This window comes from Oncorhynchus mykiss, chromosome 10 (genome assembly GCF_013265735.2).
Source record: "Oncorhynchus mykiss isolate Arlee chromosome 10, USDA_OmykA_1.1, whole genome shotgun sequence".
Taxonomy (NCBI): domain Eukaryota; kingdom Metazoa; phylum Chordata; class Actinopteri; order Salmoniformes; family Salmonidae; genus Oncorhynchus; species Oncorhynchus mykiss.
The window spans coordinates 46,260,652-46,492,872 of NC_048574.1; the positions used below are offsets into that span (position 1 = coordinate 46,260,652).

The window sequence follows — 232,221 nt, forward strand, 5'->3', positions numbered from 1 at the left end:
CTGTCTGAGATATTGCGTGTAACCAACGTACTAACGGACGGAGACAGATCCACAGTCCCCTCCCCGATTTCATGGTGGCGACAATGAGAATGATGACAGTTATGCCTAATTCTGTCACACAGTTAGAAGTGCTGCTCACGTTCCAATAATCTGTGGTAAAAATCACTTGAACTCATAAATCAAAATTGCCAAACATTTAAGTTCCTTTAGGAAATGTGCAATTTATTTGGTGTAAACACACCAGCAGACGATGAAACAGAAAAACAGTCAGAGGCATATGAAACAAAACTGCGTAAACAGATATATACATATATTTGTACAGGAATATTCAAAGGAATACTGTGGGCTATATTTAAGAGCAGCCGGTCTTTAATGGTTGTACAGTGTTTGTGCATTTGTAAAGCTGAGAAAATGACCATCCACACAACCGCACAGCTTGTGGGCATCTTAGTATATTAGCGTATGCTACACGTTTAAACTTGATGACCAATGCTAATAGTTTAGTTGAGTGTATGTGTTCACTTTTTGCATCTGTTCCTGTGCCTCTGCAGTCTGCTCTCCCTGCTTCGTCTGTGTTTGCGTAGCTTCGCAGTCTCCACTTCTCCTTGCTGAGCTGTCTGCCTCTTAGGCCCTTCACTTTGGTGAGCTGTCTGCTTGCTGGGCTGGGTAGAGCTGGGAGGCAGGGGGAGCAGGAGGGCCTGACCCTGGCTGGGACAGGGGGGTCGTGTAAGGGCCCATTGGGGATATCCTGGCATTGGCCAGGGCAGCAGGGGGGCAATAGGCGGACACAAGGGTGACGGGGGGACATAGTAGTGAGGCTGGGGAGGGGTGATACTCAGAGGGTACTGCTCAGAAGGGTAGCCACGCACCTACAACACACAACAAAAAACTGCTAGTCAAGCACCTAATTTGTTTTACAAGGAAAGGGGGATATCTAGTCAGTTGCACAACTGAATGCATTCAAAGTACTGAATGTTGAAAATATCGCCCTCTAATTCCCAGGGAGTCCTCACCATGTTGCTCCAGTGTAACTTGTCCTGGCAGGAGACGCTGCCATCAGCACGCCCTGTGAAGTGGAACACAGATGACTCTGGGAGGCCTACGTTCATACTAAGAAGAATAAACAGACGGTCAAGCATTAGATACAATCTGTTCATAACATTAGCCAAAACGAAGATGTTCGGATATGACATGGTCTGGCCCGATTCACCTGGGTGTGTCATGTGAAGGGTCATCACGGTCATCCTCTGTGCCTTGAGGTCCAGATCCCCCATCCTGGTGGGAGCTACCTACAGGGGGGCAAGGGGGAGGGCCTAAAAACCTCCACCCTACCTATCTACAAGGCACTAATATCCCTAAGTAGCTGAAACAACAGTTACTTTAAGAACACAACCTGCTTCATGTACAGAGCAAATTATGAATGAATAGGTTTTGGAAATGTCCTGATGCTAAATTGCTGCTCTGCAAACTTCATAAGTCCAAATGTGTGAGTTGAAAGCTACAATTCTTAATGATGATACAAAACAATGGCCTACCGGTGCCGTACTGCAGCCTGATTTGACGGCCAAAGAGCCAAGTGCCATTCAGCAAGGCAATGGCATAGGGTACAGCTTCAGCATGCTTGTAATACACAAACCCATATGACCTTTGGCGACCCTCGCGGTCTCGGGCGATGGTGACCTTCTTCAGTGGCCCAGCCTGAAACAAGGCACGATGTAAAAGTGAAACACCAGACACAGATAATGAATTATTTTTTACAGATAAGACATTATATTGCTGTGCAACTTCCTTTTTGTTGCATTTCACCTGTGGCCACCAACATTACTGGATGTGGCCTTATCCTGATTCTCAATCTTATCATCTCTGCATGTTTTTCACATTTAGTGTAAAAAGTGCTTTGGCTTGATAGAAATCAAACCAATGACACTACCGCATGAAACATACGAGAAACGAATTTGGCCAACATGTATTTTAAATTGAAAACACAACTTAACTTCCACCGACAGAGAGAGCCAACTGCCAGACCTGCTTAGTTGGGTTGCAACCACTGTCACCAGGGGGTGTATTCATTATGCCAATTCTGTTGCAATCGTTTCTTAAACGGAAGAAAACAGAACGAAACGGTGAATGACATACCTCAATTTGTCGAATAGAAACTCTCGTTTTAGTTGCAACTGCTTGGACTAATGATTACACCCAGACAGGCAGACAGCTCAGCTGGAGTAAACGCTAGTGGTTTTATTTCACCCACACATCCATTGCCAAGTTTTTGAGCCTGTGGAAAATAGGAGCCTACCTGCAAAAATAGCTCGAAAATAATTTCCTCATTAGCTGAACTGCCTAAATTAGCCACAAAGACAGTTTTGTCTGCCTCTTTTTGGATCTGCATAATGGTCCTCGGAACCTGTTGAGTTAAATTTCACCAGCTCTGAAGACCCCTAACCTGCTGCTAGATCAAAATTACATTGATCGGCGTTTGCCGTAAAAAGGATGCCAATAACAGTACATTGCGACATCTGAGGTATACAATTTGTAACACTAGGGGACGCTGCTGCTTATCCGAAGGTCCAGGTGACAATCTGCCCATTAGTAGCGAAAGTTTTCAGAGCGCAAAAGGTTCATCCTGTGCTAAACATTTAATGATCAAAAGTTAAAGTTGATTGCAAACCAAAATTATAACAGAAAAAACACAGAATTACTCCAGAATAACTCTGTGTTCCTTATGCTCAATGTTCAACTTTTGACAAGAGTTTCAGGATGTGGAAAATAGAACTCAACAACAGCAGTAGAAAGGTAAGTCAAAATGTCAAGAACAGTTCTGATTGTTCTACTACCTGCTTGGAGAATAACTGGCTATCAGCCCAGCCAAAGTAGGAATTTGTCATTTATATTCAAGATGTCCTGGGGCAGGGGGGTGTGGTCAGGCCTGTGGGAGTAGAGAGAGGCAGGGAACAGTGGGAGTTTACTCTGATTTCTCACCTTGTCCACTTCCTGGAATGAGCACCGGCACACAGCTATGCAAACATGAAGAGTCTGGACCTCTTGACACACTGAGTCCGGGGAACTAGCGCTCTCAAGGTAACAAGGTAAGACTTCCACAATGTCAGTTCTTCTCTGCTTGTCTCTCTCCCACTCCCTATATTTCTCCCTTTATAGCTTCTTCTGAAGTATTCTTGTGTAATAGAGAGGATTGTTGGCAGGCTACAGCCTGTAGAGTATGGAGAATTGCATTTTCTCAGTGTTTTTATTCCTTTGTAAACACTTACAGTCTAATAATAGAAATAAAGATGTGTCTGTGAGCAACATGTGACAGGGATTCGTCTTCTGCTTGTGTGAATTATTAACTTTTTGTTTTGGTGATAACTCAGATATAGCTCAGTGCCAGTGGAGGCTGCTGTGGGGGCGGACGGCTCATAATAATGGCTAGAATGGGAGTCAATGGAATGATATCGAACGTGGTTTCCATGTTTGCCGCATATGACAAATACATTTGATTTGATACCATTCCATTGAATCCATTCTAGCCATTACTATGAGCCGTCCTCCCCTCAGCAGCCTCCATGCACATTTCCATGCGAGTTTTGAACACACCCACAAGGATTCACACTGATAACCATGCAATCATTGTCACAGGGTCAATGGTGTCATTGTCGGAAACCTGTTTTTCCTCTCTCGCTCTCTCTCTCTCTCTGTACAAAAACATAGATTCTATGGCATTCTCATGCACACACAAAGTGAAACTGTACAGGGAGGGCGAGGCAACTTGGAAGAAACTGAGTTCCAAAGAATGCAATGATAATGCGCATGCATCCATGCTGCTAATTGGGAAGGTGTCTGTGCTGATGTGTATGCCAATTAGTGGTGGGCACCAATATCAATAATTGGATATGATATCGATATCGTTTGAGCATGGCATATCATGATATCGGTTTATCCTTGCTGTTCTCACTCTAGATGTAACGTCACTTCATGCACAGCACACACGCAAGCACCTTCCGACATCCATAGTTATAGATCAGTGGTACAATTTGTAGCCTTCCTAGCGATCAATCCCTGTATATACTGTACCTTTATCAGTGGGCCAGCTTAGAAAATCAATCATGCACTTTGTGATAAAAGCACCAAATTTGGCACAAATGTAGATTTATATACCCTGAAAATATTTAGATATGGAGCCACCCCAGATTTGGCCCCTGGGGGGCGTGGCAACTATCTTTCAAAATAGCTGCCGCAATACCATTATGAGATGATGGCGCCACATTTGGAACAGAGGTAGATTTATGGATTCTTAGAAGATGTAGGTATCGAGAAACACAGATTTGGCCCCTGGGGGTCAGTGGTGGCCATTTTTCAAAATTACAACTCTGTAATGCAATGTTACATTTCTTAAGGCCTTTTTTAGATACATCTACCTCTGTGCCATCTTTGGTGTATTTATGTAGCTTGAAATTTCTGCAATTGGAACAAATTTAAAGGCACAGTTTAGTATGTCTGGGACTTTTGGTGGTGACTGATCTGAGGCAGCATTGAGTAAAGGTGTACTATACACCCTTTCAAAAGAGATGAGTACAACATCAAAAGCCCTGGAATTAACCAGCTAATTTACTAGGGGCTATAAAGCAAAGGTAACTCATGGCTTTGGATCGCATCTGATATCCTGTATTCATGTACATAAACCAATGCTGTACATCAAACAATGGCAGGCGTGTTATAAAATTGTTAGGATATGTACACAAGGGTCTCTAAACTATAACATACATTATAACATCTAGCCTAATTGGGTGTCAATGGCATTTTGTAAGATGGCTGCCATGGTCTCCAGGGGCCAAAGCTAAAAAGTGTCAGGGTACATACTGTACATACACTGAGTGTACAAAACATTAAGGACACCTGCTCTTTCCATGACCGACTGACCAGCTGAATCCAGGTGAAAGCTATGATCCCTTATTGATGTCACTTGTTAAATCCACTTCAATCAATGTAGATGAAGGGGAGGAAACAGAATAAAGAGGGATTGGTACTAGGTGCCAGCGTAGGGCTGTTGCGGTGAACGTATTACCGCCACACTGGTGGTCATGAGTCATGAAGGCAATTCGTGGTGACCATTAAGTCACTGTAATTGCGCTTTTCCAAGCTCTGATGCTGCTGATGGTCATTCGTAGCATACCGAACTTGCTAACTGCCTGGTACTCAGCACTCTATTGTCCCTCTAATCACTCTGACATCAATGCAAATGTAATCGATGAGCTCATGTTGCACAGCATTTCTATAGGCTATGGAATTGTGTGAGAAAACAAAGTGATGGCCTCTACTAAAAATAGGAGGATCCCATCAGCTTTCTATAGAATAGGCTTACTATATTTATTTCTCAACTTTGCTAATATTAAACATATTGTTTGTCTTTAGAACAGGAGTATAGCCTACCTGTCTGGCATGAAAATTAACCACAGGAAAAGCATATTTTTCTAATCATAGTCGCACACCTCATGTAGCCTAGCCCAAAGTGGCCAAATAACTTCTTAAAATGAAGCACATTAACCGCTTACAAGGGGTTTAGAGCCTAACTGGCATACATAAGCAGTATGTGAGTTTCAGGATTGGGAAATATAATTTTCACCCAAAAAATTCCCCTTTATAATAAAAGCATTACATGCATAATCGCATTTGCAGTCACTTTTGATGATGGTGTTTTGGGATAATGGAACATTGGCGCTTATAGCCTACTGCCATGTTTGCATTGTTGCGCTTATAATTTCAAGAAATAGCTTAATGGTTTATCAACATTTGAAGCTAAATGTTTGTTTCTGTTGTGTCGGCCACCTTGCGTAAAAATGTTTTTTTTTATGCTAGTGGTTGTATTAATTTGGGATCTATCGCACCCCACAACTGTCTCAGACTATGTTTGGAATATTTATTTCTTGCACAGAATAGAATAGGTCAACTTTTGTACTATGGGGGATAGTAGATTGACATAAACTAGTGCTTTTGCTGTTCGTTAGGCATACTCATCTTGTTGGCTAAGGAAATCTTCAATATGCACCTCGGATTTGGATAAGGAAGTGCGCAGTTGCGTCTCCAATGTGTCTGTCTTCACTTGTAGCCTGTGAGAAAGACCCGATCATGTGACGGAACCATGTGCGTGAGAGGCGCTTCGAATTGTGCAGCACTGAGGGAGAAAAGTACAATGCAGCACTCCGGGACGCAAAAGGCATGGATTTTTTTAGGGTGCATTATGGCCACAAAGGGGATGCCGCCGTGAAATTCAAGGCATTATCAAGTGCTTGTCAAATTGTGAATGAGACTATTAGTGTTTACATCCTGCACAAAAAACAAAGCAGAGTTCATGCCTTTCAAGCAACTTTAGAGTCTCACCATGCAGCCTTACAATGTATTAAAAATCAAAACATATAGCCCAACCTTTGTAGAACAACTAAAGTTGCATTAATAATTCTAAATTATGTCACTCCCTGACCTGAGAGAGCCTTTTTATGTCTCTATTTTGGTTTGGTCAGGGTGTGATTTGGGTGGGCATTCTATGTTATTTTTTCTATGTTTTTGTATTTCTTTGTTTTGGCCGGGTATGGTTCTCAATCAGGGACAGCTGTCTATCGTTGTCTCTGATTGGGAATCATACTTAGGCTGCCTTTTTTCCCTGTTGTAGTTGTGGGTAGTTATCTTTGTTAGGTGCACTATAGCCCCTGTAAGCTTCACGGTCGTTTCCCTGTTTTGTTGGCGACATTTTACATAAATTAAAAGAATATGTACGCTCACCATGCTGCACTTTGGTCCACTTCTTACGACGCCCGTGACAAATTAAGTATATAGGAGTATCTATTTATTTGTTAACCGCTCAACACAGAATAGCCACATGTGCACACTCCCTCAAATCGTTTGGAAAATATTCATATTTTATTCAGCTTCGTTCAATTGTGTTCTTCATACTATAATATAAAATAATGCCACGGAATTATAAGCAAATCTTGTCTGCTAAACTAACAAGTGTACCCCACAGCCATAAGGCATAGCCACATAAGGACCTAACATAAGGACAACTCAGAGTATGCTATTCTTTTTCTGGCGTACCAATTTGTGTCAAGAACTGCAACGCTGCTGGGTTTTCACGCTCAACAGTTTCCTGTGTGTATCAAAAATTGTCCACCACCCAAAGGATATCCAGCCAACTTAACACAACTGTAGGAAGCATTTGAGTCAACATGAGCCAGCAACCCTGTGGAACACGTTTGACGCCTTGTAGAGTACATGAGCTGGCGAATTGAGGATATTCTGAAGGAAAAGGGGGGGAATTCTTAATGTTTTGTACACTCAGTGTATCAGTCTGTGCTAAATTTGGTGTGTTTATCTGAAAATAGGCCTTCTGAACTGAACTGTGGCAATTCTGTAAGATGGCTGCCACGGCCCCTTGGGCCAAATCTGTGGTTGGTCTATATCTAAATCTTTTCGGGGTACATCAATCTACCTCTGTGCCACATTTAGTGTGTTTAACTCAAACAAGGCCTTCAGAATTGTAACATTGTATTACCAACAGTGGCCATTGTGTAAGGTGCCACAGCCCCCCGGGGCAAAATACGTGGTGGAAACAAATTTAGAGCCTTTATCTTAAAATAATTATAAAATAATGGTACTATTGGCAGCCATTTTCATAGATAGCTGCCACGGCCCCCAGGGGCCATAAATGTGGTATCTACATATTTAAATATTTTCAGGGTACATACATCTACCTCTGTGCCAAATTGGGTTTATATATAAAAAAAAAGGTATTCAAAACTGTACCATTATATTACTGACAGTAGCCATTTTGTAAGATGGCTGCCACGGCCTCCGGGGTCCAAATCCGTGGTGGCGCCATATCTAAATATATTTTATTTATTCAGTGGAGCCCAATTGAAACCATGGTCTCATTCACAATGGTGCCCTGTGAACAAACAACTCACAACATGATGAATCAATAAAGCATCAAAAAAAGTAACTGTAAGATAGAGCAGATACAGACACACCACATCTCAACAACACTAATAAACCACCACAATCAACCAAGACACTTGCAGGTCTCAGTGAATTCATCCCTCATCAGCATTCTAAACTGCTCTATTTGCACCAGGGATTCAAGATTTAATGAGGTTTCTAAATTATTCCAAACGTTCCAGGCGTTAAAACTAAAGGGTACCTAGGTTGGTAGAAATTTAACCTAGGCAAGTCATTTAAGAACAAATTATTATTTACTAGGATGGCCTGCCGGGGAACACTGTCTTGTTCAGGGGCAGAATGACAGCTTTTTATCATGTCAGCTCAGGGATTTGATCCAGCAACCTTTCGGTTACTGGCCCAACACTCTAACCACTAGGCTACCTGCCTCCCCTGTGAATGGGTTTGGTGCCCCGTATTTTTATACTTTGACAGGGAAGTGAGATATGTTGGAAGCTTGTGCAAAAGGGCTTTGTTAACAAAAAGGAAGAAATTGGGTGCTCTACGGGAATTAAGAGAGGTCTAGCTAGCTCTGTGACAAATTTGGTGCCTTCTTCTCAAAACAGCCCTCCTGAATTGTAAAATAATATTATTGCTTGCGGTCTTTTTGAAAAATGTCTTCCATACCCCCAGGGGCCAAATCTCGGGTGGCTCCATATCTAAATCTTTTCAGGGAGCATACATCTGTGCCAAATGTAGTATTTTTATCACAAAATGCACGATTGTTTCAGATTTTTCCGCTTAGCCCCCCCCATGATAGGCTACTGTTATCCTTCAAGTGTCTTGCCATCATTGCGTTCTGACCAACTCCAGAGGCAAACACCCAAACCACAGCCACATAGAAGTTGATTGACACTCAAAGCTGTCAATCAAGCCATTAACCCATAAGTGCCTACTAAACCCATGTTACATCCTACACTGCGCTGTGCTGTGCTCTGTCCTATGCCGTGTGAATCCTTGTCTTAATTAAACCCAACTCAACGGTAATTCACCTGTCTTTCATCTGTGCCCTGATCAGCACCTGGGAGCAAACCCATTAAGCAATCCCAAACCTAAGAATATACAGTCCACCAAGTCTATTTACATTTACATTTGAGTAATTTAGCAGAAACTCTTATCCAGAGCAACTTACAGTTAGTGCATTCATACACAAATCCTCTCAAAGGCTCTTAATTTAGTATTTTTAACTGCCTGCTGATGGGCCATCAACAGGTTTCCCATTGTATCCAAACTGATTAGGAAGGTTAGGCCTCCGGAACATTTGATACCTGGCCCAAAGGGCAATTAGTAAACAGTTGTCTGAACTTCACAAGCTGTGGATGTGAAGTCTATACAGTTGTAATGTTATTCATTCAAACAGATATGATGAAGACGGATATATAGATTTTCCTTATCATTGCCCATCACTAACACCTATCACTATTTATAAAAAGGGTTAAATGTGGGATGAGTCTGAAAGAATGCCTTTCTTCTCTTCAGTCATTTTGTTGTAACAACGAGGAAAGCCACACACTGATGGTGATCACACACTACAGAAGACAACCTAGTAAATGACCTAGTGCTAATCTGTAGTCAATTTACATGACCAGAGTACTGATTTGCTAATATCCATGACCTTTTCTGATGACAGGTTGACTTTCCAAATAGAGGATACTTCTCATTTCTCCGGTTCCAATGAAAAACAGCTCACTTGTATTAGAGAACTCCCCCATCTTGAAATCTGATATCCTTTGCATACACTGTTAGGGAAAAAAAATGCTATCTAGAACCTAAAAAGGTTATTCCGCTGTCCCCAGAAGAGAACCCTTTGAATAGCCCTTCTCCCTGGAACCAAAAATAATTAACTTATGGGGACAGCTGAAAAAACATTTTGGAACCATATTTTCTAAGAGCTTACTCTATGAGTTCAGACATGCCCTTATGCACTTAGTACTGCATTGACGCAGTGAAAGGAATGCACCATATCGTGTCCAGTAGTACACAAACACACCATAGTCACCCAATGGGAACACAGAGAGGGACAGAGATATTCAGCTCAGTCAACTGGTCGCCGAGCATAACCCTCATGTCAATGTACAATCAAGTAGTGTTGCTTTAAAATAGTTGGAGAAAGAGATTCACCCTGTTTTTGTAACATTTTGCAACCACTAACCATTGTAACAATAGTCTTATAACTGGCTCGTTGCAGGTCTGAAGGATGTCCTTTTGGTGGTGCCTGGCACTGCTGCTGGGATCTGTTGCAATATACCGCGGTATGGTGAACTTACACACACACACACACACACACACACTTTAACTGCGTAAAACCTAGGGTGGGGACATCAAATAATACTCCCCCAGCTGTTGGAAGATCTTATGGAAACTTTAAGACATCATTAAAATAGGTTGTTTAGCCAGTGTGGTTTTTGGTGGTGGTCATACGCACAGTGAAAGCAGTCACTGACAGGAAATATTACTTCTGGAACTTCCCATTCAACAATGACCGTGATTTTCCTTTCGGTCTCTTTTTCTCTCTCTCTCTCTTTCCCTTCGACTTACTCCGTCTTCAGCCCATGAATGTGATGTGTTCACTGATCTGGACCTCCATCACTCTATCATCGGGACCAGCCTGTATGTGAAGCTGTTGCTGTACACCAGAGCTAATCTTATCTGTGGTCAGGAGCTGTCCCACCACAACCTGTCAGCCCAGCCCCTGTTCAACGTCACCAAACCCACCACCTTTATCGTTCATGGCTACCGTCCTACGGGCTCTCCGCCCGTCTGGATCCATGACATCACACAGCAGCTGCTGGCCCGCGGAGACATGAACGTCCTGTTGGTGGACTGGAACCGCGGAGCTACCAATGTCAACTACCTGAAAGTTGTGACCTACACACACGATACAGCAGACAACCTCACTGCCTTCATCAAAAAGATGCAGGTAAGAGTGGGTGCCTAGTCTGAATACTGTATCTCACATACTTATTTAGGGCCATACTTAGGGCCACATGTATTACTATGTAATAACAGCTTCATATTTATTTAGCCTATTTTTGTCTGTTTCAGGAGAATGGTGCCTCTCTTAGTTCCATCCATATGATTGGAATCAGTCTTGGAGCTCACATCTCAGGCTTTGTTGGAGCCAAATTCAATGGAACAATTGGGAGGATCACAGGTTAGAATCAGTGGAATAGATTTTCTGCTCATTCCTCCCCGCGTTTATTCTAAATAGTGCAAGCTAACACATTTATCCTACAAATGTACTGATCTGATGTGGACCTGATCAGCTCTAGATCCAGCGGGGCCTATGTTCACTGGAAACCCCCCAGAGGACCGTCTGGACCCCACAGATGCACAGTTTGTGGACGTGGTGCACACAGACATGGACGGTATGTATGGGTCTCTGCTTGCATGTTTGGCGTTCACTGAATACCAAGGGAATCGTGTATTATTGTGTTTTCTGTTGTGTATCTTCATGTGTTCATTTTGTATTACCAGCATTTGGGTTCAGGAAGCCTTTGGGCCACATTGATTTCTATCCTAACGGTGGAGCCGACCAGCCTGGCTGTCCAAAGACCATCTTCTCAGGTAAGTCTCTTGGTAAGACAGGCATAACAATCAAACTGGTTAGCCAGAGAGATCATTCAAAAATCCCATTTGCACAAGGTGTCGTCCTTCAAAGGAGACGTAGGACATGTGTATCACATAATTAATATGTTTACCGTCACAGGAATTAACTATGTCCTTTCCCCTTCCAACTCTCCAAGGGTCCAGCTATTTTAAGTGTGACCACCAGAGATCAGTGTTCCTCTATCTGGGCTCCATTAACCGGACCTGTAACATCAGGGCCTTCCCATGCTCTTCCTACACCGAATTCCTGGACGGACGCTGCATGGACTGTGATCAATTCAAACCTGCCGGATGCCCAGTCTTTGGTTATTACTCTCTAACTCCCATTAGATTAATTACTTTCTCCATTAGATTCATGAGTTTCTCCATTAGATTCATGAGTTTCTCCATTAGATTCATGATTTTCTCCATTAGATTCATGAGTTTCTCCATTAGATTCAAGCTTTTCTAATCACACGTAATCACAAAAAGTTTGCCAACTCGCCAACATCAGTGCCTTGATTAAGCTAACGTACATTCCTGAATCACACACAGTTCTTTCAGGTGAAGGCCAATCCATCTTTGGAAGACAGTGTCCCTTCACATTGACATAACATGGCTGTTTTATCTGTTGTTCCAGGGTATGATAGCATTGAGTGGAAGGATACTCTTGTGCCTCTGAATCAAACCAGGGCTTTCTTCACCACCAATAAACAGACTCCATTCTGCAGTAAGTGGACAATCATTGGCTTACATACCCATTTGACCTCTATAAAGAGAGACTTTCTGGGAATATTGCTTTGGTCTGTCTTTTTTTTAATCTTCTAACCACTTACAGTGTCTTGCGAAAGTATTCGCCCCCCTTGAACTTTGCGACCTTTTGCCACATTTCAGGCTTCAAACATAAAGATATAAAACTGTATTTTTTTTGTGAAGAATCAACAACAAGTGGGACACAATCATGAAGTGGAACGACATTTATTGGATATTTCAAACTTTTTTAACAAATCAAAAACTGAAAAATTGGGCGTGCAAAATTATTCAGCCCCCTTAAGTTAATACTTTGTAGCGCCACCTTTTGCTGCAATTACAGCTGTAAGTCGCTTGGGGTATGTCTCTATCAGTTTTGCACATCGAGAAACTGACATTTTTTCCCATTCCTCCTTGCAAAACAGCTCGAGCTCAGTGAGGTTGGATGGAGAGCATTTGTGAACAGCAGTTTTCATTGTTTTTCCACAGATTCTCGATTGGATTCAGGTCTGGACTTTGACTTGGCCATTCTAACACCTGGATATGTTTATTTTTGAACCATTCCATTGTAGATTTTGCTTTATGTTTTGGATCATTGTCTTGTTGGAAGACAAATCTCCGTTCCAGTCTCAGGTCTTTTGCAGACTCCACCATTCTTCCAGAATGGTCCTGTATTTGGCTCCATCCATCTTCCCATCAATTTTAACCATCTTCCCTGTCCCTGCTGAAGAAAAGCAGGCCCAAACCATGAGGCTGCCACCACCATGTTTGACAGTGGGGATGGTGTGTTCAGGGTGATGAGCTGTGTTGCTTTTACGCCAAACATAACGTTTTGCATTGTTGCCAAAAAGTTCAATTTTGGTTTCATCTGACCAGAGCACCTTCTTCCACATGTTTGGTGTGTTTCCCAGGTGGCTTGTGGCAAACTTTAAACAACACTTTTTATGGATATCTTTAAGAAATGGCTTTCTTCTTGCCACTCTTCCATAAAGGCCCGATTTGTGCAATATACGACTGATTGTTGTCCTATGGACAGAGTCTCCCACCTCAGCTGTAGATCTCTGCAGTTCATCCAGAGTGATCATGGGCCTCTTGGCTGCATCTCTGATCAGTCTTCTCCTTGTATGAGCTGAAAGTTTAGAGGGACGGCCAGGTCTTGGTAGATTTGCAGTGGTCTGATACAGCTTCCATTTCAATATTATCGCTTGAACAGTGCTCCTTGGGATGTTTAAAGCTTGGGAAATCTTTTTGTATCCAAATCCAGCTTTAAACTTCTTCACAACAGTATCTCGGACCTGCCTGGTGTGTTCCTTGTTCTTCATGATGCTCTCTGCGCTTTTAGCGGACCTCTGAGACTATCACATTGCAGGTGCATTTATACGGAGACTTGATTACACACAGGTGGATTGTATTTATCATCATTAGTCATTTAGGTCAACATTGGATCATTCAGAGATCCTCACTGAACTTCTGGAGAGAGTTTGCTGCACTGAAAGTAAAGGGGCTGAATAATTTTGCACGCCCAATTTTTCAGTTTTTGATTTGTTAAAGTTTGAAATATCCAATAAATGTCGTTCCACTTCATGATTGTGTCCCACTTGTTGTTGATTCTTCACAAAAAAATACAGTTTTATATCTTTATGTTTGAAGCCTGAAATGTGGCAAAAGGTCGCAAAGTTCAAGGGGGCCGAATACTTTTGCAAGGCACTGTATTTTCAATGATCAGGCGAAATGTACAAGATTAACTAGATTGGAAACATAATGAGATCTCTAGTAGGCCATTGGTCGGAGGAAATTACGCTTCTCTCTCTAAGGGACGAACTACAGGGTGGACGTTGTAACATGGAACCACGATACTCGCTGGGGCTACATCACCATCAAACTACACAATGGTGCTGAGGTGACAGAGGCAACAATAAACCAGTAAGTTACAATTTTCTCACCGTATCATTCTCAAAACTACACATTTACACACTCTGGGGGGGGGGGGGGAAGTGATTAACATTTCATTCTCTCTCCATCTTCAGTAAAGCATCCAAGTTTGAGAAGTACTCAGAGACCAGATTATTGGCCCAGTTTGATAAGGACATACAGAAGGTCTACAAGATCTCAATCACATTCTCTACAGGGAATGCATTACAGCCTAAGCTCAAACTACGAGTGCTCCGCATCCGTCTCACACACCTGGAGCGTAAAGACAGGTCAGTGTTAGTTTGTACCCTCTTTCATCTAGGGCTTCTCTCACGTGTCACTTATTTACTGTAAGTACTATACCCCTTGACTTTATTCCACATTTTGTGTTACAGCCTGATGTTTTTTTCTCTCTCTCTCAGTGAAAACATGTTTTTAGAAATGTTTGCAAATGTAATGAAAATGAAGGTATGTCATTTATGTACATAATGATTTAACACCTCTGAGTCATTACTTTGTAGCAGCATCCATTCTGTTGCTTTTTAATCCTGAAAAACTCCTGCGTTCTTAATGCTTACAAGCATGCCCATTGGGTTCCCGAGTGGTGCAGCGGTCTAAGGCACTGCATCTCAGTGCAAGAGGTGTCACTACAGTCCCTGGTTTGAATCCAGGCTGTATCACATCCGGCCATGATTGGGAGTCCCATAGGGTGGCACACAATTGGCCCAGTGTCATCCGGTTTTGGCCAGGGTAGGTCGTCATTGTAAATAAGAATTTGTTCTTAAATGACTTGCCTAGTTAAATGAAGGATATACAGTGCCTTGCGAAAGTATTCGGCCCCCTTGAACTTTGCAACCTTTTGCCACATTTCAGGCTTCAAACATAAAGATATAAAATTGTATTTTTTTTGTGAAGAATCAACAGCAAGTGGGACACAATCATGAAGAGGAACGACATTTATTGGATATTTCAAACTTTTTTAACAAATCAAAAACTGAAAAATTGGGCGTGCAAAATTATTCAGCCCCTTTACTTTCAGTGCAGCAAACTCTCTCCAGAAGTTCAGTGAGGATCTCTGAATGATCCAATGTTGACCTAAATGACTAATGATGATAAATACAATCCACCTGTGTGTAATCAAGTCTCCGTATAAATGCACCTGCACTGTGATAGTCTCAGAGGTCCGTCAAAAGCGCAGAGAGCATCATGAAGAACAAGGAACACACCAGGCAGGTCCGAGATACTGTTGTGAAGAAGTTTAAAGCCGGATTTGGATTCAAAAAGATTTCCCAAGCTTTAAACATCCCAAGGAGCACTGTTCAAGCGATAATATTGAAATGGAAGGAGTATCAGACCACTGCAAATCTACCAAGACCTGGCCGTCCCTCTAAACTTTCAGCTCATACAAGGAGAAGACTGATCAGAGATGCAGCCAAGAGGCCCATGATCACTCTGGATGAACTGCAGAGATCTACAGCTGAGGTGGGAGACTCTGTCCATAGGACAACAATCAGTCGTATATTGCACAAATCTGGCCTTTATGGAAGAGTGGCAAGAAGAAAGCCATTTCTTAAAGATATCCATAAAAAGCGTTGTTTAAAGTTTGCCACAAGCCACCTGGGAGACACACCAAACATGTGGAAGAAGGTGCTCTGGTCAGATGAAACCAAAATTGAACTTTTTGGCAACAATGCAAAACGTTATGTTTGGCGTAAAAGCAACACAGCTCATCACCCTGAACACACCATGCCCACTGTCAAACATGGTGGTGGCAGCATCATTGTTTGGGCCTGCTTTTCTTCAGCAGGGACAGGGAAGATGGATGGAGCCAAATACAGGACCATTCTGGAAGAAAACCTGATGGAGTCTGCAAAAGACCTGAGACTGGGACGGAGATTTGTCTTCCAACAAGACAATGATCCAAAACATAAAGCAAAATCTACAATGGAATGGTTCAAAAATAAACATATCCAGGTGTTAGAATGGCCAAGTCAAAGTCCAGACCTGAATCCAATCGAGAATCTGTGGAAAGAACTGAAAACTGCTGTTCACAAATGCTCTCCATCCAACCTCACTGAGCTCGAGCTGTTTTGCAAGGAGGAATGGGAAAAAATGTCAGTCTCTCGATGTGCAAAACTGATAGAGACATACCCCAAGCGACTTACAGCTGTAATCGCAGCAAAAGGTGGCGCTACAAAGTATTAACTTAAGGGGGCTGAATAATTTTGCACGCCCAATTTTTCAGTTTTTGATTTGTTAAAAAAGTTTGAAATATCCAATAAATGTCGTTCCACTTCATGATTGTGTCCCACTTGTTGTTGATTCTTCACAAAAAAATACAGTTTTATATCTTTATGTTTGAAGCCTGAAATGTGGCAAAAGGTCGCAAAGTTCAAGGGGGCCGAATACTTTCGCAAGGCACTGTATATATACATAATGCAGCCAACACTATACTTGAAAATATGGAGAGTGGTACTCAGTAATATGTTATATTGGATTTGCCCCAAACATAAGACCTTGTATTCCAAAACAAGTGAATTGCTTTGCCACATTTTTTGCAGCATTACTTTAGTGCCTTGTTGCAAACAGGATGCATGTTTTGGGATATTTTTAATTCTGTACAGGCTTCCTTTTCACTTTGTCAATTAGGTTAGTGTTGTAACTAATGTTGTTGATACATCCTCAATTTTCTCCTATCACAGCCATTAAACTTTAGTCACCATTGGCCCTGAGCGATTTCTTTCCTCTCTGGCTGTCTGTGTCTTTGTAGTGACTGGGTGTATTGATACATTTTGGATGGTGTAATTAACTTCATTCTCAAATGGATATTCAATATCTGCTTTATTTTTACCCATCTAGCAATAGGTTCCCATTCTTTGGAAGGCATTGGGAAAACCTCCCTAGTCTTGTGGTTGAATCGGTTTTTAAATGCACTGCTCGACTGAGGGACCTTACAGATAATTGGATGTGTGCGGTATAGAGATGAAGCAGTCCTTCAAAAATCATGTTAAACACCATTATTGCACACAGTGAGTCCAAACTTTTTCCTAAACGTTAGGCTTGCAATAAAAGGGGTTGAATACTTGACATTTCAGCTAAAAAAGGTTTAAAAAAAACCATTCTACTTTGACATTATGGGGGTACTGTGTGTAGGCCAGTTACAACAAATCAATGTAATCCATTTTAAATTCAGGCTGTAACATGTGGGAAAAGTCAAGCGGTGTATACTTTGAAGGTACTGTACATATGCCATCTCCACTTAGACTTTGTGTCAAGTCATTGTTTCCTTGTGTAATTTTGCATGAATGTCTCACCTCAAACTTCTCTTACACTTTTACTGTCACACACAGGCCTCTCTGCCGCTATGACGTCATTCTGGAGGAGAACAAAGAGTTGACCTTCAGACCCATGCCCTGTGAGGAGTCCAACTTCTGAGACAATAGCAGATCTACGATGTACAGAATCAGCAGCGGCCATATGATGGCTCTCTGGATAAATCGTGTGAGGCGGTTGACCCAGAGAGCTACTCACTGTCAACGCCTTGTATTCAGTGGCTTAAGTCTAGTAAGAGTCCAGAGCATTTTAAATAAGTGCGAGTGTGATGATTTGTATTTATTGCAAGAATATTGAAATGATTGTGTCTGTATCACTGTGTGGAATGATATGTAGAGGAACCATACTATAAATCACAATATTTTAATGTCAATCAATTCAAAGAAAAAGGAAAGAGCCACATCAATAGAAATTAAAATGTACTTTTTTTTACCACTGTAGACTTAGAACATGATTGGTTTTAATTTTATTTAAAAAAAGTAACATAAGCAAATATAAAATGTCTCTGTACAAGATGCTCATGAGTTAACTTCTCAACATTCACTATAGTTTGTTGAGTTTCATAAATCATTGATAATTCATTTTGTGGGCCTTGGAGGGTGGTGAGGCTTCTTTCCAATCACCTGTCCAACGGATCACAACAAACTGGTCAAACAATTGATAGTCTTTAAACCAAAACAGAGGCTGAGACAGATTACAGCTTGTTCAAACTTTGTTGGGGATGTCATGCTGTTTGAGCCCTACAGCTCATTTGGACTTGTGCTTCTTCATCTGTGCCACCTCCATCTGAAACAAGAACACACACATGTAACAGCAATTGGACAACAGCAAGCAAGCACAGCACAATGATAAGAAATCATTACAACCATTTACATCAATCTGGACTGTAATAAACAGAGCTCGTCTTAAGTCAGGAAAGGTTGGTCATCAAATGTATCTAGAATACAATGCCTACACATTGTATTAGGTGCTATCTAGAACCTAAAAATGGTTATTTGGCTGTCTCCATAGGAGACCCCTTTGAAAAACTAATTTTGGTTCCAGGTAGAATCCTTTTGGGTTCTATATAGAACTCTTTCCACAGATTTCTACATGGAACCCAGAAAGAGTTATGGCAACGGACGAAGAACCCTATTTTCCCCTAATAGTGTCGGTAAACATCTAATCTCTGTAGGTATATCTCCAATAGAGTGATATATTCAGTACTTGATCATATGTAGATGTCTGCTGACAGACACACAGTACCTGTACTGACAAACGAATCCTTTTCTCCTCATCCAACTCATTCATCAGCAGTTGAATCTCTTTGCTATCAGAGAAGAGAAATCCTAAATCAGAGGCACACTTGGAAAACACAATACAAGACATACTGTAGTTACACGCAAAGATAAACAAAGACTTACTTGTGCTGGCTCTTCATCATTTCTACCTCATCCCTCAGGTCCCGGAGCTCTGTCTGCAGCTGTTCTAGGGTCAGTGGGCCCTGGGCACTTGGCTCCCTCCTGGGCTTGGGGTTAGAGGTGAGGTGAGGGGGCAGGGTCACACGCAGGATAGCAGAGAGAGCCCCAGGCAGGAGGGTGGAGAAGGGGTGGGGAACACTGGCAACAGTGGATGATGAAGAGGAGAGCCTTGTGTGCCTTGGAGGGCGGTGAGGCTTCTTTTCAATCACCTGTCCACCAACGCATCATAACAGCACAAACAATTGATAGTCTTTAAACCAACGCAGAGGCTGAATAAGCAACTCTATATTCCACATAGTCATTGGGCAGCAAGCATAGTAAGGTGAAAATGGACTTACAGGTAAAACAGGGGTGTTTATAGGTGCTGTCTGGGTGCTGATGTGTGATATGACAGAGGAGAGGTCCAGCTCCTCTTTCGCCTCTCCCTCCTGTGTAGGGGCCACCTGTACGTCTTCCTGTAAATCCGGGTTAGACTGAGCAGCCTGAGAGGACAACAGAGAAAGAAACACACACGAGTACTGAAAGGAGACGAGGACTTCATTTTTAAAATGACATATCCTGTTATGCGTACAGGTGGTTATTGTAATTGTGTCCCTACAGAATATTGAACACTTCAGTCCCTTTATGAATACTTACTAACACATGTCAAATGTACATGTGTGCATGCATGCTTGCTTGGGTTGTCTGCCAGCTTAAAATGTTAAATTTAACTCAAGGACAAAACGGGACACAAACAGATCTGTGAGTAGTTGACAAGTTCCTCGGAGACTCAACAACCCTATCACATGCTGCACTACTCTACAATAATAACCAGATCAGATATCGGTGTTCAGAAATATACTGACCAATGACAGAATCTGTGACTGAAACCTTTCGTCTTCCACGTGTGCTGCCAATTGATTCAGCGTCTCAGTGACTGAAACGACAGCGTCAAAATCTTCAATGTCTTAGGGAGAAAAAAAACAAACCAAGACGGCATTAGACACAGTTTATTTGATTTAAAGGCTCAATTGGAGGTGGGGGTCATGGAAGTAAAATAACAGAGTATCATAAAAACACGTCAGGCATTCTTCAATTATTGAGCCACTAAATCATTAAAACGAGTTTTAAAAAAAAGGAACGTAAGAGAAGATTGGAGAATGGTTGATTGGCTTACCCGCGGTGAGGGCAGAGCTATAGTTGCCCATGGTGACACAGAAGAACGCCAAGGTGATATGTAGAGTAACAGAATGAAAGAGAGAAAAGAGCTCCAGAAGCTAAGAATTTTTATCTAAAAATGACAGAGTGGAGTGAATAAAGTCAGTGGAGTCTGGTATTTCTCTAAGCACATGTGTCAATCAGAACATGCACGCGTTCAAGCCTATTTTGGAAAGCATCACAATGTACACTTGTCAGATACCAAGAGGATAAGTAAATGCATGAATCGTTCTTGCTCAAGAAAATAAACGAGGCTGCCAACGGTAAGGGACAACTGTTATTTCAAATGTAACATAATCGTACATACTGTGCACACTGAAAAATCAAAATGATGAATCAGTGCATAACATTAGCTGTAACCGTTTGCTACAGAAAAGAGACACCAATCCATTGACAAGATCATATATCTTAGTAGGTGTTCAAGATAGGATTTGTATTGTACATGCTCACCTTGTTCGGCCAGTGTTCCTATCGCAATCCAGCTCCATTGGTGGTAACTCTACACCATTCACCGGTTCCATTGTAACCCAAAAGCACGTTAGTGTGATGAGAGGAGGTATTGCCAGGGCTAAGTTTAGCACAGAATAGTGGAGCATCCAGACATGCTCACTACCAGTAACATTGGGTCCGTCCCTGAGGATGACAGAACTACTGATTGCCGAGCTAAAGATTTGGGAGCATTTAAAGGGACAGACTACAGGGCATTTGACACTCACGCAATTATCCAGTATCTTCAGAGTCAGTTCCACAATTTGAGTTTGAATGGGAAAAGTCAAGAGGAATCGTCATTGTAGTTTGAATCAGGAATATGAAGCGCTACTAGTTTATCATTACATTTTTTGGGGGAAATTATATTATTCAGAGATTAGAAGATATAAATGGAATTCCTGTCTGCCAAAATGTGTGAAACGTTGATTCAAATAATCAAAGCTTGATGAGTTTGAATCAGATGTGTAGTGCTTTTGACCCTGATCTTTATTTATTTTTTAAAACTTGAACAAAGCCTCTTTCTATGAGAAGTTGTATTAGTATAAAATACATAAATATAGCTCAGTATCTGTCTTATTTGTTTTATAGTATTTTTTTGCTTGTTTATCAATGGCAATAATTATGGACCTGACTGTATAAGCTCATTGTGTACTTTTGACTCCTTTATATATGGTTCTTTCTCACTGTCTTAAACTTACTTTTCTATAGTTCTACACCGGTTATTCCCCCAGGGCTTCCTTTAGCTGTCAAGCCTTTGTGACAGTTCTGGAATGCAGCTGGACCCCTGCAATCCCCTCCTTTTAAGGTGACAGCTGTAACCAATCACAGGAAAGGACATGGCTAGCCTACACTGAAGTGGCAACAGCTCGTCTGACTGGTGATCTCCAAGGAATGCAAATGGCACACCCAACAGAACAGTTCTCTCCACCTCTCAAACCCCCCCCCCCTAGTTAGCAAAATGCTAACTAGATCTCCCCAGTCCCATGGAAGGTACATCCCAAAAAGGTCCTACGGGGCCTCCTTCGGCACAAGAGAAACCTCCACACAAGGCATGTCCAGCCAATTATTTGAAATACCTTAAAACAAAATGTTCAAATGAGCAGGACATGCAAGGGGTATCAGTAGTTTTTAACAGGTTGAGAATTATAAAAACACACTTTTGACAGAGAATCATATTCAACAGCCCCTGTGGAATAGTCTTTAAGGACACTTTACAGCAAAAACAAACACATCTAAGCATCGGGGAAAAAAGTGATGCTGGAAAATATAAAAAGAAAAGTCTCCATTACCTCATTTACATGTTATGAGAGCTGTAACACAGTTGTGAAATCACAAAACCATGTCCATAATAACTAGTCAGGAAGAATAGAAACAGATGGCCTATTCTCTATATTTAAAACACATCTTATGTTATAAAAATACACATTTTATGTCTGGTTTTTCTGATGGGCACAGGGACAGTTCCATCTGGGAGCCATCTCCAAGACAACGAGGCAGCCCAAAGCCAGGGCGTGTAACCCCAATCTGTGCAGTCAGTCCCTCTAGTTTGATCACCAGCGGCGGTAATTCGACCCTCTGTTGGGAGGTACACGTTGACGCATCGTCGGCATGTTGCGGTATTTTGACAGGATGCTCTGGCTCTTCCTGAACACTGGCCTCTGAGAGAAGGGACGTGGCACAAAGCCTCCCTATAAAAAAGGAGGAAGAAATTATTTCAGCCAGACTAGTCAGAAATGCAGTCTTTCAGTGACATACAGCTTAATCCACCTGACACCACCACCTATATTATCAATAAGGTCAGGGAGGCCAACAACAAGGTCAGTGGGCTAAGAGAAGTCACTGACCAAAAGTTATAAGCTGTTAAAAAAAAAGAAGCTTCATACCATGAGTGGCTTCCTAAAGGGACCGGGCAGTTCAGGGCCTGGCTTTCTCTGAGGAGGAGGACCTGGTTTATGATTTGGGCTGCTGGGACGGAAGCTGGGTCTCTGTGGGACATAAGAGTAAAGCATGAGCATATATGGTGGAATGGAGTTGATCAAGAAATGGAATTGCTCGCTGAGGTTTCCAAAACTATGGGAGGCAACATTCAAGGTATTGGCATCCCTTGACAGCTTACGCTCATTACAGTAAGCATGTTAGCACTCCCAACACTAAAGCTATGAACATTCAGTTTTCCAAGAGCCCAGTCAAAACCAGGAAGTGCTCCTCACCTGCGGTGATCTTGGATTCCTGAAGGGTCTTTCAGGTGTGTGGTTCTCCTGTGGCATGTCCGTTTGCCTAAAATGGGAAACAAGACAAAGTGAATTATCTGGCTGAATAATCCTGACTGAAACTACAGTTATTGCTGTGTGAAGCCACATCCATTGTTATGCATCATACCATGTAACCCATAACCACAAAGACTTTGCACCAACAAAATGGTTCCAGTTATATTCCATTCATAACAATATGTTCACTTTACATCAACTCTTTCACAATAATCCTCACCAAGTTTCTTATATTTAAATTGGCGGATTACCTTTCTGCATATCTCCAGTCTCTTGGAGAAGGGGAAGGACTGGAGTCATGAATTTTAGAGAAGCGTTCATTCAGCGTAAGTTGTTCATCTGAATTGTAATAGGGCTCTGAAAAGTCAGGCGAGAGTGAGTAAGAGAAGTCGCACTCTCACAATGATTCATGAATTATCTTAAAATTCGCCAAGAGACGTCACATTCCTGTCGAGGGGCATCAAACAAACTGTTAGCCAACATGACTAAACAAAATGTCACAGTTCCCTTACCGGTTTTGTTCTTTGGTGGTCTACTTCTATCCCTTGGGGGGCTGTCCTTTGAGCTGGAGTTTGTCCCCGGCGCTTGCCACTGGGACACGACGACTAGGTCACGAGCCAACCGTCGGTCTATAGAGGAAGAGCTGGAGAGAGACCAGCCGAGGTAGAGGATGACAAGAGATGAGCATCCTATTCAGTGAAGCCTGAGAGGCAAAGGTTTGGTAGGCAGTCAAGCAGAACATTATTACTAGAAGCCTGCACCGTAAGGGAAGATTCCGTCAGTCTAAGCAATGCCCTGAAAAGTTTAAATGGTGTCGTTCTGTAGAACAAAAAATGTAATACGCTAAAACAGACTAGAACAGATATTGGGGGACATGGAATGACAGGAAGTTACATGGTGGATGAAGGGAGTTAAAGGGCAGGCGGCTAAAGATTCATATATAAAATCACTGAGAGTGGAATAACGGTCATAATAAAAGCTGATCGTCACTCGGGTACTTACAAAGAGCATGTTATGTCCATGGTTTCCTAACACTGTTTTTCCAATGAACCCTTCACTGTGTGAAAACTGACATGTATGAAATGGACAAGTGATGCTGGTGGTTTTGATGACCCGGTCTCTTGGGGTCCACATTTTTAACTTGAAGTGAAGCTCAAAGGCTGTCAATCCTCTCCAGTTCAAACGAGCCATTCGTCTATGATCGGTGATTTTCAGTTGAGCCTTACTTCTCTTCGTTAAGTTCAGTCTCACTTCCCAAATCGCAACTCTCCTGCAATCATTGGACATTCAATTTCAAAAGGGTATGTTATTGTGATCTTGCACTCCTGTCTGGTACAAGCAGTGTGATCAATTCAAATCGAGATCGTCCGTCTTCGGTCAAAATTCACCAGTACGCTTCAATAAACAAGCAATCTACAGAGCACGGTGTGAAGGAGCTTGCACTTTGTAGGAATGGATTCCATTGTTTACACGTAGACATCCAATTGTACTTGTAATCCCACCATTGCTGTGATGAGATTCAGTGTACTGTACAAAACAGTTTCCCACTGCACATGTTTTGCATAGATGCAGATTTGATGTATTCTTTCATGCAGAGAAAGTCCACTGTTCACCTGCTTAGCCAGATAAGGTTCCGTGTGATGTTAATGTACAGAGGTGTGGTCCATTATCGCTTCATTTGTTTCTTGTAGGTCTATTGGACATTTAATGAGTAATGATTCTAAAATCACTTTTTAAGTAGTGAGTCAACTGCATGGCTGCATTCTGTCTAAGAAATACAAGTAGTATTGTATGCATCCATGTATTACCAGAGCATAAAAGGGGCCAACAGTTCAGGAACAGTAGCACACGTTGACCTCATCCTTGGACCATTGAGTAAATATTGATATGAAGATTCCTCAGCGGTAGTGTCCTCTCCTCTTGATGCTGTACAGCCTCAGAGCTTCTGCCGCATGTTGTCAGTGGCAGTGTACTATCCCCAAAAGTCCTCTGGATGGCATCTTCAAGGAAGCTGCTGCATATTCCAATGCCATTTGAACGTTATTGCTCAAACTGACTTCCTGCGAGCTAAATATCCCTTTGTCAACTGGCAGATCGTGTTACCTAAATTAGTATGACAGCTGTCCGTTTCAGAGTCTCCTCCTACATAGGTCACTTCTCATCCAGGATAAGAAAAGCATCTCCTTTCCTACGAGTCATGTTGGTGTGCAACTACTGTGGCATTTCAGCGGATTTAAGGGTAATGGTTTTGTCCCCAGTCCTCTTCACAGATGGACTCTTCTGAACTTCTGTTCTGTCTGGGAGGGGGGGGCTTGCTGCGTGCGTGAGTAAGTTTCTTCAACTCTTCCACTTGGTCAGAGAGGGACAGCACCACTAGCTTCAGACCCCAATAGCATCACAGAGGAACAGGCCTCCCATCAACACGTATGGATAGGGCTTTTCTAGCATCTTTCAATCTGACATTAATGAACAGGCTGATATTAATTCAACTTTGAATGTCTGGCACCCAGAAGAAAAAAAAGGGGAAAAAAACACTTGTGAATTATTCTGTTCACTGCCAGAGGACTTTGGACATTTGATTTCAAAGCGTAACGGATTCAGGACATCGCCGTAACTCCATTTCCTCCAAACATCATCACGCCCCAGCTCCCAGAGTGAGAAGGAAGATACCGTACCTGTGTGTGCTCAAGGCGCGCTGAGAGTCCACATGTTCCTTGTGTGACTCAGAGTTCCTGGAAGACTTGGCAGGTGACTGATGAGTTATGGGCCTCTTCCTCAGCGGCCCAGCCTTTGCTTGGAAACGCTCCTGCCGAAGAGCGAACTTGGATCGTGCATTTGCTCTGGACGCATGCGGACCTTCCTCTTCCTGGTTCTCGATATCTGCTCCTCTGGGTCGAAGTGGAGGTGCTTTAAGCCGCATCACAGACTCCGCTCTAATTTGACGCCCCTTCATCAAGCGACTCTTGTCCATGAGAGACAAGGGACGGCCACCAAATCCCCTAGAGAAGGTTTGTGAGATCTCTCTCCGAGGGCACTTTGGATGACCATGCTCCAGACCAAGGCCTGGTCCGCACTCCTGGAAATTCCGCTTGTGAGGTTGTCCACTTGGTCTTTCCTGCGGGCTGTTCTGGTAGAAAGAAGATGAAACGCCTTTCCATGCGGGGGATCTGTGGGGAGGGTGGTGAAAGCTGCCTTCCTGTGCCCACTCAGCGCTGCGGCGTCTGCTGCCCTCCCTCTCCCTTCCCACCACTCCATGCTGTTGCCTGGGATCTCGCTCAGCAGACCACCTGCACATCCATCACAAACAATACAACAAATGATTACATTGGAAGATCCATTATCGGAGGACGCAGGTTTAGCGTTTCTTTATGGTGCCCCTTCACTTTAATGCCATGATACAGGTAGGCGTAAAACCTTCAGTGAGCATATACAAAAACTCTTTCCAGTGGCAGGCGACCAGCGCATTAACACCAGATCACCGCATTTTACAGTTTATTAGCATTGTAACACTGAACGATAATTTTGACCTCTGTAGTGTAGAGGACTATGTGAGTTTACACTTTCTCTCCATTTATTTTACCCAGCCCATACTGCCTCTTCACTCCTGTACCTCTCTGGATATGGGCCTCTGCCATGAAACTCCCGTGGCTTTTTCTGGGGGGTGCAAGAAGGTCCACGTTCACTATTGTGTGGGTGGGGAAAGGGCCCTGGCCCATTCCAGCGCTTCCCCCCGCGACCTGGGTGCTCAAACAACCTTTTCCCGGGGCTATGGTGTGGCCGGGCACCCCAGCTCCTATCCTCTTCATGGGAAGGACCTGGGTGCTTGTGGGGGCTCATGAAGGAACTGTGGGTGGATGGTGAGGGTGGCAGCCTCCTGTCAGGGTGTTGGCTATGGTAATGGTGTGGTGAGGGGGATCTGTGACCTGGATGTTGTCCATGGATAGGTGCTCCCCTCTGGCCCTGGTGCCATTGTGCAGGACTGTGTGGGGAGGACCTATGCTGGGCTTGGGGAGGGCAGTTTGGCCTGGATGGGGGTGCCCTCCTGTGGCCATGATGGGGGTCCGATTGAGAGGGGCATGTGTTGAAGGAATCCTGGTTTTGGGACCTCCAATGATTGAATTGTCGCTCCCGTCGTTCTCCCATCAGTGTGGGACTTTTGGCAAAGTGAGCGTGTCCTCTGCCTCTCCAGCTTGGAGGGGCCTTTCCTCGGTGGCCCCGGAATCCTCTCTGACTCCCGAGATGAGGGCTGTAATGCTCTTCGTGTGGCGTGTTGTTGTAGCCACCCGAGTAAGACCTGATGAATAACAAAACAGTCTTAAGAATCCATCCACACAATTCATATTCTTGTCTACACTTAAAATAGTGCTACTTAACATGACTTCCAAATATCTCTAACGGTCGCCCCAGCGTGAGTTGTTTTATGCACGTGATGTCAGAATGCACTCACTGTTCCAAAATGTGATTATTACACAACAGGACAGTTAACTTGCAGGCAGCGAGTGTTATCTATAGGTTATTATTTTCAAACAAGTTGTATTTTTTAAGTTTGAATTGAGGCGTGTTCCCGCCTCATTGATTCACATAGAAGTAGCCTATTTCAGCGCTGCGGACAATTTACGTTTGAGGATTGATCGCGCCGGACAAACTTCTCTCTTCGAGGAGAGCCCACACACTTCAATATGTTTGCGCCGATCAAGTAACGTGAACTCACGTAAACTCGTACATCGCCTTGGTCCGTACAATTGCCCTTATTTTAGCGCCCCAAAAACGTAATACTTCCAGATCAACTGTAATGTCAATACTATTGTAAAGCACAATTTCTCCCCTTTCCAACAGAATCAATTACATGACCTAAACACTGCCCGTTTCTGCATAATTCAAGCAGGCAATGAGCCCCGTCGGGTCTTTTTAAAAATGGCGGGTGGGGAAGCGAAATGCGACATGCGTGATAGTGAGACGGAGAGATTTTGTGTGGGAAAATTGCTTTTTTCCCCACTCGATCTGTCCAACTTATCACCTCTAAAATGTAAATAAAACACTATAAAAAGTTGATATAATGTGACATTACATACCTATTTGAAGGTTTGTGTCGAATTTGAGTCTGGTTTTTAGGGCGGTGCTAAAGTGATCTTAGAAGTAAACAGCGGCTTTGAGAATGATGATCGCTTGCAGTGACGCAAAAAATGACTATCCCCCCTTACCCCCGTCACTGTCCATTTCTTGTTTTTAAAGTATGAGAGAAATGCTACACCTGGTGGAGAGAGATTGTAAGACAGAATTAGTTGCTTTATGTGTGCTGTACGTTACGACACGTCCCGATGTAATGGAGGGTCCATTTTTTCAACTTTTCTCCAATACTATAGAGCCATTAGCATGTCGATCAACGCTTGAATAGAAAACTAGTTCACACCCCCGATTTTGAAGTCAACACAGTCGCTACAGTCCCATTCGTTTTCTTTGTAGCCTCGTTTGAATGTTGTGGTTGCACACATTGGTACGGAATGGGGTGAGTTTACGTTATGGAGATACTTGCACAAAATTGAACATTTTCTGGCTGATGCTCACATTGCCTTGTTTTCCATACAAAGAAAAGTTCCTTATTTTCTGTATATTGTGTTGACGTTTCTACTGTAAGCGCATACATTGTGCACCAAACATGCATAGTGTATTTACAGTTTTATTCACGTTTTCAAGTACTGGTGAAAACCTGAGAAAAATCCATCCAGGAAGTGGCATTTTTTTAATGTTTGTAGTTTTCTATTGAATGCCAATGCAGTATGCATTGACTTAGGACTCACATTGCACTTCCTATGGCTTCCACTAGATGTCAACAGTCTTTAGAATTTGTGTCAGGCTTGTATTCTGAAAAATGAGGGAGTATGACCTCTGAATGAGTGGACACTATAGTGTCCCAGAGCTTTTTCATGCGCCCGACCGAGAGCGCGCCTTTCTTGTTTACCTTTTATATTGACGACGATATTGGCCGGCAGAAATATTGATTATTATGACTAAAAACAACCTAAGGATTGATTATAAACATCATTTGACATGTTCCTACGAACTTTACGGGTACTATTTGGATTCTTCGTCTGCATTTGAGCCTGTGGATTACTGAACAAAACTGAGGTTTTTGGATATAAACATGGACTTTATCGAACAAAACTAACATTTATTGAGTAAATGGGAGTCTTGTGAGTGCAACCATATGAAGATCAAAGGTAAGTGATTCATTTTATCACTATTTCTGACTTGTGTAACTCCCCACTTGGCTGGTTACTGTTTGAAATTATTTGTCTGCTGGGCGCTGTTCTCAAATAATTGCATGGTATGCTTTCGCTGTAAAGCCTTTTTGAAATCTGACACCGTGGTTGGATTAACAAGAAGTTAATCTTTAAACCCATGTATAACACTTGTAGGTTTTATGAATTTTTATCATGAGTATTTCTGTTTTTGAATTTGGCGCTCTGCAATTTCAGTGGATGTTGGCCAGGTGGGACACTAGCATCCCACGTACCCTAGTGAGGTTAACTGACTTGCCTAGTTAAATACAGGTAAAATAAAAAAATATATGAAAAAAGTTTGTCAGCCGATAGTTATAAAAATTTGACCGCTTGTGTTATGTCAATCTTTCCTCAGTTAACACTAGGACAAATGCAGCCTACATTTTCTGGTTTGGATGATTGTGTTATGCTGCAGCTACTTCTGTGAATGTCTGAACATTGCATCCAAAAATAAACTGGTCACATTCTGGACATAACTTTGTAGGGACTGTGGTTGTGAAAAATGTCTATGAAAAAACAGTGTGGCCAGCTCAAATGCCGATTGATGCGTCAATCGAAACTGGACGTTCTAAATCAGTGTTCTAGCCCTAACGGTTTGAGCGTAAGCTGCAGGGACCAATGTAGAATGATCACACCCGTTTGTTGTTGTTACGTAACCTTGTTTGTTGCAATAACTAATATTCTGCAAATACCTGGGCTTGAACCGAGGAGGTCCGGAGTGATGTCTGACCATCTTTGGCATATACGGAATAATCTGTAGAAAAGAAACATACTTGCATTGACAGAAGTGACAGCGAGTTTTAAACAATAAAGCCTAGTTAGCGGACTTGGTGAAACTACAGGTAGCTAACGTTAACCAATGTACAGATTTAGTTACTACCAACACAGTTTTTAACCCCAGAAACGTAACATGGCAAGACTTCCAGGAACCCTTGCGAAGAAGACCAGGGTTTGATTTTGACGGCCTGCACATGCGCAGTTCGGCGTGAGACGACCTTTCGACCAAAGACTTTTATTGGAGAAGCAGTTTCTGCCTATCTTCATACTGTCTTTGCTACGAACTACACCATCGAAGAAATAAGTAGCTCGCTAAATTAACAAGCTAAAGCACATCGACATATGCAGCCATTTTAAAAAGGCAAACATGTTAGGAAGTAGTTGCTTGTTAGGTACATGGGTTTGTCAGAAAAATGCGACTAACTTAGTTGTAACAGTTACTATAAAAGTAACTAGTTACTAGAAGTGCAGCCTAACTGTGGGGAAATGTGGGATAACGTTGACTAAACGCAGCGTGCCAAACAACCTCGACTAGCTAGCTAAAAGGTTGTTCGCATTGGCAAGATATCACTAACGGGTTACCTATAAATATTTTAAACGATATAACTAGACAAGTCTCGCCAACCGCAAGTCGATCGCGCTTGTTAGCATTTAGCTAAATAACCAACATGGTGCAGTTGAAATGATTTGGTTATTTGTACACTAAACTGGCTAGTCTAACGTAACGGTGTAGCTATTGTTGGCTAGCTAACGCGTTAAGCTCCCCAAATCTGTGCTGATGTTAGCTATGCCGCTTAGAAAGGTGAACTATTCTTGGATACATCCACATACGACGAGTTGTTTTTAAATGGGACATTACAAATTACCAAATTAATAATAGCAATAACTTACCTTTCAGTTTGTGTTGAAATAGCGTTACTTTCAATCGCCTTCGTTCTGCAGTCCGGTACAGGGAGGGCTAAGATTTTCTAAACCAAAGATAGACCAACTAAAGTAAATATAGACCACAGCCTTTCGTTTCAAAGGGAACAAATGACCCAAAGTGGGCAGAACAAGCATCTAGCGTCATTGGCATATTTCCGTTAAGGAACGCCTACTTTGTGAAGTACGCGTGTGCAAAACCTCCAAACAAAGCGATTTTTAAACAACTTTTGCAAAGGGTAAAATCTACAAACCGTAGTCCACTCTGTTCATAATATACTAGTTTTGGGAACAGAAAACTACTGAGATCAAATGTTTCAGCAATGAGAGCATTTACAGAATCTCTTTCCAGCCCGCCTGTGGGGCTTCCTCTCACTACCATATTTGGTAGTGAGTGGAAAACGCCTAGCGGATGCTTCACATTTTAACATCAGTGAAATATCTGTCTCATTGTTCTATCTATGGGGAGGGTGTGCTGCTGCAAACACTTGAGCTGTCGCTCGGAGCCGTCTTCTTCTATGGTATTATGGCGGTCCCGTGCCACCACCCACTTCTTTTTGGGATTTAGTTGGGGGATCGCGTCCAACTTTTAGGTGCATACACCACCACCTACTGTACTGGTGTGTGAGGCCATTCAAATTATATTATTAGATACAACAATACAAAATTGGAGTTAAGGAAAATTACCCTACCACCTATTAGCCCTCTCTAAAAACTCACCACCCATTCCACTACCACTCAACACCCCCTGCAGCTGTTCTACTTCTCTGGCGATGCCACCACAACCTCTATTTTCTGTGACTTTCAATTAATTTCTGCAATACAATTAACAACCATGGCTATACACGCTAAAAAGCACACCTTTTTATTTTTTATTATTTCACCTTTATTTAACCAGGTAGGCAAGTTGAGAACAAGTTCTCATTTACAATTGCGACCTGGCCAAGATAAAGCAAAGCAGTTCGACACATACAACGACACAGAGTTACACATGGAGTAAAACAAACATACAGTCAATAATACAGTATAAACAAGTCTATATATGATGTGAGCAAATTAGGTGAGATAATGGAGGTAAAGGCAAAAAAAGGCCATGGTGACAAAGTAAATACAATATAGCAAGTAAAACATTGGAATGGTAAATTTGCAGTGGATTTGCACCTTACTGAAGCACATATTCTTCCCATCACTCTCTTGCTGGTTACAAGGATCCCTCACCTTGTACTCATCTTCCTCTACCACTCTCATTGTAGGAAACTGGGCTAAACCGACATCATACAAAAGAGAAAAATACACACACACACACAAAAATAACATCCCATTCCTTCAGTCACATTCCAATTCAAGTCACATCCCTACAAGGCTCAGGAGCCTGTGTGTGCTTGTATTTCCTTTGACAGGATTTTTTGCAATCCCTCAGCTGTAGCCCAAGATGTACTCTTAAGGAGCCTGCCAATACTCAATAAGGTCCAAGGATCCAATATACAGTGCATTCGGAAAGTATTCAGACCCCTTGACTTTTTCCACTTTGTTACGTTACAGCCTTATTCTAAAATTGATACAATTATTTATTTAAATTGTAATTATTATATTTTTTTTACAGACTAGTTAAACAAATATGTGAAAATTGACAAATTATCCAATAGATTATGAGAATTTTCTGGTAAGAAAAGTGGATGTGGCTTCCCGAGTGGCGTAGCAGTCTAAGGCACCGCATTACCGTGCTTGAGAAATCACTACAGACCTGGGTTCGATCCCAGGCTGTCACAGTTGACCCATAAGGTGGCGCACAATTGGTTCAGCGTCGTCCGGGTTAGGGGAGGGTTTGACCAGCCGAGATTTCCTTGTCCCATCTCACTCTAGCGACTCCTTGTGGTGGGCTGGGTGCCTGCAAGCTGACGTCAGTTGCCAGCTGGACGGTGTTTCCTTAGAGATTTTTGTGTGGCTGGCTTCTGGATTAAGTGAGCAGTGTGTCAAGAAGCAGGGCAGCTTGGTTGGGTCATGTTTCAGAGGATGCATGGCTCTCGACTTTTGTCTCTCCTGAGTCTGTTGCATCGATGGGACAAGAATGGAACTACCAATTGGGGAGAAAAAGGGGCAAAAAAAATAATGAATTTGGGTTTGGCTCATCATCATGAAGAGGAATAACTGTTTATTAGTCAGAAACAGCTGCAATGTCATGCTGGAGAGTGGTAACATTCAAATAAATCCCAACCCTTAAACGAAACGTAGGCTGAAAATAATTTGTATGTCATATCATAGGAAAAGACACCGCATGGATTTGCATGAAGTGGCCAGTTCAGATTTGTCACTTAAAGCCTAAATATATCATACTTTGACTAAAACAATGACTTATTGACTTAAATCGTTATGCAACATTATGGGTAAGCTCTGACCATCGTCTTTCAGCTCGAAAGAGTGTATTTTTACTGGTGTGGACGTTTAAGATCCAGGACTGTGTCTTTAAGACATTGGCATTTAGTATTATTTTGGACATTTCATCTTCAGATTTCTATCAGATGTTTTTAAACCTCGCTGGAGGCACCAGTGCGTCAATCTAAGTTACATAACAACACATCTGCATCAAAAAACTCACATTTTCAGATTTTTTGCATTGGATGCTTCTCAATCCACCACACTTCCGCATCTGCGACATCCCAAAAATCTGTCCTCCCACAAAAATGTCTGAACAGTTTGACCTAGAAACTATTACCAGTGTTACAAACTCCTCAGTAAGGAAAGTAGCTACTGGCTGTCCTAAAAGTCGCTAGAAGTCGCTAAATGACGTCATCACCTAATTTGCATAATTGGCCATGTGCATGTAATTGTGATGGACGCTGTAGGAGAGAGGAATAACGTCGTGGGGGAACAGTGGCTTCTTCTTTGCTGAGCGTCTTCACAAGGTCCTTTGCTGTGGTTCTGGGATTGATTTGCACTTTTCGCACCAAAGTACGTTCATCTCTAGGAGACAGAATGAGTCTCCTTCCTGAGCGGTATGACGGCTGCGTGTTCCGATGGTGTTTATGCTTGTGTACTATTGTTTGTACAGATGAACATGGTACTTTCAGGCGTTTGGAAATTGCTCCCAAGGATGAACAAAGAGGTCTACAATTTCTTTTTCTGAGTCTTGGCTTATTTCTTTTGCATTTTCCCATGATGTCAACCAAAGAGGCAATGAGTATGACGGTAGGCCTTGAAATACATCCACAGGTACACTCAAATGATGTCAATTAGCCTATCAGAAGCTTCTAAAGCCATGACATTTTCTGGAATTTTCCAAGCTGTTGAAAGGCACAGTCAACTTAGTGTATGTATATACATTTCTGACCCACTGGAATTGTGATACAGTGAATTATAAGTGAAATAATCTGTCTAAACAATTGTTGGAAAATGATGACAGCTTTGCACACTCTTGGCATTCTCTCAACCAGCTTTACCTGGAATGCTTTTCCAATAGTCTTGAAGGACTTCCCACATATGCTGAGCACTTGTTGCCTGCTTTTCCTTCACTCTGCGGTCCAACTCATCCCAAACCATCTGAATTGGGTTGAGATCGGGTGATTGTGGAGGCCAGCTCATCTGATGTAGCCCTCCATCACTCTCCATCTTGGTCAAATAGCCCTTACATAGCCTGGAAGTGTGTTGGGTCATTGTCCTGTTGAAAAACAAATGATAGTCCCACTAAGCGCAAACCAGACGGTTTGCAGAATGTTGTGGTAGACATGCTGATCAAGTGTGCCTTGAATTCTAAATTAATCACAGACAGTGTCACCAGAAAGGCAACCCCACACCATCACACATCCTCCTCCATGCTTCATGGTGGGAACCACATGCAGAGATCATCCATTCACCTACTCTGCATCTCACAGACACGGCAGCTGGAACCAAAAATCAAACATTGGTACTCATTAGACCAAAGGACACATTTCCCCCTGTCTAATGTCCATTGGCCGTATTTCTTGGCCCAAGCAAGTCTCTTCTTCTTATTGGTGTCCTTTAGTAGTGGTTTCTTTGCAGCAATTCGACCATGAAGGCCTGATTCACAGTCTCCTCTGAACAGTTGATGTTGAGATGTGTCTGCTACCCCCCCCCCCCCCCCCCCCCCCCCCATAGTGGCCTTCAGGAGCAACAACATACAAATCACACCATACAATATTGTTTGAAGGTTTATTAAATGGTACATCTTATGCTAATGACCCATGCACAATGTTTACAATAGTTCAATTATTTTAATTAACTGCTATGCTGCTTTAGTTAGAAATAAGACACACTACTACACTGTTCAAATGTGTTTTCTTTTAACCTGATTTTCTAAATCCCTGGTTGCTTAGTCTTCCAAGTAAAAATCTTGCCTTCTTTTGGTGCATTATTTATCAAAACACAATACAGTCCAAGCGGAACCAATGACTGACCACTCACATCTGTGCATATACACACCAAAATAAACTTAATTTGGACAACACAGCATCCTGCAAGTCACGATAGGTTTTGTCCTTGACTTGTAGCAATCAAAGTCACCAATCTAAGACACAAATGATACCAGCTCAGAGGTTTCAGACTTTTGAGGGATCATGCATAGCTCATTACTTTGTAGATCAAGGAAGAAAAGATGCCACAAAACTTGCAATGCATGGGTTGATGGCAATCTGGATTATAATGAGGAACGTTATTGTACAGATTCTTTATGTTGACTTTTGAGTTGCAGTACTATTTGACCAGGGTTCAAGTATTATGGCACACATGCCACAAACCCAATCACACAGCATGTTGGAAACATACACTATGACAACAAGCTCGAGACTCTTGGGAGTTAATCATGTCCAGGGAGATACGAGCTAGCCTGAGGCATCCACAGCCAGATTTGAAAACTGTGGACTTTTCAGTGGAACAATCTAATTGAATGATCAGTGCATACTAAACTACATTAGGTGGATTCAGAGCAATATGAAACTTTCAATCCTAAGAGGAACAATACTGCAATAGCAAAGGCAACTTACTGAGATGATATTCTACATCTGTATATGTGGGGTCTTTCACTATAAAACAAATGTTTAATGAGAGGACATCACCAGTCTGTGCTTCTATCCAACTACAGAATAAAAGCTTTTGTTTTCAAATAGCTAGCTTAGCTAACTGCTTCAGATCATAACAGGCAGTCAAGAGTCAATTACTTCATGGGCACTTCCTTTCATTGAAGACACACACACACCCACGTTTCAGACACCACACTAACAACTGCTCTAAGCAATACATGGCATGACACAGATATCTATGACTATCATTACGATATTATTTAACAAGTATAGTAAATCTATTAATATTACTGTCACTTAAGTTCCATTGTCCAAGGCTATGAGGACAGATGTATTATAGGAGAAGGTTGAAGGTTAATGGACATTCAAGGTTGGAGACCAACAAAGGAGGGTCAAAACTACATTCAGAGTGCCTTCTCTCTCTCTCTCATCTCAAGAGGTGCAGAGACTTCCATCCTCAATAACATCAGATAACGCAGATCATTTCCCTCTGCTCCTTCCATCATGGCTTGCCAGTCCAGGGTTCTGAAATTTAAAAAGTCATCATAAGATTCTGTGTGTTTGAGAGAAGCTACCCACTGGGCACAAACTGGTTGAATAAACGTTGTTTGAACAAAATTTGTCAATGTATTGTGACTCGGACTCCACATGGAAAATACATTGGATTGGAAAAAAGTCCTCAACTTGTTGTTTTGAGGGTGAAATTTCAACCACAGGATATCATCATGGTAACCAAATTTCAATGTAGACAAACCATGTATAAAATATGATGAATTTGTACCGTTAAAACAATGTCAGATCTCCAACGTTATATCCACTATCAGAATATAAACTATAGGCTGGGCAGCACCTCCTACTGGAGAATTGATCTACCTACAGCTACCCTTTAGTCTAGCCACCCAGGGCCTATATAGCATTTGCAAAGTCATCAAAAGTTATGGTCTCAATTCAACCCAGAATTCAACTAAAAATCGACAATATAATAGGCCCAGGATTTCAAGCTCTGGTTGATTTCAAATGTCATGATTTTGAATTGTGTTTGGTTGACAACACAACCAAATATCAACTTTTAAGGAGAGGTACAGTATATTCTGCTTGAATAATTCCATCTGCCACTGACTTAGTCTGGCTTCAGTTCAATTTTGTCTCCATCACAACCAAAAATAAAAGTTAAAGAATATGTTTTTTTCTATAATTTGTAGACAAATTGGAATTAAAGCAAGACTAAGTGAGTGGCAGATGGAAGTATCCAAGCAGAAGAAAAATCTCCTTCAAATGTCGATATTTGGTTGCATTGACAACCAAACACAATATAACTTTTGAAATACAATAAATAGCCTATTAGCTTGTCTACAAGTTAGCAAATGATATGTTGGATTCACACCTCTAAAGTTAGAGAATGGGATTAAGCCAGCAGCTCAGATGTACCTATGGCTAGTCCTATCTCCTTTAAAATGTTCATATTTGGTTGCATTGTCAAGCAAACACAATTCACTATTACTTTTATAATACAGTAAGTAGTTTAGAGTAAATGCTCTTTTACAAACTAATGTAAAATTCAACCATTAAACAAGTAACAGATCCATGGCCACATTGAGTTTACTGTAGCTATAGATGTCTTCGTATGTATTCATATAAAGTGTGCTAGTTCAATATAGCAAGTATAGGTCATAGCAGGTCTGTGGATATGTTCACAATTGCTGTAACAATCTGTGCAGAATCTCAAACGCCATTGATCACTTGCACGATGTACTTCTGATGTATTCTCAACTGCAATCCAGGTAATTTGGTTCTGCTATTAGATGAAGCATAGTGATAACACAATCTGTTGCATAAATAAACAAAATATCTGACATTTTATTCCCAGTAGAACTTTGCTGTGCTTTTAGATGGTTGAAAGCTTAGTGGTGACACATTGGAAATTCAACTAACTTTTGGCAGTCTTTTTGAGCGGGTGAAAATAGGTTGTAATCTCATTTGAGCAACGTCTCAACCAAATATTACCCAATTATCCACCTTGAAATGACGTGATGTGCCCAGCGTGCAGTGCAAGCACTTGAGATGCCAGCGTGAGAGAGGTATTGTGGCAACCTGAGCGGTGTGTATTTTAACATGTGAGCGTAAGATATTATTCTCACATGCATATTTATGTACCTGGCAACTGGATGTTGTGCTTGTATGAGGGTGGAGGATGAGCTTGGAATCGGCGCCGGGACTACAGAGCCCGTCGATCAGGTTCTTGTTGCAGTCTCCTAGGCTGTCCACGTGGGAGAGTTTGGGGTAGGCCACATGACCCGTCAGGTCCAGCAAATCTTCCAGGGCTCGGGTATTACTCATGGCGTTTTCCTGAACCTCATTGACTGGGGAGAACTCTGGGATGGAGATAAGTTCCTCCTTGGAAACTGGGCTGAGAGGGGAAGAGGGAGCAACATTTGTGAATATCATAATGGTTATTCCACCGATCGAATACTACTATGACCATATCTGTACATCTATGGGGCATGCGGTCCTTGTGTAATCAAGGGCGGATATGAGGAGAGTCATTTATTATGCAAATTGTTAAATGCGAAGCCATTTTTACTATCAATATTCCTCAGGGTATGAGAAAAGGCTGTGGTAAAGCTAAGGGTCCAAATAGGACTCTGATGAGACAATATCACTAATACTCTAAGAATAACAAACATAGATGCGATAAAGAGGTCATTGGAACTCAACCAAAGCAATGGAAATGCCATGGAAACGCGTGGGGGAAAGATCCCGAATGTCCTCATTGCCCCCCAGCTATTGTTTATGTGTATTTCACACTAAGTTGAGGTAAAAATATGAGTATAATTATAGTATGGATGTCAACCCCAATACATGTTCATGTCACCATCACCATTACGCATAAAAAAAAAACAGTGATCTGGGTCAACAGCATCAATGCAACAGTATAACTTTACGTCCGTCCCCTCGCCCATACCCGGGCTCGAACCAGGGACCCTCTGCACACAGACAACAGTCACCCACGAAGCATCGTTACCCATCGCTCCACAAAAGCCGCAGCCCTTGCAGAGCAAGGGGAACCACTACTCCAAGGTCTCAGAGCAAACTAGCTAGCCGCTATCTAGCTAGCCATTTCACATTCGTTACACTAGCACTCCTGGCAGCTGGTACGAACAGGTGTTTGCATTTACAGTGCCTTGCGAAAGTATTCGGCCCCCTTGAACTTTGCAACCTTTTGCCACATTTCAGGCTTCAAACATAAAGATATAAAACTGTATTTTTTTGTGAAGAATCAACAACAAGTGGGACACAATCATGAAGTGGAACGACATTTATTGGATATTTCAAACTTTTTTAACAAATCAAAAATTATTCAGCCCCTTTACTTTCAGTGCAGCAAACTCTCTCCAGAAGTTCAGTGAGGATCTCTGAATGATCCAATGTTGACCTAAATGACTAATGATGATAAATACAATCCACCTGTGTGTAATCAAGTCTCCGTATAAATGCACCTGCATTGTGATAGTCTCAGAGGTCCGCTAAAAGCGCAGAGAGCATCATGAAGAACAAGGAACACACCAGGCAGGTCCGAGATACTGTTGTGAAGAAGTTTAAAGCTGGATTTGGATACAAAAAGATTTCCCAAGCTTTAAACATCCCAAGGAGCACTGTGCAAGCGATAATATTGAAATGGAAGGAGTATCAGACCACTGCAAATCTACCAAGACCTGGCCGTCCCTCTAAACTTTCAGCTCATACAAGGAGAAGACTGATCAGAGATGCAGCCAAGAGGCCCATGATCACTCTGGATGAACTGCAGAGATCTACAGCTGAGGTGGGAGACTCTGTCCATAGGACAACAATCAGTCGTATATTGCACAAATCTGGCCTTTATGGAAGAGTGGCAAGAAGAAAGCCATTTCTTAAATATATCCATAAAAAGTGTTGTTTAAAGTTTGCCACAAGCCACCTGGGAGACACACCAAACATGTGGAAGAAGGTGCTCTGGTCAGATGAAACCAAAATTGAACTTTTTGGCAACAATGCAAAACGTTATGTTTGGCGTAAAAGCAACACAGCTGAACACACCATCCCCACTGTCAAACATGGTGGTGGCAGCATCATGGTTTGGGCCTGCTTTTCTTCAGCAGGGACAGGGAAGATGGTTCAAATTGATGGGAAGATGGATGGAGCCAAATACAGGACCATTCTGGAAGAAAACCTGATGGAGTCTGCAAAAGACCTGAGACTGGGACGGAGATTTGTCTTCCAACAAGACAATGATCCAAAACATAAAGCAACATCTACAATGGAATGGTTCAAAAATAAACATATCCAGGTGTTAGAATGGCCAAGTCAAAGTCCAGACCTGAATCCAATCGAGAATCTATGGAAAGAACTGAAAACTGCTGTTCACAAATGCTCTCCATCCAACCTCACTGAGCTCGAGCTGTTTTGCAAGGAGGAATGGGGAAAAAATGTCAGTCTCTCGATGTGCAAAACTGATAGAGACATACCCCAAGCGACTTACAGCTGTAATCGCAGCAAAAGGTGGCGCGAAGTATTAACTTAAGGGGGCTGAATAATTTTGCACGCCCAATTTTTCAGTTTTTGATTTGTTAAAAAAGTTTGAAATATCCAATAAATGTCGTTCCACTTCATGATTGTGTCCCACTTGTTGTTGATTCTTCACAAAAAAATACAGTTTTATATCTTTATGTTTGAAGCCTGAAATGTGGCAAAAGGTCGCAAAGTTCAAGGGGGCCGAATACTTTCGCAAGGCACTGTATCAATCACTTCTTCTAAACCTGAAAAGGGACAACTTACAAATGTTATGCAGCAAAAAAAAACGTGTATCCAAATCTGACTTTAGTAACCCCATCGTGGGCCTGTTACAATACATCAATCATGACGGATTTGTACAAATATCCACTTTGTTAGATCAGTTTTGTTGACTGTGTGCCAATCCGGCATCCTTCTATCACCCACGGTGTGCTTCCCATATACCTCTTTCTCACATTTATAGCTAGGTTCCTGGCATGGTGGGCAATGTGTTTGCAACTGTTCATACTAACCAGTACCCCTAGAATGTATTGGTTCCATATCACGCATTCCTGTAGATAGAAATGGCCTTGCTCTGATGGCTTACCTGACCTCCATGGACTGCACCTCATCATACGCCCCACGGCTCTTCACATCCAGAAGCTCCAGGTTGATGAGTGGAGGTGGGGGTAGGCCCACTGGTAGGAGTGCCAGGGACAGTTTGTTGGTCTGCACCCCTTGTCCGATAGTCTGTGTGGTCAACGTCACGTTTACTTGAGTACTCTCCTCGGTTTTGAGCTGAGCAGTGGCTTGGCTGCTCACCTTGGTACCCTCCTGTCTCTTCACCTGTACATTCGCTTGTGCATTCTCCTGCTTGATCACGTGGGAAGGGACCTTTCCCTTCACTAAGACACTCTCTTGCTTGAGAGCCTGGGCTGCACCCTGTCCATTTACTTGTTGAGCGTTCTGTCCCTTTTCCAGAATATTCTTCAGTGGGGTCACCTGATCAGTGGCTTGCCCCTTCACCAGGGCACTGTCCTGCTTGTTGACGCAGGCAGCGGCCTGCCCATTAACCTGAGACTCAACTTTTGGGTTTTCATGCACATTCACCTGAGCATTCGTTTCAACGTTCATCTTTGAGTTCATCTGCATATCCCCTGTAGAGAACAGAAATATCACATTGCACAGGACTATTCCCCGAGAAAGAGCACCACATGACCTGGCCAAGGATGGCTGAAATTAAAGAGATGCTAATTACACACAAATCCCATGCCTCCTCTAAAATCATGTCAGGCTATTTAAGCGCCCTACTGTATCTTACTGCGACAAAAGCATTGTCACATTAGTTAAGTCCATGGCCCTAACCCTAACCTATATGCACCACTTTGGGAAACATTTCATGAGCTACCTTTGCGAGCCAGAGTGGCTTCCAATTTCAAGTATACAGGCATATTTGCTAATGTCCTCTGTTCTACATGAGCAAACAAAATAAAGAAATGCATATGGGTCCTTCTCTTTAATTGCATTACATTTTCTAAATATATAAAGTTACATGCTGAGGGCTGCATTGTGGCAGGGACAGAGGAGTTATAAAATAGCCAAAGACCTTGAATGGATGGCCTTGAATACAATCTAGGATGCTGAGTGAATCTGATCCTCTCCTGAGGACAGGTATTGGAAAAACACTGCTACATCACAGCCATGCAGGAGACCCCTATATTGGTGGAAAAGTACTGGGATCGCTCACCCACCAGACTACCCACTGCTGCCACTGGGTGGGACTCCTACATTTATACATTCATAGTGTCTTTCCTGCTGGGGTGAGCAGGCAGGCAGAGTATCAGTGGGTGAATGGGTCACCTACCTGGTGGTGAGACCGGTTGAGTCTCCACCTGCCCCTCCTCCTGCTTCAATATGGAACACAGATGGAGTCAACATCTATTATTCCACAGCAAATAAGAGGACAATTATGTATAGTATTGTGCGATTAAGACCTGCGGTAATCAGGACGCATAAACCAATGTATCAACAATGATACAATTTAATCATGATAATGATCACAACATAGATATGAAAACAAAAGCTCTTGGGGGAGGGGGGGAGGGGGGGTACAAGCCGCAAAGTGTATCCTGTATTGGTATGCAATACCTGACAAGATCACACAACATTACGTGGGTAATATAGGAGTCAGCAGGTCTCTTTGCTTGAGGCGTGCAGAGCTATGAGAACGGCAGGCATCTCTACAGTACCTTCATCTCTTCCTGGTTCTCATCGCTCTTCCTGGTTCTCTTCATTATCTCCTCAATTCTCTGTGGAGACGTAGCACCATACAGACTTTGATATATACTGAGAGCTGCAGACTGGGTATCAGATATACTGATTCATTCAATAATAATTTAATTTGGAGTCATAAAAACCTTCTTCCTCAGCTGTCTCTCCTCCTCCTCTTGCAGCTTCAGCATCTCTCTCTCCTGACGCTGACTCTCTGCATCCTTCTGAGCCTGAAACTCGCCCTCTTCCTTCTGTATTGATAAAGACGCAGGATTTATGCTTGGAATAATGTAAGACATGTACTGTGCATATACACAACGTTACACACAAACATGCACATGCACCAGAGAAACATATCACCATACATAAAGTGACCCCCCCCACTGTGACCCCTGACCTCTCTGTCCATCTGGACCTGTAGTTCCTTCTCCCGGACCTCCCTCTGTCGCTTCTCCTCTTCCGCTCTCCTCCTGCGGAGGTCCTCCTGTCTGCTCTTCTCCTCCTCCTGCCGTGCCCGCTCCTCTGCCTTTCTCCTCCTCAGCTGCTCCGCCTTCAGACTGAGTGACACAGACAGACATGATGACTTACAGTATACCCTCTCAGTCACAGACACGGACAAGCAGACATCATTGATGCATCATGTACAGGCACACAGAGAGACACGGTGACACACAGTTTCCTTACCGTTCCTTCTCCTCCCGCTCACCATGTTGTTTCTCCTCCAACTCCTTCTGCACCCTGGCCAGACGCCTACGCTCCGCTAGCAGTCTAGATGCTTCCTCTGCGTTTGTCGTCCCGGCAACTCCTTTCCCTGTTGTTGTCACTGGCGATGGCTCTGTCACAAGGACAACGGCAGACATCAGTGTGCATTGAAACAGGTGCCCAATGCACTGATAAGTGTACTTAATGATTGACATACACAAAAAGATTGGTAAACAGTAGAGTTTCACCTGTGCTCTTATCTGCATTCAGTTCACTGCTGGTGGACTTTGGCATCTTCTTATCTGGGGTGTCTATTTTGGAGGCTTTTTTATCAGATGTGTCAGTCATAGAGTTCTTTCTTTCAGAAATCTCACCTTTTAAGTTCATACCGGGGGTCTCAGTTTTGGGGAATCTCTTTTCTGGGGTCTCAGTTTTGGCCAGTTTTTTTTCAGGGTTGTCTGCTTGGGAAGACTTCTTAGGGCTCTGGATATCAGACATACTTTTCACAGTGGTTTCTGGCTTGGAGACATTTCTGTCATTGATGTTGTTGTGACTTTTGGCTTCTTCAACATGTCCATCCTCCTTGTTGCCGTCGGGAACTGGGGTGGTGGGTCTGTGCCTGATGGGAGAGGGGTGGTACTGGCGCACAGTGCAGGGAGACTGAGTACGGCTCTTAGGCAGCAACCTACAACCAGAAGGACATTATTATCCTCTGTCATAGTAACTAGGACATACCACACGGATACAGCAGCAGGACAGCGAGTCTTACTTGGGGGTGGCGGGGGAGGCTGAGCGTCTGGTGTACATGGCTGGGGATTCTGCTCTTCTCACAGAGGAGCCTGTCGCTGGGGAGCCAGTCCTTCTCTCTCTGCGTAACCTCTCTTTCTGAAAGCACACACAAGATAATGTGTGTGTTTACAGATGTAATCATGCCAACATGGCCCTACCAACTGCTAGCAGGGTTCTGCACTGGTTTCTCTCTATTCTATAGCCAAGTGTGTACGTAAGACAAGTCTGACCTTGGGGGTTTGAGGGGTTGAGCGAGATCCTGCTGGTGACTCCTCTGAAGAGCCCTGGGGCCTCCGTCGATCAACCCGGCTTGGCGAGCCCCGATAGGGTGACCTGTGGGGGCTGCAGGGAGCTGCACAACGACAGGCATCAGAGGTCAGAGGTCAAAATAATAATAATCAAGTGAAGTAGTATTGTAGTCAAAGGAGATACAAAGTAGTAATTCTATGTTTTTAGATCAATACCCACAGTATAGGTATGGAGGACATTAACAATACTATAAATTGTTTAAATCAAATCATACAAACTATTTTGTCTTTCACATGTTTATTCGTGGCAAGTTGGAGTGATGTGCGGCATGCGCACACATTTTAATTAACTAGGCAAGTCAGTGAAGAACAAATTCTTATTTTACAATGACGGCCTACCCCGGCCAAACCCTCCCCTAACCCGGACCACGCTGGGCATTGTGCGCCGCCCTATGGGACTCCCGATCACAACCGGTTGTGATACAGCCCGGGATCAAACCAGGGTCTGTAGTGATGCCTCTAGCACTGAGACGCAGTGCCTTAGACCGCTGCGCCACTCGGGAGCCTAAAATAAATCACAAATAGTAAATAAAATTGCATGTAGACGTTGTTGCTTTACCTTTTATTTTACTCAGGCATTTACCCACCGGAAAAAGGGATTGAAAGTATAGGGAGCGTTACTTTACTTCTTGCGGACGGCAATCTGTGTTTATCCACCTATTTTTGTTTTACCACTACATATAAGGCATGCCCAACTAAGCAACACTTTTGCAAGTATCTTAGCATGTAGGCATTTCTTCTCCTTGGCACACCAAAACATTATAGACAGCAGTCCCGCCAGGAAACACCTCACATCTACACCCTCAGACACACGTTCACAAAAGCCAGACCTTGACATAAAGTGGATAGACAAGTGTCTATCTGCAGAACTACAAACGCTGCCATGCATTCCCTAGTCTCTGCATCACCAATGATAAATGTTTCTAGGGGCTATTACCTGTCTGGAAATATTTACTGCCAATGTGCAAAAAAATTGTCAGTCCAGATGTATTCTCTAGGTGTTACCTGTGCATCGGTGGCAGGGCAGATGGAGGTCTGCTGCACTGTGGCACCTGGCCATAGAGGAGTGAGTGTGGGTAAGGAGGCGGTGGACCATCAGGTTCTCCACAGAGTTCAGGTGACAGCGCTGGGCTGATGGAGGGGTCAGGGGTCAATGGAGGTGTTGGGAAGAGGGGACGGAGATGAGGATGACAAACAAAACAACGTATGACCATGAGGGACATGAGACAGATAAATGAAGGTGCAAGAATCACACGGGGAGGAGGAGCGGGCTAAGAATACTAGTTCTAGACTAGTGAGTACAACCGGAGAATGGAAAGGATGTAGGGTGGGTCTGCCTCAAAAAATATTTTGACACTGACAATGATAGCTATTAGCAGTGGTGGTGGTGAGTAGCAGATGCAGAAGTCGTAGTGTATAGGGTAGTAGTAGTAGTACTAGTGGTGATACTACCGAGGAGTAGTAGTAGTACTAGTGGTGATACTAACGAGGAGTAGTAGTACTAGTGGTGATACTACCGAGGAGTAGTAGTAGTACTAGTGGTGATACAACGAGGAGTAGTAGAACTAGTGGTGATACAACCGAGGAGTAGTAGTAGTACTAGTGGCGATACTAACGAGGAGTAGTTGTAGTAGTACTAGTGGTGATACTAACGAGGAGGAGTAGTAGTAGTGCTAGTGGTGATACTACATGGAGTAGGAGTAGTACTAGTGGTGATACTACTGAGGAGGAGTAGTAGTAGTGCTAGTGGTGATACTACATGGAGTAGGAGTAGTACTAGTGGTGATACTACTGAGGAGGAGTAGTAGTAGTGCTAGTGGTGATACTACATGGAGTAGGAGTAGTACTAGTGGTGATACTAACGAGGAGGAGTAGTAGTAGTGCTAGTGGTGATACTACATGTAGTAGTAGTAGTACTAGTGGTGATACTAACGAGGAGTAGTAGTACTAGTGGTGATACTACCGAGGAGTAGTAGTAGTACTAGTGGTGATACAACGAGGAGTAGTAGAACTAGTGGTGATACAACCGAGGAGTAGTAGTAGTACTAGTGGCGATACTAACGAGGAGTAGTTGTAGTAGTACTAGTGGTGATACTAACGAGGAGGAGTAGTAGTAGTGCTAGTGGTGATACTACATGGAGTAGGAGTAGTACTAGTGGTGATACTACTGAGGAGGAGTAGTAGTAGTGCTAGTGGTGATACTACATGGCGTAGGAGTAGTACTAGTGGTGATACTACTGAGGAGGAGTAGTAGTAGTGCTAGTGGTGATACTACATGGAGTAGGAGTAGTACTAGTGGTGATACTAACGAGGAGGAGTAGTAGTAGTGCTAGTGGTGATACTACATGTAGTAGTAGTAGTACTAGTGGTGATACTAACGAGGAGGAGTAGTAGTAGTGCTAGTGGTGATACTACATGTAGTAGTAGTACTAGTGGTGATACTAACGAGGAGTAGTAGTACTAGTGGTGATACTATGAGGAGGAGTAGTAGTAGTAGTACTAGTGGTGATACTACGAGGAGTAGTAGTAGTACTAGTGGTGATACAACGAGGAGTAGTAGAACTAGTGGTGATACAACCGAGGAGTAGTAGTAGTACTAGTGGCGATACTAACGAGGAGTAGTTGTAGTAGTACTAGTGGTGATACTAACGAGGAGGAGTAGTAGTAGTGCTAGTGGTGATACTACATGGAGTAGGAGTAGTACTAGTGGTGATACTACTGAGGAGGAGTAGTAGTAGTGCTAGTGGTGATACTACATGGAGTAGGAGTAGTACTAGTGGTGATACTACCGAGGAGGAGTAGTAGTAGTGCTAGTGGTGATACTACATGTAGTAGTAGTACTAGTGGTGATACTAACGAGGAGTAGTAGTACTAGTGGTGATACTATGAGGAGGAGTAGTAGTAGTAGTACTAGTGGTGATACTACGAGGAGTAGTAGTAGTACTAGTGGTGATACAACGAGGAGTAGTAGAACTAGTGGTGATACAACCGAGGAGTAGTAGTAGTACTAGTGGCGATACTAACGAGGAGTAGTTGTAGTAGTACTAGTGGTGATACTAACGAGGAGGAGTAGTAGTAGTGCTAGTGGTGATACTACATGGAGTAGGAGTAGTACTAGTGGTGATACTACTGAGGAGGAGTAGTAGTAGTGCTAGTGGTGATACTACATGGAGTAGGAGTAGTACTAGTGGTGATACTAACGAGGAGGAGTAGTAGTAGTGCTAGTGGTGATACTACATGTAGTAGTAGTAGTACTAGTGGTGATACTAACGAGGAGGAGTAGTAGTAGTGGTGATACTATGAGGAGGAGTAGTAGTAGTAGTACTAGTGGTGATACTACAAGGAGTAGTAGTAGTACTAGTGGTGATACTAACAAGGAGGAGTAGTAGTAGTGCTAGTGGTGATACTACATGGAGTAGGAGTAGTACTAGTGGTGATACTACCAAGGAGGAGTAGTAGTAGTGCTAGTGGTGATACTACATGGAGTAGGAGTAGTACTAGTGGTGATACTACCGAGGAGGAGTAGTAGTAGTGCTAGTGGTGATACTACATGTAGTAGTAGTACTAGTGGTGATACTAACGAGGAGTAGTAGTACTAGTGGTGATACTATGAGGAGGAGTAGTAGTAGTAGCACTAGTGGTGATACTACGAGGAGTAGTAGTAGTACTAGTGGTGATACTAACAAGGAGGAGTAGTAGTAGTGCTAGTGGTGATACTACATGGAGTAGGAGTAGTACTAGTGGTGATACTACCAAGGAGGAGTAGTAGTAGTACTAGTGGTGATACTAATGGGGAGGAGTAGTAGTAGTACTAGTGGTGATACTAACGAGGGGGGGTAGTAGTAGTAGTAGTAGTGATACTAACAAGGAGTAGTAGTAGTAGTAGTAGTACTAGTGGTGATACTAACGGGGGGAGTAGTAGTACTAGTGGTGATACTAACAAGGAGGAGTAGTAGTAGTACTAGTGGTGATACTACATGGAGTAGGAGTAGTACTAGTGGTGATACTACTGAGGAGGAGTAGTAGTAGTGCTAGTGGTGATACTACATGTAGTAGTAGTACTAGTGGTGATACTAACGAGGAGTAGTAGTACTAGTGGCGCTACTTTGAGGAGGAGGAGTAGTAGTACTAGTGGTGATACTAACGAGGAGTAGTAGTAGTAGTACTAGTGGTGATACTACTGAGGAGGAGTAGTAGTAGTGCTAGTGGTGATACTACCGAGGAGGAGTAGTAGTAGTGCTAGTGGTGATACTACATGTAGTAGTAGTACTAGTGGTGATACTAACGAGGAGTAGTAGTACTAGTGGCGCTACTTTGAGGAGGAGGAGTAGTAGTACTAGTGGTGATACTAACGAGGAGTAGTAGTAGTAGTACTAGTGGTGATACTACGAGGAGTAGTAGTAGTACTAGTGGTGATACAACCGAGGATGAGTAGTAGTAGTGCTAGTGGTGATACTACATGGAGTAGGAGTAGTACTAGTGGTGATACTACCGAGGAGGAGTAGTAGTAGTGCTAGTGGTGATACTACATGTAGTAGTAGTACTAGTGGTGATACTAACAAGGAGGAGTAGTAGTACTAGTGGTGATACTAACAAGGAGGAGTAGTAGTAGTACTAGTGGTGATACTAATGGGGAGGAGTAGTAGTAGTACTAGTGGTGATACTAATGGGGAGTAGTTGTAGAAGTAGTACTAGTAGTGATACTAACAATGAGGAGTAGTAGTAGTACTAGTGGTGATACTAATGGGGAGGAGTAGGAGTAGTACTAGTGGTGATACTAATGGGGAGGAGTAGTAGTAGTACTAGTGGCGATACTAACGGGGAGTAGTAGTAATACTAGTGATACTAACGAGGAGTAGTAGTAGTACTAGTGGTGATACTAACAAGTAGTAGTAGTATTAGTACTAGTGGTGATACTAACGGGGAGTAGTAGTACTAGTGCTGATACTAATGGGGAGGAGTAGTAGTACTAGTGGTGTTACTAACGAGGAGTAGTAGTACTAGTGGTGATACTAACGAGGAGAAGTAGTAGTACTAGTGGTGATACTACGAGGAGTAGTAGTAGTACTAGTGGTGATACAACCGAGGATGAGTAGTAGTAGTGCTAGTGGTGATACTACATGGAGTAGGAGTAGTACTAGTGGTGATACTACCGAGGAGGAGTAGTAGTAGTGCTAGTGGTGATACTACATGTAGTAGTAGTACTAGTGGTGATACTAACAAGGAGGAGTAGTAGTACTAGTGGTGATACTAACAAGGAGGAGTAGTAGTAGTACTAGTGGTGATACTAATGGGGAGGAGTAGTAGTAGTACTAGTGGTGATACTAATGGGGAGTAGTTGTAGAAGTAGTACTAGTAGTGATACTAACAATGAGGAGTAGTAGTAGTACTAGTGGTGATACTAATGGGGAGGAGTAGGAGTAGTACTAGTGGTGATACTAATGGGGAGGAGTAGTAGTAGTACTAGTGGCGATACTAACGGGGAGTAGTAGTAATACTAGTGATACTAACGAGGAGTAGTAGTAGTACTAGTGGTGATACTAACAAGTAGTAGTAGTATTAGTACTAGTGGTGATACTAACGGGGAGTAGTAGTACTAGTGCTGATACTAATGGGGAGGAGTAGTAGTACTAGTGGTGTTACTAACGAGGAGTAGTAGTACTAGTGGTGATACTAACGAGGAGAAGTAGTAGTACTAGTGGTGATACTAACGAGGAGTAGTTGTAGTAGTACTAGTGGTGATACTACAGAGGAGTAGTAGTACTAGTGGTGATACTAACGGGGAGTAGTAGTAGTACTAGTGGTGATACTACAGCGGAGTAGTAGTAGTAGTAGTGGTGATACTAACGAGGAGTAGTGGTAGTAGTACTAGTGGTAATACTATGAGGAGGAGTAATAGTACTAGTGGTGACACTAACGAGGAGTAGTAGTAGTAGTATTGGTGGTGATACTACGAGGAGTAGTAGTAGTACTAGCGGTGATACTAACGAGAATTAGTAGTACTAGGGGTGATACTAACGAGGAGGAGTAGTAGTACTAGCGGTGATACTAACGAGTAGTAGTAGTACTAGTGGTGATACTAACGAGGAGTAGTAGTAGCAGTAGTATTTGTGGTCATGCTACGAGGAGGAGGAGTACTAGTAGTACTAGTGGTGATACTACGAGTAGTAGTAGTACTAGTGGTGATACTACGAGGAGTAGTAGTAGTACTTGTGGTGATACTGAGGAGTAGTAGTAGTACTTGTGGTGATACTGAGGAGTAGTAGTAGTACTAGGGGTGATACTAACGAGGAGGAGTAGTAGTACTAGTGGTGATACTACATGGAGTAGGAGTAGTACTAGTGGTGATACTAACAAGTAGTAGTAGTATTAGTACTAGTGGTGATACTAACGGGGAGTAGTAGTACTAGTGCTGATACTAATGGGGAGGAGTAGTAGTACTAGTGGTGTTACTAACGAGGAGTAGTAGTACTAGTGGTGATACTAACGAGGAGAAGTAGTAGTACTAGTGGTGATACTAACGAGGAGTAGTTGTAGTAGTACTAGTGGTGATACTACAGAGGAGTAGTAGTACTAGTGGTGATACTAACGGGGAGTAGTAGTAGTACTAGTGGTGATACTACAGCGGAGTAGTAGTAGTAGTAGTGGTGATACTAACGAGGAGTAGTGGTAGTAGTACTAGTGGTAATACTATGAGGAGGAGTAATAGTACTAGTGGTGACACTAACGAGGAGTAGTAGTAGTAGTATTGGTGGTGATACTACGAGGAGTAGTAGTAGTACTAGCGGTGATACTAACGAGAATTAGTAGTACTAGGGGTGATACTAACGAGGAGGAGTAGTAGTACTAGCGGTGATACTAACGAGTAGTAGTAGTACTAGTGGTGATACTAACGAGGAGTAGTAGTAGCAGTAGTATTTGTGGTCATGCTACGAGGAGGAGGAGTACTAGTAGTACTAGTGGTGATACTACGAGTAGTAGTAGTACTAGTGGTGATACTACGAGGAGTAGTAGTAGTACTTGTGGTGATACTGAGGAGTAGTAGTAGTACTTGTGGTGATACTAATGAGTAGTAGTAGTACTAGGGGTGATACTAACGAGGAGGAGTAGTAGTACTAGTGGTGATACTACATGGAGTAGGAGTAGTACTAGTGGTGATACTAACAAGTAGTAGTAGTATTAGTACTAGTGGTGATACTAACGGGGAGTAGTAGTACTAGTGCTGATACTAATGGGGAGGAGTAGTAGTACTAGTGGTGTTACTAACGAGGAGTAGTAGTACTAGTGGTGATACTAACGAGGAGAAGTAGTAGTACTAGTGGTGATACTAACGAGGAGTAGTTGTAGTAGTACTAGTGGTGATACTACAGAGGAGTAGTAGTACTAGTGGTGATACTAACGGGGAGTAGTAGTAGTACTAGTGGTGATACTACAGCGGAGTAGTAGTAGTAGTAGTGGTGATACTAACGAGGAGTAGTGGTAGTAGTACTAGTGGTAATACTATGAGGAGGAGTAATAGTACTAGTGGTGACACTAACGAGGAGTAGTAGTAGTAGTATTGGTGGTGATACTACGAGGAGTAGTAGTAGTACTAGCGGTGATACTAACGAGTAGTAGTAGTACTAGTGGTGATACTAACGAGGAGTAGTGGTAGTAGTACTAGTGGTAATACTATGAGGAGGAGTAATAGTACTAGTGGTGACACTAACGAGGAGTAGTAGTAGTAGTATTGGTGGTGATACTACGAGGAGTAGTAGTAGTACTAGCGGTGATACTAACGAGTAGTAGTAGTACTAGCGGTGATACTAACGAGTAGTAGTAGTACTAGCGGTGATACTAACGAGTAGTAGTAGTACTAGGGGTGATACTAACGAGGAGGAGTAGTAGTACTAGTGGTGATACTACGAGGAGTAGTAGTAGCAGTAGTATTTGTGGTCATACTACGAGGAGGAGGAGTAGTAGTAGTACTAGGGGTGATACTACGAGTAGTAGTAGTACTAGTGGTGATACTACGAGGAGTAGTAGTAGTAGTACTTGTGGTGATACTGAGGAGTAGTAGTAGTACTTGTGGTGATACTAATGAGTAGTAGTAGTACTAGGGGTGATACTAACGAGGAGGAGTAGTAGTACTAGTGGTGATACTAACGAGTAGTAGTAGTACTAGGGGTGATACTAACGAGGAGGAGTAGTAGTACTAGTGGTGATACTACGAGGAGTAGTAGTAGCAGTAGTATTTGTGGTCATACTACGAGGAGGAGGAGTAGTAGTAGTACTAGTGGTGATACTACGAGTAGTAGTAGTACTAGTGGTGATACTACGAGGAGTAGTAGTAGTACTTGTGGTGATACTACAAGGAGGAGGAGTAGTAGTACTAGTGGTGATACTAACGAGAAGGAGGAGTAGTAGTAGTACTAGTGGTGATACTAGTAGAAGGAGTAGTAGTACTTTATCAAATTGGAGGGCTACCTGTTCCTGTGCATGTTGAATGCAAATACTGCTCATCACTTCATTATTATTGGGTTGTTTTCACTCATGGGGATGGGATGGGCTCTCTGAAACAAAAAAATAACACTAAGTATTTGTATGGGTGAGATAGAGATTGGTAAGATGCATAAAAGCACTGAGAATGTCCAACCTCAACCAGAGTGTTTTGACTGAGTGACATATGCCTTCAACAAGGAGGGAGAGGAGGTTTCAAACAATGAAAAGGAGGAAGTGAAGTGGTGTACATGTCCCCTGTTCCTTGGCTCTTTGTGTAGTGTACATTCCCTAGTGCCTGTCATTTCCTAATGGATATCTTCTTCGCTCTGTATCCCAAAACCCTACACCTCTATTTTCATCCCAATGCTTGCTCTTTTTCGACCCGGGATCGACTTGGAAGTACCAAAATACAACTAAGACATCAAGATACCCAAGCTGAGCATACGCACACACGTCAAAAATGTATAAAAAGCAGCAATTACACAATGTCAATGTGCACTTTGTACAATAGTACTTGTACAAGGTACACATTGACTTTTCACACATATCCTCATGCTTTCTGATTCAGTTGTTGCACATGCATTCTGGGAAATATACATAAAATCTTTGAGTTGGCATGACCTTTCCCCTCAAGCAAAACTGCCATGAGAGCAGTGGTCATTGTGGGGTGGAGAGAAGGAGGGGGCAGGGGATTGGTGGACCGAACGGGAGGGGTTCATAACATTACCGGATTCGCTGGCAGCAGGAAGGGGGGCGGCGAGTTCATGGGGAAAGGTGGAGGCAAGGAGAGGGGCATTCTCACAGTCACCTATAGGCAGCAGGCGGAGCAGAGCAGAGAGAGCATAGCGTTATGATCAGAGCAGCCACTTGTGTCTTTACCTGATGACCCCCTGATACACCTCTGCACCCAGCAGGGCGCTCCTGTAGACAACTGGGGAGGTAAACCCATGCAGCAAGGCTGGAGGCAATGAGCAGGCCAGGGAGAAAGGCTCTCTCTCTCTCTCTCTCACATACACACCTTTGTCTTCCATATATCCCTCTATGACCCAATCCAAATCACACATACAGTACATAAGTCATAAACATATTCAGAAAACTGCATGAAAATCAGCGTTCTAGGTTTTGAACATGTTTTTGTATCTCAGTCCTCCACCCCCCCCCACCTCCATCATAATCCTGAAAATGCAACAACCCTGAGGAGTGCCCCAGGATAGAAGCCATCAATAATGCCCTGAAGCAGTAACCAGTATGTTGTCAATTTTAAAACTGTCTGTTTTGCTCCCCTCGGGGTTGACTGGACTGATGACTAGTTCCATGGTTTACGACAGGTCTGGGACAGGCTGACAGAGACATCACTGTCTGACCTTGAGTCTCGATTCGAAGGGCAGAGTAGCCATCAGCTAGCAGCAGCTTCCCCCAAAAATACCTATCATGTGTTAGTATATCTGATGGACTACTTATGTGATTTGTATCTGACAGAGAGCAACACCAAATGTGTATCCTATCACTTTAGAAGCCAGAAGGGACATGCCAAATTGAATTAGCCTAGAACATGCATTGCTGTCCCTTCCAAAAGTCCCTCCCTCCCTCCATGCCCCGCACCATTCCTCCTTCCAGTCACAGCTTCATCATTCACATCTCATTGCACCCTCATCTCCAGCTCCCCGTTGTGGACTCACCCTGTGCTCCTCCAGGTCCGCCCCATGTCCAGCGTTTGGGCCTCTGCTCCAGCTGCAGGCTGCGTTCCAGGGAGCGTTTCATCAGAGCCTCCAGCCGCTCCTGGTTGTGCCGTTCCAGGACCGGGAATACAAGGGACTCTGTCACTGAGCTGCTCCCCTGGCCACACAAGGACCAGGCTAGTCGCTCCATGACCACAACCTCTCCTCTGACACAGCACGGTACAGTCTTAACAAAGCAGGCAGATACAGACCACAGCTGCTTGGGACTCCACCCCTCCGATCATACACCCAAGCAGACACAAAGAGACACTCTGACACATTCAGTTTCGCAGCAGCAACAGTATTGACAGGTTGGAGAATAGCTCCCCTTTCCTTTATCTGATACCCCCCCCCCCTCCCCCTTTTTATTTTTCTGGATGCCTGTTCTACTCAGACTTCCCCGAGTAAAATATCTTCCTTCCAAGCTAGTTAACCCTTCCCCACCCACAGTTTTGCCATGGTACACAGCCCAACAGAGCAGGAGACAAAGCCATCTGGTGGGTGATCAACCATTGCCAACATCTCTCCATTTAAATGTGCTCCATCTTTTCCTCCTATCTATATCCCTGCTCTTCCTTTTTATTTCTTCCTATCGAAACTCATAAAAGATGTGGACATCTATCGGCAAATGGAACTACACACAGATGGAGCCAGCACAATAACAAAATTATTATTATTATTATTATTATTATTATTATATTATTATTATTATTATTATACAGAATGACCAAGCACAGGTGAAAAAGTTAAAAATTCTTAAATGAGTACCACAGAAAATAAATTATGACATTAGCCACACCCCATAGGCTCCTCTGGAATTTCTATTGGTCTAAAATGACATCACCCAGAGGATATAATCAATTTAATGGGAACGCACACACGCATAGATCATCAATCTGTGTGAGATGGATGGCCAAGGGAAATGCTGTGTCATCCAAAACATGTCACAAAAATCCTCATTGAGCATACATTTACGAGAGCAGACAAAAATGATAAATCAAGTTATTTCACGTAACCTTATTAGACCAAATTAAGTCTTTCTTGAAAGGTTAAACGGTGAGATCAATGTAGGCTACAAATCCTAACAATAAATGGCCTTAGAAAGTGGCAGTGTGTGACATGGTTTAAAAAGACATATCTGTGGATAACTTTGTGCTCAGCAGATAGCTTGGGACCCATCGAGGAATTGAGGGCAATGACAAAACAGGATTAGGATCCGATTAAGAAAATGGAATGACATAGATATTCAGTTAAGAGTCTGATGAGGTTCCTAAGATTTACATATAGACCAACACCAGCATTCCCAGAAACCACTGGTGTGCAGGGTGGGAAGGACTAATCTAGAAGGAGAGGGTGGGGTTGCAAATCCTATCTAATATCTGATTGGGAGGCAACGTTAAGTACAGAGCATAGTGTAATTAATGAACCACAGGATTTTAGTAAATGAAAGAGCATATGTCCCTGCTTATCTTTTAGAATAGGCTGTTGCTGTACTTGCCCACACATACAATCAAAAACAGTACATCCAAACGGTACAATAAACATACAAACTTTTTACTGAAACTGAACTGGAGGTGAAAAAGCTGTCTGAGTGTGAGGACAGAGGGTGACTACATCATGCACTGGAGACGAAGGAATCTGAATATAGATGTAGTGCAGGGTTCACCAACTGGCGGCATGCGGGCCGAATTTGGCCCACGGGTGATCTTATTTGCCGCCCAAATTTTATAGAGGGAAAAAATATATAATAATAATATATATATATATATATATATTAGAATAATTGTTCCGCGTCTGACTATAGTTGATGATCCCTAATGTAGTGGCTAAGTGATGAGTCTGACCTTCTCCTCCTCCAGCCTCTGCCTCCTCTTTTCCTCCACAGCAGCTCTGCGGACCTCCTCTCTCTGTCTCTGCTCCTCCAGCTTCCTCCAGCGCTCCTCCACCGTACGCTCATACTGCAGCTGAGCCCGCCGCTCTTTCTCCCTGATTGCCTGCTCTCGCACAGCTGGAAACACCAACCAACACATTTAGATCACGACCCTCTAAAACACCACTATAACAACCCACAACAATTCCAGAGCTTTGCTTCCTTAAACTAAACATTTACTGGCTGCCGGTTCTATAGGGCAAAATTAGAGCATTTTTTGCTAACCTGCTACAATACAAATACTGGTTTCAATAAGAAGTGATTTCCATCAGTCTCAATACTTGAAAGAAAATGTCAGGAACATCACTTACCTAGACCTTTATCTCTCTCCTCACGTCTCTCTTTGGCTAAACGCATCCGGTCATCTGTCCTCAGATACCCTTCCACGTCTGAGAGAATGGGATATAAAGATCAACACAGAGAAACAGACAAGCTAGACAGAAACAGAGCAAGGAGAGACATTCCAAAGAGATAGTGAGGGAGAGATGTGTTTATAGAGAGGACCCAGTGAGGGAGAGATGTGTTTATAGAGAAGACCCAGTTAGGGAGTGATGTGTTTATAGAGAAGACCCAGTGAGGGAGAGATGTGTTTATAGAGAAGACCCAGTGAGGGAGAGATGTGCAGGGGAGCTAACAACCACAGTGGGGGTGGGACTTACACTGTTTACCTGCATGATTGTTAGTGTTGTTGCCTGGCAGAAGTAAAGTGGAGGGGAGCCCATTGAGCTGGGGCCTCTTCTCTGTGACCGAGGGTGGGCTCAGCACCTCATCTGATATAGGAGAGACAACAGTCCCCACATTTTATCAGCAGAGGAAGGCAGTGCTGTACATAGCACTGAACTGCAGTACTACTTTGAGACTGCAGAGGGAGACAGTGCCATGCTCTTTGTTCAGTGAAAAGGATCTTGCCTTTGCCAGAAATTGCACTCTAAAATATGATTTTAGGGCAGTTCATATTATAAACATCTAATTGTGCTTTTATTGTGGTCACTGTAGGAATCTTGAAAAATATCTTCTTGGGAAAAAAAAGTGTCTTATAGTAATCCTTAAAATGACTCAACAATGACTCCCCTTGACACGCAAGTACCAAATAATTCAAATCTACCCAATTCTGCCATGGTAAATTGTGATTGTTGTAATTATGGAAAGTCATTCTGTGAAGTACCTTTCCAATTCAGATAAGCGCCAAAGAAAATAATTTTAAAATGTTAAGAGTGTGGGTGAGCCATCGGCATCTTACTGTGTTTCGCAGCTAGGCTCCCTGGATAGAGTGCCACACGGGCTGGGGAGCCATGGCCGTTGCTTTGGGATCTCTTCTCTGCAACTGATGGTTGAGTCAATCCTTTGGCGGGAGAAAGAGGCAAACACATGAAGAAGAAAAAATTAGAAGACAGGTAAATACAGTGGGGCAAAAAAGTATTTAGTCAGCCACCAATTGTGCAAGTTCTCCCACTTAAAAAGATGAGAGAGGCCTGTAATTTTCATCATATGTACACTTCAACAATGACAGACAAAATGAGAAAAAAAATCCAGAAAATCACATTGTAGGATTTTTAATGAATTTATTTGCAAATTATGGTGGAAAATAAGTATTTGGTCAATAACAAAAGTTTCTCAATACTTTGTTATATACCCTTTGTTGGCAGTGACAGAGGTCAAACGTTTTCTGTAAGTCTTCACAAGGTTTTCACACACTGTTGCTGGTATTTTGGCCCATTCCTCCATGCAGATCTCCTCTAGAGCAGGGATGTTTTGGGGCTGTTGCTGGGCAACACAGACTTTCAACTCGCTCCAAAGATTTTCTATGGGGTTGAGATCTGGAGACTGGCTAGGCCACTCCAGGAATTTGAAATGCTTCTTACGAAGCCACTCCTTCGTTGCCCGGGCGGTGTGTTTGGGATCATTGTCATGCTGAAAGACCCAGCCACGTTTCATCTTCAATGCCCTTGCTGATGGAACTAGGTTTTCACTCAAAATCTCACGATACATGGCCCCATTCATTCTTTCCTTTACATGGATCAGTCGTCCTGGTCCCTTTGCAGAAAAACAGCCCCAAAGCATGATGTTTCCACCCCCATGCTTCACAGTAGGTATGGTGTTCTTTGGATGCAACTCAGCATTCTTTATCCTCCAAACACGACGAGTTGAGTTTTTACCAAAAAGTTATATTTTGGTTTCATCTGACCACATGACATTCTCCCAATCTTCTTCTGGATCGTCCGAATGCTCTCTAGCAAACTTCAGACGGGCCTGGACATGTACTGGCTTAAGCAGGGGGACACGTCTGGCACTGCAGGATTTGAGTCCCTGGCGGCGTAGTGTGTTACTGATGGTAGGCTTTGTTACTTTGGTCCCAGCTCTCTGCAGGTCATTCACTAGGTCCCCCCGTGTGGTTCTGGGATTTTTGCTCACCGTTCTTGTGATCCTTTTGACCCCACGGGGTGAGATCTTGCGTGGAGCCCCAGATTGGAGGGAGATTATCAGTGGTCTTGTATGTCTTCCATTTCCTAATAATTGCTCCCACAGTTGATTTCTTCAAACCAAGCTGCTTACCTATTGCAGATTCAGTCTTCCCAGCCTGGTGCAGGTCTACAATTTTGTTTCTAATGTCCTTTGACAGCTCTTTGGTCTCGGCCATAGTGGAGTTTGGAGTGTGACTGTTTGAGGTTGTGGACAGGTGTCTTTTATACTGATAACAAGTTCAAACAGGTGCCATTAATACAGGTAACGAGTGGAGGACAGAGGAGCCTCTTAAAGAAGAAGTTACAGGTCTGTGAGAGCCAGAAATCTTGCTTGTTTGTAGGTGACCAAATACTTATTTTCCACCGTAATATGCAAATAAATTCATTAAAAATCCTACAATGTGATTTTCTGGAATTTTTTTATCTCATTTTGTCTGTCATAGTTGAAGTGCACCTATGATGAAAATTACAGGCCTATCTCATATTTTTAAGTGGGAGAACTTGCACAATTGGTGGCTGACTAAATACTTTTTTGCCCCACTGTAAGTCTAGGATAGATGGCAGCCAGGCCATTGATTTATTCTGGACTAGATTAAACACAGCAGCCATAATCTGGCCTGTTACTTCTGCATCACTCACCAAAATCTAATATAGCTCCTAGTCAAGGAGCAACCCATCAAATCACAACATTGTACTAGGAAACTAGGAACTAACCTAGGAAGTGAGGGGTCCTTTCCCAGACCCAGAGTAAGCCTATTAATTAAAAAGCACTTTTGATTGGGACTCTCCATATCCTGTTTTTAGAGTAGGCTATAGACTTATACGGCCAGGACCGGCCGTACAGGTAGGCTACTAACACCTGTCACATGTCTTTAACCATTGATGAAAGGCCTGTGACGTTGTGTGCTGGTGAGAATCCATGTTTAATGCCCCTCTTTAAATATGTGTCCACTCCATAACAATAAGGCCTCAAAACCCAGATGCAGCTATATGCTTTTGATCATCCCTAAATTCAAGGCTACATTCTGGGCTTTTTGAGTACAAATCACACTTTTTTGCTCACATTGGTACCAACCAAGTTTATTACAGTTGTGTTCTTATTTCTATTCGTTTTTTTCATTTTTTATTTTAAATTCAGTTTAGTTTCAAATCAAATCATATCAAATCAAATGTATTTATATAGCCCTTCGTACATCAGCTGATATCTCAAAGTGCTGTACAGAAACCCAGCCTAAAACCCCAAACAGCAAGCAATGCAGGTGTAGAAGCACGTTTTCAGACCTGATTTGCTATTTTTTTTAAATATAGTTTTCGTTTTTTTGGGATGTCACTTCTTGCAACTGTGGAGCAGTAATAGGTCAGCGATTAAGGTGATGGGTCAGGTCATAGGTCAGGTTTAAATGATAAAGTAAATCTCAATGTGACTTGGATTTAAAGGGAATAGCGTCGAGACTGGTGCCCCAAAAAATTGGGTGGAAACTCTCTCACCCATGTTAACATCGATCTACTGCTTTTTAACTTTAATAGCACATGTAAGATGAATCAAATCAAATAAGATTCTACTTACATGTACTACTAAACGATTTACCTAGACGATTTACTGTAAAAAAAACATGTTTTTACTGTAATCGTAATGAATGCGTAAACGAATGGATGAATAAAATTCATTGAGGGGAGATGGGATTTGTATTTCACAGTATATTACTGCAATGACATGGGATTGGTGCAAGCAGGTTGGCTACTATAGGTCATGTGTTTACATGTTACAGAATATCAATGAATATTGTGTTTTATATCACGTACACTTCCAGAGGTCTTAACAAAGGCTTCCAAACTGGCAGCACCGGAAGGGCAAAATAATGGGGCACCACTTTATTTTATCTTCATTTAACTAGGCAAGTCAGGTAAGAACAAATTCTTATTTACAATAACGGCCTACTCCGGCCAAACCCCAATGACGCTGGGCCAATTGTGCGCCACCCTACCACATACCAGTTAAATTGGTATGGTTTAAAAAGTTTAAGGTTTTCGGGACTTCAAGAATCAGATATTCAAAATACAGCAATTACTTCCCCGTTCACCATTACTTCCCAAAATGTACCATCATTTACAGTATGCTGCGATAAAACTTTTCACAGTATTTTACTGTTGATAATACTCCAAATTACAATATGAATTACAGTTGTTACAGTTTAGTGATAGTGACGCACATGTCAGATCTGTTTGAAACATCGCCATCTCCTGGCCGCATTTACCCACCAGATTCTGTAGCTTGAACTGCCCCATCCCCCAAAATAAAAAATAAATAAAAATAAAATAAAACCAAAACATTTTCATTATGGTTTTTATTTTAGTTCGTTTTGGAGTTAAAGATTTTTCAAACGGGTTTATTAATTATTTTATTTCAGTTTAATAAATCGTTTTTTCATGATTGGTTTTCGTTTTTTCGTTTCCATTTTAGTTTACTATAATAACTTTGGTACCAGCGACAGAAAAACATCCTTGGACACCGACATCTAGGTTATGCGGGTTAAAAATAGATCAAAACATATAAATACGCGTAATGTAGCCTGTGACAGAGCCAATCAATTTGGCAATTAAAAAGGTGCGTGTTGTCCTTCTGCATCTTGATGATTTAACAACTAGGCTATTCAGCTTTTATTTAGACAGCTGGCCATAAAAGCAAACAATACAAATGGCCTCGGCTAGGCTTGATTATAGCCTATGCTAGAGGATGAGGTGAAATGCACAATTTGAGGTAACAGAAATGTCATAGCAAAAAAAAAAATATGAAGAGAAACATTGGATATTGTTAACAATAGACCGTTCGTCTTTTACCCAGTTTACCTGTCAAGGCACCACTGGATGCTGCATTGACTGCCGTCTCCGCCATCTTCGTAGTCACCGGCGGATGCCACCAAACGTATGTATGAAATGTCGTAAACACCCCGCAGCGAAAGGCTCCAAATCAAGTCTAGGGAAAAAGCATCACCAGCCTCTACCGTCAGGCGCAGGAGGAGAACATAGGCTACTATATCAGGGGATGTAGGCCTATCCGTTTTCCACTGCCTCAGCAATCAATATGTATGCTCGCCCGGAATGCTAACGGTGCACAGGCGGTCAGGAGAGCAGGAGGGTATTCGGATGAATGCGGTTACTGAATGAGACCATAGGCTACTATTAAGTTTGCTATTTGATGGTAACGTGTGATCGTAGCTGGTATCCTTGGTTAACGGTTGGCAGGCGGAGAGAAAATGATGCGCTCCAGTTCAGGGCGTACTGGATGGAAATGATGAATATATTCGACAGCGCAGCAGCGCTTCGCCCGCCGGTGTGCCGAAAATCTCTTCCCTGCCAGAATCCCCCCCCCCTTTCTAATTTCCTTAATTTTGTAGCAAACATCAGATTCAAGTACTTTCTATAGAACAAACTTCGTCAGGATAGGCAAACGAAATTAATAAAGAATGTATGTGTGTTATATTAAACAGAGGGAATAAAATGTTGGCAAGCAATAAACATTTCAGAACAACTATGGCTGAATTATTATCCTTACACTTTCAAAAATACTAGTCGAATAAGACATGGGAGAGATGACGAATTTTGGCAAATATATTTATTTATAGACTAATACAAATCAGTAGCGGATTTAGGTACGGGCGACATGGGCAGCATCTTGCGGGCGCTGGGGGAGGGGGGAGTCGCCCAGGGCGCCATACAAGCTACAGCTGCCACATCCACTTGACACAAATAGCCAAACCGAAAACTGCATAATTGATGGAAGAACCAACTGTAGCCTAATTAAATGCATGAAGTCAAAACTAAGTATTGAATTGCGTTCAATAGCTTTAAACGTTGCCATTAAATAACTATACTGAACAAAAATAAACATGTCAAGTGTTGGTCCCATGTTTCATGAGCTGAAATAAAATATCCCAGAAATGTTCCATATGCACAAAAAGCTTATTTCTCTAGAATGTTGTGTGCAAATTTGTTTACAATCCTGTTAATGAAAATTTCTCCTTTGCCAAGATAATCCATCCACCTGACAGGTGTGGCATATCAAGAAACTGATTAAACGTAATGATTATACTACAGGTGCACCTTGTGCTGGGGACAATAAAAGGCCACTCTAAAATGTGCAGTTGTCACACAACACAATGCCACAGATGTCTCAAGTTTTGAGGGAGCGTACAGTTGGCAAGCTGACTGCAGGAATGTCCACAAGAGTTGTTGCCAGAGAATTGAATGTTAATTTCTCTACCATAAGCTGCCGCCACCGTTGTTTTAGAGAATTTGGCAGTACGTCTTACAACCGCAGACCATGTACATGCATGGCACGTACATATGTGGGTGAGCAGTTTGCTGATGTCAACGTTGTGAACACAGTGCCCCATGGTAGCGGTGGGGTTATGGTATGGGCAGGCATAAGTTTCGGACAACGAACACTATTGCATTTTATCTATGGCAATTTGAATGCAGAGATACCATGACGAGACCTGAAGCCCATTGTTGTGCCATTTATCCGCCACCATCACATGTTTCAGCATGACAATCCAAGGCCCAGTGTTGCAAGGATCTGTACACAATTCCTGAAAGCTGAAAATGTCCCAGTTTTTCCATGGCCTGCATGCTCACCAGACATGTCACCCGTTGAGTATGCTTGGTATGCTCTGGATCGACGTGTACCCTTGTGTGTTCCATTGGGACAATCTAACTGCACTGTCCAATTTACAGTAGCTATTACAGTGAAATAATACCATGCTATTGTTAGGAGTGCACAGTTATGAACTTAAATGTATCAATTGGGTGGCAGGTAACCTAGTGGTTAGAGCGTTGGACTAGTAACCGAAAGGTTGCAAGTTCCAATCCCCGAGCTGACAAGGTAAAACAAATCTGTTCCTAGGTCGTCATTGAAAATAAGAATTTGTTCTTAACTGACATGCCTAGTTAAAGGTTAAATAAAAAAATCAATTAGGTACATTTGGGCAGACTAGATACATTTTGAACAGAAACGCAATGGATCAGTCTAAAACTTTGCACATACCCTGCTGCCACCTAGCGGCCAAAATCTAAATCGCACCTAACCTGGAATGATACACAGACCTTTCTCTTGCATTTCAAAGATGGGGGAAGAAAAAGTTTTTGTATTTGTACTTTCACCAGATCTAATGCGTTATATTCTCCTACATTAATTTCAAATTTACAAAGTGTTTCCTTTCAAATTGTATCAAGAATATGCATATCCTTGCTTCAGGTCCTGAGCTACAGGCAGTTAGATTTGAGTATGTCATTTTAGGCTAATATTGAAAAAAAGGGTCCAATCCTTAACACAATTAAGACTCAACTAGAAGGGAAGAACAGAATACAGCATCAAGCTTTATAGTAAACGCGCCTTTCAACCCCTCTGCCCAGAAATTAAATGTAAGCGTGGATAACGTGGTGACAGTATCCGAGCAACACTGGGTATTCCTACTGTCAGTCTGACTTCATAGCAAAGCCAGCCAAGTTCTGGGCTTCCGCAAAAAAAACAAAAGCTTTGAGAATGGCAGTGTTCAACAGGATCTAAACCGTAATGTATCACGGGTAAATTGACTGATCCACAAATAATCATGTAGTTATTTATGATGCAAGGTTCTTTGTAGATCTGGCAGTTGCCTGCACTGTCGGCCGAAATGTCAAAGCAGCCCAATATTTATCCAGCGTTGCGCAAATCCTGACTAGGCTAAAAGGTTTACCAACATGTCAGGAACATGAGTTATACCTGCTTTCACCATTTTTGCAAAGTGAGAGACTTGTCGCCAGACCCAATGTTCTTTGATTGAAAAAAAAAGCATAGAAATTATCACAAATGAGATACTTATTTTATTGATAATCAAAATCAAGAAAACAAACATTGGTAAAAATAAAATAAAAAAAGGGGGAGGGATCCTTTGTTTTTGACAAATCTCCAGACCAAACATAAAATGATTCAAGTTTTTATTGTAAACTCTGTTGTTCTGTAGTTTGAGGGTATATTCCACATGATGGAATAAAATTACATTACAACTAACAAAAATATGAAGTGTGTGAACTAAAGTAGGTGTGCTGATGTTCTCATTGACAGATTCCAGGCTTAAAGCAGTCTCAAAAGAAGGGAAATGAGCTGCCTCAACTGACTTGAGGAAGCAGGGAGTTGTTGGCAAGGTTGCACTGCCTCTGCCAGTATAGAACTGTCCACTTTCCTCTGCATAAACGACTTGGCACACAATAGTTCTGATTCAGATCTGAGTGGAAGGGGAGAGACATATGTTACCAAGTTACCTGACCCAAAAGCAGACAAAGAATTCAAGCACAATGGACAGAGCAAAAAGCATTTCACTCAATTGTATGTGATTTCAGTTGATTGACTGCATCACACCAATTATTAAATATGGATGGCTTCCCTTGTAACTAGCAAGAGGAATCCTCTACTTACATCATCAATGTCCTCGTCGTCATCTCCAATGTCATCAAACTGAATATCCTCATCGTCGCCAGGTCCAAATGTGTCAGTCTCATTGATTTTAGCTAGGGTGTTAGAAGATAGTCACAATTAATAAACTAGCCTACTTAAAAAAAAAAGAAAAGAGTGAACATGTGCCTATAATTTGAAGCAAGACAATTCTCCATTCCTGGCTTTATTTCATTTTAGTCTTAGGTTAGATGCTATTAACCTCCCTGATTCCCTCTCTTTTTTAGTGGCCCAAGATACTTACCATGTTCAGGAAGCTCCCCATAGGCCTTCAAACTCCTGGCCTCGTCTGCATTGTACTTCAGGATAACATCGGCTTTTTGGTCCTTCAGGGAAGAATGTAACCATTAGGACATATTCTTCGAACTTTGGGCCTCCTAGTGCCTTGGGTTGTATTATCATTAAAAAAATACACTGCACATTTTTTATTAATATTACCTGGTAATCTCGAAGTCCCACAAGGATGATGTCTGAAGTATTAATCCAAACCTGCCCAGGAGCGAAGAACAAGATGTCAGCAAGGACAGCTTGGAGTATGGAAACTGTAATATTTCCAGCATAAAGACAAACTAATCAGGTAGAAGAGTCTGTCAACCCTCATGTCAAACCCAAAGCATTGTGGAAATGGAGTGTAAAGGATAATGGCATTGGATTGCATTTATACAGAACACGTAAGATCTCAATTAGCTTCAGTCTACAGCTATTTGCCAAAACACGTGGTGGATATTGTGACTAATGGCACTACTAAATAGGCTACTGTGTACACCATTACCTTTTTACGTAGCTTTCCTCGGATGTGGCATAGTCGCTTGACTCCATCAAAACACATAGCTTCCAGTCGTCCATTACCCAACATCTTAATCACCTGTGCATATTCTAGATTAGAACAGAAGTTCAGCCAGTTAGTCAATTCATATAGAGGGGGTCACAAGGTGGCTCAAATGTAAAAGCTGAACTGTTAACCGCCCTACTCCCTGGTTACGGTGACCGTATTACCGCCAGTCACCAGTCATGACCGAAGTCAAATTCCACATGACCGTTGAGTCACTGTAACTAGGCTACTCCAAAACTGCACTCTGATGCCGCTGATGGTCATTAGTAGCCTTTATTTATTTCACCTTATTAAACCAGGTAGGCCAGTTGAGAACAAGTTCTCATTTACAACTGCGACCTGGTTAAGATAAAGCAAAGCAGTGTGATAAAAACAACACATGGGATAAACAAACACAGTCAATAACACAATAGAACATCTGTATACAGTGTGTGCAAATTAAGTAAAGAGGTAAGGCAATAAATAGGCCATAGTGGTGAAGTAATTAAAATGTATCAATTAACACTGGAGTGATAGATGTGCAGATGAGGTTGTGCAAGTAGAAATACTGGTGTGCAAAAGAGCAGAAAAACAAATATGGGGATGAGGTAGGTAGGTTGGATGGGCTATTTACAGATGGGCTGTGTACAGCTGCAGCGATCGTTAAGCTGCTCGGACAGCCGATGCTTGTTGGAGATATAAGTCTCCAACTTCAGTGATTTTTGCAATTCGTTCCAGTCATTGTCAGCAGAGAACTGGAAGGAAAGGCGGCCAAAGGAGGTGTTGGCTTTGGGGATGACCAGTGAAATATACCTGCTGGAGCACGGGCTACGGGTGGGTGTTGTTATGGTGACCAGTGAGCTGAGAAGGCAGAGCTTTACCGAGCAAAGACTTCTAGATGACCTGGAGTCAGTGGGTTTGGCGGTGAATATGTAGCAAGGACCAGCCAAAGAGAGCAGACAGGTCGCAATGGTGGGTAGACTGCATCCACTGTGATAGACTGCATCCAGTCTGCTGAGTAGAGTGTTGGAGGCCATTTTGTAAATGACGTCGCTGAAGTCAAGGGTCGGTAGGATAGTCAGTTCTACGAGGGTATATTTAGCAGCATGAGTGAAGGTTTTGTTGTGAAATAGGAAGCCGATTCTAGATTTAATTTTGGATTGGAGATCTTTAATGAGTCTGGAAGGATAGTTCACAGTCTAGCCAGACATCTAGGTATTTATAGTTGTCCACATATTCTAAGTGAGAACCATCCAGAGTAGAGATGCTAGGCGGGCGGGTGCGGGCACCTATCGGTTGAAGAGCATGCATTTAGTTTTACTAGCATTTAAGAGCGGGCCACGGAGGCCACGGAAGGAGTGTTGTATAGTATTGAAGGTTTGTTAACACAGAAGGGCCAGATGTATACAGAATAGTGTCTGCGTAGAAGTGGATCAAAGAATCACCCGCAGCAAGAGCGACATCATTGATATATACAGAGAAAAAAAGAGTCGGCCCGAGAATTGAACCCTGTGGCCCCCCCATAGAGACTGCCAGAGGTCCGGACAACAGGCCCTCCGATTTGACACACTGAACTCTATCTGAGAAGCTGTTGGTGAACCAGGCGAGGCAGTCATTACAGAAACCAAGGCTGTTGAGTCTGCCGTTAAGAATACGGTGATTGACAGAGTCGAAAGCCTTGGCCAGATCGATGAAGACAGCTACACAGTACTGTTTAAAAAAAAATCAATGGTGGTTATGATCTCGTTTAGGACTTTGAGCATGGCTGAGGTGCACCCGTGACCATCTCGGAAACCGGATTGCATAGTGGAGAAGGTACGGTGGGATTCGAGATGGCCGGTGATCTGTTTGTTCACTTGGCTTTCGAAGACTTTAGAAAAGGCAGAGCAGGATGGATAAAGGTTGCATCGTGTGCTTTTACCGTAAAACTTTAAAATCTGACACAGAGGTTGCATTAAGGAGAAGTTTCTTTAATTGTATGTTTAACATTTGTAACTTTCATCAATGTTTATGAGATCTGACAGGCCACCATTTAAAAGAGGATCCCAGCTTTCGCTCTGCTATATTTATGGCTAAATTCGTAAAAGTATGCACAGTAATTCACTTTACAACCAGTATAGCCTACATGGCATATTAAAAAAGTCTTACATTTTTTTTGTGGGGGGGTAAACTAGTGCGAGTTTGACAGCATAATTTCTGCCTGGCTTGACAACGACCTTAGTGATTTCATTTCTGATATCCATCGTGGCAGTGGCAGATTAGCTAGTTAGAGCTAACTCTGTATTGGTGGGGCAGAGTTGAGGGAAGCAGCTTTAACTGTAAACTTGACCCCGTCCTTATGAATTAAAATATTATAGGTGGAGGCGCATCTCGTTATTCACATAGCCTACCACAGACGAGCAGCATTTCCCCCCACTTTTTTTCTGTCCATGGTGCTGATACAGATTTCGTGACAACCTGTCACTCACTCATTTTAACTTTGGTATTTTTTTATATAGGGACATAAAACTAAAACTGTGGGGGCACACGTTTCAATTGAGTGGGTTAAGCCCCCTTTGCCCCCTCACGGAGCAGGCCAGATTGACAGCAATGTCAAAACCTGCTTGCTAAATGTACAGGTTAAATAAGGTTGAAGAGGGTCCATGCACTCACCTTGGCCATCCTCTTTAAATACCAGCTCTCTCTTTTCTGATTCATTCTCGTTCTTACCACGTCGCCGATTCTTTCCTCCCTTACCTGTAATGAGAAGATGATAGATAGTAAACATGTGGCACTGGTAACTGTAATTCCAATTCCACCTTTCATTGGCATCATAAGACAAATAAACACAGATAAATAAACCAACCACATGCCTGTTATCTAGCTACAAAGATTTTAACTAACCCATTTTACATGTGGTAGTTAACTAAATGTGACCGCGATTAAGGCAGAGGCTCAAGATGATGGAAACCGCTGGGCAGGGATATTGTTGGCCTACCACTAGTTGATGGTAGTCATTCTGCGGCGCAACAGAATGTGACAAAAGCAAGCAAGGCAGTTCACTTAGCTGGATAATCGCCATTTGAATTCCTTATTTTAATAGTCTAATTACGCTTAAATAAACAACGACGATGGTTGTAACTAAGGTTAACGTTTCCACGCTTTCAATACTTGTTCAATGCCATACCGTACCTTCCTCCGGTTACGTTGCTAAGCATGGGCCGGGAAGCTAGTTAGCTAGCTAGCATAACCCCCCCCTGAAATGGAATAACAACCAAAGACAACATATTTGATGCGTACCTTTATTCTTCGGCATATTCCCAAACGAACAGACTTTTTTAAACGAGTCCTGTTTTTTCCGTAAGAAATTAACTAGCTAGTTTTATTCAAATGGGATGGAAACCAATCGTTGACGATGTCATACACTCTTTACAAAGTTAGCTAGCTAAACCAGAGATATTAGAGAAAGGAGATGGGAATCTCCTTGATCAATGAATAGAGGACCGTATAACGCCCCAACCAGCAGACTGTCGACCAATCGTGTTCACGTTGTACTGCGACGTCACGAGGTTGCTAAAGTCATCCCCCTTCTAAAAGTTAGGTTAAATCAAGAAATCTGCCTTTTTTCCTCAAAAGTACGTAATGCCACGATTCCAAATCTATATTATATTACAGAAAACAAGTTAGCTATCTCGGGGAAATATTTAATGTTGTACTTATTTTTCACGAAATTCATGCTAATGTTGTTTTTTTGGAGCTAGCGCCCAATTGACTCCCATTCTCTCCTTGAAGGAGATCTCTCCCTATAGCCCAGAATGCATTGTTCGTCCCATTGACGATGTATGAGCAAACTACACACTGGGCGTGAATACCAATCCAATTGAGTTTCCCATCTCCTTAACTAAGTTTAGCCAGATATACTTTTTTCTTGCGAAACCTCTTCCTCTTGTGACACCATACTGCCCTTGCGTGAAGCAGCATTATTTTCTAAAAAAGTGGTTCTGGTCTCCTACATTATGGCTTTCAGTGGAGGAAATAATAAAATACTGATACATTTGATTGTATATTTATTTATTCGTGATAATTTGAAAAAAAATTAAAGTTACAAAATAAGCTGCAGACACTTGCCTGGACCACACCTGAGAATGTTTTTTTCATCTGTTAAACATGGATAGACAGATGCCAAAGCAGAGGGGAAATACAGTGTCTATTCTCACCTCCATCTAGCATGTTACATTTCACAGCAGCTTCTTGGAAAGCCTTTCCCTTTAAAACAAAGCTGTCCTGTGGCCTCAATCATGCACACCAAGTAGAAAATGTTTCATTCATCCACATACAAAAATACATTCTTAATAGGCTCTTAAAATTAGACTGTAAAAGTAATCCTAATTGCTATAAGTATATCCCTTGTTCACGTGTTTCCCTTTATAAATCATGAGAAGGACAAAAAAAATGTAAAGACTGAGTAAAGCAAAAAAAAACTTTTGACCCCTGCCCGAACACAAAGGTCTGAGAGAAAGTGCAGCAGCAGAGGTGAGCACATTTTTCTCTCCCCAGGTTTGAAAGGGTCTTGGTAAACTGATTGTTGTAGAATTGAGGAGTTTGCCCAATAGATGGGTATAAGCAATAGCCCATATTGAGTACCTATCGTATCTTCTCAGATTTACACAAGTGCATAGGTAGTGGGGAGGGGGGGGGGGGGGGGGTGAGACTGGCTTTTGCCATCTTGTAATCCTCTCTAAATCCCTTCATCCCGCAGTGCTTAACTCAATCTCTGTTTAAACAGACCTATAGGAATCCGTACAGTTAATTCTATTTTTTTCTGGTAAATATATCTAATTTTCATAAAATAATATATACAGTCTTGTAACTCTTGATCTGTGGGCAGTGAAGATTGTACACGCAAATGCATTGTCAAGTTCCTTTTTGGTCTTACACACTGTTCTTCTAACACAGCTGGAGTCAAAACTCACGAATGCACTGGTGCAGTAGCATTAAACAGGTGAGATTGATAGTAGTGGCAGATGGATTCACAGGGCTGTGGAAGTCAACTTCTTCACCCCTCTTCGTTGAGCTAATGAGGAGTGTCCTACAGGGTCCAGCACAGGGGGAACATGCATGTTCAGAGCAGAGTAAGTGGCTGCCATCGCACCCTGTAGGAGGAAAAAGAGAAAAGTCTTGGAGTCTTAAAATGTATCAATACCCAGCAGAGACTTTCTTTCAGAGTGGCAGAGAAGAGAGACTTTAGTGCATTGAATAAAGTTTTATTGTTACCTTGACCAAATGAGGGGTATCATGTCTATTGAGCTGGTACTTGGGCAACCGGTCCTTGTGTACTATCCAGGAGTGTCGCAGCACCTGAGCAGCAGTTAGCCTCTGGTGGGGGTCCACATGCAGCATCTTTGACACTAGGTCCTAAAGAAATCAATTCCAAAGTTCAGTTTGGACTACAACATCAAGTGCATTGTGCTAGGAACAAAGTATTTACTTTGGAAACTATTATCATAGAGTAATTGGATACTATGGAATGCACAGTGCTGTCGTCCAACCGATGTTCCAGACATACCTTGGCCTCTGCTGAGACAGAGTTCCAGTAGCCGCCTGTCAGAGAGAACTTTCCACTGCCAATCCGAGCTAAGACCTCTTCAGGAGTATCTTCTGGTCCATTGGCAAAAGGAGTGAACCTGAAACATCAAGAAAAACACATACTTCAAAAGGACCTCTAACATATGAAAGGACTTCATTTGTCCTCTTAAATTGTATTGCACATCATTGACTATTGCCTGCATTACAGTTGATAGAGCACACATACCCAGTAAGCATTGTGTAGAGCAGTACTCCCAGACTCCAGATATCACACGCTGCATCATAGCCCTGTTTCTTCAGCACCTAACAACAACATTAAGTATTGCACACTGCATTAGAATACAGAAAGCAAAGAACATTGTGTCACATACTAGACAAACATATTGAAAATTGAAAACACAGACTAGTTATACAGCAGACAAACATTAGCTGAGGATGCAGGTACTAGTCACAGAAACATGTAGAAGAGACACCTCGGGGGCGACAAAGTTGGCCGTGTAACACGGAGTCATCAGGAGCCCGTTTTCAGCTCTCAGCTGTTTGGCAAAGCCAAAGTCACAGATCCGGATGGACTCTGGGTTTCCAGACTCATCCACATACAGGATGTTACTGGGCTTCAGGTCTCTGTGGACAACCTGAGCAGGGGGACAGATATTTCATCAGTGACATCCTAAATCAGTGAGTCAAATTACATAGATGGCCAACTCATATTTCTTATATAGAGTGAGGTTGACCATGCGGTAGGATTTTAATAGCGATGAAATGAATGGATTTTTCTTGCCCAGAGTGAGGCTTTTTACTTGCAAGTGAAGATAATAATTGCCAGCAAAATGTAAAGTATTTACAAAAATAATAAACTGGATCAAATAGAGCTCCTCAAACAAAACCAAGCAGCATGCCAAACTGTTCCCTGTCCTGTCCCTCAATGAGGACAGGCTTCTTATAGCAATACCAATGGAAACCCTTACACATACTATATCTGGTCAATTAACATTCAAAGCACATGATATACCATACAGAAATGTTCAGCTAAATATATGTACCTATACCAGCACACATCTCAATAAAGGTGCTAGCATTCTTTAAGCGTCAATAACCTGGTATATAAACATGTACGTCCCCTGGAATAAGCTACTACCACATTACTCGTACCCTAAATAACCATGCGCTCAAACACGCCCCCATTTGCCCATTAATTCTCTGAACATAAATGAACAGAACTCTTCAACGACGAGAAAAACAGGTACTTTTTGCAAACAATTCTTTACTTTCAATCTAGCCATTACATTACCATAAAATGTGCCCTTGAATGTTCATTTAGCTCAGAAAAAGCATGCCCAGCACTACAAACAAATGGTTGGCACTCCCATAACCAAAATGACTGTCGGCGTAAACTCTAAGATGCATTTCTCTCGTCACAGGCGAACGGTCGGCCGCACCGAAGGACATAGGTAAACACATTTAATTCAATAAATATATGTGCATTCTTAAACCCATAAAGCGTTATTGATATAAGGTATGTCTTTAAAATTATGTGACAAGATCATAAGTGGATCGTCACATACAGGAAAAGGTGCATATGTTGCTTTGAAAGTACCGAAGTGCTCTAGGTACAAACAATATAATACACTAATATACTATGCTTTCCATGTATGTAATGTATCATAGTGATGGTGATTGCTTACCCCCTGTACATGCAGGTACTCCACAGTTTTGGTGATGGTGTGGAGAACCGCACTGGCCTCCCTCTCAGAGAAGAACTTCTGTCGGAGGATCTTATCCAGCAGCTCCCCTCCTTTCATCAGCTCTGTCACCAGGTACACGGAGCGCCCATCGTCATACACCTACAGTCAACAGAGCACAACCTCACACTGTTACCTAGAGAGATACTCACAAATAACTTGAGTCGTTAGAAGAGTATTCAGCGCAATCACCCCCCCAAAAAAACAGAGACAGGTGGTGTAATTAGTCCGAGAAAATATGCCCATAACTCACTCAGAACATAGACATACTAGCCAAACAATGAAACAACAAAACACGTGAATCTAGAATAATAGCACCATCTTGCTGTAACTTTCAACTGTGGCTCAAAAGCAAAACAGTGTCGCTTGCTTCATGAGCATACTGCGGATGTAATGACTCACATCTTTGAGAGTGATGATGTTGGGGTGCTGTCCGTAACGCAGAATAATCTCCACCTCTTCTGTGGGGTCCCTCTTTGCCTTACTGATGATCTAAGATAATAACATCAGTAATGACCATTAATCATACCATTTTAAACATGGGCAGCCCCAGAGGGAGAAACTGACAATGTTTAAGGACAGTGTTACAACTCACCTTTACAGCATACTCCATACTGTTGCTCTTCTGAACGCAGCGTTTGCATATGGAGTAAGAGCCCACGCCGATGTCCTCCTTCACATCGTATACATCACTGAACGGTGCTGCGTTTCTGTGGAGTTGCTGAAAAGACAAAGATTCAGATACAGAGACCAGTTCTGTTATTTTCACACACAACCATATAATAACAGCAGATCATACCCCATAATGTATGTGTATGTGTTGGTACCTGTATTGAGGTCATGTTCATGCTGGTGGTCTGTGGTGGTTGACTCTCCTCCTTCGAGATGGCCACGAAGCTGAAGCCTCTGAAAAGCTGGTGGGCGTTGGCACTCGGGGGACAGCCAGGAGAGTCTGTAGGAACAATCCTCACGTCAATCCGCTCGCTACTTTTCATTCACACAATTAATAATTATAATGATAGTGGGTGTTTATTCTTCTGGCTATTGTTAAGTTCCAATTCGCCACTTGATGCAAGAGTGATATACCGTTGGGCGATGTTCCCATTTAATTCAGAAAATAACACGATAACAGATTAAACTTGATGGCGATGGTTTGTGGTCGAGTAATCCGGGTAAAAACCATGTGAATCTCCCAATTCACCCATGCAGCCCTACTATCTGTTTGCCTGTGACCCTATATGCCTGACCCACCACCTGACCCATAACCCAAGTGAGACTGCTCTCTAGTGGTGAGAAGACCAAACAGCCATCAAAATGGTTCTTACACTTTTATTTGTCCTATTTCACATGTGAATTGGAAATGAGTTTTTTGCATATCCCAATTCCTGGGAGAGTGGGGTCACAGGTAGGGTCAGCCACCATCAACGGCAACTCTGTGAGCAATGGGCACAGACGGATTTTTCATCTTGTCGGCTCTGGGATTCAAACTAGCAACCTTTCGGTTACTGGCCCAACACGCTAACCACTAGGCTACCTGCCGCCAATAACACTGTTCAGATTATGAAACTGTGTATTGTAAAAGCGCCAAACAAGAACCTTTTATTTACCTCGTGGAGTTTTTGCAGTGAATTCAGAGTCAAAGTAGACAGTGTCATCAGGTCTGCCACTCGCAGGTTTAAAGGGGGGATGGATTTCTCTCCTGAATAATTTCTACAGGCATACCAAGAAAAAGGGATGCTAAATGGAATAAACCTAAACATGTATGTTAAAAACACAAAAATACATGTATAATACATAAGGACAACGTAGTAGGCAGATGGTACACATCTGAATAGCCAAAAACTTACATTCCAGTCAATAGTGGAAAAGAAGAAATGTCTCTTGATCTCTTCCACTCCGTCTGGACCAGCACCTGTGAACAACAAAAACCACACACACATCACATCAGGACAGCTGGGGTAATAGGATTGCAGTTGTTCAAACATTCGGTGATGTTTCAGTAAAGTCGGACTAGCGTTTTTCCGTTTGAGTGTGTTTTATTTGAGCCACCCATTAGTTACAAGACACGGCAGAAAATACAATTTTAGTGATGAGATTGATTACCCAGTCTGTTGCCTGGGTTGCGTTTGAACAGGTTACGTAGGAGAGACTGGGCCTCTTGACTCAAGGACTGTGGCATTCCCAGCTTGGCCCTGCAGTGCAAACAAAAAAAAGTACTATGGTAAATGAAGTACAAATTATGGCTAACTATTTTAACAGCCTGGTAAAACTGGTACGAGAGAATGGGACATGTTGAGGGAGGACGCACTTCAGTATCATGGTCATGGTTTCCTTCCGATCCTTCCCTTGGAAAGGCAGTGTTCCCGTCAACATCTCAAACTGGGGAAGACAAAAACAGTTGTCCTGTCAGCCATTGGACACATTGGCCCATACAGGCAGATATGAAGGCACACTTGATACCAGTCAGATATTTGAACACATCCCAGAGTAATAAAAGGTAAAAGAGCAACAAGCATTCACCATGAGCACGCCGTAGGACCACCAGTCGGCGCTAAGGGTGTGTCCTCGGCGGTTCACGACCTCTGGTGCCATGTACTCCACTGTTCCGCAGAAAGAGTAGGCCTTGTTTTCATGATCAATGGACTCTTTACTCAGGCCGAAGTCTGGAACAAACAAAGGGCAGCAAAATGAGCCTGTGCTTAAATTCTATTCATAATCAAGCAGAAAACTGTACATAGGCAAACTGAGGGCTCCTAAAATGACATGCAAAGGTATTAATATGACTAGCAGTGCTTTCCTATTGTGCTTGGTGAATGAGTCAGGCTAAGTGTGAATATGAAGCATGAATATTTAATAGAAGCAGAGCATTACTCACCAGTGAGTTTGATATGTCCCTGCTCATCTAACAAGATGCTGAAAGGACAGAGTGATCTCAGTCAGAGAGGAAAACAACATCCACCAGCAGAAACTCACACAGTAAATAGACAGTATATAACATTGTCCCTTCTACGCTCCAAATTGATTTGACTCAAAATAACGTTTGGCTTAAATATGAATAATACACATGTATTTTCCAGGTTGCTGATTGGAAGAGAAACAAGTACATAATGTGCATAAGCAATGTTTATAGCATTAGTGTGATAGGTACTTCTCAGGTTTAAGATCTCTGTAGATGATTCCCAGGCCATGCAGATGGTCCAGTGCCAGAGCCAGCTCTGCCAGGTAGAACTTCACATCCTCCTCTGTGAACATCACCTGGGAGTATGGAGACAGGCTGATTTAAAATAACGTACCTACTGATACACAAAATACACAGAAATTATTCAAAATGTGTCCTTTTTCTAAATATACTGAACAAAAATAACCATTTAAAAGATTTTACTGAGCTACAGTTCATATAAGAAAATCAGGCAATTTCAATAAATTCATTATGCCCTAATCTATGAATTTCACTTGACTGAGCAAGGGCACAGTCATGAGTGGGCCCTGGAGGGCATAGGCCCACTCTCTGGGGAGCCAGGCCCAGTCAATCAGAATGAGATTTTTTTTTTACCACAAAAGGGCCTTATTACAGACAGAAATACTCCTCAGCACCCCCCCTCAAACATCCAGCAGGTGCAGAAGCCGGATGTGGAGGTCCTGGGTTGGCATGGTTACACGTGGTCTGCGGTTGTGAGGCCGGTTGGACATACTGCCAAATTCTCTAAAATGACGTTGGAGGCGGCTTATGGTAGAGAAATTAATATTAAATTATCTGGCAACAACTCTGTTGGACATTCCTGCAGTCAGCATGCCAGTTGCATGCTCCCTTAAAACTTGAGACATCTCTGGCATTGTGTTTTGTGAATTTTTTTGGGAGAAATAAGCTATTTGTGCTTATGAACATCATCTGGGGTCTTATATTTCAGCTCATGAAACATAGGACCAACACTTTACATGTTGCGTTTATATTTGTGTTTAGTGTAAAACAATTATAAATCGTAGAAAACCCCCCTCAGGATTAGAATTTGGTTTACCTCTTTGGACAGCCGTGTGAATAAATCTCCACCCCTGAGGAAGTCCAGAATCAGGTACAGCTTCCCTTCTGTCTGGAATGCTGTGAGGAATCATGGGTACATGTTCAACTCAAAACACATAAAAAAAAAAAAAATATGGCAGGTCAGTGAGATGTCTGATAACTCACCGTAATGTAGTCGGACGATAAAAGGATGGTTCACCTCCACCAAAATATCTCGCTCCATCTTAGTCCGGACCCTATCTCGCACTGGTTATACGTGATAAGAATAATAAGTGAAACACGGCTATATAGAATTCATCAAGAAAGATTGATAATGTAGTTGTAAAGTAGTTCTAAACCCAGAAAGATAGACACTGTAGTTGTAAAGTAGTTCTCTATATTCAATATAAACATATTCACACAAAAAAATCATCTGTGCACTAGTGTACCTTTCAATGTGGCCTTTTTCAGCACCTTCATAGCATAGAGCTGTCCAGCATCAGGCCCTGTTATTTTCTTCACAAGGAACACCTGAACATCAATAGACAGAGACACAAATCAGTTCATTGTTAATCACAACATCTTCCATCAATTTGTCAGTCTCATTTACACAAATGTTTAGAGATATGATCATACTTCCAACCATAATTCATACAGTTGAAGTCAGAAGTTTACATACACCTTTGCCAAATACATTTAAACTCAGTTTTTCACAATTCCTGACATTTAATCCTAGTAAAAAGTCCCTGTCATAGATGAGTTAGGATCACCACTTTATATTAAGAATGTGAAATGTAAGAATAATAGAGAATGATTTATTTCAGCTTTTATTTCTTTCATCACATTCCTAGTGGGTCAGAAGTTTACATGCTCAATTAGTATATGGTAGTATTGCCTTTAAATTGTTGAACTCGGGTCAAGCGTTTCGGGTAGCCTTCCACAAGCTTCCCACAATAAGTTGTGTGAATTTTGGCACATTCCTCCTGACAGAGCTGGTGTAACTCAGGTTTGTAGGCCTCCTTGCTCGCACACGCTATTTCAGTTCTGCCCACAAATGTTCTATAGGATTGATGTCAGGGCTTTGTGATGGACACTCCAATACCTTGACTTTGTTGTCCTTAAGCCATTTTGCCACAATTTTGGAAGTATGCTTGGGGTCATTGTCCATGGAAGACCCATTTGCGACCAAGCTTCAACTTCCGGACTGATGTCTTGCGATGTTGCTTCAATATATCCACATAATTTCCCTACCTCATGATTCCATCTATTTTGTGAAGTGCTCCAGTCCCTCCTGCAGCAAAGCACAGCCACAACATGATGCTGCTCCCCTGTACTTCACGGTTGGGATGGTGTTCTTCGGCTTGCAAGCCTCCCCTTTTTCCTCCAAACATAACAATGATCAATGTGGCCAAACAGCTCTATTTTTGTTTTATCAGACCAGAGGACATTTCTGCAAAAAGTATGATCTTTGTCCCCATGTGCAGTTACAAACCGTAGTCTGGCTTTTTTTATGCCGGTTTGGACCAGTGGCTTCTTCCTTGCTGAGCGGCCTTTCAGGTTATCTAGATATAGGACTCGTTTTACTGTGGATATAGATACTTTTGTACCGGTTTCCTCCAGCTTCTTCACAAGGTCCTTTGCTGTTGTTCTGGGATTGATTTGCACTTTTCGCACCAAAGTACGTTCGTCTCTAGGAGACAGAACACGTCTCCTTCCTGAGCGGTATGACGGCTACGTGGTCCCATGGTGTTTATTGTTGCGTACTATTGTTTGTACAGATGAACGTGGTACCTTCAGGCGTTTTCTGAGGTCTTGGCTGATTTTTATTTTCCCATGATGTCACGCAACGAGGCACTGAGTTTGAAGGTAGGCCTTGCAATACATCCACAGGTATACCTCCAATTGACTCAAATGATGTCAATTAGCCTATCAGAAGCTTCTAAAGCCATGACATAATTTTCTGGAATTTTCCAAGCTGTTTAAAGGCACAGTCAATTTAGTGTATGTAAACCTCTGACCCACTGGAATTGTGATACAGTGAATTATAATTGAAATAATCTATCTGTAAACAATTGTTGGAAAAATTACTTGTGTCATGCACAAAGTAGATGTCTTAACCAACTTACCAAACTATAGTTTGTTAATGTGGAGTGGTTGAAAAACAAGTTAATGATTCCAACCTAAGTATGTAAACCTCCGACTTCAACTGTATGTGAATAATATTATCTTTAAGAAAAATAAACATTACAACCAGGTCTACAAATGTCAACCTCACACAATAATTTACCTTCCCAAAGGATCCCTGTCCCAGGACCTTGCGCAGCTCAAACTGCCGCGGATCAGCCTTTTCAGAGCCCTCTTTAACATGGTGTGTGATACTGATCTCATTCACAAAGCCCTCATCCTGTGAAAGAAAAGAGACGCAGTCAAACCAAAGCCAGGCGCGACCCAAATACACAGCACAGCAGTATGGAAAAAGACAACAATACACAGCAATTCTATAAACAAAAACAGATGTGAGTACGAAAACAAACACACGAAACATGCAAAGAATAAGCAAATATACAAAGCAATAGAATGAATCAAATCAAATATATTCACAACCTTTGATTTAAAACCACACTAATAAAGAGACTGCATACTCAGCGCCTTTTCTCTGCACTAAAGCAGAGAGTCATACTGTGAGAGGATGGAGAAATAAACTCCCATGCTTTCCCACCAAAACACAACACCAAACCAGACCCACGTACAGCACACCAGCTTACAGTGAGGTCCTTCTTTGGCCCGTGTTCTGCCCAAGCAGAGGCCAAATCCCCCATGCCGGTGCTGGGCCAGCAGAGCCCCTCTCCCTGTGTCAGTGTTGCCGACAGGCTGCTGTGGGGGAGACTGCGCTGCACTCGGATCAGCCGGGACTGGCAGCTTGCAACTGGTTGCCATGCCACCAACACCCCCTCCCATTGCATCAGAGGTGGTGTGGAGGAGGATGACTAAAGACACAGTATGCTCCCTCTCTCTTTCACAGTCACTCTCAGGCTCTTTCTTTACCCCCTCATCTTCGCTAACCATTTTCTTCTCTTTTTACTCAGACGACCCCACCACTATGCCACTTTAATACATAGTAGTCAGCATTATTGTGGAGTGCCTGAATGTAGGTGTTTGAGCAAGTGAGTAAGAGAGAAGAAGAAAGCACAACATAAACACACCAACTGTGGAAATTAGACAGTCAGGGAGAAGACAGAAGTTGAAATTATATTTATATTATTTTAACTTACACTGCATGCAGTATCATCATCATCCCCCATGGAGTCATCCATGACCTGTACAACACATAAAACATATCATCTCTCTCTATCCCTTAAGGTCCTTGTGTAATTGTACCCCTTAGCCACGCCCCTAGCCCTACTGTCATTTGTATACTATTTATGTGTACTTGTTCCCCATCTACCTTCGTATTGATTTATTATTGTTAATAATAAAAATTTTAAAAAACTCACAATTGCGGTATTTTTTGACACTGTCTAAATATGCTTCAGGGCCAATTGTTCAGTTGATTATAAAACATATATAAATAAAACTGTATTTATTAATAAGCCTTGTTTACCCATTAGAACTTGTCCAATAAACATTGCATGTTCCCTGTAGTGAGTGAATTACCCTAAGGTCAGCCAGCCCAGCAGCTAGTTAGTGAGTAGTTATGATACACTGAGTGAAACAAAACATTAGGAACAAGAACACATTCCTGATTGCGCTGCACCCCCTTTCCCCTCAGAACAGCCTCAATTCATCGGGCATGGACCACATTGTGTCGAAAGCGTTCCACAGGGATGCTGGCCCATGTTGACTCCAATGCTTCCCACAGTTGTGTCAAGTTTAGCTGGATGTCCTTTGGGTGGTGGACCATTCTTGATAGACACGGGAAACTGTTGAGCGTGAAAAACCCAGCAGCGTTGCAGTTCTTGACACACTCAAACCGGTGTGCCTGGCATCTACTACCATAACCCCATTCAAAGGCACTTAAATATTTTGTCTTGCATTCACCCTCTGAATGGCACACATACACAATTCATGTATCAATTGTCTCAAGGCTTAAAACTCCTTATTTAACCCGCCGCCTCCCGTTCACCTACACTGGTTGACGTCGATTTAACATCAGTGACATCAATAAGGGGTCGTAGCATTCACCTTGTCAGTCTCATAGAAAGAGCAGGTGTTCCTAATGTTTTGTGCACTCAGTGTATATTGCGATTAGTTTAACCCCACCACAGCTTCCTTCCGGCCACAAATGTCTGTTGTTACAATGTAGCAACCTGCACTTGAGAAAATTAGATAACTTAAGATCACAATGCTGTCCTTTTGTTAATCGTTTAAGTTTTAAAATCAGTTTGTGCGAAACCAAAACGAGGTTGCTGTCCCACAAACTCTAGGGAGGACGTCAACTCACAAGAGACCGCGGCAATCATTGACGACAAATGACAGCTACGGTGGCCATAGGTCATTCATGTCCATGCCTATTTACCTCTGTTTTAGAATTGCCCAATGCCATTTTCTGCCAAGGGTCTGCTCCAAACTGTGCCAAGGGCATCTTCGACAAGAGTTCAGTCGCGAGCTTCCAGTGACTTGAAGCTTTCAAGGGTTGAGATAAGTACAAATATTTCTTGAGGTGGGGGGGTCTCTGTTCAACGAGAAAAACAAAATCGTAAGAGGGTTTCAATGTAAACGCGACTGTAAGTATACACTACTTTTATCACTACTCCTAATGTTTTCTTGAAACTACATAGTTTACACTTTTTTCCACAACAAAATCTCTCACTTCCGTTCTCAATATGGCGCCGTAGCTGGGTGTACCTGTCTGTCAGAACAGGCTGAGGAATGCGTCACCCTTATGCCATTGGTTGGCAGGAACAGGATACCGTCCTCGAGACAGGTAATGATAAGCAATAAACTAAAATGTATCAAATATGCCTTGAGATGACAAATGTCACCTAGGACTTATATTACAGTGGGGTCCTATTAGTCAAATAGCCATGTCATTGTGTAACATTTATTTTTATTTAACTAGGCAAGTCAGCTAAGAACAAATTCTTATTTACTATGATGGCCTACCAAAAGGCCTCCTGCAGGGAAGGGGGCTGGGATTAAAAATACAGGATAAAACACACATCACGACAAGAGATAACATTACATAAAGAGAGACCTAAGACAACAACATAGCATGGTAGCAACACAACATGGCAGCAGCACAAAACAGGGTACAAACATTATTGGGCAACATTGAGCCTCCCATCCATGCCATTTAAGAGCAAGGGATAAAACAACGTGTGTGTGATATATATATATATATATATAGGTGTGTCCAAACTTGAAATATATATATATATATATATATATATATATATTTCAAGTTTGGACACACCTACTCACTCATTCAAGGGTTTTTCTCTTTTCTGTAGAATAGTAGTGAAGACATCTAAACTATGAAATAACACATATGGAATCATGTAGTAACCAAAAAAGTGTTAAACAAATTATATTTTAGATTATTCAAAGTAGCCACCCTTTACCTTGATGACAACTTTGCACACTCTTGGCATTCTCTCAACCAGCTTCACCTGGAATGCTTTTCCAACAGTTTTGCAGGAGTTCCCACATATGCTGAGCACTTGTTGGCTGCTTTTCCTTCACTCTGCGTTCCAACTCATACCAAACCATCTCAATTGGGTTGAGGTCAGGTGATTGTGGAGGCCAGGTTATCTGATGTAGCACTCCATCACTCTCCTTCTGGGTCAAATAGCCCTTACACAGCCTGGAGGTGGGTTGGGTCATTGTCCTGTTGAAAAACAAATGATAGTCCCACTAAGCGAAAACCAGATGGGATGGTGAATAGCTGCAGAATGCTGTGGTAGCCATGCTGGTTAAGTGTGCCTTGAATTTTAAATAAATCACTGACAGTCTCACCAGCAAAGCAACCCCACACCATCACACCTCCTCCTCCATGCTTCACGGTGGGAATCACACATGCGGAGATCATCCGTTCACCTACTCTGCGTCTCACAAGGACAGCAGTTGGACTCATCAGACCAATTTGGACTTATCAGACCAAAGGACAGATTGTCACCGGTCTAATGTCCATTGCTCGTGTTTCTTGGCCTAAGAAAGTATCTTCTTCTTCTTGGTGTCCTTTTAATAGTGGTTTCTTTGCAACAATTTGACCATAAAGGCCTGACTCACACAGTCTCCCCTGAACAGTTGATGTTGAGATGTGTCTGTTACTTGAACTCTGTGAAGCATTCATTTGGGCTGCAATTTCTGAGGCACTCTAATGAACTTATCCTCTGCAGCAGAGGTAACTCTGGGTCTTCCTTTGCTGTGGCGGTCCTCATGAGAGCCAGTTTCGTCATAGTGCTCGATGGGTTTTGCGACTGCACTTGAAGTAACTTTCAAAGTTCTTAATTTTCACAATTGACTGACCTTCATGTCTTAAAGTATTGCTGGACTGTCATTTCTCTTTGCTTATTTTAGCTGTTCTTGCCAAAATAATTGCTTCCTGTAGCACTAATTCCAAAAGGTTTCGGGACACTGTAAAGTCATGGAGAATAAGAGCACCTCCTCCCAGCTGCCCACTGCACAGAGGATAGGAAACACTGTCACCTCCGATAAATCTACGATAATCAATCATTTCAATAAGCATTTTTCTACGGCTGGCCATGCTTTCCACCTGGCTACCCCTACCCCGGCCAACATCTCAGCACCCCCTGCAGCAACTTGCCCAAACCCGCTTCTCCGTCACCCAAATCTAGACAGCTGATGTTTTGAAAGAGCTGCAAAATCTGGGTCCCTACAAATCAGCTGGGCTAGACAATCTGGACCCTCTCCATTGTTGCAACCCCTATTACTAGCTTGTTCAACCTCTCTTTCGTATCGTCTGAGATCCCCAAAGATTGGAAAGCTGCCACGGTCAGCTTTCCACTCTAGACCCAAACTGTTATAGACCTACATCCATCCTGCACTGCCTTTCTAAAATCTTCGAAAGCCAAGTTAACAGATCACCGACCATTTCGAATCCCACCGTACCTTCTCCGCTATGCAATCTGGTTTCCGAGCTAGTCATGGGTGCACCTCAGCCACGCTCAAGGTCCTAAACGATATCATAACTGCCATCGATAAAAGATAGTACTGTGCAGCCGGATTCATCGACCTGGCCAAGGCTTTCGACTCTGTCAATCACCACATTCAAATCAAATGTATTTATATAGCCCTTCGTACATCAGCTGATATCTCAAAGTGCTGTACAGAAACCCAGCCTATAACCCCAAACAGCAAGCAATGCAGGTGTGAAGCACGTTGGCTTGAAAAAACTCCCTAGAAAGGCCGAAACCTAGAGAGGAACCAGGCTATGAGGGGTGGCCAGTCCTCTTCTGGCTGTGCCGGGTGGAGATTATAACAGAACATGGCCAAGATGTTCAAATGTTCATAAATGACCAGCATGGTCAAATAATAGGTCTGGGACAGGTAGCACGTCCGGTAAACAGGTCAGGATTCCATAGCCACAGGCAGAACAGTTGAAACTGGAGCAGCAGCACGGCCAGGTGGACTGGGGACAGCAAGGAGTCATCATGCCAGGTAGTCCTGAGGCATGGTCCTAGGGCTCAGGTCCTCCGAGAGAGAGAGAGAGAGAAAGAGAGAATTAGAGAGAGCATACTTAAATTCACACAGGACACCGGATAAGACAGGAGAAGTACTCCAGATATAACAAATTGACCCTAGCCCCCCGACACATAAACTACTGCAGCATAAATACTGGAGGCTGAGACAGGAGGGGTCAGGAGACACTGTGGCCCCATCCGATGATACCCCCGGACAGGGCCAAACAGGAAGGATATAACCCCACCCACTTTGCCAAAGCACAGCCCCCACACCACTAGAGGGATATTTTCTACCAACTTACCATCCTGAGATAAGGCAGAGTATAGCCCACAAAGATCTCTGCCACGGCACAACCAAAGGGGGGGCGCCAACCCAGACAGGAAGATCACATCAGTGACTCAACCCACTCAAGTGATGCACCCCTCCTAGGGACGGCATGGAAGAGCACCAGTAAGCCAGTGTCTCAGCCCCTGTAACAGGGTTAGAGGCAGAGAATCCCAGTGGAAAGAGGGGAACCGGCCAGGCAGACAGCAAGGGCGGTTCGTTGCTCCAGAGCCTTTCCGTTCACCTTCACACTCCTGGGCCAGACTACACTCAATCATATGACCCACTGAAGAGTTGAGTCTTCAGTAAAGACTTAAGGGTTGAGACCGAGTTTGCGTCTCTCACATGGGTAGGCAGACCATTCCATAAAAATTGAGCTCTATAGGAGAATGCCCTGCCTCCAGCTGTTTGCTTAGAAATTCTAGGGACAATTAGGAGGCCTGCGTCTTGTGACCGTAGCGTACGTGTAGGTATGTACGACATTCTTATCGGCAGACTCAATAGCCTTGGCGTCTCTAATGACTGCCTCGCCTGGGTCACCAACTACTTCCCAGATCGAGTTCAGTGTGTCAAATTTTAGGGCCTGTTGTCTGGACCTCTGGCAGTCTCTATGGGGGTGCCACAGGGTTCAATTTTCGGGCCGACTTTTTGACGTCGCTCTTGCTGCTGGTGATTCTCTGATCCACCTCTACGCAGATGGAACCATTCTGTATACATCTGGCCCTTCTTTGGACACTGTGCTAACAAACCTCCAAATGAGCTTCAACGCCATACAACACTCCTTCCGTGGCCTCCAACTGCTTTTAAATGCTAGTAAAACTAAGTGCATGCTCTTCAACCGATTGCTGCCCGCACCCTCCCACTCGACTAGCATCACTACTCTGGACGGTTCTGACCTAGAATATGTGGAACTACAAATACCTAGGTGTCTGGATAGACTGTAAACTCTCCTTCCAGACACATTAAGCATCTCCAATCCAAAATTAAATCTAGAATCAGCTTCCTATTTCGCAGCAAAGCCTCTTTCCCTCATGCTGCCAAACATACCCTCGTAAAACTGACTATCCTATCGATCCTTGACTTCGGCGATGTCATTTACAAAATAGCCTCCAACACTCTACTCAGCAAACTGGATGTAGTCTATCACAGTGCCATCCGTTTTGTCACCAAAGCCCCATATTCTACCCACCACTGCGACCTCTATGCTCTCGTTGGCTGGCCCTCACTACATATTTGTCACCAAACCCACTGGCTCCGGGTCATCTAGAAGTCTTTGCTAGGTAAAGCCCCGCCTTATCTCAGCTCACTGGTCCCCATAGCAACACCCACCCATAGCACGCGCTCCAGCAGGTATATTTCACTGGTCATCCCCAAAGCCAACACTTCCTTTGGACGCTTTTCCTTCCAGTTCTCTGCTGCCAATGACTGGAACGGATTGCAAAAATCACTGAAGCTGGAGTCTTATTTCTTCCTAACTTTAAGCATCAGCTGTCAGAGCAGCTTATCGAACACTGTACACAGCCAATCTGTAAATAGCACACCCAACTACCTCATCCCCATATTATTACTTACCCTTTTGCTCTTTTGCACCCCAGTATCTCTACTTGCACATCTGTCACTCCAGTGTTAATGCTAAATTGTAATTATTTCACCTCTATGGCCTATTTATTGCCCACCATCGTACTCTTCTACATTTGCACACAGATTTTTCTATTGTGTTATTGACTGTACGTTTGTGTGTAACTGTTTTTGTCACAGTGCTTTGCTTTATATTGGCCAGGTTGAAGTTGAAAATGAGAACTTGTTTTCATCTGGCCTACCTGGTTAAATAAAAGTGAAAGGAAATAAAATAAAATATGGACTTGGTATTTTACCAAATAGGGCTCTTCTGTATATCACAAACACATTAAGGAAAGATATTCCACACATTTTCTTAAGGCACACCTGTTAATTGAAATGCATTCCAGTTGACTACCTCATGAAGCTGACTGGGGCAGCAGGTAGTCTAGTGGTTAGAGCGTTGGACTAGTAACCGAAATGTTGCAAGATCGAATCGCCGAGCTGTCATTCTGCCCCTGAACAAGGCAGTTAACCCACTGTGCCTAGGCCATCATTGAAAATAAGAATTTGTTCTTAACCGACTTGACTTTAGTTAAATAAAGGTACAATTTTTAAAATGGAGAGAATACCAAGTGTATAATGCTGTCAAGGCAAAGGGTGGCTACTCAAATATATTTTGGATTTAACACTTTTTGATTAGTACATGATTCCATGTTTGTTATTTCAGTTGACGTCGTCACTATTATTCTACAATGCAAAAAAAATAGAAACCCTTGTATAGGTAGGTGTCAACTTTTGACTGGTACAAATATATACACACACACACACACACACTTATTAAATTGAACTATATACACACATACATAATTTATCCCTTGCTCTTAAAGAAAAAAGGCATATGCCATTTAGCAGACTTATCAACAGCAACATTTATGCATGCATTTTTGTATGGGTGGTCCCAGCAGGAATCAAACCCACAATCACACCATTGTAAGCGCTGTACTCTACCAACTGAGCCAGGGGACCACATATTCACACAAAGCCCAAAACAAGTTAATTAGTTTCTTTAAGTTTATTTGTGTTGATAGACTATACAGACATTGACAGCGCACATACACGTCCTGATCTCGTCACCTCTGGGGGGGGGGGGGGGGGTGGGACCAGGACAGATCCATGTGTAGTGCCCCACTGTTTTTTAGCGTCTGACCATTATTCACTGTAACAGTTGACCACCAAGACTCCCAAAAGAGGCATTTCCTATTCTTGCTTGAAGCAGTTATAGTTTGAGTACTGGTACGTTAGGTACAAAACACAGGCGGCAATAAATATGAGGCTGATTAGAAGAAAACAAATCTTTTAGGGAACTAGAGAGCATTATGATTTAGAAGGAGAGTGTCTACAAAAATGGTGTATGACTGACACAGTGAAGGCATGAAGTCAGCAGTATTCAATCATCTCTCTGAAGCATCACAGCACAATGTACAGACTCAGCCTCTGTTCATGTGGATCGGCGGTGTTTGTGCTCGGCTACGAGTGTGACACAGCCTAGAGACATCTTCCAAACAAGATCCCACAGGCACAGGTTTGATTTGGCAAGATAAATAAACGTTATCATCCCAACATAAAGCTCTTTATTTAATCTTATATATTTGGATAGGGAAGAAAACACTAATCAAATAGGAACACTTATGCCAGTAATGTTAAGGACAATTGGTCCATGTGACCAGTCTCAGAACAACATTTGGAGTAGGATAATGAAAGGCTCTTCTTACTTCTCTGCTGTGTTTGAAGTGGCCTTTCAACAGAAAAGACAAGAGCCAATCATGTGGCATGAGCACTGCAAGTAGCAATGACTCCGAGTTAGTCAATGAGGTATGACACCAGTCAGGCACTCTTTTTGGGTGTGGAGTGTTTGGATTAGGGCTCTGGCAGAGGGTCAATGGAAAATAAATGGGTGGCATAAGTTGTTCTTGGCACGGGATGAGGATGTGTGTGTGTGGTGGTGGGAGGGGGTAAGCAAAGAAGATTAGAGTCCATGAAGGCCATTGGCTGAGATGAGGAATGTGATGTGTGAAAAGATAAGTGCATTGATGGAGCATAGGGGAAGGGCATAGGAGACAAAGGGGTGGAGCACAAGAGCCTTTAACTGGTCGACGTCAGCTTGGTCCATGGGGTGGCGCCACGCACTTCAAAGGGCTGATCATTGGCGAAGATGTGGCTACACAGGTCATCCAGAGGGGGCTCGGGGTCTGTGGTGGCAAATTGTGCAGCATCTTCAATCTCCTTCCTCACCGCAATATCAATCTCCTGCACACATACGGGACAAGTGAAGTTTGGTCATTACATCCAAGACATGCTTTTATCAGCTGTAAGTATTTACAATGCGTTCCAATCAGGCATTTTTCAAACTTAGTCAAAGATCTGAATCTTTGACCATTTATATACTGTGTCGAATGGCCAGTATATCAGTGAATATTTGAGAATCACCTTGAGCTCCTCTATGCTAGCCATGTTGTTGCTGAGCATACGGTCCTTCAGCATGGAGATGGGGTCGCTCTTACTACGAACCTCCTGGATCTCCTCACGTGTGCGGTAGCTGAGGAAAGAGCGGGGTAGGGGTGTGCAGTGTCACTATGGCAGCTAAGATAATGCAGGGAGGAGGCTACTGGGGGACAGAGTGCAGGGGCAGCAATATATTAGAGCACTGAAAGACTAGCTGTTAAATCCCTGGTAGGTCAGCACTAGGTTTCCATCCAATTGGTTCCAGATTTTTATGGAGAGATAAAAAATATGGCTTAATCAATATGCACATTTTCCCACGAGGTGTTTCCATCAAACTGATTTGTTGTGAAGAAAAGGCTGTGATGACGTGCACATAAAAATCATTTTTGGGGCTATGTTCCCAAAAAAGGCCATGGCTGCGGCTCTGTATGTAACCCCCCCAGTTCTACCTCCCTCACAGTAACATATCACTGAAATCACTGAGCCTCATCTCCCTCACTAACTTTAAGCATCAGCTGTCAGAGCAGCTTACCGATCATTGCACCTGTACACAGCCCAACTACCTCATCCCATGTTATTTATTTTTTTGCTCCTTAGCACCCCAGTATCTCTACTTGCACATTCATCTTCTGCACATCACTCGTGTTTAATTGCTAAATTGTAATTATTTCGCCACTATGGCCCATTTGCTTTACCTCCCTAATCTTAATACAGTTGCACACACACCGTATACAGATTTTTATATTGTGTTATTGACTACGTTTATGTGTAACTGTTGTTGTTTTTGTCACACTGCTTTGTTTTCTTGGCCAGGTCGCCGTTGTAAATGAGAACTTGTTCTCAACTGGCCTACCTGGTTACATAAAGGTAAAAAAAAATAAAAAATACTATGCCAGACACTCAAATGTCCAGATGATCAAATACTTGCCCATGTTTGTTAGATAGCTGGTCAGTCTAATTTATCATGGCCAGATTACGTGGCCAGTGGGCTTGATCCCCAGTTTATTTTGTTGAGTCACTCCGGCATCATATGAACACACATACAGTGCCTTGCGAAAGTATTCGGCCCCCTTGAACTTTGCGACCTTTTGCCACATTTCAGGCTTCAAACATAAAGATATAAAACTATTTTTTTGTGAAGAATCAACAACAAGTGGGACACAATCATGAAGTGGAACGACATTTATTGGATATTTCAAACTTTTTTAACAAATCAAAAACTGAAAAATTGGGCGTGCAAAATTATTCAGCCCCTTTACTTTCAGTGCAGCAAACTCTCTCCAGAAGTTCAGTGAGGATCTCTGAATGATCCAATGTTGACCTAAATGACTAATGATGATAAATACAATCCACCTGTGTGTAATCAAGTCTCCGTATAAATGCACCTGCCCTGTGATAGTCTGAGGTCCGTCAAAAGCGTCAAAAGCATCATGAAGAACAAGGAACACACCAGGCAGGTCCGAGATACTGTTGTGAAGAAGTTTAAAGCCGGATTTGGATACAAAAAGATTTCCCAAGCTTTAAACATCCCAAGGAGCACTGTGCAAGCGATAATATTGAAATTGAAGGAGTATCAGACCACTGCAAATCTACCAAGACCTGGCTGTCCCTCTAAACTTTCAGCTCATACAAGGAAAAGACTGATCAGAGATGCAGCCAAGAGGCCAATGATCACTCTGGATGAACTGCAGAGATCTACAGCTGAGGTGGGAGACTCTGTCCATAGGACAACAATCAGTCGTGTATTGCACAAATCTGGCCTTTATGGAAGAGTGGCAAGAAGAAAGCCATTTCTTAAAGATATCCATAAAAAGTGTTGTTTAAAGTTTGCCACAAGCCACCTGGGAGACACACCAAACATGTGGAAGAAGGTGCTCTGGTCAGATGAAACCAAAATTGAACTTTTTGGCAACAATGCAAAACGTTATGTTTGGCGTAAAAGCAACACAGCTAAACACACCATCCCCACTGTCAAACATGGTGGTGGCAGCATCATGGTTTGGGCCTGCTTTTCTTCAGCAGGGACAGGGAAGATGGTTAAAATTGATGGGAAGATGGATGGAGCCAAATACAGGACCATTCTGGTAGAAAACCTGATGGAGTCTGCAAAAGACCTGAGACTGGGACGGAGATTTGTCTTCCAACAAGACAATGATCCAAAACATAAAGCAAAATCTACAATGGAATGGTTCAAAAATAAACATATCCAGGTGTTAGAATGGCCAAGTCAAAGTCCAGACCTGAATCCAATCGAGAATCTGTGGAAAGAACTGAAAACTGCTGTTCACAAATGCTCTCCATCCAACCTCACTGAGCTCGAGCTGTTTTGCAAGGAGGAATGGGAAAAAATGTCAGTCTCTCGATGTGCAAAACTGATAGACATACCCCAAGCGACTTACAGCTGTAATCGCAGCAAAAGGTGGCGCTACAAAGTATTAACTTAAGGGGGCTGAATAATTTTGCACGCCCAATTTTTCAGTTTTTGATTTGTTAAAAAAGTTTGAAATATCCAATAAATGTCGTTCCACTTCATGATTGTGTCCCACTTGTTGTTGATTCTTCACAAAAAAATACAGTTTTATATCTTTATGTTTGAAGCCTGAAATGTGGCAAAAGGTCGCAAAGTTCAAGGGGGCCGAATACTTTCGCAAGGCACTGTAAGACATGGCAAAATGTGTAGAATTGCAGTAAGTTAGCTTTAAAAATGGCAAATAGCTCTCCACCAACAAGAGGGGTCTGAACAGATCCCACCATGTCGAACAAACAAATTGTCGACATTTATGAATTTTAACCGACATTTCCTGTTTCCATTAGCCCTGTCGTGGCTGTTTTTATGCGCCAGGTAAATCATCCGCATTAAATGGTTGGATGGAAACCTGTTTACTGATGGGAGTTCGAATAACTTCTCCAGAGAAAACAACAGATAGGTAGGTAATCTACAATAGTAATCTACTAATCCAACAAGAATAGAGTATACAAAACATTAAGAACACCTGCTGTTCCCATTACAGACTGACCAGGTGAAAGAAATGATCCCTTATTGATGTCACCTGATAAATCCACTTCAGTCAGTGGAAATACACTTCATGTCAAACCTGAAGGGGAGGAGACCGGTTAAAAAATTATTTTTAAGCCTCAAGACAACTGGGACATGGATTGTGTATGTGTGCCATTCAGAGGGTGAACGGGCAAGTCTAAATATAAGTGCCTTTGAACGGGGTATGGTAGCAAGTGCCAGGCGCACCAGTGTGTGTCAAGAACTGCAATGCTGCTGGGTTTTTCACACTCAACAGTTTCCCGTGTGTATACAGAATGGTCCACCACCCAAAGGACATCCAGCTAACTTGGCACTGTGGGAAGCACTTGAGTCATTGGTATACTCAGTGTAGCTGTGAACTTTTACCTGACGCCAGGATCGCTCATGCTGTGTCCATGGTAACGGTAGGTCTGGAGCTCCATGAGGATAGGGCCCTGAACACAGGTGGAGCAGAGAAACAGAGTTAAACACACAAACCTGTACACAGTACACACAGACAAAATTAACAACCCTGTTCGTAAGTTTGATGCTCACCTTTCCAGATCGGCAGTGATCAGCTGCAAACTTGGTGGCCTCTCTAACACACAGGACATCCATCCCATCCACCTGGATACAGATACATTGCGTGAGTTTAAGAATGAAATTTTTTATGTTGTACAGAAGCGTGAATGTATTAGTTAGCGGTCTACCCTGAGGCCAGGAATGTAGTCTCCTCTCTTGTAGTATTCGGTGCTGGCAGAAGAGCGCTCTACTGATGTGCCCATGCCATATTGGTTGTTCTCACAGATGAAAATGATGGGCAACTTCCAAAGAGACGACATGTTATAGGTCTCAAATATCTGACCCTGTGGATTAATACAAATTTAGTCAACAGTTGGGCTCAAATCTAAACTTGAAGTGATTGTCCTTCATATGTTCCATGCATGCAGGTTTCAAGAAGCATGTCAAACCTGGTTGGCTGCTCCATCACCATAGAGACTGACACACAGCTGGTCATTGCCCAGGTACTTACAGGCCAGGGCTACACCGGCTCCCAGCGGTACCTGAGGGGAGATTAGGCAGGTGCTATATTTGAGAAGGATTATTTCAAATCTAAGATAAATGAATAACGCTAGGCCTTTGTGAATTACCTGAGCTCCCACAATGCCATTGCCTCCATAGAAGTTTTTAGTGTACATGTGCATAGAGCCTCCTTTTCCCTTAGCAATGCCTCCTCTACGACCTTAATGAGACAGCAAGGGAAGAAAATAGGAAATGAGGGAAGAAAACAATGAGTGAAAGAGGTGTTTGAATGGTTTGGAAGACAAAATCAGAGGTGCAAAGTACAATGATTAGCTCTTGGTGCTAAGCGATTATTTATTTAACTAGGCAAGTCAGTTAAGAATAAATTCTCATTTACAATGACAGCCTACCAACGGCCAAACCCAGATAACGCTTGGTCAATTGTGCGCCGCACTATGGGACTCCCAAGCATGGGCGGATGTGATACAGCCTGGAATCGAACCAGGGACTGTAGTGACATCTCTTGCACTGAGATGCAGTGCCTTAGACCGATGCACCACTCGGGAGCCCAAATGTTAGTTTTTTTGGGGGGGTTATTAAACAAATAATTGACCGACAGTTTCAATTACTTTAATTCCATTTAGTTATTGGGGGTGAGCCCAATGTTCTGTTTCTCTAGAGAGAAATCAAATCAGTCACGAGAGAAATTAAGTAAAGAACTAAATGGGACGCTGGGCTGAAGGGAGTTGTAGTTTTTATGAAGCAAATATTAAACCTAGTTCAGCACAGAACCGTGGTAATTAATGACACGGACCATAATCCATTGAGCCTGTTCTTTTCCGACTCGGACACAGATTGATACACTTAAGCCTCCTATGTTAGATTAGATACACAGAGAGCATACACCACTGCATGAGAGAGTAATGTACACAACGAGAGAGGGATAGAAAGTTTTAAAGTATGCCTTATCTACTTTGAAGAACTAGTAAAATTATTTATTCAGAAAACATACTTAGGGAAGGCTAGCCTAGCTAAATAGGATGACTAAAGACAGCACAGTATGGGGAAAACACAGAATGTTAAATGGTTGTCTGGCTGGCTGCTACTGTCTGAGCAGGTGAGATGACTAAGGAATGAAAAATTATGAAGTCAAAACTAAGTAATATACACAACTGAAATATTTTATTATTTAATAGTAATTTCCTCCTCCCCCTATATGGACCTGACAAAGATAATGGAATGTTTTTGCAATTGAATGTTCATCATTTCTAGCTTTGGCATTTCCATTAAAAATCGCTAATCCTTGTTTAATAATGCGTTTAATGTAAATGTTTGAAAAATATACACTGCTCAAAAAAATAAAGGGAACACTTAAACAACACAATGTAACTCCAAGTCAATCACACTTCTGTGAAATCAAACTGTCCACTTAGGAAGCAACACTGATTGACAATAAATTTCACATGCGGTTGTTCAAAAGGAATAGACAACAGGTGGAAATTATAGGCAATTAGCAAGACACCCTCAATAAAGGAGTTGTTCTGCAGGTGGTGACTACAGACCACTTCTCAGTTCCTATGTTTCCTGACTGATGTTTTGGTCACTTTTGAATGCTGGTGGTGCTTTCTCTCTAGTGGTAGCATGAGACAGAGTCTACAACCCACACAAGTGGCTCAGGTAGTGCAGCTCATCCAGGACGGCACATCAATGCGAGCTGTGGCAAGATGGTTTGCTGTGTCTGTCAGCGTAGTGTCCAGAGCATGGAGGCGCTACCAGACAGGCCAGTACATCAGGATACGTGGAGGAGGCCAACAACCCAGCAGCAGGACCGCTACCTCCGCCTTTGTGCAAGGAGGAGCACTGCCAGAGCCCTGCAAAATGACCTCTAGCAGGCCACAAATGTGCATGTGTCTGCTCAAACGGTCAGAAACAGCCTCCATGAGGGTGGTATGAGGGCCCGACGTCCACAGGTGGGGGTTGTGCTTACAGCCCAACACCGTGCAGGACTTTTGGCATTTGCCAGAGAAGACCAAGTTTGGCAAATTCGCCACTGGCGCCCTTCACAGATGAAAGCAGGTTCACACTGAGCACGTGACAGTCTGGAGACGCCGTGGAGAACGTCCCGCTGCCTGCAACATCCTCCAGCATGACCGGTTTGGTGGTGGGGCAGTCATGGTGTGGGGTGGAATTTCTTTGGGGGGCCGCACAGCCCTCCATGTGCTCGCCAGAGGTAGCCTGACTGCCATTAGGTACCGAGATGAGATCCTCAGACCCCTTGTGAGACCATATGCTGGTGCGGTTGGCCCTGGGTTCCTCCTACTGCAAGACCTCATGTAGCTGGAGTGTGTCAGCAGTTCCTGCAAGAAGGCATTGATGCTATGGACTGGCCCGCCCGTTCCCCAGACCTGAATCCAATTGAGCACATCTGGGACATCATGTCTCGCTCCATCCACCAACGCCACGTTGCACCACAGGCTGTCCAGGAGTTGGCGGATGCTTTAGTCCAGGTCTGGGAGGAGATCCCTCAGGAGACCATCCGCCACCTCATCAGGAGCATGCCCAGGCGTTGTAGGGAGGTCATACAGGCACGTGGAGGCCACACACACTACTGAGCCTCATTTTGACTTGTTTTAAGGACATTACATCAAAGTTGGATCAGCCTGTAGTGTGGTTTTCCACTTTAATTTTGTGTGACTCCAAATCCAGTCCTCCATGGGTTGATAAATTTGATTTCCATTTATAATTTGTGTGATTTTGTTGTCAGCACATTCAACTATGTAAAGAAATAAGTATTTAACAAGAATATTTCATTCCTTCAGATCTAGGATGTTTTATTTTAGTGTTCCCTTTATTTTTTTGGAGCAGTATATATATATATATATATATATATATATATATATATAATGAAATACAGTTACTCCCTAATAATCGAACAGACCTCAAAAAGCAGTAATTGTTCAGCACTATTAGTTATCTATTGGACTGAGTCAAGTCCACTCACCAGTGAGCTCAGCCATGATCTCCCTGACGGTCCCGCCCCTGGTGAGGGTGTAGCCATGGGCGCGGTATGCAGTAATCAGGTGATCTGACAGGGTGATACCCCCCTCAATGCCAACCGCACAGGCTTCCTATCATAGAATAACAAACAGAATCTCTGAGCGTTTATATTTGAATGAAGTGCGTCTGCGTGTTCATGCGAGACTGTACGTTTGCTTATACAATACATGAGTGATTGTGTGCACTCTGACCTGGCCATCATACAGGTGACAAAAGCCTCTGATGATCTTCTGCTTGTACAGCTGATCTGCCTTCAGCTCCATGCGTCGTATTGTCTGCATGGTGCGGTAGTACTTCAGCCCCTCCTCCCGGGTCAGAGTGGCCGTCAGGGGTGGGCCTTCCTCCAGACGATGAAGGTCAACTTTCTATAGGAGGGAGCACACAATGAGATCAAGGCAAAAAGTGAGTACCAATCAGCTAAAAAAAAAAATATAGACTTTTTATTTGTCTTACCTTTATGTCAAAGGTGGCCTCAGGGGTGAAATCAGCATATGAACGTGACGACGCCACCATGCTGGCAGCCTAAAATAAAAACAGAGGACATTGTGAGAGGTTTCACTCCACGTGTACCTTCCACCAGACATCACAAATATACTTCGCAAGACCTGCAGTCGGGCAAGTCAGGAGGACAGACCCAAACAGTGAGAAAGGGTAGAGTGAACAACCTTGAGACAAAACATAGCTAACTTCCAGCGGTTGATCCACACACCACAACTAGTGTGGATAAACACTCCATTGTCACCGAGATCGCCAGTGAAAAGTCATTGTCTCAAACACTGAACCAATCAACTAACAAGAATGCCTCGTTGGCTGAAAACAGACATATCCAGAACACTGGAAAAATCTAATGTGTGTTCAAATGCGAATGTTTAATGGAGAAAGAGAACATAGTGTTGTAGACCAAATATGAATAGAGTTAATTTTGGGGTGAGCAGGTTCGCACAGCCAGTCAATTCAAGCACTCTAGGGAAACAGTGATCACCACACCATGTGCTTAGCCTTAGTGTGAGAAAACGGGTGGATCACTGCACCTGTGCATAAGGGCATGCAGTGTACTGTAAAAGCATGAGTAGTGGTGAGGGGAGGAGTGTAAGAGACAGGGGGGCTGCCAGTACTCACAGCAAGCTGTGGCTCTGGTAAAGGAGCGTCTTCAGTCAAGCTGAGGGCGATCTCAGGGCGTGAAAGCAACATTATGTCTGTATTCTGTCTCCTCTCTGCCAGCTGAGGCTCAGATATGGAAGTGTTGCTGTTTGTACTGATGTCAGGTTCGGGTGGGTTTAATTCCTGAGTCGGTTGGTCTGTGTTTAGAGGTTGTTCTGGTGATGATAGTTCTAGCGTTAGTTGGTCAAAGTTCATTTCTGCTTGTGTTGAAGAGTGGGCTATGATAGGGGCATCAGAGGTTATTGGAGGCTCTGGTAAAGTCGATTCTGATACTTGAGAGGCCATCACAGCTGACAGTTCAGATGAGTTTGATTCTGGAATAAATGGGTTTGTACTCACGAAGGATTTGGATAAAGTTAATTCAGAAACAGTCAAGGCGGTATCTGCCAAGGGTTCTGCTTCTGAAACAGTCAGGCCAGTTGCTAAGAGTTCTGGTGAGTTTAGATTTGGTTGCTCTGATACGGATAACTCTGAGACTGACGGGTCCGTATTGATCACATGGTGAAGTGATAGATCTGCAAATGGTTTGTCAGTGTCAAATAACTCCTCTTCAGGTTTACTGTTGAAGACAGGGAACGGATCGACTAGAGTGACTTCTAGGGGTTCTTCTTTAGGTATTAGTCTGCTGGCAATTGTACGTTCTGTGGTCAGTACAGCACTGGGGTCTATTTCAGTAAATGTTTGATCAGTCTTTGGTCTTTTGAAATTGTCTGCTAGAGGACTGTGTGAGATGGAGTATAAATCTGTGTCTGGCTTGTAGGGTCGTAGTGCTGGATCTGGTGGAGAGGTTGTGTCAGCATACTGCCCCTGGACTGCCAGCAGCTGCAAAACAGCCTTGCGCATGGAGGACTGGGGAGAGAAGAGCCAGGCAGATAAGTCACTGCAGAGTCAACACCCACTGAGAGGTTTGAAAGCAGCAGCAGTTAACTCCTCCATCTCAAACATCTAAAGGTATTTTGGTTGGTCTGAAGGGGTTGATCCAGTTCAATACAAAAAAAAAAAAAGCTATTCTCAACACAAAGTGCATCATCTGAGTTCTTTGTTTAATCAGGAATACAATAGTGTTATTCCACATAACTACTGCACCAATTAAAGCCCTTTAAAGAAATAGGCTAGTTCTACACCACATTCTCTGCACTAAACTTACAAACCAAACAACTTTCCACTCACAACATAAAATAAACAGTACCTACCAATCAGACCACATTTGGCTTAGCCAAAGCATCTGCGCTAGCCAGTTGGCTCTGACACCACTATCCAATGTGAAATAAGTAGGTCTAGCTAGAAGCTATATGAGATAGGTCTGTGTGCATGTGAGAATGAATAGCTCAGAATTTTCAAAAATCAACAAGGTGAGGGATAAGAAGATAGTAAAGCATGATTTCTTAAAGAATACAATAAACTGTTTTTCTAGTGGCGGGTTGGGTAAATACAATGTTGAAGGATGCTGGAAAGGGACAAAAGTGTTCACCAGTGGTCACAAACTAAAATCATTGAGTTGAAGTATGGCACATACCATGTGAAAGGGAAATAAATCATTTAGATTAAAGCTGGAGTGCAAAACAGGCAGAGTCAGGCATCACAGGGATTGTATCACCCTTACACTTGAGTTAAACCACATCTTACCTCTGACACAACCTGGGCTCCCTATAAGGCAGCCATTAGGAGAGAGAACCAAAGGGGAAAAAGTGAGATAACAAGGGAAAGAGATCAATTAGAGAATCACGAGATTGTCAGACATGAAAAGACTACATTTCCAACAATTATGTGCCACATCAAATGTTTGACTTGTTATCCATGGTGGCCAAGCCAGCCAATCACACATTTTTAGTTCCCTGTGATTACCTTCACAACACTGATCCTCTCTCATCATACTGACACTTCCGTCAGAAGCTTTTTCACATCATTAAGACCTTACCATTGGGTATCTTGATTAATAGCTGACATTGTGGCACAGAAACAAAAACAACCAATGATGTGATATGAGACGCTCTCGCATCTAACGTTATTAGACTGCCTTTGATGAGGATGCTGCTGGAGGGAAAGCTTGTTAAGGTCAAATATTTTGACACGTTAACAGCTAGGTAAACGATTGGCTAGTTAGCTAACTAGATAGAGTACCGGTAACTTAGGCCTTTTAATATGATTCCCTAGGATGGATCTTAGCTAGCAGGTTAACTTTACTACAGCTAGGCAACAGTCCTATGTGTATCTAAAGCCAGGCAACCTAACGTTACCCCGGTACGCGTACGAATTGGGGCCTTGCTGTCTAGCAAGGTCAGGACGGCAGCTGGTCTTGCTTAAGAAAAAGGCATGCGGCACTTTATATCCTATACTACTAAAGTACTACACAGAAACAATACTTACATGTCTGCTTGCACTACCCCTCAGTACGTTGGAGATCATTGTCAGCATCTTTTGCATACTATCGTGCTGCTACCGACCTGCGGTCTCAGGACGTTTCTCCCCTCCTTTCTGCTGCCTGTCTTCTTCGATGAGGTTAAACGGCGATGGCATCTAATAAAATGTTGCATTACCGCCACCTACTAGACTGGAGTATTAACTCCCTTGTACTTTGCTGGGAAAAAAATCTTCAAACGTTTATCATTTGAATATGCTGTGTAGTGTTAGGGCGAAACCCAAAACGTGCAGCAGTTGGGGTCCCGAGGAACGCTGGGTTACATGCTGACCAAAGCGTACGCGAGCGTTGCCAAATAAATTTAGAAACCCAGGTTATTCAATTATTGCACCCACACTGCTCGCGCACGCCAACGAGCATCTGCGACGCCAATGGATAAAATAGAACTCATTCCTATTTCTGACGCAGTTCGCACTGCAAGTCCTGCCTCTCCCATCTCCTCATTGGCTCATTGGTTTATAGAAGCAGGTACCCGTGTGCCATCTCGTCATTGATTATACCCACGTGGGTGATTTGAAAGACGAGCTGTTTTGCGGGTAGTCGTGGTAATACAATGAAAGTTTAGATGCGATCCCCATATAAATTAAACGATGAAAAAGGCTGGAAGGAGGAGGGATGACTAGAAACGATTCGGTTGGCTATTTTATGTGTGGATTCATTGTCGGAGTAGAGGTCCTTGTGCATTTCAGGTAAAATAACAACTCAATGTTTATATGCCAGGACAAATTAGCTAGCAACAGCAAGCTAGCTAAATGGGACAAATTAACGTTAGCTAGCAAGTGCAAGCTAACTAGCTAAATTACCATACATGTTTAATGCTTTTCGACCTGTTCCCAAATTAATGTAATTGGTTCATAGTTTGTTTTGATATTTTTACCTGCGTGTCGTGATCGCGTTTGGTGTGTGGGGGTTGCAGAAGGAATTACTGCATACGAAGCAAGTACTTATAAATAGTCATGAAAAAGACATAAACTGGTTTAGACTGTTTAAACAAGGACCTTCAGAGGATACTGACAATACATCCTTCACACCCCTCTTAAGCATGAGTAACACAATATACATTTTATTGTAGGGACCCTTTAGAATTATAATAATATATCCCATTTAACAGACACTTTTTCCCAAATGCAACTTTGTACATGTTTTTTAAAATATATATATATATATTTCTTTTTACATATGGGTGGCCCCAGTGGGAATCGAACCCACATCCCTTGGCTTTGTAAGCGCCATGCTCTACCGACTGAGCCACAACAAAATAGGAGTTATTTTAATGCTTTCATCACATTGTTTTTACATTAGTTTTATATAGCCAAATCAATCCTTATCACACACTAGAGAAAGGGCAAGTACCCCTGGAAACGGTTCAATCGAGGTCAAAACGACGTGTGCACATGAAATAAGAGCACCCCCTGCATGCATTTGTAGTTCTTGGAGAGAAAGATGGCGGAAACAGATGTTCTGTTTGAAACCAACGGCGCATCGGGTGAAGATGAGAGCACAGAGAGTCCGAATGAGTGTGTTACAGTGGCAAAAAAAGAAAGAAAACAAGAGAAGTAAAGTTGTGGGGAAGTCAAAGTTTTGGATCAATGCTACCTGTGGTATCCATTTGACGTCTCAAGGAAAATCTGGGATGCGTTGGAGTATAATGTGTTGTGGATGAGAGTCACAACAAGTGGTCTTAAAGTTTTTGTGTGTCTGCAGAGCAGAAAAAGCATGCTTTGCACCTCAAAAACACATCAGGGGTGGAATGTTTCATGTATGGAATTTTTAATCAGGGCGTCTATCCAGGGGGTTATCTCTGGGGTGGCGCATGAAGTGAATGCAGATTATATACCTGAGGAAGTAGGTGAAGTGATTGGTTCACGTCTATTGACCAGTACGGTAGATTGAGTAAAGAAATTCACTTAATTCATGTTATTGTTCTTTGATGAAGAGTCTCTCCCTTCTCATGTAAAGTTAGGATTTAGGATTTAGTTAGGAGATATTCTGTAAGAGTTTTTGTACACAAGCCCCCTTCAGTGTCATTAATGTAAAAGATTCGGGCATGTGTCAAGTGTATGCAGATGGGAACTAGTTAGGCTACTAGCCCAAGTGGCGAACGCTAGTGACGTTTCACTTTGTTCGCGGAATAGATGTTTTTTGGAGCCATGGAACCTGCTAGCCCGGCCCAGGGCTACCAAGCAAGGCCCCGGCCCGTTCCCCATCAGACCCATGCCTATGCAGGGCAACCATTTTGGGCAAGGACACGCACTCCCTCTGTCATCTGCCTGGGTGTCGAACAAGCGGAAGCAGCATTTGACCGACCCCCAGTCATGCATCCAGAGCAGGGTTTTTACTACTGAACAAGTCTGCTAAATTAACATATTATTTCTACCATTTATCAGCATACACCCAATATGTTCCCTTTGTTGATGATGCTTATTATGCATTATAATTGAACCAAAAGATTACATTTAAGGCACAGATCTGGGGAAGAGTACCGAAACATTTCTGCAGAATTGAAGGTCCCAAAGAACACAGTGGCCTCCATCATTCTTAAATGGAAGAAGTTTGGAACCACCAAGACTCTTCCTAGAGCTGGCCGCCCATCCAAACTGAGCAATCGGGGGATAAGAGCCTTGGTCAGGGAGGTGACCAAGAACCTGATTGTCTCTCTGACAAGACAACCATCTCTGCAGTACTCCACCAATCAGGCTTTTATGGTAGAATGACCAGACAGAAGCCACTCCTCACTAATAGGCACATGACAGCCCACTTGGAGTTTGCCAAAAGGCACATAAAGACTATGAGAAGCAAGATTCTCTGGTCTGATGAAACCAGGATTTCATTATTTGGCCTGAATGCCAAGCATCACGTCTTGAGGAAACCTGACACCATCCCTACGGTGAAGCATGTTGTTGGCAGCATTATGCTGCAGGAATGTTTTTCAGCGGCAGGCCACACAGCCAAGACAACGCAGGAGTGGCTTCGTGACAAGTCTCTGGATGTCCTCGAGTGGCCTAGCCAGAGCCCGGACTTGAACCCGATCTAATATCTCTGGAGAGACCTGAAAATAGCTGTGCAGGAATACTCCCCATCCAACCTGACAGAGCTTGAAAGGATCTGCAGAGAAGAATGATGTAGCGTCATACCCAAGAAGACTCGAGGCTGTAATTGTTGCCAAAGGTGCTTCAACAAAGTACTGAGTAAACGGTCTGAATACTTATGTAATATTTAATTTTTATGAATCAGCAAACATTTCTAAACTGTTTTTGCTTTGTCATAATGGGGTATTGTGTATAGATTGACGAGGGGGGAAAAAAACAATTTCATACATTTTAGAATATGGCTGTAACGTAACAAAATGTGGAAAAAGTCAAGGGGTCTGAATACTTTCCGAATGCACTGTATATGACTAACAGGGGTGGTGAGGGTTTTGCTTTATGCAGGTTTGTCTTGTAGGCCTATGCAACTTTAATAAAAAATGTAACTCAGTCTGTCATCATTATTGTGTTGTTTGATTACATTCAGGGAGGCTAATAATTTGTGATTGAAAAGGCCAAAGTAGCCTAGCCAGCCCAAGTTTAAATATAAACAAAATGTGGTCACATTTTCAGAAAATATATTGGATGTATTTATAGCCCATTTAGGTAAATAAATGGGCTATAAATACATGTCATTACCACTTCGTTTACGCTGCCCTGGGTGACGGGGCGCATTGGCTGTAATGCACCTGCTGTTGTAATCCGTAGCCTACACTTGATCACACTGAAAAATCGTCTAGTTTTCATCCCAAACAGCATGGCAAATAGATAATGTTTAGGTGTAGGCTGTTGCAACATTTCTGTTAAGAATTTTAGCTTGTGTTTGTCGGGGTTGAGCTATTATCACGCTTGCTAAATATCTGAGAAACGTGGAGAGAGCGCTTTGCTAGATGTGTCTTATGCTGTCCCGCACGACATGTGATTTCCATGACTCTGCTTGGTCAAGACACGCAGTACTCCAATATGAAGGACACAGAACTTGTGCACGAGTTGTCAAATCATTAAACAAACAGTACTTTCCTCCAATTTGTAATGCTTTTCCATCATTATTTTCATTAAACTCCACCTTAGTTCTGTAAAGTACTTAGGTAAAAGTACTTTTGAAGTACTACTTATGTTTTACTATTTATAATTGACTATTTATAATTGACAACTTTTAATTTTACTTCACGACATCCCTAAAGAAAATAAATGTACTTTTTATTCCATACATTTTCCCTGAGAGCCAAATGTACTCTTTACATTTTGAATGCTTAGCAGGACAGGAAAATGGTCCAATTCATGTACTTATCAAGACAACATCACTGGTCAACCCTATTGCCTCTGATCTGGCAGACTTGTAGCCCGCATGCTTTGTTTGTTAATTATGTCTGAGTGTTGGAGTGGGCCCCTGGCTATCCATACATTAAAAAAAACAAGAACATTTCAGTTTTTTTTATGATTCATACTTTTAATACTTAATTATATTTTTTACATTTACTATTGATACTTAAGTATATTTAAAATTAAATACTTTAAGACTTTTACTCAAGTAGCATTTTACTGGGTTACTTTCAACTTTTACTTGAGACATTTTCTATTAAGGTATCTTTACTTCTACTCAAGTATGACGATTGGGTACTTTTTCCACCACTGCTCAATCTAAGTGGTGGGGGCGCTGCAGGCAGTGGGTTTAACAAAAATGCATATGTCCTGGGGTAAATACAGGCGACTATATTGCTTAGTCACCTTGTCCTAGAGAGATTTACTCAGTTATTAAAACGTAATGCCATGGCACAGCCCTTTAAGTGTTTCTATAATCCCCTATGGGGCATTTTCTGTTAAACGCTCTACAACAAAGCTTTCTTAGTGTCCAACAAGCTTTCTCTGCCCTTAACCTAGTTCTGAACACCTCCAAAACAAAGGTCATGTGGTTTGGTAAGAATGCCCCTCTCTCCACAGGTGTGACTACTACCTCCTGAGGGTTTAGAGCTTGAGGTAGTCACCTCATACAAGTACTTGGGAGTATGGCTAGACGGTGCACTGTCCTTTTCTCAGCACATCAAAGCTGCAGGCTAAAGTTAAATCTAAATCTAGACTTGGTTTCCTCTATTGTAATCACTCCTCTTTCACCCCCGCTGCTAGCGACTGGAACGAGCTGCAACAAACAAACTGGACAGTTTTATCTCAATCTCTTCATTCAGACTCAATCATGGACACTCGTACTGACAGTTGTGGCTGCTTTACATAATGTATTGTTGTCTCTACCTTCTTTCCCTTTGTGCTGTTGTCTGTGTCCAATATTTTTAACCTGTGCTGCTGCCATCTTGTGTTGCTACCATGTCATGCTGTGTTGTCTTAGGCCCCTCTTTATGTAGTGTTCTCTCTTTTCGTGATGTGTGTTTTGTTCTATATTTTTAATCCCCCGTCTCCGCAGGATACCTTTTGGTAGGCAGTCATTGTAAATAAGAATATGTTCATAACTGACTTGCCTGGTTAAATGTAAAAATGTATTATAAAATGTATTGTGGAAAATGTATTGGAACAATTTCCCAGTTTGACCGCTAGGTTTTATGGGTATTATGACTCATACTGTGGTACTCTGTGTAGAATTTATTGGAGGCTCGATCTAATTCTCAAGTCTTAAATATGCCGCATAACTACTTCTCGTCTTTGCCTGCCCTTGAACGGTCTAAGTATTTAGAAAAGTTTATTGTTGGCTTGCCTGTATACTTTCAACTTGCCGGAGACCAGTTGTGAAGACAATCCTGCCAAAGTAGCCTATTGCGATATCTATACCTACTTCGTGTAATCTCCAGGTTGACACAGGCAATACATATAGCTAGTTAGATACAAACAAGTGTTAGCTAGCAATTTACTGTGAATGAAGTGCTTCGAACACACAAATGTATCGAGGAACAGATTTCCATTATCTTTCCAGGGTATAGCCTGAAACCATGAGTTTCGTCTAACCTGGACCTTGGGAAGTTGATGAAACTTAATTTAGCGGTCTTTTCTTTGACTATTATTCAAACAAAACGGTACACAACAGCTTTTCAGCATCTTAGCTATAAAAGAGTTATCTAACGTTAGCTAGCTGAAAAGTCCATTGGAACCGGTAATTTGGCTGATGGTGACATACATTCCATGTGGCAGTCTCTGTTCATGATAACATTTTTACTTTTAGAATCAGTGTTTTTAGATATGATGTAGTTTTGATTAAGATGACATGGAAGTATGTTAAACAACCAACCAAGCATATTCAAAATGTTTTATAGAATGATAGAAGAAAAAAAGAATACAGCCATTGTCTGGTTATGAGTAGGCAAAATAAAGTTGGCAATTTAACATGTGAGTCCAGGAAATACCCTACTCGGGAGCATGATCATGTTTAGCCACACCTCACCATGTGTATCTATGGCATCAAACCATGTGTTTGATACCATTCCACTCCAGCCATTACCAGGAGCCTGTCCTCCCCAATTAAGGTGCCACTAACCTTCTCTCAGCCTCATGGCAAAATGTGTAGAATAGACTGAGATTAGCTATAAAACAACAAAATATTATCTTTGCCCCATGGCAAAATGTGTACAATTGTAACAAGTTAGCTGTTTTGAGGAAGGGTTAAAGTGCCTTGATCGACCTATTTTTCACCTAGTCAACTCGGATTCAAACCAGCGACATTTCAGTTACTGGACCAATGCTCTTAACCACTAGGATACACGCCGCCCTTCTACACGCTTACTGTATGGAAATAAGTGGTGTAATTTTGAGATGTGGTGCAACCAAAAACAGATCCTCTGGATCTGAGGTGTTATGCTTCTTGCAGGACCTTTTGGACAGAGGGAAGGTTAAGGTCTATCTCTATGTTAAATAGGCTTCCACAAGAACAAGGTGGGAAATCACCCCCTGTTATGTTGTTTCATGAAGGGGGCATGTCCAATGATGTGTAGGAACCGAGGATGACTGACAGGGGTCGCTGTATTGAAGTCACCACACAGCCTTCTTGGTAGGTTTTGGAAGATATAGAAATGCATTTATTCATGTCTATATTCGTTTTTGACACAATTATTATATTAGACACATTAATGCACACTTTTAAATTATATTAAAGATACAAATAATACATGAAAAAATAAATAAAATCATTTTCCTTAAAGTAACAAAAAAATACTTAAATACATGGAATTAATTCCTATGGAGGACTGCTCCTACTGGGGAGTGCCAATATGGCCGACCAGTGGCTTCAAAGCCTCTCGATGGCCAATACATAGCGCAAGCAATCCAGGGTTTATATACATAATTCGGCACATCCCATACGCCCAGTTCCCAAGCCCTTAGCCCCATCATGGGATTAGTCTATTGTGCTTGAGGCTATTTCACAGCAGCCTTTTGAGCTGCTGGAACTATGGAGATGAAATATCTCTCCTTTAAGACAACTTTACTACAAAAGGAGTGAATGAGCTGCATGTACTGTCAGTCATCATTCGTGCCTGCAGTTTGACCATGGCTTTTCCAAGTTCACCTTGTTGCCCATGTAACAAGTTTGCTTCCTTCCCTCTCTTCGTCCCTACCTGGGCTCGAACCAGGGACCCTCTTCACACATTGAGAACAGTCACCCTCAAAGCAGCGTAACCTATCGCTCCACAAAAGCCATGGCCATTGCAGAGCCACAACTACTTCAAGATCTCAGAGCGAGTAACATCACCGATTGAAACGCTATTAGCGCACACCCCGGTTACACTCACCCCACTTTTGACACAGCAACCAGTGATCCGGGTCAGCAGCATCAATGTAACAGATTTGCTTCCGTCCCTCTCCCCTACCTGGGCTCAAATCAGGGACCCTCTGCACTACATCAACAACAGTCACCCTCGAAGCATTGTTACCTATCGCTCCACAAAGGACGTGGCCCTTGCAGTGCAAGGGAAACAACTACTTCAAGGTCTCAGAGCGAGTGACATCACCGATTGAAATGCTATTAGCGCGCACCCTGCTAACTAGCTATCCATTTCACACCGGTTACACCCAATTAGCCCATGAGTTGGTCATTGTCACATGATGAGGAAGCCATGCGAACTTCAAACCCAGTGTCTGCCCGCAGCCTAAGGGGTGAATATCCTCTTGGTCTAACGGTCTAAGACGTTGGTTGCTCTGGGTTCATGCCCCGTGTCATACAATGCTGCCCAACGTGGGGTGGTCTCTCATGAGTGAAGAGGTCAAAGGGGGGTGAATGTAGTGGTTATGGTCACGTGATGAGGTAGCCCTGCCTGTGAACTTCAAAACAAGTGTCTACCCAAGGGGGGAATTTCCTCTTGGTCTAAAGGTCCAAGACATTGGTTGCTCCTGTGGAAGCTCTGAGTCCCGTATGTTACGCCCAATCCCGCCTTTATGCCCGAGGTTAGCGCAATTACAATTGTCTGGCCTTGGAGCTTGTGGCTTTCCACCCGCCACCTTTCTTTTCGATTGAAGAGGAGCGGCTACACCGTTTTGTCCCATATGTGTGTTGCGTGTATACTTGGATAGGAAGAGAGTTTTGCACAAGAGTGACCAACTCTTTGTGTCCTTGGTGCCTCCCTGCAAGGGGAGTCCCCTCTCTTGTTAACTGTTGTCCCATTGGATTGTGGAAGCAATTGTATTGGCCTATAATAACGAGGGGTTACAGCCTCCGGAGGTCCTAAGGGCTCACTCCACCAGAGGTATGGCTACCTCTTGGGCTCTGTTCAAGGGACTCTCCTTGCAGGTGATTTGCAGTGCAGCTTGTTGGGCATCCCTCATACCTTTATGAGGTTCTTCTGACTAAACGCCACTGCTCCGTTATTGGCACATAATGTCCTCAGTGTCAGGGCCTCTGTGTCTCTATCTTCCACCCCAGAAGCAGCAGGCGCTATGCATCAAGCTTCTCAGGGGTTGGCCTGTGTTGGTCTTTGCTCTCCAGAGCAGGGTGCCGCTGAAAGAAGTGATCAGTGATGAGAAAGACTATTCCTGGTGTTTGACTCCTGCCGTTTGGTAAGATGCAAACCCGGTGGAAATGGTTAGACGGAGGATACCCTGTTTGTCTTGGAGTTTCTACCTGATAAGATCAGGCTAGGGTACATTAACTATTCGTTGAGGGCAATTGTTCCGAACCTGCTACAGTGCTTCAGGTGCCAAGGATTCAGACAGTAGCAATATGTAGAAGGTATATCCCCCAATGTGGAAAGTGTGCAGGAGGGCATAGTTAGAGGTGTGTGAAACATACAGGAACTCAAATCCTTCTGTTCACCTGATTTTAGAATTCCTCACAATCAAATGTCGACCGCATTATCTACCAAGAGAATGCTCTTCGATTATAATCACAGCCGTATATATTCCCCCCCAAGCAGACACAGCGATGGCTCTGAACGAACTTTATTTGACTCTTTGCAAACTGGAATCCATACATCCTGAGGCTGCATTCGTTGTAGCTGGGGATTTTAACAAAGCTAATCTGAAAACAAGACTCCCTAAATTGCATCAACATATCGATTGCACAACCAGGGCTGGAAAAACCTTGGATCATTGTTATTCTAACTTCCGCGACGCATATAAGGCCCTGCCCCGCCCTCCTTTCGGAAAAGCTGACCACGACTCCATTTTGCTGATCCCTGCCTACAGACAGAAACTAAAACAAGAAGCTCCCACGCTGAGGTCTGTCCAACGCTGGTCCGACCAAGCTGATTCCACACTCCAAGACTGCTTCCATCACGTGGACTGGGATATGTTTCGTATTGCGTCAGATAACAACATTGACGAATACGCTGATTCGGTGTGCGAGTTCATTAGAACGTGCGTTGAAGATGTCGTTCCCATAGCAACGATTAAAACATTCCCTAACCAGAAACCGTGGATTGATGGCAGCATTCGCGTGAAACTGAAAGCGCGAACCACTGCTTTTAATCAGAGCAAGGTGACTGGTAACATGACCGAATACAAACAGTGCAGCTACTCCCTCCGCAAGGCTATCAAACAAGCTAAGCAGCAGTATAGAGACAAAGTAGAATCTCAAGTCAACGGCTCAGACACGAGGTATGTGGCAGGGTCTACAGTCAATCCCGGACTACAAGAAGAAAACCAGCCCAGTCACGGACCAGGATGTCTTGCTCCCAGGCAGACTAAATCACTTTTTTGCCCGCTTTGAGGACAATACAGTGCCACTGACACGGCCTGCAACAAAAAACATGCAGACTCACCTTCACTGCAGCCGAGGTGAGTTAAACATTTAAACGTGTTAACCCTTGCAAGGATGCAGGCCCAGACGGCATCCCCAGCCACGCCCTCAGAGCATGCGCAGACCAGCTGGCCGGTGTGTTTACGGTAATATTCAATCAATCCCTATACCAGTCTGCTGTTCCCACATGCTTCAAGAGGGCCACCATTGTTCCTGTTCCCAAGAAAGCTAAGGTAACTGAGCTAAACGACTACCGCCCCGTAGCACTCACTTCCGTCATCATGAAGTGCTTTGAGAGACTAGTCAAGGACCATATCACCTCCACCCTACCTGACACCCTAGACCCACTCCAATTTGCTTACCGCCCAAATAGGTCCACAGACGATGCAATCTCAACCACACTGCACACTGCCCTAACCCATCTGGACAAGAGGAATACCTATGTGAGAATGCTGTTCATCGACTACAGCTCGGCATTCAACACCATAGTACCCTCCAAGCTCGTCATCAAGCTCGAGACCCTGGGTCTCGACCCCGCCCTGGGTACTGGACTTCCTGACGGGCGGTCCCCAGGTGGTGAGAGTAGGCAACAACATCTCCACCCCGCTGATCCTCAACACTGGGGCCCCACAAGGGTGCGTTCTGAGCCCTCTCCTGTACTCCCCGTTCACCCACGACTGCGTGGCCACGCACGCCTCCAACTCAATCATCAAGTTTGCGGACGACACAACAGTGGTAGGCTTGATTACCAACAACGACGAGACGGCCTACAGGGAGGAGGTGAGGGCCCTCGGAGTGTGGCGTCAGGAAAATAACCTCACACTCAACGTCAACAAAACTAAGGAGATGATTGTAGACTTCAGGAAACAGCAGAGGGAACACCCCCCTATCCACATCGATGGAACAGTAGTGGAGAGGGTAGTAAGTTTTAAGTTCCTCGGCATACACATCACAGACAAACTGAATTGGTCCACTCACACAGACCGCATCGTGAAGAAGGCGCAGCAGCGCCTCTTCAACCTCAGGAGGCTGAAGAAATTCGGCTTGTCACCAAAAGCACTCACAAACTTCTACAGATGCACAATCGAGAGCATCCTGGCGGGCTGTATCACCGCCTGGTACGGCAACTGCTCCGCCCACAACCGTAAGGCTCTCCAGAGGGTAGTGAGGTCTGCACAACGCATCACCGGGGGCAAACTACCTGCCCTCCAGGACACCTACACCACCCGATGTTACAGGAAGGCCATAAAGATCATCAAGGACAACAACCACCCGAGCCACTGCCTGTTCACCCCGCTATCATCCAGAAGGCGAGGTCAGTACAGGTGCATCAAAGCTGGGTCCGAGAGACTGAAAAACAGCTTCTATGTCAAGGCCATCAGACTGTTAAACAGCCACCATTAACATTGAGTGGCTGCTGCCAACACACTGACTCAACTCCAGCCACTTTAATAATGGGAATTGATGGGAAATGATGTAAAATATATCACTAGCCACTTTAAACAATGCTACCTAATATAATGTTTACATACCCTACATTATTCATCTCATATATAGTATACAGTATATACTGTACTCTATATCATCTACTGCATCCTTATTTAATACATGTATCACTAGCCACTTTAACTATGCCACTTTGTTTACATACTCATCTCATATATATATATATACTGTACTCGATACCATCTACTGTATCTTGCCTATGCTGCTCTGTACCATCACTCATCCATATATCTTTATGTACATATTCTTTATCCCCTTACACTGTGTACAAGACAGTAGTTTTGGAATTGTTAGTTAGATTACTTGTTGGTTATTACTGCATTGTCGGAACTAGAAGCACAAGCATTTCGCTACACTCGCATTAACATCTGCTAACCATGTGTATGTGACAAATAAAATTTGATTTGATTTGAAGTGGGGTTTGAGAAACCACTGTGTATAGTTGAGATTGCCAAATTTGAGTCGGGAAGACGATTTGAGGGATTAGTGTTCCGACTGAGTTTGGTAAGTTTGGATTTCTTGTCTTTATAGCCATCGTGATCAACTGCACTGCACTGATGGAGCGGTTATCACAGAAAATAGATGTGGTAGTTGCAGCAGTTGAGAAATATTTGGGTTTGAGAGATTTCAGTGCAGAAGATCTACAGGGAGTTTTGAGAAAAGGGGTTCCTGCCAGGCCAATGGCCTGGTGTAGGATTGTTTAGGGCCAAAGGGGTGGGATGGGGTGCCAAGGGAAGCCAGGCTTCCCCCAAAAAATGACTAACAAAAAAAGAGAAAAACATAAAGAATGTATATTTCGTCTCTCTCACTTTCATAATTTAGGCCATCTATCTGATGCTGTCAGGTCAAAAAGAGTATGACATTGTTGCCGCCCATAGCATTGAATGCAAGGGAAGGAAGCCAGCGAGCATTTGGCCTCCCTTGATAAAAAAAAAAGAAGTATAAAATAATAGCCAATCAGCGTTGAGCTAAATTGAGTGAGCGCAACTGTGAATAGTCCTGGCGCACCCCACCATTTTTTTTCAAGGGAAGTCGATTTGGCTTCTCTCCAATCACGTCACAGGGAGAACAATATGTCATTGACAGAAACAACTTGAACTGTTGCATCTAGTTGTGTTGTTGTCCAGTGGCTGGCTAGCTAAAATGGACCGTTTTCTAAATTAGCCATGGATGGAGACAGGGATTTGGACTTGTGGTTTTACTTAATTCTCTATAATGGCCAATAATTATAACGGTGATTCTAATCCAAACATAAATTCATATATTGTTCCCCTGGCCTGAGAGGATGGAAGTTCAGTATGTAGCTAGATGTAGGCTAACGTTGGCCATAAAAAGGAAGTTAGGCTAGGCAGAACATTTTAGCCAGGTAGCCTAGGACAAAAAATTAAATTGTTTACTGTATGACAGAGTCATAGACCGTTTCGTCAGTATGAAAGAGAGGAGGATGGCATTGGTGTCTCTCTACAAGTAGGGTGAGTCAACATGTTTTTTTTACTTGCACGAACTCGCACACATACACAGAAATCAGAACCCTGGACAGCCACATCATATTTAGCTTACGTTGATTGGACTAAATCGTTTTTGGTATCTATTAGTTGTCACTGTATTAGACTAAGCATATGTGATTTGATGATTTTGAAATGTTGAAGTTGAAATGGTGCTAGGGTAGTGTTTCCTGTTTTCTTTGCAACTTGCGGTAACTCTCCAAGTGATTCTTAATAAATAGTTGTTTAGTAGTCCGAAAAAGTCAGAAACATTAACTTGCTTGACAATGCTGTTTGTTACATGCAATATGCTTTGTGGACTTAATCGGACAGAGGTTGCTCTCCGGTTTTGTGATGAAACAAAGGTGTGGTTGAATTTATTTGCCACTGTGTCTTCTTATTGTCTCTGCCTTAGGCGAATATATCACGGTCCCAAGGCATATTAACTAACAGGCTGGAGCAAACAATTAAATTATCACAACTCATAGGTTGTAATATGGCTTTTTTTCTGGCTTGGCTTCCCCAGTGATTTTACCCTCGCTCCCCTACTGTGTATAGCTTCAGGGTTAGAAGGTGGTGCAATTTAAAATGTCCACATGCCCCCTTTTTTTGTGACCAAAAATGTGCACTCCGCATTCTGACCTGCGAAAGGCAGCAATATGCATCACAGCGTCTAGTCTGCCGAAAATTCACACGAAGAAGGGGGTTTGTAGTTCTTCCTGTACAGTACTTTCTTAGCAGCTAGCTACGTGGTTTTAGCAAGACAGAGGAATGCACGTCATGCTTCATATGAAAATGTTAAAGGACATTTTAAGTGTGTTTTGCACAATTTGTCTTGTCACCAAGTTTACCACTGCAGCCCAAGACGGCTCTAATGGGAAAAAGGACCAAGAGTGTTACAACTACGCTGGAGGACACGTCTACCCCGGAGAGGCTTTCCGTGTGCCCGTCTCTGATCATTCCTTGCACCTCAGCAAGGCAAAAAGTGGGTATTGTCCCCCTGCACGGTACTGTATTTGTACTTTGCAATCATATTGACTTAAATTATTTTAATAACGGGAGGATGTCTTACCCAACAATACAATGGTAACTACAAAGTTAGCTAACTAGTTTGCCTACAGCCAATTAGATAGCTAACTTAGTAGTGTTGATTAATGTTAGCTAGACACCGTTCCAGTTATACTGCACATTTTCACAACTGAAGTTTGAATCAAATCGGTATTCGCGTTATTGTAATCTGCCAGATTTGACTTGTCGACCCAAATTCATAAATTGTAGCTAGTAGTACATTTGGACACGTCATGCCAAAAAACTTGGCTCCAACTGTAGCCTGCAGTTTTCTCGACCCTACGATTACGCTTGTTTACACTAAGCTGCACTGGGGTCAGAACGCCCGTCATGATTAGATTAAAGGCCCTGCTACACTATAGCCATTGGTGTGGCATTGCCATCAGTCGTTGAAGAAATGCTTCCTTTGAAATCAATGAAAGTTGCTTCTGCCAATGTTGAATTTGTGTTGTGTCATGTCCAATGGCAGCGCCCAAACTCAAGAATCAAGGTCCAATTCTCGATTGCTGACAAGTTCATTCTATCTTGTGAATTTAAATTATGAGAAGTACATTTGATTTTGTTTGCATATGGCCTTGGCTATACACCACTGATTATTTTATTATTTTAAGATCAGGGTGTCTGCTAGGTCTTTAAAGTATTACATTCATTTATCTGATTTCAAGGCCTTAAGTATTAAAATGTCTTTAAATTTCAAAGTCTTAAAAAAAGTGACGGAGATGACTACAGTGTTTCCGTTATATTGTGCCGCTGCTTAATTGTTTCCACCACGGAAAAAGATTGAACATCAAATAATGCTTCAGGTGCACTTTTAAGATGTTAGAGAGCAATCCACATGTATGCCTCCGTGTGTGCACGTCAAGTAAGTGTGAGAGTCGGGCGTTGCCAGAGGAGAGAGCAAGGAAGCCTATACAATTTGATAGACAACAATACTAGCTAGAGCTGGGACGATACACCGAAAGTTACCGACACTGACATTGCCCTCCTCTGACTGAATCATTTTGCTTATGTCGGTAAGTTCAGTGATTAGGCTACACAACGTTGCTGCTGGTTTCTTTTTGGTTCTAAAACCATTATTTGGTCAACACTAATATGCATTAACCTGCTTCCTGCAATGAAAACATCTGCCCTGTCCCTGTTTTGCTGGCTCTATTTACTCCTAGTCCCCCCTTTGCACACGGAGTGAAGCGCAAGCATACTGACAGCTGAGTAACATTTCAGAATTTTAATTGCGCGTCTCAGCTTTATGAGTATAACAATTTATTTCTGAACTTTCAATATAGAGGGAAAAAAATCACTTTACAAACACCGTATGTAGTTGAGATGATGCGTCAACGGAGCAGAATGCGCCATTTGCAGTGGTAACCTACGGTGCATTCAGAAAGTATTCATGCTCCGCTCTGTCAAGTTTTTTTTTTGTTGATTATTGCTAGATCAAGTCTTGCCATAGATTGTCAAGCAGATTTAAGTCAAAACTGTAACTCGGCCACTCCAGAACATTCTGTCTTGGTAAGCAACTCCAGTGTAGATTTGGCCTTGTGTTTTAGGTTATTGCCCTGCCAAAAGGTGAATTAATCTCCCAGTGGTGGAATGCAGACTGAACCAAGTTTTCCTCTAGGATTTTGCCTAGGTTTTTTTAACCTGAAACTCCACAGTCCATGACAAGTACAAACATACCCATAACATGATGCAGCCACCACTATGCTTGAAAATATGAAGATTGGTACTCAGTAATGTGTTGTGTTGGATTTTCCCCAAATATAAAACTTTGTATTCAGGACAAAAATGTCATTGCTTTGACACATTTTCTTGCAGTATTACTTTAGTGCCTTGTTGCAAACAGCATGCATGTTTTGGAATATTTTGTACAGACTTCCTTTTCACTCTGTCAATTAAGTTAGTATTGTGGAGTAACTACAATGTTGTTGATCCATCCTTAGTTTTCTCCTATCACAGCCATTAAACTCTGTAACTGCCTCATGGTGAAATCCCTGAGCAGTTTCCTTCTTCTCCGGCAACTGATTTAGGAAGGATGCCTGTGTCTTTGTAGTGACTGGGTGTTTTGATACACCATCCAAAGTGCAATGAATAACTTCACCATGCTCAAAGGAATATTCAATGTCTGCTTTATTTTATCTACCAATAGGTAGATTGAGTTAATTACCTGTATATGTGGGATACAGAGATGAGAGAGTCATTCAGAAAATCATTTTAAACACTATTGCACACAGTGTGTCCATGCAACTTATTATGTGACTGGTTAAGCATATTTTTACTCCTGAAGTTATTTAGGCTTTCCATTAATTCTTTCATGTCTTACTTGTAAGTCTAGAGCCCTACTCAACCGCTTAGCTACCTTGCTTCGAAGTATAGCCATTTGATACCTTTTTTGGTTTTAGGCTAATGTTCAAATGGTACAGCATAATAGGTTAAGGAGAGCTGCGGGGGGGGGGGGTACACTTTTTGTGTTCGAGTCCCAATCTTAACACACCAGATTTGACAAATCAACTACTTAACAGAACCTTGTTAAGCTGAGTCCGGTGTGTTTGAGCAGTGCTGGATCAAAAGCCTGCACACCCATTGGCCTAGCAGTCCAGATGGCGAGTTGACCATGTGTTTCATACAATAACAGTGCTGTATATTTGACTTTTAAGTTATTTTTTCACAGTGGTATCGCTATGGTGTTGATTATCATTATACTAAGCTGGTATTGATATCGAAGCCTAAATTCTGAAAACGTAGTTTGTGATCTGGCGCTGCAGTGTCTTAATCTAACCATGATTGTGTTACGACCCCAGTGCAGCTCAGTATAAACAAGCGGAATGGTAGGGTCAGAATATGCTGGCTACTCAACTACTGTCTCAAGGACCCAGACAGGAGGGCCCTAGCAATAACAGCTGCTGCACCATACAATCCCAATGGATGCATCTCAGTCAGTGTTATGTTAAGTGGCTTTCTTTATCTGCGTTCATTTAAAATGGCAGGTGAAATTAAATTCTAGGCTGGTACCTTCCCTATCGCTTTCACATTTGTTGCGTTTTCCAATCAGCAGAGGAGAGAAGATAAGGAGGCCACTTCCAGGATGCACCCCATGAGGTAGCCAGGTGTGCTCTATCCCAAGATGTACTGACTGTTAAGGAGTGTAGGTGTAACAGTATTGCTTCCGTCCCTCTCATTTGACGGAACCTATGTTCGAACCAGACCCTCTGAACACATCAACAACTGTCACCCACGAAGCATCGTTACCTACAAAAGCCGCACCCCTTGCAGAGCAAGGGAAACAACTACTTCAAGGTTTCAGAGTGTATGACGTCACGAAATAAACTACTAGCGCGTACCACTAACTAGCTAGCCATTTCACATTGGTTACATGGGCAAGCCTACTCCATTAACATCCAAGGACCAAAAATGTTCTGAGGTAAACTCAAATCAAATTTATTTATATAGCCCTTCGTACATCAGCTGATATCTCAAAGTGCTGTACAGAAACCCAGCCTAAAACCCCAAACAGCAAGCAATGCAGGTGTAGAAGCACGGTGGCTAGGAAAAACTCCCTAGAAAGGCCAAAACCTAGGAAGAAACCTAGAGAGGAACCAGGGGTGGCCAGTCCTCTTCTGGCTGTGCCGGGTGGACTGACTCTGGCAGCCAAACCAGCCAAATACGATACGGTTATAGAAACATAAAAAGCCCTCTACTTTCACATCACATTAAAATCATTTTACTAATGCAAAATATACACTTACTGTTTTAACAGTGCAGCCAACAGTACTTCTCAGTTACAACACTTTTCTGGCGTTTGGGGACGCTAACGTTAGATGGCTAGGCTAATTAGAACAAGTGGTCGCCTCTCTTCCGTAAACAGTCCGTAATATGGCCGTGTGGGGGTTGTAATTTTACCTTTTTTTGTTTTATGAAAAATCTTTCTCGATTAGCCGCAATGGAAGTAAACTTCCAAAGGTTTCCAAAACCGTATTAGGATTATTGACGTAGAGGGAGCCCTCTTTGGTGAAAGAAAGCTGTGTGCCCCAAGCCTGCCCTGAGCCATAGGCCTACCTGCACACTGCTCACCAACTATGAACAAATACTATTCATTGTTGACCAAGCACACTAAATAATGGTGTGTTGGTATGAGCAACATTTGGGATACACAGCAGGAAGTCTGTTCTGATTGGGTTTTCCCTATAATGTGATCAGCAAATAACTTGCTTGCTCGTGCTTTGAACTGTCATCAAATGTGTTTTTGTTATTTCTTCTTTTTGCAGTTTCAAAGCCTGCACCTTACTTTGAGGGATCAGCTGTCATCGATGGTAAGTTTAAGGAGCTCAAACTGTCGGACTACAAAGGGAAATACCTAGTCTTCTTCTTCTACCCCCTGGACTTGTGAGTACTATCTCTTACTGACCTTCATCCTAAAACAATCCCTCTTTTATAGTGTTCTTTGCTACTGGCATAAAATGTTAGTTTGTTTATTTGACTTTGTTATACATATTTCGGACATCATTTATTATTTTTAAAGGGCAATGTTTTATATGACCCCCCTTTCAAACAGTCCCATTTTTACCACTTGTCGGTATGCACATTTTACAGGCTACATCCCGTTGCGCAGCCGGCGGATGTCTATTTGAATAAATCCATTGACTATATACCATCACAAAGAAATCCATTATTATTATTATAAGTTTCGGCAGATCTTAAGAAACATTAAGATACTAAGAAAATGTATTTCAATAGAATAGCATATTTAGAGTTTTATGTTACTCGTCTGTGCAGCCTAAGCTATAGGCTATGGCTGCACCATGCAAATGAAATCAATAGTTCATTAAACAAACAAGACACAATTACATTCCCCTGCCCAGATCAGTCAACACAACATTTTATAGTAAGAATAAAATAGAAATAATATTTTTTCCCAAACAACTTGAGTGTTGCGGGAACATGTGGACCCGCTGTTAATCAATTTAAAAAAGTGATCTTCTGAAACCGAGCCCATGCCCTCATCGCTTTTAAGTGCTTTAGAAACCCTAGAACTTGCTCTTTCCGATCGTGTATTAAAATGAAATGTCTGACCTATATGAACGTGATTTAAAAAATGTATTTTAATGGCATTTTTGCTTAAAGATTGCAGATCCACATGTAATATTTTTTCCTACCCTCTCCATATTATGCACATTGATAGCTTGCTAGCAAATGTACTCGAACTGATTTAAAAAATATATATATATATATATATATATATATTAGCACTAGGCAATTATCTAAATAATTGGAGCTAAACGTGCAAGGAGAAATGACTGGTGAAATTAATCAAGCAACAGAAATGTAAATTATTTATTAGAATCCCCATTAGCTGTTGCTCACACAGCAGCTACTCTTCCTTGGGTCCACACACATGACAGACTGAACATTAATGTACAAGAACAGCTTAAGGACCGAACTACATGCATTTAAATGGAAAGAACACATGCAATTAAAGCATTGTCCCAATGCCTGGAAAAAATGTTACTGCTGGGTTTTCAGAGCTGTTGGCAAACTGGGTTTGTTATTGGTTTCCCCTTTCAGATATAAAGAAAAGGCAGTATAACGACGGTATGGTAAAGATTGCAGGATTTTGTCTGGGTATTAGTGATTTTAGTAATGTACCCGGATGAATAAATATAAAATAGCAATCCAAATCATCGGATTTTAATTGGGAGATTCAGGGAAAGAGAGAAATTATTAGTAGTGTATTGTAAAATCTAAACTGTAGTAACTGTTATACAGATTTTTGTTGTATTTTAGAACCAGTGACTTAATGAAAATCCAGTATGCTTTGGTAAAGTAATAATGTTGTTGGCTTTGTGTTATTCTGATGACACTAACTCTGTGTACCTGCAGCACGTTTGTCTGCCCGACTGAGATTATTGCGTTCAGTGATCGTGTGCACGAGTTCCGTGCCATCAATGCTGAGGTTGTTGCCTGCTCTGTCGACTCACAATTCACACATCTGGCATGGTAAGATTACAAGCATCACACCCCTCTTCAGAGGTGCTTGGACTTTAATTTCAGAGTTGTTTTTTTTTCTCCCTCCGGCTTTGTTGTTAACAGGATCAACACACCCAGGAAGCAGGGGGGACTCGGACCAATGAAAATCCCTCTGCTGTCTGACCTCACACACCAGATTTCCAAAGACTATGGAGTCTTCCTGGAGGATGCAGGACACACACTCAGGTACAGTATACACTTGCTCACGGGGGTAGAAGCCACTTCAAAAGAAGATTACTAGTACTACTACCATTTTTTTTAAAAATGGTACAACAAAATACCTTAACTCTTATAAGTTCATGAGGTTTAAAGTAATGCGGTTTGAAACTGAACCGAACTTCTCATTGTTTTAATTGTCTCCCTCAGGGGCCTGTTCATCATCGATGACAAGGGCGTCCTGAGGCAGATCACCATGAATGACCTCCCTGTGGGGCGCTCTGTAGACGAGACCCTGCGGCTTGTCCAAGCCTTCCAGTATACTGACAAACACGGCGAAGGTACGGTTCACACCTCAGCCTCCAAATTCAGTCTCACCACATAACATTCTCAGATAATACAGCTAAACACATAATTATCTGTGGTTGCTATGGATGGTCTTTTTACATTATTTTTTTTTACAGTTTGTGTGAATTAAAAAATTTTTTTTTTTTGCAGTGTGCCCAGCAGGATGGAAGCCAGGCAGTGACACAGTAAGTTTCATACTGTGTGTGGTTAAAGGGGCAATCAGCAGTTGCTACATCAATTTGTACCCATTTGATTCTTGAAGAATAACTTCTAAATGCCTCATGAGCTTAGTCCAACTGTCATACCCTATCAGAACCTGAAAATAGGAGCTTGTTTTATTCCAATGTTTGTAAACCAACACTATATAGCCTCAACATGGTTAAAACTATAACCATGGACGGTCAATCCTTGCATCCCCTTGGCTCTGTCGATGAGTTTGAGTAGTTACATTTCTCCAGCCGCGTCCCTCCATCTTTTTACCGAAACAGGGTTGGGGAATACGCTTTATTATTGTTTCAACTGCTGACTGCCGCTTTAAGTGAGTGCATGCATGAGATTATATTTATCTCCACCCGGCACAGCCAGAAGAGGACTGGCCACCCCTCAGAGCCTGGTTCCTCTCTAGGTTTCTTCCTAGGTTCCTGCCTTTCGAAGGAGTTTTTCCTAGCCACCGTGCTTCTCATTGCTTGCTGTTTGGGGTTTTAGGCCGGGTTTCTGTATAAACACTTTATGACATCTGCTGATGTAAAAAGGGCTTTAAAAATACCTTTGATTTGATAGGATTTTCTTAGACAATTGCTTGTGCACTAATTCAATGTATTACTCTTCACAGATAATCCCAGACCCAGCGGGAAAACTAAAGTACTTTGACAAGCTGAACTGACCCTCCCCTCTAATAAACACTTTGGTTTAAGCTCAGAATAAAAACAGTTTTGATAATCTGGTGTCTGTTTTGTTTTTAGCAATGTTTAGCCATATTTGGCTAATCTAATTCAATCTCATCTAGCGATCTGAGTAAACTAGTGACCTTTTGAGATGAGAAACAGGACAGGAACTACGACAACCGTATAATGTCTCTTAGAAATGTCTGACATTCTGACACACCAGAACAGAGAAGTCTATAAACTTGTTGCTTGAGAGTTTACGCACATAGGGGAAACATATAACATAAAAGGTGCAGGCATGACAAAGTACAGTGCCTTCAGAAAGTGTTCACACCCCTTGATCTTTTCCACATAGTTGTTATAGCCCAAATTTAAAATGAATTCAATTGAGATTTTGGTTTTTGTCACTTGCCTACACCCCATAACGTCGAAGTGGAATGTTTTTGTAAATTTGCCTAACAAGTCCCATAAATTGCATAGACTTACTGTGTAATAAGTGTTTAACATGACTTAATGACTACCTCTTCCCTGTACCCCGCACATACAATTATCTGTAAGGTCGAGCAGTGAATTTCAAACACAGATTCAACCACAAAGACCAGGGAGGTTTTCCAATGCCTCAACAAGGGCACCTATTGGAAGATGGGGAACAATAAAAGCAGACATTGAATATCCCTTTGAGCATGATGAAGTTACTAATTAAACTTTGGATGGTGTATCACTCCACCCAGTCACTACAAAGATACAGGTGTCCTTCCTAACTCTGGAGAGGAAGAACACCACTCAGGTATTCACCATGAGGCCAATGGTGAGTTTAAGACTGTTAGAGTTGAATGGCTGTGATAGAAAACTGCGGCTGGATCAACAACATTGGAGTTACAAAAACAACCTAATTGACAGTGGAAAGAAGGAAGCCTGTACAGAACACAAAATATTCCAAAACAAGCATGCTGTTTGCAACAAGGTAATACTGCAAAAATGTGGCAAAGCAATTCACTTTTAGTCCTGAATGCAAAGTGTTATGTTTAAGGCAAATCCAATACAACACATTACTGAGTACCACTGTCCATATTGTCAAGCATATTGGTGTCTGCATCATGTTATGGGTATGCTTGTAATTGTTAAGAACTGGGGAGTTTTCAGGATAAAAAAAAGAAATGAATGGAGCACAGTCAAAATCCTGTAGGAAAACCTGGTTCAGTCTGCTTTCCACCAGACACTGGGGGATGAATTCACCTTTCAACAGGACAATAACCTAAAACACAAGGCCAACTCTACACTGAAGTTGCTTACCAAGAAGACAGTGAATGGCCAAATTACAGTTTTGACTTAAATCTACGGCAAGATCTGAAAATGATTCTAGCAAGGATCAACAACCAATTTGACAGAGCTTGAAGCATTTTTTAAAAGAATAATGGGAAAATGTTGCACAATTCAGGTGTGGAAAGCTCTTAGAGACTTACCCAGAAAGACTGTAGTCGCTGCCAAAGGTGCTTCAACAAACTATTGACTCGGGTGTGAATACTTATGTACACTGAACAAAAATATCAACACAACATGTAAAGTGCTAGTCCCATATTTCATGAGTTTAAATAAAATGTTTCTCTCAAATGCATTTGTGCACAAATTTGTTTACGTCCCTGTTAGTGACCATTTTATCCTTTGTCAAGATAATCCATCCACCTGACAAGTGTGGAATATCAAGAAGCTGATTAAACAGCATGATCATTACACAGGTGCACTTTGTGCTGGGGACAATAAAAGGCCACTCAAATTTGCAGTTTTGTCACAACACAATGCCACAGATGTCTCAAGTATCGAGGGAGCGTGCAATTGGTATGCTGACTACAGGAATGTCCACCAGAGCGGTTGCTAGAGAATTGAATGTTAATTTCTCTATCAAAAGCCGCCTCCGTCATTTTAGATAATTTGGCAGTCCATGGTGGAGAGTTTGGAATCTGATTGATTGATTGCTTGTGTGGACAGGTGTCTTTTATACAGGTAACAAACGGAGATTAGGAGCATTAGGAGCTCCTAATCTCAGCTCGTTACCTGTATAAAAGACACCTGGGAGCCAGAAATCTTTATGATTGAGAGGGGGCCAAATACTTATTTCCCTCATTAAAATGCAAATCAATTTATAACATTTTTAACATGCGTTTTTCTGGATTTTTGTGTTATTCTGTCTCTCACTGTTCAAATAAACCTACCATTAAAATTATAGACGGATCATTTCTTTGTCAGTAGGCAAACATACAAAATCAGCAGGGGATCAAATACTTTTTTCCCTCACTGTATCTTTGAAATTGTTGCATGTTGCGTTTGTTTTTGTTCAGAATAAATTAGATATTTCTTTATTTAATTTTCAATACATTTGCTAAAATGTTTTCACTTTGTCATGAAAAATGTTACTTATCCATTTTTAATTCAGGCTGTAACAACAATATGTGGAATGAGTCAAGGGTATGAATACTTTCTGAAAGCTCTGTAGGGAATATTCAATTCAATTCAAATGTATTTATATAGCCCTTCGTACATCAGCTGATATCTCAAAGTGCTGTACAGAAAGCCAGCCTAAAACCCCAAACAGCAAGCAATGCAGGTGTAGAAGCACGGTGGCTAGGAAAAACTCCCTAGAAAGGCCAAAACCTAGGAAGAAACCTAGAGAGGAACCAGGCTATGTGGGGTGGCCAGTCCTCTTCTGGCTGTGCCGGGTAGAGATTATAACAGAACATGGCCAAGATGTTCAAATGTTCATGAATGACCAGCATGGTCCAATAATAATAAGGCAGAACAGTTGAAACTGGAGCAGCAGCACGGCCAGGTGGACTGGGGACAGCAAGGAGTCATCATGTCAGGTAGTCCTGAGGCATGGTCCTAGGGCTCAGGTCCTCCGAGAGAGAGAAAGAAAGAGAGAATTAGAGAGAGCACACTTAAATTCACACAGGACACCGAATAGGACAGGAGAAGTACTCCAGATATAACAAACTGACCCTAGCCCCCCGACACATAAACTACTGCAGCATAAATACTGGAGGCTGAGACAGGAGGGGTCAGGAGACACTATGGCCCCATCCGAGGACACCCCCAGACAGGGCCAAACAGGAAGGATATAACCCCACCCACTTTGCCAAAGCACAGCCCCCACACCACTAGAGGGATATCTTCAACCACCAACTTACCATCCTGAGACAAGGCCGAGTATAGCCCACAAAGATCTCCGCCACGGCACAACCCAAGGGGGGGCGCCAACCCAGACAGGAAGATCAGATCAGTGACGCACCCCTCCTAGGGACGGTATGAAAGAGCCCCAGTAAGCCAGTGACTCAGCCCCTGTAATAGGGTTAGAGGCAGAGAATCCCAGTGGAAAGAGGGGAACCGGCCAGGCAGAGACAGTAAGGGCGGTTGTTGCTCCAGAGCCTTTCTGTTCACCTTCCCACTCCTGGGCCAGACTACACTCAATCATATGACCCACTGAAGTGATGAGTCTTCAGTAAAGACTTAAAGGTTGAGACCGAGTTTGCGTCTCTTACATGGGTAGGCAGACCATTCCATAAAAATTGAGCTCTATAGGAGAAAGCCCTGCCTCCAGCTGTTTGCTTAGAAATTCTAGGGACAATTAGGAGGCCTGCGTCTTGTGACCATAGCGTACGTGTAGGTATGTACGGCAGGACCAAATCGGAAAGATAGGTAGGAGCAAGCCCATGTAATGCTTTGTAGGTTAGCAGTAAAACCTTGAAATCAGCCCTTGCCTTGACAGGAAGCCAATGTAGGGAGACTAGCACTGGAGTAGTAATATGATCACATTTTTGGGTTCTAGTCAGGATTCTAGCAGCCGTATTTAGCACTAACTGAAGTTTATTTAGTGCTTTATCCGGGTAGCCGGAAAGTAGAGCATTGCAGTAGTCTCACCTAGAAGTGACAAAAGCATGGATAAATTTTTCTGCATCATTTTTGGACAGAAAGTTTCTGATTTTTGCAATGTTACGTACAGTGCCTTGCGAAAGTATTCGGCCCCCTTGAACTTTGCGACCTTTTGCAACATTTCAGGCTTCAAACATAAAGATATAAAACTGTATTATTTTGTGAAGAATCAGCAACAAGTGGGACACAATCATGAAGTGGAACGACATTTATTGGATATTTCAAACTTTTTTAACAAATCAAAAACTGAAAAATTGGGCGTGCAAAATTATTCAGCCCCCTTAAGTTAATACTTTGTAGCGCCACCTTTTGCTGCGATTACAGCTGTAAGTCGCTTGGGGTATGTCTCTATCAGTTTTGCACATCGAGAGACTGAAATTTTTTCCCATTCCTCCTTGCAAAACAGATCGAGCTCAGTGAGGTTGGATGGAGAGCATTTGTGAACAGCAGTTTTCAGTTCTTTCCATCTTCGCTGTCCCTGCTGAAGAAAAGCAGGCCCAAACCATGATGCTGCCACCACCATGTTTGACAGTGGGGATGGTGTGTTCAGCTGTGTTGCTTTTACGCCAAACATAACGTTTTGCATTGTTGCCAAAAAGTTCAATTTTGGTTTCATCTGACCAGAGCACCTTCTTCCACATGTTTGGTGTGTCTCCCAGGTGGCTTGTGGCAAACTTTAAACGACACTTTTTATGGATATCTTTAAGAAATGGCGTTCTTCTTGCCACTCTTCCATAAAGGCCAGATTTGTGCAATATACGACTGATTGTTGTCCTATGGACAGAGTCTCCCACCTCAGCTGTAGATCTCTGCAGTTCATCCAGAGTGATCATGGCCCTCTTGGCTGCATCTCTGATCAGTCTTCTTGTATGAGCTGAAAGTTTAGAGGGACGGCCAGGTCTTGGTAGATTTGCAGTGGTCTGATACTCCTTCCATTTCAATATTATCGCTTGCACAGTGCTCCTTGGGATGTTTAAAGCTTGGGAAATCTTTTTGTATCCAAATCCGGCTTTAAACTTCTTCACAACAGTATCTCGGACCTGCCTGGTGTGTTCCTTGTTCTTCATGATGCTCTCTGCGCTTTTAACGGACATCTGAGACTATCACAGTGCAGGTGCATTTATACGGAGACTTGATTACACACAGGTGGATTGTATTTATCATTATTAGTCATTTAGGTCAACATTGGATCATTCAGAGATCCTCACTGAACTTCTGGAGAGAGTTTGCTGCACTGAAAGTAAAGGGGCTGAATAATTTTGCACGCCCAATTGTTCAGTTTTTGATTTGTTAAAAAAGTTTGAAATATCCAATAATATCCAAAAATAAATAAATGGAACGCCACTTCATGATTGTGTCCCACTTGTTGTTGATTCTTCACAAAAAAATAGTTTTATATCTTTATGTTTGAAGCCTGAAATGTGGCAAAAGGTCGCAAAGTTCAAGGGGGCCGAATACTTTCGCAAGGCACTGTAAGTATGATTCTCAATCAGAGACAACTAATGACACCTGCCTCTGATTGAGAACCATACTAGGCCGAAACATAGAAATCCCCAAATCATAGAAAAACAAACATAGACTGCCCACCCCAACTCACGCCCTGACCATACTAAATAATGACAAAACAAAGGAAATAAAGGTCAGAACGTGACACTGGGTCACTACTGTGAAGCTTTGCAGAGCAAACGGGCTGAGTCGTCAAAAGATAAACTTGATAAAAAAGACAGTATTTAAATCACATAAGGGCTTTTATAACTGACACTTCCAATAAATCCTGGGATTTAAAATAACTCATAGACCGGCAGTAGAATACTGCTGTCAAGGGCCAATGGGTTTGGACAAGACTGCAGGATTAATCGACAATAATAGGGGATGTTCTTAATGACTATGCATATTGGAGATGTTTTTGTTGACATGAAGGAAAAGAAAAGATGAAAGGGCCCACAACGCCAGTGATTTACAAGTAGCCTAAAGCCTATGTATTTACAATGTAGTTACATAGGCAGCAGGTACTGTGTAATTACATTGTAGGTATAGTTATGGTACTTGTGGTTTGTGCAATTCGGTGCAATTTACATTGCCATTTCATGCATAGGATTTTGTAACAAACACAAATTATTGTGGCTAAACCTCTCACCCTGTTTTAGATCACCTGGTTGTATCGTTAGTTTATTTGCTTTACATTTAAATTGTGCTAGCCAAAAACAGGTGTAGGCTAGTAGTTATTGCGACGTCAAGTCCGGGCTCTGGCTGGGCCTCTCAAGGACATTCAGAGGCTTGTCCCAAAGCCACTCCTGCGTTATCTTGGCTGTGTGCTTTGGGTCGTTGTCTTGTTGGAAGGTGAACCGTCTTGAGCACCCTGGAGCAGGTTTTCATCAAGGATCTCTCTGTACTTTCCTCCCTTCATCTTTCCCTCGATTCTGATTAGTCTCCAAGTGTCTGCCGCTGAAAAATATCCCCACAGCATGATGCTCCCACCCCCATGCTTCACCGTAAGGATGGTGCCAGGTTTCCTCCAGATGTGAAGCTTGGTACTCAGGCCAAAGACTTCAATCTTGGTTTCATCAGAACAGAGAATATTGTTTCTCATGGTCTGAGAGTCTTTAGGTAGCTTTTGGCAAATCCAGGCGGACTGTCATATGCCTTTTACTGAGGAGTTGCTTCCATCTAGCCACTCTACCATAAAGACCTGATTGGTAGAGTGCTGCAGAGATGGAGCTCTGTCAGAGTGACCATTGGGTTACTGGTCACCTCCCTGACCAAGGCCCTTCTCCCCTGATTGCTCAGTTTGGCGAGGCGGCCAGCTCTAGGAAGAGTCTTGGTTGTTCCAAACTTCTTCCATTTAAGAATGATGGAGGCCACTGTGTTCTTGGGGATCTTCAACACTGCAGAAATGTTTTGGTACCCTTCCCCAGATCTGTGCCTCGACACAATCCTGTCTCGGAGCTCTACGGATAATTCCTTCGACCTCATGGCTTGGTTTTTGCTCTGACATGCACTGTCAACTGTGGGACCTTATATAGACAGATGTGTGCCTTTCAAAATAATGTCCAATCAATTGAATTTACCACAGGTGGACTCCCAAGTTTTAGAAACATTCCAAGGATGATCAATGGAAACAGGATGCACCTGAGCTCAATTTCGAGTCTCATAGCAAAGGGTCTGAATACCTATGTAAATAAGGTATCTGTTTTTTTTTATTTTGAATACATTTACACAAAAAAAATGTTAATCCTTCTTTTGCTTTGTCATTATCGGGTATTGTGTGTAGATTGATGAGGGAAAAAAATATTTTATCAATTTTAGAATAAGGCTGTAAGTAACAAAATGTTTTAGGTCATTTGATTGACCATCCCTTCTCAGCCTTCTCTTGTGACACATCCTAAACACGTCACATGTGTTTCTGATGGTACAGTGAAACAGATGTGTATGCATATAGGATAACAGCTTCAAGGCATTGTAAGAACGTGGGTGTATTCACTAGGAACCAAACACCTCACAGCTAACCCACTTGACATGCACTGAGAAAGGACAAATATAAGCACCCCCCATTTTTAATTTGTGCAATATAAACTTGTTTTATTGCTTAACGTTTTCTGTTTGGAGTAAACTGTTTCTGTTGCAAAACGAATACATCTCGTTTTATAGTGGAGGTGTCACGCAAATACTGTAGCCTACACCATGTGACAAGGACAGGTTACATAAATGCATGACATGGCCATCACATAGCCTACTTTGTGTGTGTGTGAGTGACAGAGAGGTAATTTTGTCATTGTGTAGTGATTTAATAACTTTAAAAAAAAATGGAACCATCATATAAAGTCAAGTACATTATCTAGGGCTTGGCAAACAGGACTTCATTAAAGTTACTCAACAGTTCAGTGTTTCCCAAACAGAGGTACTTGGCCTATCTACAGGGGGTACTTGAGGAGACTCATGAGACCATAGGCTTACTGGTCAAATTTGCATGAGGGGGTACTTCAGACAGAGCAAAATATACTTATATATACAAAGTATATATAGGTTGGGAACCACTGCCCTATTTAAACCCATTTTAGAGACTCTTTAGAATGCATGTAGGCCTAAATGCATTGTCATCAAGAGCAGCCTTGTCAAAGTCCGACATACAGGAAACGATGCTGCATTCAAAACAACCGGGAACTGGGAAATCTCTGACTTCCAACTTCAGTGTGTTCAAGACAACTGGGAACTCAGGAAAAAAAAAACGAACTTCTATTGGGTAAAATCGTTTTGAATCATCAAACTCTGAATTCTTAGTTGGAAACTGGCATATTTTTAGAGCTCTTATTTTTCCGATCTTTCAGCTTTCCCAGTTGTAAAGTTGGAAATGTCAACGTCAATAGGGTAGGGAGGGATGTCCTAAGGATGCCGGACAGCATGTATCATATATATATTGTATTTTTTGTTTTGTATTTTTTCTTTTTCAAATCAATACAGGAAGTACATGTGGGAACACAAGTATATATAAATTATATACAAAGAACAATTGGGCTAGGGGGTACAATATCACATTACACAAGGACCTTAAGAGACATACATACACTTAGAATTCTAGCAGCTTTTTTGTTAGTAGAGTATTTAATTGTCTTAAAATATAGTTCCATTTATTTTTGTAAGGTAAGAAAATGTGGTGTTTTGTTTGTAAATTTACATTTGTGAATATGAAATCTGTCTAAAAGAATAATGAAAGTAATTCTATAAAATTGTTTCAACTTATTTCTATCGTAGGTAAATAATTTAGTAGATAAAGAATCCAAGCAGTACATCTCTCCACAATAGTGTCAAATATTCTTACATTTGTACATTTATAAATCTACTGATGTCTTGCCACAGTTGCCTTATATAATACAATGCCAAAAAATATGCATCGCCGTTTCTGGGTGGTCATTACAAAAGGTACAATTTAAGTTGATGTTTTCCTTAAAGTTCTCCATATAGTGGTTGGCAGGATAATATTTATGAATTATTTTAAAGGAAACTTCCTTAATTTGGTTAACAAGTAGGTATGTGGCTAAATCCAAACTTTTTCCCAACAGATATGATCAATAAAACCGTTTCAATAAGGCAGGACATAAGGTATAGTAGATACAACATCCTGCTGAAACAAGGTTCGTATCGCATTGTTGTTGAAAGGACCGAAAGAGAAACAAATCTTTCCTACTGATGAGTCAACAGGGTTAATAGAAGGTAGCTTCTGAGGGTCAGGTCTTGACACGTTCCTGAATAATAAAGTAATACCTTAGGGAATGGCGTCTAAAACAATCGCAAAATCTTTTAGCGTTACAGGAATCTTGTAAAGTGATAAGAATTCCTTATAACTAAGTAAAAACCCTCTGCATTTACAAGTTGGCTCACCAATAGGATATTATTTCGGAACCAATATTCTAAAAACAAATGAGTATTTTTATACAATATATCCCGATTGTTCTATATATAATATCTGTGTGGGGGGAAATTATGCTTATAAATGAAGGACCATGACAAGAAAAACTGCCGATGAAAAGCAGTTTCACTGGAACTTTGTCAATATTATAATTGCAAACCAACATGAATTTAAGGCCACCAAAAGTAGAGAAGACCGACATGATGAGGAATACAATTCCACATAGAAGTTGGTCTTCTTAGGAATTGTTGATCCAATGAATCTTAAAATTATTATTTAAGGTATTAAAGTCCCGACAATTCAGCCCACCATACTCATGTGTTCAGTACAAGTTTTCCTAATGTAATGGTTACGGTTTGTCCACAGAAAGTTGAAAAACATCAGGTCTTACTCCTTGCTTATTTAACTGTCAAAAAATAAAATGAGCGTAGAGATACCCTCAGCCTTGGTTATTAGAACTCTTATTTTAAAAGGTAAGTCCCCCTGTAGCCATTGATTTAGCTTCTTTGTTTTTTTTTTAATACGAGGGTTAAAATTTAGTAAGCCTCTAGACTTCTGATCCTTAGTAATGGTTATGCCTAAATAAGTAAGTTCTTCTTTCACCGGAATACCATAATATGAAAGTGTCGCACAATCTTTGACAGCCATGAGTTCACATTGATTAATGTTAAGATATAGATAGACCCGATGCTTTGGAAAAGGACTGTAATCACATTGATCAATATGTGCATTTGGTTCGCGTCTTTCTGAAAGTGTAGTATCGTCAGCCAGCTGGCTTATAATTAGCACGGCTCATGAGTCATGGGAAGTGGAGACCCGATGACGTCAACAGTTATTTGTTAAGCTATTTTCCCGTTTAGTCTTCCGGGATGTGATTGTGACGCGTTTACAGAATGCGTTTAAAAGAGGGTGAAGCTCTCAGTAAAGTAATTAGCTGCCAGCGACCAAAGCGAATGTAATTCCGCTCGTACTGGAATCCTAAACGTATTGCAGGGGGGTCAACTCCTAAGAAGCGGATGAAGAAACAGGTTTTGCTTATTTTCACATTCAGAGGACTTGTTAGAAAAGGGAAAAAGAGTAAAAAAAGAAAATGTCAAATTTCATATTACGGAAAGCCGAGCCCAAGGACGTGTCAGACATATTGCGACTCATAAAGGTAAAATTATGCGTGTATTCAACGATGTATGTATGTATGTATGTATGTGTATAACTTAAGCTACGGATATTTGAAATCACAGTCATAGCCTAAGCATATTTTTCAATATTATGACATTTGACTAACAACAATACTTTAAAAAAAAATCCCTATTATTTCAGGAACTTGCGAAATTTGAAAAAATGGAAGAGCAGGTCATCTTGACGGAGAAAGGTAACGTTAAGTCTACTGTGTGTGATTGCTGATTTATTGTAAACATATTAAATGTTTCCCCAACAAATCAGAAGTCCCTGACTTTACAATTTACTTTCAGAACTACTAGAGGACGGCTTTGGGGATCATCCCTTCTACCATTGCGTCGTTGCAGAAGTTCCTGAGGATAAGCAGAGCTCAGACGGTAAATCATGTTGTAATCCTGTTTCACAGAATGTCAGTTCGTAAGGAAATAGTGCAAAGGTTTGACAATCAAGATTCCAAACATTTATGGCTAGTAAAAAAAAGAACGGAAGCGCTGCTAAGGTACACAAGAGTACGTGTTGGTAGACACAACACAATGTCTGGGTAGTGTTGGTGGGCATTAACTCAAAGTGAATCGTGATCTGGAGTTTGGAATTTAATGTTCTCAATTCTCGGAGAAACTCCTTTTTAGAACCTCAGTGATATCATAACTAGGGCCCAAGTTTTTCCCTGACAATGAAAATCCCCTTCATCATAACACAAAAATATCATACTCAATAAGCCAAGTGGGATTTTGTCAGCTCCTAGTAGTTTTACACAAACACTTACCTGTCGGTGTGGATTTTGATGTGGATGTTTTCACTGTTTTAGGATACACTGTCGTTGGGTTTGCCATGTACTACTTCACCTATGACCCCTGGATTGGGAAGCTTCTCTACTTAGAGGACTTCTATGTGATGAAGGAGTTCAGGGGTAAGTCTATGATGGTGTGTTACATTTATAGAAATAGGGTTGATTATATTTGTCCTGTTTCACACATGTATAAGTGTGTGGTGTGTAATGGAACAGAGTTTTTTTGCATATCCCACACCCCGAGACGCCCTTGGAAAGGGAACGTCACAGCCAAGGATCAGCCATTATTGACACCCTCGGAAAGGGAACGTCACAGCCAAGGATCAGCCATTATTTACAGCGACCTTGGCGGAATTAGGGCAGGGTTTCCCAAACTCGGTCCTCGGGACCCCAAGGGGTGCACGTTTTGGTTTTTGCCCTAGCTGAATCAGCTGTGTAGTTAGGTCAAAATCAAAAACGTGCACCCCTTGGGGTCCCGAAGACCGAGTTTGGGAAAGACTGGGTTAAGATTAAGTGCCTTGCTCAAGGGCAGATCGTTTGGTTTTTCACCTAGTCGGCTTGGGGATTTGAACTAGCAACCTTTCGGTTACTGGCCCAACGCTAGCAACTGAATCAGGGTCCTTGGATCCAGGGCTTAACTGCCAATCTTTTGATTCTGTTTTCTCAGGTTATGGTATCGGGTCAGATATCCTGAAGGTTCTGAGTGAGGTAAGTCTATAGGACTTTTTTTGCAATCAATTTACTGAATGCCTAGATCAGTCCAGCCTATGGAAAACTCTTATATGATGACCCTGTCTAACTTTGTTTTAATGTCCTCCCTTCCTCAGACGGCAGTTAAGACTCGCTGCAGTAGCATGCACTTCATCGTAGCAGAGTGGAACAAGTCGTCCATAGAGTTCTACAAGCGGCGTGGAGCCTCAGACCTGTCCGATGAGGAGGGCTGGCGACTCTATGCGATTGATAAGGATGACCTGCTGAAGATTTCTGCAAAGAAACGATAAATTCAGCAAATGACCACTATCGGCAATGCCTTCCCTTTCGTTTGTTGATGTCAATGTTCTTTAAAAGAAATATGCATTTCAATAAATAAATACAAAAAAAGTTTGTTCAACTTCTTCCTGCAAGACCTGTTATACATCTGGGTGGTTTTGAAACTCGAAGTCAGTACGTTTCATTTACTCATGTCTTATAATGGTTGATTGACCTTCCATAAACAAAAAGGAGAACTATCCTATTCATGTGACCTTGTACTGGAACATAGATTTCAACATGACTCAGCATGTATAGATTGTTTATAACTGGCTCGACGATAACGTCTGGCTCAGAAGGAGAAGTGGGTGCTTGTTTATGGAAGGACAGACTTAACTGTCTTGTCAATGTTTTTTTTTTCTTCACGTAGTAGTTCTCACACACGCTTAGGGTGCCTACGTACAATACCTCTACAGTTTTTGGTGGCCTTTTATTTTAAAATCAATGCTGTCAATATAGATTGTACAATATAGATTTTTATTCCGGTCTACATAAATACATTCAAATCACAAAGCTGAACCTTCAATACATCAAGTTTAAAACTTTTGTGATAGGTCCTGCCCCCTCCTGGGTAAATGCCAGAGAGAACGGCTAGTGCAAAAGCTGGTCATTAGTCGCAAATGGGAGCGAGCCTAACCATGACTTATGGTAGCATACATTGGGAGGACCTGGGAAGACTGCTAATCTTGTTTTGTTGTCACGATCCTAGTATCACAACGTATCTGAAAAGAGAGAACTCATTGTTAGCCTTTTATCGACAAGACTTTGCTAGCATTAGCACCTGATATGAAAAGTACACTAGTTCTCTGCTTTCCCACCAAAATATCTTAAAGTTGGCATAAATGTTACTATAAAAGGATTTATAATGAATTGACAACATTTTGTGCCAAGTTATTGGGGTGTTACATAAGCCTGCAGGTTGACCACTAGGGCAATGATTAAAGTGTTGGGTGCTGGCAGGCTGTTATTGTGCGAAAATGTTCAGGTTTGTTGTACCTGCTGCGATCATGGTTTGGCCTCTGCAGCTCTTCTCATCTGGTTTCTTCTGGTTTATTTTCCTCTGGTTTCTCTTTTTTCATTGGCTGTGGAAGGATTCATGGTAGGATGTGAAAATTCAGACTGGTCAACCCATTCCAAATAATCTGCATTGATCTGCACAGTAACTCTGTACCATCTCCATCCTCAGGATCAAACTAGTTTTTGACCTTACAAGATGAGCTCACCTTCCCCTCCACTGACTTGAACACCTTCTCTACGTTAACGTAGCCCTGCAGGGCAAAATCGTACAACGAGTCTCCTGTGTTCTGTGGGAAGGAGGGGAACCGATACATCGGTTTAAGCAAAATAGTTTACATTAAGAATCAAACATCACAGGATTAAGAATGACCCTACAACACCGTCTTATGTCTTGGTATGGAACAATATGCATTATCTCCCACACGAGTAGGTAAAAAAACAACACCTGACATACAGTATTGACACGCTAACTCACCTTGGCGATTGATGCGGCTTGCTGGGGGTAGTACATAGTGTAGCCCACAGCCATCAGTCCTGTAGGATAGATCAGCTTCTTCACCCTGGAGCCTAGAAGACAGAGAGGGTCACATAGACCATATTCAAGGAGATTAAAAACAAGAAAAGGAAGCCGGAGAGGGCAACAGGAAGCAGCAGTAGGTTTGAGATTTGTACCCCGGCCTTGTATGGTCTGGAGGCTACAGCTCTACCTCTAGATCAGCCTTTGGCACAGTGACTCACAGAGTGCTTGCTTAGCACAAGGACAAGTGGATAAAACCCCTAAAACAATTGAGATCAAAAACAGGGTACTCTTTATCCAAACCCAAAACTTACACCCACTATTTACCTCTTGCAAGAAAGAGTCCAAGGATACCAGCAAATCCAATGACCCCAGCTCGGGGGTAGAATTCAGCAGGAGGGTTTTGCAGGAAAGTGAAAGTCTCTGAAACAACAGAAAGTAACTCTGTTACCAAACTGAAACGGACATTCTATTTGTACAAATGGGTGTACATTACAGTGTATGAGTAATGAGTCCACTTTATCTGTATCATGAGGTGTGTGTTCTCTTACCATTTCCTAATTGGATGGCACTTTCAACCTTGGGCTTCACTTGTCCAATGGCACCCTGAATCCCACAGGAGAAGAGGACAGTACAGTGAACACGTAACGTACATCAGCTCATGTCACCCAATCTCTGCACCTTCAGAGCCATTCAATAATGGATCAATGCTTATTTTTCATTGTTACAGAACAAGTTGACATTTAATAACATGATAATATGGTATTTCACAGTAAATATGCTCTTGCTCAGTAATCTTCAATTCAAGTTTACTGTGTACTTGTGATTGCTTTATATTGTTTGTACTGTGATTGTTATAGTGGTAGTATAACTAGTGGTAGTGTAACAGGTGTAAAATATACTTTGTATTTTACTGAAAATCTCTGATTTATTTTCATTTATTATTTTATGGTTATTTTGATATGTATTACACTACTTTCAAGGATTAATTATTTTATTTTATTTTCTAAATTGTGTTGATGTTGTCGTCATCAACGGGAGCCATGTTTTTACTCCTCAGTTTGCTCAAAGCGAGATGAGAGGCAAACGTACTTGTGCATGTTAGTCCAGACGACAGCATTAAAGTTTGCCTTGCATTTGTATCCATTCCATGCAGCCATTAAAAGAGAGACAACCGGGCAGAATTGTGTCCAGCGCCTTCTCTTCCCTTCCACCTACACCTCACCAGAACACAACACAGAAAGGTACTGGTACAGAACCGGTTACAGTAGGACTGCCACGCCCTTAGAACCCTCATACAGTTCTGTTTGCCTACGAAGAGACCTGTCTTTGTTTACCCTGCAATAGAGTCAGAATTACCTACAATACAAAGGTTTATTTGACTGTTTACAATCGCGATTTGTAAATTGGGTTTTACAGCCTAAAGCACAGGTCAATTTGTCACCCAGTAGGGAGCTCTAGTTGAAACATCAACCAACAGCACTTTGTGTACCCTTGAAACGTTGCAAAGACATTCTGCACTGTAAAAGAGCAACTACCAATAGTTCCAACCACTGCACTTTACTGACAAACATGTGATGTATGTTAATGAGCTGCTTATCTCCTAACTGAGGGAGCCAATGGGGCATAAGGTCAGATGGGTGACTTAGAAGCAGTGATCACAGCCACAAACAGAAGCTTCTAGAGCAAAAATGGAACAGCCTGGCCGAGCAAAAATGGAGAGGCTGAATGGGTTTGAAAAAAAACATTTACAGAGTACTTTACCAGTCTTTTAGACATAACAACTAACCAGCTGAATCTCAATCCCTCTCTGTGAGTTTATGATGATTGTGTGTGTGTCATCAAAGCGTACGGTCTATACTCGATTTGTTATTTTTATGAAAACGTTTTCAAATCAGAGGTAAAGTTTGTATTGCTACAGATTCCGCGACCCGGTCACCCGCAAGTTTGTGTTCCGGATTCCTGTTAAGTAGCAGTTAGATGCAAGCCATCGTGAAAACAGAGCAGGCTAACGGCTAACGCTAACAGAGCTAGCCCACCAGTGTTTTTAACCAACCCTGGGCACAAATCAAATCAAAGAGCAGCAGTAAAATAACAATAGCGTGGCCATATACCTGGGGCACCGGTACAGAGTCAATGTGCGGAGGCACCGGTTAGTCGAGGTAATTGAGGTAATATGTACATGTAGGTAGAGTTATTAAAGTGACTATGCATATAAAATAACAGAGAGTAGCAACAGCATAAAAGGGGGGTGGGGTGGGGGCAATGCAAATAGTCTGGGTAGCCATTTGATTAGATGTTCAGGAGTCTTATGGCTTGGTGGTAGAAGCTGTTTAGAAGCCCCTTGGACCTAGAATTGGCACTCCGGTACCGCTTGCCGTGCATTAGCAGAGAGAATAGTATGACTAAGGTGGCTGGAGTCTTTGACAATTTTTAGGGCCTTCCTTCCCCCAACAGACAGATGTTAAGCTCAACTCTGCGGCCCATGGGAGACGACACTCGCAAGGCGTAGGAGATCGGGGAAGAAGTCTGGCCACCCTTCATCTATTCGAGAAGATGTGATCCAGCTATCAAACAGCTTTTCCTCGCTTGAGACGGACCTACCAGCCCCGGGAATCAGCACGGAGCCTGGGTGTATAGCAACAGCCAGCGGCCGCCCAGTGACCCCCCCCCCCGCTAGATCTGTGGACCGACCAAGGTCCACTTTCACCCAGGAGTTCGTGTCCATGACATCAACTCCCTCCTGCCCACGGTTCTGGCCAACTACTCCAATATTGACACCATCATCACATGTAGGTTTTAATGACCTTCGTTTTAGGCGATTTGAGGATCTGAGGGAGAACTACAAACATTTTTTAAACACCCTCGCTAGCACAGGGAAGATAATAATTATCTCTGGCCACATCCCTGCTACCGAAGGGGTTTGGAACGTTTCTGCCGACTCTTTGCCCTGAACGAGTACCTGCAGACTATTTTTTTAATTTGTTGTGGGAGCAACCATCACTTTTTAAAAGAGACAGGATTCACCCTAACTGCAACTTTTTTTTTTTTTTTACTAATGCTTTCAGCTGTAAGGACATTTTGTTTGGCGACTTTGGATCTTTTGAGCATCGTGCTATACTGTTTAAATGGCAGCCACCAGTGCTGGCCATAACGCTATATTGGCCACCAAATCACTGCCCCACTTTCTTTACTGATTTATCTGAACTATTGTCTATTGTCCTTGAGAACTGTGACACAATCATTGTGTTGGGCGATTTGAATATTAATGTTGACAAAGAGACTATGGACTTTTTCAAACATGTTACTGGGCCCACCTATAACCATGTCCATACTCTGGCCCTGGTTATTACCAAGGGGCTTTCTGTTGACATACAGTGGGGCAAAAAAGTATTTAGTCAGCCACCAATTGTGCAAGTTCTCCCACTTAAAAAGATGAGAGAGGCCTGTAATTTTCATCATAGGTACCCTTCAACTATGACAGACAAAATGAGAAAAAAATTCCAGAAAACCACATTGTAGGATTCTTAATGAATTTATTTGCAAATTATGGTGGAAAATAAGTATTTGGTCAATAACAAAAGTTTCTCAATACTTTGTTATATACCCTTTGTTGGCAATGACAGAGGTCAAATGTTTTCTGTAAGTCCTCACAAGGTTTTCACACACTGTTGCTGGTATTTTGGCCCATTCCTCCATGCAGATCTCCTCTAGAGCAGGGATGTTTTGGGGCTGTTGCTGGGCAACATGGACTTTCAACTCCCTCCAAAGATTTTCTATGGGGTTGAGATCTGGAGACTGGTTAGGCCACTCCAGGACCTTGAAATGCTTCTTACGAAACCACTCCTTCGTTGCCCTTGCGGTGTGTTTGGGATCATTGTCATGCTGAAAGATCCAGCCACGTTTCATCTTCAATGCCCTTGCTGATGGAAGGAGGTTTTCACTCAAAATCTCACGATACATGGCCCCATTCATTCTTTCCTTTACACGGATCAGTCGTCCTGGTCCCTTTGCAGAAAAACAGCCCCAAAGCATGATGTTTCCACCCCCATGCTTCACAGTAGGCATGGTGTTCTTTGGATGCAACTCAGCATTCTTTGTCCTCCAAACACGACGAGTTGAGTTTTTACCAAAAAGTTATATTTTGGTTTCATCTGACCACATGACATTCTCCCAATCTTCTTTTGGATCATCCAAATGCTCTCTAGCAAACTTCAGACGGGCCTGGACATGTACTGGCTTAAGCAGGGGGACACGTCTGGCACTGCAGGATTTGAGTCCCTGGCGGCGTAGTGTGTTACTGATGGTAGGCTTTGTTACTTTGGTCCCAGCTCTCTGCAGGTCATTCACTAGGAGCCCCCGTGTGGTTCTGGGATTTTTGCTCACCGTTCTTGTGATCATTTTGACCCCACGGGGTGAGATCTTGCGTGGAGCCCCAGATCGAGGGAGATTATCAGTGGTCTTGTATGTCTTCCATTTCCTAATAATTGCTCCCACAGTTGATTTCTTCAAACCAAGCTGCTTACCTATTGCAGATTCAGTCTTCCCAGCCTGGTGCAGGTCTACAATTTTGTTTCTGGTGTCCTTTGACAGCTCTTTGGTCTTGGCCATAGTGGAGTTTGGAGTGTGACTGTTTGAGGTTGTGGACAGGTGTCTTTTATACCGATAACAATTTCAAACAGGTGCCATTAATACAGGTAACGAGTGGAGGACAGAGGAGCCTCTTAAAGAAAAAGTTATAGGTCTGTGAGAGCCAGAAATCTTGCTTGTTTGTAGGTGACCAAATACTTATTTTCCACCATAATTTGCAAATAAATTCATTAAAAATCCTACAATGTGATTTTCTGGATTTTTTTCCCTCATTTTGTCTGTCATAGTTGAAGTGTACCTATGATGAAAATTACAGGCCTCATCTTTTTAAGTGGGAGAACTTGCACAATTGGTGCCTGACTAAATACTTTTTTGCCCCACTGTATCCTCTATTGTTGATGTTGCTTTATCTGATCACCACTGTGGATTTTTCACTACCTTGTTGCCCATAGCAAAGGGCATTATTAAGAAACGCTATCTTACCTCTGAAGTTGCTACAGATTTTATTGAGTGTATGAACAATACTCCACCACCTATTCTGTCTTCCTCTTGTGATGATTAAGTTGAAAACCTTAATAGCAAATTAAGGACAACCATTGATGCCATAGCTCCAGTAAAGTTGAAAAAGGCCACATCCAAACGGAGATTCCCTTGGATGAGTGAGAAAACTAATCAATTAAGCAGTAATTGCAGAGCGGATGTGGAGAAAGTCAAAGTTGCACGTCCATTATGATATTCTGAGAGAGCAACTTGGCATTTATCACAAGGCAATTAGAAATGCCAGACAGGCTCATTTGTATAACTTGATCACTATTAAATCAGAATCATTTGAGTGCTCTTCTTGACCATTAATGGCCTGATAAATCCTACCCCCGCAAACCTGTGAACTTTCCTCATCTAAATGTGATGAGTTTGCAGCATATTTCAAAGATAAGATAATCAATATTAGGCTGGGTATCAGTCAAGCAAGACCTGATGAGAAGTTTGATACAAAACTGTGGACATATTTTTTATTTAACTAGGCAAGTCAGTTAAGAACAAATTCTTGTTTACAAAGACTGCCTACCCCAGTCAAACCCGGATGACGCTGGGCCAACTGTGCGCCGCCCTATGGGACTCCCAATCACGGTCGGTTGTGATACAGCCTTGAATCAAACCAGGGTCTGTAGTGACGCCTATAGCACTGAGATGCAGGGCCTTAGACCAAAGCGCCACTCAGGAGCCCAAAAGAGATAGCAATTTTTTTTTGCCTTGCTTTTCCTTAGGGTATTTTTTAATTGTTCAGTTTGTCATTCATTTGTTTTTGTTTTATCTTATATTTGTTGTGCAGTAAATATTTCAGCTTTTATTTTCATTGTATTTTATTTGTTTCTTCCCCCTGCAAACCACATTATGTTGCATTCCATGTCTGAAATGCATTGTATAAATAAAGCTTGATTTGTTTTGATTTTAATCATGTGTGAGTGGCTATGGGGGAGTACCTGAACATTTTCCACTGCTGAATGGCTTGTTTGCTGAAAGGGGAGCAGATCATTGGCGTGATCACAGGGGCAGAAGCAGAGCAGCACAATCATGACTAACACTTCATTGGAGATAGACAAAATAATTTCAACACGTGCAATGATTATTGATTGCAGCATGGAATCAACAGTAAATGTTTACTGGCCATGATGAAACACAGTACAGATTTACTGGCCATTGTGAAACAGGATGTATAATAGCTCTAGACACAAAGGAATACCAGTAAATATTAACTGGTCTCTGGGAAAATAAGTACTGTTCATACTCAAAGAGAAAACAAAGACGAATTGATATTAGTGAGACCTACTGTGGTTAATATTTACCAGTCACAACTAATCACAGTACATCTTTGCAGGGGTGCATTGTAAAATACGCAAAAGCAGCTGGGATGATAATGTAAAGCAGGGCAAAAACATTTCACATTACAGTGGCCATGTGAAGGTATTTTGGAGTGAGGATGGGGTATCAGACATTATGAATCTTGCCTGGAGTTGCATATCTAAACAAACACCCAACAACTGTCCTTATTTTTCGGATAGAAAAGACTGTTCCTAACAGAGGAAAGAATTACTATCACCCAGTAGCTCACAGGTGAGTAGGGTTATCAATGTACCTGACACCAAGTAGTGTAGGGCTCTGCCAGTTTCCTTAGAGTGGTAACACCTTGCTCCAAGTGCCCTATCTCCGGCTCCACATAGCGGAACTTCTGCTGCGGTATAGTGTAGAGGGAGAGCTGTAACAAACAATATGGGTCAGTTACCTCATCCCAATGTGGGCTTGCCTCAGATTGGATGTATGCTGAAAGACTTCAGAAAGTGTGATTGTGCGCACAATGCGGTACCTCATCTGTATTTAAGGTGACATTTGGATTGTCCTTGGTGGCAGCAAACACAGTCCCTGAAATCAGGCATAGGGTTCCAGGCACAGCAGCCACACCTGCTACCTGGGAAGACACAGGATGACTGGGACATCAATGGGGCATTTCCATCTGAGACTTAACCCACACCTGTGTTGTGGCCAGCGTTTATGTTAACGTAAGCTCAAGTGTTATTTTTCGGGAACTGTGTTTGACACAAGACTTGGGGTGAGTGGAATCAACAACCTCTGCATCATCAAGACAGTTGCTCTGTGAGAAGGTGTTAACCGTGGAACGTGTAAACCCATGTTCACAGTTAGCCATTGTTATTTAAAATGCCAGCTGAAAAGTACCAAGCACAGTCAAAGCAGTTCCACTGAGCCTTTTTGGTAAAACACTGGGGTAAGTCTCAGGTGTAAATTTGCAGTTCGGTCTACACCTTCTCACGCGAAGATGGTAGGTCTCGCTGTGAGTAACGTGAATCGAGTTCGCCAGGCTATTACCTAGTGAGGCCATCACAATGTTGGAAATTTCACCTGTCAAGCAGTACATTCACACCTGGAAACACCAAAAGAGTAGAAGCTAGAAGTTGTAATGGAATTGAGAATTGTGGCCCTTAAGTCTTACAGAAGATCAATGTCGCCATCTAGTGTAAAAAAAAAATAGTATATTGTTCTTAAGTAGGCATGTGACAATACCGGTATATCGAGTGTCTGTCTAGTTCATGAACTTCTAGCCTAAAGCAGTGGTTCCCAAACGTTTTCGGTTACTGTACCACCAACTGAATTTTGTTCTGCCCAGAGTACCCCTTCATATGCTCTCATGAGTCTCCTCAAGTACCCCGTGGATTGACCAAGTAAGGACCTACAGAGTGTGGTAAACTCAGCCCGAACGCGTGTGAAAAACTAGCTAGAGTTTTCTTACTTTCGACTTTAGTTGGCTATGCATGAGTGACAAGAGACAGCTACCTCAGAGCGCCAGAAACTCTAAGTATCAGTATGAATGACTCCGACACAATGAAGAAAAATATATACTGTGTTATGCATTTAATGCAATGCCCTTGATAATCATGGTGTCTTGCTCGCTGTCCTTACGCCCTCTGTGCTTCACCGGGGGATCGATTCCCCTTAATTTTATTGAAACAGATCGCTATTCAACTAAAACAGTAAATTAATAAAACACATAACTCGGTGTGGACTGAATCGGAAATAAATGAATGTCCTAACATTAAGTTATTACGTAGTACATAAAGTTTCTATTCTCACCTTGTACATGATCCTTTTTTTTTTGCCGTGCCAAGCTTCGAGTACGTACGGTGTCCGAAAGGGAACATGCTGCGCCTCAGGTCGCATTCCAATCCGAAACTCGCTATCTTCCCTCAGCTCTTCATCTCATAGGCCGGTGTTCTCACAATAAGGCCAATGACTAACCAGATAATTACTTGATAATAAACTATTTGTTAATAAACACGTTATTAACACATAAGAATGCAAATGTCGACAATCAGTTTGTAAATTTTTTTGCAGGCTTTTTCCAATGCTATCTGGGATCCTTGGGACATCCCTATCCTCATTGAAGTTGACATTGAAAATGATTAAGGGAAGGAAGGGTCCGGGTTAGGAAAGGATTAAGGTTAAAGTTAGGCTAAGGGTAGGAGTTAGGGTATGGGCGTCGCAACGATTCCGTATAGCACCAACGCTCTGATTCGCTCAGGAAATGTGTCTTTACTGGCCGGTGAGGTTAGTATTCTAATCGTCCCTTAGCAACTCGTCTCTAACAAGATACAACACAGGCAGAGAAAACAGCATTGCTGGAGTGGAAAATGGAATATGGGTATGGGTCCGGTTCGTAGATTAATTGTACAAGACGAGGCCTCGCACATGATAAAGTCTGCTTCTGTTGTTAAATGTCTGACCTTGATATATTCTGAGTTTCTGATTGTGAATTTACATCATTCAGATTCAATCAAGAGGAGCGTGTATTTTCCGCGAAGAAGATCCAGAAATACTGGAGGTCTCACCAAGACAGAAGACTTTTCCAGCTGATGTCGCTCACTGTTCGTGCTGCTGTGAGTGCTTGAGGCCTGGCAGCCTTACTGATCAACACAACATTGCAATTCAGATTTAAATTGATCATATGATAAATAGCCTTAATATGAACTCAATTATAGGGGAGCTGTGTGAAAATCTGATATAATCATTATATCAGATGTTCACTTATGTACAGTGGCTTGCGAAAGTATTCACCCCCCTTGGAATTTTTCCTGTTTTGTTGCCTTACAACCTAGAAGTAAAATATATTTTTTGGGGGGGTTGTATAATTTTATTTACTCAACATGCCTACCACTTTGAAGATGCAAATATATATATTTTTGTGTGAAACAAACAAGACATAAGACTAAAAAACTGAAAACTTGAGTGTGTATAACTATTCACCCCCCAATGTTAATACTTTGTAGAGCCACCTTTTGCAGTAATTACAGCTGCAAGTCTCTTGTGGTATGTCTCTATAAACTTGGCACATCTAGCCATTGGGATTTTTGCCCATTCTTCATGGCAAAACTGCTCCAGCTCCTCAAGTTGGATGGTTCCACTGGTGTACAGCAATCTTTAAAGTTATACCACAGATTCTAAATTGGATTGAGGTCTGGGCTTTGACAAGGCCAATCAAAGACATTTAAATGTGACGAAGGTGAACCTCCGTCCCAGTCTCAAATCTCTGGAAGACTGAAACAGGTTTCCCACAAGAATTTCCCTGTATTTAGCTCCATCCATCATTCCTTCAACTCTAACCAGTTTCCCAGTCTCTGATGATTAAAAACACCGCCACAGCGTGATGCTGCTACCACCATGCTTCACTGTGGGGATGATGTTCTCAGGGTGATGAGAGGTGTTGGGTTTGTGCCAGAGCGTTTTCCTTGATGGCCAAAAAGCTCCATTTTAGTCTCATCTGACCAGAGAACCTTCTCCCATATGTTTGGGGAGTCTCCCACATGCCTTTTAGCGAACACCAAACGTGTACGGCTTAAAGTGGTTGTATGGACAGATACTCCAATCTCCACTGGGGAGCTTTGCAGCTCCTTCAGGGTTAGCTTTGGTCTCTTTTTTGCCTCTGATTAATGCCCTCCTTGCCTGGTCTGTGAGATTTGGTGGGCGGCCCTCTCTTGGCAGATTTGTTGTGGTGCCATATTCTTTCAATTTTTAACAATGGATTTAACTGTGCTCCGTGGGATGTTCAAAGTTTCTGTTATTTTTTTATAACCCAACCCAGATCTGTACTTCTCCACAACTTCGTCCCTGACCTGTTTTGAGAGCTCCTTGGTCTTCATGGTGCCGCTTGCTTAGTGGTGTTGCAGACTTGGGGGCCTTTCAGAACAGGTGTATATATACTGAGATCATGTGACAGATCATGTGACACGTAGATTGCACACAGGTGGACTTTATGTGACTTCTGAAGGTAATTGATTGCACCAGATCTTATTTAGGGGTTTTATAGCAAAGGGGGTGAATACATATACATACACCCACCGCTTTTCAGTTTTTAATGTTTTAGATTTTTTTTAAACAAGTTATTTTTTACATTTCACTTCACCAATTTGTGAAACGCCAAGGGGGATGAATACTTTTGCAAGGCACTATAAGTGGGCTAGAAAGTGAGTAATTTGTTTTTGTCATGGTACTGTTCAGGAGCACTGTCTTGCACCTGCTATTCTCCGCCAACTCAGCCCCAGAGAAGCTGATCTGGTCAGAGATCCAAGCATGCACTGCAAGGTCAGATTCAGGTACCCCATCTGTAGACCTAATACCCATTTTGCTGCTATGGTCTCAACAAGTGTAAAGATTGTCTGGTAAATCCAAATTAAAATGCTGACAGTAAAAAGCATGTGGATGTAGTTCTATTCAAAGAGACCAAATTGCATGCTAAACCTCACTAACACAGTAATGGGCCTGTTTTTGTTCTTTGGCTGATAGATTTTCAGGTTCCCAGTTTCCTCCAGTGATTGTCTTCAAGATATTCCACCTTGGAGGAGGAAGACAATATATTTCTGGGAAAAGAGTGTTCCGACCATCTAATCAGGTAAGCCTGAGAGAGACATTTCACCTTTCATAATATACTGTATGGGTCATTCTACATAAGAGGTATAAATTGGGGGTTGAAATATATATTTTTTGTAACCTATTCCTCCTAAATGTCCAGCACAAGTCTTCCAACATACGTCATATAATACACACACACATATTTTGTGTTGCATATTTGACATTTTACCTGAATTGCTTACCACCCCACTAAATGTGTGAAACTGAAACTGTGAAACTACTGAAATTGTGACAAAGTTGCAATAAAGAGAGAATAGTGCACAGTAGTGATCGTTTTGATGAACCTATTACAGATTAATTTAATCAATTGTATTTGCATACCAAATTAACAAAATAGTAAAAACATTACTTTTAACCTAATTTTCTAAACCTTTAAATAAGCCATTGAAGGCTTCCACTATTTTAAAGTAGTCAACTGGGTGGGGATTCCTATGGGTTGGGAGTGATCAGCCAATGATCAAAGAGCTTTGTCTTCTTCAAATTGGGTTGCCTATGATTTGGAGCCAAGACCAAGATTAATACCAGGACATTGGTCCCAAGATCCAGACCCAGTGAGTTGAGACCATGACAAGTTAAAAAACAAATTGATGTGATCTTGAGTGGTCTCAAGACCAAGACCACTAGATCAAGAGTCCATGGGTCCTTCAATTTGTAAGGGTAAAGTACAGTAGGGTAAAGTACAGTACACTAGAGCACAGTACAGAACAGTAAATTAGGGTACAGTAGAGCACAGTACATTAGAACACAGTCAAAATCAAATTTGATTTGTAACATGCACCGAATAGAACAGGTGTAGAGCTTACAGTGAAATGCTTACTTACAAGCCCTTAACCAACAATGCAGTTTTAAGAAAATACCACCAAAAAAAGTAAGAGATAAGAATAACAAATAACTAAAGAGCAGCAGTAAATAACAATAGCGGGGCTATATACAGGGGGTAGCGGTACAGAGTCAATGTGTCAATGTGCGGGGGCACCGGTGTCGAGGTAATTGTGTACATGTAGGAAGAGTTACTAAAGTGGCTATGCATAGATAATAACAGAGAGTAGCAGCAGAGTAGCAGCAGCAATGCAGAAGTCTGGGTAGTCATTTGATCAGCTGTTCAGGAGTCTTATGGCTTGGAGGTAGGAGCTTTTTAGAAGCCTTTTGGACCTAGACTTGGCGCTCCGGTACTGCTTGCCGTGCGGTAGCAGAGAGAACAGTCTATGACTAGGGTGGCTGGTGTCTTTGCCAATTTTTAGGGCCTTCCTCTGACACTGCCTGGTATAGAGGTCCTGGATGGTAGGAAGCTTGGCCCCGGTGCTGTACTGGGCCGTACGCACTACCCTCTGTAGTGCCTTGCGGTCGGTGGCCGAACAGTTACCATACCAGGCAGTGATGCAACCCGTCAGGATGCTCTCGATGGTGCAGCTGTAAAACCTTTTGAGGATCTGAGGACCCATGCCAAATCTTTTCAGTCTCCTGAGGGGGAATAGGTTTTGTCGTGCCCTCTTCACGACTGTCTTGGTGTGCTTGGACCATGTTAGTTTGTTGGTGATGTGGACGCCAAGGAACTTGAAGCTCTCAACCTGCTCGACTACAGCCCCGTCAATGAGAATCGGGGCGTGCTCGGTCCTCCTTTTCCTGTCGTCCACAATGTACAGCAAAGTACATTATTGACATCTATGGTGTTGTCAAACAGATGTCAATGTTTGTGCTCTTGGGGGGTTGAAGCACCCCTGCTGTCTATGAATCTCAATACTTTACACTTTTTCCTGAAGTGTGCACTTGTCCACTACCCACATATGGGTCCTCTGTAGCTCAGTTGGTAGAGCATGGCGCATTACACTTTAGATTAAAGATAGCCTCAATGGCGATGCCCGTGCTGTCAGAAACTATATACAGTTGAAGTCTGAACTTTACGTACACTTAGGTTGTCATTAAAACTCGTTTTTCAACCACTCCACAAATTTCTTGTTAACAAACTATAGTTTTGGCAAGTCGGTTAGGACATCTATTTTGCATGACACAAGTATTGTTAACAGACAGATTAACAGACAGATTATTTCACTTATAATTCACTGTATCACAATTCAAGTGGGTCAGAAGTTTACATACACTAAGTTGACTGTGCCTTTTAAACAGCTTGGAAAATTCCAGAAAGCCTTTAGAGGCTTCAGAAAGGCTAATTGACATCATTTGAGTCAATTGGAAGTGTACCTGTGGATGTATTTCAAGGCCTACCTTCAAACCCAGTGCCTCTTTGCTTGACATCATGGGGAAATCTAAAGAAATCAGCCAAGACCTCAGAAAAACAATTGTAGAATTCCACAAGTCTGGTTCATCCTTGGGAGCAATTTGCAAATGCCTGACGGTACCATGTTTATCTGTACAAACAATAGTATGCTAGTATAAACACCATGGGACCACATAGCCGTCATACTGCTCAGGAAGGACACGCGTTCTGTCTCCTAGAGATGAACATACTTTGGTGCGAAAAGTACAAATCAATCCCAGAACAACAGCAAAGGACCTTGTGAAGATGCTGGAGGAAACGGGTTCAAAAGTATCTATATCCACCGCAAAACAGTGGGTTAACTGCCTGTTCAGGGGCAGAACGACAGTTTTGTACCTTGTCAGCTCAGGGGTTTGAACTTGCACCCTTCCGGTTACTAGTCCAACGCTCTAACCATTAGGCTACGCTGCCGCCCCAGACAATGGACAATGACCCCAAGCATACTTCCAAAATTGTGGCAAAATGGCTTAAGCACAACAAAGTCAAGGTATTGGAGTGGCCATCACATAGCAGTGACCTCAATCCTATAGAAAATGTGTGGGCAGAACTGAAAAAGCGTGTGCTAGCAAGGAGGCCTACAAACCTGACTCAGTTACGCCAGTACTGTCAGGAGGAATGGGCCAAAATTCACCCAACTTATTGTGGGAAGCTTGTGGAAGGCTACCCGAAATGTTTGACCCAAGTTAATCAATTTAAAGACAATGCTACCAAATACTAATTGAGTGTATGTAAACTTCTGACCCACTGGGAATGTGATGAAAGAAATAAAAGCTGAAATAAATCATTCTCTCTACTATTATTCTAACATTTCACATTCTTAAAATAAACTGACCTAAGACAGGGAATTTTTACTAGGAATAAATGTCAGGAATTGTGAAAAACATGATTTTTAATGTATTTGGCTAAGGTGTATGTAAACTTCCGACTTCAACTGTAATGTAGCATATAGTATAATTGTATTTATTTATTAGTATCCCCAATTAGCTTCTTCCTCGGCAGCGGCTACTCTTCCTGGGGTCCAAACAGGAAACAACACAACAAATAAAATACATAATATACATAAATATACAAACATACACATTTACATTACAATTCAGCCATTCAGCAGACGCTCCCATCCAGAGCGACCCACAGCTTGGGTGTTCATCTTAAGCCAGGCGAGACAACCACATATCACAGTCGTATCCCAACCACGTATCACTTACTTACAGTGCATTCAGAAATTGTTCAGACCACTTGACTTTTTCCACACTTTGTTACATTACAGCCTTATTCTAAAATGTATATATATTTTTTTATTCACCCTCATCAATCTACACACAATACCCCACAATGACAATGCAAAAACAGGTTTTTATACATTTTTGCTAATAAAAACCTGAAATATCACATTTACATACAGTGGGGCAAAAAAGTATTTAGTCAACCACCAATTGTGCAAGTTCTTCCACTTAAAAAGATGAGAGGCCTGTAATTGTCATCATAGGTACACTTCAACCATGACAGACAAAATGAGGGAAAAAAATCCAGAAAATCACATTGTAGGATTTTTTATGCATTTATTTGCAAATTATGGTGGAAAATAAGTATTTGGTCACCTACAAACAAGCAAGATTTCTGGCTCTCACAGACCTGTAACTTCTTCTTTAAGAGGCTCCTCTGTCCTCCACTCGTTACCTGTATTAATGGCACCTGTTTGAACTTGTTATCAGTATAAAAGACACCTGTCCACAACCTCAAACAGTCACACTCCAAACTCCACTATGGCCAAGACCAAAGAGCTGTCAAAGGACACCAGAAACAAAATTGTAGACCTGCACCAGGCTGGGAAGACTGAATCTGCAATAGGTAAGCAGCTTGGTTTGAAGAAATCAACTGTGGGAGCAATTATTAGGAAATGGAAGACATACAAGACCACTGATAATCTCCCTCGATCTGGGGCTCCACGCAAGATCTCACCCCGTGGGGTCAAAACGATCACAAGAACGGTGAACAAAAATCCCAGAACCACACCTAGTGAATGACCTGCAGAGAACTGGGACCAAAGTAACAAAGCCTACCATCAGCAAGGGCATTGAAGATGAAACGTGGCTGGGTCTTTCAGCATGACAATAATCCCAAACACACCGCCCGGGCAACGAAGGAGTGGCTTCGTAAGAAGCATTTCAAGGTCCTGGAGTGGCCTAGCCAGTCTCCAGATCTCAACCCCAAAACATCACTGCTCTAGAGGAGATCTGCATGGAGGAATGGGCCAAAATACCAGCAACAGTGCGTGAAAACCTTGTGAAGACTTACAGAAAACGTGTGACCTCTGTCATTGCCATCAAAGGGTATATAACAAAGTATTGAGATAAACTTTTGTTATTGACCAAAAACGTATTTTCCACCATAATTTGCAAATAAATTCATTAAAAATCCTACAATGTGATTTTCTGGATTTTTTTTCTAATTTTGTCTGTCATGGTTGAAGTGTACCTATGATGACAATTACAGGCCTCTCTCATGTTTTTAAGTGGGAGAACTTGCACAATTGGTGGCTGACTAAATACTTTTTTTCCCCTCTGTAAGTATTCAGACCCTGCACTCAGTACTTTGTTGAAGCACCTTTGGCAGTGATTACAGCATCGAGTCTTCCTGGGTATGACGCTACAAGCTTGGCACACCTGTATTTGGGGAGTTTCTCCCATTCTTCTCTGCAGATCCTCTCAAACTCTGTCAGGTGGCGTCGCTGCACAGCTATTTTCAGATCTCTCCAGAGATGTCTCATTGGGTTCAAGTCTGGGCTCTGGCTGGGCCACTCAAGGACATTCAGAGACGTGTCTCGAAGCCACTCCTGCATTGTCTTGGCTGTGTGCTTAGGGTCGTTGTCCTGTTGGAAGGTGAACCTCTCTGGAGCAGGTTTTCATCAAGGATCTCTCTGTACTTTGTTATTTTCATCTTTCCCTCGATCCTGACCAGTCTCCCAGTCCGTGCCGCTGAAAAATATCCCCACAGCATGATGCTGCCACCATCATGCTTCACTGTAGGGATGGTGCCAGGTTTCCTCCAGGCCAAATAGTTCAATCTTGGTTTCTTCAGACCAGAAAATCTTGTTTCTCATGGTCTGAGTGTCCTTTAGACACTTCCAAGCGGGCTGTCATGTGGCCATTCTACCAAAAAGGCCTGATTGGGGGAGTGCTGCAAAGATGGTTGTCATTCTGAAAGGTTTACCCATCTCCACAGAGGAACTCTGGAGCTCTGTCACAGTGACCATCGTGTTCTTGGTCATCTCCCTGACCAAGGCCCTTCTCCCCCAATTGCTCAGTTTGGAGAGTCTTGGTGGTTCCAAACTTCTTCCATTTAAGAATGATGGAGGCCACTGTGTTCTTGGGGACCTTCAATGCTGCAGAAATTTGTTGGTACCTTTCCCCAGATCTGTGCCTCGACACAATCCTGTCTAGGAGCTCTACGGACAATTCTTTCAACCTCATTGCTTGGTTTTTACTCTGACTTGCACTGTCAACTGTGGGACCTTATATAGGCAGGTGTGTGCCTTTTCAAATAATGTCCAATTGTCACGATCGTCCAAATAACATTCGGACCAAGGCGCAGCGTGATATGGGTTCCACATCTTTTTATTTGTGAAACGCACAAAACAATAAAAAGCAAACGATACGTGAAGCTATGGAGTGCTCACAGGCAACTACACATAAACAAGATCCCACAAAACACAGTGGGGAAATGGCTGCCTAAATATGATCCCCAATCAGAGACAACGATAAACAGCTGCCTCTGATTGGGAACCATACCAGGCCAACATAGAAAAAAACTACCTAGATTACCCACCCTAGTCACACCCCGACCTAACCAACATAGAGAATAAAAAGGCTCTCTATGGTCAGGGCGTGACACCAATAAATTAAATTAACCACATGTGGACTCCAATCAAGTTGTAGAAACATCAAGGATGATCAATGGAAATAGGATGCATCTGAGTTCAATTTCGAGTCTCATAGCAAAGGGTCTGAATACTTACAGTATGTAAATAAGTTGTTATTTTTTAAATACATTTTTTATATATTAGACAAAAAAATGTTTTTACTTTGTCATTATGGGGTATTGTGTGTAGATTGATGAGGATTTTATTTTTATTTATTCCCTTTTAGAATAAGGCTGTAACGTTACAAAATGTGGAAAAAGTCAAGGGGTCTGAATCCTTGCACTGTAATACAATACATAATACAATGCAAGATGCATAAAAATGCCTGTGTGTCTCTTCACAGTCCCTGTCGTGCTGTAAGGTGTTCTTTTATCTGTTTTTTTTATTCTGGTTTTATTGCTAGCTTGAGAAACCTGCGGTGACAAAGAGTTCCATTTAGTCATGGATCTATTTAATACCATGTGTTTTCCAGCCTCTGTTCTGGACCTGGGGACTGTGAAGAGACCTCTGGTTGCATGTCTTGCGTGATACAGATGAGTGTCTGAACTGTGTGCCAACAGCTTGAACAGAGAGTTTGGTACCTTCAACACATCACCACCTCAAACAAAGACCAATAGTGATGCAGTCAATCTCTCCTCAACTTTGAGCCAGGAGAGATCCATGTCATTGACATTCTCCCTTTGTGTACATCTAAGTGCAATACGTGATGCTCTGTTTTGGACCAACTGCAATTTGCCTTCTTTGCCGCAACTGACCATAGAACTGGACAGTAGTCCAGGTGCGACAAAACTAAGGCATGTAGGACCTGTCTGGTTGACTGAGATATCAAGAAAGCAGAGCGACACCTTATCATGGACAGACCTCTTTCCATTTTAGTAACCATTGACTCTATATGTTTTGATAGATTGATAGATTGATAGATTCCATGATAGATTCCTAGCTACGGTGCCACCCAGCAGTCAGATCTCTTCAACTTACTCAATAGCCGCATTATTCAAAAATAGATCCAGATGAAGTTTGTTTTTGAGATATTTAGCTCCAGCCTATTTCTTGCTACCCATTCTAAAACTGACTAGATCTCTATGTTTAGGGGGTTAGTCATTTATTTCACTGTTGCAGCCGATGTGTATACTATTGAGTTGTCAGCGTACATGGACACACAGGCTTGACTCAAGGTCAGTGGAAGGTCATTAATAAACAAAAAAAACAATAATGGTACAAGCCGGCTGCCCTGTGGTACACCACACTCAACTAAATGTGCATGAGAGAGGCTTCCATTAAATAAAACCCTCTGTTCTATTCGATAGGTACAGTAACTGTCCATCCATGACATAGGCAGAGGAAGTTAATCCATAACACCTACGTTTCAGCAATATGTTATGATCAATGATGTCAAAGGCTGCACTGAAGTCTAACAAAACAGCATCCACAATCTTATTATTATCAAATTATTTGAGTGCCCTTCCCTATAAGCATGCTGAAAGTTGTTAATTTGTTTTCTGTAAAAGAACATTGTATTTTTTCCAAAAGTTTGCTAAGCATCGTTAACAGGCTGATTGGTCTGCTGTTTGAACCATTAAAGGGTGCTTTGCTAATTTTGGGCAGCGGAATGACCTTTGCCTCCCTCCAGACATGAGGGCACACTCCGCCTTCTAGGCTTAGATTGAAGATGTGGCAAATTGGAGTCGTAATGTATTCCGCTACCAACCTCGGTAATTTACCATCCTGGTTGTCGGTTCCATATGGTTTGTCCTTATTTATTAGATAGCGATACTTTTTTCACCTCTTCCACACTAACTAACTTTGCGGAATTCAAAAGCTACAGGGCTCGTCTTTCATTATTTGGTCCGTTATGCATGAATATGAAGGCTCAGTATTTGTTGTTTGCATGTCATCCCTAAGCTTACTAATCTTGTCAACAAAAAAAGTTATTAAAGTGGTTGGCAATTTCAAAGGGTTATGTTATGAATGATCCATCAGCCTAGAGCTGAGTTAGCTTTTCTGCCTAGAATTTAATGTACTCCAGAGCTTTTTAGAATTGGAATTTGCTCAAGAGCTTTTTGCTATCATTTATCTTTGTTCTATAGTATGCTGTAAAACTTCAATTAAACACTGAGTCTCAAATAGTCGCCTGTCCCTTTTGATAGCCGGGCAATGGCACACAATTCAGCAAATAAACGCCTGTTTCAAATAAGCGCTTGGTCTAAATGAATTGTTTACGAGGTTACCATGAATTACCATGATTTTTTTGCAAGGTTAAAATGTTTGATTTGTTATATTAAATAATTCAGTAATAACAAACAAAAAATTATGGCAATCATCCGTTTTTATCGGCAATAAGAAACTGCTAGCCGTTGGCTGCTAACAGCTGAGAACTACTAGCTAACTGTGAAGCACAAAAAGTCAACTTTAGGAGTAGACCCCCAGAAATCAGCCTAGTGGCGAAAGTAAGAACTGACGAAAATGCACAGTCAAAGCAAGAATCAATATTCTTATTTTTTTTTGTCATAGTAAGACAAAATAAATGTGACACAGTGTGTAAATGATAACACGTTAGTGCAATAAATTAAGAAATGCATTAAATTGCTGGAAGTGAATGCTGGAACTAAACAATGAACTATGCAAATGAGCAAAAGCTATGTGCATTAAAGAAATAGACACCTGGCTCAAATAGAAGCCAGCATAAGCACCTGTTTTGTTCTGTGATTTAAGAAAATAAACGACTGGGCTATTAATTGAAGTTTTACGGTAGTTTCTTCTTCTTTTTGTTTAGTTTAGTTACGTGATTACTCAATTTATTGTATTTTTGCCAATCTGCTGTATTGCTAGACTTATTTGCCATTCTCTTAACCACAGTTTTTCAATCATCTTCTATCCATGGGGATTTGGAAGTTTTATCAGTCAGTTTCTTTATGGGTGTATGCCTGTCAGTAACCAGAAGAAGCAATTTCATAAATGTTTCAAGTGCAGCGTCAGGATGTTCCTCATTACACACATCAGACCAACAAATATTTTTAATATCTTCAACATAGGAATCATTGCAAATCCTGATCACTTATGCACTATTTTAGGTCCAGTCTTTGGAACTGGTTTTCCTAGATATGATCACTACATCTGATGGGTATGGATACTGCTTTTGAGTAGATTTCTGCAGCATTAGCAAAGATGTGGTCAATACAAGTGGATGATTTAGTTGGTTCGACATGTCTCATATCATCTAAACCTATTTGTACTTCCATGTAGGCCACAACAGACACCTGCAGGATGATGGGAAATAGGACATTCATCAATCACATTATTGCTGATGAGATCCAGAGGCAAGGGAGAATGATTTCTGACACGTCGTATATCACCTCTATGAGGGACTTTATGCAGGTGAGATTGAGAACATTTTTGATAAGAGTAGTCTTCACATTCAGAGCATTTTAGAGCAATACTTTTACATCATACATAAAACAATTGTACCATATGCAATGGACATGATTTCCAGACAAATCTGACAGCACTAGTATGTACCATAATTTTAGTACTCAAGTCACCTTGACGAGCTACCTGCATACCTTGGAGGGCGAGAGAACACTTGGAGGTTTCTCTCTCTTCAAGGACTGTCACGAAACATCCTACAGTGGGATAGCTTGGAGGTGGGCGGGAAGGGCACTGTGGCAGACAGGCTAAGGCAAGAGCTGCTGCTGTTAGCGCCTCAAATTCCTTGCCCTCTGATTGGAGGAGCAATCCCACCTCGGATGCTCAGGTAAGCATAAAGACAAGCTCAGGAGGGCACTATGACTGAGATTCCCTACTGTATTAGGTCATTATTGTGGTTTCTTGCATTTACAATAGGAAGATATACTGTATACACTGAGTGTAAAAAACATTAAGAACACCTTAATATTGAGTTACATCGCCTTTTACCCTCAGAACAGCCTCCATTTGTCAGGGCATGGATTCTACAAGGTGTCAGAAGTGCTCCACATGGATGCTGGCCCATGTCGACTCCAATGCTTCCCACAGTGTCAAGCTGGCTGGTTGTCCTTTGGTTGGTGAACCATTCTTGATGCACACAGGAAATGGTTGAGCATGAAAAACCTAGTTCTTGACACAAATCGGTGCGCCTGGCACCTACTATCATACACCATTCAAAAACACTTAAATCTTTTGACTTGCCGATTCACTATCTGAATGACACACATACACAATCCATGTCTCAACTGGTCTCAAGGCTTAAAAATATTTGTTTTACCTGTCTCCTCCCCTTCATCTACACTGATTGAAGTGGATTTAACACATTTTTTTTTATTTAACTAGGCAAGTCAGTTAATAAGGACAAATTCTTATTTACAATGACGGCCTCAATATGGGATCATAGCTTTCACCTGGTCAGTCTGTCATGGAAAGAGCAGGTGTTCATAATGTTTTCTACTCAGTGTATATACACATTACTTGAGTAACTGTGGGTTTCCTACTCATGACAAATGGCATCATGATGGCAATAGTCTTCACTTGATCCTAGGTCTCCTGCTGCTCCCCCCTCTTCTGTGGTTTCTACAGCACGCCATGCCTCACAACCTGCCACTAGCTCCACCCCCCTCCCCTCAACTCGCCGCTCTGCCCGTGCACGCACCTCAGCTGCCCGCATGAGACATCTGTATATCCTTGGGGGTACACCGAAGGTGAGTTTATATCAAACATATACTGAACAAAAATATAAATGCAATATTAAACAATTTCAAAGATATCACTGAGTTACAGTTCATATGAGAAAATCTGTCAATTGAAATAAATTCATTAGGCCCTAATCTATGGTTTTCACATGACTGGGAATACAGATATGCATCTGTTGGTCACAGATATCTTTAAAGAAAATGGGCCTCACAAGGGCTTCAGGATCAAGTCACAGTTTTCAAATTGCCAATCGATAAAATGCAATTGTGTTCGTTGTCCGTAGCTTATGCCTGCCCATACCATAACCTTACTGCCACCATGGGGCACTCAGTTCACAATGTTGACATCAGAAAACCACTCACACACACGACTCTATACACGTGGTCTGCGGTTGTGGGGCCTGTCGGGTGTACTGCCAAATTCTCTAAAATGACATTGGAGGTGGTTTATGGTAGAGAACTGAACATCCAGTTCTCTGGCAACAGCTCTGTTGGACATTCCTTCAGTCAGCATGCCAATTGCACGCCACCCCTAAAAACTTGAGACATCTGTGGCACTGTGTTGTGTGACAAAGCTGCACATTTTAGAGAGGCCTTTTATTGTCCCCAGCACAAGGAGTACCTGTGTAATGATCATGCTGTTTAATCAGCTTCATGATATGCCACACCTGTCAGGTGGGTGAATTTTCTTGGCAAAGGACAAGTGCTCACTAACAGCGATGTAAGCAAATTTGTGCACAAAATGAGAGAAATTCTGTTTTTTTTTCCTCCTGTGGGAAAATTTCTGGGATCTTTTGTTTAAGCTCTTGAAACATGGGACCAACACTTTACATGTTGCGTCAATTTTTTTGTTCAGTTTATATACACACCATAAATTGTACTTGCTCAGATGGTTTTTTTTGGGGGGGGGATCAATCAGCGCTGTGCAGTAGATAGCCTCGATTCCTGATCAGTTTATTTCTACATCGTTCTACAGGATGAGAATAATGAAACAACAGAGAAAAACCACAACCCAGAGAGAGGAGAGCAAGAGAAAGACATGGAAGGAAGTGTTGTAAAGCCTGAAGCACCCCAGATATTTTGGCCATTGGGATTGGAGGAAGACTCCAGTGAGAATTCCCTCTCGGATTCTGAGTGGGAAGAGGAAGCAGAGAAACTCTGCTTGTGGACAAGACAGCTTGCTCTGGATGATATGGACAATGTGCCATCCACCTGAACTAGAACTTCAACTTGAGCAAGACTAACCCTAACCCAAAAACCATTTTCCACTCCTATATGGCTGTTCATTTTCTCTTCTCTTGCTTTGCACACAAATCTAATAAAAATGCTTGTGTAAATTACAGTGTATTAGCCTACAGCTGTGACTGGCTATTCTACAATCCTCAACCTAAGGCCTGGGCTTTCGTGTTACAGGTGGTAGAGCAGTAGCCTCGATAAGACTGGAAGACTGTGCCATAAAACTAAGATCAAGCCTGTCAGCTGTTCTCTCTCCCGCTACATTTGCGGCAGTGGTGGGATTATTATGGTGGCGTCACAGGTGCTGGAGAAGTACGTGTCACCTGCTAGCAGTGGGGCTTTGTGCATGTGTAACCGGTTCTGTACCAGTACCTTTCTGCGTTGTGTTCTGGTGAGGTGTAGGTGGAAGGGAAGAGAAGGTTCTGGACATAATTCTGACGGTTGTCTCTCTTTTAATGACTGCATGGAATGGATACAAATAGAAGGCAAACGTTTATGCTGCCGTCTGGACTTAGGCTGGACAATAGAAAGAGTCAAAATTCACCCAATGCTGACAAATGGCAAAATAACGTTGGCTAAACTGGAACACTAGCGCGAGCCCATAGCAAATAAATGGAATTGAAGTTCGCAGAGCCTCTGACTGGAGTGACGCTTAGAATTCCATTTAGCCTAAATGGAACCAAAAAAATGTAGCCCTTTTTATTTTACCACTACAATCTGTTCTTAGGACGAAACTGAAAAATAACTAATGTAGAAAGTAAACATCCGCACCTCGATGGTGCCAAGACAGGGATGCAAACTGGTGAGGGCCCAAAAAGGTGACACTTGTAAAAAAAAATCCCTGCTAGGGGGAAATGCAGGTTTTAACTAATTATACAACAAAGAATATGATCTACATGATCAGTCTGTTGTGTAAATTAAAAAGTGGTTAATGTGAACCTAACTCACAGCTAAAAAATGTAAAGAAAGCAACCCGGTGTTATTTGTTTCCTAGACTTACCTGCAAATGACACTCAAGTCTTGAGAAAAAAACAATACACTAATATTGCAGTTACCCATGACAGCCTTTATAATAGGACGCTTGTGACCATACACATCTAAATATTGCACTTGGGGAAAAAAAAACACATTTTAAAGTAGAAATAGCATGAAACAAACAGGCTGTCACGCCCCGACTTTAGTATTCTTTGTTTTCTTTAGGTCAGGGTGTGACATGGGTGATATGTGTGTTTTTGTCTCATTCTAGGGTGTTTGTTACTGTCTAGGTTTTTTTTTGTAGATTTATGGGGTTGTTTTCATCTAGGTGTTTATGTTGGTCTATGGTTGCCTAGATTGGTTCTCAATTAGAAGCAGGTGTTTATCGTCGTCTCTGATTAGGAACCATATTTAGGCAGCCATCCTCTCTGGGTATTTCGTGGGTAATTGTCTGTGTAGTTGCCTGTGTCAGCACACGGTATCATAGCGTCACGTTCGTGTTGTTTAAGTGGTCTTCATTCAATAAAGAATAATGTATTCTAACCACGCTGCGCTTTGGTTCCCTCCATACGACGATCGTGACACAATGACGCAATGTAGATATCAAAGAACGCGCAGTTCGCGGGTAGAGTAGTGGGTGAAACCATTCATTTCAGGAAAATGTGTGAAATAAATAAAGTTTCCTTTCATTGTGTGTTGTTGAATTCATAATATTTGCTGTCATTGTAGTAAGGTTGGCAATACGATAGGTCTTCTGACTTACCATGTTGTGTTATTTTCTTTGAAAGAACAACTAGTGGGTTTTGAGTGCTTCTCCCCTATTTGGGAAATTGGTCTGCCTTATTTTCTAAACACAACGCATGTATACTATATGATCACTTTGTGGAATGAGTCTGAGAGATATTCTGAAGGCAGTGAATGTGGCTGTGACCATCCTGTCAATGCCCGTCATCACTGTTTGACATCTTTTACTGCAGATAAAAACCGAATCAACCGGAAGTGTGGGTGCCCATGTACCTTTCCTCTGGGGGGTTATGTGAAGTTGGTTACATGTGCAAAAATAACATTCATGGAGCAAAACATTTAATAATCCCCCCTCACTCACACACAAGTGTTACTGTCAAGTTCAACACAACAAAAGCAATATCTTTGGGCTACACTGCACATTTTTACATTGTACACTTTATGCCTGTTGACATCTGTTCTACAATGTGCCAGCAGAGCATGATACCCTTTGTTGGCATAATTGATCTCTTTCAGGCATACCCCTTTTTATCCACTGTATTGGAAAAGTGAGAGAGGGAAAGAGTGTGGTGTTCCATAAGCTAGGCACAGCTACACTTGATCCCACACAGATTGCCAGGGTCCGGTAAGCAACTAACGCGTTATAACTTGAGGAAAGGCAAGGACTCGTATACCAGTTAATACTATTGCAAATTGGTTAGGTTACTAACGTTAACTCATCTAAGTTAGCTGTCTGACTTTATTAGCCAGCTAATTTTCACACCATAAACTCAATTATTTGATCAGTTGAATTGGCTAATGTTGCTCAACATTTCTCTGGCTAGCTAACTGTTAGGTGGAGCGACACAGGGGAACCCAAGAGCAGACTCAGACCAAGAAACAGGGATGAAAGAACCAAGGTATTTATTTTAACACAGGGAGATATGGAGTGCAGATCCAGGGAAGCTCGGATGAGTATTAGGAAATTAGATGTGGAAGCTGAGGTTGGAGTTAGCTGGGTTGGAACAGGGTAAACAGGTCTGGAGAGGAAGCCAATGGAGTGGTGGTGTGGTGAATCCAGAACAGGGTAGCGAGATGTGGAACAGGAGCCAGAGTCAGAGCGGCAAAATGAGCAGAGATTACGATCTGGCCGAGTGGAAGTGGCAGGACTGAATATTTGTAGAGTTCTTAATTATGTAACGGGTTGCAGCTGGTGGGGAACTGCTCTGACTCAAGCACACCTGTCTCCAACCACACACACACATACACACACAGAGAGAAAGGGAGAGGCAACTGTTGCAGGTCAATGAGACACCGGATGTCCACTAGGGGGTGTGGCAGGAGCAGATGTGACACAGAGAATTCGATCCAGCTTGCAAGATATTTAACAGTGCTAACAATACTTGTTCCACCACACTTTATCCCTCAACTCAAACTTCCCAAATGCCAGTTGTTTTTCGGTTACAGCTCATGAAGTAGGCTTCATCACCTCACCCAGGTCTCCGTGGTCAAGCTTCTCACCTACTTTACACCTCTTTACAGAGCGCACGCGCTGATGCTGTAACTAGGAAATTGGTTGTCTAGTCTTCTCCTCAGTCACTTGCTTCATTCAGTTGTTATGTGAACGATTGGCTGAGTTTTGGATACAGCCAGTATTGATCCAAATGCGCATTACTCGTTCGCTGACAGCCAGTAGTGATCCAAAGCCCCCCCCCCCCCACCCAAACTTTTCTCATTGGATCTACACGAATCATGTAGGTCACCTATTTTGGATTCAAAACATCGAATTTCGCCGAAAGGTGACTAGTTTGCATCCCTGCAAGTGTGCTTATGTCTACATAATGAGGAATTTGGAAAGAAATTGCAACATTTGACTATTTCTGGTCTAACTATCGATGACACCAGAGTACGCTGCCCAACTTTATGTAATTGGAAAGAGAAGATTATTCTGATTAGAATGGTGTCCGACAACGGAGTATGCTGCCCAGCCTTACATAATTAGAAAGAGGAGATTCTCATTATTAAAATTGTGTCCAATTTGAAAAAAAAAAAAAAAGAAAAAATTCTAAATATACACATTGCGAGATATTTGGCAAAATAGACAGACATACAGTTGAAGTTGGAAGTTTACATACACCTTAGCCAAATACATTTAAACTCAGTTTTTCACAATTCCTGACATTTAATCCTAGTAAGAATTCCCTGTTTTAGGTCAGTTAGGATCACCACTTTATTTTAAGAATGTGAAAAGTCAGAATAATAGTAGAGAGAGTGATTTATTTCAGCTTTCATTTCTTTCATCACATTCCCAGTGGGTCAGAAGTTTACATACACTCAATTAGCATTTGGTAGCATTGACTTTAAATTGTTTAACATGGGTCAAATGTTTCGGGTAGCCTTTCACAAGCTTCCCACAATAAGCTGGGTGAATTTTGGCCCATTCCTCCTGACAGAGTTGGTGTAACTGAGTCAGGTTTGTAAGGCCTCCTTGCTCGCACACGCTTTTCGTTCTGTCCACAAATGTTCTATATGATTGAGGTCAGGGCTTTGTGATGGCCACTCCAATACCTTGACTTTGTTGTCCTTAAGTTTTGCCACAACTTTGGAAGTATGCTTGGGGTCATTGTCCATTTGAAAGAACCATTTGCGACCAAGCTTTCAATTCCTGACTGATGTCTTGAGATGTTGCTTCAATATATCCACATCATTTTCCTCCCTCATGATGCCATCTATTTTGTGAAGTGCACCAGTCCCTCCAGCAGCAAAGCACCACCACAACATAATGCTACCACCCCCGTGCTTCCCGATTGGGATGGTGTTCTTCGTCTTGCAAGCATCCCCTTTTTCCTCCAACATAACGATGGTCAATGTGGCCAAACAGTTCTATTTTTGATTCATCAGACCAGAGGACATTTCTCCAAAAAGTATGATCTTTGTCCCCATGTGCAGTTGCTAACTGTAGTCTGGCTTTTCTATGGTGGTTTTGGAGCAGTGGCTACTTCCTTGCTGAGCTGCCTTTCAGGTTATGTCGATATAGGACCCGTTTTACTGTGGCTGTAGATACTTTTGTACCCGTTTCCTCCAGCATCTTCACAAGGTCCTTTGCTGTTGTTCTAGGGTTGATTTGCACTTTTCGCTAACCCAAAGTACCAAAGTTCATTTCCAGGAGACAGAACACGTCTCCTTCCTGAGCGGTATGACGGCTGCGTGGTCCCATGGTGTTTATACTTTGTGTACTATTGTTTGTACAGATGAACGTAGTACCTTCAGACATTTGGAAATTGCTCCCAGGAATGAACCAGAATTGCGGAGGTCTACAAATTTTTTTCTGAGGTCTTGGCTGATTTCTTTAGATTTTCCCATGATGTCAAGCAAAGAGGCAATGAGTTTGAAGGTAGGTCTTGAAATACATCCACATTGACACCTCCAATAGGCTAATTGACATCATTTGAGTCCATCAGTACATTTTAACCTACTAATAACCTATTTATTTATGGTTGCGTAACTTCGTTGTTGTGTTGTGCAAACTATTTTATTTTTTGCTGGTGTAAAGATCACGGGTCCTCCTCAACTCGGCACTTCATTACTTGAAGTTTACCAAAGTAACCCCATCTCTGGCCGGCCTGAGTTCCTTCTTCTTCTGCGGAGTGTCTTGTCCAAGCTGCTCCTTTTTGCTCTTCGCCTGGATGTCAGTGGCAGCTCAACAATCTCAACGATCTCTCTATCGATCTCAACACCCAATCTACTCACACGCGCAAATTATCTCAGTCAGACTCATACATACACGCTGTCTCTCTCTCCCCTTACCTTCGTTGGCCTCTTAATTTATAATTTTTTTTTTACACTCACATTAACATCTGCTAACCATGTGTATGTGACAAATAAAATTTGATTTGATTTAGAAAGTTTTGGAATGCTATTAAGTCTATGTCTGGTAACAGTAATGTTAATGAATTACCGTCATGTGTTTTGAAGGACTCTGTTGCTATATATGACAACTGAAATGCTGAATTGTTTCAATGAGCACTTTGTTTCATCTGGTAGGCTGTCTGATTCAGTGTCCTCTGTCTCTGTACAACCCTGTGTGGATGAACCAGTGAGAGCTGGTCAAACTTTTAGCTTTTTGCCATTATCAGTGCAGGTGGTACATAAAGCCCTGAAATCCTTAGATCAGAGAAAGACTGCAGGTCTTGATCTTTTGGATCCCTGCTGATTTCATAGCTGAACCACTTACATCTCTGTTCAATCTAACCCTGGAATGTAATGAAATTCCAAAGATCTGGAAATCAGCATTTGTCCTACCACTTTTAAAAGGGGGAGATCCAACTCTTTTAAATAATTATAGGCCAATCTCAAAGCTGTCACCACGGGTGAAAATACTTGAAACCCTTGTAAGTGAACAGCTAAAATAGTAAATAAAAACTAACTCTATTTTATCAATGTACCAATCGGGCTTCAGGAAGAAGCATAGCACAATTACAGCAGCCATGAAGGTTTTAAATGATATCACTGAAGCCATTGACAAAAAACAGCACTGTGTCTCACTTTTTATTGATCTCTCTAAGGCTTTTGATACAGTTGATCATGCTATACTAAGGCAGAGATTATCGAGTGTAGGCCTTTCGGAGCACGCTGTTGCATGGTTTGCTAACTATCTGTCTGATAGAACTCAGTACACTCAATTTGATGGGCTTATGTCTGTTAAATTGTCTGTCTTGAATGGTGTGCCCCAAGGCTCTGTACTTGGTCCTTTCTTATTCACTATTTATATAAATGATTTAGACAAAAATGTCAAATGCGCAACTTCATTTTTATGCTGATTATACTGTTATTTACTGTTGTGCCTCGTCTCTTACAAAAGCTTTCCAGAACATGCAAACTGCTTTTTATACTGTTCAACATACCTTGTGTCAATTGAAGCTTATCCTCAATACTGACAAAACTAAACTAATGGTGTTTTCTAATGCACGAAATAGACCTCTGAACCTTTCACCTATTACTACCTGTCAGGGCAAGGAGATTGAGGTTGTAACCTCATATAAATATCTTGGAATTTTAATTGATGACGGCCTCTCTTTTAAATTGCATATTCAATAACTTACAAATAAATTGAAGCTGAAATTGGGATTTTATTTTAGGAATAAGGCCTGTTTTTCTTTTGAAGCCAGGAGGCTAGTATCGGCTACATTTATGCCTTTACTAGACTATGGGGATATTTTATATATCAATGCTTCCGCTCAGTGTTTGAGATCAATTGACACCCTTTACCATGGCACTTTGAGATGTATTTTAAACTGCAAAACCCTCACGCACCACTGCACTTTGTATACCAGGGTTGGCTGGCCTTCTCTAGTCACTCGTAGGCTCAGTCTACTTTTATTTACAAAGCCATTTTGGGTTTACTACCTTTTTTTATTTGTGCATTTTTATTGTTCAGAAATGTGGTGGGTACTCTCTTCGTTTGCTGGACTTTATCCTGCTAACTGTTCCAAATGTCCAAACTGAATTTGGTAAAAGGGCTTTTATGTACTCTGCGCCATCGTCTTGGAACACCTTACAAAAAAATTTAAACTGGAAGAACCTGTCCCGATTGGTGTTTTTAAATCACTGATGAAGGATTTTGAGGCTGATTCCCTGACCTGTCAATGTTTTTAATTTGCTGTTTTATACTCTTGTGAATTCAATGGTTTTCACTAGATTACTTGTAGTTTTTCATGTTGTCTGTCTGTAATTTTTTTGTAATGACTTGGTGCTGCCTATCTTGGCCAGGGCGCTCTTGAAAAATGTATTTTAATCTCAATGAGCCCTTCCTGGTTAAATAAAGGTTAAAAAATAATAATAATAATAATAATAATAATAATAATAATAATAATAATAAAATAAAAAAATCAGAAGCTTCTAAAGCCATGACATTTTCTGGAATTTTCCAAGCTGTTTAAAGGCACAGTCAACTTAGTGTATGTAAACTTCTGACCCACTGGAATTGTGATATAGTGAATTATAAGTTAAATAATCTGTCTGTAAACAATTGTTGGAAAAATTACTTGTATCGTGCACAAAGTAGATGTCCTAACCGAACTATAGTTTAACAAGACATTTCTGGAGGGGTTGAAAAACAACTTTTAATGACTCCAACCTAAGTGTATGTAAACTTCCGACTTCAACTGTACCTATATTTCCCTATAGGAAACAATAGGACAACCTCAGAGTCCCATGAGTAATTTTTTGTTGTTGTTTTCTACCAGCAACGTGGGCAGTACCAGCAACGTGGGCTGAGAGTAGAGCGTTCAGAAGTCGAGTTGGTGCTCAATAGAACTAATAGAACTTTGAGTAAATTTGAATCAACAAAAAATGCATTGTACATGTTAATATTTTCAAAAGACTCACATTTCATTTTATAAACGTTGTACACCAATACACTACTCATTTGCTAATAAGTGCAAAATATTTACTTAGTATACTATTTTACGGGCCAACAACGCCATTTCTGACATGACCAGACAGGTAACAAAAGGAACAACAGCTAATTAGGCACATAAAACACAAAAACGTCACATTTCACAAAATGTCTTCATGGAATGGATACGAAGGCAAGGCAAGCATTAATTCTAACGTCTGGACTCTCATACACAAGTATATTTGCCTGATAAAAGACTAAACACAGTGCAGAATGCCCGTGAGAAAATCGTCAGAAAACTCACTGTCTAACGTTACCTGAAAGAGACCATCAAAGCTAACGGTAGCTGGGCTAGCCATGCAAAGTTGAACTCAAAAATGATTCCCATTCAAGTTAACATATATTCCTACCAACAGTTGTACTGCTTAAGTATTTTTTTGTAGTATCTGTACTTTACTATTTATATTTTTGACAACATTTACTTCACCACATTCCTAAAGAAAATAATGTACTTTTTACTCCATATATTTTACCTGACACCCAAAAGTACTTGTTACATTTTGAATGCTTAGCGGGACAGGAAAATGGTCCAAAATCACGCACTTATCTAGACACCATATGGTCATCCCTTCTGCCTCTGGTCTGGCGGACTCACTAAACACAAATGCATCTTTTGTAAAGTATGTCTGAGTGTTGGAGTGTGCCCCTGGCTATCCATCAATTTTAAAAACAAGAAAATAGTGCCATCTGCTTTGCTTACATTTTTTTGATTTATACTTATAGTTTTGATACTAAGTATATTTTAGCAATTACATTTGTATTTATTAATTTCACCTTTATTTAAATAGGCCATGGTGGCGAAGTAATTACAATATAGCAATTAGACACTGGAATGGTAGATGTGCAGAAGATGAATGTGCAAGTAGAGATACTGGGGTGCAAAGGAGCAAGATAAATAAATAAATACAGTATGGGGATGAGGTAGTTGAATGGGCTGTTTACAGATGAGCTATGTACAGGCGCAGTGATCTGAGCTGCTATGGCAGCTGGTGCTTAAAGCTAGTGAGGGAGATATGAGTCTCCAGCTTCAGTGATTTTTGCAGTTCGTTCCAGTCATTGACAGCAGAGAACTGGAAGGAGGCGGCCAAAGGAGGAATTGGCTTTGGGAGTGACCAGTGAGATATACCTGCTGGAGCGCGTGCTACAGGTGGTTGCTGCTATGATGACCAGTGAGCTGAGATAAGGCGGTGCTTTACCTAGCAGAGACTTGTAGATGACCTGGAGACAGTGGATTTGGCGATGAGTATGAAGCGATGGCCAACTAACAAGAGCGTACAGGTCGCTGTGGTGGGTAATATATGGGGCTTTGTTTGACAACACAGATGGCACTGTGATAGACTGCATCCAATTTGTTGAGTAGAGTGTTGGAGGATATTAAATAGATGACATCCCCAAAGTCAAGGATCGGTAGAATGGTCAGTTTTACGAGAGTATGTTTGGCAGCATGAGTGAAGGATGCTTTGTTGCGAAATAGGAAGCCAATTCTAGATTTAATTTAGGATCGGAGATGCTTAATGTGAGTCTGGAAGGAGAGTTTACAGTCTAGCCAGACACCTAGGTAGTTGTCCTCATATTCTAAGTCAGAACCATCCAGAGTAGTGATGCTGGGCGTGCAGGTGCGTGCGGGCAGTGATCGGTTGAAGAGCATGCATTTAGTTGTACTTGCATTTAAGAGCAGTTGGAGGCCACGGAAGGAGAGTTGTATGGCATTGAAGCTCGTCTGGAGGTTAGTTAAAACAGTGTCCAAAGAAGGGCCAGAAATATACAGAATGGTGTCGTCTGCGTAGAGGTGGATCAGAGAATCACCAGCAGCGAGAGTGACATCATTGATGTATACAGAGAAGAGAGTCAGCCCAAGAATTGAACCCTGTGGCACCCCCATAGAGACTGCAAGAGGTCCGGACAACAGGCCCTCCGATTTGACACACTGAACTCTATCAGAGAAGTAGTTGGTAAACCAGGCGAGGCAATCATTTGAGAAACCAAGGCTGTCGAGTCTGCCAATAAGAATGTGGTGATTGACAGAGTCGAAAGCCATGGCCAGGTCGATGAATACTGCTGCACAGTAATGTCTCTTATCGATGGCGGTTATGATATCGTTTAGGACCTTGAGCGTGGCTGAGGTGCACCCATGACCAGCTCTGAAACCAGATTGCATAGCAGAGAAGGTACGGTGGGATTCAAAATGGTCGGTAATATGTTTGTTGACTTTGCTTTTAGAAAGGCAGGGTAGGATAGATATAGGTCTGTAGCAATATGGGTCCAAAGTGTCTCCTCCTTTGAAGAGGGGGATGACCGCGGCAACTTTCCAATCTTTGGGAATCTCAGATGATACGAAAGAGAGGTTGAAAAGGCTAGTAATAGGAATTGCAAAAAAATTTGGCAGATAATTTAAAAAAGAGAGGGTCCAGATTGTCTCGTCTGGCTGATTTGTAGGGGTCCAGGTTTTGCAGTTCTTTAAGAACATCAGCTATCTGGATTTGGGTGAAGGGGAAATGGGGGAGACTTTGGCGAGTTGCTGTGGGGAGTACAGGGCGGTTGACCGGGGTAGGAAAGCATGGCCAGCCCTAGAAAAATGCTTATTGAAATTCTCAATTATAGTGGATTTATCGGTGGTGACACTGTTTCCTAGCCTCAGTGCAGTGGGCAGCTGGGAGGAGGTGCTCTTATTCTCCATGGACTTTACAGTGTCCCAGAACTTTTTTTGAGTTTGTGCTACAGGATGCAAATTTCTGCTTTAAAAAGCTAGCCTTAGCTTTCCTAACTGCCTGTGTATATTTGTTCCTAACTTCCCTGAAAAGTTGCATATCATGGGGGCTATTCGATGCTAATGCAGAACGCCACAGGATGTTTTTGTGCTGGTCAAGGGCAGTCAGGTCTGGAGAGAACCACGGGCTATATCTGTTCCTGGTTCTACATTTTTTTTTAAATGGGGCATACTTATTTAAGATGGTGAGGAAGGCACTTTTAAAGAATAACCAGGCATCTTCTACTGACGGGATGAGGTGAATATCCTTCTAGGATACCTGGGCCAGGTCGATTAGGAAGGCCTGCATGCTGAAGTGTTTTAGGGAGGGTTTGATAGGGATGAGGGGTGGTTGTTTGACCGCAGACACGTTACGGATGCAGGCAATGAGGCAGTGATCGCTGAGATCTTTGTTGAAAACAGCAGAGGTATATTTGGAGGGCAAATTGGTTAGGATGATATCTGAGGGTGCCCGTGTTAACGGATTTGGGGTTGTACCTGGTGGGTTCATTGATAATTTGTGAGAGATTGAGGGCATCAAGCTTAGATTGTAGGAGGGCTGGGGTGTTAAGCATGTCCCAGTTTAGGTCAATACTTTTGATACTTCAGTATATTTAGAACCAAATACTTCTAGACTTTTACTCAAGTAGTATTTTACTGGTTGACTTTTACTTGAGTAACTTTCTATTAAGGTATCTATACTTTTACTAAAGTATGACAATTGGGTACTTTTTCCTTTTTGCACACCACCCTGTCTGTGTCACACCAAACGACAAGCATCACACCGGGAATCTTCCCCTTCAGTTGGTCAGCTTTTACATTTACCGCTACCCCAGTAATCACTTTGCCCTTTTCTTGAGAGCAAAACAATTCACCTGTCTTGCCCCCATTCATTTAACACGGAGCGCCTGCTCCCTCTGACCAGCAGAAACACAAACAATTATCACAAGACCACTACTGGTTACCCTCACAGATTTCACAGCACCCAACTCTGTTTTCACCCACTCTGTAACCACAAATGGATCAGCCAAAAGGCAAGGGTCCACTTTTTCCAAAAAGCTTCAGTCCTACTGTCACAGACTCATCTTTATCCGGACTCTCGGTGCAAGCCTCAGGCTCCGAGAACTTCACCACACCTACCACACTTTGCCCTCAATTCACTTCCATTTCTCCTGTCTTCAACTCACTCTTACACTTTCTACCATTCTTCTTTTACAAACCATCTCCATTTTTCCACCATTTTAACCTACTCAAGCTCAAGCTTTTCCCTCCTCTGCCTTTCTTTCCCCCTCCATTCCTCCTCTGTATTCCAAGTGTCTCCTTATGATAATACTGCACTTCTCTTGACATCTTGTTCTTGCCTTGTCAAGGGACACCATTTAACCAGCTGTCACAATCTCCATACAATCAGCTCAAACCCCTCGTGCTTTCTGGTGTTGGTAACTGGTTCGCCATGTTTAGAACATGAGGGCACAGAGCTCTCATTACGCTTTGCGCAAACAGGAGTAAAAGCATGGCTCCCACTGATGACATCACAACATCAATGCAATTTAGAAAATACAATAAAATAGTTCCCTCTTGAAAGTAGTGTAATACATATCAAAATAACCTTAAAATAATACATGAAAATAAATCAGAGATTTTCAGTAAAATACAAAGTATATTTTACACCTGTTTCAGATGGGGACACTTATTGGAGAATAGGCTACCGTTTGTTTGTAAGTGTTGCTTCTACCTGAGGCCTGGGCAAAAACGGTGGTAGAGCATTTACTTCTGCAGCAGAATACACTGAGATCGAGCACCCTGACAGCTGGTCTCTCTCCTGCTACATTAAAACGATGTGCTGATATAGATCATCTTTGAAGGTATAATCAAATTGCAGGCATGAGAGAAGCTCATCAAGGGATATCAACTTTAGGAATAAAGAAAACGCCATGTGTCAAATTATTTGGATCAAGAGGTAGAAGTGGTCAATCACTGGCAAATCTGTAGCTGTCAAATTAACCTGTAAAGCGGGTAGTAACATGATTAACCAATAGGATTAGATAATTGCATCTGGCTAATGGTAGGAGTAAATGTCGAACATCATCGCAGTTTGTTCGTGATTTTTAGCGACATACATTAATAAACTAAGCACACTATACCAGGCTTTCAAATGGTATGCAACGAAAACAGCCGCGATGTAAAATATCCATAATGGAGCGCAATTGCTGCGCTCCTGATCGTGGCCTGTCTATAACTACCAGCAGTTGGGTGTCCAGACTTCTTCCGCATTTTCCTACGACTTTCGGGCTGTGACGTGAGTGCTGACGGCGGCCTTGGTGCTGGCGGAGCTGGGGGCTGTAGCGATTATCAGTGGAGCTTCGAAAGTCTCGGCCCCTCCCTCCCTGCGCCTCAGCGGCCCGCCCAGCTAGCACAAACTCCCGATTGAATCCTGCCCGAGTCTGGGGAAACCGGACGGCCTGGAAATCGTGAGAGGCCAACCTGTACTACACAATCTGGTAAGCAGGTCTTGCGCTTTTTTTTAAAAATTTTTTATGTGCACGGAGCATAGGTAATGCTTTACATTTGTGATTGCATGTGCATTATTCTATGTTTCTATCTGAAAAGTGGAGAAGCGTACGAGGGGTTGTGCCTTTCTTGCTTATTTGGTCCCCGGCCTCAATAGGCCATAATTACGGCCTAGAAAAGGGGATTTTTCGAAACATCGGTAACATTATAGTCTGCTATTAGCCAGATACCCCCCATAAAGTTGAACAGTATAGTTACCATGTTCAAATATGATATTGTACAGAGGTTATTTTTGCTCTGCATTAACAGCGCCAGTGGTTAAAATGTTTGTCCGGGGATCTCCATCAAAATGGCGCACATCTGTTTTTGAAAACGCTGAATGAAATATGCTTTAGCTAGGCAGGCTAGCCGCCATACTTAGCAATAAACCTTTCGGGTGGCTCGCGAACTTGCTAACATTAGCTATGCACTTATGTTTACTATCGCACGGATGTGTGGGTTGGGTCAGATGTCATGTTTCCCTTGACGCTAGCTAGCTCAAAGCTGCCTTTCACTTCTTTTTTTTTTTTTAAGAACTTGAACGACTACATTTAGCTAGAGTCTAATCTTTGATGTTATGTAACCATTTTACTGCGACCGCCAGATACTTTTGAAATTCAATTGTTTGACCTTTTGTCTTAAATGTTGTCTTTTTGTGTAAATATCTAGGTCAATTACAGCAAGCGCCATTTTTGTACTGAATTTGTTCCCATTTAGACTATAGTTAAAGGTTTGAGTTTGTTGATCTAATTGTGCGTGTCCTCATGAAGCATCACTGCTTGTCTCGCTCTCCCACGCTGTTGTGTGCCAGACCACTGCTGTCAGATTTGACCGTGGGGGAATTGGGATGAAAAATGTGCTGCGTCGCTCAAAACCTCTTGTTTATCTCTCGGTGCATTTCGGCGAGTAAACCGCATATATTTTTTCACTTTGCATGACTATGAGGATTAAGATCGATAGATAGTATTTGCATGGCTGAAAACATCTCTCGTGACGTCAAAGCACATTACAACAAAATAAGGATTTTATCTTTATTATCACAGCTTAAAAAACCTAATCACACAGCTGCCTATACCCTTCCTATTTTTTGGTTTAGACAGTGTGCCATGTAATATAGCTAAAATAGTTTAGAAGTTTACCACCAAATAAAATACAGACCAATATAATTTATATCCAGAAAGATTAGGACATGACTACATTTTCACAGGAGGGGAAACACATGGGGATAATGATACCTGTTACATTGTAACAATATGTATTTCTCTTTAAGGAGAATAATACTTTGAGTGAGATTTAGGATTTGAATATGGTAGACTAATATTTTGGGTTAACCATTAGGCCTATGTGACTGTGATTTGACTGGTCAATTCTTGCCTCCAGTGCTGCAGTGACAAATGAGGTGTAAGGACAATGGATGAGGATGAGACAAGGCTTGCACTCCATTCCCAGGATCCTAAAATCATTCTCCATGGATCAGGTAATAGCTACGTTTCACTGAGCATTCAAGTATTTCCCTGTACTGTTTGTTATGCACAAAAAATAAAACTTTTCTTAAAAGCTTTTTTTTTTATATAGCTATTTTCTTTGTAAGAGTGCATTCATACAGTGGCTTATGAAAGTATTCATACCTCTTGACTTATTCCACATTTTGTTGTTACAGCCTGAATTCAAAATGGATGAAAAATATATTTTTCTCCCATCTACACACAATACCCCATAATGACACAGTGAAACATGTTTTTAGAAATGTCTGCACATTTCTTGAAAAGGAAATACAGAAATAATCTAATTTACTTAAGTATTCACACCCTTGAGTCAAAACATGATAGAACCACCTTTGGTGGTGATTACAGCTGTGGGTCTATCTGGTTAAGTCTCAAAGAGATTTGCACACCTGGATTGTACAATATTTGCCCATTATTCCACTCAAAATTCTTCCAGCTCTGTCAAATTGGTGGATGATCATTGCTAGACAACCATTTTCAAGTCTTGCCATAGATTTTCAAGCAGATTTAAGTCAAAACTGTAATTTGGCCACTCTGGAACATTCACTGTCTTCTTGGCAAGCAACTCCAGTGTAGATTTGACCTTGTGATTTAGGTTATTGTCCTGCTGAGAGGTGAATTAGTCTCCCAGTGCCTGGTGGAAAGCAGACTGAACCAAGTTTTCCTCTAGGATTTTGCCTGTGCTTAGCTCCATTCAGCAATTTTTTTTTATCCTGGAATAACTCCCCAGTCCTTAACGACTACAAGCATACCCATAACATAATGCAGCCACCACTGTGCTTGAAGATTGGTACTTTGCCACTTTTTTGCAGTATTAATATTTTCCTTCTTTTCACTGTGTCAGTTAGGGTAGTATTGTGGAGTAACTGCAATGTTGTTGATCCAGCCTCAGTTTTCTCCTATCATAGCCATTCAACTCTGTAACTGTTTTAAAAGTCACCGTTGCCTCATAGTGAAATCCCTGAGCGGTTTCCTTCCCCTCTGGCAACTGATTTAGGAAGGATGCCTGTGTCTTTGTAGTAACTGGGTGTATTGATACCCCATCCAAAGTGTAATTAATAACTTCACCATGCTCAAAGGGATATTCAATGTCTGCTTTTATTTTTTTACCCATCTACCAATAGGTGCCCTTTGTGAGGCATTGGAAAATCTCCCTGGTCTTTGTGGTTGAATCTGTGTTTGAAATTCACTGCTCGACCAAAGACTGTAAAAATGCGACCTGATGCGTCTCTGCTTGACACTCAGCATTAAGGAGATAGATTGGGGTAAGGTCCTGCAATAGACTCACGTCCAGTCCAGGGGGTACATCAAGCTACATAAACCTGCCCTATGAGCTGTTCCAGCTTGCACAAGCCATGGCTCGTGCAGGGCTACTTACTGTGTTTGAAATGCATTGCTCGACTGGGGGACCTTACAGATCATTTTATGTGTGGGGTAAAGAGATGAGGTAGTCATTAAAAAATCATGTTGAACACCTATTATTGTGCACATTGAGTCCATGCAACTTATTATGTGAATTGTTAAGCAAATTTGTACTCCTCAACTTATTTAGGCTTGCCATAACAAAGGGGTTGAATACTTATTGACTCAGGACATTTCAGCTTTTAATTTTTAATTAATTTGTACAACTTTAGAAAAGCATAATTACACTTTGACATTATGGGGTGGGTAGGCCAGTGACAAAAAAATCTAAATTGAATCCATTTTAAATTTGAGCTGGTGCACTTGTTGAACAAGTCAAGGGGTGTGAATATTTTCTGAAGGCATTGCATGTCTGCAGCGATATGTTTATGTAGGCCAACACGGAAGATATCCACCTGTTCCTGTGTTGGTGTGTTCCAGATGAGGGTGGTGCTGGAGGGGAGGAGTTTGTGGTGGAGCTGCAGGAGACGGTGCTGGTGTTGGAGGGGGAGGGGGAGGGAATGGCGGTGCATGGGTTCGCTCCAGAGGAGCTGGTGATCCAGGATGCGGTTGAGGACGTGGTGTCTGAGTATGTGCACTGCGACGAGGACGAGGAGGTTGCTGTGGAGACATGTGTGATGTCGCTGGAGGGGGAGGACGAAGGCGTTGCCATGGGGGACATGGCTGAGGATGAGATGGTGGCAGACGGGCATGCCCAGGATGAACTGGACCCAGAGCAAGACACAGACGGCTGTGGGGACTACCTCATGATCTCCTGTGAGCACCATCCTGCTTCACTTTTCCAGTTCTGCATCAATAGCCCTCACTCAGTCACCTGGCCTCTTATAAAGAAAACATTGCAGTCAGACTAATGATCAGTAGTGAATGGATCTCTTAACTCGCTCTCTTTTCATCTCCCTCCAGTGGATGAGGCAGGCAAGATGGTGTCAGACGACGGCACAGAGGTGACTGTGGAGGGAGCCGTGGAGGACCAGGTGGAGAAGGACGAGGATGGCCAGGAGGTGATCAAGGTGTACATCTTCAAGGCAGACTCTGGGGAGGATGACCTGGGTAAGGAGACATTTGAATCATGTTTAATGCACTTAGAAAGAGGGATAATATAACCCACAGTAGTTGATCACTAAGAGTTATTAAGACATTGTGTGGATGTCTGCGTAGGAGAAACGGAGGACGCAGCACTGACGGACTCTACAGGCCGAACTCTCCGAGAGAAGATGGTGTACATGTCTCAGGGGGACCATGGTAAGAAATAAAAATCGGTGTGTGTGTGTGTTTTACGATTGTGTTACAACTAGTGTGTTTTCCTGCAGGTGCATCAAAGATATCTGATGAGGTTTACATGGAGGTGGTGGTGGGGGGTGAGGAGCCAGTGACCCATGAGCGGTCTTACGATGGCACGGCTCTCAGTAAGGACTTCATGCCTGTGGCTTGGGCAGCCGCTTATGGTCAGTGACACACACTATTATATACAAATGTATCGTTTAACAGGGCAGATAAAGTCTTGTTGCTCTTCTGTACTCTGTAGTGATAAGTACAGTGCATTTGGAAAGTATTCAGACCACTTTCCTTTTTCCACGTTTTGTTACATTGCAGCCTTATTGTAAAATGGATTACATGTATGTTTTAATTCTCTTCAATCTACACACAATACCCCATAATGACAAAGTGAAAATGGGTTTTTAGAACATTTTCCAAATATATATAATAAAATAAAAAAATGAAATACCTTATTTACACAAGTATTCAGGCCCTTTTCTATGAGACACGAAATTGAGCTCAGGTGCATCCTGTTTCCATTGATCATCCTTGATTGGATTCCACCTGTGGTAAATTCATTTGATTGGACATGATTTGGAAATGCACACTCCTGCCTATGTAAGGTCCCACAGTTGACAGTGCATGTCAGAGCAAAAACCAAGCCATGAGGAAGGAATTGTGTGTACAGCTCCAAGACAGGATTGGGTCGAGGCACAGATCTGGGGAAGGGTACCAAAACATTTCTGCAGCATTGAAGATCCCCAAGAACACAGTGGCCTCCATCATTCTTAAATGGAAGAAGTTTTGAACCACCACTCTTTCTAGAGCTGGTTGCCCAGCCAAACTGCGCAATCAGGGGAGAAGGGCCTTGGTCAGGGAGATGACCAAGAACCCAATGGTCACTCTGACAGAGCTCTAGAGTTCCTCTGTGGTGATGGAATAACTTTCCAGAAGGACCAACCATCTCTGCTGCACTCTACCAATCAGGTCTTTATGGTAGAGTGGCCAGATGGAAACCACTCCTCAGTAAAATGCACATGACAGCCTGCTTGGAATTTGCCAAAAGGCACCTAAAGGACTATGTCCATGAGACACATGGACATAGTCTGATGGTCTGATGAAACCAAGATTGAACTCTATAACCTGAATGCCAAGCGTCAAATCGGGAGGAAACCTGGCACCATCCTCACGGTGAAGCATAGTGGTGGCAGCATCACGCTGTGGGGATGTTTTTCAGAGGCAGGGACTGGGAGACTAGTCAGGATCGAGGGAAAGATGAACGGAGCGAAGTACAGCGAGATATTTAACGAAACCTGTTCCAGGGTGCTCAGGACCGCAGACTGGGGTGAAGTTTCACCTTCCAACAGGACAACAACCCTAAGTACACAGCCAAGACAATGCAGGAGTGGCTTCGGGACAAGTCTCTGAATGTCCTTGTGTCCCAGCCAGAGCCCAGACTTGAACCCAATGAAACATCTCTGGAGAGACCTGAAATTAGCTGTGCAGCGACGCTCCCCATCCACCTGGCAGAGCTTGAGAGGATCTGCAGAGAAGAGTGGGAGAAACTCCCTAAATACAGGTGTGCCAAGCTTATAGCATCATACCCAAGAAGACTCAAGGCTGTAATTGCTACCAAAGGTGCTTCAACAAAGTACTGAGTAAGGAGCCTGAATACGAATGTAAATGTGATATTTTAGTGTTTTATTTTTAAAACATTTGCAAAAAAATCTAACCATGTTTTTGCTTTGCTATTGTGTGTAGATTGATGAGGGTGGGGACAATTTAATCCATTTTAGAACAGGGCTGTAACATATCAAAATGTGGGAAAAGTTTGAATACTTTCCGAATGCACTGCATCTCTGCTCTAGCAGTGTTGAGAGAAGGTGTGCATTTGCATTCAACGTTTACGATGTGATTCCAGGTTCTGAGGACAGTGAAAGCTGTGAGAACCGGAACGGTGCCGCCAGTGCTCTGCTGCACATTGACGAGTCAGACGGAGTGGACAAGGTCAGCAGGCAACGGAACAAGAATAAGAGAACAAGGGCTGAGCCTCGCCAGGTCCAGACAGGTACGTAGCTGTCAGATGGGACTGAACTACAGTCAGGTCCCAAATTTATTGGCACCCTTGACAAAGATGAGCAAATAACACTTTAAAATAATTCATACAAATAGTGAGCGACACTACAATTCCAAAAGTATGTGGACAACCCTTCAAATTAGTGGATTTGGCTATTTCAGCCACACCCGTTGCTGACAGGTGTATAAAATCAAGCACACAGCCATAGTCTTCACATTGGCAGTAGAATGGCCTTACTGAAGAGCTCAGTGACTTTCAATGTGGCACCGTCATAGGATGCCACCTTTCCAACAAGTCAGTTTGTCAAATTACTGCCCTGCTAGAGCTGCCCTGGTCAACTGTAAGTTCTGTTATTGTGAAGTGGGAATATCTAGGAACAACAACGGCTCAGCCGCGAAGTGATGGGCCACACAAGTTCACAGAACGGGACTACTGAGTGCCGAAGTGCGTAAAAATCTTCTGTCCTCGGTTGCAACACTTACTACCGAGATCCAAACTGCCTCTGGAAGAAATGTCAGCACAATACCTGTTCATTGGGAGCTTCATGAAATGGGTTTCCATGGCCTAGCAGCCACACACAAGCCCAAGATCACCGTGCGCAATGCCAAGCGTCAGCTGGAGTGGTGTAAAGCTTGCCGAGCAGTGGAAACGCGTTGTCTGGAGTGATGAATCACGCTTCACCATGCCCGTATGCATAGTGCCAACTGTAAAGGTTGGTGGAGGAGAAATAATGGTCTGAGGCTGTTTTTCATGGTTCAGGCTAGGCCCCTTAGCTCCAGTGAAGGGAAATCTTAACGCTACAACATACAATGACATTCTAGACGATTCTGTGCTTCCAACTTTGTGGCAACAGTTTGGGGAAGGCCCTTTCCTGTGTCAGCATGACAACTCCCCTGTGCACAAAGCGGAAATGGTTTGTGTTGAAGACCTTGACTGGCTTGCATAGAGCCCTAACCTCAGCCCCATCGAACACCTTTGGGATGAATTGGAATGCTGACTGCGAGCCGGGCCTAATTGCCCAAGATCTGTGCCCGACCTCACTAATACTCTTGTGGCTGAATGGAAGCAAGTCTCCGCAGCAATGTTCCAACATCTAGTGGAAAGCCTTCCCAGAAGAGTGGAGGCTGTTATAGCAGCAGGGGGGGGGGGGGGGGCAACTCCATATTAATGCCTATGATATTGGAATGAGATGTTCGACGAGTAGGGGTCAACATACTTTTGGTAATGTAGTGTATGTGCAGATACAAAAGTAATGTATATTGTGTGCATTTTTTTTTTTTTTTATTGCTCAGAGAGACATTTTGCTTAACAAACAAAATGCATCTAAAAGATAGGGGAGGGGTCAAAAATATTTCCACCCCTGAATTCAATATACCTGCCCCCTTCCCTTGCGAGCATAATGACACTGAGCATTTTTCTAAAAGGTTTTATGAGATAGGTGAACATATTGGAATGGGCCTTAGACAATTCCTCCATACAGAATCTCTCCAGATTCTCCAATGGGAGTTTTGAGATTCTCCATTGTAGTTTTGAGATTTATTTGTTAAACAAATTCTCTCTCTAAGAAATTGTATTAGTATAAAATACTTTTCCAAATTTTTGAGCATACAATATAGCTCAGTATTTGTGTTGTTATTTTATACAGTCGTCTTTGCTCATCTTTATCAAGGGTGCCAATCATTTTGCACCTGACTGTATATGTTACTGATTCTATGGGCTGGGCAACTGCGGGTCATTTATAAAGTCAGCTGATTGCCAAACTCACTCTGCACAGGTTTTCACACGTTTCATTTCTGAATACAGATCATGTGATATCTGGGAGTCATGAATTTTGTATCTGTCTCCCATTCCAGCCATCATTATTGGTCCGTATGGCCAGCCTCTGACCGTGTACCCCTGCATGCTCTGTGGCAAGAAGTTCAAGTCGCGAGGCTTCCTGAAGCGCCACACCAAAAACCACCACCAGGATGTCCTGACCAGGAAAAAGTACCAGTGCACGGACTGTGACTTCACCACCAACAAGAAGGCCAGCCTTCATAACCACATGGAGGGGCACACGCTGAGCAGCAAGGGTCTGTTTGAGTGTGAGGTGTGTGGCAAGGAGTTCCACCAGCAGGCGGTGCTCTTCTCGCATCGATTGCAGCACCACCACCGTGAGCCCAAGAGTCCGGTGCCTTCACAGGCCAACAAGATGCACAAGTGTAAGTTCTGTGACTACGAGACGGCTGAACAAGGTCTGCTCAACCGCCACTTGTTGGCTGTCCATAGTAAGAGCTTCCCCCACATCTGTGTGGAATGTGGCAAGGGCTTCCGGCACCCCTCCGAGCTGAAGAAACACATGCGCACGCACACTGGCGAGAAGCCTTACTCTTGCCTCTACTGCGACTACAAGTCGGCTGATTCCTCCAACCTGAAGACTCATGTCAAGACCAAGCACAGCAAAGAGATGCCCTTCAAGTGTGAGCGCTGCTTCCAAACGTTTGCTGAGGAAGAGGAGTTGCTGCAGCACGGGCTGACGCACGAGGAGGCCAAAACCCACCTGTGTGCCCACTGTGAACACAAGAGCTCCAACTCCAGTGACCTGAAGCGCCACATCATATCGGTGCACACCAAGGACTACCCCCACAAATGTGCCGTCTGCGATAAAGGCTTCCACCGGCCATCTGAACTGAAGAAGCACTCTGCGTCGCACCGTGCCAAGAAACTGCACCAGTGCCGACACTGCAACTTCAAGATCTCGGACCCCTTTGTGCTTAGTCGCCATATCCTGTCGGTCCACACCAAGGAGCAACAGGCCTCTCCTGAAAAGAACGGGGCCAAAAGGACCTTATTGGGGCCTTCCCCTGCCAGTCCACCGGTGGCAAGGAAGCAGGTGTTGGTACCTGGTGCTAGTTCTAGTGCTGCGGGCATGGCCAAGGGGCCCAGGGAGAGGAGGGTGTACCAGTGTCAGTACTGTGACTACAGCTCTGGGGATGCCTCGGGCTTCAAGCGCCATGTGATCTCCATCCACACAAAAGACTACCCCCACCGCTGTGAGATCTGCTCTAAAGGCTTCCGCAGGCCCTCGGAGAAGAGCCAGCATATCGCACGCCACCACAAGGACTTAGTGCAGGCAGAGTGACCCTGGCACAACCTACCCCTTATACCACAACAAAAACACAGATGGAACCATTACCACACCGTAATCAATTGTATGTATGTGTGTATACTGAACAAAAATATAAATGCAACCATTTCAAAAATTTTACTGAGTTAAAGTTCATATAAGGAAATCAGTCACTTGAAATAAATTCATTAGGCCCTAATCTATGGATTTCACATGACTGGGAATACAAATATGCATCTGTTGGTCACAGATGCCTTAAGAGTAGGGGCATGGATCAGAAAACCAGTCAGTGTCTGGTGTGAGACCACCATTTGTCTCATGCAGCGCGACACATCTCCTTCGGATCTCGCAATGGTATCTCTGCATTCAAATTGCAATCGATAAAATGCAATTTGGTGTTCGTTGTCTGTAGCTTATGTCTGCCCATACCATTACCATGGGGCACTGTTCACAATGTTGACATCTGCAAACCACCCGCCCACACGACGCCATTCACATGGTCTACGGTTGTGAGGCCAGTTGGACATACTGCCAAATAATTGAAAAGAAAGTTGGAGACAGCTTATAGTAGAGAATTGAACATTCAATTTTCTGGCAACAGCTCTGGTGGACATTCCTGCAGTCAGCATGCCAATTACACGCTCCCTCGAAACTTGAGACATCTGTTGTGTGACAAAACGTCCCATTTTAGAGTGGCCCTTTATTGTCCCCAGCACAAGGGGCACCTGTGTAATGATCATGCTGTTTAATCAGCTTCTTGATATGCCACACCTCGCAGGTGGATGGATTATCTTTGCAAATGAGAAATGCTCACTAACAAGGATGTTGACAAATTTGTGCACAAAATTTGAGAGAAATAAGCTTTTTGTGCGAATTGAACATTTCTTTGGACTTTTAGTTCATGAAACTTGGGACCAACACTTTTCATGTTGTTTATATTTTTGTTCAGGGAGTATCTGTCTGTTAGCTGCATTAACATGGAACATCTTCTGTTATTATTACCCCAGAGACTCTCAAGCTAACTTTTCTGCAACTGAAAATGAATATAAGTGTACATATACCTGGGTAAGGCCTATGGAATCAGGTGACAAAGCCCTGTACATACTTGCACTTTGTCTGCATGTCCCCCTGCTGGTGAAAGTGTGCATTGTAGGATGTGCAAGATTCTGAGGTCTTTCTAGCTTCATACATTCGTTTTTACTCCACAGCCAACAGTCCAGTTATTAAAGTAGCAACTTTTAATCCTACTTTTACTTGTTGACACACAACTAAGACTAAATGTAATCTACAAGCTGTATTCACACAATGAAATGGACATTCACCTGCTGTGAAAAAGCAGGTCCACTGTGCAGAGTGGTCGAGATGAACTCTTATTCGAATAGCACTTGCCAATATATTTAATGAACTATGAATGCAGTAATCATGAACTTGTGAATTACACCTGATGCTTTGAATGCTGAGACACTGAGAGAATGTGTTTTTTATGTGGTTGAGTGCCAGTTGTGAGGGATGTGTCAGTTAAGACACATTGCTGTAGTGTCTATACCCTATGCAAGTCCTGTCTACTTCCTGGTTCAAGTCCCGTACTGTTTTTGAATGGGCGTCAAGCTTATGTCATCAAATTCATGAAAATGTGTTATTTTAAATTGTCACATATTTGTATCCGTGGATTAATTCACCTTTATCCAATGGATTTTATGATTTTTTTTATTATGGAATATTGAAATGCTATTGGAAACCCTATTAAAGGCATCAGGTATAAGTAAATTAATCCACGAGTACAAATATAATTTGACATGTCTTAAATAACCAAATTTTCATGAATTTGATCATGTAAGCTTGATCCCCATTCAAAAAACAGGACTTGAACTAGGTAATAGGTGGGACTTTCATAGCGTGTTGTGCTTCGTGGTGCTCTGACCCCACATCTCCATGTCATATCTTTGTTGCTTTGAGAACTGTCTGTCTGGTCATGGACAATGCCTGATGAAGGAGTTGACTGCATCATAGCAAATAGCCATGTCCATTGTAAAAGTTGTAGTTTCTTTCAGTTGATTCACTTCTTTACACAAAATGAGATACTAGATGTGGTTGTTTTTCTCCATGTGGGTGGGAGGGGAATCTAACAGGTAAGCAGTATCATTTAGAACCAACCCCTAAACCCATCTTCATACAGATTATTTAACCCCTAATAAGCTTTATTATCAGGCCCCTGAAATAGGATGTAGCGCCAGCAAGGCCTTCAGAGTTAGATTGCACTAGATCTGGTACCACAGACTCATGACCACAACATACTTCCTTTACCCAAACACACATCGACTTATGCCAGTGGCCAGGGAGAGGCATTAGTCCCCTGAGGAGAAATACAACTTGTAAAGACTGGTGGTATATTTGTACTCGCTTCGACAGTTCCTTCCCCTGTGGTCATTTTTGTTTTTATATTTATTTCATCATCATGAACTTTGTTGTATAATTCAGTGTAACTAGAATTCTATAGGAGGTAAATTATTGTTTTGTACACATTTGTAAATAAAGTGTGTAGATGTAAACCCTTAACAAACAAAAGGAGGAATCAGAGCTGTGTTATGGATGTACTGGCAAGAAGTAGGATAACATTTTCAATAGAATGATGGTGCACCAAGGTTACTTTTAGAGCTGGGTTTACATTACATTTGATCAACACAGACTTCTAAAGCAGCTAACGTTACATCTTAGGATCAGAGGTATTAAATACCCAACATATTCTAGTCATCCGACGAGTAGAACGACTGACAAACAGAAAGAAGCACAGGACAGTATTTTATTGGAACCAATCAGGGAAGTGAAAAACTAAGGTTACAAGATTGCCTAACCAGCTACGCTGGGCTTCAGTAGGTAATGCAGATGCATGTTACGGTGTGGTCTGATGGATAAATGCAGCTGAAGATGATTCATGGTTGCCACAGTTTGCCATGGGTCGACCCATCAAGTAGCAATGCCATGCAGAAGGATCAAGGGAGCAAAGTGAAGAAGATGGATGAAATTACGCAGCGGGACACTCATCTGCCGAAAAGAAAAGGCAGTTGATAATAAGTCTGAGACGTTCCACACTTCTATCCAGAAATATTGTCCAACTTCACAAACAGAGATGGGATGTACCATTTTTGGGGAAGATAGCGATGTTTTCGGGCAGAATGCCAGTGTCCAGGGAGAACTGCCTAAACTTCTGCAGCAGGTCAGGGCCCAGGTCTGTCCCACGGGCTGTAGACACAACACATGTAGTGCATGGCACACTAAATATACTGTGAAGGATGCAATATTTTGTCATATAAGATTTCTAACAAATGATGGGGAAAGGAATAGTGAAACAATGAGACTGAGTCATGGGATTTTGCAGAGGAGTGGAAAGGATCGTACCATACAGGTTGGTGAGCACAGCTGAAACACCCTTGGTCTTGGTGTGAATAAGAGCATACTCGTCATACTTAACGTCAACGATACGCATGTCATTTTCATTACTCCAGCCTGGAGGGGACGAGAGGGAAAATAATTGACAATATCACACATATGCCCATTAGTGCACTGTGTGTGTATGTGTTTATAGGTTGTAGACTTACGCTCGCTCTTGTAGATGAATTTCCCCGCAAGTTTTGTCTTCTTGGCCAGGTGGTTCATTCTCCAGCAGGAGCCATCAGCGCTACAGAGACAATACAGTTAATACAGAATCAGCACAATGTCTCTCTCTCTCTCTCTTACTTACTTCCGGCTAGAATATGCAATATCCAGGTCTCCGTCAGCAGTTGGTGTCAGCATGGTGGTGCCCATCTTCATGTCGGCCCTGTGTTTGACGAACCACTGGGCATTAGTGGCAAATCCAATCACGTACCACTTTCCTGCCACCTGCAAAAACCAGCCCCGATTAGATTACATCACCTCCTCATTCCTGTCTGCAGGGGTCACAGAATGTATCAACCTTAAAGAACGGCTTCCTTTGAAAAGCAACAGATCCCTATCAAAACAGCATCTGTGGCATCAATATGAGTCAGAAAGTTATTCTAGAATCAAAATTGACTTCGAAGTGTAAATAGGATAATTATGGAGTTTGGAACATCCATGCGTCACAATGGGTAAAGGAAGGTTGGGTTTTGATTTGAGGATGTCAATTTGCCCACTAACATGGGGTGAACAGCTGCGGTGATTGCGCTCTATCTAATAGCATAGACAGTGAGACAGACCTGCTCAGCAGCTCCGACTGTTCACATAAGACAACAACTCAAGCATTTCTTTGCTTGAGAAATACTGCACTAAACACCTTAGATGTAAAGCTGCACAACTAAAACATCCTTGGCAAAAACGTCAAAATGAATTACAGATTTCTATTTCTATTTAGTTCACTCTGGGGATTTTGAGGAATTGAAATAGGCTACAGTGTCTCATGGGGGACAAACATCAATACCAAATGTGGAATCGGCCAGGAAACACACCTCCAAGACTGAAAATTCAATTTTCTAATGAGCAACAGAAAAACCCACATGCCAATCGGCGTGTTCAGTGGTTCTTTAAATCTATGAGGGCTGATACTGAAATAGCCCTGAATCATTCATGAATGAACATCTCAATAGCTATTGTCTCAATATGAACACCCAACAATGTGTCACTAGAATTCCCACATTTGTCTTCTTCCCTTCCATTTGAATCTGGTTTTCATCACAGGTTCCTTTCTGTATTCTTTCTCCTAACGTTTCTTTTTTTCTCCATAATAATCCCTAGTTTGTTCCTCGTCATTTGATTTTCAATGTAACGCTGATTTCTGATCCCTCTCTTCATTCTCTCTCTTACCCCCTGTAGATTGAAGTCTCCTTGGGGCATGACCTCAGCGGTGATAACCAAGGAGCAGAGCAGTGCTCCTAGTGCGCTCAGCAGCATGGTCGTCATGGCTACAGCAGAGCAGGGTCAGTATCAAGAATTATAAAGGACAAAACAGGAGATCTGCTTTTCTTAGCTACCTCTCACTCCTATATATACTGTAGAGCATGGGTTTACTGTAGAGCATACCCCCCCCCCCCCCCCCCCCCTCCATACACACACACACAAGCTGCTACCTGCTACCATCTCTATCCCCCGCCTCTTAGACACACACACACAATACCCATGGGTGGAGATGGGGCTTGTTGGGGGTGTGGCTGTGACCTCCCACTCCTAACCTCTATAGAACCCCGGAGGTGGTGAGATCACCGGGTTCAAACAAGAGCAGCATCATGTAATATGTGTAGGCGTGTGTGCATGTGAGTGCATGTGAAATGGGCTGAAAGCTCTTGTATGCAACAGCCCATCAATTTAGAAAATAAAATACCAGCAGCCAAAATAGACGGACAGTGATAAACAAAGCAGTATCTGCCCCTCCAGTGCTTTCTGTGGGCAGGAACTAGTGAATCAAATCTAACTGTCAGCACTTTAGATGGTAAACAGAGCTCCCCCTAACACACAATCCCTGTATCTTTCTTTGTGTGTGTGTGTGTGTGTGTGTGTGTGTGTGTGTGTGTGTGTGTGTGTGTGTGTGTGTGTGTGTGTGTGTGTGTGTGTGTGGTTTAATGTGAACTTTAACTATCGGTGTAAAACCTTGCTTGAGGGTAAAGAGCAAGACCACATGTAATGTTAGTTTCATATAATCTCAGTCAACACAATTTTAAAGGTATAGTCAATTCAAAATACAACTTAACATGATTTTCCACATATATTTTGATTGGTTTATCCCTTTAAATAAAACTGCTTCGGGCAAGTAATCCTTACATAAGTTCTAAAAATCTATTTGCCCGTTGTTAATTTTCTGCTCTTGTTGGAGGCGGTAGACATACTGTGATGGAACAGACACACCTACAGCTCACATATTGTACCTTGCCAGTTGGTACAGGGGTCTTGAAACATATCATTATTCAATCCAATATTGAAATTAATGTATTTAAAAAGATTTGAAAAAACACAAGGGATTTTAGTCTACTGACTGAACAACCATGCATGCAAGTTTTGTTATTACTGTGCTATGTTCTATGGTATAGATCAGGGGTCTGCAACATTTTCTAGCATGAGAGCTACATTTGGGGTGGCAGGTAGCCTAGTGGTTAGAGTGTTGGACTAGTAACCGAAAAGTTGCAAGATCCAATCCCCGAGCTGACATGGTAAAAATCTGTCTTTCTGCCTCTGAACAAGGCAGTTAACCCACTGTTCCTGTTCCTAGGCCGTCATTGAAAATAAGAATTTGTTCTAAACTGACTAGTTAAATAAAGGTAAAAAGAAAACAAGCTACTCATTTTTTTTTTCTAGCTTTACAAATAGGCACATTCTCCTCTCCCCTGCAACTTTCCCAGGTCCTTAGTGTAAGAGAATGTAGTTTGTTAATGTTTTGTCAATATACCTGGTAAAATATTGGTTAATAAAAAAAATCCAAGAGAGCCCTATAAAATCTGTGATTATGTTTTCTCAGTTGTATTTTTCCTGGTTTTAGATTTTGGGGGGTTTTCACTCTCAAAATTACAGTTGTTCATAGAGAAAACAACAAAATCCGATATTCTGAGTCTGTCAGTGCTTCAATCACATTAGAAGACAATTATTTTTTAGGTCTGGAAGAAAACTAACATTTTTATTTAATTGAGCATCTGGCCCTTTAATTGCGCAGTGTTCTGCCTTATGTGCTGGTCTAGGGATGGTTCTGTACTGCTGCTGCTCATTTCATGGCAAAGTTTGCAAATAACAAATAATCGATAAAAATTTACTTACTCATGACATATTTTTGCCAGGTAGGCTAAGCCTACTTTGCAGTTAACATTTAATTGCAAAGTTTTGGGGGAAAGTATATCTGTCAACCCACAGGATTGTAATCACATCAACCGGCTATTATCAAATCAAACTGTATTGGTCACATACACATATCTAGCAGATGTTATTGCGGGTGTAGTGAAATGCTTGTGTTCCTAGCTCCAACAGTGCGGTAGTATCTTAACAATTCACAACAATACAAAAATCTAAAAGTAAAAGAATGGAATTAAGAAATATATAAATATTAGGACGAGAAATGTCGGAGTGGCATTGACTAAAACACAGTTCAATAGAATACAGTATATACATTTGAAGTCTGAAGTTTACATACACTTAGGTTGGCGTCAATTAAAACTTTTAAAACGTTTTTCAACCACTCCACAAATTTCTTGTTAACAAACTATAGTTTTGGCAAGTCGGTTAGGACATCTACTTTGTACATGACACAAGTCATTTTTCCAACAATTGTTTACAGACAGATTAATTCACTGTATCACAATTCCAGTGGCTCAGAAGTTTACATACACTAAGTTGACTGTGCCTTTTAAACAGTTTGGAAATTTCCAGAAAATAATGTCATGGCTTTAGAAGCTTCTGATTGACTCAAATGATGTCATTTAGCCTATGTGAGGTGTCAATGCAGATGTATTTCAAGGCCTACCTTGACCTGGCCGTCCCTCTAAACTTTCAGCTCATACAAGGAGAAGACTGATCAGAGATGCAGCCAAGAGGCCCATGATCACTCTGGATGAACTGCAGAGATCTACAGCTGAGGTGGGAGACTCTGTCCATAGGACAACAATCAGTCGTATATTGCACAAATCTGGCCTTTATGGAAGAGTGGCAAGAAGAAAGCCATTTCTTAAAGATATCCATAAAAAGTGTTGTTTAAAGTTTGCCACAAGCCACCTGGGAGACACACCAAACATGTGGAAGAAGGTGCTCTGGTCAGATGAAACCAAAATTGAACTTTTTGGCAACAATGCAAAACGTTATGTTTGGCGTAAAAGCAACACAGCTGAACACACCATCCCCACTGTCAAACATGGTGGTGGCAGCATCATGGTTTGGGCTGCTTTTCTTCAGCAGGGACAGGGAAGATGGTTAAAATTGATGGGAAGATGGATGGAGCCAAATACAGGAGCATTCTGGAAGAAAACCTGATGGAGTCTGCAAAAGACCTGAGACTGGGACGGAGATTTGTCTTCCAACAAGACAATGATCCAAAACATAAAGCAAAATCTACAATGGAAAGGTTCAAAAATGAACATATCCAGGTGTTAGAATGGCCAAGTCAAAGTCCAGACCTGAATCCAATCGAGAATCTGTGGAAAGAACTGAAAACTGCTGTTCACAAATGCTCTCCATCCAACCTCACTGAGCTCGAGCTGTTTTGCAAGGAGGAATGGGAAAAAATGTCAGTCTCTCGATGTGCAAAACTGATAGAGACATACCCCAAGCGACTTACAGCTGTAATCGCAGCAAAAGGTGGCGCTACAAAGTATTAACTTAAGGGGGCTGAATAATTTTGCACGCCCAATTTTTCAGTTTTTGATTTGTTAAAAAAGTTTGAAATATCCAATAAATGTCGTTCCACTTCATGATTGTGTCCCACTTGTTGTTGATTCTTCACAAAAAAATACAGTTTTATATCTTTATGTTTGAAGCCTGAAATGTGGCAAAAGGTCGCCAAGTTCAAGGGGGCCGAATACTTTCGCAAGGCACTGTACCACGTTCATCTGTACAAACAATAGTACGCAAGTATAAACACCATGGGACCACGCAGCCATCATACCGCTCATGAAGGAGATGTGTTCTGTCTCCTAGAGAAGAATGTACTATGGTGCGAAAAGTGCAAATCAATCCCAGAACAACAGCAAAGGACCTTGTGAAGATGCTGGAGGAAATAGGCACAAAAAGATCTATATCCACAGTAAAACGAGTCCTATATCGACATAACCTGAAAGGTCGCTCAGCAAGGAAGAAGCCACTGCTCCAAAACTGCCATAAAAAAGCCAGACTAGGGTTTGCAACTGCACAAGGGGATGAAGATCGTACTTTTTGGAGAAATATCCTCTGGTCTGATGAAACAAAAACAGAACTGTTTGGCCATAATGACCATCGTTATGTTTGGAAGAAAAGGGGGGAGACTTGCAAGCCGAAGAACACCATCCAAACCGTGAAGCACGGGGGTGGCAGCATCATGTTGTGGTGGTGCTTTGCTGCAGGAGGGAATGGTTCACTTCACAAAATAGATGGCATCATGAGGGAGGGAAATGATGTGGATATATTGAAGCAACATCTCAAGACATCAGTCAGGAAGTGGAAGCTTGGTCGCAAATGGGTCTTCCAAATGGACAATGGCCCCAAGCATACTTCCAAAGTTGTGGCAAAATGGCTTAAGGACAACAAAGTCAAGGTATTGGAGTGGCCATCACAAAGCCCTGACGTCAATCCCATAGAAAATGTGTGGGCAGAACTGAAAAAGCGTGTGCGAGCAAGGAGGCCTACAAACCTGACTCAGTTACACCAGCGCTGTCAGGAGGAATGTGCCAAAATTCACCCGACTTATTGTAGGAAGCTTGTGGAAGGCTACTCGAAACGTTTTACCCAAGTTAAACAATTTAAAGGTAATGCTACCAAATAATGCTACTAAAATAAAGTGGTGATCCTAACAGACCTAAGTAAGAGGATCAGATGTCAGGAATTGTGAAAAACTGAGTTTAAATGTATTTGGCTAAGGTGTATGTAAACTTCCGACTTCAACTGTACATATGAGATGAGTAAAGCACTATGTAAACACTATTAAAGTGGCTAGCGTTCCAATATTAAAGTGGCTAGTGATTCCATGTCTATGTATTTAGGGCGGCAGCCTCTAACGTACAGGGTTGAGTAACCGGGGGGGTAGCCGGCTAGTGATGGCTATTTAACAGTCTGATGGCCTTGAGAAGCTGTTTTTCAGTCTCTCGGTCCCAGCTTTGATGCACCTGTACTGACCTCTCCTTCTGGATGATAGCGGGGTGAACAGGCCGTGGCTCGGGTGGTTGATGTCCTTGATGATCTTTTTGGCCTTCCTTTGACATCAGGTGCTGTAGGTGTCCTGGAGGGCAGGCACTGTGCCCCCGGTGATGTGTTTGGCAGACTGCACCCTGCAGTACCAGGCAGTGATACAGTTGGATGGGGAGCGTCGCTGCACAGCTATTTTCAGGTCTCTCCAGAGATGTTCAATCGGATTCAAGTCCAGGCTCTGGCTGTTCCACTCAGGGTCATTCAGAGACTTGTCCCGAAGCCACTCCTGCGTTGTCTTGGCTGTGTGCTTAGGGTCGTTGTCGTGTTGGAAGATGAACTTCGCCCCAGTTTGAGGTCCTGAGCGCTCTGCAGATTTTCATCAAGAATCCCTGTACTTTGCTCCGTTCATCTTTCCTTCGATCCTCTTTGTCTCCCAGTCCTTACCGCTGAAAAACATCCCCACAGCATGATGCTGCCACCACCATGCTTCACCGTAGGGATGGTGCCAGGTTTCCTCCAGACGTGACTCTTAGCATTCAGGCCAAAGTGTTCAATCTTCGTTTCATCAGACCAGAGAATCTTGTTTCTCAACGTCTGCATCTTTTGGCAAACTCCAAGCAGGCTGTCATGTGCCTTTTCCTGAGGAGTGGCTTCCGTCTGGCCACCCTACCATATAGGCCTGATTGGTGGAGTGATGCAGAGATGGTTGTCCTTCTGGAAGGTTCTCCCATCTTCACAGAGGAACACTGAAACTCCGTCAGAGTGACCATCGGGTTCTTGGTCACCTTCCTGACCAAGGACCTTCTCCCCCGATTTCTCAGTTTGGCTGGGCAGCCAGCTCTAAATCAAATCAAAAAGAAATTGTCACATACACGTGTTTATCAGTTCATTTTTCAGTTCAAATGTTCATTTACAATGGCGTCCTCTGTTACTTTAGCTAAATAAGAAAAAGTAAAAAATGTTTGTTTAATCCTAGAATTGAAGTGGCCTAGAAGCTGGAATAGTACAGACTAAATATGAATGAGTGTGTAATAGATGTGTGGAGTCTTCAATGAGTCTTTAATGATTGGTTAGGGAAATATGAACTCATCCTGTTGATCGCTGGTTTGGGCACGGAAGCAAATATTATGTGTTGTACTTACCCAGATCTTTGGATCTAGTTTTCCATTTCAAAGTATTTACAATTCGATTAGGGTCTGCAACAGACACAGCCAACCACCTCGTGAACGAATGGCCACAACACTTACAGTATTAAACACTTAAAGTTACAATCGCCACACAGTGTCACATGCAAGGAATCACCCAGAAAAGACATTGGTGGAGAGGAGAGAAACAGAGAGGAAGAGGACAAGTAAAATTATAACATATGACTCACCCAGGGCCTCTTGAATCTTCTTCACTCCTCTGGGTAATGAGATCCTATTTTTCTTGGTTTTGCGTTTTCCATCTAAAAATATAAAACAGGGAGGTCCGGTCAACTGAGTCAGTCACTCAAGGTTCTCCTGTAGCCTACCCTGTAACACTGTTATCATAATCACATAATCACATGACTATGTCCCGTATGTCGTGCTGCATGTAGTGAGTTATGTCATACTCACCAGATTCAGTCAGCAATAGACACACCACCACAAGCACCACGATCAGCAATGACTTCATCCTAGTGCTGTGATACTTTGCATACCTCCCGTCTTATTCTGGTGACTTTATGCCAGTTCGGTTCCTTTTCTTCTCCGAACAACCTCTACTTTAATGTTTTGTTTGTTTGTATTCCACCTTTATTTAACTAGGCAAATCAAAACCAATTCTTATTTACAATGACAGCATACCCCGGTCAAACCCGGATGACGATGGGGCATTGTGCGCTGCCCTATGGGACTCCCAATCACGGCCGGATGTGATACAGCCTGGAATCGAACCAGGGACTGTAGTGACGCCTCTCACACTGAGATGCAGAGCCTTAGACTGCTGTGCCACTCGGGGGCCCCTCATCAATTCCCCTCATCAAACCCCCCAAGACGGAAGGATAATTACCAGTTTTCAGCTTTGTGTGTGTTTTGGTGAAATATGGTAATCACAGGTAAAAGCAGCCATCAGCCAATCATATGCTGTCATTACAGGTTGTAATCACCTCTTACAATGGGTGGGGTCCTCCTTTGGGTTGCATTACAGCAGACACCCAATTGAGGGAAAATGTTTTCTGTAAAAAGAAAAGGAAGACTGCACACCACAATTGACTCTCCCCTTTCCTGTTGCCAGAATTATATTTTGATGTCCAGAACCAACTCAAAGTCTGTTTCGATCTTAAATGCAGAAAATGTTTCAAACAGTAGACCTATAGGAGGTACAACCTGAGGCTTCTTTGATGAAGGAAAACTGTACCACTATAGTGTCAGAAATCAAGCCTCTTCCCCCAGATGTGCCGGTTTTAAAAGGAGACTATCCCGATTTGAGGCCTCGATTGGAAGACTGCACTGTACTCAACTGACAGAATCTCTACCTGATATGTGGTACCATAAAATCATAAGAAATGTCAGTCACTACTAGGGATTACGCAATAGGTGTACAGTAATTGATGTGATAGAGATGGGGGAAATGTCATCACCTACAAATATGCAAATTGGAATTGTATAACAAGCACCCACATACGCACTTCACAGATTTTTTGTAATAGATTCTTTAAAGGTTTTACAAAAAGTGAAGTCAGCTGTCAAATGTTTATTTACATTGTATTGTACCAAAATACATTTAGTCAAAGGTGAAAACGGATTTTAGTACAAAGACAGATATTTACCAATGGAAGTATAAAATACAGTATAGTACAATACAGGTGAGCATAAAATGGGTACACATGATCCAGAGCAGGCATGGAGGCTGTTGGTTGGATTATGGGGGTGGCATCATCTGCAGGGAGTTACAGGTATTCAGAAGAAACCAATAGGGTCATTGTGAGTTTTTGGAGTCTGTACTCTATGCAGCTCCAGTTTCCCGCCAGCGTGGGGTAGTGTTTTATGGACGCGCAGGTGCATAAATTCATCTCCACCAACATAAGAGAGGGAAGGACTAGGGCCTGATGAGTGATGCATAGGTGATAGAGAGACATTACTCTCAAGACTCTTATGTACTGAGTAAAGATCCATTTGTTTAGTGTTTACAAAGCTCTTCATGTTTACACCCTATACATTTTTAACACAGCCCAATGCTTTGAAAGCCATACAGGGGGTTGTGAGGGTGTGGCAGGGAGTCACAGCTCTCACAGATCTTGAAGACAAAATCATGACTCAATGTATTGCAGGGGTCTCCAACATGTTGATCTCAAGCTACCAGTAGCTCGCAGACCACTTATGAGTAGCTGGCCAAACAATTCTGAAAGTACTTGCAATTTTCAAGTGTTCCACCCAGGGGCTGGCGCCAGAATGTATCAATTGAACAGGCCTTTGATTTCCATAGGCGGCACGTTTTTTCACGGATCTCCAATGTGTGCACGCACAATTCTTGGAACTGGTGTAATAGTAAAGGCAGCTTCTCAAGCTTACAATTTATCCTACCAGTTATGATTATTTTATATGCGCATTTTCGTAGAACAGTTTAATTTCAATATTAAAGTTTTAGTTTCTCAAAATCATTGGGGGGTCGGCTGCAGATGGCTATATCGGTCCGCTAATACAGGACTATTAAAGCCCCAGTGCACTACTTTTGTGAAAAATTATATGTATTGTATTGTATTCTTTTACTTTATATGGGATCATCAGATCAGGATACTTTGCTCTGTCATAGCGAGGCTTGGTGAAGATCAAGGCCGGGAGTGTTGGAAATATAAAAAAATGTCATATTTAAAAAAAAGATTTTGTTGACTTGTTTGAGATTAAGAACAATTGACTGAGAAGCTCAGCTTATTAGTGGTGTACGTGATGAGTTAAGACAATCAGACAATGCCAAATGGGAAAGTCATGCTCCCGGTTCAAGTATTTTGAATGATTTTATTTAGACGGGAGTTATTATATAATAATAAATCAATTACTTTAGGGCAATCCAGCATCCTAACAGTGCACTGTGCACCCGCCAACCCTTTCCAGTTCGCAAGAGGCTGAAACCAGATATCTGTATATAATGACGAGATGCTCATGTCTCTGCCCTAACAATGGTACTCTTTGTCCCAAAGGCAGGAAGGCAGGCGACAAGCTTAAGCCTGTATATTATTCCCATAGAAAGGCATTGGGCTTACTCTGTGCTTCGCCTCTTCCTCTCTGAAATTAGGCTATATATCACTGGAGAAAGCGACATAAATGTGTATATATAAATATTATTTTTTTATCCAGTCGGATAAACACTCCAAACAGCCGACCCGACTGCACGGAGGCGTCCGCATGGTCCTAAAGCACACCGTTGCCTCGTTTTGTATCACATTCCAATGATAAAACTGGGGGGGACAAACGTGCTATTTCAATATGTCCCCCCCCCCCCCCCCCCCCCATCTCTGGTGAAAGTTACACCCCTGCATGCCATAATCTTTAGTCTTTCTGTCTGAACGCATCACGTCAAATAAATTATCAATATTTAAATAATTTATTTGGACAGGCAAGGAGGTATGGTAGGGTGGGCCTGGACCCCTAAGGCCAGCCCATAGTGCTGGCCCTGGTTCCACCGTAAACTGTCATGATCAAATCTCTCAAGTATCAGACACTGCAAGCTTCCAGCTCTAACCAAATTAAGAAATATTGATATTATCCCACCCCTGGTTAGCCACTATTGGCTTAAAAATCCAAACCTAACACAATATGTGCCAATTAATTTCCAACAATATTGCCCATTTCTGTCTGTGTGTTGCGGCCATTTGTCTATTACTCAGTGCATAGCCAGTGTACTGATGGGTCATTCGCGAATGAACGGCTCTTTTTGAATGGCTTTTTTTGGTGAACGTCGGGAACCAAATCGCATATGTGAAAGAGTCGTTAATTTGGTTACCTGATTTGCATACTTTTCCTATTACTTTTTGAGCTCCAGACATCGATTATCAGCAGATAAATTATAAAAACATCCTCTGAAGATGGCAATTCCTCAGTGCAGGAACAATATAGTGAGGAGAGAGCCTAATTCAGTGTTAATATTTTTTTGCAGAACATATAACAATTTGGTCAGGTAAAGATGTATTTGAACTCACATTTCACGATCTGACATCATGGTAGACAACATTTTAGGCTTTAAATTCAAGATTTTTGTATGGTTTTGGTACATTTCTAAGCATTACTGAGCGATCAGCAGTTTGGGAGGCAAATTAACAGCTCTTTTCAGTGAACAGAGTGAACAGTGAACACCTCTACGCAGACGACACCATTCTGTATACTTCTGGCCCTTCTTTGGACACTGTGTTAACAAACCTCCAGACGAGCTTCAATGTCATACAACACTCCTTCCGTGGCCTCCAACTGCTCTTAAATGCTACTAAAACTAAATGCATGCACTTCAACCGATCGCTGCCCGCACCCGACCGCCCGACTAGCATCACTACTCTGGACGGTTCTGACCTAGAATATGTGGACAACTACAAATACCTAGCTGTCTGGTTAGACTGTAAACTCTCCTTCTAGACTCACATTAAGCATCTCCAATCCCAAATTAAATCTATAATCGGTTTCCTATTTCGCAACAAAGACTCCTTCACTCATGCTGCTAAACATACCCTCATAAAACTGACTATCCTACCGACCCTTGACTTCAGCGATGTAATTTACAAAACAGCCTCCAACACTCTACTTAGCAAATCACAGTGCCATCCATTGTGTCACCAAAGCCCCATACACTACCCACCACTGCGACCTGTATGCTCTCGTTGGCTGGCCCTCGCTTCATATTCATCGCCAATCCCACTGGCTCCAGGTCATCTATAAGTCTTTGCTAGGTAAAGTCCCACCTTATCTCAGCTCACTGGTCACCATAGCAACACCCACCCATAGCACAAGCTCCAGGAGGTATATTTCACTGGTCATCCTCAAAGACAACTCCTACTTTGGCCGCCTTTCCTTCCAGTTCTCTGCTGCCAATGACTGGAACGAATTGCAAAAATCACTGAAGCTGGAGACTTATATCTTCCTCACTAACTTTAAGCATCAGCTGTCAGAGCAGCTTACCGATCACTGCACCTGTACACAGCCCATCTGTAAATAGCCCACCCAACTACCTCATCCCCATATTGTTGTTTATTTTTGCTCTTTTGCACCCCAGTATCTCTACTTGCACATCATAATCTGCACATCTATCACTCCAGTGTTAATGCTAAATTGTAATTATTTCGCCACTATGGCCTATTTATTGCCTTACCTCCCTAATCTTACTACATTTGCACACACTGTATATAGATTTTTTTTTCTATTGTGTTATTGACTGTACGTTTGTTTATCCCATGTGTAACTGTTGTTGTTTTTGTCGCACTGCTTTGCTTTATCTTGGTCAGGTCGCAGTTGTAAATGAGAACTTGTTCTCAACTGGCCTACCTGGTTAAATAAAGGTTAAATAAAATTAAAATAATTAGTAGCCGGTTGATGTGATAACCATTGTGGGTTGACAGAAAAACTTTCCCCAAACCCTTCTCAATTAAATGTTAACTGCAAAGTAGGCTTACCTGGCAGACATACAGTGGGGCAAAAAAGTATTTAGTCTGCCACCAATTGTGCAAGTTCTCCCACTTAAAAAGATGAGAGAGGCATGTAATTTTCATCATAGGTACACTTCAACTATGACAGACAAAATGAGAAAAGAAATCCAGAAAATCACATTGTAGGATTTTTAATGAATTTATTTGCAAATTATGGTGGAAAATAAGTATTTGGTCACCTACAAACAAGCAAGATTTCTGGCTCTCACAGACCTGTAACTTCTTCTTTAAGAGGCTCCTCTGTCCTCCACTCGTTACCTGTATTAATGGCACCTGTTTGAAATTGTTATCAGTATAAAAGACACCTGTCCACAACCTCAAACAGTCACACTCCAAACTCCACTATGGCCAAGACCAAAGAGCTGTCAAAGGACACCAGAAACAAAATTGTAGACCTGCACCAGGCTGGGAAGACTGAATCTGCAATAGGTAAGCAGCTTGGTTTGAAGAAATAAACTGTGGGAGCAATTATTAGGAAATGGAAGACATACAAGACCACTGATAATCTCCCTCGATCTGGGGCTCCACGCAAGATCTTACCCCGTGGGGTCAAAATGATCACAAGAACGGTGAGCAAAAATCCCAGAACCACACGGGGGGACCTAGTGAATGACCTGCAGAGAGCTGGGACCAAAGTAAAAAATAAAACCAAAATAAAACTCAACTCGTCGTGTTTGGAGGACAAAGAATGCTGAGTTGCATCCAAAGAACACCATACCTACTGTGAAGCATGGGAGTGGAAACATCATGCTTTGGGGCTGTTTTTCTGCAAAGGGACCAGGATGACTGATCCGTGTAAAGGAAAGAATGAATGGGGCCATGTATCGTGAGATTTTGAGTGAAAACTTCCTTCCATCAGCAAGGGCATTGAAGATGAATCGTGGCTGGGTCTTTCAGCATGACAATGATCCCAAACACACCGCCCGGGCAACGAAGGAGTGGCTTCGTAAGAAGCATTTCAAGGTCCTGGAGTGGCCTAGCCAGTCTCCAGATCTCAACCCCATAGAAAATCTTTGGAGGGAGTTGAAAGTCTGTGTTGCCCAGCAACAGCCCCAAAACATCACTGCTCTAGAGGAGATCTGCATGGAGGAATGGGCCAAAATACCAGCAACAGTGTGTGAAAACCTTGTGAAGACTTACAGAAAACGTTTGACCTCTGTCATTGCCAACAAAGGGTACATAACAAAGTATTGAGATAAACTTTTGTTATTGACCAAATACTTATTTTCCACCATAATTTGCAAATTAATTCATAAAAAGTCCTACAATGTGATTTTCTGGATTTTTTTCCTCATTTTGTCTGTCATAGTTGAAGTGTACCTATGATGAAAATTACAGGCCTCTCTCATCTTTTTAAGTGGGAGAACTTGCACAATTGGTGGCTGACTATAATACTTTTTTGCCCCACTGTATATCATGAGTAAGTATATCATTTGTTTTGATTATTTGTTAATTGGAAACCTTGCCATTAAATTAGCATCAGCAGTACAGAACCATTGCTAGACCTGCATATGAGACAGCTCACTGGATAAGCAATTAAAGGGCAAGATGCACAATCAAAAAATAAGATGTGTTCGTTTTCTTCCAGACCTAAAAAAAATGGTATTCTGATGTGATTTAATCATTGACATCAACTCAGAACATTCAATTTAGTTGTTTCTCTGTGAACAAATATAATTTTGAGAGTGAAAACCCTCAACAAATCTGAAACCAGGAAGAATAAAACTGAAGTAAAAAAATCACAGATTTTATAGGGCCCACCTTCGTTTTTTATTAACCATTATTTTACCTGGTATATTGATCAGTAAACATAGTGTACTACTTTATCTTGTACACTTAAGGACCCAGGGGAGAGGAGAAGAATGTGCATATTTGAAAGCTAAAAAAATGCTAGAAAAGGTTGGAGACCCATGATAGTGGAACCGCGAGACATTTATTTTTGCAAAACATAGGCTAGAAATAATACAATCATTTTTTTATACAAGAAGAGTGAAGAAGTTGGTCTCCACCACAACTTGTGTTTTGAATGTTTTGACAGTGAAAACATCAAACTTCTTTCCAGAATGTGGCTTCATCTGGAAACACTTAAAAGACAATCAGGCAATGACTTAGTTGTTCCAGCAGCATTCCAAATTTACTCCATATAGCCTATGCACATGCACACCTATAGGTTTGACATTTGTTATTTACCCACAAATGGAATAACATGGTTGAGGTAATTATTGTGTGTCATCTTTGTTGAAAGAATACATTTGTTATTTACCCACAAATTGAATAACATGGTTGAGGTAATTATTGTGTCATCTTTGTTGAAAGATGAGCATATTCAGTTGGACAGCTAGACTAAGCAGGCGAAATTAAGGAATTATGCTCACTTTACAGCAGATTTGGTGCACTTCGGGAGTGGCATCCTTCACGTTCGTGGCTAGAATGGATCCAGTTTATGTCAACAGTTGATTTTTGTTGCATTTTAGCTAAGCCTAACTCTTTTCCTAACCTTAACCTAATTATTCTAACCTGCTACGTGAATTATCCTAACCTGCTGTTTAAATTTTCCTAACCGGCTACTAAACGTCAAACCTGAATTTAAATGGACAAAAGCTGGATCCCGTCTAGCCATGGCCTTCACCTCGGAGGCACCGCTACACATCATCATGATTAGTTGAAGTAGGAAAGTTAGTTACAGCTGAAAAACCTACAAAATATTTGACAAATGAATTTTTACTTTGTTGTTTATATTGTCACGATCACATGACTTGAGTCATACTTTTTGCAAGGTACCATTCTATTTATGAAGTGGATAAACTGCCGCTGCATAAATATACAAGCTTTTGTATTCACACAATGCAATGGACATTCAACTGCTGAGAAAACGCAGGTCCTCTGAGCAGAGTGGTCGTCCATTCTAACTAAGCAATAAGGCCGGAGGAGGTGTGGTATATGCCCGATAGGGCTGTTCTTACGCAAGACGCAACGCAGAGTGCCTGGACACAGCCTTTATCCGTGGAATATTGGCCAAATATTACAAACCCTCGAAGAACCCTATTGCTATTATAAACTGGTTACCAACGTAATTAGAGCAGTAAAACTAAATGTTTTGTCATACCCGGTGGTATACGTTCTGATATGCCAGAATTCAGGGCTCAAACCACCCAGTTCATAATAGCACTTATAAGATATATCTTGTATTCGTGGATTCATTTACCCCATATATTTTTGAAGGTTTTTGATTACGGAAAATACAAATAAAATGGTACATATTCATGAAAGACAAAAGGTAGAAAGAAGCAAATGAATCTACAAATACGAATATAATTTTACATATATCGTTAATGACCACGTTTTCATGAAGCCCACTCAAAAACAATAGAGGGTTTGAACAAGGAAGTAGGCGGGACTTTCATAGCATCTTGCGCTTACTGGTGTCTGACCCCAGATCTTTATATCGTTGTTGTTTTGAGGAGAATTGTCTGTCTGGCCATGGACAATGCCTGGAGAAGGAGTTGACTGCATCATAGCAAATAGCCATGTCCATTGTAAAAGCTGCGGCTTCAGAGAGGTTTCTTTTAGTTGATTCACTTCTTTACACAAAATGAGATACTAGATGTGGTTGTTTTTCCCCATGGGGGTGGGGGGAATCTAACAGGTAAGCAGTATCATTTAGAACCAACCCCTAAACCCATCTTCATACAGATTATTTAACCCCTAATAAGCTTTATTATCAGGCCCCTGAAATAGGATGTAGCGCCAGCAAGGCCTTCAGAGTTAGATTGCACTAGATCTGGTACCACAGACTCATGACCACAACATACTTCCTTTACCCAAACACACATCGACTTATGCCAGTGGCCAGGGAGAGGCATTAGTCCCCTGAGGAGAAATACAACTTGTAAAGACTGGTGGTATATTTGTACTCGCTTCGACAGTTCCTTCCCCTGTGGTCATTTTTGTTTTTATATTTATTTCATCATCATGAACTTTGTTGTATAATTCAGTGTAACTAGAATTCTATAGGAGGTAAATTATTGTTTTGTACACATTTGTAAATAAAGTGTGTAGATGTAAACCCTTAACAAACAAAAGGAGGAATCAGAGCTGTGTTATGGATGTACTGGCAAGAAGTAGGATAACATTTTCAATAGAATGATGGTGCACCAAGGTTACTTTTAGAGCTGGGTTTACATTACATTTGATCAACACAGACTTCTAAAGCAGCTAACGTTACATCTTAGGATCAGAGGTATTAAATACCCAACATATTCTAGTCATCCGACGAGTAGAACGACTGACAAACAGAAAAAACAACGAGACAATATTTCATTGGAGCAAGTCAGAGAAGTGAAAAACTAACAGAGTTTACAGCTACGCTGGGATGAACTTGCATCTGAGTTGCCTAGTGAAGGCGGAGTCTGATGGGCCAACGGAGCTAAAGGTGGTTCATGGTTGCCACAGTTGCCATGGGTCTACCGGCCGAGTAGCAATGCCATGCAGACTGATCAAGGGAGCACGTTTAGAAAGTAAAAAACATGGATGAAATTTCACAGCAGGACACTCATCTGCAGAAAGAGAGAAATAAGGTTGATAACTATGTCTGAAACATTCCACACTTCTATCAAGAAATATTGTGCAACATAACATACTTCACAAATGGGTTGTACAGATGAGCTGTACCGTTTTTGGGGGGAGGATAGCCAGTGTCCAGGGAGAACTGCCTAAACTTCTGCAGCAGGCTAGGGCTCAGGTCTGTCCCACGGTACAATACATGGCACACTAAATATACTGTGAAGGATACAATATTTTGTAATATAAGATTTCTAACAAATGATGGGGAAAGGAATACTAAAACAATGAGACTGAGTCATGGGATTTTGCAGAGGAGTGGAAAGGATCGTACCATACAGGTTGGTGAGCACAGCTGAAACACCCTTGGTCTTGGTGTGAATAAGAGCATACTCGTCATACTTAACGTCAACGACACGCATGTCATTTTCATTACTCCAGCCTGGAGGGGACGAGAGGGAGTTGAATTGACAATATCACACATATGCCCATTAGTGCACTGTGTGTGTGTATGTGTTAATAGGTTGTAGACTTACGCTCGCTCTTGTAGATTAATTTCCCCAAAAGGTTTGTCTTCTTGGCCAGGTGGTTCATTCTCCAGCAGGAGCCATCAGCGCTACAGAGACAATACAGTTAATACAGAATCAGCACAATGTCTCACGCTCTCTCTCTTACTTCCGGCTAGGATATGTCATTTCCTGGTCTCCGTCAGCAGTTGGTGTCAGCACGGCGTTGCCCATCTTCATGCTGGCCTTGTGGTTGATGGGCATTAGTGGCAAATCCAATCACATACCACTTTCCTGCCACCTGCAGAAAACAGCCCTGATTAAATTGCATCACCTCCTTATTCCTGTCTGCAGGAGTCACAGAAAGTTGAAACCTTAAATCTGTGAGAGCTGATACTGAAATATTCCTGAATCATTCATGAAGGAACATCTGAATAACTATTGTCTCAATATGAACACCCAACAATGTGTCACTAGAATTCCCACATTTGTCTTCATCCCTTCCATTTGAATCTGGTTTTCATCACAGGTTCCTTTCTGTATTCTTTCTCCTAACGTTTCTTTTTTTCTCCATAATAATCCCTAGTTTGTTCCTCGTCATTTGATTTTCAATGTAACGCTGATTTCTGATCCCTCTCTTCATTCACTCTCTTACCCCCTGTAGATTGAAGTCTCCTTGGGGCATGACCTCAGCGGTGATAACCAAGGAGCAGAGCAGTGCTCCTAGTGCGCTCAGCAGCATGGTCGTCATGGCTACAGCAGAGCAGGGTCAGTATCAAGAATTATAAAGGACAAAACAGGAGATCTACTTTTCTTAGCTACCTCTCACTCCTATATATACTGTAGAGCATGAGTTTACATAAACACCCCCCCCCCCATACACACAAGCTGCTACTTGCTACCATATCTATCCCCCGCCCCTTACACACACACACACACACACACACACACACACACACACACACTAGTTATACAGTACCTATGGAGATGGGGCTTATGGGGTCACTCCTCCCTCTGTAGAACACTGGAAGTGAACTTATCCACAAAAAGGGACATCATGAACTGAATTTTGAGATGATGAGAGCATTCTTCAAAATGCAAGTGCATAATACACATTTAATCTCAAATAAATTGAGATAACATTAGAAAACATACAATGAATTGTCTTGGTGATTGTCTGCATGCTATGAGTGTGTACAGTACCAGTCAAAAGTTTGGACACATCTACTCATTCAAGGGTTTTTCTTTATTTTTACTATTTTCTACATTGTAGAACAATAGGGAAGACATCAAAACAATGAAATAACACATATAGAATCATGTAGTAACCAAACAAGTGTTAAACAAATCAAAATATATGTTATATTTTAGATTCTTCAAAGTAGCCACCATTTGCCTTGATGAAAGCTTTGCACACTCTTGGCATTCTTTCAACTAGCTTTACCTGGAATGCTTTTCCAACTGTTTTGAAGGAGTTCCCACATATGCTGAGCATTTATTGGCTGCTTTTCCTTCAATCTGCGGTCCAACTCATCCCAAACCATCTCAATTGGGTTGAGGTTGGGTGATTGTGGAGGCCAGGTCATCTGATGCAGCACTCCATCACTCTCCTTCTTGGTCAAATTGCCCTTACACAGCCTGGAGGTGTGTTTTGGGTCATTGACCTGTTGAAAAACAAATGGATCGTTTCACTAAGCACAAACCAGATTGGATGGCGTATCCATACAGAATGGTGGTAGCCATGCTGATTAAGTGTGCCTTGAATTCTAAGTAAATCATTGGCAGTGTCACTAGCTGGATGAGAGAATGCCAAGAGTGTGCAAAGCTGTCATCAAGGCAAAGGGTGGCTACTTTGAAGACTCTCAAACAAAACAAAAATATTTGGACACTTTTTTGGTTACTACATGATTCCATATGTGTTATTTAATAGTTTTGATGTCTTCACTATTATTCTACACTGTAGAAAATAGTACAAATAATGAAAAACACTGGAATGAGCAGGTGTGTCCAAACGTTTGACTGGTACTATATGTAATATGTTTGTGCATGTGAAGTGGGCTGAAAGCTCTTGTAAGGATCAGCCCATCAATTTAGAAAATATAATAACAGGAGCATAAAAAGACAGACAGTGGGCAGGAACTAGTGAATCAAATCTAACTGTCAGCACTTTAGATAGTAAACAGAGCTCCACCTAACACACGATCCCTGCATCTCGCTTTGTGTGTTTGTGTGTGTTGGTGGGGGGGGGGTGGTTAATGTAAAATATAACTATCAGTGTAAACCCTTGCTTGTAATCATATCATCTCAGGTCAACACTTCATGTCATCTCAGTTCAACACAATTTTAAAGGTATAGTCAACTAAAAATACAACCTACCATGATTTTCCACATACTTTTTGAGTGGTATATCCCTTTAAATATTATACTGTTTCATGCAAGTAATCCTTACATAAGTCCTAAGAAACTGTTTGCCAGTTGGTAATTTTCCACTATTTTGGCAGTTGGAGGCGATAGGCATACTGTTATGCAACACCACAAGTGTGGGCAAGTCTTTATGTCACAGACACACCTACAGCTCACATACTGTATCTTACCAGTTGAAACAGTGGTCTCGAAACATATCATTATTCAATTCAATACTAAGAAATCAAACCAAGAAATGTTCTCAGCATGTCGCGACAATATTTGTGTGCTTACTTCAGGTGTGTAAATTACAATCAAACCATGATTGAGCGGCTAAAATAGTTTATCGGAACATTATTTCATTGAACAAAAAATTTAATTCACTTCATTCCAAAAAATAAAACCACAAACGATTGTAGTCTACTGGCTGAACAACCATGCATGCAAGTTTAGGTATTACTGTGTTATGGTATAGATTAACTGGTATGTACGATGAGCAAGAAAACAGTTATCAAGATGCCTCTATGTTCATTCTGACAGATGGCAGATTCAGCTTGTGGATTGAACTGGGGAAGTTTCAAGACGTGTTGCGGCAAGTCTATTCACACAAGCTTTGCTCCTCAGCTGTCCCGTAGAAGATTTCATGAGGAAGGTGACCTCTGCTGTCCATCTACAGTATTGACACTGTGTTCTTGAAGTGGAAAGAGGACAGACGAGAGTACAAGTCTATGTATGATTGGATTAGATGATAGAAGGTAGAACATTGATTACACAAGTTGCACTAAATAGGAGGCTACTCACTCATATAGTCTTTGGTACTCACCATTACTGTCAAGTCTAGCTTCAAGACCCTCATACATAGCTGACTGTGAGGGTAAAGGACAGGAGGGAAGCAGAATGAGGGAAACAGACAATCCTCCACTCTAAGGTGTTCATATAGAATGGACAAGATGTGTAGTTGACAGTAGGTTTATTTTGTTTTCATACAGTTCTTCTTAATTGTACCACGCTCACCTGTCTTGCAGACACCGTTAGCAATGCCTTTTCCTAAATTGAGAAGTCAAATCAGAAATCATTGTGTTAATCACGAATAGATGCCGGACAGCCAGCCAGCCAGCCAGCCAGCCAGCCAGCCAGCCAGACAGACAGACAGACAGACAGACAGACAGCTATTGCTCACCAACGTCAACCACTTTATGAAGCCAGTTCATCACTGAGGGGAAGGAAATGACAACACAGTAACTACACAGTCAACCATGTGAACACCTGAGCAATGGCATCATCACTTCCATGATCACAACTCACCTTGGGTCGTCACTAGAACAAACACAAAATAAATACCATCAGTTTTGTCCAAAATATCTGAATAAATATTGTATTAATAATGCAGAGTAATCATTATATGCACGCAACAATATTATTTTTTACTTACATCTCAAATGTTCATTTACAATGGCGTCCTCTGTTACTTTAGCTAAATAAGAAATAGTAAAAAATGTTTGTTTAATCCTAGAATTGAAGTGGCCTAGAAGCTGGAATAGTACAGACTAAATATGAATGAGTGTGTAATAGATGTGTGGAGTCTTCAATGAGTCTTTAATGATTGGTTAGGGAAATATGAACTCATCCTGTTGATCGCTGGTTTGGGCACAGAAACAAATATTATGTGTTGTACTTACCCAGATCTTTGGATCTAGTTTTCCATTTCAAAGTATTTACAATTCGATTAGGGTCTGCAACAGACACAGCCAACCACCTCGTGAACGAATGGCCACAACACTTACAGTATTAAACACTTAAAGTTACAATCGCCACACAGTGTCACATGCAAGGAATCACCCAGAAAAGAAATTATAACATTTGACTCACCCAGGGCCTCTTGAATCTTCTTCACTCCTCTGGGTAATGAGATCCTATTTTTCTTGGTTTTACGTTTTCCATCTAAAAATATAAAACAGGGAGGTCCGGTCAACTGAGTCAGTCACTCAAGGTTCTCCTGTAGCCTACCCTGTAACACTGTTATCATAATCACATAATCACATGACTATGTCCTGTGTGTCGAGTTATGTCATACTCACCAGATTCAGTCAGCAACAGACACACCACCACAAGCACCACGATCAGCAATGACTTCATCCTACTGCTGTGATACTTTGCATCTTATTCTGGTGACTTATATTGCAGTTCTGTTCCTTTTTTCCTCCCCTCCACCTCCACTTTTTATTCCCCTCATCAAACCTCCAAAGACAGAGGGATAACTATCAGTTTTCAGCTTTGTGTGTTTTGGTGAAATATGGTAATCACAGGTTAAAGCAGCCATCAGCCAATCATATGCTGTCATTACAGGTTGTAATCACCTCTTACAATGGGTGGGGTCCTCCTTTGGGTTGCATACAGCAGACACCCAATTGAGGGAAAATGTTTTCTGTAAAAAGAAAAGGAAGACTGCACACCGCAATTGACTCTCCCCTTTCCTGTTGCCAGAATTATATTTTGATGTCCAGAACCAACTCAGTCATTGCATGTGTGTCTGTTTTGATCTATTTAACTGACATAATCCCTACCTGATGTGGTACCACGCAATCATGAGAAACATGTCAGTCACTACTAGGGATTATGGAATAGGTGTATAGTAATTGCTGTGATAGAGAAATTTCAAAACCTCCAAAACACAGAAATGAAAGAATAAGCACTTCGCTGAGTGTTTTTTTGTTTTAGAAAAAGAAAAGTCAGCTGCCAAATGTTTATTTACATTGTAGTCCAAATACATTTAGTCAAAAGGCGTCAATGGCCTTTAGTAAAGACAGACATTTACCAATGTAAGTATACAATACAGTATAGTACAATACAGGTGAGCATAAAAACAAGGGTACACATGATCCAGAGCAGGCATGGAGGCTGTTGGCTGGATTATGGGGGTGGCATCCTCTGCAGGGAGTTACAGGTATTCAGAAGAAACCAATAGGGTCAATGTGAGTTTTTGGAGTCTGTACTCTATGCAGCTCCAGTTTCCTGCCAGCGTGGGGTAGTGTTTGATGGACGCGCAGGTGCATAAATTCATCTCCACCAACATGGACCTATGAGAAAGGGAAGGATTAGGGCCCGATGAGTGACGCATAGGTGATAGAGAGACGGGACTCTCAAGGCTCATACGTACTGAGTAATGACCAATTTAGTGTTTACAAAGCTCGTACAGTAAATGTTCACGCCCTATACATTTGTAATGCAGAGTCAATGCTTCGAAACCCATACAGGGGGTGTGGCAGGGAGTCACAGCTCTCACAGTGCTCGAAAACAAAATGACTCCCCCCTGGAGTTCAGGGTTTCCCCAAACTCGGTACACGTTTTGGTTTATGATTTAAACTTTATGATTAGTTCATTATTTGAATCAGCTGTATAGTGTTTGGGAAAAAAACAAAATGTGCACCGAGTTTGGGAAACAAAGCTGTAAAGGAACCGAGACATTTATTTTTTCTAAACACAGGCTAGAAAGTAGAAAGAAAACGATTTGAAAATACACAATCTCACTTTAATGAAGAAGTTGGTCCCAGCAACAACTTGGGTTGTGAATGTTTTGGTGGTGAAAACATCAAACTTCTTTCCCAGCTTTCTTCTCTGCATGAGGCTTCATCTAGAAACATGTAAAAGACAAACCGGGCAGCGTTCCAAATGTATGCTATGTAGCCTGTGCGCACGCACACCTTGAGTCCTATAGGTTTGGAATGGAATAACACTGTCAAGGTAATTATTCAATAACCGTCAAGGTTGATGATTACCACTTCATCAAGCTTGCATGAGTGTTCTATGTTGAAAGAAGAGTATATTCAGTTGGACAGCTAGACTATGCAGGCTAAATGAAGTAATTATGCTCACCTTATCGCATATTTGCTGCACTTTGGGCGTGGCATCGCTCACCTGGGAAACAGCGCCACACATCATCATGAATAGTTGAAGTTGGTTAGTTACAGCTTAAAATACCTACTAAAGATTACGTAAATTAATGTTTATACTGTCATGATCACATGACTTGAGTCATGTTTTTTTTATTTAAAGGTGGAGAAACGGCTGCTCTATAAAGCCTATAATCAACACAAAAAAACATAGGGTACTTAACCAATCTTTAACATTTGTAGCCAATACATGTTTAAATCATATATTTTGTCATTGAGGGTATATAACCAGAAAGGTGCTCTTTTTTTTGGTGTCAAAAAAATTGAAAACCCCCTTCAACCTTGGAATAGTTCAGGCTACAGGAAGTGGTTCCGTCATGAGTGCACCGCTCCACCCCCAGTACCCCGGGGCACTGAGCATAATGACTCATAGTGATGGGAACCGAGGCTGCAGGAAGTAGGGGTGCTAAAATAATATTTTTTCACAAAAGTAGTGCACTGGGCCTTTACTAGTATTAGCTGACCAATATAGACCTCTGTAGCACAGGCAAAAACATTTACAAAATCAGCATCTCTGCTTTGGCAAAAAGGTACTTGTATAATTAAGAACAGTATCTTGCAGGATTCAATAGTTGGAATTGTAAGAGTTGTTGCCCTGTCCCTTTCTTGTCATTAGAATGGAATCCAGAAATAACTAAATCCTGTCCTCAAACATTTACATCAAAATGCGCAAAGTTATGGGAAAAGACACAAAACATCCACATCAAATTAAATATTTTTCTTGATCAAATAACATGGAAAACAACCACTTTTTGTGCAGTATTAATTTACTATCCTTACAAACTACTTAATGTAAATGTACATTACTGTATTGTACATAGGCTGGTCATCGAGGTTGGTACCTGCAGACTTTCTATCACCATGAAGAAAAACAATGCACAATACAGTAACTGAGTACATTGAGACATCAAGTGGTTTGTGATGATGTGATGTGATGATGTGGCTCAGTTGGTAGAGCATGGAGCTTGCAATGCTAGGGTTGTAGGTTTGATTCCCAAGGGGGGGACCAGTATGAAAAAATATGCACTCACTACTGTAAATTGCTCTGGATAAGAGTGTCCACTAAAAAGGAATGAAAAGACCATTTCAGTTTTCATATAGAAATATGTTGCATTTGCAAAGTATTTCAAGAAACTGGAAAACATATATCAAACAAGTACTTTTATATTCCACAAGTATTATCAAATTAACTGTTTTGAAGAGATAATTATCAGACTCAAGTTACAAATACTGGTAAACACTCAAATACATTTAGTTTAAAAAAAATCACAAAAGTAGTGCACAGGGCCTTTACGAGTCCTGTACTAGTCCTGTGCTAGTCAATGCCCTCCACACAAATTGAGGTCCATACAGAAATGGTTTGTCAAGATCGGTGTGGAAGAACTTGACTGGACTGCACAGAGCCCTGACCTCAACCCCATCGAACACCTTTGGGATGAATTAGAACAACGACTGCGAGACAAGCCTAAGGACCAACTCTATATTAATGCCCATGATTTTGGGATGAGATGTTCGAAGAGCAGGTGTCCACATTCTTTTGGTCATGTAGTGTATGTGCCTCACGTCATTGCTCTCTCTCGTCCTCTCGCTCTCTCTGCTGTGTCTGCTGAGCGGTTGGGCCTGCCCTGCAACCTCATTGGATAACGCTCGGCAGGCTTCTTGCTAGCTGTCAATCTAATTGCAAGGGATCTGGCCCATGTGCCGAAAAAGTCATGGCTCAGCTTCAAGAAAACTGTTGCTTTCAAACTAGGGATTTAGTGGCTAATTGTGGTAAAACAATAATTCTGCTCATATATTATGCTTTTATGAACAACACATAGACACATCCAGCGCAAAGCGGGAGGTTTAAAAAATACTTTCTTAGTCGCCAAAGTACCAGAGCATGTCTAACTTTTGGTTGAATGTGACTTCACTTCCGTTTTATTTAATAGGCTTTCTTACTTGCGTAGATTTGACTTTTTTTGTATATAAAGTCATTGGGCTGGACAAGGGCAAGACACAGCCAGTGATCAAATTATTTGAAATGATGTCGCTCTTTAACAGCTTTAAATGTTGAACAGTTTGAGTCACAAATGACACTTGCAGGGCGGGGAGATAGCCTACATAGAGGGAAAGCATGCACTTAGACACGTAGACTAATAACTCTGGACATTGTTTCAAGCGACGTTCAAAGATGCTTCTCGTGCTATGCGCGCTGTCGGTGGTGGTCGTGGCAGAGGAGACGCACTGTGGTGGCACGCCGGACCGATTGTGTGATGTGAAACCTGAGGCAGTCTACTACAAGGAACCACCGATCACAGGTAGGCTATTTCTTGACTCGTAACAGGTGCAACGTCTAAGGCATTCTAACTAGTACTGTGCATATAGTCGATTTTCAAATATGCAATGCACATTTCTAGCCAGGGTATCTGGGACACTATACCGATACAAATTAGCCAACAATTCACTAAATTGATTACATTGAAAAGTGTGCAAAATTGTAGACAAGTCTATTTGTATGAGTTCCAAAGAGTCAGTAATGGAGTAGGTAATGGAGGTCAATAAGTGCTCAGTCATTTTTGATAAAGTGAAGGCCAACAGAGTGACATAAACTCAAGATTTCACCACTGCCTAAATGTTATTGGATTTTTTTTTGGGGGGGGGGCACAATTTCGCATGTACACTACATATACAAAAGTGTGACACCACTTCAAATGAGTGGATGTGGCTATTTCAATCACACCCGTTGATGACAGGTGTATTAAAAATGAGCACACAGCCATGCAATCTCCATAGTCAAACATTGACAGTAGAATGGTCTTACTGAAGACCTCAGTGACTTTCAACGTGGCACCGTCATAGGATGCCACCTTTCCAAGAAGTCAGTTTGTCAAATTTCTGCCCTGCTAGAGCTGCCCGGGTCAACTCTAAGTGCTGTTATTGTGAAGTGGAAACGTCTAGGACCAATAATGTCTCAGCTGCCATGGGTTTCCATGGCTGAGGAGCTGCACACAAGCCTAAGATCACCATGCGCAATGCCAAGTGTCGGCTGGAGTGGTGTAAAGCTCGTCGTCATTGGACTCTGGAGCAGTGGAACGCTAACTGCCCCAATGCATAGTGCCAACTGTACAGTTTGGTGTAGGAGGCAGTTTTTAATGGTTTGAGCTAGGCCCCTTAGTTCCAGTGAAGGGAAATCTTAACACTACAGCATACAATGACATTCTAGATTATGTGCTTCCAACTTTGTGGCATCAGTTTTGGGAAAGGCCCTTTCCCGTTTCAGTATGAAAATGCCCCCATGCACATAGCAAGGTCCATAAGGAAATGGTTTGTTGAGATTGTTGTGGAAGAACTTGACTGGTCTGCAGAGCCCTGACCTCAACCCCACCGAACATCTTTAGGCTTGAATTGGAACGCCGACTGCGAGCCAGGCCTAATCGCCCGACATCAGTGCCTGACCTCACTAATGCTCTTGTGGCTGAATGGAAGCAAGTTCCCGGAGCAATGTTCCAACATCTAGTGGAAAGCCTTCCCAGAAGAGTTGAGGCTGTAGCAGCAAAGGGGGGACCAACTCCATATTAATCGCTATGATTTTGAAATGAGATGTTTGACGAGCAGGTGTCCACATACTTTTGGTCATGTAGTGCACCACACACAATCCCGGCCGCTAGGGGGCCCCCAATTGGGGTCTCCACTTATTGTTGAGGGAGAATGGTAGAATACACAAGGTGCAATTTAAAAAATGTTGATTGTGCATCTGCAGTTTCTTTTATGTCAGTCAGTAGATATGTTTCCATTTACTTGTCCATTGAATAGTGTTTGAATTATTTTTTTTTACATTTAGAAAGTTTGCATGGAAAATGGATACAATTGCCTGCAATGGTGCATTTCCATGCAACTATTTTGTGTCGATGATAAACAGCTGGACGTAATGACGTCCCACCCCCCCCCCCCCCCCCCCCCCCCCAAAAAAAAACTGTATTTAAAAAAAAAAAGGTAGTTGAAGGGTTTCCATTACACATTTAGGCAAATTGTGCATTAATACATTTGGCGACAGCCTGTATGCTCTCACACCACTCTGTTTCATGTCTCAGGTAGCCCGTGAAAGCCAGCATGGATAGACTGCAATAATTGAATAATATTTGACATATTCTAATAATTCTCATGTGCCAACCTATCACACCGATGATTGACCACCTGAAATAATTGGATGGTGAAACTTGCATCCAGCCAACCAAAAAAAGCAAGGCGACGCCATTCTTGAATGTTAAGATAATCGAAGACTGTTTCCATCATGATTTGGCGTAATAAAGAAAGTTAGACAAATGGAAAAATCCACCCCTATTGAACAGATCAGAATATTGTCGATCTGTCGTTTCCATTACACACGTTGCAAAATGTATTTTTGGCGACACTACTTTTGTCTAATAAACCAGGGTCAACTGAAACCTGCCTTCTGACAGTCACTCAATTAGCCATGGTAGCTAACCATGTTTTGATCGTTAGTTTGTCTAGCCGTCTATCTAAACTTGTAATCATGGCCAAATACTGACTTGGGCGCGCAAGGAAGTTGATTTATTTTATAGATCATGCCTCTCCCTAACAGCAGGTTGTACAGGCAACATTCCTGCCAGCTTTTGATTATGGTGACACCATTTATCAGATTGCAGAAGCCTTTACTCTCAAAACCCTTGGATGCTGTGTACCATAGCGCCCTTCACTTTATCACAGGTGACAGGTTTAATACTCCTCACTACATCCGTTGTCAGGAAGTCGGCTGGACCTCTCCAAATTCCCATATCACTTCGTTTCTCCTTTTTTTTCCCCCTTTTTGTCTAAGCCCAGCTGCACAAGCTTTCAAGATATCTCATTTCTCTGTTCAAGTATAAAGAGATAAGAGCACCAAACCTGCTCACAGGGTTGGTTAAATCTTGAGGTCCCTTGTCTCTGCCCACCTAGGTAAATCATCCTTTAGTTTTAATGCCCCCCCCCCCCCCATGTTTGGAATAATTTACAAACCTCATTACATCTTAAATCTCTGGTGCCAATAGGGCAGTTTAGAACACTGAGGAATGAATTCATTGATGTTTGCGATTGTTTTGGTTTATTGTAATGTATTTGTGTTGTTGAAATGTGTATCTGTAACTGCTGTATCTTGTAGTTTTATATATTTTTAAAATGTCATATTTTGTGAATTGTTTGTTCTCACCCTGAATGAATGTTTTACTTTTATTTATTCAATCTACTTTCTGTCAGATGAACGTGTGGATACCATTTTCTATGTCTCTGCGTGCATTTTGGAGAGAGTTGAAAGGATTGAAAGGATCCTGTCTTTCAATGATAATTTGTAAAAATCCAAATAACTTCACAGATCTTCATTGTAAAGGGTTTAAACACTGTTTCCCATGCTTGTTCAATGAACCATAAACAATTAATGAACATGCACCATTCCATTTCTGTTAGTCACATGTCTGTGGAACTTGTTCAGTTTGTCTGTTGTTGAATCAAATATTTGCACATGTTAAGTTTGCTGAAAATAAACACTGTTGACAGTGAGGACGTTTCCTTTTTTTGCTGAGTTTAGCACTAGCACAATGACTGAAAGTTGTATTTTTTGGGGGAGGGGGGGTTTAGGTACGTTATACATTTATGAAACATGTTCATTAGGCTGCCACTCAAACTAAAAAAAATCTGTAAAAAAAGACATACAGTAGGAAAATAAGTGTTTGTATTGGTCCCAAAGAGTCCAGTAGCTTGTGTAATGGAGGTCAATGACTGCTTCCTCCTCTGTGTGTATGTGTACACAAATACACCCCCTTGGAAAGGACACATGGGGTTTCTACTTATGACTCCCTCTGATAAAGTATTAGGTGGACGGGCTAGGTTAAGTTCAGGACTGTTTCTAACGCCATGGTGCATCAGTCAGGATGTGGGAATCCAAGTACTGGTTTTTTTCTTGCAGACACAGGAGCACATGGAGAAAGCTTGCAGGATAATGTTGTGGTTTTACTAGGGAAATACAAGAGTGAGACAAACACTTGTTAACATACAAGCATGACTGACAATTGCAAAAGGGATAAATAACTGAAATGCATCAAACTGAGAATAGATCTGACAGGAAATTGTACTAAGGAACATGGCAGCAGCACAAACTTTAACTAACTAAAAGGACCTTACTTATTCTTCAATAATGAAAGTTACTCACTTTGTGAGGGTCGTTAGAATGCATAAGATACTGTATTTACGATAGCACAGCTTCTCCCGTTGTCCCTCAGTCTTCCCGCTCTTTCACTCAAACCCAGCCCCTTTTTTCTTTTGTGTAACCAGCCTTCATATCTGTTCCGCCCGCTAGGGACGTTTGCCTTTATGACGTAATCAAGTTATGATTTAAATATGTGTAATTCTGTGTGATTTAGTTAGGTATTTAGTAAATAAATAATGAAACCACATTTTGTATTGCTGATTCAAGTCCTCAACTGGCAGCTTCATTAAATAGCACCCGCAAAACACCAGTCTCAACAGTGAAGAGGCGACTTCGGGATGCTGTCCTTCTAGGCAGAGTTACTCTGTCCAGTGTCTGTGTTCTTTTGCAGGTCTTAATCTGTTTTATTGTTATTGGCCAGTCTGAGATTTGGCTTTTTCTTTGCAACTCTGCCTAGAAGGCCAGCATCCCGGGGTCGCCTCTTCACTGTTGAGACTGGTGTTTTGTGTGTACTATTTCAGGAAGCTGCCAGTTGAGGACTTGTGAGGTGTCTGTTTATCAAACTAAACACGAATGTACTTGTCCTCTTGCTCAGTTGTGCACCAGGGCCCCCCACTCTTTCTATTCTGGTTAGAGCCAGTTTACAGTGTTCTGTGACGGGAGTAGAAAACGGCATTGTAAGAGATCTTCAGTTTTTTGGCAATTTCTCGCATGGAATAGCCTTCATTTCTCAGAACAAGACGACTGAGTTTCAGAAGAAAGGTCTTTGTTTCTGACCATTTGAGCCTGTTAACAAACCCACAAATGCTGATGCTCCAGATACTCAACTGGTCTAAAGGCCAGTTTTATTGCTTCTTTAATCAGCACAACAGTTTTCAGCTGTGCTAACATAATTGCAAAATGGTTTTCTAATGATCAATTAGGCTTTTCAAATGATAAACTTAAATGAGCTAACACAACGTGCCATTGGAACACAGGAGTGATGGTTGCTGATAATGGGCCTCTGTACGCCTATGTAAATATTCCATTAAAAATCTGCCGTTTCCAGCTACAATAGTAATTTATAAATGTCTACACTGTATTTCTGATCAATTTTATGTTATTTAATGGACAAAAAATGTGCTTTTCTTTCAAACAAGGACATTTCTAAGTGACCCCCAAACTTTTGAACGGTTGTGTGTGTGAGAGAATTAGACACCGCTTAGACCTGATAAATAAAAATAAAAAATAATAATGATTTTAAAAGCCTTAAATTCAGGGATGAATTGTCTGCCATTCAGAGGGTGAATGGGCAAGATATAATATTTTACGTGCTGGGCTAGCATCCCTGTGGAATGCTTTCGACTCCTTGTAGAGTCCATGTTCCGACGAATTGAGGCTGCACTGAGGGGGAAAAAGCGGGTGTTCATCACGGTGTATATGGCTGACTGTCTGATTCTGAATGTGTTTTGTGTAGATTCAGAGGTGTCGTACAAGCAGTTGAAGACTATGTTTCCCAGCAGCAGTATTCAACTGTTTGACGTCCGCAATCCAGATGAGTTTGAGGCTGGACATATTCCTGGCTCCACCAATGTCCCTCGTGAGTAACACACAACGGCCCACTTATTTTGACATGTTTGTAACATTCCTAGAGCAGCACTGTGCACACTTTCTCTGTTTTGTTTGTTTCATATTTATTTTCTGTTATGATTCATGTTGTCATGTACTTTTATTTTTAACTGCTCTAAACCAATTTCCCATTGTGGGGCAATAAAGTGAAATACTTCTACTACTACTAACAGTTGGGGAACTCCAGGAGGCTCTGAGACTGAGCTCAGACCAGTTCAAACAGAGGTTTGGAGTACGTGCCCCTCATAAGGAGGATAGCAGCATTGTGGTCTACTGCCAGAGAGGTAGACGGAGTGCTACTGCACTTGACATAATGTGGGCTCTGGGATTCAGCAGGTGACGACCGTTTACAATCACTTTTTTTTTTGTCTGCTAGCATCATAATCTGAGCGTCGTGCCCATACATATGAATTGTAACTACACCGATGTGCTCATCTCCTTCTCTTCTTTCTCCCCTAGAGCTCGTCACTATGCTGGAGGATACAGTGACTGGGTCCAGCGTGAAGAGCAGTGAGGTGTTTAAATTGCTGCAGGGCCATTCTGTGTGTTTTGAATTCTGCTTATTGGAACAAAAGAGATTTAGAAAGCATAGCCATTAAATCATGACTTCAGAGTAGGGGAAATGCTACACTGGAAATGACAACACAATGCTAGTCTTATTTCATAGTAATTGATTGATTTTTTAAATGGTTGTCCCAAACCAAATAAAGGTCAGGTGTGTGAATGTTACTGCTTTTGTGTCAGTGTGTATATATTGTATCTTTATGAATGCATGTCTGTTTGTATTTAATTCAGTGTGTATGAGAGTGCAGTTTTCTCTCTCTCTCTCTCTTCCCTTAGGCAGAGGAGGCACTAGGTGTAATTTGGGAGAGGGGAAGCGCTGTGACCGTGAAGTAATCCATGTCCCTGTCCTCCTCCTCACTGTTACTCCTCTGTGGTGGTGGAGCATGGGCCTGGCTCTTCTACAGGGTGGAGGGGTTGTTTCGTGGAAGCCCCCCTCGATGAACTGCCACGTCCACAGGGTCCTGCGCTGGTCTTCTACAACGCTGTGAATATAGGAACGTCCCATTAAACACTTGGAGGGGAAAAGGGGTTGCAATAGCAGCTTGGGATCACAAGATGCATCAATCGAAACCACCAAGCTACACTGCAGTCCCGATTTATAGCCACCTGAGGGCATTGGAGACTTTCATTTTAAGACCTCTGGACCAGGCTCAAATATACAGTGCCTTGCGAAAGTATTCGGCCCCCTTGAACTTTGCGACCTTTTGCCACATTTCAGGCTTCAAACATAAAGATATAAAACTGTATTTTTTTGTGAAGAATCAACAACAAGTGAGACACAATCATGAAGTGTAACGACATTTATTGGATATTTCAAACTTTTTTAACAAATCAAAAACTGAAAAATTGGGCGTGCAAAATTATTCAGCCTCTTTACTTTCAGTGCAGCAAACTCTCTCCAGAAGTTCAGTGAGGATCTCTGAATGATCCAATGTTGACCTAAATGACTAATGATGATAAATACAATCCACGTGTGTAATCAAGTCTCCGTATAAATGCACCTGCACTGTGATAGTCTCAGAGGTCCGTCAAAAGCGCAGAGAGCATCATGAAGAACAAGGAACACACCAGGCAGGTCCGAGATACTGTTGTGAAGAAGTTTAAAGCCGGATTTGGATACAAAAATATTTCCCAAGCTTTAAACATCCCAAGGAGCACTGTGCAAGCGATAATATTGAAATGGAAGGAGTATCAGAACCTGGCCGTCCCTCTAAACTTTCAGCTCATACAAGGAGAAGACTGATCAGAGATGCAGCCAAGAGGCCCATGATCACCCTGGATGAACTGCAGAGATCTACAGCTGAGGTGGGAGACTCTGTCCATAGGACAACAATCAGTCGTATATTGCACAAATCTGGCCTTTATGGAAGAGTGGCAAGAAGAAAGCCATTTCTTAAAGATATCCATAAAAAGTGTTGTTTAAAGTTTGCCACAAGCCACCTGGGAGACACACCAAACATGTGGAAGAAGGTGCTCTGGTCAGATGAAACCAAAATTGAACTTTTTGGCAACAATGCAAAATGTTATGTTTGGCGTAAAAGCAACACAACTGAACACACCATCCCCACTGTCAAACATGGTGGTGGCAGCATCATGGTTTGGGCCTGCTTTTCTTCAGCAGGGACAGGGAAGATGGTTAAAATTGATGGGAAGATGGATGGAGCCAAATACAGGACCATTCTGGAAGAAAACCTGATGGAGTCTGCAAAAGACCTGAGACTGGGATGGAGATTTGTCTTCCAACAAGACAATGATCCAAAACATAAAGCAAAATCTACAATGGAATGGTTCAAAAATAAACATATCCAGGTGTTAGAATGGCCAAGTCAAAGTCCAGACCTGAATCCAATCGAGAATCTGTGGAAAGAACTGAAAACTGCTGTTCACAAATGCTCTCCATCCAACCTCACTGAGCTCAAGCTGTTTTGCAAGGAGGAATGGGAAAAAAATTCAGTCTCTCGATGTGCAAAACTGATAGAGACATACCCCAAGCGACTTACAGCTGTAATCACAGCAAAAGGTGGCGCTACAAAGTATTAACTTAAGGGGGCTGAATAATTTTGCACGCCCAATTTTTCAGTTTTTGATTTGTTAAAAAAGTTTGAAATATCCAATAAATGTCGTTCCACTTCATGATTGTGTCCCACTTGTTGTTGATTCTTCACAAAAAAATACAGTTTTATATCTTTGTTTGAAGCCTGAAATGTGGCAAAAGGTCGCAAAGTTCAAGGGGGCCGAATACTTTCGCAAGGCACTGTAGCTATGAAGTGAGTGAGCAGTTAGGGTAAGATTTGTGGGTCTCATCTTACAGAGCACCGGTGTCCTTATGGTCCCTCCCAGCACTCCCAGAATCCCACTCGCAATGGACAGTCATTATGAGAGGTTCACTGGCTGACAAAACCGAGAGAGCTCATTAGAAATCGGTATTACAATAGCTGACGTGTACACTCTTAGAAAAAAGGGTTCTTCGGCTGTTCCCATAGAACCCTTTTTGGTTCCAGGTATAACTCTTGGGTTCCATGTAGAACCCTATGTGGAAAGGGTTCTACCTGGAACCAAACCGGGTTCTGCTATGGGGACAGACGAAGAACCCTTTTAGAACAAAAGGTGCCATCTAGAACCTGAGAGTATAGGTTAGCGTGAGACTTCCTATGCTTCTATGTCAGAACAACTTGGCGTGGCAGAAAAGGGTGTGTAGTGCACGCTAGCCTGGTTTGGAGCTTGGCGGAAGTATCTGTTTGTGTGTCCAAATAAAGGTGCTCCTTCAGAGTCCCAAGCGGGAAGGTTGTGAGAGAACAGCAGTACAGCCCAGCATCATCCTTCTGTGTCTCTCTTAACGTGTATCCATGCATCGTCGATATAATCCTTCTCCACGAAAACAGGGTGGTTTGTGTTAGAAACCAGAATCCTACAGCCATCTCACCTGTAAATCCCCCCCCCCCCTCCTCCCTTCTCTAGACAGCTCGCAGAACCGTGTCACAGCATAACCAGTCTTTGCCGTGATGTTACCAGAAGTTCTCAACCCGGTCTGCAAAAGAACCTTGAAGGGGATGGATGTGTGGAGTTTAAATGACTGCTGTAGGTTATGACAATATTTTTGGATGATCTTATCGTGTGGAAGGATCTGACATCGACATACACTTCTAACTTTTTGTTCTCTTTCCCCATGAAAAATGTTATTAGAATTTTTTTTGTTCAAGTGGAATATTGAAAATGTTCCTGTTATTTCAGCTCTGTTTGAGTTTGTTCCTAATTGCTCTACATACTGCAGTTGGACAGTGACCCTGTTGATAATCTACTGGATTTCCAGTCTTTAGTTTGTTTACATTGTTAAGTGGTATTTGTTATTCATTTCTAATGTCCTCTCCCACTTATGGAATTATAGCCAATATACTAATTAGCTCACAAACTTAAGCATATTCATACACTATAGAAACAGAATATACACTATATATATATATATAACTTCTCACACCTAAAAGGAATTTCATATCTGTACATTATAGGAACAAGTGTGACTACAAAATTACAATGATGTTTTGCTTGAGATTAAGAATCAGTGGTAGACACATTGCAAGTGCATGAAGAGGTCAACTTGATAAAGTCATATGCCTGTGTGTTGAAATACTTTTCGGTATCGGCTGGATAAAGGGAACTAAGAGTCCCTGTTGATGCTATGTTAGCAATAAGAGGAAGAAGGATTGGTAAACTAACTGCCAATAACACAATAAACTGAACTCTGCCTAGCAGAGACAACTTTGTATTAGCAACTGATAATTATCAGAGTTTATGGTATTAAAGTTAAGGGACATCACCCTGGGCAGGATGAACCATAGTAGGGGATAAAAAGGGAAAACACCATCTTGAGAACGGATTGTCTCGCTTGCAAATTACTGTAAGTGTGTACTCCGGGTTGCAATCCTTATTGAACAAACTAACCTCTGATCAAATAAGTTTTCCTGTGGTCTCTTGTGTGCACATGGGGGAGAATTCCCTTACACAACATGTCTTATAACACATTTATCAACACTGAGTCTCTCGAGTTGGAATTTCGGTCTCTTACCAGAGCAGTGGACCAGAAGTGGACGAGCAGAGACTTGTTCGTAATGACACTCGTGATCTGAACTACATCAATGTTGAGGGTGATTGAGAACGTCTCTGAACAATATGCACTGACAGGAAATGACAGATTCAACGCCGAAGATTAAGGGGAGGATTTAAAACCAAGAAACAGAAGGCACACCAGCAAATAAGAATTTGAGTTTATGAGAGGGACGTGCATATCTTCAACAGTAACCAAGTTCTCTCATTCTGTAGGTTTGTTGCGGTGATGCCACAGATGAGGCCTCCTGAGCTCTAGCCACTTTCTTAGTAAACCCAGAAAACCTGGCCTACTTGCGTAAAGGTTGGCCCCCTAACCAGCATTGTCTCTCACTCTCATCAGTTGGATTTGATATGCTTTATTGGCATGATAAACAAGACACAAAGGAAAATGAGTCTTAAGTCTTCTACAGTGAACAGGATAGTTGAAATAAGACATTTACTGTACATGCAAACTTAATATCCTATTGAACTACAAAGAGTATGTGGGTGAGAGGAGGCGCATGTCTGTCACAGCTTTCTTCCCTTTAAAGTAATCTTCGCCTGTGTCACCTTAATGGTCAGGCACGCTAAATGTCAATGCGTAGTTTACAGTGTCATAAACATGTTCTCTAAGTCATGCATGTCCATTCATCCATTGCTATTTAGTATGCCATGGTTAAGAATCTTTACATCCTTTTGGAAAATCTAACATATTTGTCAGAGGTTAAAACTGTATTAAATCAAAGAATTATTAAAAGTGTATTAAATATGCAGAGCAGCCCTTTATATTTACACCATGTTATAACTAATACTAATAATCGTATCCATGACAACCTGGAGGAACATGGTTATTGTCTCTACCCAAGTGTTCGGAATATAGAGGTCTATTTAACGATTAAAAACGAACATCTCTGAGTTGCAATAAGTTTGCGTGACCCAAGGGCAGTTGAAAGTTCAGAGATGCTCACAGTCCCACACAGCCCACCAGCATGGTAGAGGAAAGGCGTTTCCAGTTGAAACCCAGCAGTGTTGAACTAGTTGGGCAGAGTGGCATGGTGTTAAGCCAAGGCTAAACCAAGTCAGTGAGGGCAGAGGGGTGTCTATCTGCAGGTTCTCCCATGGTCAGGAATTCAGCCCAGTTCTGCCAGAAGCCACGTGAGTAGACCCCTGTGTCGACAACGAGGCCATGCAGACGACTCTGGCCATTTTTCTTCCGCAGAGCAAGTTGTGCCTCCCGCTCCGTCAAATTGTAGCTGATATTGATAATTTGCAGCATCAGCAGGTGCAGCAGACCTCCTGTGACAATACTGCTGTACCAAGCACAGGTGAAGCACAGGGCTGAGCTGTAAAGACATCCGCATAGTTACACTTCACAAACAACATAACACTTTCAGTTCTATTTCAGTTGGTTTAAGTCTTTTAGTACTTATTATCAAGTAACTCAAAACAGTTGGTAGCTAGCCACTGGACACAGATCATTTTGGTTGAAACAACGTTGATTCAACCAGTTTTTGCCCAATGGGTACCTGGTGCCTAATAGTAGGCAATGAAGTGGTGCTTGTTTCAATGAATCCCAAATAAACTAATACATTGTCATTTTGTTTGCGTGTACAATTTTTAAGCAAAATACCAGGTACTGTAGTGTACCTGTACTGATTGTAGACACCAGGGCAGTAGAGCAGGGCGGTGAGTAGGTTCTGTCGGGGACACACGCTCCGCAGTACCAGACTGATCCCATACAGAGAGGTCAACAGAAAGAGGAGCAGGGTCAGCAGGAAGTTGCGATGATTGGCCTTGCCGACACAGCTGTTTATCCTGCCTCCGCAGTGACAGACACAACACAGACAATACACCCTCAGTTGAAATGACCAACTTCTGCTGTGGTAGCATGTGAAAGCACAATTAGTATGAATGTGAGGTAATGAGCACATACACAACCAGACACAGAGTATCTGGTTGTGTATCTATCTAAATGCCATAAGTAACAGATTGTCCTGGTTTGAGGTCGCCTCACCCTGCTGAAGGGTGAACCCCTGTGGGCCCTGCACATGTCTCTACAGCCTGGTCTGCTTTAGTGACGTCTTCTTGGCCTGACAGTGTGACACTTAGTGAGATCATGATTATGTGTAGAAGAGTATTGTTGAGCGGATATAAGTGTGAGGGTCTGAGAGATTAAAATATTGTGTTTTTGTAGTAGGGAAATGTAGGCAGATATGATAAGGTTTGATCACCTTCCTGTTGCAGAAAGCTATTTTTTATAAGTCATCCTGTTGTTGCACAAATAATAACATAATAATACTCACGTCCTCCACAACAGAAAGACATTTAATGAAACCCACCAGATACAGTGGTGGTCCAGGCGCTGGACACAGCCTCCGCAGATCCGGCAATGCCCCGCCCGCGGGGGACGCACCACTTTGCACAGAGGACAAGTGCCCCCCTTCGCTGTCAGGGACTGTGTCTGCTGTTCCACTGGTTTGGCTGGGGATGCTGGCATCATCGACTGGTCCACTTCATTCTGAGAGGCAGAGTGTTTGTCAGGCAGTTGGCTTTGATTGGTGCTGTGTATGGCAGCTAGGGAAGGCTGCACAAAGCCTGGCCCCCTCTTAGTGCGCACAAGGGAGATGAGAGTGAGAACCACACCCGTTGTCACGGTCACAAGCTGCAGGTGACTTACATCCCCACGAGGTAAGATCTCTGTGACAAAGAGGAAGTACATGTAGGCTAGGGAGAAGAGCGCCAGGCTGAGGAAGAAGAGGGTGCGGCCCTTCTTCCGATGTGTGGCGTAGTAGTACAACAGCACCAGGCCAGGCAGGGCTGTTAGAATGACCAAGCCCAACAGGAAGTGCAGTGCTGCCAGACGCAATAGCAGAGGAAGCAACACTAGAGCTGGGACCATGGAGAGCTCCACCCGCCTGTCCCCTGGTAACAGTCTCACCCTCAGCCGGTCCATCACTGCGCCAAACACAGGCAACACACAGTCAGGTTTCTGAGGCTCCCCCTTTAGCCACCTGGAAAAGACATGAGGTTAGGGATGACAGAGAGGGGAACACAGAGAGGGCAGGGGGTTAGACCTGAACGTGGACTGCTGAGTCCTGCCATGATCCTCCTCCTCATTCCACCCCTCTCACCTGCTGCAAGCTTCATCCAGATCGTCACAGTCACAGCAGCATCCATGTGGGTCTACGTCACACTCACAACAGCACATGGGATCATCTGGCTCTGGAGGCTTAAACTTCTCCCATTTCATTCTGGCTGTTCACGGATCCACTTGAAGGTCCTGTGCAAAAAGAAACTGCAACAGTAAAAAAGACAGTCAAACTATTAATAGCTGTTCTCTGGGTGTGGTAATGGTGGGTGGAGAGTGGTCTTCATTCTTCATTCAGTGAAGTGCTTCAGTAATATGGACGGTGTTGGAAATCTTATTCCACCACTGGAGTTAAGGTTAACCCCAGTGGTTAACCTTAACCTCCATGTTGTTACACAACATCTTACATTTTCATGGTGACATCACCTTTGTCAAGGCCAGATGTCAACAGTTGCCTCCTATATGTAAAGCTATCTTGTTGCTTTAGTGGTTTGTATGGTTGGGGGGGGGGGGGTCCCTTTCTCAAATCTGGACCGCAAGGTGCGCAGGACTGATTCAGGGACTGACTGGCACACCAGATGAGGGGTATATCTGGGTGCCAATAATCAATCACAGTTGACTTGAGTACTATCTTAGACGGTCTAATTGATGGAGTTAAAGGAAACCGTTGTATTGACGTCCCACAGACAGTTGTTCATCATAATGAAGACATCAAGGTTAAGCTATCTAAAAGGCACTCATTACTTGCATTAACACACTCACATTGACAGCACGTGCGCATGCACACACACACACACACACACACACACACACACACACACACACCTAAACCAACTAGGGATATGCCTACTAGACCAACATCTGCCTCATGAAAGTGACAAGAGGTTTAATAAACCCATTTTTTAGGTTGTTAATGGAATCAATTAAAATAGCTTTTGGTTTTAACAAGTTTTACAATACAATTACTTTCCTCTAATATAAAATTGGCTTTTAGAAATAAGGCCACCATGTCCCTAGGGAAGACCTATCTGGGCCAACTAAACCCGGTTCTCCAAGCACGCCTATCATATGGGGAGATGGAACGTGCATTGTTGGAATGACTGCCAGTGTTGGCTTTGTCATCTGACATACTACTTCAAATATAGCCCAGCTCTTCAACAGTCTAAATATTGACTACCTACAATATTTTATTTCTTAATAAGTGAACTTAAAATAACTGTAGACTATAGGTCACATTTTAAGGGAAAGCTGAACAAAAATGTATATATTTTTTATTAACTAAATATGACAAATCAATGTTTCAATTCAATATTCTAAAGGAATGGGATACCGCATACCAATAAACACATTACTTTAACCCTTTAACCTGACTCCTAAATGTATCCCTAATCCCTAGCCTAGCTAACTTTAGCCAGCTAGCTAACGTTAGCCACCTAACCACCTAGCTAGAATTCGTAACATATCATACATTTTGTAACTAATTACTACTTTTAGCTACTTTTCAACTACTTAGCATGGTAGCTAACCCTAACTCTTTAAGATAACCCCTAGCCTAATGTAGCATATCATACTAAAGCAGTCAAATGAAATATATCGTACTAAAGCAGTCAAGCTTTATATACCCTACCAAAGCAGTTGAATGTAGCATATCATACTAAAGCAGTAGAACATAATATTTCATACTAAATATTCAAGATGTAGGATACTATACGTCCTACAATTCATATTATGTTGTATGACCACTATGACCAATGTAATGTAACCTAATGTAAAGTAACATATTGTAATGAAACATGCCGAAGCCCAGCGGGCCATCAACTGTGCCATAAAAGCATGCTCAATTGGCAGAGTAGATATCTGCGCTTATAAACCTGGGTCGCTACAATATCATACTACATGGAGTCGCACGGATTTTAGTCAAATATAATATGTTTTGCTTTGAGACCAGGTTGAAAATTGTGTGAATCTAACTTACCTTTTGAGAAAATAAAAATGGCATAGCCTACTTTACCTGGACTGTTGTTTTTTTGGGAGAATACACCTTTCCCTCGAAGACTAGGCTACAGATCCTTGTTATACGAACATCAATTATTTCTTATTTCATTTATGTTTTTCCCGTAATATATTTCAGACTTTCCCTGTCAAATAGGAGATCCGTTTCATCACACTAAAATAAACTTCGGTCCGAACTAATTACGTGGCGGCGAATTCCAGGTACCAGGGTATCCGGTAAGCGTTGGCAGGTGTGATATCCCTTTCAGTTAAAAACTTTTTTATCGTTTAATATCCTGTAATCCAGCAGTTTTAGGGGAAGAGCTTGATTATCTTCTATTCCTCATCATTTCGCTGGGAAAGCAACATCGGTCATTGAAGAGGAGCACACGGTTTATTATGAGAGGAGTAGCCTGATTGGGTTGGGTGACAGTATTGAAAAAGAAAATTGGCATGCCTTGCAGTGGCAGCCAGCGACAGCGTGTGGCAGCGTTAGGAGGTGGTATGCATTTCGCAGATTCTTAGGAGGGCAGTGTCACCACTGCGCGGGGATAATTTGAATAGATCAAATGGTCTATTGGAATTGCAATACAGCATGGGGGATGGTATTCTTTTAAATGTGCTGATGTAAACAGGAGGCTAAACGCTTTGTTGGTCATTAACAAAATGTACTTGTTTCTCACCACATATCCCTTACCCCCGCTTAGTGCTGCATATGGCTGGGGCTGTTCGTCCTGCCAAAGTCAATGTTCTGCACCTGAGACATTGAATAACTTGCTTATCTATCATTTATCACAACCTGGTCTCAGAGCATTTTTTATTATTCTGTTCGAAAGCCGAGATGTTCCATTGAGTATGATATGTTACGTTTCGTATGGTATGTATTAATTTGTGGATGTCCATCACCCATTTCGTACGATATGCTACAAATTACAATTGTATTATATGGTACGAATTTACAAAAAGTACAATATATTAAGAATGTTCTAAATGTACAATATGTTACAAATTTGCAAAAATGAATTCTAGGTGGTTAGTTGGCTAGCGTCAGCTAGCTGGCTAAAGTTAGCTAGGCTAGGGGTTAGGGTTAAGATAAGGAGTTAAGTTAAAGGGTTAAGGGAAGGGTTATCTTAAAGTGATGGGGGAAGGGTTAGCTAGCATGCTAAGTAGTTGCAAAGTTGTAATTAGCTAAAATGCTAAAGTTGTCTGTGGTGAGATTCAAACTCAGAACTTTTGGGTTGCTAAACGTATGCCCACCCATCCACCCCGATCAACCAAATGTAAACATACCAAATGTAACATATACTAATTTGAGTGTCCCAGATTTACATTTACTATGTTACGTCTAGTCTATGAGACCAGGCTGTTTATCAAAGTCTGTAGAAAGACCTGATATTAGACTATACAGAAATTGCCTTCATTGAGCATAGAACTCACTTAATTGAGCATAGACCTCACCCCTGACATTACGCTACCGTCACCCTGTAGCTGTCATGAGTTATAGGTCAACCACCCTCCTCTAGCCCTTGCTTTAATGGCCTTTAGTTACTCTGATACCATTTTGGTTTTACTGCTGCCAAATTGTTGGCTTGGTAAACTGGTGTGCTGTTTTCTTTTGCTGCCACCTTTGCCTGATGCTACTGTAGCTACATGAAGAGTGTGGGTATTGTTGACCATTTCCACAGATGATAATGCTGAGGTGTTAAAAAGACCAACAAACAGCCCTGATAATCTACACTGTTGAGTGGGGGTTAGTGGGGGAGCCAGACAGATGATATGCAGTCACCCAAGAGGAGGGAGTGGGAAGATCTGTGGTACAGCCCCACCCTTCGGCATCATATTTCCTTCAGCCAGCAATATGACCTCCCCCCCCCCCTCCACTCACAGAGAAGACTCTAGAAGAGTCAAGCGGTTGCCTGATGGGAAGCAGGAGTCCAACTCTATGTTTATCTATGCCCTGTGCATGTTTGTATAGGTAGAGTAATAAAGCAGTGCTTTCTAATATAAATGGTCTGATACAGAGAGGGTGTGTGAGCTGAACGTTATACTCAAACTAAATAAAATGATAGTTGACTTTTGACAAATAAAAATGTGCATATTCAGAGGTGACTAATTATAACTCAAACCTAAATGGGGTGTCTGGGTGAACCAAGCCCCAGGCGTGTGTATCGCAACAATCAGCAGCCAACAACCAAAACAGTCATTGTATACCGACAGACAATTGTGAGTGCAACTATGTAATTTGTACCAGTTTACATGGATTTTGATTATAGGGTTATGAAAAAACATTATAATCATTGACGTGAAATAAAATGTTGGAAGTGTGCTTATTTAGATTTCACTATTATAGGCTGCTATAGATTTCATTTGTGAAAGAAATTCCCAATTATCACACAATATCCATGCACACACACACACACACACACACACACACACACACACACACACACATTACAGGTTAATTTGGATATTGGGAGACAGCTGAATCTTGTCTTTACAGTAATGTCCACTCTGATGATGCTGTGTAGACGGACTGAATCAATACACAGGATGGAGCTCCCTCTGCCCTATGCGGTATGCTCCCATTAGTCAAGCTGTAGTCCAGAACCAAGCAGCAGTTCAAATGCCTGGACCATCAGCTCAATCAGATACAGACTCTCTAATCTATTTTGATAGGGTTAATGCAGTCAGTCGCAGACAATAACAAAGGCAACGTCTGACTATTGTTTACAACTGTTGTCAGCAAAAGTAGAATGAACTAGTGTCGGCCTATGTGTAGAGTCATAATAGAGTTACGGAGGGTATTGTATGGCTTCTGCCTTTGTGTGAGGACTTAAAGCTACCACTGGAGGGCCCCAGATCCATGTGACATTTGAAATGTCATCAAAACATCTTCTTCTTCGTACAAACACGGGACAATACACGTTTTAAAAATCTGTATATGTGTGTGCTTGTGTCTTTCGGTGGGTTGGGTTAAACGCGGAAGACACATTTCGGATGGACCTTGCGTGCAATTGACCAATAAAGTCATCATCTTAATGCAGTTCTTCCATTCCGTTTCAGTAAAGCAGCTTGATGTTAACCTTTCCTTTAATATCCCATCAAAATGTGAAGATAAATAAGGTATTGCTTATGCAAATCATTTCGATATGCAGCACACACTGTGGATCTGTTGTAAGTCCAGGTTTTATTTTTATTTTGACACTGTTAGATTGGCTGTGACGTCTCTAGGCTGTCTATTCTCAGATTATTTCGGTGTAAATCCTTAGTGTCCATGTTGTCTTTACTAGCAGAGTTGCATGCCAAGTGAAAGTGAACTGTTGGAAGGGCAATATCTGTGTAGAGGGTGTGTGTGTATGAGGGTATGTTAGTGGGTGAGGGTGTTAGGTTCTATGTGAGTGTGTTGGGTTGTCAGAGGGTCACCAGAGGGCGGGGGGCTGATTTAGAGGCACTCCTCTTCAACATATCTGTCAGTGCTGCTGAGATCTGAGAGGATTACGGGCCTCTTGTCTTTCTCCCGACCCCCGCTCATCCTCGCTCACCTTCTGGTCGCCACACTTGCAGGTAAGAACTTCTGCTCACCCGTCATCTCACTCACACACATCATCACACGTATGTCCACACACTCAGACATGCACAAACATGTACACATAAGTATACATACCAACCAGTGGAGGCTGGTGAGGGGAGGACGGCTCATAATAATGGCTGGAACGGAGCAAATGGAATGGCATCAAACACATGGAAACCATGTGTTTGATGTATTTAATACTATTCCACCTTTTCCGCTCCAGCCATTACCACGAGCCCGTCCTCCCCAATTCAGGTGCCACCAACCTCCTGTGATACAAATACACATACACATACATACACATGCACACAGGTGGACATACTAGTACCAACACAAACCGCAATCTCAACACATACTGTAGCAATGCAGGCCCACAGATGAGAGACAGAGGCACTACCATAAAACCCACACCACGCCATACACACATGCTTTATTCTTACACTGATGGCATTGTTAATAATCAGTTATATCACTGTTATAGGCTACTCTATTAAATGTTCACTGTATGTTCACAATATGTTCACTGTATAGTATACTGTAGAATATACTGCAGGCCTAAGCAGCCTTAACAAACACTAGCAACCTTACATCAAATCAATAGAGTATGTTTGATGATTCAGGTGTTTTGTATTTATCTGATGTGTTTGTCTAATGCCCCACAAACTTCTCTGAATTGATTTTGAATTTGCTTGGTTTCTGCCTGAATCACTCGTGTTGTGATGGAAAGTTTGTGCTGGGCCCTGTACCTCAGCACAGCAGCACAGTGATACTTTAATCCATGTGATTTTTGGATCTCTAATTTTAGAGAAGATTTAGTGTCACTACTCTACCCAGAATATTTTGAGCTGCCAGACTGGAGCTGTGTGTGTGTGTTTGTGTGTGTGTGTGTCTAAATTGTACCTCTCTGTTTGACAGGGGGGGTTCTCTCTCTCTGTTTAGTCTGCGATGGTGCTACTCTGCCTAACCCCACTCAAGATGCTGCCCATACCAAAGGCCCTATAACAGACACAGTGGCAGTGTCAGCACTATCAGAGCCTGGCTCTGAGACAGAAAACACCTCACTGTCTACTGATGTCCCTACTGTTGTCCCGGTGGAGGAAGAGGGCCTTGTGGTGGAGGAGGGAGTTGTGGAGGAAGGGGGCCTTGTGGTGCAACAGCAGCCCGAGAAATAGAAGGCAATGTCGGGAGACGATGTGGTCTTCTCCTGCCTGCCGTCTGGATGTGACCCAGAGGGGATGGGGGTGCAGTGGGTGGTCCATGGGCACAAGGAGAGGCACACCATACT

General features: G+C 42.2%; 17 protein-coding genes, 1 long non-coding RNA gene and 1 pseudogene across 40 annotated transcripts; 6 read left to right on the forward strand and 13 right to left on the reverse strand.

Annotated features, from left to right (window-relative positions):
- Nucleotides 1–202: 202 nt before the first annotated feature.
- Nucleotides 203–2,544, reverse strand: rbm11 (RNA binding motif protein 11). The gene is made up of 5 exons (XM_021618728.2): nt 2,297–2,544; nt 1,536–1,698; nt 1,211–1,289; nt 1,014–1,110; nt 203–869 (listed from the first exon to the last, which is right to left on the reverse strand). The coding sequence occupies exons 1-5, from the start codon at nt 2,387–2,389 to the stop codon at nt 519–521; spliced, it is 783 nt and encodes a 260-aa protein (XP_021474403.1). The 5' UTR covers nt 2,390–2,544; the 3' UTR covers nt 203–518.
- A 398-nt stretch (nt 2,545–2,942) lies between these two features.
- Nucleotides 2,943–17,865, forward strand: lipia (lipase, member Ia). 2 transcript variants are annotated; one of them, XM_021618726.2, is made up of 12 exons: nt 2,943–3,086; nt 10,172–10,235; nt 10,533–10,903; nt 11,029–11,137; nt 11,250–11,351; nt 11,461–11,550; nt 11,730–11,897; nt 12,212–12,301; nt 14,136–14,244; nt 14,349–14,522; nt 17,092–17,261; nt 17,583–17,717. In XM_021618726.2, the coding sequence occupies exons 2-11, from the start codon at nt 10,181–10,183 to the stop codon at nt 17,210–17,212; spliced, it is 1,389 nt and encodes a 462-aa protein (XP_021474401.1). In that variant the 5' UTR covers nt 2,943–3,086; nt 10,172–10,180; the 3' UTR covers nt 17,213–17,261; nt 17,583–17,717. The 2 variants fall into 2 exon arrangements, with proteins under 2 accessions (XP_021474401.1, XP_021474402.1); XM_021618727.2 differs by lacking the exon at nt 17,092–17,261 and having other exon boundaries at nt 17,583–17,865.
- A 235-nt stretch (nt 17,866–18,100) lies between these two features.
- si:dkey-71d15.2 (SH3 domain-containing kinase-binding protein 1) lies at nt 18,101–21,194 on the reverse strand. Of its 2 annotated transcripts, none has more exons than XM_021618729.2 (7): nt 20,673–21,194; nt 20,182–20,198; nt 19,871–19,971; nt 19,364–19,507; nt 18,969–19,234; nt 18,811–18,874; nt 18,101–18,351 (listed from the first exon to the last, which is right to left on the reverse strand). In XM_021618729.2, exons 1-7 carry the CDS (start codon nt 20,816–20,818, stop codon nt 18,313–18,315), a joined length of 777 nt encoding a protein of 258 aa, XP_021474404.2. In that variant the 5' UTR covers nt 20,819–21,194; the 3' UTR covers nt 18,101–18,312. The 2 variants fall into 2 exon arrangements, with proteins under 2 accessions (XP_021474404.2, XP_021474405.1); XM_021618730.2 differs by having other exon boundaries at nt 20,182–20,295; nt 20,673–21,179.
- A 475-nt stretch (nt 21,195–21,669) lies between these two features.
- On the reverse strand, nt 21,670–31,084 carry LOC110534078 (serine/arginine repetitive matrix protein 1). Of its 2 annotated transcripts, none has more exons than XM_021618732.2 (9): nt 30,928–31,084; nt 29,952–30,013; nt 26,589–27,272; nt 25,654–26,265; nt 23,491–23,621; nt 23,230–23,335; nt 22,922–22,988; nt 22,595–22,696; nt 21,670–22,399 (listed from the first exon to the last, which is right to left on the reverse strand). In XM_021618732.2, the coding sequence occupies exons 2-9, from the start codon at nt 29,999–30,001 to the stop codon at nt 22,262–22,264; spliced, it is 1,890 nt and encodes a 629-aa protein (XP_021474407.2). In that variant the 5' UTR covers nt 30,002–30,013; nt 30,928–31,084; the 3' UTR covers nt 21,670–22,261. The 2 variants fall into 2 exon arrangements, with proteins under 2 accessions (XP_021474407.2, XP_021474406.2); XM_021618731.2 differs by having other exon boundaries at nt 26,559–27,272.
- A 4,026-nt stretch (nt 31,085–35,110) lies between these two features.
- LOC110534080 (MAP7 domain-containing protein 2) lies at nt 35,111–62,509 on the reverse strand. 5 transcript variants are annotated; one of them, XM_036990484.1, is made up of 19 exons: nt 62,026–62,509; nt 57,957–58,058; nt 57,376–57,486; nt 57,028–57,105; nt 56,631–56,794; nt 54,748–54,847; nt 53,796–53,876; nt 45,593–45,718; nt 44,510–44,631; nt 44,260–44,375; nt 43,865–44,175; nt 43,473–43,623; nt 43,186–43,345; nt 42,935–43,039; nt 42,767–42,826; nt 42,382–42,424; nt 41,125–41,674; nt 38,145–38,397; nt 35,111–36,515 (listed from the first exon to the last, which is right to left on the reverse strand). In XM_036990484.1, exons 1-19 carry the CDS (start codon nt 62,069–62,071, stop codon nt 36,471–36,473), a joined length of 2,724 nt encoding a protein of 907 aa, XP_036846379.1. In that variant the 5' UTR covers nt 62,072–62,509; the 3' UTR covers nt 35,111–36,470. The 5 variants fall into 5 exon arrangements, with proteins under 5 accessions (XP_036846379.1, XP_036846378.1, XP_036846377.1 ...); XM_036990483.1 differs by having other exon boundaries at nt 43,739–44,175; nt 57,385–57,486; nt 62,026–62,506; XM_036990482.1 differs by having other exon boundaries at nt 43,739–44,175; nt 62,026–62,506.
- Nucleotides 62,510–65,017: 2,508 nt separating this feature from the next.
- Nucleotides 65,018–70,073, reverse strand: LOC110534082 (eukaryotic translation initiation factor 1A, X-chromosomal). Its single transcript, XM_021618740.2, has 7 exons — nt 69,759–70,073; nt 69,132–69,215; nt 66,441–66,544; nt 66,107–66,157; nt 65,913–65,994; nt 65,633–65,724; nt 65,018–65,441 (listed from the first exon to the last, which is right to left on the reverse strand). The coding sequence occupies exons 1-7, from the start codon at nt 69,772–69,774 to the stop codon at nt 65,436–65,438; spliced, it is 435 nt and encodes a 144-aa protein (XP_021474415.1). The 5' UTR covers nt 69,775–70,073; the 3' UTR covers nt 65,018–65,435.
- A 439-nt stretch (nt 70,074–70,512) lies between these two features.
- Nucleotides 70,513–82,693, reverse strand: LOC110534081 (ribosomal protein S6 kinase alpha-3). Of its 3 annotated transcripts, XM_036990487.1 has the most exons (23): nt 82,594–82,693; nt 82,300–82,455; nt 81,056–81,100; nt 80,071–80,187; nt 78,233–78,314; nt 77,970–78,050; nt 77,803–77,882; nt 76,935–77,041; nt 76,662–76,699; nt 76,307–76,449; nt 76,095–76,165; nt 75,890–75,978; nt 75,634–75,698; nt 75,394–75,496; nt 74,614–74,738; nt 74,382–74,507; nt 74,189–74,278; nt 73,730–73,888; nt 72,518–72,679; nt 72,271–72,347; nt 72,025–72,142; nt 71,733–71,873; nt 70,513–71,611 (listed from the first exon to the last, which is right to left on the reverse strand). In XM_036990487.1, the coding sequence occupies exons 2-23, from the start codon at nt 82,363–82,365 to the stop codon at nt 71,489–71,491; spliced, it is 2,208 nt and encodes a 735-aa protein (XP_036846382.1). In that variant the 5' UTR covers nt 82,366–82,455; nt 82,594–82,693; the 3' UTR covers nt 70,513–71,488. The 3 variants fall into 3 exon arrangements, with proteins under 3 accessions (XP_036846382.1, XP_021474414.2, XP_021474413.1); XM_021618739.2 differs by having other exon boundaries at nt 82,300–82,622; XM_021618738.2 differs by lacking the exons at nt 81,056–81,100; nt 82,300–82,455; nt 82,594–82,693 and adding an exon at nt 80,549–80,960.
- Nucleotides 82,694–88,365: 5,672 nt separating this feature from the next.
- On the reverse strand, nt 88,366–100,842 carry LOC110534083 (pyruvate dehydrogenase E1 component subunit alpha, mitochondrial). 3 transcript variants are annotated; one of them, XM_036990488.1, is made up of 13 exons: nt 100,438–100,842; nt 99,697–99,717; nt 98,029–98,919; nt 97,363–97,431; nt 97,101–97,274; nt 96,854–96,980; nt 93,981–94,072; nt 93,801–93,893; nt 93,540–93,695; nt 93,385–93,456; nt 93,217–93,284; nt 89,799–89,907; nt 88,366–89,618 (listed from the first exon to the last, which is right to left on the reverse strand). In XM_036990488.1, exons 1-13 carry the CDS (start codon nt 100,492–100,494, stop codon nt 89,454–89,456), a joined length of 2,094 nt encoding a protein of 697 aa, XP_036846383.1. In that variant the 5' UTR covers nt 100,495–100,842; the 3' UTR covers nt 88,366–89,453. The 3 variants fall into 3 exon arrangements, with proteins under 3 accessions (XP_036846383.1, XP_021474417.2, XP_021474418.2); XM_021618742.2 differs by lacking the exon at nt 98,029–98,919 and having other exon boundaries at nt 88,372–89,618; nt 100,438–100,820; XM_021618743.2 differs by lacking the exons at nt 98,029–98,919; nt 99,697–99,717 and having other exon boundaries at nt 88,372–89,618; nt 100,438–100,821.
- A 13,203-nt stretch (nt 100,843–114,045) lies between these two features.
- Nucleotides 114,046–122,205, forward strand: prdx4 (peroxiredoxin 4). Of its 2 annotated transcripts, none has more exons than XM_036990489.1 (7): nt 114,046–114,680; nt 119,004–119,121; nt 120,616–120,732; nt 120,826–120,948; nt 121,129–121,259; nt 121,417–121,451; nt 122,099–122,205. In XM_036990489.1, the coding sequence occupies exons 1-7, from the start codon at nt 114,548–114,550 to the stop codon at nt 122,147–122,149; spliced, it is 708 nt and encodes a 235-aa protein (XP_036846384.1). In that variant the 5' UTR covers nt 114,046–114,547; the 3' UTR covers nt 122,150–122,205. The 2 variants fall into 2 exon arrangements, with proteins under 2 accessions (XP_036846384.1, XP_021474419.2); XM_021618744.2 differs by having other exon boundaries at nt 114,071–114,658.
- A 10,055-nt stretch (nt 122,206–132,260) lies between these two features.
- On the forward strand, nt 132,261–134,545 carry sat1a.2 (spermidine/spermine N1-acetyltransferase 1a, duplicate 2). The gene is made up of 6 exons (XM_021618749.2): nt 132,261–132,634; nt 132,796–132,847; nt 132,948–133,031; nt 133,463–133,564; nt 134,112–134,152; nt 134,272–134,545. Exons 1-6 carry the CDS (start codon nt 132,569–132,571, stop codon nt 134,443–134,445), a joined length of 519 nt encoding a protein of 172 aa, XP_021474424.2. The 5' UTR covers nt 132,261–132,568; the 3' UTR covers nt 134,446–134,545.
- Nucleotides 134,546–134,929: 384 nt separating this feature from the next.
- Nucleotides 134,930–144,347, reverse strand: apooa (apolipoprotein O, a). 3 transcript variants are annotated; one of them, XM_021617188.2, is made up of 10 exons: nt 144,240–144,347; nt 142,960–143,061; nt 142,732–142,851; nt 142,079–142,111; nt 136,559–136,613; nt 136,335–136,430; nt 135,966–136,057; nt 135,697–135,777; nt 135,470–135,555; nt 134,930–135,185 (listed from the first exon to the last, which is right to left on the reverse strand). In XM_021617188.2, the coding sequence occupies exons 1-9, from the start codon at nt 144,324–144,326 to the stop codon at nt 135,505–135,507; spliced, it is 717 nt and encodes a 238-aa protein (XP_021472863.2). In that variant the 5' UTR covers nt 144,327–144,347; the 3' UTR covers nt 134,930–135,185; nt 135,470–135,504.
- Nucleotides 143,657–161,078, forward strand: c10hxorf58 (chromosome 10 CXorf58 homolog). Of its 3 annotated transcripts, none has more exons than XM_021618748.2 (8): nt 143,657–143,830; nt 144,934–145,042; nt 146,661–146,755; nt 146,946–147,051; nt 156,509–156,640; nt 156,793–157,016; nt 157,776–157,935; nt 158,903–161,077. In XM_021618748.2, exons 2-8 carry the CDS (start codon nt 145,019–145,021, stop codon nt 159,140–159,142), a joined length of 981 nt encoding a protein of 326 aa, XP_021474423.2. In that variant the 5' UTR covers nt 143,657–143,830; nt 144,934–145,018; the 3' UTR covers nt 159,143–161,077. The 3 variants fall into 3 exon arrangements, with proteins under 3 accessions (XP_021474423.2, XP_021474420.2, XP_021474422.2); XM_021618745.2 differs by lacking the exon at nt 143,657–143,830 and adding an exon at nt 144,495–144,713 and having other exon boundaries at nt 158,903–161,078; XM_021618747.2 differs by lacking the exon at nt 143,657–143,830 and adding an exon at nt 144,496–144,807.
- An 11,034-nt stretch (nt 161,079–172,112) lies between these two features.
- LOC110534088 (zinc finger Y-chromosomal protein 1) lies at nt 172,113–182,116 on the forward strand. 3 transcript variants are annotated; one of them, XM_021618751.2, is made up of 9 exons: nt 172,113–172,564; nt 173,994–174,090; nt 175,243–175,383; nt 175,961–176,296; nt 176,444–176,590; nt 176,699–176,782; nt 176,851–176,985; nt 178,719–178,865; nt 180,728–182,116. In XM_021618751.2, the coding sequence occupies exons 3-9, from the start codon at nt 175,341–175,343 to the stop codon at nt 181,993–181,995; spliced, it is 2,160 nt and encodes a 719-aa protein (XP_021474426.2). In that variant the 5' UTR covers nt 172,113–172,564; nt 173,994–174,090; nt 175,243–175,340; the 3' UTR covers nt 181,996–182,116. The 3 variants fall into 3 exon arrangements, with proteins under 3 accessions (XP_021474426.2, XP_021474425.2, XP_036846385.1); XM_021618750.2 differs by lacking the exon at nt 175,243–175,383 and having other exon boundaries at nt 172,116–172,564; XM_036990490.1 differs by lacking the exons at nt 172,113–172,564; nt 175,243–175,383 and adding an exon at nt 173,141–173,282.
- A 2,572-nt stretch (nt 182,117–184,688) lies between these two features.
- LOC110534089 (lipocalin) lies at nt 184,689–186,970 on the reverse strand. Its single transcript, XM_036990491.1, has 6 exons — nt 186,799–186,970; nt 185,720–185,859; nt 185,577–185,656; nt 185,377–185,484; nt 185,119–185,220; nt 184,689–185,022 (listed from the first exon to the last, which is right to left on the reverse strand). Exons 1-6 carry the CDS (start codon nt 186,892–186,894, stop codon nt 185,003–185,005), a joined length of 546 nt encoding a protein of 181 aa, XP_036846386.1. The 5' UTR covers nt 186,895–186,970; the 3' UTR covers nt 184,689–185,002.
- Nucleotides 186,971–192,683: 5,713 nt separating this feature from the next.
- On the reverse strand, nt 192,684–193,507 carry LOC118966789. Its single transcript, XR_005053686.1, has 4 exons — nt 193,380–193,507; nt 193,157–193,228; nt 192,924–192,977; nt 192,684–192,718 (listed from the first exon to the last, which is right to left on the reverse strand). It is a non-coding gene; the product is annotated as an uncharacterized LOC118966789 (long non-coding RNA).
- Nucleotides 193,508–202,371: 8,864 nt separating this feature from the next.
- On the reverse strand, nt 202,372–204,294 carry LOC118966787 (lipocalin-like). The gene is made up of 5 exons (XM_036990492.1): nt 204,152–204,294; nt 203,527–203,797; nt 203,325–203,432; nt 203,102–203,209; nt 202,372–202,986 (listed from the first exon to the last, which is right to left on the reverse strand). Exons 2-5 carry the CDS (start codon nt 203,582–203,584, stop codon nt 202,868–202,870), a joined length of 393 nt encoding a protein of 130 aa, XP_036846387.1. The 5' UTR covers nt 203,585–203,797; nt 204,152–204,294; the 3' UTR covers nt 202,372–202,867.
- Nucleotides 204,295–208,628: 4,334 nt separating this feature from the next.
- Nucleotides 208,629–209,925, reverse strand: LOC118966788 (annotated as a pseudogene).
- Nucleotides 209,926–211,553: 1,628 nt separating this feature from the next.
- On the forward strand, nt 211,554–218,855 carry LOC110534091 (thiosulfate:glutathione sulfurtransferase). Of its 2 annotated transcripts, XM_036990496.1 has the most exons (5): nt 211,554–212,149; nt 217,487–217,609; nt 217,812–217,974; nt 218,098–218,153; nt 218,479–218,855. In XM_036990496.1, exons 1-4 carry the CDS (start codon nt 212,023–212,025, stop codon nt 218,150–218,152), a joined length of 468 nt encoding a protein of 155 aa, XP_036846391.1. In that variant the 5' UTR covers nt 211,554–212,022; the 3' UTR covers nt 218,153; nt 218,479–218,855. The 2 variants fall into 2 exon arrangements, with proteins under 2 accessions (XP_036846391.1, XP_021474429.1); XM_021618754.2 differs by lacking the exon at nt 218,479–218,855 and having other exon boundaries at nt 211,561–212,149; nt 218,098–218,367.
- A 3,791-nt stretch (nt 218,856–222,646) lies between these two features.
- LOC110534092 (palmitoyltransferase ZDHHC23) lies at nt 222,647–227,791 on the reverse strand. 4 transcript variants are annotated; one of them, XM_021618759.2, is made up of 5 exons: nt 227,385–227,791; nt 225,417–225,565; nt 224,625–225,296; nt 223,933–224,013; nt 222,647–223,628 (listed from the first exon to the last, which is right to left on the reverse strand). In XM_021618759.2, the coding sequence occupies exons 2-5, from the start codon at nt 225,533–225,535 to the stop codon at nt 223,355–223,357; spliced, it is 1,146 nt and encodes a 381-aa protein (XP_021474434.2). In that variant the 5' UTR covers nt 225,536–225,565; nt 227,385–227,791; the 3' UTR covers nt 222,647–223,354. The 4 variants fall into 4 exon arrangements, with proteins under 4 accessions (XP_021474434.2, XP_021474431.2, XP_021474430.2 ...); XM_021618756.2 differs by having other exon boundaries at nt 223,933–224,100; nt 225,417–225,580; nt 227,385–227,790; XM_021618755.2 differs by having other exon boundaries at nt 223,933–224,100; nt 227,385–227,789.
- Between the last annotated feature and the right edge of the window lie 4,430 nt (nt 227,792–232,221).

What these genes read in the sequence shown, in the direction of transcription:
- rbm11 (XM_021618728.2), bottom strand. Translation starts at nt 2,389, where the DNA reads ATGCAGATCCAAAAAGAGGCAGACAAAACTGTCTTTGTGGCTAATTTA. An exon ending in TTTTCGAGCTATTTTTGCAG is followed by an intron (nt 1,699 to 2,296) that starts GTAGGCTCCTAT and finishes GCCTTGTTTCAG; the next exon opens with GCTGGGCCACTGAAGAAGGT. An exon ending in AGTTACACTGGAGCAACATG is followed by an intron (nt 870 to 1,013) that starts GTGAGGACTCCC and finishes TGTGTGTTGTAG; the next exon opens with GTGCGTGGCTACCCTTCTGA.
- lipia (XM_021618726.2), top strand. Translation starts at nt 10,181, where the DNA reads ATGTCCTTTTGGTGGTGCCTGGCACTGCTGCTGGGATCTGTTGCAATA. An exon ending in GGTGCACACAGACATGGACG is followed by an intron (nt 11,352 to 11,460) that starts GTATGTATGGGT and finishes TTGTATTACCAG; the next exon opens with CATTTGGGTTCAGGAAGCCT. An exon ending in TAAACAGACTCCATTCTGCA is followed by an intron (nt 12,302 to 14,135) that starts GTAAGTGGACAA and finishes TCTCTCTCTAAG; the next exon opens with GGACGAACTACAGGGTGGAC.
- si:dkey-71d15.2 (XM_021618729.2), bottom strand. Translation starts at nt 20,818, where the DNA reads ATGCTCCACTATTCTGTGCTAAACTTAGCCCTGGCAATACCTCCTCTC. An exon ending in AGTCACAGATTCTGTCATTG is followed by an intron (nt 19,508 to 19,870) that starts GTCAGTATATTT and finishes TTGTCCTCTCAG; the next exon opens with GCTGCTCAGTCTAACCCGGA. An exon ending in TAAACACCCCTGTTTTACCT is followed by an intron (nt 19,235 to 19,363) that starts GTAAGTCCATTT and finishes GTTGGTGGACAG; the next exon opens with GTGATTGAAAAGAAGCCTCA.
- LOC110534078 (XM_021618731.2), bottom strand. Translation starts at nt 30,001, where the DNA reads ATGCCAAAGATGGTCAGACATCACTCCGGACCTCCTCGGTTCAAGCCC. An exon ending in CCTCCTCGGTTCAAGCCCAG is followed by an intron (nt 27,273 to 29,951) that starts GTATTTGCAGAA and finishes GTTATTCATCAG; the next exon opens with GTCTTACTCGGGTGGCTACA. An exon ending in CCTTTAGGAAGCCACTCATG is followed by an intron (nt 22,400 to 22,594) that starts GTATGAAGCTTC and finishes CCTTTTTTATAG; the next exon opens with GGAGGCTTTGTGCCACGTCC.
- LOC110534080 (XM_036990482.1), bottom strand. Translation starts at nt 62,071, where the DNA reads ATGGCGGAGACGGCAGTCAATGCAGCATCCAGTGGTGCCTTGACAG. An exon ending in GCCTCCCCCGCCACCCCCAA is followed by an intron (nt 44,176 to 44,259) that starts GTAAGACTCGCT and finishes TTCTGGTTGTAG; the next exon opens with GTTGCTGCCTAAGAGCCGTA. An exon ending in GCACAACATCCAGTTGCCAG is followed by an intron (nt 36,516 to 38,144) that starts GTACATAAATAT and finishes TTTAAATTTCAG; the next exon opens with AACCCTGGACTGGCAAGCCA.
- LOC110534082 (XM_021618740.2), bottom strand. An exon ending in ATTTAAAGAGGATGGCCAAG is followed by an intron (nt 66,545 to 69,131) that starts GTGAGTGCATGG and finishes GTTCTAATCTAG; the next exon opens with AATATGCACAGGTGATTAAG. An exon ending in TGGGACTTCGAGATTACCAG is followed by an intron (nt 65,995 to 66,106) that starts GTAATATTAATA and finishes TCTTCCCTGAAG; the next exon opens with GACCAAAAAGCCGATGTTAT.
- LOC110534081 (XM_021618738.2), bottom strand. Translation starts at nt 80,746, where the DNA reads ATGCAATGGGAGGGGGTGTTGGTGGCATGGCAACCAGTTGCAAGCTGC. An exon ending in GGCCAAAGAAGGACCTCACT is followed by an intron (nt 80,188 to 80,548) that starts GTAAGCTGGTGT and finishes TTTCTTTCACAG; the next exon opens with GATGAGGGCTTTGTGAATGA. An exon ending in CACTGCAAAAACTCCACGAG is followed by an intron (nt 74,739 to 75,393) that starts GTAAATAAAAGG and finishes TTGTTCCTACAG; the next exon opens with ACTCTCCTGGCTGTCCCCCG.
- LOC110534083 (XM_036990488.1), bottom strand. Translation starts at nt 100,494, where the DNA reads ATGCAAAAGATGCTGACAATGATCTCCAACGTACTGAGGGGTAGTGCA. An exon ending in GATCATGGCTGAGCTCACTG is followed by an intron (nt 94,073 to 96,853) that starts GTGAGTGGACTT and finishes TGTCTCATTAAG; the next exon opens with GTCGTAGAGGAGGCATTGCT. An exon ending in GTGATGGAGCAGCCAACCAG is followed by an intron (nt 93,696 to 93,800) that starts GTTTGACATGCT and finishes ATTAATCCACAG; the next exon opens with GGTCAGATATTTGAGACCTA.
- prdx4 (XM_021618744.2), top strand. Translation starts at nt 114,445, where the DNA reads ATGCACGTCATGCTTCATATGAAAATGTTAAAGGACATTTTAAGTGTG. An exon ending in GCACCTCAGCAAGGCAAAAA is followed by an intron (nt 114,659 to 119,003) that starts GTGGGTATTGTC and finishes TTCTTTTTGCAG; the next exon opens with TTTCAAAGCCTGCACCTTAC. An exon ending in GATGCAGGACACACACTCAG is followed by an intron (nt 120,949 to 121,128) that starts GTACAGTATACA and finishes TGTCTCCCTCAG; the next exon opens with GGGCCTGTTCATCATCGATG.
- sat1a.2 (XM_021618749.2), top strand. Translation starts at nt 132,569, where the DNA reads ATGTCAAATTTCATATTACGGAAAGCCGAGCCCAAGGACGTGTCAGAC. An exon ending in TGTGATGAAGGAGTTCAGGG is followed by an intron (nt 133,565 to 134,111) that starts GTAAGTCTATGA and finishes CTGTTTTCTCAG; the next exon opens with GTTATGGTATCGGGTCAGAT. An exon ending in TCCTGAAGGTTCTGAGTGAG is followed by an intron (nt 134,153 to 134,271) that starts GTAAGTCTATAG and finishes TCCCTTCCTCAG; the next exon opens with ACGGCAGTTAAGACTCGCTG.
- apooa (XM_021617188.2), bottom strand. Translation starts at nt 144,326, where the DNA reads ATGCGACCTGAGGCGCAGCATGTTCCCTTTCGGACACCGTACGTACTC. An exon ending in AAAAAAGGATCATGTACAAG is followed by an intron (nt 143,062 to 144,239) that starts GTGAGAATAGAA and finishes GTGTCTTCCCAG; the next exon opens with GTAGCAGGTGTGGCTGCTGT. An exon ending in TGCCATCCAATTAGGAAATG is followed by an intron (nt 136,431 to 136,558) that starts GTAAGAGAACAC and finishes CTGTTGTTTCAG; the next exon opens with AGACTTTCACTTTCCTGCAA.
- c10hxorf58 (XM_021618745.2), top strand. Translation starts at nt 144,691, where the DNA reads ATGTGTCTTTACTGGCCGGTGAG. An exon ending in CGCTCACTGTTCGTGCTGCT is followed by an intron (nt 145,043 to 146,660) that starts GTGAGTGCTTGA and finishes GGTACTGTTCAG; the next exon opens with GAGCACTGTCTTGCACCTGC. An exon ending in TCCTTGGGGGTACACCGAAG is followed by an intron (nt 157,936 to 158,902) that starts GTGAGTTTATAT and finishes ATCGTTCTACAG; the next exon opens with GATGAGAATAATGAAACAAC.
- LOC110534088 (XM_021618750.2), top strand. Translation starts at nt 174,024, where the DNA reads ATGGATGAGGATGAGACAAGGCTTGCACTCCATTCCCAGGATCCTAAA. An exon ending in AATCATTCTCCATGGATCAG is followed by an intron (nt 174,091 to 175,960) that starts GTAATAGCTACG and finishes GGTGTGTTCCAG; the next exon opens with ATGAGGGTGGTGCTGGAGGG. An exon ending in CATGTCTCAGGGGGACCATG is followed by an intron (nt 176,783 to 176,850) that starts GTAAGAAATAAA and finishes GTTTTCCTGCAG; the next exon opens with GTGCATCAAAGATATCTGAT.
- LOC110534089 (XM_036990491.1), bottom strand. Translation starts at nt 186,894, where the DNA reads ATGACGACCATGCTGCTGAGCGCACTAGGAGCACTGCTCTGCTCCTTG. An exon ending in TGTGCTCACCAACCTGTATG is followed by an intron (nt 185,221 to 185,376) that starts GTACGATCCTTT and finishes TTGTGTCTACAG; the next exon opens with CCCGTGGGACAGACCTGGGC. An exon ending in CGCTATCTTCCCCAAAAATG is followed by an intron (nt 185,023 to 185,118) that starts GTACATCCCATC and finishes TCTTTTCGGCAG; the next exon opens with ATGAGTGTCCCGCTGCGTAA.
- LOC118966787 (XM_036990492.1), bottom strand. Translation starts at nt 203,584, where the DNA reads ATGAACCACCTGGCCAAGAAGACAAACCTTTTGGGGAAATTAATCTAC. An exon ending in ATTAATCTACAAGAGCGAGC is followed by an intron (nt 203,433 to 203,526) that starts GTAAGTCTACAA and finishes CGTCCCCTCCAG; the next exon opens with GCTGGAGTAATGAAAATGAC. An exon ending in TGTGCTCACCAACCTGTATG is followed by an intron (nt 203,210 to 203,324) that starts GTACGATCCTTT and finishes TATCCTTCACAG; the next exon opens with TATATTTAGTGTGCCATGTA.
- LOC110534091 (XM_036990496.1), top strand. Translation starts at nt 212,023, where the DNA reads ATGCTTCTCGTGCTATGCGCGCTGTCGGTGGTGGTCGTGGCAGAGGAG. An exon ending in CAAGGAACCACCGATCACAG is followed by an intron (nt 212,150 to 217,486) that starts GTAGGCTATTTC and finishes TGTTTTGTGTAG; the next exon opens with ATTCAGAGGTGTCGTACAAG. An exon ending in TGGGCTCTGGGATTCAGCAG is followed by an intron (nt 217,975 to 218,097) that starts GTGACGACCGTT and finishes TTTCTCCCCTAG; the next exon opens with AGCTCGTCACTATGCTGGAG.
- LOC110534092 (XM_021618756.2), bottom strand. Translation starts at nt 225,535, where the DNA reads ATGAAATGGGAGAAGTTTAAGCCTCCAGAGCCAGATGATCCCATGTGC. An exon ending in CTGGATGAAGCTTGCAGCAG is followed by an intron (nt 225,297 to 225,416) that starts GTGAGAGGGGTG and finishes TGTCTTTTCCAG; the next exon opens with GTGGCTAAAGGGGGAGCCTC. An exon ending in GGTGTCTACAATCAGTACAG is followed by an intron (nt 223,629 to 223,932) that starts GTACACTACAGT and finishes ATGTCTTTACAG; the next exon opens with CTCAGCCCTGTGCTTCACCT.